The 256,861-nt window shown below is 34.5% G+C and overlaps 20 protein-coding genes, 1 long non-coding RNA gene and 1 pseudogene across 38 annotated transcripts; 10 read left to right on the top strand and 12 right to left on the bottom strand.

Annotated features, from left to right (window-relative positions):
- Window positions 1-27,747: 27,747 nt before the first annotated feature.
- LOC132605587 (uncharacterized) lies at window positions 27,748-33,804 on the top strand. Its single transcript, XM_060318724.1, has 3 exons — window positions 27,748-28,316; window positions 30,644-30,964; window positions 33,485-33,804. The coding sequence occupies exons 1-3, from the start codon at window positions 27,953-27,955 to the stop codon at window positions 33,580-33,582; spliced, it is 783 nt and encodes a 260-aa protein (XP_060174707.1). The 5' UTR covers window positions 27,748-27,952; the 3' UTR covers window positions 33,583-33,804.
- Window positions 33,805-35,399: 1,595 nt separating this feature from the next.
- LOC132605586 (magnesium/proton exchanger) lies at window positions 35,400-43,451 on the top strand. Of its 2 annotated transcripts, XM_060318723.1 has the most exons (9): window positions 35,400-35,621; window positions 37,373-37,512; window positions 37,654-37,836; window positions 38,973-39,148; window positions 39,627-39,745; window positions 40,417-40,624; window positions 41,116-41,332; window positions 41,575-41,704; window positions 42,567-43,451. In XM_060318723.1, the coding sequence occupies exons 2-9, from the start codon at window positions 37,443-37,445 to the stop codon at window positions 42,862-42,864; spliced, it is 1,401 nt and encodes a 466-aa protein (XP_060174706.1). In that variant the 5' UTR covers window positions 35,400-35,621; window positions 37,373-37,442; the 3' UTR covers window positions 42,865-43,451. The 2 variants fall into 2 exon arrangements, with proteins under 2 accessions (XP_060174706.1, XP_060174705.1); XM_060318722.1 differs by having other exon boundaries at window positions 35,401-35,621; window positions 37,373-37,836.
- Window positions 43,452-44,171: 720 nt separating this feature from the next.
- Window positions 44,172-47,618, bottom strand: LOC132605585 (uncharacterized). Its single transcript, XR_009569222.1, has 3 exons — window positions 46,740-47,618; window positions 45,776-45,841; window positions 44,172-44,576 (listed from the first exon to the last, which is right to left on the bottom strand). It is a non-coding gene; the product is annotated as an uncharacterized LOC132605585 (long non-coding RNA).
- A 753-nt stretch (window positions 47,619-48,371) lies between these two features.
- On the bottom strand, window positions 48,372-51,587 carry LOC132604908 (uncharacterized; annotated as a pseudogene).
- Window positions 51,588-58,976: 7,389 nt separating this feature from the next.
- Window positions 58,977-59,480, top strand: LOC132606012 (uncharacterized). Its single transcript, XM_060319311.1, has one exon. It carries the CDS (start codon window positions 58,977-58,979, stop codon window positions 59,478-59,480), a length of 504 nt encoding a protein of 167 aa, XP_060175294.1.
- Window positions 59,481-71,809: 12,329 nt separating this feature from the next.
- LOC132605584 (protein SENESCENCE-ASSOCIATED GENE 21, mitochondrial-like) lies at window positions 71,810-73,252 on the top strand. The gene is made up of 2 exons (XM_060318721.1): window positions 71,810-72,095; window positions 72,672-73,252. Exons 1-2 carry the CDS (start codon window positions 72,022-72,024, stop codon window positions 72,895-72,897), a joined length of 300 nt encoding a protein of 99 aa, XP_060174704.1. The 5' UTR covers window positions 71,810-72,021; the 3' UTR covers window positions 72,898-73,252.
- A 3,736-nt stretch (window positions 73,253-76,988) lies between these two features.
- LOC132605583 (glyoxysomal fatty acid beta-oxidation multifunctional protein MFP-a-like) lies at window positions 76,989-88,906 on the bottom strand. 8 transcript variants are annotated; one of them, XR_009569217.1, is made up of 20 exons: window positions 88,698-88,905; window positions 86,830-86,901; window positions 86,684-86,749; window positions 86,542-86,595; window positions 86,379-86,446; window positions 85,898-85,979; window positions 84,883-84,938; window positions 84,103-84,405; window positions 83,943-84,029; window positions 83,202-83,376; window positions 82,991-83,112; window positions 82,117-82,280; window positions 81,787-82,041; window positions 81,287-81,408; window positions 81,076-81,197; window positions 80,448-80,596; window positions 80,238-80,376; window positions 79,369-79,831; window positions 78,370-78,505; window positions 76,989-77,605 (listed from the first exon to the last, which is right to left on the bottom strand). XR_009569217.1 is itself a non-coding variant. In XM_060318717.1 (18 exons), the coding sequence occupies exons 1-18, from the start codon at window positions 88,834-88,836 to the stop codon at window positions 79,796-79,798; spliced, it is 2,211 nt and encodes a 736-aa protein (XP_060174700.1). In that variant the 5' UTR covers window positions 88,837-88,905; the 3' UTR covers window positions 79,324-79,795. The 8 variants fall into 8 exon arrangements, 3 of the variants coding, with proteins under 3 accessions (XP_060174700.1, XP_060174702.1, XP_060174703.1); XR_009569221.1 differs by lacking the exon at window positions 78,370-78,505 and having other exon boundaries at window positions 79,369-79,414; window positions 79,526-79,831; XR_009569220.1 differs by lacking the exon at window positions 76,989-77,605 and having other exon boundaries at window positions 78,372-78,505; window positions 79,369-79,414; window positions 79,526-79,831.
- On the bottom strand, window positions 77,217-77,660 carry LOC132606011 (uncharacterized). Its single transcript, XM_060319310.1, has one exon. It carries the CDS (start codon window positions 77,658-77,660, stop codon window positions 77,217-77,219), a length of 444 nt encoding a protein of 147 aa, XP_060175293.1.
- A 6,419-nt stretch (window positions 88,907-95,325) lies between the features above and the next one.
- Window positions 95,326-101,723, top strand: LOC132605582 (uncharacterized). Its single transcript, XM_060318716.1, has 4 exons — window positions 95,326-95,690; window positions 98,227-98,409; window positions 100,138-100,379; window positions 101,219-101,723. The coding sequence occupies exons 1-4, from the start codon at window positions 95,406-95,408 to the stop codon at window positions 101,463-101,465; spliced, it is 957 nt and encodes a 318-aa protein (XP_060174699.1). The 5' UTR covers window positions 95,326-95,405; the 3' UTR covers window positions 101,466-101,723.
- A 1,585-nt stretch (window positions 101,724-103,308) lies between these two features.
- On the bottom strand, window positions 103,309-107,150 carry LOC132605581 (probable pectinesterase/pectinesterase inhibitor 41). The gene is made up of 3 exons (XM_060318715.1): window positions 106,381-107,150; window positions 105,401-105,689; window positions 103,309-104,109 (listed from the first exon to the last, which is right to left on the bottom strand). The coding sequence occupies exons 1-3, from the start codon at window positions 107,131-107,133 to the stop codon at window positions 103,418-103,420; spliced, it is 1,734 nt and encodes a 577-aa protein (XP_060174698.1). The 5' UTR covers window positions 107,134-107,150; the 3' UTR covers window positions 103,309-103,417.
- Window positions 107,151-132,124: 24,974 nt separating this feature from the next.
- On the bottom strand, window positions 132,125-136,949 carry LOC132604907 (probable pectinesterase/pectinesterase inhibitor 41). Its single transcript, XM_060318264.1, has 3 exons — window positions 136,140-136,949; window positions 135,002-135,290; window positions 132,125-133,197 (listed from the first exon to the last, which is right to left on the bottom strand). Exons 1-3 carry the CDS (start codon window positions 136,917-136,919, stop codon window positions 132,506-132,508), a joined length of 1,761 nt encoding a protein of 586 aa, XP_060174247.1. The 5' UTR covers window positions 136,920-136,949; the 3' UTR covers window positions 132,125-132,505.
- Window positions 136,950-151,806: 14,857 nt separating this feature from the next.
- Window positions 151,807-158,895, top strand: LOC132605580 (pectinesterase-like). The gene is made up of 4 exons (XM_060318714.1): window positions 151,807-152,487; window positions 153,283-153,650; window positions 156,978-157,190; window positions 158,001-158,895. Exons 1-4 carry the CDS (start codon window positions 151,868-151,870, stop codon window positions 158,486-158,488), a joined length of 1,689 nt encoding a protein of 562 aa, XP_060174697.1. The 5' UTR covers window positions 151,807-151,867; the 3' UTR covers window positions 158,489-158,895.
- Window positions 158,896-159,827: 932 nt separating this feature from the next.
- On the top strand, window positions 159,828-165,889 carry LOC132604906 (exopolygalacturonase clone GBGE184). The gene is made up of 5 exons (XM_060318263.1): window positions 159,828-160,068; window positions 160,889-161,197; window positions 162,900-163,189; window positions 164,404-164,623; window positions 165,566-165,889. Exons 1-5 carry the CDS (start codon window positions 159,901-159,903, stop codon window positions 165,788-165,790), a joined length of 1,212 nt encoding a protein of 403 aa, XP_060174246.1. The 5' UTR covers window positions 159,828-159,900; the 3' UTR covers window positions 165,791-165,889.
- A 1,776-nt stretch (window positions 165,890-167,665) lies between these two features.
- LOC132605579 (large ribosomal subunit protein eL19y) lies at window positions 167,666-171,669 on the top strand. 2 transcript variants are annotated; one of them, XM_060318713.1, is made up of 5 exons: window positions 167,666-167,823; window positions 170,134-170,256; window positions 170,830-171,143; window positions 171,326-171,381; window positions 171,474-171,669. In XM_060318713.1, exons 1-5 carry the CDS (start codon window positions 167,712-167,714, stop codon window positions 171,496-171,498), a joined length of 630 nt encoding a protein of 209 aa, XP_060174696.1. In that variant the 5' UTR covers window positions 167,666-167,711; the 3' UTR covers window positions 171,499-171,669. The 2 variants fall into 2 exon arrangements, with proteins under 2 accessions (XP_060174696.1, XP_060174695.1); XM_060318712.1 differs by having other exon boundaries at window positions 171,326-171,390.
- Window positions 171,670-173,011: 1,342 nt separating this feature from the next.
- LOC132605578 (fumarate hydratase 1, mitochondrial) lies at window positions 173,012-181,280 on the bottom strand. Of its 2 annotated transcripts, XM_060318709.1 has the most exons (17): window positions 181,027-181,278; window positions 178,628-178,745; window positions 178,346-178,495; window positions 177,294-177,404; window positions 177,108-177,191; window positions 175,727-175,825; window positions 175,570-175,620; window positions 175,425-175,474; window positions 175,167-175,248; window positions 174,961-175,055; window positions 174,762-174,828; window positions 174,603-174,653; window positions 174,158-174,253; window positions 173,901-173,999; window positions 173,763-173,792; window positions 173,545-173,610; window positions 173,012-173,453 (listed from the first exon to the last, which is right to left on the bottom strand). In XM_060318709.1, exons 1-17 carry the CDS (start codon window positions 181,149-181,151, stop codon window positions 173,367-173,369), a joined length of 1,461 nt encoding a protein of 486 aa, XP_060174692.1. In that variant the 5' UTR covers window positions 181,152-181,278; the 3' UTR covers window positions 173,012-173,366. The 2 variants fall into 2 exon arrangements, with proteins under 2 accessions (XP_060174692.1, XP_060174693.1); XM_060318710.1 differs by lacking the exons at window positions 175,570-175,620; window positions 175,727-175,825 and having other exon boundaries at window positions 181,027-181,280.
- Window positions 181,281-191,204: 9,924 nt separating this feature from the next.
- LOC132605576 (probable polygalacturonase) lies at window positions 191,205-201,417 on the top strand. 3 transcript variants are annotated; one of them, XM_060318708.1, is made up of 6 exons: window positions 191,205-191,223; window positions 197,597-197,914; window positions 198,805-198,925; window positions 199,017-199,191; window positions 199,292-199,362; window positions 200,158-201,417. In XM_060318708.1, exons 2-6 carry the CDS (start codon window positions 197,600-197,602, stop codon window positions 200,832-200,834), a joined length of 1,359 nt encoding a protein of 452 aa, XP_060174691.1. In that variant the 5' UTR covers window positions 191,205-191,223; window positions 197,597-197,599; the 3' UTR covers window positions 200,835-201,417. The 3 variants fall into 3 exon arrangements, with proteins under 3 accessions (XP_060174691.1, XP_060174689.1, XP_060174690.1); XM_060318706.1 differs by lacking the exon at window positions 191,205-191,223 and adding an exon at window positions 195,560-195,719; XM_060318707.1 differs by lacking the exon at window positions 191,205-191,223 and adding an exon at window positions 195,569-195,723.
- Window positions 201,418-202,696: 1,279 nt separating this feature from the next.
- LOC132605575 (kinesin-like protein KIN-14I) lies at window positions 202,697-213,827 on the bottom strand. 2 transcript variants are annotated; one of them, XM_060318705.1, is made up of 20 exons: window positions 212,552-213,827; window positions 211,462-211,628; window positions 210,808-210,951; window positions 210,357-210,569; window positions 210,206-210,274; window positions 209,568-209,636; window positions 208,760-208,837; window positions 208,539-208,655; window positions 208,091-208,172; window positions 207,860-207,955; window positions 207,597-207,770; window positions 207,149-207,255; window positions 206,886-207,064; window positions 206,341-206,499; window positions 205,764-206,017; window positions 204,862-205,025; window positions 204,261-204,452; window positions 203,675-203,813; window positions 203,317-203,548; window positions 202,697-203,185 (listed from the first exon to the last, which is right to left on the bottom strand). In XM_060318705.1, the coding sequence occupies exons 1-20, from the start codon at window positions 212,667-212,669 to the stop codon at window positions 203,062-203,064; spliced, it is 2,877 nt and encodes a 958-aa protein (XP_060174688.1). In that variant the 5' UTR covers window positions 212,670-213,827; the 3' UTR covers window positions 202,697-203,061. The 2 variants fall into 2 exon arrangements, with proteins under 2 accessions (XP_060174688.1, XP_060174687.1); XM_060318704.1 differs by having other exon boundaries at window positions 203,317-203,813; window positions 212,552-213,825.
- Window positions 213,828-228,175: 14,348 nt separating this feature from the next.
- LOC132605574 (putative E3 ubiquitin-protein ligase RING1a) lies at window positions 228,176-231,235 on the bottom strand. 3 transcript variants are annotated; one of them, XM_060318702.1, is made up of 5 exons: window positions 230,523-231,221; window positions 229,241-229,347; window positions 229,092-229,141; window positions 228,912-228,986; window positions 228,176-228,742 (listed from the first exon to the last, which is right to left on the bottom strand). In XM_060318702.1, exons 1-5 carry the CDS (start codon window positions 231,040-231,042, stop codon window positions 228,517-228,519), a joined length of 978 nt encoding a protein of 325 aa, XP_060174685.1. In that variant the 5' UTR covers window positions 231,043-231,221; the 3' UTR covers window positions 228,176-228,516. The 3 variants fall into 3 exon arrangements, 2 of the variants coding, with proteins under 2 accessions (XP_060174685.1, XP_060174686.1); XM_060318703.1 differs by having other exon boundaries at window positions 229,241-229,344; window positions 230,523-231,216; XR_009569216.1 differs by having other exon boundaries at window positions 228,608-228,742; window positions 228,828-228,986; window positions 230,523-231,235.
- Window positions 231,236-232,463: 1,228 nt separating this feature from the next.
- On the bottom strand, window positions 232,464-236,504 carry LOC132605573 (probable galacturonosyltransferase-like 7). The gene is made up of 3 exons (XM_060318701.1): window positions 235,514-236,504; window positions 233,910-234,264; window positions 232,464-232,665 (listed from the first exon to the last, which is right to left on the bottom strand). Exons 1-2 carry the CDS (start codon window positions 236,184-236,186, stop codon window positions 233,921-233,923), a joined length of 1,017 nt encoding a protein of 338 aa, XP_060174684.1. The 5' UTR covers window positions 236,187-236,504; the 3' UTR covers window positions 232,464-232,665; window positions 233,910-233,920.
- Window positions 236,505-239,096: 2,592 nt separating this feature from the next.
- On the bottom strand, window positions 239,097-241,801 carry LOC132605572 (uncharacterized). 2 transcript variants are annotated; one of them, XR_009569215.1, is made up of 3 exons: window positions 241,585-241,801; window positions 240,651-241,065; window positions 239,097-239,338 (listed from the first exon to the last, which is right to left on the bottom strand). XR_009569215.1 is itself a non-coding variant. In XM_060318700.1 (2 exons), the coding sequence occupies exons 1-2, from the start codon at window positions 241,692-241,694 to the stop codon at window positions 240,738-240,740; spliced, it is 438 nt and encodes a 145-aa protein (XP_060174683.1). In that variant the 5' UTR covers window positions 241,695-241,801; the 3' UTR covers window positions 240,390-240,737. The 2 variants fall into 2 exon arrangements, 1 of the variants encoding a protein (XP_060174683.1); XM_060318700.1 differs by lacking the exon at window positions 239,097-239,338 and having other exon boundaries at window positions 240,390-241,065.
- Window positions 241,802-243,318: 1,517 nt separating this feature from the next.
- LOC132605571 (histone H1-like) lies at window positions 243,319-249,416 on the bottom strand. 2 transcript variants are annotated; one of them, XM_060318697.1, is made up of 3 exons: window positions 249,272-249,416; window positions 246,746-247,052; window positions 243,319-245,915 (listed from the first exon to the last, which is right to left on the bottom strand). In XM_060318697.1, exons 1-3 carry the CDS (start codon window positions 249,344-249,346, stop codon window positions 245,797-245,799), a joined length of 501 nt encoding a protein of 166 aa, XP_060174680.1. In that variant the 5' UTR covers window positions 249,347-249,416; the 3' UTR covers window positions 243,319-245,796. The 2 variants fall into 2 exon arrangements, with proteins under 2 accessions (XP_060174680.1, XP_060174681.1); XM_060318698.1 differs by having other exon boundaries at window positions 243,319-245,912.
- Window positions 249,417-253,872: 4,456 nt separating this feature from the next.
- LOC132605570 (leucine-rich repeat extensin-like protein 6) lies at window positions 253,873-254,934 on the top strand. The gene has a single exon (XM_060318696.1). It carries the CDS (start codon window positions 254,035-254,037, stop codon window positions 254,548-254,550), a length of 516 nt encoding a protein of 171 aa, XP_060174679.1. The 5' UTR covers window positions 253,873-254,034; the 3' UTR covers window positions 254,551-254,934.
- The last annotated feature ends 1,927 nt before the right edge of the window (window positions 254,935-256,861 follow it).

Raw genomic sequence — 256,861 nt, 5'->3', positions numbered from 1 at the left:
TTCTTGGATGATTCTCAAAGATGGTATTTCTACCTCAGCAGGTAACACCGCCTCTGTCCCATAGACTAAAATATAAGGTGCTGCCCCCGTTGAAGTTCTCACAGTAGTGCGATAACCGAGGAGAGCTAACGACAGTTTTTCGTGCCAATGCCTGTAATTATCGATCATCTTCCTCAGTATTCTTTTGATGTTTTTGTTCGCTGCTTCGACTGCCCCATTCATCTGAGGGTGATAAGGAGTGGAATTGCGATGAGTAATCTTAAATGTCTCGCAAATCTCCCGCATTAGATCACTGTTAAGATTAGCTCCATTATCTGTTATAATTGACTCTGGGATTCCGAATCGGCAAATAATGTTGCTCCGAACGAAATCTGCTACCACTTTCTTTTTTACCGACTTGTGCGAAGATGCTTCCACCCACTTTGTGAAATAATCAATGGCTACCAAAATGAACCTGTGTCCATTCGACGCGGCTGGCTCGATAGGACCAATGACATCCATACCCCAAGCTGCGAAAGGCCACGGAGAACTTGTCACATTTAATTCATTTGGCGGAACCCGAATCAAATCACCATGAATCTGACATCGATGACATTTCTGCACAAAACGGATACAATCTGATTCCATAGTCATCCAGAAATAGCCTGCGCGAAGGATTTTCTTGGCCAGATTAAAGCCATTCATATGAGGCCCACATGTACCGCCATGCACTTCTTCAATCAACCGAGCCGCTTCTTTAGCATCAACACATCTTAATAATCCTAAATCCGGAGTCCTCCTATACAGGATTTCTCCACTTAGGAAGAAATGGTTTGCTAATCTCCGAAGCGTTTTCTTCTGAACACTGGTTATGCCTTCCGGATAGTCTCCTGTCTTAAGATATTTGTTAATGTCATAGTACCAAGGTTCTCCATCAGGCTCTTCGTCCACATAGAAGCAATACGCCTGTTGATCGTGCACATTTATCTTGATAGGATCTATGCGATTCTTGTCCGGGTGCTGAATCATAGAGGACAGAGTGGCCAAAGCATCAGCGAACTCGTTCTGTGTCCTTGGAATGTGTTTGAATTCCACCCTGATGAATCTCTTACATAAATCTTTCACGCAATGCAAGTATGGCAGTATTTTCCCGTTCTTAGTGGTCCATTCGCCTCGCACTTGATGAACCAGTAAGTCTGAATCGCCTATAACCAAAAGTTCCTGTATATGCATATCAGCGGCCATTCTGAGGCCAAGAATACAAGCCTCATATTCTGCCATATTATTGGTACACGGGAACTTGATTTTGGCTGAAATGGGATAGTGCTGTCCTGACTCTGAAATCAAAACTGCTCCAATGCCGACCCCTTTAGCATTTGCCGCCCCATCGAAAAACAGTCTCCACCCTGGGTACTTTTCTGCGATATCTTCCCCGATGAACAACACTTCTTCATCCGGGAAATAGGTTTTAAGGGGTATGTATTCCTCGCCCACAGGATTTTCTGCAAGATGATCAGCTATCGCCTGCCCTTTGACAGCCTTTTGAGTAACATACACAATATCAAACTCGCTCAACAACATTTGCCACTTAGCTAGCTTCCCCGTAGGCATAGGCTTCTGGAAGATGTACTTGAGTGGGTCCATCCTTGAGATGAGGTAAGTAGTATATGCAGACAAATAATGTCTCAACTTCTGTGCAACCCAAGTCAAAGCACAACAGGTGCGTTCCAATAACGTATACCGTGCCTCGTAAGGTGTGAACTTTTTGCTCAAGTAATATATTGCTCGCTCTTTCCTTCCTGTTTCGTCATGTTGACCTAATACACATCCAAACGCGTTCTCCGATACGGACAAATACAATAGCAAAGGTCTTCCAGCTTCTGGAGGCACCAAAACAGGCGGGCTAGATAAATATTCTTTGATTTTGTCAAAGGCTCTTTGGCAATCTTCAGTCCATTTGGTAGGAGCGTCCTTCCTCAATAACTTAATTATTGGTTCGCATATCACCGTTGATTGCGCTATAAATCGATTGATGTAGTTGAGACGCCCGAGGAAACTCATCACATCTTTCCGACTCTTTGGGGCAGGCAACTTCTGAATGGCCTTTATCTTCGAGGGGTCTAACTCTATGCCCCTTCTGCTCACAATAAAACCCAACAACTTCCCTGCAGGAACACCGAATGCACATTTTGCGGGGTTCAACTTCAGATTGTATCGCCTCAACCTGTCGAAGAACTTTCTCAAATCCGTCAGATGGTCTGAGCTCTTTCGCGACTTGATGATGATATCATCCACATAGACTTCAATCTCTTTATGGATCATATCATGGAAGATGGTGGTCATGGCTCTCATGTACGTGGCCCCTGCGTTTTTGAGCCCGAAAGGCATCACCCGATAATAATACACCCCCCAAGGTGTGATGAATGCTGTTTTCTCTGCATCTTCCTTGTCCATCAGGATTTGGTGATATCCCGCGTAGCAGTCAACAAAAGACTGCAACTCATGCTTTGCACAATTATCAATGAGCATATGGATATTTGGAAGGGGAAAGTCATCTTTCGGACTGGCTCTGTTGAGATCCCGATAATCTACGCATACCCTAACCTTGCCATCCTTCTTTGGCACGGGAACGATATTGGCTAGCCAAGTGGGGTACATCGTAGTTCGAATGACCTTGGCATCAAACTGCTTGGAGATCTCTTCCTTGATTTTTAAGCTCAAGTCTGATTTAATGTTTCTTTTCTTTTGCTTTATCGGAGGACAGGATGAATCAAGAGACAACTTATGCGAAACAATGTCAGTGCTCAATCCGGGCATATCATCGTAAGACCAAGCGAACACATCTATATATTCCTTCAGGAGTTTGATCAATTCTTCTCTCTGCGACGGGGTCAAATGGACACTGATTCTCACTTCCATAATGATTTTTGAATTACTCAAATTTATAATTTCCGTTTCATCCAAATTTGGTTTTGGCTTATTTTCAAAATACTCGAAATCCTTAGTTAATCCCTCGGGTTGCATATCCCCTTCATTTTCTTCAGAATCTTGCTCGGCATTTCCTATGGGCTTGCTTGTTTCATTATGTGTCACATTCACAGTATTGGCAGATTTGTTAATTTGATTGCTGAAAAATAAAAGAAAATTAATTAAGAAAAGATGGAAGAAATATAAATAAAAGCATGGCTTGAAAATTGCATTTGAACTTCAAAGTTTAGAGGCAAAAATAACAAAAGCATAGACACGATTCAGGCCTCAATTTCAAATCGTGTCTGTTTCATCAAATGCTGAATACAATTAGTCTACCAAGACTCCCGGAGAAACGGGGGCGGGTTACAAATCCAATTGTTCAAACGACATCCTGGCTCTGCATCCCGGATAGTCGGGTCTTCAGAATACCCATCCGAAACCATACTGCATTCAGTTTCTTCTTCGGTGATGAATAAGTGTTTAAAACTTTCCAGGAGTTTGTCTTCAAGCGTTTCCTCTGGTGCTTGGGCAGCGGAAGCCTTAAGAAATGACTGATTCAGGCAAGGAACAGGCTTTGGCAAGGGAATGTCACTTCTTCTTTTGAGACTAGCCGAAGCAATCTCTTCGGGGGTGGGCTCATATCCGAGACCGAAAGTATGCTTATGACCGGGCAGTTGAATTGGTTCCACAATTCCATTCAAGTTCGGACCAAGGCCTTGACCGGGTCGGAAGCCATTCTTCAGCATCTCCCACGCCACCATCATAAGTACTTGTGGCAATTCCATTCTTTTCGCTTGAGCAGTGCACACATTCTCCTTAATATGAAAAACCGATCCGTCTAGCCTTTCCACACTTTGAATAGGAGGAATTGAACATCCCGGGTATAAAGAATTGTTGCCTTCTCCGTGGATCACTATTTCTTGGTGATTCCACACAAACTTCAGGCTCTGATGCAAAGTGGAAGGAACCGCGCCAGCCATGTGGATCCATGGTCTCCCGATCAGCAGGTTGTAACAAGTAGATATGTCCATCACTTGGAACTTCACAATGAACTCCACAGGCCCAATCTCCAGAAACAAATCGATCTCTCCAACAACATCTCTTTGGGCTCCGTCAAATCCTTTGACACTGACTTGACTGTCACGGAGTTTCCCGACGTCTATCCCTAATGCTCGTAGAGTGGCAACAGGACATATATTCACAGCAGAGCCTCCGTCGACCAATACTTTGGAGATGAACTTATCCCTGCATTTGATGGTGATGTTCAATGCTTTGTTATGCCCCAAACCTTCAGGTGGCAACTCGTCGTTATGAAAAGAGACCCGGTGGGCCTCAAGGATCTCCCCTACCATAGCCGATAATTTCTCACTGGAAGTCTCGGCCGGAACGTAGGCTTCGTTCAGTATTTTCACTAGAGCGCTCCTATGAGCTTCAGAACTCATCAATAATGCGAATAAGGAAATCTGAGCTGGCGTTTTCTTCAATTGTTCTACAACAGAATACTCCTTCGTTGGCATTTTTCTCCAGAATTCTTCGACTTCAGCTTCTGTAACGGCCTTCTTCGGACCATTTTCCTTGCTTGACGCCCCTCGTGCTATCTCTTCGGGGGCATAGCACCGTCCAGACCTAGTCATTCCGGTGGCAACGGCTTCCACGACTACTCTTCCTTTCCCTTTGTCTCTTTCACCAGATTGATAATCCCAGGGGACTGCTTTGGTGTTGCGAGAAGGTGTTGGGGCAACGAAAGTTGTGATCCTGGGCCTTGGGGTGAGCACTTCGAATGGGGCCCTCTTTTGAACCGTGATTATTGGAGCAACACAAGCCGACGATTCAACCTCCTCCCTTTCTTTAATTGGCACGATAGTCCCCTCCAGATTGCAATCTTCATCAAGGGTGATCATGTGCACATTTGCATCGCCATGATTCGGCAGCGGATTGTTTTTTATGTTCGGGGGAGCTTCCTTAAGCTGTATGACCCCTTCCTTGATCAACGTCTCAACTCTATCCTTGAGAGCAAAGCAGCTTCCGGTATCATGCTCTGCAATTCCTGAATGATATGCACAATGTTTAGTCCCGTCATACCATCCCGGGATGGGATCAGGAGTTCTTCCTTGAATCGTTTGGAGTATCCCTGCCATTTTCAGCCTCTCGTACAGTTGGGCTAATGGTGTATAAGTTTTGGTTGGTCTTCTTTCGACATTTGGGCGTGGTCTAGGGGTGTTTTGTGGGTGGTTTGGTGAATGGTACTGGGGTTGCGTTGCGTAGGTTGGACGGTGTTGTGGTGGGTTTTGGTAGGAAGGTGACCGGGGTGAGTAATATGTTGGTTGAGTATGATAGACCGGAAGGGGGGTAGGTGGGGGTTGGTAATAAGGCTGAGGTATTTGGGTGTACTGGCTGTAGTGCGAGGGCTGGGGTGAAGAATATTGGCGGGTTGATTTTGGGGTGGGTCTTTGATCTTGGATGGCCATGACCGGGGATACTCCGTCTCTCTTCTTCTTAGCAGGGTCTGCCTGAATGGCCTTACTTGTGGCCTGCAAGGCCGCAAGATTTGTAACTCTTCCTGTTTTTATCCCTTCTTCTATGAAGTCCCCCATCCTGATGACTTCAGCAAACTTCTGCCCAATGACACTTAACATTCTCTCATAATATGTGGGGTCCTTTAGAGATTGTACGAAAAGCATCGTCATTTCACTCTCTGCCATTAGAGGCTGGACTTTTGCTGCTTCTGCTCTCCAGCGCATAGCGTATTCCCGGAAAGTTTCTGTTGATTTTCTCTCCAGCTTCATCAAATAAAACCGGTCCGGGATAGTCTCAGTGTTGAACCTGAATCTGTCCATGAATTCCTGGGCCATATCTCCCCAACTGTGCCACCTCTGCGGGTCTTGGTATGTGTACCAATCGAGTGCCTCTCCAGTTAAGCTCCTTATAAACAGTTTCATTCTGATAGCTTGATTTTTACCCACTCCGACAAGCTTATCGCAATATGATCTCAAATGAGCCCGAGGGTTTCCCTTCCCGTCGAATATGTCAAACTTCGGCACCTTATATCCAGCAGGTAACTCAATGTCCGGGTGAATGCACAGATCTTCATATTCAAGTCCTTCACATCCCCTGTTGGTTTGGATGTTCCTGACTGCTTCCCTCAGACTGCGAAGCTCTTTTGCCACATCTTCGTCCGCTCTTGCCCTAGCCTCCCTTTCCAACTCTTCATAGGGGTCAACTTCTGGATGTTGCAAGGCCTGTGCCTGGGTAGTGAAAGGATGAGCTTCTGCCGCATACTGTGTGTTATGGCTGGCAATACGCGCCAATGGTGTATGGTGAACTGCTTGGTAGTTTTGGGTATGTGGGTTAATTTGGGTAACTGCAGGTTGAGGAATGTAAGGAGTAGCGAAAGGTTGTGAATTGGTTTGTTGGAAGTTAATTTGCTGGAGGTTGGCTTGTTGCTGGTCATTTGGTTGTGAAGTAGTTTGTTGTATGTTGGCTTGTTGCGGGATGGTTTGTCGTTGGATTGTTTGTTGCGGGATGGTTGGTTGCGGGTGGATCTGGTGTGGAATGGTTTGTTGTGGATTTGACTGTTGTGAGGCGGATTGTTAGTTAGTTTGTTGGGGGTTGGAGGTATTTGGATGGACTGTGTAAAGCGGAGGGTTTGAGGGAGAAGGTTGTGGAGCGGGTGAATCGACAGGCGAAAAGGATGGTGGAATTGTTGTGTTTGTTCTTTGCTCAGGGTGAGGGGCGTTCAAAGTGATGGACAGATTGGTGAGATTCCGCAGTCGCTCAATTTCGGTCTGCATATTGGCCATTTGCTGCAACAATTGGGCAATGAGTTCATCATTTCCCCCTCCTAAAGCCTCAGGTTCCTCTCTTGGAAGAGTGACGAGTCCCAAGCCAGTCTGTTCGGATGCCCCTGAATCATTCATATTGCCGGACGTTCGTGCTTTTGATCTCGTGAAGTATGGGTGGTCTGCCAGTTCACAGTCAACGCGAATCAACCTCTGGGGGATAGTAAAAAATAAACCTTTTAAGAATGAAGAAAGCTGTGTTAGTATGGTCCGAATGATTGCTGTTTAAAATAATATGGAGATTTAGCAGATAACGTTGAAATAAGCACGTGTTGCATAGCAAATAAGCACATATTGCGTAGCAAACATACATTGAATAGCAAACAAAACATATTGCAAACAAACATATATTGAATAGCAAACAAAACATATCGGAAGGAAATCAATGCGTCCTATTATGCAAGGGACCTTTGTGCCAAAGGTAGGCCTAGCGTGAATTTGAAGGATAACATATGTAGTCATGTGTCATTCCAGTGTGCTATTAATTGAAAACCCAAAACGAATACAATCCCAATGCAAAAGAAATTATTACAATCGCTATTGAACAAGTTAACTAAAATGAAGATGGCCCTTCGTCGCTCTTGAACCTCTTGGTTGCCCGAATTGACTGATCGATCTTTCGGCGATTTTGGGCAAGGTATGACATAGCTAGAACACCCCCTGTTTTGATGCCTTCTTTGATACAAGTATCGCCCTGTTCAGCCAGAAGTGTATCCAACTCTTGCATACTTTGCTCGTAACTAAGTGCTTGCTGCTTCCAATTCTCTGCTTCCCTTTCCTTTTCCTTAAGTTGCGCATGATGCTCGGCTTCAGAAACAAGACTTTTCTTACGCAATTGTCGGAGTAATATGCATGCTTCGGCTTCCACATCCTTAATCCGATCTTTCAAACTAACACCGGGTTTGATTGATTCCTCCAAATCAGCGGCCAGCCATTCCACATAGTTGTCCTCGCACCCAGCTTGGTATCTATTTGGCTCAACTGAATCTGTTTTTGTGGTCTCTTTCAATTTCCACATGCGAATAACCTCTTTTGCAAAAGGAATTTTCCCTTCTTTGTAGTCAACACAGTAATGACTCATATCTGCCACTAAAGGTATGTTTTGCTTCCTCCCTGATTGTCTCAAAACTCTCAGCGGGGCGTAAGGCTGCAAACCTCGAAGTCCTATCAAGACCAAAAATGGTACGATCTTCGTTCGAAACACCAAAACCTCAGACGGAAACCAACTGAACATCCATTGCATCGAGTCATCGTTAAAATGGCTAAGAAATTCTACCCACTCTTTCACACACTTTGGTTTCTCAAATGATTTTGCTGTCAAGATAGCGCCTGGAACATGACCCAGAATGTGATTCTCACCCGTCGGCTTCTGGAATGCTAGACCCCCGTTGACTTTCTGAAGATGTTCCATCAGCCAAATTTGCAGAAGAAAGTTGCATCCTTCAAAATGCTTATACCGCGCTTACAACGCCCTAATGCTCGGTAGATATCTGCCACGACCATAGGGACCAGAGTGTAGTGTTTCCCGTCGATGCCACCAAAAAGAGCCTTAGTTACAATAACAAGATGGGTGTGAATGTCTTTTGTGGTTCCTTTAGGAAATACTATAGTCCCTAAAAAACATACTGCGAAAGCGAAGCACCGTTTCTGCTTCCAAGAGTCATATGAGAAGAATTCATCCTGATGATCGACGAAACTCCTTTGATAACCGAATCTGTGATACAAATACTCGAGTGGTATCATAGACTTCTGCAAACATTCCACACCTTTACCCTCTCTGAACCCGAAGCTGTCAGCAAATTCTTTTGGTAAAGGTTGCCTCGGAATAATCATGCCACAATTTTGCCATTTTCTTGGTTTACGTAATAATGCCACATTTTCTATATAGCCTCCTATTTCCTCTAACAACGGAGTCATCTCAATGTTGCCAAATCTAAACACGACCCTCTTTTCATCCCAAAACACAGTTGCAGCCTCGATGATGTCTCTGCAGGGCTGGATATCCATCAAAGACGGTAAGTGTCCCAATGCTCCACGTACAACCCGCTGTCCGTAATCCCCCAAATCAACCCACCGTGCTGTTAGTTGGGAAGGGACGCTCAAAACCATGCTGAATCTCGGGTAGGCATTGTGTTGACTCATGGTTACCTGTGTTCACAAATGGTTAGTTCTACCTAAATAGCACATGGTCCACATAACGCACATTCATCCTTCAAATTAATGCACATAACGTGATAACCGTCGCTCGGGGTCGTAGACCCACCTGGACATTTTGGAAGAGGTTGACTAATGGACTTAATACACCCTGGGTATTAAGCCTCCTAGGTTCGTGCATGCCCTTAAAGGGTTTTGGCTTAGCTCTATCTTAGGCTGACTAGGAGTTGTTTTCCTATGACGCAAGGCTCCCCCAAGCGGACAACTTGGGAGTGGAAAGTCCGTGGCCGTCGACTGCACCGCTGATCGACTAAATTCACTAGACCAATCCAACTAAAGGGGTAATTTAGTAGTGCACGGGCGCAAACTGCGAAGCCGCTTTAAGTGTGTGAATATGTGTGAGTTTTCCAGGAGTGGAAGAAATATGAGCGGAATGCCAATTTAAGGAAAGCAATAACATACATATTACATAGAAAATTTACATAATAAAACAATCACTTAAGAATATAAAAGAAAAAAAAAATAAAGCAACAATAAAGGCAAACATAAAGAAAACAACCAGACATCCAATAAATTTAATTATTAACCTAAGTTGTTATGGTTAAGAACCTAAAAATCCCCAGCGGAGTCGCCAACCTGTCATACCCCTTTTTAACCGGAGTTAGAGTTGAAGCGGAGTACAACATATTGGAGATTCCTAAATATGCTTTGTTTATTTTAAGGAGTCGCCACCTAATTAATTTTAACGGTGAATTAGGACACCTAGATATTAACTAAGGTAAAGTTAAAACTAAACCTCTGTTAATGGTCTGCTTAACCAATGTGATTCTAGGTAAGGGTTCTATATTATCCTAAGGGGAAGGGGTTAGGCATCCTTTAGAATCCGTTAACTTACGGTTATCCGACCAAACTTAGATTAATCAATTAATGTTGGATATAGTATTTAAATTTTAAGAAAATATCTTGTGCAAATAAGACTTATAGAAAGATATAACGATTTGTGCAAAAGAAGATTTTAAATGCCATTTATAGAAGGACTTCAAATAATGAGGCTATTTTTTTTTTTAAAAAAAGAATGGGACTAGTAATTCGTATAAGAGGAGATTTTAGAATGCTATTTGAAACAAAGGTTTTATAAATGTTGCTAACGCTTTAAATAAGAAGGCTATTGAAATAAGACCAATACTTTTATAAAAGGAAATCTTAGAATGATATTTGAAATAAAATTTATAATAATAATCAATAATTTTAAAAGGAAGTAGCATAATAAAATGAGTCTATACGAAAATAGGATAATCTAACATATAAGTAAAGAAGACGTAAATTTATGCAATCCTTTAATAAATATTTGAACGAACTAAACAATGAGATATTAATTGACTTTGGGTTTTAGGAGTATGAAAAAATACGAAATAGCTGATAGCTTTCTTTTGTCCATTTTTTCTATTATCTTTATCCATCAGCTTAATCAAGAATATACATGATTGGCTCAAAATCTGTAGAGTTATTTTAAAATACGTTTGCGTGTTGATGACGTTCTGAAATTAAGACACTAAAATATGATTCCTCTAACTCAAAAGAACTTATGCTATCAATTATTCTAGGGGTAAATATTATGTATATTATAAATATAAAAGGAGAAAGTGAAACTTATGGGAGATTGCTTGTGAGTTTTTCTCCTAAATTTACTACCCAATATGTTAAAGTTAACTCACTAAATTCGCTAAGTTCATCTAAATCAAGAAGAATAAAAGAAAATAAAATGTTAGTCACATAATACAGATCGAATGAAAATGAAATATATAAAAGTAAATCAAATGGGCCCAGCCCATTTTGGGATTGTTGGGCCTAAGAGCTGTTTGGGCTTCGGCCCAGCAGCTTTTCTTGTATTGCTGTGGATCTGGACTGCTATTGGGGTGGACACGAGGCCGGGCAGAGAGGGATTTCGTTGGGCTTTCGGCCCAACACCGAATGCGGGAGAAGAACGAGTCCCTCGGACTCGTATGCGATGATCATGCATAAAATAAAAGAAAAAAAAGATTAGTATATAATCGACGAATGCGATTAAACATACGAAACGTGAACTCAGAACAGATGTAAAAAAGAAAACTTACTGAACAAATTACTAAAGGGATTTAAGTAATAAAATGCAAACATGCATAAGTCATGTATTTCTGTATCTGTGCTAAGTGTACGTACTGCATTAAGGGGAGTGTAAACTAATTGAACACAGGCCAAAAAAAAAGACAGAAAATGAGAGAAGCAGTCCCAAAATACCAGCTCGTAAAGTGATAGGCCCAAATCTAGGATTTTACAGTATAGAGGTTTGCAATTCTGAGCCCCTTACAAGTGGCATTCCATGTTTATACTGAATATACAAGTTTCATATATAACAGGTATATGGAAAGATACAGCAGGATCGCAAAGGTATGACAATGAGCAATTTGACAATGCCAATCTGACTATGGATAGACAGCAGTTCAGAATAAGGTTTCAAAAAGTCATTTGACAGATGGATATATACACTAGATAGTTTATTACTTATTTGCAGTCTTATGATGACTACAAGGAATCAAAGCAAGCATGAGTTTCCCCATAAAAGGGGGCTAACAGGCAAATAGGATACTTAACATTTTATGGGTTTACATCAAATTTCAAAAGGGAAAACAATGCATTTCCAATCCACAGGGGAAAATCAAGATAAAACACTAATATTCATAGGAAAGGAAAAGACATGCTCAGATGTAAAGAATACCACCTAAACAGACATTTGGCTTTAGGCAAACTACACGAAATTCTTAAGATTAACATGGATTAAGTATGTTAGTTATCATGCAGAGAGTCTTCATTATGCATCATAGAAGTTGAGTATTCCACTCAAAACGAAGGCAGTGGGCAGGATGCAGGACAAGCAAGCAACAATTCGATTCAAGAGGAAAACAAAAGGGGGGCTGAAATGTGCTCTCATATGACCTGTTTGTGCAGCAGAGTGAATAGGACCTTATCTACTCAAAGTTATGATTTCATTTCCATGACTATAATTGAATTTAGATTCTTATTTTTTACTTCATTCAGACTTAATCAGGGACCATCTGTCCCATTATCCTATCATGTTGAGAATTGAATGAAACAAGTAACTCATGCTACACCCAAATCATGATGCAAATGAGGTTATGCCATATGCAGATGAATAAATGCTCATTGAGAGTGAATTCAGATGAAACAAGGGGCAGGCAAAGATGTAAACATGCAAGCATTGGAAGCTCAGAACTTTAAAAACTAGAGGCACTACATGTTTATGAACTAATTGAAGTTAAAATCAGATCCTTGTTGATTCTATTTAGACCTGCTGTCATCATTGAAATTCAATTTTTTTATCATGCTGAAGAACATATGAATCCAAATAAACTCAGACCAATACTAAACCTATCAGAATTCAATTTATAACCTAGCATGGAAACATCAATAATATCATATGCAGGTTAATCAATCAAGAAAAGACTCAAGTAAAGGCATATTATCCTGACATAGAACCATTAATACAAGCTTTTGTTAATAATTTAAATCGATGCTTAAACAGCCACATTAAACAGTTTCATACCATTTGGGTATATTCTAGATATGTAGAGACCCCTTTAGAACCTAATGAATATTTTTACAACTTGGTTTTTTGAAAGAAGAGGGAGAAACAGGCAGGCCATCTAGTACTTTTAGATTATTTACAAAACCACTCATCATATTTAACCTGCCAGAGGCCATATCTAACACAGTGCAGGATTAGATTATATGCTCAAATGATCAGAATAAAGACTAAGTTGACACATATTAGCAACAACATCTAGAAGCTAACTATGCTCGAATCATATCATACTACAACTAGCCTAATCAACTATAACAACTCAGTACACAGATCATAACTAATCAAAACAAAGATTAACATACAATGAATAGTTAACATCAGCAAATTTAGCCAAATAACACCCAAGACCCTTTTGGCTAAACGAGTACATTAACACCTAGACCATGCTTAACTGAGATTGACAGCATAAATAAAGAATGCTTCGTTAAGGGACTAAGGCATATTATCTCGATGTAAAGCAATTCACAGTACTTCTGCATCAAGTTGAAGGAACATAAGCTTGAATAATCATATTAGAATCTTTAAATAATACTTCAGGTTTATTTTATATATAAGGATTTCATACAACTAATTCGAAACTCTGTTGAGCCCCTTTTGCTAGATCTAAACATCAACTTAATCTGAGTGGATAGCCATATTGGACTGCTGCTAATCAATAAAGGATCATGCTGAACGAGTTAAATAGATGTGTAGCCTATAAATCAATCTAAAATATTAATTACTTTAACATCATATTACTCCATAATGAGGAAATGACATGTTTATACATCAAAGGAACTGGACTAACATTGACTAGTATTCAAACATATGTGAATTAAGATTCGACACACACAAAGACTAATTAGTCAGTACATCCTTAAACTTAACCTTAACACTAATCAAACTGAATCAATCTAATTATACAGCACAATCATTAACCAACACATAAGCATTTAAATGACACTATATGAGACCAAACCGACTATCCAAAAGCGGCATTCTAGGAACATGGCTTAACTGTACAAACTGAATCAACTAACATAAGAATATATCGAACTTAGTGTATAAACACGTGCCGAAACTGAAAACAACTAAACAGGGAAGAGCTGCTCACATGCTTAACCAGCTAAACTAAATTATCATAGAAACCAGGATTAATCACACAAAACGAACCAACACAGAAACAGGCTATCTGTCAAACTAAATCAACTTAACTGAACTAACATGCTTGAATCGCGGAATAATAAACCGAAATAACACAAGGTGACCAACGAATGCAAAAAAAAAAAGAAGAATAAAAAGAAGGATTGGAGAATTACCTTCTTCGGGTGCAGCGAAGTGGGTGCGAATCTTCGATCTACACTCGAAATAACACAAACTCCGAAATCTCGGTACTTATACTCGAACGAACAAAATAGAATGGATTTAGTATTTTTTTTTTGAGGTAATATCAAGGAAATTGAAATTGATATCAAAAGAGAATTTGAACGATTAAAGACTGTATTTTCGGGTATTCCAAAGAGATTGAAATAACTCTTATTTTTCACAGATTTCAAAACGGCTATGAGTAATATTTCTTGGGGGGTTTCTGCGGTAAAAAAAAACAAATGGTGTTTTGGGGAAATTTTATGAATCAAAGATCTCGTTCTTGGGGGTCTTTTTGGTACCTTTCTCTTCGTTTTTTTTTTCAACTCCGATTCCTCCTCCTTTTATAGGTTTTTGCTTGCTTTTTCTTTGTGCTTGTGCTTGAAGACAGAGTGAAGGAGAAGCGGAGGGAGACAAGGTTAAGTGGGGAACAGGGATGAGTGGAGGAAGCGGAGAAGAAGGAGGAAAAGGGGGGGAAGTGGGAGCGGCGGCGAGGGAGCGGGAAAGGAGAAGAGGCGGCTAGGGTTTTTTGGGGGGTGAAGGGAGGCGGAGATGAAGGAGAAAGGAAAAAGGGGGCGGAAATGAAGATAAGGGAACGTTTCCCTTATTTTGCTGAGAAATGAATTGGACCCGGTCCATTTGTGGACCGGGTCAAATTTTAGACTGGGTATTTAAAAGAACGGACTATTAAATTAAACATGGACTGATCTAAAAATTGAGATAAAAAGTATGGTCTAGTCCAAAAATATTAGGAATTAATCGGACTTTGATTTGGGGTCCGGTAAGTCAATATACGGACTAAGTGCAAGAAATAGTTTGGCCTCTAAATTTGAATAAAAGACCCATTTTGATTAACGATGTACTAAGGGTGCCAGAATATCACCTAATACGGAAATAAAAGATCCGGATAATAAAATTATATGATGTTGCAATGACCGTGCAATAATATTAAATAACAAACGCTATCATAAAAATGTGCGAAATAAATGCGATGTGTATGCGCCAGTTGGTAGAACGTTGAGAAATGCAAGTTTTAATAATACTAAATAATAGCAGCAAATAAATAGTGGTAGTAATACTGCTAATAATGATAACAATAATGATAATGGTAATAATGATAATGCTGATGATAATGGTGATAAAAAAAAATAATAATAGTAAATAACAAATATTTGATAATTAATAACAAATAACAGTAAGGATAATGATAATAATTAATAATAATAATAATAATAAATATGGTAGTGATTAATAATTAAAAAAAATGACAATTATTGATAATAACAAAAATGATAATAAATTAATAATAATAACAGTAACAGTGGTAATAATAAAATAATAATGATAATAATAATAAGAAATAATAATGATGATAATAATAATAATAAATAACAGTTATTGATAAAACAATGATAATAATTAATAATGATAAATAACAATTATTGATAAAACAATGATAATAATTAATAATAAAAATAACGATGATAATGATGATCAATAACAACAAAAATAACGCTGATAATAATGATTAGTAACTAATAATAATAATAACAATAATAATAATAATAATGGAAATAACAAGAATAATAATAATTAATGATAATTAGTAATAAATGATAATTTAAGAATAATAATAATAATAATAATAATAATAACTGCAGTGGAATAATAAAACGGGGCGTTAATAAAAGACTAATAATTATAGTAAAATTAAAATGCATATTTTTTAATTTCTCAAAATACCAGAGGTATAAATAGGTATTTCGGGGGAGAGGCGGGACAAAATTGGGTGTCAACATCTTGCTTGTCCCTTACTTGGCCTGTATCTTCGGTTTACTGGTTATGCGTCTGAGAAAGAGGATTGCTGGACTTTCCTGATTGCTAGCTGTTGCTTTGTTAAGCCTTTCGTGTGGCTCCTAGCTGCTTATGTTATCTTTGAAACAATGTGACTCGACAAGTTCTTTGAGCAAGAAATAAATTCCTAGGTTTCAAATTAAAGAGTTAGGGACTGTTTTGAAGCTTGGCTTTACTAGTCATTTTAAACTGTTGTGAAACATAAACCAAAGTACGACGTTTAAGCAATCAAGCATCTTGTTAGAACTCTTGTGTTTTTTTTTATACTCATTCTTTATCTCCTCTTTCTTTTTGCATGTACACTTTGGGAGCAAATGGAGTCTTAAGTCGGGACTCTCGCAATGTGGAGTCTCAAGATGAGACTAGATATACCCACACTTGGAATCATCATCATCTTCCTTAGACTTACTTGTTGATTTACTTGTGTGTGTGTGTTTTTTTTTTTTTTTTTTTGTATTTTATCTCATCTTTGTTTGGGTTGTTCACGATAACGTAGGATTAGAAAGGGGTAGATTTTTTCGTTTAGGATTACTGCTCTGAACATTAAGTACTTATTTTCACCATATAGACTGCAACTTTCATATAATCATGTTTTAAACTTTGTTAGTTATAAGTTATCTTTTTTCTCAAAGCTATTTTCTTAAATTTTAGACCTTAGAATTAATTAACCTAAGTTTGGCCGGTTAACCGTAGTTAACGGATTCTAAAGGATGCCTAATCCCTTCCCTTTAGGATAATCTAAAACCCTTACCTAGAATCACGCTAATTAAGCAGACCATTAACGGAGGTTTAGCTAGCTTTACCTTAGTTAATAAATTAGGTGTCCTAATTCACCATTAAATTAATTAGGTGGCGACTCCTTAAAACAAGCAAGATAGGAATCTCCAATATGTTGTACTCTAATTTAACCCGGTTAAAATGGGGTATGACATTATGTTAAGTAATATTTTAACACAAGTTATTTAAATAGGTCTTTTATTTAAATGTAGTAGCCCAATCAACCCATACTATTTTCGGACCAATTCATAAATCAACCCACATTTTTAATTTACCTGGCCACATTTTAATTCAATCAGTCCATTCTTTTAATTCAGTAGCCCAAATCGATTAGCCCACATTTTAAATACCCCAGCCCATATATTTTAGCCCACCACATCCAATACCCGACCCGACCCGGATGACCCATTCTCTTCCTAAACCTAAACCCCCCATTTTCTTTTCTTTTCCTTTTCCTCTTCCACCCGCCGCCTTCACCCTTCCCTCTCTTCTCCTTCTCCTTCCTCTCTCCTTCGTCTCCCCCCACGTTGCCACTGCTACCCCCCATTCTTTCCTGCCCCCCACGCCGTTGTCGTCTCCACCATGTCCTGTTCCCCACGTTGTCACTGCCACCCCCACTCACCGTTGTCCCCCGCTCCTCTCTCACTCTCCTTCACCAGAAAACCCTAAAATTTCCCTATAAGTACTGACTTTTTGATCCTCACCAGGGGTCTTTTTGGATTCATGTAATTCCCCAGAATAGAGGATTTTTGATTGGTGAAACCCCCCCAAGAACCGAGGATTTTTGGATTCATGAAATTCCCCAAGAACTGGGTTTTCTTTTCAGTAGCAGAAATCCCCTAAAAATTTTAAGTTCTTTTGATTGCTTCAAATTCCGGTGGAAAATTGCTAAGTCTTCATCAGTTTTGATCTTGTTTCGATATTCATTCGAAAGAGAAAAATTATTCTGGTTCCCTTTTGGTTCCTGCAATCGATTCGAATCCGAGCATCGCGAGCTCGGAGTTGGTAGTGTTCGAGTAGATATCGAAACCTTCGCCTCACTTCGCTGCACTCGGAAAAGGTGAATAACTTCCCTTTTAGTTGGTTTAGTTTCAGTCTGGTATTTGACAAGTGTGTGTGTGTCCGTACATGTTAGTTGTCGCAGTTGGTTTATTTTCAGTTTAGTAGCATGGTAGTCTTAGGTGTGTTTGTATTTAGTTAGTTTAGTTTCGGTTTAATAGTTAGGATATCTAGAGATTCATGTTTTATTCAGGGTTTAATTTCCAGTTCAGTAATTCTCCTTTTTTTTTTTTTTTTGGTTCTTATGATTGATATTTGATCAGAATTCGATCCTTATTGTGAAATGGATGTCTAGTTGTCTTCAGTTACGTATGAAAGCATGAGTAGTATTTTCGTGTTAACTGCTGAACATTTGCATTTTTCTCTTTTCTACTAAGTTCAAAATGTATCAGCAGATAAAAGAAAACTGTGTGAGAGGTTAAAATAATCTTGTCTCCTTCTTTCTTTATGCTTTAAGTATTTGCAAGCATGTTCATTTCAGTATATTGTTATCATTATCAGTATATTATGATGTGAATTAACATACTATAAGATGGTTCGTAAATATTTGAAATAGGCTCTGTTTGGTTTAGAGAAAAAATAGGTTCAAAACTTATATGTTAATCACTTTAGTTTAAGACTGGATGAGGTCCATTATTCATCTTTTTTGTGGTTTTAAATGTTCATTTTTGGTTTAAGGAAAAGCTGAATGGTTCCCTAACTTGTGGCAATCTTTTCATAACTAAGTGTGAAGCCTCAGTTCATTTCTGCCAACGAGTCTAAATCTTGTTTATTTGGTACCATGTTAATTGGAAAAGGTGTTCAATGAAGCAAAAGGTGTCCATAGGAACTCTTAGTAAGGGTCTGCTATTGTTCTATTTTGTGCTAGTTAAAGGAAGAAGTAGCATTAACTTGTTATGTCCTTTTGTTGGTTTTTCAGCATCCTTCCAAACTCTGTGTAGAACCATAATACTCCTCACCCTTTAATTTAGTTCATAATGATACTTTAAGAGAGCTTTTTGGTTGCTGGTTGTGGTCATAAATCTTGTAACTAAGTGTGGAAATGATCATTGTGAGTTATGTCCAAAGAGCTCAGTCCACTCCCTGTTAGTCTTTTGTTTTGACAAGTTAACTCATGAACTATGTGGTTATAGGACAGAAGGTTTGATTAGTTATGCTTAAATCCAGGAACAAGGTTTGGGGCTTGTACCATAAGAAATCAAAACTTCTTTGTGCAATTGAGTCTTTTGTGTGTTAAGTTTTACACCAAAATTAGTCTAATTCCTGCTTTTTATTAAATATCTAAAGCGCTGGTCCTATAACTGTCTAATAAGCCAAATGATTGCTCTTATTCTAAAATATTGAGGGGATAATCAAGTAAAAACTAGGTTTCAACTTGATTGAGTTTTAAAGGGATTGCCTGTGAATGTTTTTGCTACTGGCTAACTCAGTTTTCTTTGAGTTCAACAGTGTGTCTTTTCAGGCTCCTTTTCTTGACTTGTCTTAAAAAAAATGATGGTTGATTTGGTTGTTGAAGGTTTTCATTCTTTGTTTGAGGTTTGGTTTCTCCTAAAGTTCTGGGTTGGTCTGTTTAGGGCAGAGTTGGTCCTCTCTTATTTATTTATAGATGACATATGATAGGTTGAGAAACTCGAGCATGATTTGGTTTAGTTGACTTCTTTTCTTTCAGATTCCTCTGTGGTTATTTTGTTCCTTGCTAAAGGTTCGACTAGTGACTAAATAAGCCATGTGAAAATCTGCAGCCTATTTCCCATATACATATTTCCCTAAGTGTATTACGCATGTTAGATGTCCAGGACTTGTTTTGCCTGTAGCTAGGGTATCTTCTGAACTGTAGCATTTTGGTTTTAAGACTCCTCTGTGGCTGTCACATTTTGGGATAAACTTGTTGCTTCCTTGTCTGCCATTTTGTTGATGTTGTTTGCAGTCAAGCATGCTAATCACTCTTAAAGTATTCTTAACGGATTAGCTGTTGGTTTAAACCAACAGGCTCTATACTTAATGAATCTGTCTCTGAGATAACTGCTGGTGTCTGAGGTTCAAAGCACTACTTATGGTTGCCTGCACTCTTGAAGCATATTGATACTATGAGTTGACTCTCACATTCTTGTGATCAAGCTGCAGCCCTGTTTGCTACTTAAATTGGTGTTTAAAAATGAGTATATATGCTACACTTGATGTAATAGTTGCTATTATAACTTTGCTGCCATCTTAGAAGAAACAGATTACTATACTTTGGTGAAATGCATAGTCTATATTGTCATTTGGTGCTGTTTAAATTTTGTGCGTCGTTGCAAGGATATTTCAGTTTGTTATATATATTTGCGCATATTATTGGTATACCTCTATTTAAAACAGCTATGAACGTGTACACATGAAGTATACTTAAATATATATAGTATATACACAATCTGCCGATTTATTTTGAGTTTATATTTCATATGTTTAACATTATTCATTGATCGTATACTAATCTTTTTCTCTCATATCTTTTTATGCATGAACCTCACATACGAGTCCGAGGGACTCGTTCTTCTTCCGCATTTAGTGTTGGGCTAAAAGCCCAACACAATCTTCCTGGGTCATTTCCCATCAATTCTGCCGCAGCAAAGAAAAAATAGAAAACAAGTTTCTGGGCCAAAGCCCAATAGACAATAGCAGCAGATCAGCAGTCCTAAAATGGGCTGAGCCCATTTAATATCACTCGCTCCTTTATTTCATTTTATGTATTTGATTTGTATTTGCGCAACTAATACTTTACTTTGTTATTTCCTTAACTTAGATGAACCTTAGCAACTAGTAGGGTTAGTTTTAGTAATGGGTAGTTAATCCAAGGAAACTAACAATTAATTCCATAAGTTTTATTCTCTTCTTTCCATGTTAAAATTATTTATAATGTCTAATATTTATTTTATTTGGAACAATTGATTTGCAAAATAACATGACTATATATTTTAAGTAAAGGGAATCATGTTTTATTCTTACTATCATAGACATTTCTAAAGCGTCATTAATACACAAATATAAACTCAAGTATATTTTATAAACATTGTTTTCAAGATTCATCCAATTATATATATTTTTAGCCGAGCATAATTAAATAAAGTTAAAAAGAAAAAGAAAACTCATCATCTTTGCATTATATTTGTAAAACAAGTCTAGATTTCCTACACTACTATACTGGTATAATGTCATTTTATCCAAGTTAAATTGACTAGGTTTTCTCTTAAAAAGCTTCTATTTATATACAAATCATTATATTTTGCAAGTCTCATTTTCAAAATAAAATTATTATTTAAAGCTTAACAACATTTATAAGTTTTATTCTTTAAGTGGACTACTATGTATTTCTTCAAATTAGTTCAAATAGCATTATCATGTTTTCCTTCAAAATCTTCATAACATTTACAACCTATTTTCTTAAGATTTAGCATTATATTTAATCTAAATTAATTAATCTAAGTTTGGCCGGACAACCGTAGTTAACGGATTCTAAAGGATGCCTAACCCCTTCCCTTTAGGATAATATAGAGCCCTTACTTGGAATCACATTGGTTAAGCAGACTATTAATGGAGGTTTAGTTTTAACTTTACCTTAGTTAACATCTAGGTGTCCTAATTCACCGTTAAATTAATTAGGTGACGACTCATTAAAATAAAATAAATAGGAATCACCAAAATGTTGTACTCCTAATTTAACCCGATTAAAATGGGGTATAACAATAATAGATAGTGTCAAGCCCGTTTGCACGTATCACAATTCGTCCTAAATTATTTCTTGATTAGACCAACCATTACCAGAGTTCAATTGTTCATATGAGTAAATTTAATGGATTCAGCCACCTTGATGCAATGCAGCCAGCTATCAGTTAATGAAAAAGGGTACAGTGAAATTACATTAGCACGAAGCTGTTGGAACTCCAGCTAGAATTTCAGGGAAAATTTGCATACCGTACCACCTAAAAGTTTAGGTTTTACTACTTTTCAAGTAAACCATCCACGTGACGCACAAACGACAATCCGTTCGATGCCTACAACTTGCAAATCATGATTTCCATCGTAGTGAGAAAGAAGCATAAGAAACTGATTTTGACCAAAGCCTCCTTCACGCACAACCTATTAACGTTTTTTTTTTTGTACTAGTTTGGTTCAACTTTTTTTTTTTTTGTGCTACAAAAGTCGCGGATTCTTTAGGATAGACATTCCCATCAAGGGGAAAGACTATAGTACCATAATATGGCACTTTCTTCCATGGCAGAGCTAAGGCAAAAAAATAACCCTGAAATGATCCAGATAGAAGCACAATGTACAACACCGATAACACCCAAAATGGTACGTCCCATTTCCCTTTGATCATTGATTTAATTTTGGGGAACAGAAAAAGATCAAATAAGTTCTAAAAAATCAACAAAAAGAAGTTTTATTATAGCAAAATGAGAGATGACTTAGTGAGACTGACTTGGGACAAGTTGTTTATATAATATAGTAACAATGCAAGCATAGTTTGCCCCCCCGGGGGGGGGGGGGTGTTGTTGCAGTTAATTTTTCTTTATTTTGGTTAAAATTATTTACCTTTTAAATCCTTTCATAACAAATGAATTCGAGCCATCAATTTTTACGTATGTTGAGATTAACTTGGAAGTTTTATTTTGTAGTTGTTGGCTTATTGTAGTTAATTTTTCTTTTCCTTTTCTTTATTTTGGTTAAACTTATTTACCTTTTTATTTTTTCATAGCAAATGAATCTTAGACACGAGAGAAATAAATATATTTTGGAATGTTCCTCCTAACTTTATTTTAGAATGTCTAAACAATGATCTTTTAGAGGTAGCTTCGTTTAGATCTATTTCAGCACTGTAAAGACCATTTACTTTCTGTTTTATGCTTTGTAAAATCCCTTCGTTTCAGGAAAAATAATAACCTCAGCCATCTATTTTTACCTAGGTTGAGATTCTTGGAAGTTTTTTTTTGTAGCTGCTGGCTTGCTGCAGTTGATTTTTCTTTTCCTTTTCTTTATTTTGGTTAAAGTTATTTACCTTTTTAATCCTTTCATAGCAAATGAATACGAACCATCAATTTTTACCTTAGGTTGAGATTCTTGAAAGTTTTTTTTGTAGTTGCTGGCTTGCTTCAATTTTTTTTCTTTTCTTTATTTTGGTTTACCTTTTTAATCCTTTCATAGCAAATGAATCCTGGCCATCAATTTCTTTACCTATGGCAAGAAACAAACACTATATTGATCATAAATCTTTAACTAAATAAAGCAAGAAATCCTACCCGACCTAAATTCTTAAATGCATTATTATTTAGACTTTCGTTAGAGGAAGAGCTAAGTTATCACACCATCCTAGAAAATTTAATCAATCTCATGAAGAAATACACATGTGGATGATCACCCTTATTGTTTTTAGCAAAATAGTTAGGAACAATATCAATCAGTTACATACGACTACAATAGGAACAATTTTTTATTTTTATTTTATAACTATACAAGTTTTAAAAAATATTACAATTTTTAGTAACATTATCAGGATAACAAACATTAAATAAACTATCTGCATTTGTAGTTCCATTAAGATATGGATAATAAATAATCATCCACAAATCCTCTCATTCTTTCCAATATTTCTTGCTTATTTTTTGGGGGGTATTCATTAAATGGGCAAAATAAATGAAGACATACCAAGAGGGTAACTTTTATATATATATAAAATAACTCCCTCTTTTTATGGATGTCCTATTTTCTTGAAGGAAATTTTTATATTTTTATACTCTACATATACTAAAACTGATTGTAGAATATAATTCAACATCCATATTACAGAATTTACTATCAGTTTTAATTTCTAATCTATATTGAGAATTAAATTATAGTTTAAGTTGAACATTCATTTTAACTCAAAAGTTGCACGAATGATGTTTCTTATTGAGGTTGAGCTCGAGCTCTAAATTTGAAGTTAAATCTTTGAGCATGTCTTTGTCTAATCTTATTTTTATTGTCACTCATTAGTGGTTAATTTTTTTAAAATTTATATTAACTATTCTCTGGATAAAAAAAATAAAAGAATAAGAGCTCGCACGTCTTATTCATTGTAATTTTCTCTACTCAGAGATATTTACTTTTATCAACTTCTGAATGTGGGAGGATTTTATACATAATTGATGTCAATTTTTTTGAAATGTTTATCATTATCCAATAAAAATTAAGGGCTTGCCTGGTTGGACTATATGAAGAATTAGTTATCATATAAATTGAGCATTATATCATACATTGTTTGTTGGCTAGGGTATAAATTTATCCACACCAAGTGTATACACCCGACGTAGTTAAGTTAAGCATAAAAGACAAATTAAAATTTAGAAAGATTTCCTGCCCAAAAAAAAAAATTAGAAAGACTTCTTCTTTCTTAAATTTCCTGAATGTCTTCTTCTTTCTTTACTTTATTTTTCTGCACTTCTTCTTCATGGTTGTGACTTAATTCTCAAGTTCTGCGTCGTTTAGAACTTACTTCATTTTAAGTGCTTTTCTTATAAGGTTGAAATGGTTATATTTTTCTGCACCCCTGTTTGCAGTGACGGATCCAAATTTTTTACTGAGGGAGTTCCAAAAATTAAAATGCAGTGACTAAAATTTGAACTTGGAACATTAAGATAAATTTTGAAACCTCTAAATCACTAAATCAACCTCTATTCTTGTGTTCAGGGTATTCAAAATCCATATATGTACATAAAAAATAAAAATAAAATATTTTATATATACGGTATAACTTTTTGTAGAACGGCGGGCCCTAGATCCGCACCAGCTTGTTTGAGAGTAGGTGGAATCTCATCTTACATGGTGGGATATCAAAAATGCAATTTGGCCGAAAAAGTTAGTTGAATGACACCCCATTCTAAAGACGAAATAGCAGAAAAGCTTTGAAAGTTGAGCAGTGTGAATATCCAAAGAAGTTAACCAGTATATTTAATGATAGTTATATATGGTAGAAGGATTCTTGGGTGAAAAGGGTCACCTATTACGTTATTGTTTAGAGTTGAGATTTGTAAAATTGTTAAGTTATTTAAACATTATTTTATATATTTAAGATATGTGCAAAATATATTGTAGTTATGCTTAAGTATTAATAATTGTAGTTAAAGAAAGTGACACATGTTATTTATTTATTAATTGGGTATAAACACCCGGTACCGATAAAATTTTACCATTATTTTATACATTGTCCAGTAACTAATTTAATTTTTCTTATAAACTAATACTTGAACAACTTATGTGAAAATGTATTATCATTTCATGCGAGGAAGAGTACAACAACATACCCAATGTAGTTCACAAGTGATGTTCAGAGAGAATAGAGTGTATGCAAACCTTATTCTTACCTTGAGAGGAAGAGAGGTTGTTTTCGATAGACCCCTCAGCTCAAGAAAAGCAAACAAAAGCAGTCAGGAAAAGAAATAAAAGAAGTAAAGAAGTAATAGCAAAATTCTATATAAAGCATGATAAAGAAGTCTAAAAAAGGAGCAATAATGTAATTACCAAAAAATCACACGATAATCGAAGTATAAGCAACAACAGATAATAACAGATTTCAAAGGACAAGAAACTACAGAAGTAATACTATGACTGCAAGTATGAAAGAATAAGCGTGACAATGCTCGACTACTTTCTAGCCTTCTAACCTAATTGGTGTCACCATAACATCCTATCTAAGGCCATGTCCTCGACGAGCCAAAACTGCGTCATGTCCTGTAGAATCACCTCTTCCCAATACATCATTGGGCTATCTCTACTTCTCCTGAAATCATCCACAATCAACCTTCCATACCTCCGCACTAGAACATCTGTGCATCTCCTTTTTACATGCCCGAACCATCTTAACCTCACTTCTCTCATTTTGTCCTCCACCGAGACTACCCCCACCTTGTTCTGAATATTTTCGTGCGAGGTGGAGTGTGGAGTAATAATACGGAAATTAGCAACATATGGATTAAACCATACTAGACAGTATTTAAACTAAGTACTAAAATTATTGCAAAATTCAAGCTGCAGGGGTGGCTAGTAAAAGCCATTACTTTATGCCCCCAAATATTTCAGGCCCCGAGATGAAGGATGGACTTTTTTTTTTAAAAAAAATCTTAGACAACGTTGAAGATTGTGAAAAGAAGCACAAAATTTATGTAATAAAAGAAAGAAAGAAAAAACTGTCTACTTTTTTAGAGAAATATTTTTAGAACTTTGAACTAAATAAATGAAGTTTTTACAACAACATTCAAGACAATGTATTTAAAACACATGGCTAATGTCTTATTAACTCGAATCAACCCTCACTATTATAAATATTAAAGTTACCATGTAAAGTAAATGCAACAAGAATAAAAAAATATAATTTTTTTCGTATATTTGTGTATATACTTAAGGCCTCGCATTAAAATCTGGCTTTAAGTCACTAATTTTATTAAAACGCCCTTGAATTCAATCCATATTCTGAACCAAATACGTACACTCTAAAACACAACTAATATAAATAGTATAGTAAAACAATAAATTGCCATGTGTTTTTTCTCCTCAACTAGAAAATAGTGGCCGAAATCTAAAGGGGTATAATAAAAGAAAGATACAATAATTAACAACCTCAAATAGCCGTAATTAGCTTACTCCACAAATATCCATTTCTCCTCTCCTTCACCAAATTCTACTCACAGCTTAAATCAATTTTGCTTATCCATCGTTACTACCCAATACCCAAATCTTCTTCATTGACCTGAGTAATTCAAGTTTAGTGGGCCCCATCTGTATTTATCAATTGAGGTTCATTTTAAGCTAATTTGAATGGTAGAGTTGTTATAAAAAATTGCAAAAGTACTATAGTCTGTGTAATTTGTGTTCATGAAGGTGCAATATCACCAAAAATCCTAGATTCACGATAACAATTGAATCCTGTACATATCAAAGTTTTTTTTTAATCTTTTTTTTTTTAATTGGACAAGAGAAAGGAAAATGTGAGGAAATTTCAAGGTGGAAAATTAATTTTTTACCAACAAGGTGAAAGTTCATATAACTGATTAAACTAATTCTCCCTACAACAAAGTTCATAACATTATAAACCACAAAAAAAATGTAAATAGTGAAACAATATATTGCCGGGGTGGGCCTTCGCGCCATCGGATTAGATATGAAATTTTCAGTTAGATTTTCGATTTTTGAATTGAAGAAATTAGAATCCATATCCAATCCAAATAAGTTCAGATTGGACTGGATTTTTTAAGTTCGATTTCAGATTAATCGGTTAGGATATTTCGGATTTGACTCTTGAGCCTTAAGACAAACTTATTAGGAACGAAATTCATATGTGACCGTGTGAATTCCACAGAAAAAAATTTGAATCTTAATTGCTCTGAACAAGAGAAAGAAAAACAATTTTCTTGAGTGACTTGGCTAGTTCGATCTCCTGGCACCTGCTGCATAGAACATTCTAGGATATGCAAGATATTATAAGATTGCTATCTAAATTATTGGATTTAATATTTTAATGGATAGGATCTTAGGTACTAATTTATTGGACCTTTAGAATTAGATTTATTAGTATTGGCCATTTATGATATATTCAGGGCTACCTATAAGGTATAAAAATTTCAGATTTTCAGATATCCAAAAATCCATATCCAATCTGAAATTCATAAAATTGTAAAAAGTGAAATTCGAAATCCAATCCATAATCCAAATATTTAAAAAGTTCGGATTTTGATTTGAATTTTGGGTTGACCCAAATTGTGACCACTCCTAATAAGACAAATTTTAAGAAATTAATAAGAGGAAAATAAAAAAATATGGAGACTTACTAAGAAAAATTGTAGTATCCTTTTCAAAATATACAAATCATAAAGACTAACTAAATTGACTAATCAAATTAATCATGTTAGGCCCCGTGTATTGCACGGATATAATTTGCTAGTAACATTATAAACCACAGAAAATATGTAAATAGTAAAACAATATATTGCCATTTGTCTTTTCTCACTCCCAACTAATAAAATTAGTGGCTGAAAACTAAAAAGCACCGTAGCGGGAATCTTTGTGACTTATTAACAACCCCAAATATCCATAGAAGCTTCTAGAATTTCCTACTTAGCCCCAAATATCCATTTTGCTCCTCTTTTTTTTCACCAAATTCTACTTACACCCCTTAACTTAATTTTGAATTTTGCTTACTACCCATTGGTACCCAATACCCACATCTTATTCTTCCCTAATCCATATTCAGCTGATTGAGTTGAATTAAAGCTGATTTGATTAAGTGCTACAAAGTGTAAATAAAGTGCTATAATTTGAAGTTGCAATAATGTCACCGAAAATACTAGATTCACGACACGCAATTGAATCATGTACTTATCATCTTCATTCATGGAAACCCTTTAATTCCAAAACCCTAGATTCAGATAATTCACCGAAACCCTATTCCTTACAACATACTAAGAGACAATGTCGTTCAGATCGAACAACAACTACTTCGATCCCAATGGAAACCTTAGATATGTCGAAACTCAGTTTATTCGATGACGATCGGCCTAAGAATAGTAATAATCTCAGGTTGATTGCTGGGAAGAGGAGGAGACGTGGGTCCCGCTCCGTATCGGGGAGGAGTAGTGATCGGAGCGGGACTCATAGACGCCGGTGTTGCTCCGTTGGAGCTTCCGCTGCTTATGGTACTTGTTCATATTTTTCATACAGATGAGTACAAAATTTGTACTCGTCCCAAGTTTAAGAGCCCGTTTGGATCGGCTTATAAGTTGCTTATAAGTTGTTTTCAGTTTTTTTTGAGTGTTTGGTTGGCCAGCTTAAAGTCATTTTGTGCTTAAAATAAGCTCAAAAAAATAATTGGGCCCATTTGACTTAGCTTATCTAAAGCAAAAAAATAAATAAATTAGACTACCCCAACTTATTTTTTTTAGCTTATAAGCTGCACACAACTTATAAGCTAAAAAAATAAGTTGTTAGTCTAACTTATTTTTTTTGGCTTTATGCTTTAGATAAATTAAGTCAAATGAGTCCAATTATTTTTTGAGCTTATTTTAAACACAAAATGATTTTAAGCTGGCCAGTCAAACACTCAAAAAAGCTGAAAACAGCTTATAAGTCGATCCAAACGGGCTCTAAGTGTGTGGCTTACCTTTTTGGGCTGTAAGTAGAATTTGGTACGTGTTCATATTTTCGTACGGCTGTTTGGGACTTGATTCCCCAATTAATGAGTGTACAAACTGTATAGGGAAAATTTGAGAAATATATAAGTTGGTCACTTACATTGTAAAAAAATAGCCCAAAATTTACGTTAGGAAAAATAGCCCAAAATATGCGAATATATACAAACATATACAGACATTTATACAAAGGCAGAGAGAGAGAGAAAAGTTTGGGTCATTTTTTGTAAGAATTAAAAAAATGAGTCAATTTTGATGGCATTGTTGCCCCAATGAAGATACAGTGTAATTTTCTCAACTTTATACTCCATAGGTCTCAGTTTAAGTGTGGGTTTCCTTTTTGGGCTGTATCAAAAAAATAGTATGTCGTTCTATACTTCTATATGTGGTAAGTGGCTAATTCAAACACCATACATTACAAGTTTAAAACCACACTTTTCTTTTTAGTTTGTATCTCAAGAAAATGTCATATTTTTATATTTAGAAATAATTTAACTTTATGAGATGATTTACTTTGCATCGAATTAAACCACATGCTCCACCGCTTGTGCGGGCCCCGTCAATTCCTTTGCATATTTTTATATTTAGAAATAATTTAACTTTATGAGATGATTTACAGCCACACGATTATATAAGACATATTTTGGACCATAAATTTCTAGTCAAATGGTGCCCACATAAATTGAGAGGGAGTGAATAGATTACTCTAGCTGTTTCAATTTATGTGAAAGTGTTGGATTGAACATGAGGTTTAAGAGAAAAACAAAGATATTTGAAACTCATAGAAGCTTTTGTGGCTATAAATCATTCTATTAAGGGTAAAATGGAAATCTAAGGTTAAATTATTCCTTCCTCCGTTTCAAAATGTCTTGTCTTACTTTCCTTTTTAGTCTGTTTAAAAAAGAATGCCTCTTTCATTTTTCATGTTGATGTTGGGTTTGATTCCCAATTAATGAGTATAGTTTGATTCGGCATGGAGTTTAAGGAAGAAAAAAAAAGGCTTTTGAAACTTGTGGTCTAAAACAAACCATAAATATTTCTGTGGCTATAAATCATTTCATTAAGGGTAAAGAGCGAAGTTTTAAGTTAAGTCATTTCCAAATATAGAAATGTATTACGGTCTAAAAAGGAAAGTGTATCACATAAGGTAGGACAGAGGGAGTAAAAAGATTACTCTAGCTGTTTCAATTTATGTGGCAGTGCTGGACCGGATACGAGGTTTAAGAAACAAAGTGTTTGAAACTTGTGATCTAAAATAAGTCATAGAAATTTTTGTGGCTATAAATCATTTTATTAAGGGTAAAATAGAAATTTAAAGTTAAATTATTACTCCCTCATTTTCAAACTATTTGTCTTACTTTCCTTTTTAGTCCGTTTGAAAAAGAATATCAAGTATCTCTTGTCTTTTTTCGCAACTCTTTAATTCCAACTTTCTACTTGACATGTTTAAGACCACAACATTAAAAGACATTTTGGTACATTCTACATATTTTTAGTTAACAACCAGAAGACTTATAAGTCTTCTTTACTTTCTTAAACTTCGTGCCAAGTCAAAGCCACACAAACATTTTGAGATGGAGGGAGTACTAAATATGGAAAAATATAATTCTTTTTGGGACTGACTAAAAAAGAAAAGAGTATCATGTAAATTGGGCGACAGAGGGAGTCTTATTAAAAGGATGTGTCAAAATTATTACTCCTTCCATCCCAATTTATATGACACTCAAATGAAATTTCTTTGACCGCGATTTTTTTATATGTGTTTTAAATATGTAAGTTTTATTTCAAAATGTTTATGGATTCGATGTTTAAATTCACGATCAAAATATTTATAGGTACGTGCTCGGATTTCCCTGTTGCTGTTGGGACTGATTCGAGTGGGGAGTTGTTTGTGAATGGGGATATGAATTGGACTTTGGATAACGTTAGTGAGGTTACGAGGAATTTATTAAGGAAGGAGAAAGAAGGTGGTGAGAGAGAGGGTAGTAATTTAAATGGTTTGCAAGGGCAAATTGGGAATTTTGAAGGTTTGGGTAATGAATCTGGGTATGGAAGTGAACCAGGGTATCGAGGGGATGCGGAGTTTGGATATGGCGACGAGTTTGATGAAGAAGAAGACGATCAACGGCTCTCCTTTTGGGGCGACGAATTCGGAGGTATATATCCTGCAATCTGCAATTCTAGTTACATTGTCTTGAATCATGCAATTGCTACTTAATGTTGGGGTCAAGTCCCATTCGGTGTCCGTTTCATTTCAATGCTAAGTAATTGTCTTTTGAAATAAGCATTTAAATGGTCAAAAAAGAGCTGAAGTGCTCAATGTTAAATCAATGCAAGTTGTTTATTTGAAATGGCACTGTTCATCTCTCTTGCAACCCGACTTCAAAAGCTACTGTTTTGAGCGGAGGGTCTATCGGAAACAACCTCTCTACCCCACAAAGGTAGGGGTAACCTCTGCGTTCATCCTACCCTCCCCAGACCCCACTTGTGGGATTGCACTGGGTATGTTGTTGGCAATGTTTGGCTCAAATGAATGTTTAACTTGGTCGGATCTCTGTATACAGTGTTGTAGCTCAAGAATTTGTGGTTAACATCTTCTATCAAAAAAGTTAGTTTCATTTCCCAAGTGTTAGGTTGCCGCCCCCCCCCCCGAAAAAATGTAAATAGCTCCTTTTTAGGTCATTCAGCAGTGTGATGAACTTTTATGGCATATTCCAGGACCTGGTGTATTTTGAATCCATAACCATTCTTTTACATCATGGTACATGTTTTTTTGTGGAAAATTCGTATGTTATGATTCATGAGCGATTCCCTGTCTGTAGAACACTATTACAGTACTGCAAGTTGGAGTGGGAAGAAGTACTCCAGCAAAATTGTGCTAGAATTATTGATGCTAATCCATATATGCTTTCGGTGATATTTGGGCTAACACATGCTTTATCGTTGATTCAGTATTTGAAAGAACACAGAGGGAGAGGGTGTGGAAGTCATTAAACATAAACTGAGGCTATGTTGGATATGAAAATGATGGATTTCTAATGGTTGATAGTGACTTGAATCATGACAAATGGAAATTCTGCAAGACTTAATAAATGTACATGGCACTAATCCAAAGATCAGAATTAAACTTTGTTTTAGGAGTTGAGATTGAATTATGCCAGGGAATTGGTTCAAGTCTCAATAAAATATACCAGTTGGAGCTTTAAAGTGGACAGTTTGGATATATGCTTAAGAGTTAAGATAAGGATGTGCGGACTGTAGAGATTTTGCTTGTACATACCTTTAAGCCCAACGTCGCTTTACTTGCAACTTCTCTTTCTCTATATTTGGAGTTCCAATTTATATGCTGCTTAATGTACAGTCTGTTGATCCATTCTTGCTTTTTAAACAAGTGGTAAGAGTGGCCTCTTTTCTGCATCCTGACATGCAAGAATGACACTATTATCTGATTGATAGGGAATTATGTAATTTTTCACTGTTTTACAGTTAGCGTTTTGGTTCCAAATCACGTGTCTAAGTTTAAACTGACCTATGTATTAATTAGCCGCTTGCGCTATTCTACTGTTCGTTGTGACTTGTATAGCAATACCAATGGATCATTAACCCATCTTGATTCTTGAGTGGGGAGGAAATGATAGATTACTCTGTCATTCCTTTCAGTTCCTTGACTTCTCAGAGATTAGATGTTGAGTATAATGTGTAAAATCTAATTGGTTAGCGGTGGTCCAGGTGGTCCTTCCCTGAGCCTCGGGGCTTCATTCCACCCTTGTGATTACTAAATTTTATATAATCAGCATCCTACTCCCTTTGCTTTAGTTTCTCCAGGAAAATAGGAACTAGAGATAATGTGTTGCGATCCGCTTTTCCCTTCAGGTGTTATGACATCTAATAAACTCTTTGGTTCTACTTATGATTTGTCTGTACTTCCTTGGCATAGATCTGGTATTCATGGTGAAAGAAATTCAAAAGAATGAGCACCCAAGGTTGTGGCCTAGTGGTCAATGAAGTTGGAGGAGAACCATGAGGTCTGAGGTTCAAATCCCAGCGGAGACAAAAACACTAGGCGATTTCTTCTACCTAAGCGTTGGTGGACGGAGTTACTTGGTGCTTGTTGTTGGTGAGAGGTAGCTGGTATCCGGTGGAATTAGTCGAGGTGGGAGCAAGCTGATCCGGACACCACAATTTTTCAAAATAAAAAAAAAAAAGAAAAAAAAAACAAAAACAAAAGAAAAGAAAAAAAGAAAATCAAAAGGATGGTACAAGCTTATTGCGGGTTGTTTGTAGCTTGTGAGTAAGGCAGAGTGTCACCACTTTGTTGTAGCTTAAGGCTGCTATTACTAAATGTAGTATAACCATGTAAACTTATATGGTGCATCTTTATTAGTGCTACGTGGTTCAGTTTTTCTGTAAGCAGCCGTTTTTGTTGGAATCTCAGTGGAGGGGAAGACTACCTGGACTATAATTAGTTTAACCACCATTTTTCCCCATCTTAATTTGTCAGTCCGGCTTCCTGAAAGGATTCTTAGGCAGTTAGTTAGGTCGAGCTTGCTATTGTAGTAGATCAGTAGTACTTATTCTTTGGTGCTTGTGTATGCAATCATGGCTAATCGAGCATAAGCATGCTTAATTTGTATACTTTACTCCTAACTTGTTTCTTTTGTCTCTTGTACAAACAGCTCTCTCTAGGATGGAGAAGGTTGGGGAGAACTCATTGCAGAAGGTGCACCACAGATGTCGGCGGAGGAAACAAGATTGTAGAATGGCGATCCCTTGAGGTCGCTGAGATTGACGTGTAATATTTATAATTTTGTCATAGTATTATCGATAGCTGTCTTAAGATTTTGCCAGTGACACGATGGTGTAATGCATATGACACAGCATTCTGGTTTAAATAGAGATGCTGCTGTAAATATGAACAAATGATATTATTATTCATATCTTATTGTTATGCTCCCATGATGTTCACCATGGTATAAAAGAAAGTTTGCTTTGAGAAGACTTGCACTTGGAATGTTGGTTGGGGATTAAACGAGTGATTGTGTTTTCTATTATATCTTAGATTATTGAAACAAAGGTTGTTTATTTGCTTTCTCATCCTTGCTCGTGTTAATGTTGGAAGTAGTTTTCCCGAATCAATGAGAGAGATCAATGTACGAATTTCCTTCCCAATCTACCTCATTCACTTTACTGTAGGCAATACCTCCATATTTTTATCAATAACAGTTTCTTGTTTTTTCACCCAGTAGAGAGACTGTTTCTTTGAGCGAATGAGTGCTGATGAACAAAGAATTCATCACAGCAGACCTCATACTTTCCCCAAGAGGGAAACATAAATGTCAGACACAATCGAGACAAATATGAAAACTACACATGAATTGCAGTAACTAAACATCCACATTTGATATCTAAAAAGGTATGATTTCATTCAACGTTGAAATCTACTACTAAGTGTGGAGCACTACAGCCAAAGCCAAAAGATCCTGAGCGACACATAATCATTGACGACAAGAAATGCTTAGAAAGGGATCAAACATAAAAAATACCAAGGATGCATGAGACATCATGTCTTGGGACAGTAAGGTTAGTACCTTGTACGATGGCAAAGAACAAAACAAGTGAATAGCAAAAGGAAACTACGGTAGTTAGATGTTAAAAATATTGTCTTTTATGATTTAGTTAGATTTGAATTTTACTTGAGAGAGAATAAAGGGAAACTTCCCTTTGCTATGTTGTCGTGCAATAATGTTTTGCAAATGCTTATACACCTTCCGCAATTTGTCTAATATTATTGAGTGTCCTGGTTTGCAAAGATTATTTTAATCTTTCATCTATATGAGAAAACTAAAAAACTTTTTAAAAAATCAATAGTTATTTGGAATATGAAAGGTTTTGGAAACAAGTCTTTTTATCATCCTCCTAAGGAAGCTGATAGCATGCAAGTGAATTCTTGACATGAAATATGCCAAAAGTGAGAAATTGTTTTGGGAAGGAACCTAAATAGCAATGGAAAATGACTTCATCTAATCATACTAATATATTATGATTAAGTTATAAACTAAGATATAAACATATTAATTAACTATAATTAAATGATAAAAGTGGTATATGAAGACATCGATCTGTGAAAACAAGGAATATATGCAACACGAGGATCTTTCAGGGGAAAAGATCAGAGATGCAACACGAGGATTTTCCTGTGATCATATATTTATTAAGTTGACAATAAAGTAATAAACATTGAATGCGAATTTTTTATACATGTTACTGACATAATAAAACTATCATGAAAGTCTAAAGAAGATACTCCCTTTGTCCCCTTTTAACTGCCGTTTTAGCTCAAGAAAATTGTCCTAAAATAATTATTAGTATAATTTTAACTTTTAAAAATTCAAAATCAAAGTTGACAGTACGTTATTTTCAACTATATCCTTAACATTAAAGAAGTACGCACAATATTTAAGAAGAATAATTAGTTTACCTTTATTTAATAGGAGTAATAGTAAATTGTACCTTATAATTATTGTTTTCCTCAATGAACTTGAAGAAAGCTACAACATCAATTAAAATGAGACGGAGGGAGTAATAATCAAGATTAGATTTGATTAAACTTATGTTTATACATCTTGTCTATCTCGTGTTTCACATTTACCTATTTATATGGGTCTCCTAAATTATTGTTTTACATATAGCAGCCTACTATTAGATCCCATGCACGTCTTCTTCTTTGTGTAATTTTGCTTACACACCCTTTTCATATTTCAAGACCCCATATTTATCCTCTATGGAGCAAAATGGATACTGATCATTGATATGGTAAGTTTCCCAACGAACCATTTGCAAATCTTGAATCTATTTTAGATTTATCATTTATTTTTCTTTGTTGATGTGCTGTTTTTCTCTTAGCCTTTTTGTTTTCCTTGCGTCCCAACAAATTTGGAATCACTGGTAGAGTGTTTATGTGTATTTTTTTTCCTTCCTTTTTTAAGCAATTAAAATTAGAATGCTGAGTTCAAAATTTGCTTCCCTTTTTAGCTATGTATTGGTGGTCAACTTTCAAATGTGTATTATGGCTGCTGTAGAGATGTCTTTGTTTTCTTCACTTTATTTTCCCCAGAATTTATCTTCTACTGATGGCTGTTAATCATTGACGTAAGCGATGTGCCCATTGCTGATAGCCTTGGGGTCGTTTGGTTGTTGGTTAGAATTATGTAGGTATTAGTACCTCAGAGATTAGTTATGTAGTGTTTACCGTTTTAGTTATTCATGTAATAGTTATTCTATCTTCTACCCTGCATAAATAATAATACATGAGGTGACTCATAACTTATAGTACATTTTTAGTTATGTTGGATTGTAAGATGATAACCAAACACCGTACTTGGTGTGCAGAACAACTAAAAAGCTACCAAACATGGGATTAAGTATGCTAGTTTTAATACATGAATAATTCACTTCTTAACCAGTAACCAAACGAAGTGTTCCTAAATTCTTGAGAATTGCATTTTTTGATATAAAGCGACCTTGAGGAAAGTACTTTCCTTTTCCATGTAAGTGGATTATTTAGATGTCTATTAATCATTGAAGTAAGCCACGGACCCATAGGCTAATAGCTCAAGTTTTCCTACTTCTTGAGAATTGCCTTTATTGATATATAGGAACCTTGAAGAAAGTACTTTCTTTTTCTGCATTTGGTGACCATGCTCTTGTAGTCCATATAAATGAATTCCTATTCTGGATTATCATAACTTTCTTTTCATTCTTGTATTCTCTGTAAACACTCGATTTTTATTCGTTGCGTGGAAGAAATTTATAGAAGTTTGGCATTGATGTCAATAGGAGAGACAATAATTGCAATGGTTAATGAATAAAATTAACCATAGTTCTTGTAGCACTTTAAGTTTTATATGCCTCAGATTTATAAAGATACTCTAAAATCTTGAACAATTATTACACTTACTAGATAAGCCTGCTTGCCTCTTCCCAGAAAGCTACTGGTGTAATTTGTCATAAAACGCCTTCTAAATCTATCTCGCGCTTCTTTCCTTCACAATGTCTCATATCATCATACACCTGAATTGGTTAATGAAATGCCAAGGAAGGCAAATACATGCTTGACACTATTGGTGCCAACATACTTGCTCTTATACAATTAACTCGGAAATTAATCTGAGAGGTCTAATGACTTCCTTCTGCTGTACACGCTTTATTTCATATTATTAACACTTAATAATGCAAATGTTTGAGCTACATCTCTCCCCTTGTGTACTGACTTTGCGTACTCAGGTTATTGTGACCTGAAGTGCAAAAGAAACTCCTGGGAATCTTCTTGTATATACAGTCAGACCCACCTATAATAAAGCCATGTTTTATGTGGAACTGATATTTCATGTTATGCTATATTATATGTTCTCTATAACCGCATTTCACTATAGTAGCTAAGAAATATTGGAACAAAAGATGCCGTTATAGAGATCTTTGACTGTATATGGTGCTATATATTCTTCAGATTGCTACTACTATTATGATTTGACTTTAATTAGCAAGAACTGCTGCATAAATGACAGGTCTCTTGTATCCGTTGGAAAGAATAATTCTTCCGGGGCTTGAACTGTGAGGGGAAAAATATTTATCAAGATGACCTCGGTGGGTAACTATACCACTGATGGAACAAATGGACATTCCAATATCTTTCAGCATAAAAAATGTGATGCCTATTTACTTATCCATCTGGAAACTTTTCTTGGCGAAGGCTTTCGAACTTTCTTATACTTTTTAGGTCTTGCCTATTGTTTTATTGGATTGTCAGCTATAACTGCTCGGTTTTTCCGGTCCATGGAAAATGTAGTTATGCATAGTCGAACTGTGGAGACCATAGATCCTCTCACAAACACGAAAATTGTCAAAAATGAAAAGGTGTGGAATTACACAATTGCAGACATCACTCTACTGGCATTTGGGACTAGCTTTCCACAGATCTCATTAGCTACAATTGATGCAATACGAAATATTGGAGATAAATATGCTGGAGGTTTGTTCTGGATTTCTATTCGCCATTTAGAATCTTTACTTAGTTTTTCTTATACTTAGCCTTCCTAATCATCATATAAACGTAACTCTGAGATATTACTTTTCCATGTAACTTAAATTCAATGACGTAACAGATAGATAATAGTTATCAATTCATTAAAAGGTTGCATGCTTGTGGTATTTATGTGAATAGACTTCCAAGTGTCTGTCAGATGTCACTACATGTAAGCTTTTTCTTCACAGATAACGGCTGTTTGCATAACAACATATGATGTATCTCTACAGATTGTTATGACGAAGTATTCTGTTCATCCTTAAATTAACTTATGTAAATGCTTACTTCCCCTAATGTGGTTATGTTGTGCTTTCGATACATACTTGAATGTTTTATACGTCAATTACCTTTTCTTTCTTTTGAGAATTTGAATTTCCTTATTCCTTCTGTCTTATCTTGTGTGTCTCTCAATATTATTGTTGAGTTTACAATCGATATTTTTACAGAATAAATTAGACATTTCTATTTATTTTTTGCATTGTGCTTATGTTAGTGGTTAATCTATTCTTCACCCTAATATGTTGGTCTCTGAAATCATTGAGTACTAATAGATGCCATTTTCACCATCATAATAGAAAACATAAAATATCAATCGCCGCTGCCTATGAATAACGAGTGGCTAGAACCTTAAGACATGCCGAGATATTGACTACAAAGTCAATAGTTAACAGGTTATATAAGTTGTATTATGGCCAAACTAATATAATTTCGTGATTGATCATATCCTTTTTCTTCTCCTTTTCGAGAAGGTAGAATGTAGAGAATCTGGTTCATACTTTGAATAGTCCAAAACTGTTAAATTACTAGATTTCGTGTTCTTGTTGTTGAAGTAGTTACATACAATCAAAACTCTCTATAATGGTGTCGTTTTTCTGGATAGAGAACATATAATGTAACATAACATGAAAAATCGGTTCCAAAGAAAACTTGGCCGTTATAGTGAAATGTTGTTACAAAGGATGACTATTATAGAGAGGTCTGACTGTATAATGTATCATTTCTTCTAGGTACCAGAAAATCAGCTGAATCCTGAGTATTTGTTATCCTGCTAATACACCCTTGCAACAATTTGACTTGGCCAGGTTTAGGTCCGGGAACCCTTGTTGGTTCTGCTGCTTTTGATCTTTTTCCAATACATGCTGTTTGCGTGATGGTTCCTAAAGCTGGAGAATTGAAGAAGATATCAGATATTGGAGTCTGGCTTGTTGAGCTCTTTTGGTCTTTTTGGGCCTACATCTGGCTTTACATAATTTTAGAGGTTATCTGCTCAAATCTTTTCCATGAACACATGCTTCATTAAATTCATAGTTGATTGACTCTTTCCCATTACCCTTAATGATATGTTTTATAGCCACACATTTTTCTATGGCTTGTTTTATACCACAAGTATCAAAAGTCTTCCTTTTTTCTTTAACTCCATGGCTAGTCAAATACCATCACATAAATTGGGACAGAGGGAGTAATACATGTCTTAGGCCTCTTTCACTTAAGACGAGCACTCAGTTATTAACATCTTGTTTATGCACATACTTGACTTTGTAGGTGTGGAGTCGAGAGGTTTTGTAACCTTATGGGAGTCTATTTACTAGTGTTTTAATTTTGAGCTATACCTTATTAATAAAATGTGCATTGGTGCGATAATGAAAATGTAAATGTCTTAGTCCTCTTTCACTTCTTCACAGCAAAACAAATATTGAGCTTATAATGACATCTCATGAATATTATTGACTTTGTAGGTGTGGAGTCCAAAGGTTATAACTCTGTGGGAGTCTATCTTAACAGTGTTGCAATTTGGGCTATTGCTGATACATGCCTATGCACAGGACAGGCGTTGGCCCTATTTGTCCCTTCCTTTGTATGTCTTATGTTTATTATCATAAATTCGTAGTGTCTCCATTTCTCTAGTTGATGTTTATATCAGCTCATTTTTATTTTCTGTGGAGTTCCCCGCATCGATTATTAAGGGGTGGGAAGATCTCTTTATATGATATTGGACAATCCTCACCTCTTGAGCTAGCTTTTGGGATTGAGTTATATCCTAACGTCAGAGCCAGGCCCATCCCAATTCTTGTTTACCGATGTTGGGCCCCATTATGTTGTCCAAACTCCAGTTGGCAGGCCTTGGGATGTCGAGTTTCCCACATCGGCTATTAAGGGATGGGAAGGTCACTTTATATGCTTTAGACAATCCTCACCTCTTAACCTAGTTTTTGGAGTTGAGTTAGACCAAAGTCCAATTCTTTTATCTTGGTATTAGAGCAAATCCCAATTCACTTCGTGTTTACTGATGTTGGGCCCCATATTATATTCTCCACACTCCAGTTGACAGGCCTTAGCGTGCGAGGGGGTGTTGAGTTTCCCACATTGGCTATTAAGGGATGGGAAGGTCTCTTTATATAGTTTTGGACAATACTCATATGTTGAGTTAACTGTTGGATTGAGTTAGGTCAAATGTCCATTTTCTTTATTATTTTTTCATATGGGAAAATGATCTAATTTGTGCATTTTATACTTTCCACCTTTTAGAGAAAGAGCTGAGAGGCCAGAGGAGTGGGTGCCTGCTGAGGCGGCTAAATATAGGCCTCTTGACAAGGTTCATGTGACAGGTCATTTTAATCAAAATTTAGCACATGAAGATGTCACTGAATCGTCCACACTGCATAGTGACAATATCATTCCTGAAGAATCTGATATTCTCTCAATTTGGAAGCATCAATTTGTTGATGCTCTCATGGTACTGTTTTCTTATACTGTGTTAATATGTTTTTTTCCCATCTAACTAAGCCTTGGTGGGTAGAGTTACCCGGTACCTGTGTTGTTGGGAGATAACAGGTACTCAGTGGAACAGTTAAGGTTTAAACAAGCTAGTTTGAACACCACTGTTATCAGGAAAAAGAACAAAAATGTTAAACCTCTTTGATAGTCTGTAAATGTAATTATGTTGCTTACTGCATTATGATCAAAAGCTTAATTAAATCTCAAAGCATTGGAGTATGTGGCCTCCAAAACTGAGGCCAAACAGATAGCTCCATATATATTACATAAAGAAGATGCAAAACTTAAGAATTTATTAAGCCAAAATATGTGTTGATCCCTACCCTAGATAAGGTTTCTTTTTCTGACTTAAATTGAGACTGTTTACTTTTAAGATTTACAGTAACATTCGTTTCCTGTTCCACATCCTCTACTTGGAGGATTAATGGTGTTGTTTATAAATCTTTTCAGTTGGAAAGTGCGGAATCCAGAAAATTGAATAATATATACCTATGTCTTGCAAGAACTTCTTGGCGGTCACTTCTTCTTCCGTGGAAGCTTCTTTTCGCGTTTGTGCCACCATATCAGATTGCCCATGGGTGGATTGCTTTCATTTGCTCTTTGATATTCATTAGCGGAATAGCTTATGTCGTGACGAAACTCACAGATTTGATAAGCTGTGTTACAGGTTTTTCACCCTTCCTTTAGATTAAGTGTTTTTTCAATGGTCATAAATCACTACTAAAAAAACAGAAATTAGCAATGGACAAATTCTATAGCTAAACAGAAAAATCCGTCACTAAACTTGTTACCTAGAAGCAATTTAGCGACGAAGTTTATAGCTAATTCAAGTTTTTTTCTAGTTAATGTTCTTCTGCCTATATACTTCGCTCGACCTAACAATATACATTATACACAATGTACCTGCAGGAATAAATCCATATGTGATTGCATTCACGGCTTTGGCAAGCGGAACCTCATGGCCTGATCTCGTGGCCAGCAAAATTGCTGCAGAACGACAGCTTACAGCCGACTCTGCCATTGCTAACATTACCTGCAGGTTTCTTCATCAGCTATTTATCCTCTTAACCTGTTACATGCTTAAATTAATAGAAGGCATGCCAAGTCCACATAGCCTTGGCAATTTGCTTTCATTGTTTTTCTAATTTTCACTTTCCCTTTTTCAAATCTCACTAACTAACTATTTAGGTGGTGTATAAGTTCATCAAGGTTAGTTTATTCCCCTGTTAGGGAGGTGAAAGACTAAGAGGTCAGTTGGTTGGAGGGATTAGGAAAATAACTCCAATGTAAAATTCCGCATAATAATGCAATGTTTGGTCAGAGGGATTAGGAAAAGAAATAATCTCACCATAGCTGAGTGCAACGTTTTGTTGGCCATATAAGAATATATAATCCGTGCATAATAACTTTATGGGCGGTATTAAACGATGCCTCCATTAAGTTATGTGACATTATATGTATTATTTTATGTGGGATAAAGTGTGAAATAAGAATACGTGTATTAGCAGTACGGAGACAAATGTACTTGAGGATAGAAATGTCTTTGGAGTAAGTAATTCCTACATAAATTTCATGTATTGCTCCATTATTCACTGCATAACAATATTTACATTTATTCACCGTATAACAATCCATTCATTATTTTTTCCACCGCATAAAACCCCTGCATTATAGCTCCCCATAACGAACATGTGAACCGGTTGACCCCTTAATGTAGTAGTTAGCCAAAATCTAGTTATTCATATAAGATGCACTTGCAATTAACTTAATTTAATCTCTCATAATCTATGTGAACAAAACCAGAATGGTAGGGATTAGGGAATGTGAATTTGACATTGTCATTCCTTAGAACAAGATATCCTGGTGTTTGACTTACATTTTTACGTTCTTCGTCCTTGTAGCAATTCTGTGAACATCTATATAGGCATCGGTGTACCCTGGTTCATCGATACACTGTACAACTACATTGCATACAAGGAGCCGCTGCGAATAAACAATGCAGATGGACTAAGTTTCTCTTTGCTTGTTTTCTTCTCCACTTCTGTAGCCTGCATCGGCGTTTTGGTGTTAAGGCGACTTACTATCGGTGCTGAGCTTGGTGGGCCTAGACTTTGGGCCTGGGTGACTTGCATATACTTCATGTTGTTGTGGCTTATATTTGTTGTGCTATCTTCTCTCAGAGTTTCTGGGATCATATAACTATCTCAGTCCAAATCAGTTTTGGTTTTAGTTCGTGGTCCCTCATACATATGGTTATGTACCCATACACACTTGAGCACTTTGGAAAAGGGTAACTTTTTATACTCATTGTACAGATCGATGGATATTGGACTGAGAGGGCTTAAATGGAGCGATATGGACAGTGAGTATTTGTATGGTCGATTCTGACTTGTTTGAAATCAATAGTAGTTGTTATTGCTGTGTTGTATTGATTGATGGATATTGGACTGAGACGGGCGTAAATGGAGCAATATGGAGTGAGTATTTATATGGTCGATTCTGGCTCGCTTGAGATCGATAGTAGTTGTTATTGTTGTATTGTCTTGATTGATGGATATTACTGAGATGGGCTTAGATGGAGCGAGATGGATAACGAGAATTTGTACGGTCGATTCCAACATGCTTGGGATCGATAGCAGTTATTGTTGTATTGTAATGATTGATGTAATATAAAAGCTGTCGAGTATTATTTATTTACATTATCTAGACGTAAACTGCTACAAATCTCTTGGTAGGGGTTCACAAGAGTGTAATTCATTAGTCATATATAAGGGGCTGCTTCCACATTTATTGGAGTTTGTCTAATGTTCCCTCTAACATTGTTATATTAACCGCATTTAAGTTGATTACCGAGTAAACTGGTAAAAAACTTATCATATCACAACTTAAACTAGATTTATATTATTAAAAGAACTTTTATATTGTCAATGATTAGATAGGACACGGCACAAATGCAGCTTACCGAGGACGTGACATTAGATAGGAGGTTGTGGAGGACGTGAATTAGGGTAGAAGGTTAGTAGGTAATAGAACGGGTTGTCTCGTGTATCCTTCCATACTAGTAGGCGTAGTATTATCTTCGCAAAAGGCTCAAATATGCCATCAAACTATCGAAAATGGCTCATTTATGCCACTCGTCAATAGCTTGGCTCATTTATGCCATCAAACTATCGGAAATGGCTCATTTATGCCACTCATAAATAGTTTGACTCATTTATGCCACTCATCAATAGTTTGACTCATTTATGCCATTGCCCGTTACCAAAATGACTCATCCATGCTATTTTTCATTAACACTGATTTTACAATACCAGATATGACTTATGGCCTCCAACTAGATTATGGTTGTGGGTAGGTCGTGTCACGACCCAGCCCCGTGGGCCGCGACTGGTGCCCTACTTGGGCACCCAAACAGACATACAAACTAAATCATCATTTTTAAACAGAGTTGAGAACGAATATTATCAAACGCATTCAAGTATATAGCAGAAGCCGACAAGGCTATATTTCAATATTTAGATAATTTCCAGAAAAATTTCGGCAGAGTTTCCTTTGTTTTACAGGCTATCCAAATTAACCCTGCGCACAGATAATACCAACAATGACCACCCAGGGCCAACAAAGCAACATTTAAACATATGCGGACCGGCCGCCGCGGCGAATGGGATCGCCCAAACACAACATATACACGCATCCGTACAGAAAAACCCCAACCCACAAACATGTCTACAGACCTCTAAACAGACCGACAGAATCATATAACGGGACAGGGCCCCGCCGTACCCATGAACGAGAATATATATATACAGTAGTGACAGACTGTACCAAAAGATGGGCTCTGAATAAAAGAGCGCTCCAAATGGCAGAAAAGATATCCTAGACGGACGGATCAGCAAACCTGTCGTCGGTACCTGCGCGGCATGAAAACGCAGCCCCCGAAGAAAGGGGGTCAGTACGAAATATGTACTGAATATGTAAAGCCTGAATTACAGAAACAAAATCATAACTGGTACAGAACGTACAGAAAAAGTGAGTAGAAAATCCAAAGTATCAAATACATATCTTCAAAACATGCGGAGTGTGTACAGAAACATATGTCATATCAAATCCGGCCCCTGCCAAGGGACTCGGCAAACAGAACGTGGCCACCCTCCCGACGCTGGTGCCACAACACAGAAGAATCAGAATAGGGGCATAACCCCGTAACATAGTATATCATATCAGATGGCCATGGCAAATCATATCAGAACATGTGTACATGGCACAGCATACTCCACAAACCCATGTACACGTATACCTGCCCCCTCACATCGAGGCACGGCGAACAATGCAGAGGATTACGCTTGACAACATATCCTGGCCCGGGCTCAGTGTGGGAAACATTGGGGCATCCACGAATAGAGTAGTGAGAAACTAAATGCAGTTAAAATATCATAAATATTTTCAGAGACTCGATGAGGCATATCAATGACAAACCAATTCAATGAAGTCAGACGGGATCATAATAAGTGAGTTTCGGATGTCATAATGAATTACAGAAGCATACCTTTCTGAAGTCGTTCCGAGTGCCAAAATAATTTATAAGACTTAATGAATTATTTAAAACAATTTTTGTTTAGTAGTTAAAAGAGTAGTCATATGCATAAAATCATTATCATAAATTCAAACATAAGTAAAATGATCATATTTGAAATTCGAAATGATAATCATACCAAATTCTTTCAAAAGTCGTCTGAATTACATAAAGGAAAGTCGCGGGACCCACGAACGGGTATCGACCCGAATCGGGCCCGCTCATGGAAAGCATACTCATTATACATCATGCAAACTCTTATGAAAATATTGGAGCAATCCGAGCCTTTATGCAAAAGATATGGCATTTCGTAGTTACGGAATTCTTTAAAACAACTTTTTGTACAAAGTTTGGAAATCAATGCTTTCGAAGACACAATTGTTCATACTTCATCACAACATACATAAGAATGCCAAGAAATATATATAAGGATCATAACGTGCTCGGATTTCGAATTTGGAATTTCCTCGAGGCTCGTGATATAACCTATTGAAAACTAAGGCATGCCAAAAGAAAGAAGGGTTGCGCTTTACATACCTCGTACGCACTCCAAGATAGCCAATCTAAAGTAAATTCCAATCTACGCCTCGGGTTCCCCAAGGTCTACAAATATGCCAACGAATATCCAATATTAAACATAGGCACTTAAGCCATTCATTCTAAACTAACATTAAATTCTACAGAAAATTCGGCAGCACTTCCCCTGTAAATAGGCCATCCCGAGAATTTAACTCGCTCAAAATCAACAGCAACAACCACAATAACCAACCTAGCAACTCCAATAACCAATCCGAAAGACAATATTACATTAATACTCTCTTTTTCATCATTCGACAACTTTCCAAATATTCAATTCAACGGCTTACCTTCAAGCCAACATCAACGCCTATACATTCAAATATTAACCCAAACCCATACTAACAACATTCAAGAACATTCTAAACAATTCACATAATATTTCCAACGATCCAACAATTTCTCCAAATTGGGCCGAAAACAGCCCCTAAACTATAACATAACGATGCCCGAAATTCTAACGAACACTTACAACACACCAAGCAGCCCATATACACTTCTTACGACTTATTTCATGCCATCTTTTCAGCAAATTTCAGGGAAAATACAACAGCAGCCACACGACACCACATCATCTATCCATATGCAAGTAAATCACATTATTATCTCTATAATCCTTACAACAACCCACAACAATTTTAACTCCAACTCTAACCATTAAATTCCTTCATTCTCATCACATAATCTATGATTACAACAACCAAAATATTAATTCAAATCAACCCATCAAATTTCAATTAAAAACAGCCCCTACGACATTCAACAACATTTCAACAACATTCCAACATTCGTGCAATTCATGTTACCAAGTTACAACTATGCTTCAACATCAAGATAAATAATTTCACACATACAATTTACATTTGCATATTCCCCACACGTCCAACTTCATCATCAAACACATAGAAAAATGATCAACTCTTACCTTAACAAGTTGGCTTTTTCCACTTAGCTAGAATTTGTGAAATGAACTAATACTTGTTCTTGTTGCTCCAAATGAATTCTCCACGTTATTATCACCTTCCTAAGGGCTGAAATACCTAGAAAATCTGATTTTTGGATCAAGAAATTTGAGCTCCAATTTTGCTAGCCATGGCCGAATGCCATGGCTTATGCTCTCTCTCTCTCTCTAGCTTGTATATCAACGTTTCCTTCACGTATACACCATATTAAACCTTTAATCCAAATTGATAACATGAGTGGGAGGTTGAAATTACCTTTAGCAATCAGAATCTTCAAGAATCTTGTTCCTCTTTCCAGCTGCTTGCTTAACAACACAAAAAAAAAAAAAACTTAAGCTACAACTTCTCTTTAACTAATATCATGTCAAGGGTCTAGGATTTAGCTTATATGATGGATCAATTAGAAAGGGGGTTTGAGAGAGAAAATAAGGGTTTTGGATCTGTTTTAGGTCGTGTGAAATGATATAGGGCAAAGTGGTGACTTATCTATTGAGTTTAATGGGCCTCATGGGCCGAAATGTGAGTGTTTGGGTCGGGTCCAAACTTGCTGCCCTAGCATCCCAACTTACATCGTCCATATCTCCTTATCCCGATATCATTTTAACGAGCGGTTTGTTGCATTACAAACTAGACTCGATGAACTTCATATTAGGCTTTTGAAACACCTTAAAACTCCTCATATTCAAGGAGATATGCCTCCTACAATATAGACTAAAATCGGGTCCGAAATTTTACTGAAGTTGTTCCGATTCATTTCGTTTAACTTCTAATCCTCTTCCAACCTTATGTAACCTCTTATGCATACATATACACACTTATATACATCAATAAAAAATCCATATACACATCTCGAAGGGTCCAGAGACTCACAATAACCTTAAACATAACTAGAGAACTCACAAAACTTTGACGAAACTCCAATCGCAAAAGTATATTCATATCTTTTGTCCACCCTCTATATCATTACTAATAATCTCAAATACTTTAAAAGGTCACTCGCATTACTTCATATACATACTCATAGCGCGATTCCACACCCTTTAGGTAACCGTGTCGCCTTGGGATACTTAAGGAAACCATGTATATATAACGATATTCTTACTAACTCGATTAACTTTCCTTGAACCTTCTTAACTCATTCTTTCTTGTTTTAATACAAGTAGCACAGATTATTATGGAGTGTAACAGGTCGGGTGTATGGGTCGGATTTTTTATTAATTTGAAATTTAAAATTGGGCTGGTTTAATTAAACAACGTAGACCTCTAATTAGAAGCTACGTGTCGTATTTGGTATTATAAAACCGGCGTTAATGAAAAATGGCATGGATGAGTCATTTTGGTAACAGATGATGATATAAATGAGCCAAGCTATTAATGAGTGGTATAAATGAGCCATTTTCGATAGTTCGATGGCATAAATGAGCCAAACTATTGATGAGTGACATAAATGAGCCATTTTTGATAGTTCGATGGCATATTTAGCTTTTTCCGTATTATCTTTGTAGTTTCTTGTCCTTTGATTTTCTGTTACTATATGTTGTCTCGTGTATCCTTCCATACTAGTAGGCGTAGTATTATCTTTGTAGTTTCTTGGCCTTCGATTTTCTGTTACTAGCTGTTATCTGTTATACTTCAATTATCGTATTAGTTTGCTGCAGTTACCGTTACTGTGATTCATAATGCTTATTTCTAGTATTTTGCCATTGCTACTTTACTTTCGTCAATTCTTGTCAGAACTTTTTTTTTTTTTTTGTCATACTTTATCTTGACCCGAGGGTCTTTCGAAAACAACCTCTCTACCTCCCAAGGTAGGGGTAAGGTCTGCGTAAACTCTACCCTAAACAGTTTTGCCCTTTCACGATTTTCTGAAACTGATCAACTTATGGTGTAAATTTATTACTGATCAAAAACTAGTGGCAAACTTACAAGAGTGCTGCCCAACAACATAATCTACATTCAACTCAATCAATAACAACTCAAATAAATCATGAAACGAGGAGCTAGGAAGAGTGTTCAACTCAACAAAGAACCCAATGAATAGTTTAGGAAGAGCGATAAGGTCGGGTGGAGGGCAGTGGGAACATGATGGGTTCATATTATATAATAGAGGTTACATCCAATAGTACATTGTATTTGAGGATTCTGCAACTCTCAAACCATATAGGTCATGGAAATATTTATCCTTTACATAGAGCTTAATACAAACACTAAACATGTAATAATGCATATTACTGTTAAATCTCTTGGTCTCTGTGTCAAGGGTCACACACCACTTATTTGCAGCATTATAGATCTACTGCTTAATTACCAGTTCTTAAAAAGGTTAAGAAACAAAGACTGGCAGATGGAGAGATAGTAATGCCAGGTTCTTTCGAGGGTTGGTCTTTAAGCATCCCCTGGTTGCCACAATGAACACCAGGCATACCATTGACCTGGATTGATTTGAGACCTGCAATAACGCCATCTGAATCAGTCTGTGCTACCAATTTAACATTCTCGGCTTTTGCTTTTACTCGAAGTTACTCTGCTCTTGAACCAATGACCTGTCCCAAGATAGAAGCAGCAATGGTTAATACCATAGCTGTTTTGGGCATCACAACTGACTTCGTCAGCATAGCTATGAAGGGAACAGCAGTATGGACTGCAGTAAACCATGATAGTGAGAACTTCTCAGTGTGCTCTCTCCATATGCCTAGTGGAATATTTGCTGCCATGCCCAAGGCTCCAATGACAAAAATCTTTGAAGACAGTGGTTGTGGTCGCACGGTCTTCACAAAGGCGGTCCTGGAAAGGGCAGCCCTGGCAGCAACAATTGCAGGTGGGCATTTGAGCTTCATTCCAGGAGGCAATTGAAAAGCTGATGCCACAAGTGGGAGAACACCGCTAACCGCTCTAGAAGATTTGGTGATGGGACAGTTCCCTAACTCCAAACAATCATTTCCCATTGCCTTGTTTAGAGGATTTGTCTTGAAGATACAAAAAAAGGGTTAATAAAGAAGGCAAACTTTATATGATGACATTTCTGCAGAAAAATACCGCACTTCATCAAGAAGACTTATAGTCAATTTCTTTACAAATATTACATATCATATAATTACACTTTGTAAAGGCATATTCTCAAAAATCTTGCAGAAACAAGAAAAACCTATCAAAATAAGTTGTGAAGTGATATTCAAGAAAAGTTTACCAAATTAGACCAATTACGATGAACATTTATGATATTGTCATTGTCCAACTTTATAGTTGACAATGGACATTAATTCAATGAAGCCCACCTGTTGCTCACAAAGACAATTTTAATCTTCCAACACTGTGAGACTTTACCTACAGTGTCTTAGGGGTCGTTTGGTTGGAAATAAGCTATCCCAGGATAACTTATCCTAGGATTAGTCATCCCCGAATTAGTTATACCGCGATTTCATTCCAATCAAATGTGGGATAAAATCATCTTTAAGTATAATCCTGGGACTATTTATCCTTATCCCTCGTATGAAAGTCATCATCATATCCTACATAAATTCAGTTCACAACTAGCAATAGACTAGAACATTTACGCACAGAGATAAGCAAAGAGATATACCACCAAAAGTAACCAACCGTGTGAGTAATTCTACAAAAATCCAAATAATTGAAGAAAAAATAAAGTTAACTTATCAATTTCCTTGGAGAATATTTAGGTTTCGTGCATTTCCTTCTGATATCTGATAGACAGAATCTCAGGAAAAATATGACAATACCATTTGACATGACAATTATGTTACAAAAGAGTGTAACTTTTGAGAATATTCAGCTCTATCTCAAGTAGTAACAGTTTTATCACCTATCTATTCATTTCACTTCCTTCCAATTTTTTAACATCACATTTTGGACTCCACAAGATAGAGAATAAGTTCCACAAATCCCACTTTCTGGCCAACTAATCCAATTTACTTTTCAACCATCTTAGTCTTTCAAGTAGATAGTCAAATAACAAGAATTTAGAACCATGATCACATTATAACATTATTAGCTTCTTCAATACGCATATTCTTGTTAATCGCAGCAAATATACCTGAGATGAAGGCTTTTTCTTTTCGGATGACTCCGGCTTCTTCTTGTATGAATTCCATTTCCGAGAGAAAGAATCAAAACTAAAAGGACCTCCTGGTCTGAATGATGACAAAATTATGGTAGCAGTTTTTGCAGCTAAAGGCTGAAATTGAGGGGCAGACTCTACTTCCATGTTGTCATTAGAAAGTTAAGATCTTCCAGAAAGTGGCACAACCCCATCTTTTCCATGGAAAACTTTAAATGCCATATCAGAGTTGGGGCCATATTCAAATGTTGGACCTTTACCTCCCTTTACCTGAAAGTAATAAAGTGTGAAACAATGAAGCATTAGAAGCAATAATAGCATAAGCATAAAAGAAAATAATAACTAGCATGTTTATAAAAAACTTCCATGTTTATGTTTAAACAGTAGAACAGCACATGGATAACTGCATCACTTGAACCACCGACTATAACAAGATTAAGAAACTATAACTTACAGGGTTGGGAAAGTTCAGAGCAGAAAAGAAAGACAAACTTGTTGTCTTATTGATGTTGCTCAAGAACGGGCATCGTTGAATGTCCTGGCCATTGAAGTAGCAATCAGATGTTTCCTCATTATGTGTTCTGAAGAAGAAGAACATTTCTTTCGATCCTAAACGAATATATCAGCAAAGAAGACTGTTAAAACAGGTACGAAATGTTGATTACACATTTTAGAAACTAGGTGTAGCATTTGGGTCCATATGGATGCCAGGCACGCAAAACTAAAGATAAACAAAGACTACACCTCAGTTTCAAACAAGTTGGGGTTATATGAATCCTCATTGAGCATGCATGTTTCTCCATTTAAATTCATCTCAAGCTAACATTATACAAAGTGAAAATAAAAATGTGAAGTACTAGAAGTTTCTGTATGTTCTACTAGCATAAAAATCTCAGATAGAGCTAAAAGACTCCTGGAACACATATGACCTAAATTAAACATGCTAACATGACTATGACATATTCCCAACTAACTTGAAAATCTACATGTTTAAGTCACACCCAAAACTAGAAAATACATGTGTTGTCCATATTTTACCAAGTTACTTGGAAAAGCAACTCAACAAACGTATGCAGGTAAAAATTCCAGCAGTACTCTTTGATACCTAGATTGGCATTCCGGTATGTCCTGAGGTGTTCAACGATAGGCTCTTTCAAGATATCCTCTTTTATCAAATTGTTAAGATCCATTTATCTTATGAACTCTTTTACTAGGTCTGAAGGCATCTATTTCTCTCACTATTCTAGTAGTTTCTTGTGCTTCGATTTCTGTTACCACATGTGCTTCTTATGCTTTGGTATCACATTATTTTGTTGTTGTTACTGTTCTTTTTACTGATTGCTATGTATTGCTTTCCATTTCTTAGTAGTCGTTACTGCTTTCATTTCTGTACTCCCTTTTGCAAAACTTATGTGAAATTTTTACTAGAGCCAAGGGTCTATAGGAAACAACTTCTCTATCTCTACAAGGTAGGGGTAAGGTCTAGGTACACTCTACCCTCCCAGACCCCACTTGTGGGATTACTCTGGGTGTGTTTCGGATGGACCCTCGGCTCAAGAGAAGGTGTCGAGACAACAATAATTAATTATATGCAAGCTGGCCCGAACACCATCGTTATTATGAATAAAAAAGAACGAGAATTACAAGTTTGCTACATGACTATATCCAACACTCATTTCCTTGGCAAAAGAAATTCAATAAAAAATATTCTTAAGCAATACTTTCAATCCTATATGCTTCCATTATAAGTTCCTTGGTTCTTTGCATAACCAATTAATGAATGGATCCCAATTAGAGAAAGGATTTGTGTTAATCCAACAATAGCGTTAATAATTTTTAACGTATATGATATATTCATATAAAAAAACATATATGCCTGTAAAGGAAACAAAGAACTTTGTCAAATTTGACATTCTTTATATCCGGGGAATGTACCGAGGGCAATTTCACCCCACCGGTCTGGACCGGTCAATTGGTCCAGGGAGCATTCTGCACCCTTTTTTGGGGGGCCCACATCGGATCTAGCCTAGGCGTGACTCTGATGATACCATATCAAATTAGGCATGAGTCTAACTCACACCTCAGAAGCTAGCTCAAAAGGGAGGAGGATTGTCCAAGCGAGCCCAGCGTTCTAATCTATCACCGATGTGGTATATTTTCTCTTCATACAGACGAGAACCTTTAAGCTAGCTTTTGGAGTGAGAGTTATAACCAATGCCTAATTTGACAAACTTCTAGTTCTTTTTATTTTATATGATACTGGACTGATATATGTTTTATTGAAGCGACGTAGACAGTAAGAATTAATATAGTCGATCCCAATTTGCTTGGGATTGAGACGCAATCATAATAATAGTAGTAGTGATTGAAATAACAGAGATAGCTTAGCCGTGTAAGGTGAAATGTGTTAAAAAAATTCCTCTATCCTTCATTAAATTTTTGGGTTCGAACCTTAGAAATAAAGTTTTCTTTAAATTAATTGGTTTAAATTAATTGGACCAGTAAATATCAAACAACAACCTAAGATTCTGAAAGGAAAGACCCAATTCAACGAATAAACAGAAGGGAAAACAACAAAAGTTAGAAGAAGAAAAAAAAACACTACAAGACAACTAAACCAGAAAAAGTACAATAAGGAAATTGGAGTTGGCTTCCAAGAAACTTGAAAAAGTAAGAAAAACGTGGCTGCCTCAGTGTATCTATCAGCTTTCGACACGTACACATCACTGCATTATTATAGCGACGGATGTGAGTTTTAGTTAAATGATCTCACAATTTTAAAATTCTGTGTGTACTGTGGAGTTTCATTTGGTCGATTGTGTTACCATAATCTAAGCATAAAACAATCATAAAATAATATAGTGTTGGTTGGTCTTATCAGAAAAATAATCTACTCAAAACTAATGTATTCGTGTAAGAAAAAAAATGCAAGTATTTAATTAGAGGTATTAAAAACTACTCACGTTAAATTATGTCCGTAAAGATATAATATTTGAGCCTAATTTAACCTCAAAAATAGCTCATGAGGGAATGATTGTCCAATTTCATGTAAGCAAACCATCAGATCATTCCCAACCTAACGTGGGATTCTAACCCACTCTAACACCCGCCCCCCTCCCCAACCCCCCTTCACTCCTAGGCCCAACTGAAGCATGGACCGAGAGCCCAAACGAGAATGGACGTTACTCTAATACCATGTAAAAATATAACATTTAAGCCTAACTTAACTCCAAAAACTAGCTCATGAGGAGAGATTTGCTCAAGTCTGTTGGACTCTAAGCCACTCTAATAATGTCAAATAAAGATACGTGCATTAGTAATATAAGAATTAATAAAGATAATGGTGCCGTTTAAGTTGATATAACTTGTAGAACATTTTTTTTAATCATTAATTACTTTATAACAAAACTTTCACTATTAATCACCATATGAACATAAAGGAAAATTTTCAGAAATATACAAGTTGGTCACTTACATTGCAAAAAAAAATGCCCAAAACTTACATTACGAAAAATAGCCCAAAATATACAAAAATATACAGACATATACAAACATATACATATACTTATACCAACATATACAAACATATATACAAAGGCAGAGAGAGAGAGAGCGAGAGAGAGTGAGAGAGAGAAAGATTTGGGTCATTTTTTGTAAGAATTAAAAAAATGGGTCAATTTTGGTAGTATTGTTGCCCCAATTAACATACATTGTAATTTTCTCAATATAATATTGACTGCAAATTTTTATATGGCTTTTAAATAATTTAAAATTTTCAATTATTACGACTTATAGTGTTTTTATATAGTTTCAAATGTGTAAATTTTATATTAAAAAATTTAAAGATTTTATAATCGAATCTACAATCAAAATTAAAAATTTAACTCTCAAAATGCGAAAAATATTACTCCATCTGTGTCAAATTATAAATATTTATGACTTATTTTAGATCACAAGTTTCAAAAGTCTTTTTCTTCCTTAAAACTTCACGCCTAAGTAGGCGTTTGGCCATGAAAACCAAATATTTTTCACTTTATTTGGTATTTTGGAGTTGTGTTGAAGTTGGAGTTGTGTTTGGTTATAGTTTTTGCAAAAAATATTTGGTTGTTTGAATGTATTAAAAATGAAAAAAAATGAAAACAAGTTTTTTGGTATTTTTCAAATTCCAAATACAACTTCAAGTTATATTTGGAATTTTCATGACTAGATGCTGATCCGAAAAAAATGAAAAAAAAATCCGAAAAAAAGTGGACAATTCTTATGGCGAAATAGGTCCCAATAACACTATATCATATTACTATTATATATAAGAGAGAACAAAAGGACTTTTGTAGTCCTCACAAAATTTTCCCAAAAAATATTAAACTTTTCAATTAATTACTTTTAGGTCCTAACCTTATTTTTTAAAGTCAAATTTATTTTTTGTTCTTATGGTCTACTTTTTAAAAGTTGTCGAACATTCTGCCTTATTTACCTGTTTTCTATCAGGTATCCGGTACCCATTGGAGCTCGCCTAATCCAGATTCGTGTAGCATAGGGCCCAATCGGGGGAACGCTCCCTACCAAGAATTTTTTCATACCCAGGCTCGACCCCGAAACCCCTGATTAAGAGAGGAACAACCTCATTCGCTGCACTTTATTTTCCCTGTTGCTTTCTTCTATTGATCTTATCTATTAACCTAAAAAATAGTCATTTCTTCGCTAGATATTCTTGCTTCTTGTTGCTCTTTATTTTTTTCATTTTCATTTGTTGCTTATTATAGATTTTTACATGTAAGCATTTCTTTTACTTAATATTTATACTTTAATGAGCTCATATGTGTTTACCAAGATTAGTACAAAAATGATTTTCAGATAGTTTTAAAAATTATTAAATGATGCCATATAATGTTAAAATAAAGACAATATTATCAGTTAAGATCGGGTTATCTTTAAAATCTCTTGTTTCGCTAACTAAAATAATCTTTTAAACACAAAATGAGTTTGAAGTAGGGCAGAATTAGAGTGTCAACTACCGATTTGATCGGATTCGGCAGCACTTTGGTCCAAATTCTGTATTTGTCTTAAAAGTTCATTAAATATGTACAAATTATTAATTTAGAACTTAATAACTTAAAAAATTAGGATTCGAAACTCATATATTTCAAATTATGACTCCGCATTAATTTGAAGTAAATAATTGCATCAAAATAAAAGTTAAGATATTAAAAGAGTGAAATGAAAGTTTTGCTATTACATATTAAAAATATACTTATTTAAAATTTAATTATTACCAATATAAATTATATTTTTTTAATTAAAATATTACTTTTTATATCTGAAGTTAAACCTAGAGTTAGCACGGCCTAATGAAACTACTAAACTGATACGGATGTATGAATTACACAAGTTGCAGTGACTAACTTCGAGAATGTTGACCAAAGTAAGGAAGCGCAGCCGCCACAAAGTGCTTTGGACACGTACACCCCAAGTTTGTACTGTACTCTGATGTTAATTGGTCTACCTACTAAGCACTTAAGCCAAAAATGAATCTTCCACTCATTTACGTGATGTAGTTTGATTCATGTACTCCCTCGGTTTCAAAAAATTATTTTAATTTGATTTGACATAGAGTTTAAAAAATAAAAGAAGATTTTTAAAATATATGATTCAAAATAAATGTTGAATATTTGTGATTGTAAATCATTTTATAAAGCTAAAACGGAGAGAGTACTAATTATGCAAAAGTTATTACCTAGAGATTAATACAAAGTAAATAGTTATACAACAACATAGGATATATGCAAATTTTTGTGGGGTAGAAATGTTGTCTCAAATGGACCTTTGGCTCAAAAGATTTTCTTTTAAAAGTAGAATTATAAGAAAAATATGACAGTCAAATAATAAAATACAAAACAAATGAAATAACATATAGTAATACACATTAAAGTATAAGAAATGGTAACTAATGAAACAGAATTATTCGATAACTGAACTAGTGAAAGATACATACCTCACAAAATTAATAAAGACGCACTCAAGTGGCCCCAGACACTAAATTATCAAAAGAAAATTTTTGATTGCCAAGTCGTCCGATATCCATACTAATGAGATGAAAAATAATAAGTAAAAATCCAAACTAATCCAAACACTACGGGCCCATTAGCCATAAAAATTATTCACTCTTTTCACTTTATGATATTTGATCATAAAATACAATTTAAAGTTATATTTAGAATTTAAAAACTAATCAAAACTTATTTTTCACTTTTTTTACTTTTAATAAAGTGAAAAAAGTGAAATAAAGTTCGATTTAAATTACTCGGACCTTAGAAATAAAGTTCGCTTTAAATTACCCGGACCAGTAAATATCAAACAAGAAGCCAAGATTCTAGAAGGATTGACCCAATTCCCAGCTGTCCGAGCATGTCAAACAAACGAGTAAACAAAAGGGCAAACAACAAGAAAAAAAAAAGGCACTACAAGACAACTAAGGAAGAATTATACAAGTTGGAGTTGGCTTCCAGAAACTTGAAAAAGTAAGAAAAACGTGGCTGCCTCAGTGTATCTATCAGCTTTCGACACGTACACATCACTGCATTATTATAGTGACGGTCGACGAGTGTGAGTTTTAGTCAAATGATCTCACAATTTAAATTCGTCTCTGCACGTGTGTACCGTGAAGGGTGGAGTTTCATTTGGTCGATTGTGTTACCATAATCAAAGCATAAAAAAAAATCATAAAATAATATAGTGTTGTTTGGTCGTTATCAGAAAAATAATCTACTCAAAACTAATGTATTCGGGTAAGAAGAAAAAATATATGCAAGTATTTGATTAGAGGTATTAAAAACAACTCACGTTAAATATAATTATGTCCGTAAAGATATGACATTTGAGCCTAAATTAACTCCAAAAGCTAGCTTATGAAGGAATGATTGTTCAAGTCCATATAAGCAAACCACCAGATCATTCCCAACCTAACATGGACTCTAACCCCCCCCCCCCCCCCCCCCCCCGCAACTCACTCCCATGTCCAATTGGAGCATGGACCGGTAGCCTAAACGAGAATGGACCTGGCTCTGATACCATGTAAAGATATAGCATCTCAGTCAAATTCAACCCAAAAGCTAGCTCATCAGGGGAGATTTGTTCAAGTCTGTTGGACTCTAACTCACTCTAACAATGTCAAATAAAGATATGTGCATTAGTAATATAAAAATTAATAAAGATAATGATGCCCTTTAAGTTGATATAACTTGTAGTGTTATGAAATGATAGTGGAGATAGTGGATGTCCATGTAGTGGAGATAGTGGATGTCCATGTAGTGGAGATAGTGGATGCCCATGTAGAGGCCACACAACTGTAGCATGTATGTTTCCCCATGTTTTGTAGGCTTATAAATATAGCCTTAGATGGAATATAAGATATAGACAACAATACAGAAAGAAAACTTAGTACTTTCTGTTTCTCTCTCCCTTCATTTTTGCTACTTTAATTTATTGTACTGCTTTTATTTTATAACATGTTATCAGCACGAGACTCTACCGTCTCAAGGAATTTTTGAAGGTTAAGGTAATATTTTATTCTCTCTATTTTATGGCTAACCTTACAAAACTCGAGTTCGTTGCCCTTGATATTTCGGGCAAGAACTACCTATCATGGGTGCTAGATGTTGAAATCCATCTTGATGCTATGGGTCTTGGAGACACCATTAAAGAAAATAATAAAGCATCCAACCAAGAAAATGCCAAGGTTATGATATTCTTGCGTCATCATCTTGATGAGGACCTGAAAATTGAATATCTTACTATTAAGAATTCACTCGTTTTATGGAAAAACTTGAAAGAAAGGTATGACCACCTGAAGATGGTCTTCCTCCCAAAAGCACGATATGAATGGATCAATCTAAGGCTACAAGATTTCAAATCAGTTATGAAGTATAACTCTGAGATGTTCAGAATTACTTCTATATTGACACTATGTGGAGAAAAGATTAGTGATTCTGATAAGCTGGAAAAGACGTTCTCCACTTTTCATGCCTCGAATGTGCTCCTGCAGCAGCAATATCGAGAGAAAGGTTTCACAAAGTATTGTGATTTGATTGCTCATCTTCTTGTGGCTGAACAAAATAATGATTTGCTGATGAAAAATCACGAGAATCGACCTACTGGCGCTGCACCACTCCCCGAAGTGAATGAGGTGTATGCCCACTACTCCAGGCGTGGAAAAGGTCGTGGTCGTAATAATAGTCGTGGTCATGGTCGTTATAATGGTCAAAGAAGAAATTATTTTCCTGGTGTTAATCACTCTTCAAAGAAAAATCACCACCAAAAAGGAAAAAAGAAGGATGATAGGCATGAAGTGCCAGAAGCACTTGGCTTAGAAAACAAATGCTATCGATGTGGTGGAAGTGGACACTGGTCACGTACCTGTCGTATGGCAAAGCACTTGGTTGAGCTTTATCAGGCATCAATTAAAAGAAAAGAGAAAAATCCTGAAGCTAATTTTATCTCTGAAAATCAAATTGACATCATACACTTGGATGTAGCAGATTTCTTTGAGCACCCTGAACGAAAGATAGATCACTTGATTGGTGATGGTTTTGTGGTTAGAGATGATTGCGTTGTTTATTTTAATTTTTACTAGTCGTAATAGTTGATGAATAAAAGACCATGTGACAGTAGTTGTTTACATGAGTACTATTTTTAATTAGTCTAGATTTAGTAAGTTTGTTATAGTCAATTATTAATAAAAAATTTAAATCTGGTTTGTCTTGATTAAATAATATTTTAATATTGGTATTAGTATCCTCTGCTTACTAATTATAAAGGCTCAATGAGTATTTTGGGAGATTTATAAACTTATGACACCAATTCAATGGAGTTTGAATTATCTATATCTTGTTACTTTTTCTATTCCTCTGGCCGACAAGATTTTTCATTTTATCTACACTTTGCATTCTTTTAATCACTACACTTTATACTTGAAGTATAATAGAATTAATATACTACTAAAGAGCAAACTGGAAAGATGGGAATTGGTTTATCAAATCTAGTGGTATAAATTGCAGTGTTATGCTATTTCATTTTTACAGTTACATATTTAATTCATGTCTCTTGGTACTTTTATTCTATAGTTTGTTAGCATAGATTGAGATGTGTATAACGTGGCTATACCTTATTAAGTTTCTAATTGGAGGGATGTGGTAACAAGTCACATGGATGATAGCTTGTCAACTTGTTTTTTGCACGAGTCATGGTAATGAATATGTCAGTACTTCATTTTACCGGATAAAATACGTGAAACTATTTTTATCTAACCTCCTTGACTTTATATGTGTATAAGTGTTAATATTTAATGGGTATTCATTTAATTTTGTGTATGTAATCTCACTTGAAGATATGGATTATTCTCAAAGCAAGTTTGGATTAAAATCCAATTATGAAGACATTTGTTTGATTGATTCTGCTACTACACACACGATATTCAAAGACAAGAAATATTTTACTCATTTACTTATGGGTAAGGCAAATGTTAATACCATATCTGGTAGTACTAGTTTGATTGAAGGCTCCGGAAGAGCCACCATAATTTTACCTAAGGGAACAAAACTCATTATAAGCAATGTCATGTTCTCTCCTAAGTCCAGAAGGAACTTATTAAGTTTTAAAGATATCCGTCAAAATGGATACCATATTAAAACAATGGATGAGATGAATCTTGAATATATTGGAATCACCAAGGATGTCTCTGACCAAAAAGTTGTTATAGAAAAGTTTCCTGCTTTGTCTTCTTGCTTATATTGGACAAAAATTGGTGTAATTGAGGCACACTCTATCGTAAACCAGGAGTTTACTGACCCCAATACGTTTGTACTTTGGCATGATCGATTGGGACACCCTGGATCTATAATGATGAGACGAATTATAGAAAATTCAAATGGGCACCCATTAAAGAACCTAAAGATTCTTTTAAACAGTGAATTTTCTTGCCCTTCTTGTTATCAAGGCAAGTTAATTATTAGGCCATCACCTACAAAGGTTGAGTTTGAATCCCCTGAATTTTTGGAACGTATACATGGGGATATTTGTGGACCAATCCCCCCCCCCCCCCTAGTGGGTCATTTAGATATTTTATGGTCCTAATAGATGCTTCTTCTAGATGGTCTCATATGTGCATACTGTCATCTCGCAACCTGGCGTTTGCGAAATTATTGACACAAATAATTCGATTACGGGCAAAATTTCCTGATAATCCGATAAAGTCTATTCGCCTTGATAATGCTGCAGAGTTTTCATCCCAAACATTTAATGATTATTGTTTATCAATTGGGATAAGAGTTGAACATCCTGTAGCTCATGTTCACACTCAAAATGGCCTTGCAGAGTCATTAATTAAACGTCTGCAGTTGATTGCAAGACCATTACTCATGAAAACGAGGTTGCCCACGGCTGTTTGGGGTCACGCTATTTTGCATGCAGCAACACTTGTTCGTCTCAGACCGACAAACTATCATAAATTTTCTCTGTTGCAATTGGTTTTGGGTCAAGAACCTAATATATCCCATCTAAGAATTTTTGGATGTGCCGTATATGTGCCTGTAGCGCCACCACATCGCACCAACATGGGTCCCCAAAGAAGATTAGGAATATATGTTGGGTTTGAATCGCCCTCCATTATTCGCTACCTTGAACCATTAACCGGAGATTTATTCACTGCTCGATTTGCAGATTGTCAATTTGATGAGACAATTTTCCCAAACTTAGGGGGAGAGAATAATGAAATAAAAAGGGAAATTTTGTGGAATAATTCATCATTGTCTCATCTTGATCCACGTACTTCTATTTGTGAGCAAGAGGTTCAAAAGATTATTCACTTGCAGAAAATAGAAAATCAAATGCCAGACGCATTTACAGATTTGAAAAGGATTACCAAATCACATATCCCTGCAGAGAATGTCCCGATTCGGATTGATGTCCCTGTAGGACCATCTACTAGTGTCATAGCAAACGAGTCCAAAGCACGCCAGAAGCGTGGTAGACCATTGGGTTCTAAGGATCGAAATCCTAGAAAAAGAAAAACAAATGGTCAAGATGACACTACGAAAGAACCTCATAAAGAAATTCGAGATTTGAGCAATAGTGATATTCTTGAAGAAATCAATGAGCCTGGGACTCAAGAAAATGAGGAAATATCAATTAATCCAATTAATGTTGGGACTAATTTGAATCGATTGGAAATAAATGTGGATTATGTCTTTGCCTATAATGTTGCAACAAGAATTATGCAAGAGCAAGATAGTGAGGATCTTGAACCCAAATCTGTTAAAGAATGCCAAGAAAGACGTGATTGGCCAAAGTGGCAAGAGGCAATTCAATCAGAGTTAAACTCACTTACCAAACGGGAAGTTTTTGGACCTGTAGTCCAAACACCTAATGGCATTAAACCTGTTGGTTATAAGTGGGTTTTTGTGCGAAAAAGAAATGAGAAAAATGAGATACAAAGATATAAGACACGCATTGTTGCACAAGGATTTTCACAAAGGCCTGGTGTTGATTATGAAGAGACATACTCCCCTGTTATGGATGCAATAACATTACGTTATCTCATTAGTTTCGTTGTCCATGAGAGACTTGAGATGCATTTGATGGATGTGGTTACAGCCTATCTATATGGATCACTTGAAAATGAAATATACATGAAAATCCCTGAAGGATTTAAGATGCCTGAAGCATGTAGTTCAAAGTCTCGGGAAATGTATTCAATCAGATTACAAAGATCAATGTATGGTTTGAAGCAATCCGGGCGCATGTGGTATAACCACCTTAGTGAATATGTGTTAAAGGAAGGCTATACAAATGATGCAATTTGCCCATGTGTTTTTATAAAGAAAGTAATATCGGAGTTTGTTGTACTTGTTGTATATGTTGACGACATAAACCTTATTGGAACTCCTGCAGAGCTCAAAAAGGCAATTGATTATTTAAGGGTCAAGTCATAGATGGACCCCTGAACTTGTCCTGATTTTCTATTTAGACCCCCCAACTGAAACGTTGACCATCTGAACCCCCAAACATAAGATAAACTGTGTCATTTGAACCTCTCGTGCTAGCTGGGCACACGCGTGAAGCTCACTGCTTTAAATAGAGCGTGAGAGACCAAATTTTTCTTTTTTTAAAAAAAATTAATCATTAAAAATTAATTTTAACAAAAACTCTATTTAAAAATCTATTTAAATAATTAAAAAAAAATGAAAAACCCAACCCATCCTCTCCGATAGCCACTTCACTGCCGCCACTGCCTCCTCCGCCACCACCGCTACTTTCTTTTTTTAAATTTTTAATCATTAAAAATTAATTTTAACAAAAACTCTATTTAAAAATCTATTTAAATAATTAAAAAAATTGAAAAACCCAACCCATCCTCTCCGATAGCCCACTTTACCGCCGCCGCTGCCTCCTCTACAGCCGCCGCCGCTTTAGTTTTTTTAATTTTTAATCATTAAAAATTAATTTTAACAAAAACTCTATTTTAAAATCTATTTAAATAATTTAAAAAATTGAAAAACCCAACCCATCCTCTCCGATAGCCCACTTCACCGCCGCCACTGCAGCCGCTGCCGCTGCTCCACTTCAAAATCTATTTAAATAATTCTCCGAGGAAAAACAACACCATTTTTTAATTATTTAAATAGATTTTGAAGCGCTGGCGGCGGCGGCAGTGGCGGCGGTGAAGTGGGCTATCGGAGAGGATGGGTTGGGTTTTTCAATTTTTTTAATTATTTAAATAGATTTTAAAATAGAGTTTTTTGTTAAATTTTTTTTTTTTGTTGACATGACTTATTTTTTTTTTAATAACAGGTAACATGACATGGCTTATTTTCATTGGTCTATTTTTCATGTCATAGCAAGTGAGCTTCACGCGTGTGCCCAGCTGGCACGAGGGGTTCAAATGACACAGTTTATCTTATGTTCGGGGGTTTAGATGGTCAACATTTCAGTTGAGGGATCTAAATGAAAAATCAGAATAAGTTTAGGGATCCATCTATGACTTTGGCCATTATTTAAAGAAAGAATTTGAGATGAAAGATCTGGGAAAAGCAAAACTTTGTCTTGGTTTGCAGATTGAACATTTGACAGATGGGATCTTTATCCATCAATCTGTTTATACCGAAAAGGTTTTAAAACGATTTTACATGGACAATGCGCATCCTTTAAGTACTCCAATGGTTGTTCGCTCACTTGAAGTTCGCTCACTTGAAGTGAGAAAAGATCTGTTCCGACCTCAAGAAGAAAATGAAGAGCTTCTTGGTCCTGAAGTATCATATCTTTGTGCAATTGGTGCACTTATGTATCTTGCTAACGCTACAAGACCAGACATAGCATTCTCTGTTAATTTGCTAGCAAGATATAGCTCTTCTCCTACACGAAGACATTGGAACGGAGTTAAGCATATATTGTGATATCTGAAGGGAACTAGCGATATGGGTCTGTTTTATACTAACAAAGGTAGTACAGATCTTGTTGGTTATGCAGATGCAGGTTATTTATCTGATCCACATAAAGCTCGATCTCAAACAGGCTATCTGTTTACATGCGGAGGTACTGCTATATCATGGCAATCCAAAAAGCAGTCCATTGTTGCTACTTCTTCGAATCATGCTGAGATAATAGCTATTCATGAAGCAAGTAGAGAATGTGTGTGGTTGAGATCAGTGATACATTTCATCAGAGAAAGATGTGGCTTGAAGTGTGATATAAAAATACCCACAGTATTATATGAAGATAATGCTGCATGCATAGCTCAATTAAAAGGAGGTTTTATAAAAGGAGATAGAACGAAACACATTTCACCAAAGTTATTTTTCACACATGATCTCCAGAAGAATGGTAATATTGATGTGCAACAAATCCGTTCTAGTGACAATCCTACAGATTTGTTCACTAAATCTTTGCCAACTTCAACTCTTGAGAAGATGATATTCAAGATTGGAATGCGAAGATTCCGACATCTGAATCTTGGTCTTCGTCAGGGGGAGTGAAATACGCGATGTACTCTTTTTTCCTTAACCAAGTTTTGTCCCATTGGGTTTTTGTTATATCCCGTATTTTATACGTTCGGATATTCCAAGGTAGTCGTGACGAAGTTAAGGGAATGACCATTTTCAAAATTTATTCTAATGTATAAGTTGCTGAGAATATTATTTACGCACATTGGTAATATGGGAGTAGTGAGAAGGGCTAAGGGTAAAAAGGAAAATTCGCAAAATGGCTTATGGAAATATTGTGGAGAGAATAGGGGCAAAATGGGAATTGTACAAAGTTCTAGAAAAATTCATGGAGAGGCCATGTTGGCCGTGCAACATATGTGTGTGCATATGACCACATTTTATTAAATGGAATTAATTAGGCAAAGCTTGCAAGAGAAGCCAACTAAGTCATCTTTCATGACTTAAGGAAATTTCTAGAAAATTGAAGAAAGGTTGAAAGGAAAAAGAAGGGGAAAAACGTCCAAGAAGGGGCATGTGCATGACCATGTCCCACTACTTATATATATATATATATATGTATAAGTCTTGAAAAACAAGACAATTCACCCTTTAAAATTCTAGAGAATTCAAGAGAAATGGAGAAAGAAAAAGAAGAAGAAGAAGAAGAAGAAGGGGCGGCCAAGAGAGGGGCTGGCCGAACCAGCCCCATGAAATCTACCATGGAAAATTTGTTTCTTTATGCTTTCATACTAATTAGAAGGCCCTCTTCGACGTGGAGTAGTTGTTGGAGTGAGAAAACCATTCGTTTTGTAAGAAAATACTCCTAGCCGTGTGGAAGAAGAGAATGGAGAAGGTAAGATTCAATCCTTTCTTGTATGCTTTATGAATGTTGGAATATGTTGTTATGTGTTGGAATAGATGAAACTCATGAAAATAAGGATGTTGTGTATGTAGTATGTTGGCCGAATATGTGTGGTGTGTATGGTTAAGAGGAAATGATTTTATCTAATGGTTTGACTGTTGTGTTGTGAATGCCATAATGGGAAATGAATGAAAAGTATGAAATCATGCATGTTGAAGTTGTAATTGTATAAGTATGGTGTGGCCGTGTGTTGTGTGTAACATGTGGGAATAATGAACCAAGTGTGTTTAGCATGATTATGTGGTGTTGTAATGTACAGGAAATAAATGAAAACCATGGAATGTGTGTGTTGTGGTATTGGCCGAGAGTGGGATGATTTGGAGGCTAAAATAATTTTAATGTGGTCTTTTGTGTTGATGAAAGTAATGTTGCTAATGTGTAGATTGTTAGTAAGGTTTATGAGCTTGGAGGAAAAGAAACATGTTATTGACATTTCCTTGGACTTGGAAGGTTTTAGGTCGCCTTATGTTTTGGGTCGATGTTGTTAGAATGGTTGTTGTCATTGTTGTTGATATTATGGCCGGGTCAAATTCCCGGATTGTTGTTGTTGATTTGGGGTCGAGCCGTATTCTCGGGGATGGTGTATTTACAGGGGAAATGCTGCCGAAATTTCGGCAGACAAAGTGTTACCTTAAAGAATCAATTTCTAAAGGCTCTAATCGAGTTTTGGTAAACATGACCAATTTGTAGATTTTGGCGGATTTGGAACGCGAATTTGGAGTAGCATAAGGAGCGGAAAAAGGTATGTAAGGCTTCACCCTTCTTTCTATGGCATGTCTTAGACGGAATATGTTGGATGTGAGCCGCGGGAATAACCCTACCCTCCGGAATCTGCGCCTAAAGTTTTCTCTTTTTCCTTCAGTAGAATTGAACTAGAAAGTGCGCGAAACGTTGGAAAGACCTCCTAAACCCTAGAACTTGTATAAATGGGACTCGACTACCCTAAAACCCTCACAAGTAACGCCATGACATGTAACATATGCAAATCGTATACGCTACCTCATTCGGGCCGAGGTGGGCCCGTTGCTCTCGGATTTTCCTTATAGTTCTGTTTGACTTACTTGAGGTTGAATCTAAAGGGGACCTTTGATCCCGATTTCATACTAAATGATAAGTACTATAACTACTCTAACGAGAACACTTCTATGATGACAATGATAACGACGATGTTAGACAAGAGAATATGCCTATGATAAGTACGACCGGAACGATGCTACGGCTAAGATTTCTAGGCTAAGGATTCAATGTGAGCATGAAAGTAATAAGCTAGTTCTTGAACCTTATTTCTACTTCCTAGCTATGACACTATTTCCTAAGGATTCCCAAGCCTATGAGTTGACGTCTATGGTGCCATGATTCCATTCTATGTTTACTTTTGATACTATTCTCCGTTGGTAGTCTCGCCTTAAAATACTTGTTCCTTCAAGGAGAGACAAGGCGACCACGATTGTTCCATAATATAATCGGAGGTCACCGACCTTACGTCACTCCGATGGCTACCTGATTCTTCTTTGGGCTCTCCTGCGTGCCTATGTGACATATGTATATAAGATATGTAAATGCATATGAGACATGTAAATGTATGTAAGATATGTATATATATTTATAAAATATGTACATGACACACATAGATGTATATGATAAAAGATCCAGAGCGCTATAGACGCTGATATATGCACATGATACACATATATGTATATGATAAAAGATCCAGAGCGCTATAGACGCTGATATATGCACATGATACACGTATATGTATATGATGAAAGAGCCAGAGCGCTATAGACGCTGATATACGTACATGATATATGCATATGTATACGGGTAAGATGGAGATAAGGGCAGAGCGTTATATACACATATCCACCTGATCAGTTGGCATTACATGACATGACATCGTCCCGGACGCGGGATGTGTATATTTATGGTTAAATGGATCGGCTGCCGACGCCTCGGCAATATGACAAGTTCTATTTATATATATATATATATATATATATATATATATATATATACGAACAAGAAAAGATTTCCAAAGGGAAGCTAAGAATACATGGTATCCGCCAAAGGGCATTTATATGTACAGGTTAACTCTCCACCTCATGACATGCGCTATGTCTCTTTTATGTTATTATCCTTGTTCTACATCTTCCGTATGTTATTATTAGTGCCTTGCATACTCAGTACATTACTCGTACTGACCCCTCTTCTTCGGGGGGCTGTGTTTCATGCCGCGCAGGTACTCTCAGATGATTAGAAGACCTTACTGAAGATGTTCCAGCGGAGATGGCGAACTCCATTTGTCCCGGAGAATTGCCAAGTCCAAGTATATGCTATGATGTTTTGTTCTATGTTAGAGACTTTGCGGACAAAGCAATGGGTATTGGGTTGTCAGTCTGTAAGCGGCTCCAGCAGCCGATATGTTATTATGTTTTATGTCACGAGCCTTATATGACGTCAGAGTTTACTTATGAAAAGAAAAAAAAATATTGGAGAGCTTACTATGTATTCCTTTCCTTACTGATTCAAGAGTTTCTATACGTAATAAGAGTCAGCGGGTTCGCTCGGCTCCAGATATGGGGTCGGGTGCCCATCACACCCTAGTAAAGCCAGGGTGTGACAGTTTTCTTGGTAAGGTTTTTAATGAGGCAGCTCTCAAAGCGTATTACTAGATATGTGTACTCTTTTTCCTTCACTAGGACTTTTTCCCGCAGGGTTTTTTCCTAATAAGGTTTTAACGAGGCACGTCATCTAATTAATGGACATCCAAGGGGGAGTGTTATGAAATGATAGTGGAGATAGTGGATGCCCATGTAGAGGCCACACAACTGTAGCATGTATGTTTCCCCATGTTTTGTAGGCTTATAAATATAGCCTTAGATGGAATATAAGATATAGATAACAATACAGAAAGAAAACTTAGTACTTTCTGTTTCTCTCTCCCTTCATTTTTGCTACTTTAATTTATTGCACTGCTTTTATTTTATAACATGTAGAACAATTTTTTTTTAATCATTAATTACTTTATAACAACTCTTTCACTATTAATCACCATATGAACATAACTAATATAATATTGACTACAAAATTTTATATGGCTTTTAAATAATTTAAATTATCAATTATTACGAATTATAGTGTTTTTATGTAATTTCATATATGTCAATTTTATATTAAAAAATTTAAAGATTTTATAATCGAATTTACAATCAAAATTGAAAAATTTAACTCTCAAAATATAAAAAATATTACTCTATCTGTCTCAATTTATAAATATCTATGACTTGTTTTAAATCATAAGTTTCAAAAATCTTTTTTTCTTCCTTAAACTTCATGCCTAATTACATTATAATCCCTCCGGATAAAAAAAAAGAATCCACTTAGCCATTTGCACATTTCTTAAAAAATTACTCACTCCAAGAAAAAATATGTAAATTGATTAAATTACCCCTAATTAAATAGGCATTAGAATTTGATCACATAACACTTAATAGGAGCAAATCTGAAAAGATAAGTTAATTATTTTTTGATTTAATAAGTGAATACTTTTTTTTGATAAAAAAAGGCTAAGTAAATATTTTTTTTGATCCGAAGGAAGTATCATATGACTGATAGGGATGCAGAGTACATAATTGGAACAGACCAAGTAGTACTATGAAATACTCCCTCCGTTTCAATTTATATGAACTCATTTGACTGCGCATGATATTTAAGAAAGAAAGAAAATTTTTGAAACTTGTGATTCAAAATAAGTCTTGAAAATTTGTGTGATTGTAAATCATTCATAAAGTGAATTTGTTTTCAAATTAGAAAAGAGATCATTCATTTTAACACAAATTAAAAAGAAAATAGGTTCAAATAAATTTAAATAGAGAAAACATGAATTACACAAGTTGCAGTGACAAACTTCGAGAATGTTGACAAAAGTAAGGAAGCTCAGCCGCCACAATGTGCTTCTATCACTTTTTGGACACGTACACCCCAAGTTGTGTGAACGTAAATGTAAAGAACTCCTAATATCCCCCACATCACGCCAAAAAATGAATTTTCCACTCATTTACGTGATGTAGTTTGATTCATGTACTAACTATGCAAAAGTTATTACCTAGAGATTAATACGGAGTAAATAGTTATACAACAACATAGGATATAAGCAAATTTTTGTGGGGTAGAGAGGTTGTCTCAAATGGACCTTTGGCTCAAAAGAATTTTTTTAAAAGTAGAATTGTAAGCAAAATATGACAATCAAATAACAAATACAAAGTAAATGAAACAACGTATAGTAATACACATTAAAGCATAAGAAATGTTAACTAACGAAACAGGATTATTCGATAACTGAACTAGTGAAAAATACATACCTCAACAAAATTAATAAAGATGCACTCAAGCGGGCCCCAGACACTAAATTATCAAAAGAAAATTCTTGATTGACAAAGTCGTCCGATATCCATACTAATGATATGAAAAATAATAAGTAAAAATCCAAACTAATCCAAACACTACGGGCCCGTTGGCCATGAAAATTATTCACTCTTTTCACTGTACGATATTTGGCCATAAAATTTTCAAATGCAACTTAAAGTTATATTTAGAATTTGAAAAATAAACAAAACTTATTTTTCACTTTTTTCACTTTCAATACATTCAAACAATCAAATATACTTTACAAAAACTATAACCAAACACAACTCCATCTTCAACTCCAACTCCAAAATACCAAATAAAGTGAAAAATATTTAATTTTCATGACCAAATGCCTACTACAATTATCAAAAGTAAAATCTCAATATAAACTTGTTCGTGAACCAAACCTAGTCCTTATGACTTTGAGACGACTCTTAAAAGCATCCACAGACCACAAGGTGTTGGCTCATTAGAAAGAAGAGACGTTTTCACCTTCTTAGAAGCCGACATTAACGCGTCCCCATTTATAAATCTTATTATAATTAACTCCTAATATAATTGACTTTTTCCTCCTCCAAAAAGAGTTGATTGATACAGTTGCCCGTAGTGAAAAATAACAATACTCCCTCCATTCATTTTTACTTACTTACTCCATTCACTTTTACTTATCCACTACGAATTTTATACACCTCTTAAAAAATAATAACTGAAGTGCATGTTTTATCATAATACTCATATTAATTGGTGTATAATTATATTGAATTTAAAAAATGATTTGAACTGAGTAATTAATGCTAAGGGTAAAACAGGCAAAACAAATTATTTTTCTCTTGATTTGCGAAAGTGGACAAGTAAAAGTAAAATTTTATTTTTGGAATAGTCGATAAGTAAAAGTGAACGGATGGAGTATTTTGTATTGAATTGACACAACTTTTAAGAAGCCATATATAGAATGATAATTATATTACTATCAGGCCTAATTATTACTAAGTCATCTAACGAATGAAATCAATTAAACATACTTTAAAAGTAGTGCAGCCAATAACAATTTCTTAAAGTTTACAACCCAGTAATCAATAATGAGGGTAAAATGGGAACACAATGTTAAATTATCTCTCTTGATTTTTCAATTTAGACAAGTAAAAATAGACAACTATTTTTAATAAACAGAACAAATAAAAATGAATAGAGGGCCTGGTAAATTATTCAAAATGCACTTAAACAGATTCAAACACTACGATTATCAAAAATAAAATCTTAGTATAACTTGTTTACGAACCAAACGAGTCCTTATAACCAGTTGCAGAGCTAAGTAGGATTGAGGGATTCATCAAAACTTCTCTGCGGAAAAGAAAATTATATTATAGATATAAAATTAAAATTATTTTTATGTAAATATTGAACGCCCTAAACTTGTTCTTGTACTTACTTTCATGTTTTTGAAACCTTTTAATGAAAATTCTGACTGTCGTGTATAACTGTGAGACGCCTCTTAGAAGCATCCACCAAGTGTTGGCTCATTAGCAAGAAAAAGACCTTTTCGACTTCTTAGAAGCCGATATTAACGCGTCCACATTTATAACTCCTAATAATAATAATAATAATTGACTCTTTCTTCCTCCAAATTTTGTCTATATATACCTCTTGTTTCTCACACTATTATTTCATCCCAAAATATCACATTTTCCTCATATATACATAGCTAAGAGCCACTGCAAGAAAACAAATATAGTTTCAATTTAGTTGCTGCGGAAGTTAATTACCTTAAATTGCACCATACATAGCTTCCGTTGCAGCTTTAATTTAATATCATTTTTGATCATATTATAAATTCTTTCGATCGCTTTGACTCTTAGCATTAAATTATAATGGCTCGTTATTTCTCCAACTCCAAGATTGTTTCTGCTTTCATTGTAGACTCTGTTTCTGCAGCTATTTCTAGGTAAAAATTCAAGCTTTTTTCCCGCTTTATTTTTTCTTGATAATTACACACCACCACCATCATTCCCTGAGAAAAAAAAAAAAGAGTTGTATGGTTCTTGTTTTTCTTCTTTTCCTCTTTCCGGGGAAGGGATTTCCGAGTCAGTATATTATGCATAAGGAAATTTACAGCCTATTATGCGCTGGGATCCAAAATTTATAGTTTATGAGTTATTACAAAGATTTCACGTTAATATAATAATAAGTAAATTATTTAATACATTTCATTATATATATATAGGTCCCGGCAAAACGTGCTGAATTTATGTGAACTCATAGGTTATATTGATTCGCTTTTAATTATAAGAAATATCTTTATTCTACTAGTGTTATGATTTGCTAGAACAGTGGTACTTTACACTATACTTAAAAAGTGTTTAACTATAGTGTAAAGTACGACTTTTTTTTTTTTTTTTCTAATTATTTTGGCACGTGAGATCTCAAGTTTGCACCGAGTCTCTTAACTCAAGAATAAATACAAAACGAATTGCTTATGTATTTACTGTATTTAAATTCTGAATCTTCTCTGGTTATGCAGGCGTGGATATGCAGCTGCATCACAAGGTGCTGTTTCTGGTAGTGTAAGAGGTACTGGGGCAGTGAGAAGCAATGTGATGATGAAGAAAAGTGTAGAGGAATCAAAAAAGACAACTTCATGGGTACCAGACCCTGTTACTGGTTATTACAGGCCAGAGAGCCATGTCAAGGAAGTCGATGCTGCTGAGCTTAGAAACACGTTGTTGAAGCACAAGAGACAACACTGAGAAAAAAACATAGGATCAAGAATTGTGTCTTGACGAGGCGAATTCAGAATTTGAATGTTCATCTTTCGCCGCTGATCTCATTGTACTTTTGGAAGTATGAGTTCAGAATATTAGTGAAAATTTTAGTAATTTTTCACATATATTTATATCTATTATCAGTGTAAAAGTAAAACTAGTTTGTTGAACCTTGTATTGCTTCCACCTTTCTTGATAGGCTGAGGCGGATTCAGAATTTTAAACGCTCAACTTTTAAATGTTCCGTCTTTTGTGCTCTTGTTGTGATTGAACTCCTTGTAATTTTGGAATTACGAGTTCCGAACATAATGTTAGTGGAAATATAGTAATTTCTCGAATATATGTTTGTGTTCCGTGAGAAAATATTGGTTCAATTGAATTCCTTAAACCTATATATTGCATCTGCCTTTTGATAGACAAAGGCAAGTTCAAGATTCAAGCATTCAACGTTATGTTTTTACCATTGAGTTTGTTGTGCTTTTGGAATTATGATTTCAGAACGTAATATCAGTAACTCACATATATTTTTTTTTTCAGTGCGAAAAATATGAGTTCAGTTATATCCTTTTAACCTATATATTGCTTCCACCTTTGTTGATAGGCTAAGGCTGGATCCGTGATTTAAATTTCAACATTTATATTTTCGCCAGTAAATTCATTGCACTTTTACAATTATGAGCTCATAATGTAATATTCGTTAAAACGTTATTGATTTTTCACATATATATTTATGCTTGTGTAAAAGATATTAGATTCAATTAAACTGGTTGGACCTATCAGCATCCGGATTTGGTGATAGGCAGTGACGTAGGCGCGTAGCTGCATAGATCAAAGGTTGGTCAGTTGATCACACCGCTCGGAAAATTATTTGTGCATATAGAAAATAATATTGCCTATATGGGTCGATAAGTACTTTTTAGAGATATATATTAATTTTTTACAATTCCATAGCGAAATTTCTAGCTTTGTCACTGAAGGGATAGGGTGGATTCAAAGATTTTGAACAACAGAAACACAATAATGCCTTGCAACCCCTCAAACACAGAGTAGTGTTAATTGTTAAGGGTATGTCAGTTTTCAGATGACATGAAATTCAACTTCTATTGTTGTTTTTGTTGATCTTATAAAGTCATTCTCTTCATTTTTTATAAGCTTAGTTCCTAGTCTTTTCTGGAACTTTGTTTGAAATTGACACAGCAAGCAAGAGTAACCCAGGAAAGTAGGTCAAGGTGGTACAAGGCAATATGTGCACGGCATTCCCATTGCTCACGCTGCATAGCTAATACACTAGCTTGTGCGTACTGATTATAATATTGAGTATATGTATTTTCTCAATTTATTTTTATTTGTCCACTTTAGCATATTAAGAGAAGATCGATTTTTATTTTTTTATTTTATTCCTAACATTAATTACTCAATTCCAAATTATTTTTCAAGTATATTGAGACCATGCTCCAATTAATATGATTATTATAAAATATATTCTTCATTTATTAATTCTTAAGGGGCGTGCAAAGTCAAAAGTGAATAAGTAAAAGTGAACGGAGAGAGTATTTTTTAATTAAGATTGTAATCGGACAATTTCATTCACCAAAATTTAGACAAATGGAAAAAAAAATTAACTACTCCCTCCATCCCATTTTATCTGACACTATTTCTTTTTTAGTCGTCAAAAAAGAATGACACATTTTTATATTTAGAAATAACTCAACTTCAAAATTTCTCTTTTACTCTTAATGAAATTATTTACAATCATACAAATATCTCAGGCTTATTTTAGACTACAAGTTCTAAAAGTCTTTCCATATTTATTAAACTTCGTGCCCAATCAGACTCCCCTATATAAATTGGGACGGAGGCAGTTGTATTTTTTAATTTTACTTGAATTTGAACCATAGTTTCGAAACAGTGACCTGTATAATTTTTTTTGAAGTGGTGCTGATATTTTAAAAAAAAAAAAGATAAGCAAATTACTTGAATGAACATCATAGTAACTTCTATCATTTACTTGAATGAACATCATATTAACTTCTATCATTTTAGCTAACACATAGGCCTTGTGTCATTGGTTTAGAGTTAATTTTATTCAACAAGTAAAAATTTCTGACTAAGCGGTGTGACATCACATCGCTTAATCCTACGTGCATCTGCCCCTATTTTCAAAATTGATATTCATTTTATTAAACATTAGGTCATATACTAAGGTCTAAACCTAATACTTGATTAGGCAAAAAACAGATGGGAAACGGTACTAACAAGGACATGTCACAACATTGAATCATTCTTGGCCATTAATCTTTGCCTAGTCATTTTGTTATGCATAAATTAGTCGAAATAGTGCATATTCCACTTACTTAAATTATGGATATAAGCATTCCTCATTTTATCATGCACCTATCATTTTCTTGAATTTGGCCAGACATGTTAAAAGCAATAGTTTACAAGGACTTTTAGATTATCACATTAAAAGGATAATTATAGATACCAACATACAAAAGACACCTGAAATTAGTGTTTCTGAAAAATAAGAGTATGTAACCCACTATAAAGATTAAACTACATTGATAGTGCAAAATTTCTTTTACATCGTCTGTGCATATATTTCTAATCCGTATTAACTAATGTCGTGTCAGAATGAATTGCCAGAAATAGCATTGAGTCATTCTTGGCTTAATCTTTGCCTAATCATATTTATGCATAAATTAGTCGAAACAGTGCATATTCAATTACTTAACCACCTATTAATTCCTTGAATTTGGCCGGACCCGTTAATAGTATTCTCACCCCATGTTGAATATTTGTTTTGGAGTCCGACTAATTCGGATTCACATTGGAAACTCTTAATGTGGAGTAAAGCGCTTTCTACCAAATGTCACACCATTTCCTGGGCTCGAAATCAAAATCATTAATTAAGAATAGAGAGGTACTTATTGCTCCACCACAACCTTTGACAACACGTCAAATACTTTTTCTTCAGAAATGGGAAACGCCATTTTTGTCCTCTAGGAGATTGATAAAAGATTCGAAGTATTTTTGCTTAGTTATAATATAATAGTGGAAACAAGTGTTATTAAATCACAAGAGACACTTCACAAAACTCGTTATGTGTCATTGTCATAGTGTCGTGGATTTTTCTTTTTGGTGTATAATTAGTGAAATTGATGTCAACACCAAATTCGATCAATGCTAGTATACAACGAACATAGCATGGAAAAAACATTAAACATGTTACATCGAAAATAGTTAGTGAACTGTGACGTGCACTACTTCACCACAATAGTCTAAATTATAATATCTGACACTATAAGTTGAGATGTTGTGTTCATGCATTTAGATGAATTTAAATAGAAAGATATAGATGATAAGGAAGCATATTATAATAGACATGAACTTGTTTAGAATGTTAGAGACTTAATTATTGTAATTGTTGTACACTTTAATTAAGTCGTGTCAAGCGCCTACGTGAGCTTCGAATCAAGACATGTCTCAATTTAAATGAAGGACAACCATTTGACAGAACGATAATTTATATAAAAATAGTTTGATTACAAGAGGCGTCCTAATGCATGAATTATAATATAACACAATAATGAGACACCTAATTGAGCATTAATCAAGGCTCATCTCAAGTCTGGATAAAGGAAGAAAGTTGCAATAGGTCAAACTAGCATGAAAATAATTCCCACTACGACAAATTCTTTGAATGCTTGAAATGGCCCTAAATATAGCTGAATAGATAGGAAAGATCACACGTAACTAATTAGGACTGAAGCGTAATTGATTGATTTATTAGTATGAGCCAAGATGACGCACGTATTTTAAAACTTAATAAGACAGATAGTGACAACTAGCTTTTACCTTGTCCACTATATATACTCTTATCTATTAAACTATTGATTCTAAAAGAAAAGACAAAATACATTGCTTATATTTTTATGTTGTGAAGAAAATTGATGATGCACGTTACCTTTTGTCCTAGTTCAGCAACTTAACTTCAGAAGATATCAAACTATAATATAAGCACATATACAACAACATTTTTTTTTGTGTGTGTGTATGTGTACGTGCGAATAATGTTTGTTTCAGAAAACAATAGGCACATATACAATATGGTGGCAAAAATTACAACATCCACATTTTTGATATGGTGGCATCGGTTAAAAGAAAATAAGTAAACATCAAATTTGAATAGAAAGTATAGTTCTAGAACCCGATAACCCCAGAACTAATCCCCTTAACAAGACGAGTTGTAATAATAGACCGATACTATTTACATAAAATTTTGCACACGCCACTGATAGACTCTACGAGGAAGACACGAGGAGCTTTTGCCCACATTCACAACGAGGGCATTCCACAAAGCTCCTAATAGGAAAATTTGCAGAAGTAATCCCAACTGAGAATTGGAGATTGTCACCTCTCCTCCTAACCTCCACAATGTTAAGCCATAGCAATACAACCTTAACACTAACACCACTCAATTTCCTGAGCCTGCCTTTGGATATAACTCCTCTTATCACAGGCTTGTAATATAGCTCATATGAACTCAACATGAAATTACATGAGCCATTGAGATACGCCGAGAATTCGCCGGTTTTTGGGTTCAACTCATAGCCTATCACCCCTTTAGGAAGAATGCCAATTGGGAAGTCATAGTGCTGGAGCTCTTCATAGGCTGAGGGCTTCTCATTTGCTGAAACAGCAGCAGTAAAGAAGAGGAGAAACAAGGAAATGCTTGCTAAAGACATGGGTATTCTTGAGTTTGAACAAAAAAGTTATGGTTTATAGATGATTAGTTCATGGGTATGATGGCATGTTCGTTTGATTGATTTTGCCAGTTAGGCCACATGCAGGTTGATGCTCTTTTCCTACTTAACAATTCTTTAAGAGGATAATGTCAATCATTGTACCAAACTCATGACTAAAGGACAAGACTAGTAAACACATTTAACATACTTTACAGGATTTATAAGCTTCCTCAATTAGTATAATTGTTTTCAATAATGGGCATCTCCCACCTAATTTACCGAGTACATACTACTGCACTACCTGGAATATTGCATCTGTTGGAAAATTATTGTGGCAATTGGCTACCAAACAGGACTTACTCTGGGTTAGGTGGGTGCATGGAATTTATATAAAAACAGATGTGGAAATCTGGGATCATGTGCCAGCTGCTGACAGTAGCTGGTATTGGAGAAAGTTGAACTCACTAAAAGAGCAGATGATGCAGTGGTACAATAGGGGTATATACCAGCTAACTCCCTCTGGAAATTATTCAGTGTCCAGGAGTTACATTGCCTTGATTGGTCAGTTTCCTAAAGTGAAAGAAGCAGGACTTATTTGGAATTCAGTGATGGTGCCTAAGCATAGAATGATTTTATGGCTTGCTTCACAAAGTAGGCTGCTTACAAAAGCAAGAATGCAGAGATTGAACATCCATGTTGATGAGCTTACATGTTGCTTGTGTGATGAGGATGAAACAGAGAGTCAGCTGCATTTGTTTGCTAGATGTGGTTGGTTCTCAGAATTAAAAGGAAAGATCCATACTTGGGCAGGAGTTCACTTCCAGCAGAGTAGAGTCCTGCAGTGCCTTCATTGGATCCAAAGGAGAAGATGGAAGAAATTTCATAAGGAAATAGTTGCAGCTTTGTATAGTGCCATGATTTACCATACATGGCAGGCTAGAAATTGGCAGATATTCAGAAACATGACTGTAAATACAAGTTTTGCCACTACGCATATTCAAAAGGAGATTAGAGAGAGGATAGATATGTTATACTGCTCAAAAAGAGCTCATAGTTGCCCAAATTTGATGCTTAGACTTTGTAACTAGTTGCTGGTTTTCTGTTTTGATTGAGGTCTAGATGCTCGCTGCACTCTTCCTGGAAGGTGGTGGTGACACTAGATGCTCTTTAGTTTGTAAAGGTTTCTTGTTGCAATGGTAATTTCACAGTTATTACCAAAAATTCTGCTTGACCAAACTAACACCCTTTTTCTGTCTTATTCTAGTAATCATTTTTTTAAAAAAAATTATGAAGCAGGTGATGTGCCAACAACTATTCTAAAGAAGTGCAATTTGTTATTGTTACCAAGGTAATCACTTGCTATTCCAGTAGTGAATCCTATCTATAGTTTCAATTCAACTAGCTTAATAATAGTTTCAAGTATCCAAACTTTGAGTCATCTTGCAAACTCAATGAACAGGGAAAAGGCAGAATTGATGTAGATGAAAGTACAGATGACCTCACAATTTTGGAGATCACTACATAAAATCCTTCAAATAGTAAAAAAATAAAATCTAGAAGTATTATTGCCTTTACCAAAAACCACACACACACATAGGGGCGGAGCAGGATATTCACTGAGTGGTGTCAAATATAAAGAAGCAAGCATACCGAGAAGCCAAGGGGATTCAACATATAGTATATTATACATTTAATAAACAAATTTTACCTATCACATTGTAATTGACACCCCTTGGACAAGAGTGGCTCCGCCACTGCACACAAAGACGGTTGTAAACATCTAAAGTAGATACTGCTTGACTTAGACATGAAGAAAACCTAAAAAATAACATTGTAGATTGACAGTTTTAGAACACAAACTTCACCTGAATTACATGAATACTTAATGCAGTGATCAGCACCATCTTACTTTTCATCTACATCCATCCAGTGCAAGCTCTATCCATGAGACATTATACAAACATAACTGCACTCTCGGTCACTATGACCCCGTTAAGTGAATGATACATACAGATCGAGCAACTGGAATTGTGAGGATACATCCCAGCTAGCACGAAACTTTACACTGACATTGCACAAATATCTGACATATGAACCGCGTATCAGAATGATGTTTTGTTGTCATCATCACAATCTTACAAAGGTGACTTGGCCTGCTTAATTGGCATACCCTGTAGACACAATGAAACTCCCCGATTAGGAAAAGAACAATCTCCATTTATGTGTTACAACGCTGATAGCTGAATTCTTAACATAACAGCAACAGAGCCGATACTAAGTATTCTGCGAAATGAACTGCGTTTTTGTATTATCAGCAAAATAATTAACTGGAACCCATTATGTTATCAGAACTTACCTCCACAAGAAAGCAATCAACTGATGTTGGTCTACTAATGTGCATGCATAAGAAAATAAAGTTTTAGAATTCTGTTATTAGGATCCAGATTGTTTATCATGGTTTTCTCGCTTTCGATATTTTCATTTCCATACTGCTTTGAATTGCTTGTCCTTATCTGGCATTTTCTTTGCCATACTTTCTCTTGAGCCGAGGGGTGCAAGAAAATTAACATTTCTCACCAAAGAAGATTTCTTGGAAGCTCGTTCGACTAAGTATGCACAAGGCTTGAAAAACTCTCCATACTCCTTCGACCAATCTTCCAGTTTCGAGCAAATATATTTGGAGCCAACAGAGTGAGACCAGAAAATTATGCCTCCCCTGATTTCATCAACATTACAATTAGTGTATGAATCGTCACGGTGTAAGAGATGACTTCTAAGCAAAAATACCTGTATGCGGGGAACCCCATACCCATAACAGAAGCAACATCAAGATCAGAGGATTTCACTATAATTGCCTCAGATATCATCCGACATGCTTCATTCAGGACAGGGAAAAGAATCATCTCAACAATTTCTCCGTCAGACAAAGTTGCCAACTGTTCCAAGATGATTGTTCAGATGTGCAGACAGTCATAAATTGATATATAGAAAGGAAGCATTCAAAGACCTTTTTAAAATTATATTTAGTTCATATGATATATGGAAAATGCATTATATGCACTCTAACTACAATGTTGGCATTCAAACAATTTGGATCATTTATCAAATCTACAATCATGAAAGAACAAATAGACAACAGTCAACAAATAAACACAGGTTGAACTGCTCGCAAGCTACCAATGCAGGAAGAAAATTCTATAAGCATCTCCACCTACGGAAGACTATAAAAATGCAGCCAAGAATGACATAACACACAAACTGGATTAAATTGCAGTGAACCAACAAAAGTACACAGCAATAAGGCACCTGCTTTCTACAAAATAAGTTCAGTAGGAAGGTAACTAGAGAACTCTCGATCGACGGACCAAAAAGACATAGTTAAATGAGTAGCAGAGAGAGAGAGAGAGATGAAGACCTTTGATTTAATGGTGATACCAGACATACTTCTCGCCATTTCTATATATTTTGATATTTTGGGATCTGGGCTTGCCTCACCCTTGTCATTGTATGTGTAGAAGCCTTGGCAATTGGATTCACCTGGTACAAATTCCATTGGTGAGAAATTCAAGAAAATCTGATGACAAATCCAATCTAAGTCCTGATGACAAGAAGGAAGTGTACATTACCTTCACGGTTATTTTTCCTCATGATTGGAATCAAATTTGATTTGCAAGATCTGTCTGGAAAAGTCTCAAGGAATTTCGCATCCTGCACAGTTGCAGACTGAAACCCATCTTGATCAACCATTCTGCAGTTGACATTTCCAACATCACCCAAAAGAAATGGAAGTAACAACAGAAGATGTCTTGCACTCCAAGTGGAACATTATAAGAGAAAATATCCTGAAGATCACATTCATCAACAGTGGATTATCCACATGAGAAATTTGTGTCATATGACCATTATTTAGTATTTACATAAATAAGCTTCTCCTTCTGTGTGATCAGCTTTTGAATCTATACGCCCTTTACTTCTGAAACATTTTGGTAGCTGTCTGTTAAACCTGTATGAACTCATATTTTCTTTTATTATCAGTTCAGCTGTATGGAGAAACTGAGGGTTCTACTGACAAGCACAGTTCGATAAAATCTTTTGACATTCATAGGATGTTGAGTGGAATATGCACCTAAATGGACCCAGTTTCATCCCAAAGCTAGCAAGAGCCTTATCAATCTGATACACATCAGCACCATGTTCCACGAGAAGCATCGCTGCCTGCAAGTAGGGGAAGCACATACGTCTGACTGCAAAACCTGTAAAATTCCGAACTACAATAGGAGTCCTTTGAATCCTCCTTCCAAAGTTTAACAGATCGACAATGACTTGAGGGGATGTCCTCTCTGTGCGGACAATTTCCAGGAGATCAGTGACAGAGGGTCGGCTGCAGTCAAGTTACAAACAAGACTTAACTCATCTGTCACAGCAGATATACGAGGATTGATTGATTCACCTATACCTAAAAAGGTGGATCCCAACAATCTCCCTACATGGTTTCATCCTTTCTCCAATCAAATCTAAGTTGACTGTACAAGTATTTGAAGCAAAAATGCAGTGAGGGGGGCAGCACTCGTCCAGATCAGCAAAAGTTTGCTGCTTCAAGGAGACGACGTCAGGCACATCCTATTAATCAAGAAGAAGAACAAATATGAGAAGTCTGCATCTTAGTCGATCTGATGATTATCATTGTCGTTTTACAAGTAATCTGCAACAAATATGCATGGTGTCATTTTCCGTTCAGTCCTATTTATCTAGACATCTCATTCATTTCAGCCTTTCGTGACTCATGAAGTACTTAGAAATCGGGCATTTTTCATGATAGAACATTAACATGACTACCAGACAAGATCAAGCTCAAAGTTAACAGCCGACAGACTGGATAAAAGGCTGCTTCTGAATGCGACATCAGGGTGAACTAAGAACAACTTGCTAGCTGACTTTTACTTCCAAAGATAAGATGAGACAATGAATTTTTGTCAAGTAGTTCCTTTTGGAATGAACTAAGATTTTCCTCATCGCCAAGTCCTAGTGAAAATTTCACTAGGCCCCAATAGATTGGCCCAAATTTCCCAGCATCACTCCAATGCAATAGATCAAAGATTTCACTAGGGCCAAAATTTCGATAGATATGGATAAATATTTGATCGGTTGGTGATTATCACTATCTCCAAAAACACAAAATCTGGACAAAAATAATGTATTTGCTTGTTAATCAGTAGCACACTGACAAAAAACTGTAGCTTTAACGAAGGAAGGAAAGGTTAGTGTAGAATTTATTTGAATTGACCGAGCGATTCAGTGTAATGCTTCTCAAAAATCCTACAACAACCAACCTCTATGACTAGGTCCACGTCTTTGAAGCCATCATAGCTCAAAACACCCTTTAAAAGAGTGCACGTTTTTCTATAATGCTCTTGAGTCATCCTTCCTTGCTTAAAATGCCCTTCCAAATTGGCTGGAAAGATAACAAACATTTTTCAAATGGTGAAACCTTCACTGAACTAATCTAAGAGTTATTAAGGGGACCTCTCAATTACTTCTCACCTTTAACTCTGTCAATGCCATTCTGCAGAGAATTCTGATCTATATATTTCATGATTACATAATGGTTTGCAAGTAACAGCACTATTGCTATTCCAGAACTCATCAAGCTCCCACCAAGTATGGCGACCTTGTTAATCTTCCTCGGTCGCAATCCCATATCAGTAATCCCAGGAATCTGAAACAGTAAATATGTAGAACGATCAACAAAGAAAAAATAGAATGAGAGAAGTGCAGCCACAGAAGCCATGTTAAATCATATGGTACAAAGGTCAGGAATAGAATCACAAGAATAGAGAAGCATTAATTGTTATTGACCTCAAGAGTCTCCAAACCTAGAAAATTGAAAGAACACATAAATTCTGATTTGAAGGCGCTATAAGAATCTGAATGTTGTAAAATCCTCTACAACTTTTCTACCTTTGCATGATGCAGACTATGTCCGTTTGAACCAAAAATAAGATTTCTGTTGAGGTAGCAGTGTTCTCATAAGCAATTTTACTTAATCATCATAGCATCAATGTAAGGGAATTTAATTTTCTTTTTCTAAATAAGAGAGAAAAGAAGTTTCACTTTCCAATTTTAAATAATCCCAGATACATTTACTCTACAAACAGTCAAGAACACATTAGATCTTTCTGAACCTTTGAAATGCCTAGAGAAGAAGTCTCACTTTCCAACTTTAAACAATCCCATATACTTTTACTATATAAACACTCAAGAACATAATAGTTCTTTTTGAACCTTTGAAGTGCTTTGTTTCGCAAAGAATACATGCACTAAGCCCCTGCAACTATCAGATTGTCGAAGTTCATGTAAAGCTTCTGCTTCCTGCCATAAGACAAGTCATTGCTGATTCCATTTAGCCGGTCATTGCAAAGAAAGAACACGAAGAGTACGTCACCTTCCATAGTCCATTACGAGGACCACAAAGAATGCCATGTTCAATGACATCAATACAAACCAAGGGGTGGATAACATTTGGATTTTGTTTCTGGATCTGAGCTCTGGCAGAATTTAGCAATGTCCTAGCTTCGGCCAGAGGTGCTAATCTGTCAGTTCTGAAAAGATTGATAGACCATGGTCTTCTACATTCTAATATATCCAAAGCCCATTGACATGCTGATCCAAGCAACTGATCTGGTGGAGATATGGCATCCACAAGGCGCATATTGCAAGCTACTTCTCCACTTACCCGCTTGGACATCTGGCAACCATTTATAAAGGAAACCTGCTTAGAACATCGGGAGACAAAAGCTCCAAAGAGATAAATAATAGCATTCATCTGAGGAAGTGATGGCGAATGTTGGTTAGACGAGATCTGCTTGCTTTGAAAAGTGTTGATTGTCTGGTACCTCACTTTGCTATAGTCACGCTGCTATTTTAAGAATGGACATGTTAAAGCCTATCTATCCTCTGGCTTTTCTTGGCCACTTTCCAAATTGACAAGGAAATGATAGGAATGAAAGAAGTCAAGAAAACTTGTTATTCTGCAATTTACCCCAATTTCGGGCACTATGTCAGCCCTAGACAGAGACTCTGTAACAAGGAAAGGAATGTGAAGATGCGGAGGCAAGTCAACCATATGTTGTGTTACTAGATCTGTTAAGCGTGAATAAGTCGCCCCTAAGACCAAACATAAAGAGGAATCAAAATAAGGTGATCAGAAAATTTGGTATTGTACCAGAATCATTTTAAGAGCCTTTGGAAGGCCAACCAGCCGAGGAAGTCGTTGTGTTCCTGAGAAAAAATCAAAACTTTAGAATAGTCATCAAATATAACTGTCGACAAAAGCATCACCATTCTACCTTAGCAGCACAAGCTCCAATGTAATCTATACTCTACACAGCATATTTCACGTGAAGGATCCTTTTTTTAGAAAATAACAGGAAAAACAGTTGTATTCCCATAAAAACTTTCTCTGACAGGAGAATGCAAAATAAGGCGGTTTCCAGAAAATAGAGCCCACAATTTGTTTCACATGATTAGAGCGTACCAATATTTTAACCTGGTCCATGATGTCTCTAAGCAACTAGACATTGTTTCAGGGTACCCAATTATCTTTTGTCAGTGACCAAAAAAGCTGAGGTTTAAGCTAACTTTTTAAGGATTATGCAGCTTACGTCATGCTTACTGTTTAAATTCCAAGTGTATTTAATAACAAATTGACATCTTACTTCTTTTTTGCAGTAAAATGTACAAAACTTTTGTGAAATTTGCGAAAAATGTAGAGCAACAATCATTATTTTGATAAGGATATGATCTCTCATACAGGCGGCATCATGTGTAGCCAACAAATACCCGGGTATCTCCACTCAGAGAAGTCTCATCCTTCTCAACTTCATTCGACATGAGAAGACTTTAAACATTAATGACTGTCATACACATGTCAAACCAAAAATTTTACAGTCGCTTATTCGTCTAAATGCTCAAAAAGATGACATAACCTAAATAATGTAAACTAATTTCCAAATTATGGGGTATGACATCACAGTAATATGCAATCTCAAACATCAGAACAACTGAACAGGATATCTCAATTAATAAGATACAAAATTGGAGATTTTGGTGGCATCTTAATGGCTCTCATTCTCATCCATAAGATTTGCACAATACTTTGAATGACACCTAGTCATAATCAAACAAGTAAATAATATAAAATAGAATCAAGGAATCCAGAAATCTTCTCCTTATGGTACCTCCTAACCCAGGAAGAATCCCATACTGAAGTTCGGGAAGACCTAATTTTGAGGTAGAGGTTGATATGCGAGCATGACAGGCCTAGCAAATGCATAAAACATTTAATCAAGATTTAATCGTAGTTAGAAGAATTGGGAAGAAACTCCTTACACATCAAAAGTTGTTTACTTCTATCAAAATTTCTTCATCTTGTTCCCGCTAAATAAGCCGTTTAGTCAGTCACATGCTAATTTTTAACAAAATTAACAGTCTAAAATATTTAGAATTACCTCAATTCTTAACTATTTGTATTCCTTTAAATAGAAAAATGACAACTGCATGCTCTCCCAACTTTAAGGCAAAACTATCTGAGCCCTTCTAGATACATCAGTGACAAACGAATTATGTTGTTTCTGCAGAAAAACCAGAGCAGAACAGAACAGAATACAAGAACACCCACGGAAGCATATATTATCCTAAAATAAACTGTTACACACTCACTAGTGCAATTTCGAATCCGCCTCCCAAAGCAAGACCTTCAACAGCAGCAACAATGGGCTTCCTTGCAGCTGAGATGCAAAAGAAATAAGATTACTATGGTTACCATAATTCCACGGATTAAATAGAATAAAGCTTATCATAAGACATTATACTCCAGGGATACCTTCTAATGTGTCAGTGATAAATTCGATTGACATAAACCCCAGTTCTCTCTGTGCTGAAGAAAAATATGGCTTTAAATGACACAGAACTCATAACTGATCAATATGGAGAGAAACAACTAATCAGATGATGATTTTTCTTACTCCTTTTTTGTTGATTTCCACCAAAAGCTGTTACATCAAATCCTGCTGAAAAGTTTCCTCGTGAACCTGATACATTACAAGTATGTTACTTTGAACCAATTAAAACAAGTTAGTCTCAGAAAAATGAGAAAAGTCTTAAAGCATACCAGTTATGACAATTGCCTTCACATTTTCTTTACGCATAGCTTCCTCAATATTCTCTTTCAAGCTCAACACCACTAAGAATAACAAATTACAGCAAATGAATAATCTAGGGAACCACAGAAGCATCATTTCTTCGTAAATAAGTTTGTTGATGCCAAAGAAAGGAGTAGCACTTGATCTCTAACTACTATGTTTGATGAGAGTTTCCACTAAAGCTTGGATGATAGTAATTTGAGCAACCATGACATAAAAGGGTGATAGCATTCATGATTGAACCGGGCCAGCTTGCACATACCTCGACTATTCCACCATGTATATGCTACCTCCCACCATCACCGCACCGTTTAACACAACTAGTTAATAATTATTCCAATCAGACTTTGAGAAAGTGGAACTAGTGTAAAAAGAGTCCAGGTGGTACACAGAGAAATCTGCATAATTTCTACAAATATGAAAGAAATAAGCTAAGTGTGCAAGGTATTGGCAGTGTATCCTTTACTTTCTGCTCGAACTATACAGATGTAATGTGATGGTCCGTCAATTCGAACAACTTGATATAAAATGAGATAATCAACTAATCAATCAATCAACCACGCCTCAATCCCAAACTAGTTCGCGCTGACCAAATAAATCATTGTGTTCGTTCGGCTCTATTCACAAACTTAATTTATTTACATCTTACAACTCAACTAATGACCAATCGTTCCAATTCAGTCCCTGAGAAAGTGTAATTAATACAAAAGGAGTCCATCGCTACTCCGAAGCAGCTTCAAAATTTTCTACAAATATGAAAGGAAATGAGCTGAATTTGCCGTGTGTCTACTACTTTCTGATTGAACCACATATATGATGAAATAATTCCCAAAGAAAATGTAAGTTTAGCTATGTTCGCATCAATTGTCACATAGAGTTATAGGTAGAGTCACAAAATAGTATTTCGCACTCACTACCACTGGTTCAAAATTTTCGCACTCACTACCACTGGTTCAAAATGCTCAACTAACAGTTTTTATCTCATAATGATAATTATCTCAGAAAGTCACTCAACTAACAGTTTTTATCTCAGAAAGTCACTCAACTAACAGTTTTTATCTCAGGAAGTCACTCGAGTAATGATAATTATCTCAGAAAGTCACTCAACTAACAGTTTTTATCTCAGGAAGTCACTCGAGTAATGATAATTATCTCAGAAAGTCAACTCAACTTTGTTTTGTAACGGAAAAGTCACTCGACAAATGATAATTATCTCAGAAAGTCAACTCAACTTTGTTTTGTAACAGAAAAGCCACTCGACAAATGATAATTATCTCAGAAAGTCACTCAAGTAATGATAATTATCTCACAAAGTCACTCAACTTTATTTTGTAACGGAAAAATCACTGGACAAATGATAATTATCTCAGAAAGTCAACTCAACTTTGTTTTGTAACAGAAAAGCCACTCGACAAATGATAGTTATCTCAGAAAGTCACTGAAGTAATGATAATTATCTCACAAAGTCACTCAACTTTATTTTGTAACGAAAAAGCCACTCGACGAATGATAATTATCTCAGAAAGTCACTCAACTATTCCATTTCACCTACTATAAGTTGAGTGAATTTTCTGTTTACAAAATAAAGTTGAGTGACTTTTTGAAATAAAAAAATATTAGTTACTAAATATAAAAATCTTTCTGGCACAAACAAAAAAGGGAAGTAGCTACTTAAGTTATTTTAATAAATAGATGGTGATAGTTAGGTAGCGAAACGAACAGTTGATACGTAAGATATAAAATTCGCGAAAAAAGTGATAGTTAATGTGAGTTTTTAACCATTAACTCAAAAAATAAAGAGATTAGATGTAATATAAGACCAATAAAAAAAAAGTACCATCAACGGAAAGAAGATTGAGAGGTGGACGATTGATAGTGATAATAGCTACCCCATTTTCTCCCACATCCAACTGAATTTTCCAGTCCGGCGATTTGCCGTTGTTTGTTCTTTGTTGCTTCTCCATGGAATTTGACATTTTAGTTGTTACAGTTCCAGAGTGACAGTGTCTTAGATTTATTTTTTCTGGTTATTGTTTAGTTGTGCTATAAGGGGTCGTTTCGTTTGTTGCATGGTATAAGCTGGGATATGTGACATTAATTTTTTCTATCATATTTGATAGAAGATTCGATAAATTTATATTCGGAAAAGGGCCTAAAATACCCTCAAACTATTGAAAATGGAGCAAAAATAACCTTCATCCACCTTTCAGCCCCCAAATACCCTTACCATCCACCTATTGGGTCTAAAATACCCCTATTGCTAACAGAATATTCTGGTCAAACACGTGGCATTTTTTTATTGGTTGACTTATAAAATTAATTAAACTAATTGACCAGATAACCCAAGTGCCCCCAACCCCCTACCCCCGACCCCCCTCGGTGAATTTTTTTTTTTTTTTTTTGAAAAAAAAGTTGACATTTTTTTTTGCACCCCTACCCCCCGACGCAAAAAAATTAATATTTTTAAAAAAAAAAAGTTTTGACATTTTTTTTGGGTTTTTTTAGCTGGGAGGGGAGGGGGCGTAGGGGGAGGGTGCGGGGTGGAAAAAAAGTCAACTTGTGCCTTTTAGCTTTTTGGGGGGTGGGGGGGGGGGGGGGTGCGGGGTGGGGTGCAAAAAAAATATTGTAGTCTACACAATTGTGCCTTTTAGATTTTTGGTTGAAAATATACCATGTTTTTTAGGGTGAGATATTTTTTTTTTTGGTAACTCAATTACATTAGACATTTTAATTTATCAAGACATTTCACAGTACTTGTGCTTTTTACTAGGAAGTTGAGAAGCGTAACAATATTTTTTTTGCACCCCACCCCGCACTCTACACCTCCCCCCCCCCTCCCAGCTGAAAAAAAAAAGTTGACTTTTTTTTCCACCCCGCACCCTCCCCCTCCCCCAAACCCCGCACCCTACGCCCCCCTCCCCTCCCAGCTAAAAAAACCCAAAAAAAAACGTCAAAACTTTTTTTTTCAAAAATATTAATTTTTTTTTCGTCTGGGGGGTAGGGGTGCGGGGTGGGGTGCAAAAAAAAATGTCAAACTTTTTTTTCAAAAAAAAAAAAAAAAAATCACGGGGGGGGGGGGTCGGGTCGGGGGGTGGGGGCACTATCTGGTCAATATTGCAAAAGTTAATTAGTTTAATTAATTTTATAATCCAACCAATAGAAAAATGACACGTGTTTAATGAAAAGATTTTGTTAGTGATAAGGGTATTTTAGACCCAATAGGTGGTGATAAGGGTATTTTAGACCCAATAGGTGGATGATAAGGGTATTTAGGGGCTGAAAGGTGGATGGAGGGTATTTTTGCTCCATTTTCAATAGTTCAAGGGTATTTTAGGCCCTTTTCCGATTTATATTTTATACTAAACAAGATATAATATGCATCTCAACTTAAAAGATGTATATCCTTCTTATCTCACTTATATTGGATGGTATAAAATAATCCCAAGAGATGAGATAAATTAATCTTGGGATTATAATCCCGGAATAATTTTAGCTACCTACGTTTGTTATGCCGGATAAGGTTGGATATTTCAGTATTAAGTTTGTTATTAATTTATATTCTGTTTGATATAAGATATAAATTTATTCAGGATAACTAAATAGAATATAAAATGAAGCTCAAAACTAATTATGGATATCCCATCATAGTTGGGATTATTTTATCTCACCTTTCAGATGAGATAAATTAGTCCCAACACTATAATCACAGAATTATAATATTGGAATAATTTAATCCGCGTACTAGATGGCTAAGCTTTTTCGCATTTTGGTTATTTTAACCGCTTCGTTTTTTCTGGTGGCCGGCAAATATAGAGAAAATGTAAAAAAAAATGATTCCCTATTTTGGGTATTAGTTTCAAAATAGTCCCTTAAGTATCAATTGAGCAGCTTTAGTCCTTTAAGTTTTGATAAAAGTGAACACTTCTTGTTTCAGTCAAATATTTAACAAACTTTTATTGTTAAATTTAACAATATTTTTTAACCAAAAGCATGAGAAATTTCCTTCAAAATTTCAGAAACCGCAACATAAAAAACTAAAATAGACAAAAAGAATAACATAAATCGCACCTCAAAAAGTTACACCAAACTCTAGAAATAGACTAAGGACCCGTTTGGCCATAAGAATTATTCACTTTTTTTTTGAATTTTTTTTTTCACTTTTTCAAAAATTAGTGTTTCGCCATGAAAATTCCAAATAAAACTTGAAGTTGTATTTGGAATTTGAAAAACAAGAAAAACTTGTTTTTCACTTTTTTCACAACCAAAACAAGTATATTTCAACAAAAAAATGCAATTTCAAAAATTATGCATAAACACAACTCCAACTCCAAAATTTCAAAAAAAAGTGAAAAAGTTTTTGATTTTTATGGCCAAACGCCTACTAAAAATACATAAACTACAAAATAGGTACTTCCATTTGTGAATACCCATTAAATATTTTTTATTTTCATAATCCCATTAAATATTTTTTATTTTTATAATTCTGATTAATTTTTTTTTTAATATAATATAAATTTAATTAACGATTATAATTAGTTTGGACGAGCCGCTAAAGAGGAGTATGTTAAAACCCCTTTTTTAACCCCTCAATCGATGGGTCGTTTAGTTCGCAGATTAAGTTACTCCGGAATTATAGTGGTAAAATTATAATTTCGCGACTAATTTATTTTCATGTGGAATATCCAAGATTAAGCTGGAGATCAAATTTATACTTTATTTAATTAAATATATAATTTTATCATGAAATTAGTTATACCTTCAATCAAATAAAGTATAAATTTATTCTGAAAAATATAACTGATGGTTCACTATTATCCTACCGTAATGAAGGTCGTAGAGCAGCAGTAGCTCAGATGGACACTTCAAATGTTATTGTCATCCAGAATAGATAATATTGTAAGGAAAAAAAATTCAAGTTGGGTATCTCGAGGCAAAGGATAATGTTTTCTTGTTTTTATGATTATTATATTATATATTATGGGCAACGCCTACAGCTTTTATTTCCTCAATTTTTTTTCAAAGAAATGTTGTATTTAATTTTAAATCATTATTTTACTTAGTGTGAGTGACCTGATAATGAATAAGTTTTAGGTCAAACCCATCGACAGACACATGTGGTCGTCCACTTCTTTCACTTGAGCACCTAAAGTGACCCTTGTTCCATTTAAACATTTCTGGTGGGTCATTCCTATTCCACTTACACACTATTTGCACCATTATCGGAGCAAAACCAACACCAAAGAGGGCGCCACCTCATTGCACATCCAACCAGCCCAAAAGCCCCAATTCTTAATGGTCAAAACTCCACGAATTTACAAATTAGTAAATTTACAATTAAAATGAGTTGGCACAATTTAACTGAGTTGGCACAATTTAAATGAGTTGACACAATTTAATTGGCCACTTAATTCACGTAGGAGACGACTGGTGTTGGTTTTGCTCCGATAACGATGCAAAAAGTGTCTAAGTGGAATAGGAATAACCCACCTGAAGTGTCTAAATGGAACCAGGGCCACTTTAGGTGCTCAAGTGAAAGAAGTGGACGACCACAGTTGTTTGTCGATGGGTTTGGCCTAAGTTTTACTCAATCAAAGTCTTTCTATCTGAATTTAAAGTCTATGCACGAAAATCATAAAGGGTATTCTTTCATGTCCTTTTTACCAGTTATTATTAGATGGCATATGCCCGTGCTGCGCACGGGCCCAACACTTTGAATTATAGTGTATCTATGTGTATGTTGTTGTACACAATTGTAAAGATTTATGTATTGACTAGTGATAATATATATATTTTATATTGCTAATAAATATATATAAGTTTGCACTGTTTTTTTATATATATATATATATATATATATATATATATATATGCATATCATTTTAAGTTAGTACAACAATCAAAGAGAGATTCCAAAGAGATTTGCATTCACGATGAGACATTGTGCTACCTCAAAAAAGAACCAAAAGACGCTAACAACAGTCAATGTAATATAAATTGTAGTAATTAAATGAGTTAATTAAAATTATACCACCATTTAAAGTGACATTAATTGGTTATAATAATAAATATTTGAGTATTATTCTACATAAATTATATGTATAATAAAGCTTTTTTCAATAAAAAATGTATAATCTTATTTGCCAAATATAGTGTATAGGTAAAAGTAAATAAAATAATGCATTTTAAGGAGATAAGATAGTTATTTTTATTTATATAGATGTATCATATGTTAATTTTCATAATAAAATAATAAAAATGACAAAGAATTTTTTTTAAGACATCTTATTAATAGGTGAAAATTATTCATGGAAGAATGGAACAAACAATATATACATTGTTAGCGTAAAGAAGTTTTTCACTATCAAATTTCATTTATTTATTGTGCGTAATTTGCCTTATTTTAATATTATAAATCTCATTTATATTTTTTAAATGATGTGGATAGGCGAATACCTTTTAAATATTTATTAGTATCTTTTTTATTATGGGCCTAATTCATTATATTTTTCATAAGTGAAAGAAAAAATTCCATCTTTCAAAATAAATATGTTGTACCGTTTATAAGGTATTAGGTTTGTAGGATATTTTGTTTTTAATGAAACATTTATTAAGTAATATAAAAGTAAATTGATTCCTCATTTGCTCTAGAAGTTGATCAAATTGACATTAAAAAAATTGACCTTAAAATAAAATTTGATAAGTAAATATTTGAAATTGGTAAATTAGTGAGGTGATTCTTGTCATTAACATGATTGAGATGTTGGATAGGGTGTAATACAATTTTCTTCATTATAGCTCACTATTGAATTTAGTTTTAAAAAAGGAAATTTGTCTATTACAAATTAAAAACTTAAAAAATGGAAGAAATTGCACGAATTGTCCTTCAAATGGGCTGGTATTTAATTTTTGCCTTTAGCAATTAATTTTAGGAATAATTTCAATAATATACAATCCAGCATAAAATATTACATCCACGTAGTTATATTTTTAATTTACATCTGTATAGCCAATTTTTTTTTACAGTAGTGTTTATACACACGATATATAACATTATACACTTACCGTAAATAATGTATTGATCTTATATAAAAGTGTATGATAATGTATAAAAGGGTCATTTTGGGTAATACTAAAAATATGAGTCATTTCGGGTAAATATTTTTTCACCCACAACATACATGTGGGTCCTATCTTTTATTTTTTTTACATGAATACGAGGTGGACCAACCTTAATTTTTTTTTTTTTACATGAGTAGAAGGTGAACCCGCCTTATTTTATTTTTTTACATGAATAGGAGGTGGACGACCACCTCTAAACTCATGCTTCTAATATAGTTAAAAAAATATTTAAGATCATGACACATTCAATTAAAAATTTATTTAGTAATCATCAGTTATAAGGGAATGTTTGACCAGATTACTTTATTTCTTTTCAAATAAGCTTAGAGTTGAAAAATAGAGTAAGGATATTGTTGAAAAACAACTATATGCTGACGTTATTGCTCAGAGTCCTCAACTTAAATGATCTCAAAAGTAAAATTTTGATTTAAAATAACCTAATTTTTTTTTTATAAAAGTACATTTTGCGCATAAAATTATTGAGCACTAATTTTGTGCAGTAGGGGTTACAAGCTTGTCAACCGTGACTCTTACAGAGCTTGGCCCACTGACTTTTCCATCTATGTAAATACTTGTAGCCTGCAGGATGCCTACAACGTTACTAGGAGTAACAATTAAATGGAAATAGAAAACTGCCAAAAAAAATGAGAAAAAAATAAATAGAAATATATCGGTAAAGAGATATCATATCACCTTATCTATGCTTACACTATAAAAAAGTATAGAAATTGCAATTAATTTTTTTTATATTTAGCAATAACTTAGTTTTATTGTTGGCAAATGATTTTTTTGTTACCAAAGAATTTAATTTTGTTGCCATAATATTGATTATGCAAAAAGTACTTTTGACAACAAAAAAAAGTTGTTGCAATAACAGCCGTTGAGAAAAGTTCATGCAACAAAATATTTTTTTTATTGCCAAAAGTACTTTTTGCAATAATAATCAATCTATGACAATAAAAAAAAATTTGTTGTCAAATATAATTTTTCTTGTAGTGCTAGCTTTATATTATATATATATAAAAGCCACGGGAAAGAGAAAAATAAAAAAGAAGTGGTTCAAAAGGCTGCTGTGTGAAAGTGATGCATGCTGACATAACCAAAGGGTAATTCGGTAAAGACACTCAAAAACTTATAAGATAGCTACAGTAAAATTTCTTTTAAGCCAATCAAGTTATTCCCTTGTAATGACCGAATTGCCCTTCAAATCTCAAGCAGGCATGTTGACCTGCTGGCTGCTAACTCCCTCTTATTAGATGGTAGAATTGTATACACTCCAACAATAATTATTACTATTATTAATAAATAGAAAATAAAATATCATTTTCTTTTATTTTTTTCAAAAAAGTTGTCTATAAAGTCCATTTCTTGAATATTCATCCTTGTGGACTCAATATTCAGAGTCATTCTCCTTTGTTCATCAACCATGGAGAATATACAGCACAAGAATCTGTCTGTAAACGGCATAAATATGCACATAGCTGAAACTGGTGAAGGTCCATCAACAATACTATTCCTCCATGGATTCCCTGAACTTTGGTATACATGGCGCCACCAAATGATTTCTCTTTCATCCAAGGGTTACCGTGCTATTGCTCCTGATCTTCGTGGCTATGGTGACACGGATGCCCCTCCTTCCCCTTCTAGTTATACTGTTTTTCATATAGTTGGTGACCTTATTGCCCTTCTTGATGCTCTCGGTCTTGATCAGGTTAGAGGCGAATTCAGAATTTAAAATGTTTATTATAGACATAAAGTTTCTCTTTATAGAGTTCTAGAACTATACTCGTTCCGTCTCAAATTATCTGTCTATCTCAATTGTAGTTCAAGAGGAAATTAATAATTTTTCCTATTTTACCCTTACTATTTATTGTTCTTGAAAATTACAACAAACAGGAGATGATACATAAATAGAGTAATAATTCATCCGTTTCAATTTAAGTATCTTACTTTCTTTTTTGACGTGTCCCAAAAAGATCTTCTCTTTCTATATTTAGTAATTTGACTATTCAAACATACATAGAAGTTTATAACCAGGATATTTATTACATTCGTCTTAATTTAGAGCCCGTTTGGATTGACTTATAAATTGCTTATAAGCTGTTTTCAGCTTTTTTTAGTGTTTGGTTGGCCAGCTTAAAGCCATTTTGTGCTTAAAATAAGCCCCAAAAAATAATTGGGTCTATTTGGCTTAGCTTATCTAAAGCAGCTGCTTTTTTTAAGCCTATCCAAACAGGCTCTTAAGTGTCTTACTTTCCTTTTTGGTCTGTCTGCCTCTTTTTATAAACGTCCTACACGACAAGTTTAAAACCACAATATTCAAAGGATATTTTAATAAATTACACTCATCTTTAATTTAGAGCCACAAGATTGAAAAGTCTTTTTTTATTACTTAAATTTTGTATTTAATCAAACTAAGACACTTAAATTGGGACGAAGGAGTAGTTAGGAGATATTTTTGACTATTTTATCCTTATTTATTTCTTAGAATATATTCTACTTTCACTGAATATTTAATCTATTTATGTGCCATCTCCTCATAATTTGTGGCAGAATTGGTCTAAGCCTGCTGATTAATTTGTGGGATTACACTGGATATGTTATATGTGTCATTTACTAGTAATTGAGGTTTTTGTAGTCTTCAATAACAATCACTACTAAGGGGTTAAATAGGAAAAAATAACTAATTTTATCTTGAAATTTTAAATGATAAATAATTGAGACATAGACATTTTTAGAAATAATGACGGATAATTTGAGATGGAGGGAGTAGTGTATAAATAAAGTTTTTTTTTTTTTTATTTTTTTTTTAGATTTCTAGAAATGTATATGTACATGGTTTGAGTAATTACAGGGCAATCTAGGATTAATTAAGTTATGTAGTTAACCTGTTATAGTAGGTTAGCATTTTGCCTAAGTTATCAATTTTTGATGCTAATTAATGCTTACAATTTAATTAGTAAAAAAGAAAATAAGGCAACCATGGAGAACATACAGCACAAAAATTTCTATGTAAACGGCATAAAGTGCAAATATTAACAAAAGTTGTTTTGGAATTAATTAGCCAAACACAAGCTACTTTTTCTAAATACACTTTGGACAAAAAGTACTTTTTAAAAAATAAGCAGATTTTGGGAACGCGGCCAAATAGGCTATTAACAGTATTGTACAAATAGAGTTCTTTTTTAAGAGTTCTATAAGCATATCTGTATAGTTCGAGTAATTACAGGGCAATGTAGAATGTAGAGACACTGGTGCAAAACTTATTATATATAGGCAGTAGATGTATCAGTTAATATACACACACACACACAGAGTTTTGTGCTTTTTGTTTAAATTGTTATGTATTTAAGTTATGTAGTTAACCTGGTATAGTAGGTAGGTTAGCTTTTTTGTTAGGTTGTCTATTAATGCTTATCACTTTGGGAAAAAAATGCTTATCAAGGTAAGAATGAGAGCCTTTCAATTTCTTTGATGCATACGGCTTTTTCACGGAGTTGCTTCCACATTCGCTTGAGCGACAAATACCTTGGCGATAATTCATCTTCAACTATGATTCTCTCTATTTGCCACCTCAAGCGAGTGTGTACAAATGTTTGTACAGGAAAGAACTAGATGGATTAGAGAGAAAAAAAAAAAAAAAGATGACAGAAAATGATAACGATAAATTGATAAAGTAGTTCAAACTATAAGAAAATAAGAGTAATTAAGATTGACTAGAGCAAATAGATATAGCATATACATGGAATTGGGTGCTATCACATACATCAAAATGATATTCTTCCTTTAAGGGGAAAACAGTATTTGTTAAAGATATTGGGAGAAGAATTGCAAGAAAATGTCTTAGGAGCCGTCACAAGAAAGCAGGGGTATTAGTAGGGGCTTCTTGAACTGGATGGCTTTTCTAGATGTCCCAAAAATAAGGCCTCAAACTCTATGTTACTGTTCATGAGTCACATAGGCACTCCTACCAGGTAGAATAGTTATGATATCCCCATCAAGATTGAACTCCAAGAGGATATGATAGATGGAATGGTAGTTTGTGTTATTTTCAATTAGGACCTTGTCTCCTTTTCGTTATCTTCCACTCTCTTTGAAATTTACCCGTGACTAAGTTATAAGTGACCTGATTGTATAAATATTTTCTGACGATCAGTGCATAGAACTTAACAATTTTTGTAAATACATATTTATATAGATTGACATGCATTTGCTACTTAAGTTTTTTATTTGCCTCTATGAATTAGGTGTTTCTTGTTGGACATGATTGGGGTGCTATTATAGCTTGGCATGTATGCCTTTTGCGACCTGACAGGATCAAGGCACTGGTTAATTTGAGTGTTGTCTTCCAACCCAGGAACCCCAAGAGAAAGCCTATTGAATCTATGCGTGCTCTCCTCGGGGATGATTACTATATTTGCAGATTTCAGGTTTCTTCCAGCATCCTTCTTTCCTTTCCTTAACTCACTAATTTCAGCTCTGCAAATTAATTTCAACTTGGATAAAGGAGGGGAGGTTAAGTTGAACAGAGATTAAAGATAGTCTAATAGAGGAATATACAGTCAAACCTCTCTATAATGGCGTCGTTTGTCAGGACACCTTTTGGCTGCTATAACGAGATGTTGTTATAGAGAATATATAATATAACATAGCATAACATGAAAGATCGGTTCCACCGAAAACATGGCTATATGTTTTTATAGAAGATGAATGTTATAGAGAGGTCTGACTATGTATTTACTATCTAGATGATTCACATAGCGGAGCTCCATTAAAATTGTCTGGAAAAGTTTAAAGGATTCATATAGCTGCCTGCAACTAATTCAGGATTGAGGAGATTTTTTTATATGATCTTCCTTAATGCATGCACTTAAGGATAAGTTCAAGATTTTGGTGATATGATTGCTTCCAATTATTCTGTGTCGAATGCCTTTTCTGGAAAAGTAAGTGTTCGAATTGTATTGGAGGTAATCGTACAGGTTCTGCTATTTTGGGGGTTCAAGTATGTGATATCTGGCATAAGGTGTCTGAATTGCTGTATGATTTCTTTGTTTCAATAGCCTTTCATTGTTTTGCCTTTCTGTAAGCTATGATGTTAGTTGGTTATGAGTCCTATAAAGCAGGAATTTTTGGTGAAAGACCATAAGGAAGAGTCCAGAACTAGCTGTTGATACCAACAATAATTTTCCCCTACAAAATTTAAGCTTGTGGTTGTCCTGACGTAAAAGATGCTCGCCTTTCTCTGTTTCTTGATGGTAAATTAGCAAAAAAAGCACGAAATTTAGTTTATTGCATATGCTTCAATTGAATATTTGTGTCAAATGAAGACTTTGAAACTTGTGGTCTAAAATAAGTCATAGATATTTGTGTGGCTATAAATCATCTCATCAAAGGTAAAATGGGTATTTTAAAGTTAAATTGCTACTAAATATAGATTTGGGACTGACTAAAAAGGAAAAAGTGTCGCAAAAATTGAGACACAGGGAGTATATCATAAACAGGATACAGAGCTTTTGGGACCACTAAATGTTGAATGCTTTAGGGGACCAAATTAATTAAGATATTTGGTGAAATGATTAGACAAACATATCTTCTCATAATTTCTGAATTCTTATTTGGCACTTTCTCATGTTGATAATCTTCATGCTTATGATTATGGCGTTGCAACTTTCTTGTGATCAGCTGAATATCTTTGACAGTCTTGTTCATTTTTGTTGGAAATACCTAAACATTCAGCTTTCTTCTAAACATTTGTTAAATAGTTTCTCAATTACTATCCTATTGTGATTTTGATTGCTTAATCCAAGTAAATTATATTCTTAATTTGTACGCTTATATTGGAAATTGAAAAGAACATAAAACTTTTTTCACTTATATTTTTGTTCTAAAGCGAACATACTATTTGCATAGCTAGTTCGCAATATTTTTTGGAAGCTCAGTGCCAGAAACTTGTAATCCCTTCGCACCATCTTGGTGTACAGAAATTTTATGACTTTTTGATTTATCATTTAAAGAGCAGGTTCTTACATTAGAGTTAAATCATAAAACCAGAAAACCTATCTGTTGGACAAATTTGATGAAATCCAGTGGTTTCCAGGTGTTATTGAGATTTCTTCATTATTGCTGAAAACACTCTTTTGAATGTGTTGTTTTATTAGGAATATGGAGAGGTAGAAGAGGAATTTGCTCGTGTTGATACCGCAAGACTAATCGCGAAATTTTTAACATCACGCCGCCCAGCTCCTCTTCGTGTACCTAAAGAGAAAGGATTTGGGGGTTCACCTCATACTCCCATTACATTGCCGTCTTGGTTGTCGGAAGAGGATCTCAACTACTATTCCAACAAGTTCAGACAGACAGGTTTTACTGGTGGATTAAACTACTATCGAGCTATGGACCTGTGAGTTGCCTAATCATTTTCTTCACCAAACCTATTTGTTCAAGAACTCTTAGGTTTATTTATTGTTCAAATTTTTTTGTGGTGTTGTTTCTAACATGAGCTTAGAATTGTGCTGCATATATGATTTCATGTATACTAAAAGCTGTCATCCTTGATTGATTTATTGATCTGCTATGAGGGATCATCTTAATAGTTTTATGTTCTGATACTAGTTCATAAGCAATGTTGCTTTAAGAGGCCGATGCAACCTAATATATATTAAGCCTGTTTAAGCTTCTAAAAATCAACTTATTTTGAAAAGTGCTTTTTTTAAAAGTACTTTTCAAAACAATACTTTTGGTGAGAAACAATTTGTGTATGGCTAATCAAGTTGAAAAGTTTTTTGAGCAGCAATTAGTGTTTGATAAAGATTTAAAAAGTGCTTTAAGTGTGTTCTGTCAAAAGTACTTTTGAGAGAAACTACTTTTTCAGCTTCTAAAAACAGCTTCTGTTTTACTCAAAAACACTTTTTCTTAGCCTAAAAGCTTGGCCAAACACCTCAACTTTGAAGAAAAATGGGAAAAACAAAAAAACACTTTTGGCCTTGGAGAAGCTTTTCGACAACATAGAGATACATGTGCTAAGATTCATCAGATATTAAATTCTAAACTCATAATTTCAAAAGTACAATATGTCCAGTACTAAGAACTTTAAAAGTTGAATCCATCAAGCTTAAATCTTGGATCTGCCTCTAGTTGCTTTGACTTGGATACTCTTAAGTCTTCTATGTATACAATTATATATGGTGTTAGCTGTGTATGTGGCCATTTTATTATTGTTTTAATTTCTAACCGTTGCAGAAACTGGGAGCTGACCGCGCCATGGACAGGGGTGCAAATAAAGGTCCCGGTTAAGTTTATCGTCGGGGATCTCGACCTGACTTACAATACACCTGGTGTTAAGGAATATATCCACAAAGGCAGGTTCCAAAAAATGGTGCCATTCTTGCAAGAAGTAGTTATCATGGAAGAAGTTGCACACTTCATCAACCAAGAAAAACCAGAAGAAATTAATGACCATATCTATGACTTTTTCCAGAAGTTCTGATATGTCTCTATTTTTATCATGGGTGTTTTGTTCCCTCAAATATTTTTTCAAGTCTTTTTTGTGTGTTTGGAATAAAAGGCCACTTTTATGCGTGAAGTGCACAAATGTCAGCTATTTAATATAGGGAAGTCTACATGGCGTGGCAAACTACTACTACTAATTATGTTTAATAGCTATAGTTTGAATTAATTACTTTCTATAGCTAATAGTTGTATGTTAATGACATTTATTAGCTACTAAGGTAAAATAAGTTGAACACATGTGTGTATCCCAACTCTCTAAGTTAGATATTCTCTCCTCTCTCTCTCTCCTTCTCTCTCTCTAACGTCTTATGGGAAATCTTCGTCACTGCTTCTACGTCTCTCTCTCTTTCCCAGTGGCGGAGTTGTAAGCGATCATCGACTCCGCCACCGTCGACTCCTGCTATCTTTGTCGATGACGGCGGTGATGATGACTTTAGATTGGGGAAGAGATAGCAGCGAATTGGCAATTCAGAGAATAGAAATACTCAATTCTGTGACTAGTACAGTTCTTGGATTTTATTCTCAACAAAAGGAAGTACCTTTTGACTTTTCTATCATTAAAATTAAAAGATGAAAGTGAGAACAAAAAGGATACAGCGGCGGTTGTTGATGACGGTGACACGGTGTTTTCGTAGGTCTGGTGGCGTCGGTGTCAGATCTGGACGGGAAACAGTCAATTCTTGCAGGATTTAGTGTATTTTGTATTTTTGAATACACTTTATTGTCCAAATCTGACCGTAAAATACATTTTAGTCTCCCGTATTTCGAAGGAGGTCTTTTTATATACAAATGAATACAGTGAATTTTTTAATACAGCTGAATATCCCTATATGTTTCTTTGCATATATGTAGTTTGAATACAATCGAATTTAAATACAATAAGTTGAATAAAATATTTTTTTGTATCTATGTTGTTTGAATACCACTGATTTTTAAATACAATAAAGTGAATACAATTTAAAAGTAGCTATAAATGAATACAACTGAGTTGAATACATATGACTTGAATACGGCTGAGTTAAATACATATGACTTGAATACTGCGAAGAGAATTTTTGAATACATTTTTACTTACTGTATTCATGAATACAGCGAGACCGTTTTATGAATACAACGAGCCATTTTATGAATACAGCAGGAAAACAGTAGCTATTCCATGTAAATTTTGAAACTGTAGCTATGGAAAATTTTAAACCCCCAAAGTGTAGTCATTTATGTAAAATGCCCTTTAATATATACCCTTATTTATTTTTATGTTTTTGGGAAAATACACTCTTATGTGTCTATTTAGAGAAAATAGTTACCCGAAATGGCCCTTTTATACATTATTATATACTCTTATACAAGGTTTATACATTGTCTACAGTAAATGTATAATGTTGCATGCCATGTGTATAAACAGTTGCAAAAAAAAAAAAATTGGCTATGCGGATGTAAATTAAAAATATGGCTATGTGGATATAATATTTTATGCTGGATTGTATATTATTGAAATTATCTCTTTTTGTTTTTGCAAGTTTACCCTCTTGGTGAACCACTTCAGACATATGCGATTGAAGTTGCAAGATTTTGTTTCCTTCCGTTCTTATTTATCATTGTGTTTGATCGTCCATGTTTATTGGCGATTAATTATGTAATCAATACCTAAATGGCTGATCATGTCTTAATTAATTAGCGATTTAGTGGTGTATCTCTGCTTATCTTTTTGTATTGTGCATATATGCCTCTTCAGATGTCATATATGTTCCTTATCTTTACTTACTCTACATCGCATGTTTATGTATCTTAAACTTTACCTTCTTCCTACATTTTAAGGAAGCTTACATGTAAACATCCTTCTTTGAGTGACTTGATACTGTAAAAAGTTCAAACCTGTAGCTCTGAAGCTAACTCCTCCCCTGACACCAAAAATGTATATAACTTAGACTCTTATACTAAACTACTAAAATATGGCACTCCGGTTCGTGGCAACCAATCATCTCCAAGTAAAAACTCAGAAACCGTGAAATTTGCAGCATCAGCAGCACCAATAATATGAAAACCAGGCCAAGTGACTCTGCCAGTAGTATTAGAACCCGGCCCTGTATTATTAAACTCTGCATAATAACTCGTATTAAGTGCAAAATCCCCTGACCATTCTCTCCACCCTAACGGATTCACAAATCCATCGAGGAAATTTTGCGCGTAAATAGTCCTCGAGTACTCCTTCCAAGGCCTACCAAGGTACGTTTGCGTGCTACTATTGCTGAATTTTAAGTCATCTGCTGGTTTTACAGTGCAATTTTGAATTGAAATCCCTGTGTTTTGATTCGGATCTGATCTGCCTTGTGCTGTGATCGCATTAAACTGATCTTTTAACGGGAGTTTCGGGTATATGTTGCAGTTTTGGAAAACTGCAGCAGCATTGCCGAATATGAAATCGACTGTGCCATAAATGTCACATTCTCTGTAAAATTGTCTGAGTGAGTGTACATATAACGTGTCTTGGTACCCATGGAAGCTGCAACTATAGAATGTGGATAAATCTGCACTATTTCGGACTGCAACTGCTTGGTGCTTGGTTGGTCCTGCTGTGTTTTGGAAGGTTATGTTAACTGCAACAAATCCTTGACCAACCACAGCTGCAGAAAAAGGCTGAACATGAGTGAATCAAGTTAAAATTGCTCGTTAGCTAGGCCGATAAGGCACTTTTTTTGGCTGTGTCATATCGTATCATGGTGGTGATGACTATATACATTGATAGTGTAAAGTTTTTTATATTATCACTGAACTTGGATCCAATCTTTACACTATCAGTGAACTTTTTCTATGATAGCAAGTCGTTGGCCAGAAGCGGATCCAGGATTTGAAGTTTACGGGTTTGTAGGGCGACTTTAAATTAAATAATACTACAGTAATAATGGTTCACAGTGAAATATTTTGTAAATATTTAGAAAATTTCCTAATATATTTGTACAGGAATTGAGCAAAAACTACTATGTTCACGTGATCCCATAACTGATAAGCTAGCCCCGCCCCTGTTGTTGGAGTAATATTTTTACCAAATTACCAGATCGTGCTAGCTTATCATATCATAAAAGTTGTGCATATTTATCTATGAGTGACATGATTGTATAAAATATTTGTTACATTTAAAACTAAAAGTAGGATTTAAGTGGCAGTATAAAGAACTTTTATGCCATCAGTTCTAACCTGGTATAACATGTTACTCCTATTACTTTATTTTTATTGATCACTACATCAAACTTGCTTGAAGAGTTACATGTTGTTGTAGGTCAACTTTAAGATGATGGTATAAATAATCTATACATTAGCAATATGCATAACTTACCCTCTTAAAATAGATGAGCTTATGTTCTGTGTACTAATAACGCAAAAATTCCTACACTATTGGGTTAAGGTGACCTATAACCAGGGGCGGACCTATGTACATTTTTTGGGTGCTCCGGCACCCATTAAATTCAGTTACGGAGTGTATAACTGTATAGAAAATATAAAGAAAACAGATATAAATAGTTAATAGAGCACCCCCGAACTCAAAATTCCTGGATCCAGCACCCCCGAACTCAAAATCCTGGGTCCGCCTCTGCCTATAACAAGTAACTCTTCTTATCAAGTGAGAATGTTAGATATATAAACTTAGAAAATCAAGTAATAACATGCTATAATCGATTATGTTTCACTCATACTTTATATTGCTGGGACTCTCCAAAATTTTTGCTGCACCCGTGTCAAATCCTTCTAAAACACACTACTTTTGAAGAATTCGACGCACGCAGTCGACATTCTTGAAAAGTCCAGGCAACATGGTTCATATTATAAAAATTCATTATACTATCGGCGCATATAACTTAAACTCAAAATTGTAATGCTTGGAATTTAACAAGATAGGAGTATTATGGAGGCACTTACCAAAAGTAGAAGAATTAAATGTTGAATATCCAGAAACATTATGGCTGTGGTTGCCAGTAATGATGGTTTGATTGATACCATCACCAATCATCATCAAATACTTCTTGTTTTTGGCAATTGAAACATACTCTTCATACACGCCAGCAGTAATATATATGAGAAAATAGCCTGTGGTACCATCAGTCTTATTTGGAGCAATAGCCACAGCTTCATTTATGGTACTAAAATTCCCACTTCCAGTTTGGTTTACAATCACAACATCACTCACCAAAACATGGTCATCACGTTCCTGTGTCAAAGTTTCAAATAAAAAACATTTTGTTTCATCAAATCTAGTGTGACTTAAAAGTTTTGCTATAATAACTTTATATGTGTGCCAAAAATTTATGACTAGCCATGAAGTTTTTTTCCGTAAGTGCGAAATTATGGTTACTGAGGTATTAAAAAGAGACGATGCAGGCTTAGCTAAAAGAAGGGCACAGTGGAGGACAATGATTCATTTGGTGATATCTACTAGTTGAGAATAGGTTTTGGTCTTGATGACTTCTAATATTATTATAAGTATTATTTCATTTATTTATATATAATTAGCTTATGTTCACTTTTATTTTATTTGACGTGATGATGGCATGAGTTGAGCTTAAATGGAACAACAAGAATTCATATAGCCGACTCAACTTGCATGGGATTGAGGCGTAATTATTGTTATTATACATTTTGTAACTATCTAGGTAATTATAGCCATTATATACTTGACAACTATAGCAAAACAAGGAATTAGCTTAGCCAATTTGATTTTTTTGGTTAAATTTTCTTTATGGAATTGAAATAGCCATGGAAATTTAATATTTATAGCTGTTGTAAGGTACTAGCCACAATCTTCGTATTCATAGATGAGGATTGTAGTTGTATATGCATAATGTTGTGGTGCAACTCTTATCAATTTTAATATGGTAACTTAAAAAATAAAAGTAACTAACCAAAATTTGGTCATCATCTTGTTGCTGGAGCAGCTTTCCCCTACTGATTCTTTCAAATATGGCCCTGTTTCTCGCCGACATTTTCAAAGACAAGTGGCCATTTCTGAAAGCTGACTTGTTTTCAATTGGGTGAGTTTTGGAGCCCTTTTTCTTCTTAGGGACCCACTCTTGTGTGAACAAAGCTAAAGAAACACTATGAAGTTTTGTGTCATTAATGAGAGGGGTTAAAATGTCATTTCTCAAACTCCAAGGAAAAGAGGTCATTTCTAGGAGACCATCCAAACAAGTTTGTGTATTTGTCAAAATAGCACTTAATAGAGTTTGCACATCCTCTGCTTCCAAAATTGGCAAAATCTTGGAAGTTTCATTTATAGTCTTGAAGGTGGTTGAGAGATAATCTATGTTGAGATCAGCTAAATATTGACAATCTTCGAGTGCGCGAATCGCGGAAATTGTTAATGTTTTGGATTTTCTAAGGTATTTTTGAACAACGGAAATGAACGTACGAGTTGTAGATAAAGATTTGAGAATAGAATATCGACCATAGTCATAGACATTATTGGAAGTGACATTTTCAGTTGTTGAGAGCATTGATTTACAGAAATTAGGATGGGGGGTGAATTTGCAAATGTTGGAAGGAGAAACAGATTTGATTGGATGAAAATCAGCAGCACAAGATTGAAAAAAAGATAAAAACAGAACAAATATCATAAAATGAGCCAAGAAAAGCTTAGCATGATAAATGTTAGCCATGATTTATATATCTCTAAATTAAATGGTGAATGTGAAGACTGAAGTGTACTACTGGAGTACTATATATATAAGAAAGAATATGATTTAGAATAATCATTAGTGTTAGATTGTTTATGTGGCAATGGAGAGTCAACCAATTAATTTGCATGGCCATTTTCTGCGAAGACCGTTGTCCAATTTAGACATAGCAGTCCGATTAATTACATTCATATCTACATTAAAAAATCATGACTTATTATCGAGAGTTACATGTTACTGCTAAGTTATTGTAACTAGCTTAATGGTATGAATAAAATATATATTATCAGTGCACATAAGTTAAACTCGTATGACTATTGCACATTGATTGTGATCAAGGCCAACTCTATAGGGTTAAGAAGAAAAAGGTGGGGTGCCTTAGGCCCCCAAATTTGAGGGGCCCATTTTATTTTATTTTTAAGAAATTACAGGTTATAGGTTTTTTGTGTAAAAAATAATATTTAAGTCCTATTAGTAGAAAAAGAAAAAAATTCATATAAAAGGAAAGAATTATTAGAAGTTTGACACATCTAAGGTACTATGTCTCAAGAAAGATTAACTTAATTGGTTATATTATAAATTGAAAAAAAAAATATATTAAAATTGGCATCCCAAAGAGCAAGAAGAATAGACATTATAAAAAAAGTATATTTTTTTGTTTTGTTTAAGACATTCATTCAATTTTGACAACTTTAGGCCACTAATGTGCTTGAACCGCCCCTGATTGTGATCTAAGGCATTCTTGTAGGCCCAAAACAAGTGATCGGAGGCAAATTTCATGTTCTTGTCTTGTGATGAATTATTAGTGTTTCAAGAATCCAACATGGATTAGGGTTGTTCAATTATCTGCTGCCATACTATATTTGTTTTTCTTTTTAATTAATACTATATAATATTATCTTGCTAGGGAGTTCGTTTGCGCATAGATTGTCAACGCAGTAAGCACATGCAAACTGCGATTCTCATAAGCAACTATTTTTGTTAAATCATAAAATAGAAAATAATTAAACAAATAGAAATCACGTCCTCGACTGATACATTTTAAGAAAAGAATTAAATTGAACAAACCGAAATTCTGCCGAGTGTCACGGAGGGGCATATATATGTTTGAAGTACATGCAGTAAATAAAACGTTTTTAAGAAACTGTTGCAACCCTTCCCCTGAATCTTGATTTAGAAGAAAAAGAAGCTTCAAATCAGTCAAACTGTTTTTTTCTCCTATTATGTTAAGATCAAAGAGCAAATTAAATCAGTAACGGATCCAGAAACTAGGTGTGCACTTTATGAATTCTAAAGTTAGTCGACTCGAAATGATCTGGGGTTCAAGCTTTGGGTATAGAGATATGTTTGAAATGTTTCCCTCTTTAATCGACTAGAAGTGGGGGCAAATTCAAATGAATCGGGCGAGTGAGTTCCAAAAGCCAAAAAAAGGAAAGAAAAAGTTAAAAGTTTCTACCGCACTCTTCGATTCAACAATGAGTTCAGGAAACAAAGAAAGATTTTTAAAATTTGTGATTTTAAACAAGCCTTAGACATTTGTATCACTTTAAATCATATAAATGTGTTAGAATATCCCACGTCAGTGGTTTAAGGGATGAGTGGACTCCTTATATGGACTTGAACAACCCTCCCCTCATAAGCTAGCTTTTGGGATTGAGTTAGGCTCGTGATCCATTTCTTTACATGGTATCAGAGCAAGACCCATCTCAATTATTGTTTCCTAATAGTGGGGCTCATATTTTTCACCATAAGCTAGCTTTTGGGATTGAGTTAGGTCCAGGATTTATTTCTTTACAAAACGTAACATTCTTTTTTTAATGAATGAAAAAGAAAAGTATATCACGTAAATTGAGATCGTGGAATTATTATAGTGACGGCTTGGTTTTGATGTTTTCTTTTGCAACAAGTGTAGTTTGGGTAAGAAGTCTAATATTATATATGACCACCGACGGTGTTTGTGGAAGTCTTTTGTCTCATTCATCTCTTACTTTATTGATTACCTTAATTAGTAACACCCCGTGAATCATGGCGTAAGCTGTGCTATGTAAGTCTTTTCATGCTTTAGGGGAAAAGTTAATTGCAACTTATCTAATATTATGTTATATGCATGCAACGTTAATTGCAACTTATCTAATCTTATGTTATAATGTTATATGCATGCAACGTTCAGTTAATTGCAACTTATCTAATCTTATGTTATATGCATGCAACGTTCCATCAATGATGTACGTATGATTTTAATTTGTTTTTCGATCAGTAGAGACAGAGTCAGGATTTGAAGCATATAAGTTTAAAATCTAAACTTCATAGATATATTTTTTAAATCTTTTATGTGTTTAGAATAAAAGACCACTTTTATGGCCAAAGTGCACAAATACTCACTTTTGGGGCGGACATTTAATTTATACCCTTAGTTGATTATTTCATTTTTGTAAGTTTACCCGCTTGGGGAATAATTTAAAACATATGCAACTGAAGTTGAAAAATTCGCGAGTCTGACTTCGACATTTTTGTCTGAAGTGTGGCCTTGTGAAGGCCAACTTCGGACATTCTTGATTGAAGTTGTGTACTTGACAATATCAAATTTTAGATATCTATGACTGAATTGTGGCAAGACTTCTGTGTGTATATATATATATATATATATATATATATATATATATATATATATATATATATATATATGCCAAGGTTAACTTCAAATATTTTTTTATTGAAGTTGTACCTTTTACCCTTAATGAATAGATTTATAGTCACACAAATATATATGGCTTATTTTAGACGACAAGTTTCAAAAGTCTTCATTTCTTTCTTTCCACGATATACAACTCCTTCTAACCAGAATCGAAGCTCCCAAGTTGCTTTATGTTGCTCCCAAACACACACGCAAGTATACGTGGTCGTACAAGTAATATAGGATTTAAAGTCCAGATATCGTACCCACAGGGACTTATGATTAACTAATTATCTAAACAAGTAGTAAAATCCAAAGATATAATTATAAACTAACTAAAAATAAAAGAAAGCAAATAATGAACTTCAACCAAGAAAGAGCAGATATTTATCAGAGAAGAGATAGATCTAGGGCTATGACCACTAATAATCCAATTGAGTCTTCTGACCGTTCTACCTATTTTATTTCCTGGGTTACTAGTTGACGGGTTAATGTTAACTTTATGATATTCTTTCGAACTATTCACAAGCCTGTAGATGCTACTCTTAACGTCTATATTTCTATGATCGCAAGAACACATTTATATCTCCGTATCCAACTAAGAAGGGCTAAAGGATATATTTCTATCCTCAGTAGCGAAGCGATTAAATCGAACAAACGCTATTTATTCTTATTACGTACGTGAATTCCCTCTTTCAAGTTCAACTCACGCACCCAAGATAATGTCTAAGTATTGGCCAGATAATCAAATAATTAAGCACAAGAATAAATAAGCAGCCCAAAGATGGAAATTCAATAGTTATACACAATAATCAAACGTCAACTTTCATGTTTGTGTCAAAACCCTAGAACTAAAGAGTTCAGCTCCACATAAACATAGAGGAAAAATAACAAATCGTCCGAATAAAAACGTAAAAACGAGTACTACAGAGAAGAAAAGGTAAAACCTGTATAGCTCTCTCTAGGTCCAAAGTTCTGAACTCCGGGTTTCAAGTTTATCCAAAGTTATGTAAAAACCCTATCTTATGCACTATTTATAGGTGTAAAAAAAAGCCCAAATAAAATAACCGAGTCCAAAACAAAATGGGAGAAGTTTTAATCTGAAAATCTGTTCAGTGCGTCCAGCTCCTACACGGACTAGGACCAAGTCAAGTGCGGCTCCGAACAAACTCTCATTATTATGTCAAAATATATTGCCTTCAATTCTGACTTTTACTCCCATCATTAAACAATAATTCATCAATCATTAAGGCGACTTTCCACATTAAATAGCCACGTAAACAGACATGTATTGGTCTTCCATTCTTGTCATCAACGCACAACCCCTTGTTTATTTAAATATTTACTTTTCCTTCTTTTTCTTCCGTGTTAATTTGCTTCAAGTCTCTTCATCTTCACACCGCTTTATTTCTACATAATAAAAATATAATATTAAGCACAAAATAATATAATTTATACTCAAAAGACGATTAAAAATACTAAAATATTAGGCAACAATGACTAAATATATACATTTTAGGCCAAACATCACTTTACAAAAGGCAAATTGATAGATTGCTTGAGTGAGATTAAGCTTTTAAATTACAGAAAGAATATGATGAAAGTGTTGAAATGTGAACCTTGCCTTGGAAGAAAAAAAAAGACTTTTTGATTTTCGTGATACATGAATTATCTTAGTTCATGAATTAGGAAGGTTAATGCATTAGTCTTAGATACACGTATTATTTTGTTTTATTCATGAACTAGGAAAGATGAAAATTGTTCATGAACTAGGAAGATCAAAAGAATTTATAGAATTAAATTAGGTGCATGTATTAGTCTAGGTGCATGCTAGAACATTCCTATAAATACTTAGGTACTATAGTCATATGATATGAGAAGAGAAAATGTAGCCTTTTATGCAAGTGAAGTTTGGTGGAAATATAGTTTCCTAACTTCTCTTCAAAGAGAATGATCGATTATCTAAGTCAAGTTGAGTGGCAAAAGAAGAATAGTTGTCTCACTTGTCTTCAAGAGAGAATTTGAGTGATTGAGAGTGCGTTTCCTCCCCCGATTTTCTAACAGAAAGCCTTTGCATTTAAACACAATTCTGGAAGCACAGTGCCAGAAACTTGTAATCCTTTGGTACCATCTTGGTGTATAGAAATTTTTTGACTTTTTGATTTATCATTTAACGAAAAGGTTCTTCTGTTAAAGTTATATCATAAAAACAAAACCTAGCTGTTGGACAAAGTTGATGAATTTCCAGGTGCTACTTTATCATTGTCGCTGACAACATCCTTTTGAAAGTGTTGTTTTCCTATGAATGTGGAGAGGTAGAAGAGGAGTTTGCTTGTGTTGATACCGCAAGACTAGTCGCGAAATTTTTAACATCAGGCACTCATACTCCAATTACATTGCTATCTTGTGAAACAATCTGAATAACAGTTTCAAATAAAGCTGGTGTGTATTATAAATTCTCAACCAACTTACAAGACTAGAAAAGAAAGTAGTAAGAAACAATAATAATGAAAGGGAGAAGGGGATGAGAATCGAGAACAGATAAATAGAGGATGAAAATAATAAGATTCAAGATAACAATTGCCTAAATAATTTCAGATCTCTTCTAGCTATTTATAAATCTGGTACTGCACTTCCTTGCCCCTCCTGCACGTTCTCGTCACCCATATCCCACTATGAAATCAGTTAACCTTGTTGAAGGAATTCTCACACGCTTTACTTCTTCTTGTGACCCCACTCTCCTGCTGAGTGTGTGTGTCCACGGTGGCTGCTGATGTGTGGTCCAAGTCAGCTTGTTGGGTCACCAAAATACTCCCTTCCTAGAAAGGAACCTTGTCCTCAAGGTTGAAAGAAGGATCATGGATACTGTCAGTTGTATCTGTAAGGTGCAACGGAGTGATTTGTTGAGCAGGTTCCCCTATACAAAGTTTGAGCATGGATATGTGAAAGTCGGGGCGGATTTACATGGTGCCAAGGGTGTTCACCCGAACACCCTCGGCAAAAACTTATAGTGTATATATAGGATCGATTTTCTATGTTTATGTACATATATTAACTTTTGAACACCCTAAATAAATGTGAAAGGTTAGCTTAAGTGGTCCAGGGTGTTCAAAATTGTCTCTAGTGACCTAGGTTCGATTCTTGTCAACAACATTATATTATATATTTAGCTTTTGTTGTTTTTTCGAACCCCCTTAGTGAAAATCCTGAATCCGCCATTGGAAAGACTGGATGCATGCGAGCAGCGTCAGGTAGTTCTAGTTTGTATGCAACATCTCCAATGCATTTGAGGATTTTAAATGGCCCAAAGTAACGTCTTCCCAGTTTAGGATGTTGGTGAAAGCGAAAAGTGTTCTTGACTTCAATATGATATTACCAAATACCATACTGAGTCGAAGTTTGATTTACCTATTACCAAATTACCGAACCGAAGTTTCAAAGTTCGGTATTTAGTATCTACTTTCAAGTACCGATTACCGAATTACCGAATCGAACTTTGAAAACATCAAACCGAATACGGAATGCCCACCCCTAAATGAAATATCTTCAATTTTATATTGAATTGCTAGAAGTATGTTCTGGTGGGATCAATTCATAACAAAGAAAAGGGATTCTCTGCCCCTACGATTATGGAGCGACATAAGTTTTTTGAGTATAGTGGTAAGTATTCCCGCCTGTCACGATGGTGACCCGGGTTCGATCCCCGGCAACAGCGCCATTTTTGATAACGTCCAAATCCACCCTATTAATTAGAATGGGCATGGTCGTATGCAAATATATTTTACCCAACTATGAGTCGGGGTCGAATCCCACAGAGAACAATATGTAGGCGATTAGGAAAAGTAGGAATTTTCACCAACTACGCTAAAGCCAAACGATGGATAATATTTTGGTTTTGTTTGAGAGAAAATTATAACTAATGCAAAAATGTAAACTAACCTAGAAAGCAAGTAAAATGATCAATGGCCACAAGCATGGATACAAGGGAAACTACGCTCAAGTAACGATCCAATGTAGTTCATGATTTACAAATAATGGTGAGTTTATATTACTTAGCCTCGGATAATGACTCTAAATTAGCTCCTTCCGAAGACTAACTAGACTACCTAATTGAATATCCCTAAAGCAATTAGGAGCATTAAGAACACCCAAATATGACTACAAGTGGTGTCGCCTATTCCTAGGTCGATTTCCATTAGATGAGGGTTAACGCCCCAAATTCTTGTTAATCAATCTTTCCCAATCCCGAGTTTGCTTCTTCCAAGTTTAAACCGAAATAAATGGGCAAGTCTTAGGGTTAGCTACTCCCTTAAGAATCATTCAAAATGAGATTAATTAAAGAAACAATAACTCACTTTATTAGGAATAAAATCATTCAACACATAAGCAAAACAAGAGATTCAATCCAAACTTAAACAAGGTATACTTCCATAAACAAGGTTCAAGTATTGAAATGAAATACTACACACATAAATATTCAATACATAGCAAGAGTAGAAGAAATGGGTAAAGAATTTCTCATTGATGCATCCAAATCTTCTCTTCCAAGGTGTTGGTGATGAAATCCTAGCCTCCAAACTTGTGAAAACTGCCAAAGATATGTTAATAAAACCCTAGTTTTCTTTTTATAGGAACTGGAATGGAAGAAATCGTCAAAACCCAAGTTCTGGTCAAACTGGGCAGAAATTCCTTCTACGCGAACGCGCCACGTTTTCTGCGCGAACGCGTAGAATCACGCTCTTCCTTCAGCGCGGTCGCGTGTCCTTCCTACGCGAACGCGTGGACTTAATAACGCGCGTGGGCGCGGTCGCGTGACATTCATGCGCGAACGCGCAGAACAATTTTTCCCAAAAATTTCCAGAATCTCGATTTTCTTCCAGTGATCAACTTTTTCTACTTTTTTTCGCTTGTTTTCCACACTTAGGCTCTAGGGACCTCATATTACCTGAAACATGACAAAAACTACGTAAAATAACATAGACTTGCTTAAAAACAAGTAAAACTTATAGCCGAAAAGCGTCGATTGTGGCGTAAAATCACTCCACATCAACACCCCCAACTTAAAGTATTTGCTTGTCCTCAAGCAAGCCATACAAAACAACGACTCAATCTAATACCTAGATATCATAGAGTAACAATGTCTACATTGGTTTTGACTCTGAACTACCGGCATGCATGTTTTCCTTTAAACGACCACCCCAACTTTCTACTTTAAAGCAATATGCACAATTCAAGAACATTACGACTAACAATGAAGCTTCAATGAATGACATTACATTATCAAACATATTGTGGTGCACACAAACGCTACTTTCGGTGGTCACTTTATTTTGTTCAATTCTCATCCTTATGCCCTCACATAGACCAAAGAATGTCCCAACACACATATATACGACAAGAATGGGACGAAGATGAAAGAGAAGAAAAACACTCAACACTCACAAAGAATTCATATCTACACATGCAAATACCATAGGCTTGCCCTTATTTTCTATGTTCTCATCCTAGGCTTGTTCGGTTGTGATCACATTAGGACTTGTTTCGGCTTGTAATGTAGGTTTAGGGACGGGTTGGATACTTTTTGGATATTAGTGACTCACCCTCCTTGAACACTACAACATCTTATCACCTTAATTTGCCGCTTTTCTTTCCACCCCTTTATTTTCTTTCAGTTTTCGACCTCGATGTGGTTTTACTCCTAACCAACTTACAAATCTTTTTGCGTTACAATTTTCTGTTTTTTTTTTTAATATATATATATATACGCAACTACCACATTGAATCTCCACTAGCAAACTCCACCACCCCCAACTTATGTTTTTAACATGTACTCCACATTTAATTCACCCCCAACTTAGGCATTTTGCCTCATCTAACTAGTAGCATCAAGGAGGGAACGGGTGCGAAGATGGATTAATTGCACAAAGGGTAAGGTTTCATAATTGGCTAGCCAAGAAAAAGGTCAAAAAGGCTCAAAAGGGAAACTAAGGGTATTTAACACTTTTGGTAAGGCTTATTTAGGCAAAGTGACTATTTCAACAAAGAAAGCCTAAGATCATCTCACAACCAAACTAACTTTCGGATTTCATACAAGACCAACCGGGCAAGTTCTAGATTATACATGCATAAACAGAATCAAACTAACAGCTCAAACACACATTGGCGTAAGGACAATTATTTTTACACTTGTGACCTCATAAGTAGTCATTTATCACACACAATACCCCAATAATAATAATGTCATATAAAGAATCAATCATGTTAATCAATCCTGTTCTAAGTATGCGTTTTTCCATTATTTCGAGGGGTCCAAAATTTCCAACAAACCACAATACATGCCATTAGTTACCAAGTAGTACCAAATAAGACAAAATTACTCTACTCAACCTAAGTAACATCCTAACATGCTAGTTTCAACAAAATAAAACCCCCCTCAGGAAAAGAACTCTGGCAAAGAAAAGCCGAGGAGGTTCCTAAACACCTATTTACCATACAACGATACCAGGTAGCCACCCCCAACTAAAAAACTTGCAGTGTCCTCACTGCATTACATCAACATACAAAACATTTTTTTTTCACGGAATGCTACAGTCATCTCTGCTCCTCCTCAGAACTGGAGCTGCTGGGCTCTGGCAGGACAAAATCTTCCTCATTTTCCTCCTCCTCATGCTGTGCTCCGCACACACTCCTCAGAATACTCATCATCTTGTTCAGAAATTTGCTTTGCTTCTTGGCGTGCTCTCTTGCCTTTTTCTGCCTCCTCTCTATCTTACCCTGCTTTTCCTTTATATGCTTCATGTCCTCCACCACACCTGCTAATGTCGGACCACCAGGACCAGAGGGAGCTGTAGATGTGCCTTCTCCATGTGGGCCCGAAGGGAGACTAGCCACTAGCTGTTGAATCCGAGTGTCCACTCCATGGACCTGGGTGGAGATATACTGAAAAGGCCTGGCTGCTTCTTGTAGTGGTGGTAGAATTGGTATAGACATAGGAGGAGCAGATGCCCCACCAGTAGAATCAGATGCAGTAGATGTGAACTGCCCAAATGACGAGGCTGCTATATCAATCTTCCTTTTCTTCTGTATATTACCAGGCCCTCTCTTTTTCAAAGGATGAATCGGTCCACTAGGCCCCTTTTCTTTGTCACCTGGCCTTGTGGGCACTCCATCAGTGGAGCACAAGTAAGTGATCAATGACGGGAAGAATAGACTCTTAGTCCGTTCAAGCACCACCTCCCGTATTTCTTGCATAATGAGCCTCCCCACGTCGACAGGCAACCCTTCCATCACAGCACAAATTAATTTAGCCCTCTCAATGGGCACCTCTGAATCATGTTTGGAAGGCAGCACCCTGGATGTGACAATATCAAGCCAAGTTTTGGCCTCAGCAGTGAACTCTGCGGAGTCAACCTTTCTCTGCATTGTGGTCAGCCACTTTGGTTGCTCCCCACCGTAGAGGTGGGTCACAAACCATTGTTGCCGCATTTGTTCGTACCTCTGGGCCATCTCACTGTTATCACCATCCTGCAGATTGTAGTAGGCATTGATTCTAGAAGCATTGCACAGGACATTTACGCCTCTGACTTTGACCATCGCCCGATCTGTAATGTCTACCTCTGCAGCATTTGCATAGAATTCCCGCACAAGGGTATAATTTGCCCTGATTGGTTCATCCACAAAGCGTATCCAGCCGCTTGTTACCAGCCTTCCATAGAAATCGGGCATCTTTTCTTCCAAATTTTCTGTTACAATGCCCCTCTCTTCGATGAAGCTCTTTCCCAGCAGTCTATCATATAGCTTCGAACATTTTGCTGACTGGAAGGTGGTGGTGTCATAGTATTCAATCAAGGACACTTGGGCAGCATTGGATGATGAAGCCATTTTTCAAGTTTAAGTACCTACAAAACAAGGGAAATACATATGAACACCTACAATGATGTATAATGAGGATATTAGGTCAAGGAAATTGGCCACCCAAGTTTTGAGCAGCTCTGTGCGAGCATTCTGTTTATGCACTGCCACTTTTTCTTATGCGCGTTCGCGCAACAAGACGGCGCGATCACGTCATTTTAACCATTTTCTTCACCGCGATCGCGGTAAAACATGACGCGTTCGCGCAATTTTTGAGCCATTTTTTCAGCGCGTTCGCGTCAATTATCAGTGCGATCGCGCTGAGTCGTTTCAGATTCTCAGAAACATTTTCACAAACAGGTTATGGGCATGATTTTAGGGGCTTTGATTCAATAATTTTAAGCACGTAATTTGCCCCAATTTTTTCACATATCAGCACCCAACTCTTAACTCACATCACTCAACAACAAACAACAATTTACATGACATGAAATTCAACAATTTCATCAAATTTTTATGCTTATACTAGTGAAAGACAAAATTTTCTTTCACAATATCTAACATGAAAAGATGATAAAAACAACCCTATGAACAAGAAAATGAGAGAATCACATACCTTGTGGTTGCAAGTTGAAGAATTTTTCTTAAAATTTGAAGTTGAATTTGAGAGAAAAGTGAGAAAATTTAGAGAAAAAGTGAAGGAAATGGGAGTTTTGCCCTCTTTTGTTTTGTTTTGTTCCGTATGGGCGCGTTCGCGCTGAACAAAAGAAAATTTTATTTTCTTTTGTGCAGCGCGTTCGCGTCAAGTTTAACGCGTTCGCGCAGAGGTTTTTCAGAAGGTATTTTTCCAGAGAGATTTTTTTTTTTTTTTTAAATAATGAAATAAACCATTCTAAAAAATTTATAAATGATGGGTTACCTCCCACCAAGCGCTTGAGTTAACGTCGCGGCACGACGGATACCTTTACCACTTTTCCCTCCACTTGGAGGATATGAATTTGCGCCCCAACTTTGAATCAAGATTATGATGACGCTCATGGGGCGGTGGTAGAGAATCAAGGAGGCCAACTTTTGAGTATCGCAGTTTGCACTTCTTGGCCCGTGAGTGAGGCATGTCATTTTCTCTTCTTGGCATAGCAAACTTCAAAATGAAAACGCTTTGCTTTTCATCTCCAAAATTCTCCATAGGCTTGGTTGGTTCAACTTCCATATCATCCACCAAGCACAACGTTGAAAAATGGCTAGAATGAGGTCCAACGCGCTCAAATTCTAAATTTGCATGAAATTTTGCATCCTCACCCAAAAATGAACTAGAGTCTTCAAACATTATTTTATGAACTTTTTTATTCAACTCTAGTATCATTTCTTCAATCTCGACATCTTGCATTATTTTCGGATTGGTCGGTTGGCAATTCACCATTAGCTCATGAAAATCAATCTTGACCTCTTCTTCATTGGAAACCAACTCAAAATTATGATCCATGGCCCTTTGATATTGAGCATTACATGCTTCAATCTTTGCATTCAATTCGGCCTCCAATTTCTGGATATTAATTTCAAGTAGCTCCACTTCTTGACTTTGCTCAACATGCTTTTTTAGATATTCTTCCGTCATCCGTGAAAAGCCTTCACGGTGATCCCCATAGATTTCAAGTTTTTGAGCTTGATTCATTAGCCAATGTTGGCTCACAATATCCACTTTGTCTAGTTTGTCTTCATGGTGAGAATCGTCCAAAGCTTGTAAAAATCCTAACGTGGTGAAATCCATGTTTTGGATAGTTTCATCATCTCCATATTGAACTACTTCCCACCATTTGGCCACAATTTTTCCATATTTTTCATTTCTCCCCATAATGCCACTCAACATTTCCTCAATTTCCTCTTTTCGAGTATGGGAGATTTCTTCTTTATGACTTGGCTCATTTTCTTCAAGTTGAACCACTTCTTCAATTTCACAACTCTTGTTGGGGTCACAAGAATTTTCGGGCTCATCTTGTAAATTTGAAATCTCTTCTTCAACTACTTCATTTTGAGGAATAGGCACATTCATGGAAATTGAAATTTTTTCATCCTCAAGTGATTTGTTCATTTCTAAAATGGATTGCCCGACGAGTTCTCGCTCCTCCTCCCTTTCCCGGTCAAAGTATGCTTGGAGCAATTCCATGATACCTTCATATCCGGTACTTTGCCCTTCGTTTGCCATATCATTGTTCCTATCAAACTCAAAAGCACAACTAGTATTTTCATTAGAACAACTTGGGGGAGGGGAAGGAAAATAATTAGGACAATCACTCCAATGTCCATTTTGACCACCACAGATATTACAAATATTCGCATCATAGGATTGAGACGGTGCACACATCTCTCTCTCGGGAGCATTTTCACAATCTTGCCAAAAGTGAGGTCCTCCACAATATGGACATGGGTCATCAAAGTATGAACAACTACCATCCAACCAATTTTCATTATATGATGCCATTTTTTTTTATTTTTTTTAGCAAAAGCAAAAACTGGAAAGTTTTTCAGAAACTGGACAGTTTTGCAGAAGCAAAATCTGGACAGTTTTTCAGAAACTGGACAGTTTTTTTTTATTTTTTATTTTTATAAAGCAAAGAAAGTTTGGACCAAAGCAAGTTAGCTTAAATCCCAAACTAACCTAAATACGCCAAATTGTTCCCCGGCAACGGCGCCATTTTTGATAATGTCCAAATCCACCCTATTAATTAGAATGGGCACGGTCGTATGCAAATATATTTTACCCAACTATGAGTCGGGGTCGAATCCCACAGAGAACAATATGTAGGCGATTAGGAAAAGTAGGAATTTTCACCAACTACGCTAAAGCCAAACGATGGATAATATTTTGGTTTTGTTTGAGAGAAAATTATAACTAATGCAAAAATGTAAACTAACCTAGAAAGCAAGTAAAATGATCAATGGCCACAAGCATAGATACAAGGGAAACTACGCTCAAGTAACGATCCAATGTAGTTCATGATTTACAAATAATGGTGAGTTTATATTACTTAGCCTCGGATAATGACTCTAAATTAGCTCCTTCCGAAGACTAACTAGACTACCTAATTGAATATCCCTAAAGCAATTAGGAGCATTAAGAACACCCGAATATGACTACAAGTGGTGTCGCCTATTCCTAGGTCGATTTCCATTAGATGAGGGTTAACGCCCCAAATTCTTGTTAATCAATCTTTCCCAATCCCGAGTTTGCCTCTTCCAAGTTTAAACCGAAATAAATGGGCAAGTCTTAGGGTTAGCTACTCCCTTAAGAATCATTCAAAATGAGATTAATTAAAGAAACAATAACTCACTTCATTAGGAATAAAATCATTCAACACATAAGCAAAACAAGAGATTCAATCCAAACTTAAACAAGGTATACTTCCATAAACAAGGTTCAAGTATTGAAATGAAATACTACACACATAAATATTCAATACATAGCAAGAGTAGAAGAAATGGGTAAAGAACTTCTCATTGATGCATCCAAATCTTCTCTTCCAAGGTGTTGGTGATGAAATCCTAGCCTCCAAACTTGTGAAAACTGCCAAAGATATGTTAATAAAACCCTAGTTTTCTTTTTATAGGAACTGGAATGGAAGAAATTGTCAAAATCCAAGTTCTGGTCGAACTGGGCAGAAATTCTTTCTACGCGAACGCGTCACGTTTTCTGCGCGAACGCGTAGAATCACGCTCTTCCTTCAGCGAGGTCATGTGTCCTTCCTACGCGAACGCGTGGACTTAATAACGCGCGTGGGCGCGGTCGCGTGACATTCATGCGCGAACGCGCAAAACAATTTTTCCCAAAAAATTCCAGAATCTCGATTTTCTTCCAGTGATCAACTTTTTCTACTCTTTTTCGCTTGTTTTCCACACTTAAGCTCTAGGGACCTCATATTACCTGAAACATGACAAAAACTACGTAAAATAACATAGACCTGCTTAAAAACAAGTAAAAACTATAGCCGAAAAGCGTCGATTGTGGCGTAAAATCACGCCACATCAGCGATACGGCTTGAGTTTGACATAAACCCAATCTCCCACCTGGTAAGCTAGTTCCCTGTGTATCTTGTCAGCGAGACCTTTCATTCAATTCTGTGCACGAGCCAAGTTAGCCTTAAGGAGAGCCAAGACCTCATCCTTATCCACCGGATAAGACTCAATCATCTCACTAGGGCTAGTACCTAGGATGTATCGAGCCACGGTAGGTGGATATCTACCATACAACACCCGAAATGGAGTCATCCCAGCTGAGGACTGATACACTGTGTTGTACTAGTATTCCGCCCATGGTAACATCACAACCCATTTAGCGGGAGCATCAGCGACAAAACAACGTAGTTATTTGTCACGCCCCAAAATGGGTTGCCACGTGACCGGCACCCGGTGCCTACAAACTTACACCGAGCGAACCATTTTGACATAATAAATAACCCCAACTCATATTCACCTAACTCAATTAATTAGCTTAATAACAATATGAGACAAAATAAAATAACTCCCTTCACGATCAAAGTACATCAAAATGTAAAGTAAACATAAGTAGAAATGTCATTCGCTATGCCATATGAGTTCCCACTTGCCAAAATGATACAAAGTCTCTATGGAGCCTCTATGACGCTACGAATGAAATACAAAAGTTACGGGGTCATCCCGCACTATACAAAATATACAACCGAAATAGAAGATCCACAAGTGCAAAAGTGGGCCCACCAAAAATAGAAAGCTGCAGGAACTCTAACTCGCACGTTCACCGTCCTGCACCTGACCGCTTGCTAAACCTGACATCATTTAAAACAAATGATGCCTGAGTATTGGAATACTCAGATATGCGTCATAGCAGCCACTCGTGGTGTGGTAAGAGTTAGAGAATATAAATGAAGGAAATAACAAGTGCATGAAAGACAAATCAAATAAACAATATAATTCACTAGAGTATGTAATGAAACACCAGTTACTTTATAACATATTTAGGATTTTTAAAACATCTCAAGTGTCATAGTTCTGATCCATATTTCGAGTCTCAAAATCATATGTGATGTACACACTCGGGACGCCATCCGCGAGGCCTGACGTACTCTCCCCGCCAGATAGGCTATGATACACCGGCGTACAGAACCCACGGGCCCAATCATCCCCTCGACCGGGTGAGCAATGGTACACCGGGGTGTAAAACCCACGGGTACGGTCATCCCCTCGACCGGATGAGCAAATAAATATCAAATTCCTTAGCGTTGGTCATATCTATTTCATTGATCAAACTAGAGTAAATCAAATCGATTCAAGTATTAGAGTAGTTTTTAAAACATAAAAATAACTAGAAGCTCGACATACCTTGAAGTCTCCTTAATTAAGCTAAGAGTCGTTCCAAGCATTTCAAATGGTTCTAACAACTTCAATCTACATAAACGAACTCGTATTCATCAACAATATATCACAACTATGCCAATTAACCAACTAAGTATCCAACACTAAATTTTCAACAATTCAATATTCATGTGATGTCTTGGTTAATCACCCTAATTAATTCCATCAATCGCGTTGATACATTCATTCGAGCCGTATAAGTCTACCATTTAAACCCATCGACACTATTTATCATCTCTTTCACTAATTTCATACCCTTTATTACTATCCAGCTAGGGTTTTGTATTTAAGGTCACTCCAACCACCACCAACTCAAATAATACCTCTCACCACCATAGATACTCATAAAAAAACTCTTCTTTATAATTTACAAGTGTAGACATTACCTTCTTGAAGAAAATCCCAAAAATCGACTTTAGGGATTTTTGAAAACTCTAGATGTTCTTTCTAAAATCTAGCCAATCTATAAATGTAGTGATGTAAATATAAGTGTTAACTAACTCTAGTTTACCCATAATTAGTAAGAATTTACCTTGGAGTGTCCTAAGAAGAGCTTGGCCTAAACCCTCACTGTTAGCTTCCCCAACAACTTTGTAAAATAAGTTTAGCTCTTGGAATGAGCTTTAATTGGCTCTAGGATATATATGTATATAAAAGACCAGCTGTTTGGTCTTTTTTTGCTGCAGCTATCAACCGCATACCCCCTTCCCTATTGCCTTGGAGCCATTCACTCTTTGTTTTTTTAAAGCTTAGCATGGCTCCACAAAATAAGTAGTAGTAGTAGTAGTAGTAGTATTAAACTAAATTCGAAATTTTTCCAAGGCGCTACAATAAAACCTGACGAAATTTTTAGAGTCACTACAATATTGTTCCACACATTTATTCAGAGCCTCAGAATGACCATTTGTCTGAGGGTGGTACGTTGTGCTCATAGCTGAAGTAGTTGCCTGCAGTCGATTAAGTTCCTGCCAAAAACTATGCAGGAAGCGAGAGTCACAGTCAGTCACAATTAACCTCGGGGGCCATGAAGTTGAATTATCCCAACCACAAAAGCTTCTGCTACCGTCTGAGCACTAAACGAAGAATGTAGTGCAATTAAGTACCCATACTTAGACAACCGATCCACAACTGTCATGATAACGGACTTACCTTTAGAACTAGGGAAGCAAGTGATGAAATCCATTGCGATATCCTCAAACACCATCGAAGGAATGGGAATGGGCAAACTTGGCAGGCGACTACATAGTTGTGGACATCTTTCTTCATGCCCTTCCAATAAAAATTTGAAGCGACTCTATGATAGGTTGGGGACACCCTGACATGTCCTCCAACTGTGGTGCCATGAAATTCATGGAGTAGGGTCTGTCGCAGAGGAGAATCCGCTGGAACGACCAAATGTCCCCGAAAAAACAACAACCTATCCCGGAAAGTGAACCCTAATTCAGTTGTGGCATGGTCATGCAATGTTTTCTGTAGAGCAATCAACTCTGGATGTGTTTGGTTGAGTGTTTTGAGCTCATTTTCAAGGTCATAACCTCGTAATGAGATAGTGAGAAAAACCGCCTCAGGATTGCGGGAAAGAGCATCAGCCACTAGGTTCAATTTGCTAGGACGGTATATAATCTGAAAGTCGAAGCCAACCAACTTACTTAACCACTTTTGTTGTTCAGGGGGTCAGAATTGTTTGGTTCATCAAGCTCTTAGGGACTGCTGGTCAATGTAAATGGTGAACCTCCTACCTAACAGGTATTAGAGCCATTTGTTGACTGCTTGGGTGATAGCAAACATCTCCCGATGGTAGGTGGAAACCCCCTGCATTCTATTGCTTAGCCTTTGGCTGAAATAAGCTATCGGGTGACCTTTTTGTGAAAGCACCGCTCCAATGCCCTGGCCCAAAGCGTCTGTCTCAAGCTGGAACTCTTGAGAAAAGTTAGGCAAAGCTAGGACTGGCATTGTGCTTAGCTTTCCCTTTAGTGTCAAAGGCTGCCTGAGTGGCGTCTGTCCAAGAAAAAGGAACCTTGTGAAGAAGGTCTATGAGAGGTCCAGCTATTGCAGCATAGTGGTGGATGAACCTCCAATAATATCCGGCTAGCCCAAGGAAACTACGCACCTCTTTCACATTTTTAGGCGTAGGCCATTGCCGTATTACGACAATCTTTGTTGGATCGACACTACAAACTTGATTGGAAATTTCATGGCCGAGGCGGTCGATTGTGGTCTGAACAAATTGACACTTGCACCTTTGGAAAGTGCATCAAATGCTCTTCCCAAGTAGGGCTATAGATCAGTATATCGTCAAAGAAAACCAGGACGAAACGACGAAGGTACAACCTAAACACCTCGTTCATAGTTGTCTGAAAAGTAGACTAGGCATTAGATAACCCAAATGGAATGACCAAGAACTTTTAATGTCCTTCAGGAGTCCGAAAAGCCATTTTCGCTATGTCTTCTGGTCTAACTCAAATTTGATGATATCCATCCAACAAGTCGAGTTTAAAGAAATACATAGCACCATGAAGTTCATCGAATAACTCATCAATTGTTGGTATGGGAAATCTATCCCTTATAGTGACTGCATTTAGTGCCCTAGTCCACGCAAAATCTCCACGTTCCATCCTTTTAACGGACTAGCAACACTGGGGAGGAAAAGGGGCTTGTGCTGGCTCAAATTACCCCATCTTTGAGCATTTGAGTGACTAGTTGTTCCATTACTTACTTTTAGAAGTAAGGGTATCAGTATGGCTTAATGTTCATTGGTCCTTCGCCGGGTGCCAAATGTATAGTGTGATTCTGAGTTCGCGATGGGGGCAGCCCTTGAGGCTTCTGAAAGACATCTGCAAAAGAATTCAAAATGGCTTGAACGGTCGGATTAACCTGCTCGTCGGGAGTAGGCGCAGATGATACTATCTGCAAACAATAGTACGACGAGATGGCATCAGTGGTTGTAAATCGCCGGAGACTACGCAATTGGATAGGCTGAGCAGATAGCTTCAGTGGCTGTAAATCGCCAGAGACTATGCAATTAGATAGGCTGAGCACGGGGTGGTTCCAATCCCTTCTAAATGTTAGTAGTCCCTTGATAGTTAGATTCAAATATACGTTCACCATAATTTGTGACCACCCACCCTAACGTAGAGAGCCAAGATGCCCCGAGGATTACATCTTCTCCGTGCAATGACAGTACATAAAAGTCAAGTGTAAGCTCGCACCCTTAGATATTAAGGGGAACTTGTCGCACTACCCCTTCACACCTAAGTCATTGGCCGCTTCCCACTACTACAGCAAAACTAGGGATGGAAACAATTGAGAGCTACAAGAAATTCGCAGTCCTTTCCTGGACAAAATTATGGTCACTGCCCTCATCCACCTGGACCTGGACCTGGACCGGGGATCCATTGACATGGCAGAGGAATCGGAGTATGGAAGAAGAATGCCAACCGGCTAAAGCATGATAAGGAATAGCAGAATGTACTTGTACCTTCAGACATCGCAATTCTTCCACCAAAAAGTCATCGGAGATAAACAACTCTGGTAATATTGGTTCACTGTCGAGCTCATTAGTGAGTAGAAGCAGCTGGGTTTGTGATTTGCATTTATGTCCGGGTGTATATTTATCCTCACAATAATAGCAGAGCCCATGCTCACGATGACTTTGAATCTCGGTATGTGAGAGGCGTTTCAATGCGGGGCGTACGGTAGCTTGGTTCAATCTATTAGTAGATGCTATCGTTGAAGAAGAGTTTTGATACGATGAGGAAATATTAGGGTTAGGCAGTAACGGTGCACCCCTATTAGCCAAAGCTAGTCGGACGGTTCCTTTCTCAGACTGAAATCATCGCTCTTGTATATGCGCCTGTTTAAGGCCTCGTCAAACGTTTTGGCCTCAATACCGAGTTTTTGATGTCCTCCCTCAGTACAGAGATGAAGAGGCGAAGCATAAGCTTATCTGAAATATCATCAGTCCCATTAGCGATGGCTTCAAACAGCCCTTGCAGCTCTGAGATAGTGATAACCTACCGGAGTTTTGCCAACCTTCCATCTGCCGACTTGAGACCATTCTGTTTGAATCGGATTTGCACATTCTCTGCAAAATGTGGCCAGTCGACTAGTTGTTTGTTTCTAAACAACCACCTGTACCATTCCAATGCTTAGTCGTTTAGACAAAACGACGCCATTGTCAGCCTCTGATCTTTCTCAATTCTATAAAAATTAAAGTATCGTTCCACTTGGAATATCCAAGCCTCGGGGTTGTCTCTGTGAAATCGACCCAATTCCACTGTCGTAGGTTTGTGTCTGGGTATGGTGGTTGCGGGCTAATGTTCCACTCGAACTACCTCTATGGTTGGTTCACGACGGTGAGTCCCCATCGAAGCTTTGGTCGCAACCACCTCCATTAGTATTTCTCGAATGTCAGCGGGTTGTTTTGAGAAGGACTCATTCACTTCCTTTATCGAATCATCCATATGAGTCTTGAGTATTTGGTGGTCCTCCATGAGTAACCTCTGGATGAAAGCACCAATGAAACAATTTGAATAACAGTTGCAAATAAAGCTAGTGTGTATTATAAATTCTCAACCAACTTACAAGACTAGAAAATAAAGTAGTAAGAAACAATAACAATGAAAGGGAGAAGGGGATGAGAATCGAGAACAGAGAAATAAGGGGATGAGAATAATAAGATTCAAGATAACAATTGCCCAAATAATTTCAGATCTCTTCTAGCTATTTATAAATCTGGTAGTCAGCTTGCTGGGTCACCACATCTTGGTTGTCGGAGGAGGATATCAACTACTGTGCCAACAAGTTCAGACAATCAGGTTTTACTGGCAGAGTAAACTACTATCGAGCTATTGACCTATGAGTTGCCTAGTCATTTTCTTCCCCAAATTTTGTTCCTATATTTTAGTATGGGTGTTTACGTGAACTAAGATTGTGCTGCATATGGAGGCTGATGCAATCTCTTTATAGGATGAAACGTCTCTTTATGGGTTCAACAAAAATTAGTATTTTGATACGGACATATGTATATTAGCCAGGATTTGAGGTCTGGGGGTTCGGAATTTTAAAACAGGACAACGACCTCAAGCTAATTTATAACAACCAAGGGCGTCTCAATAAAATTAATGGCCTAAAGCTAAATTTTAATCCGAGACCTTAAATATATACACATACAATAAAAAAAAAATCTAGTCTTGCCTTTTTGTTTTTTTATAATTGTTGCATTTACTTCACATGGTAACATTATTATTAATATTTAAAATAGTGAGGATTAATTCAAGTTAATAAGATGTTAGTCATGTGTTTTAAATACATTACCTTAGATGTTGTTGTAAAAACTTTATTTAATAATATGAAGATCTTGAGTAATTTGGTTCAAAGTTCTAAATATTTCTCTTAAAAAGTAGATAGTTTTTTCCCTTCTTTTATTGTACAAAATTTTGTACTTCTTTTTACAATCCTCAATATTGTCTAAGAAAAAATAAAATCATAAAATTTATCCGTAAAAATTTTGGAGCCTCAAAAGTTTGGGGGCTAAAGCAAAGGTTTTACCCTTGACCCACCCCTGATAATAACCATCAAACTTATGAACAAGTATCAGTATTTAATATATTTTGAAAATCTAATTTTGGGTTTCGCTTTGTGAAAGAAAACGATGAAAAAGAATGGTAGTAGCAAGTATCAGGAGAATTTGGTTTGCTTTTTGATTATTGATTTGTCAATCTTATATTTTGTTTTTAAAATATAAAGTGTTAAAACAAATTTTGTATAATATTATGTATGATAGCAAAAGGGGAAAAAGTTACCCCCAAAGGAAAAGAACTGCACGAGTTCAATTTATAAGTTCTTCTAATTTTAAAAAGTGAATTAAAAGAGAATCTTGCTTATTATAGCAAAAAAGGAAAAAACATAGGCACTGGTGGGGTTTCGAACCCACATCTCTGGAAAGAGAGAGCTTATCTAGCCTTTGCATTACCACTGAACCGTCCGCTTATTTCTGTATTTCATAAGGATTTGGAAACTTGATAGTGCATTGGTGAGTCCAAAGGGCATTACCAGGTATTCATAATGCCCTGAGTGTGTTCTAAATGCAGTTTTATGTATGTCTTTAGGTGCCATTTTGATTTGGTGATATCCTGCCCTTAAATCTATTTTAGAGTAGATTTGTGAGCCTCCAAGTTTATCTAAAAGTTCTTCAATGATAGGGATGGGGTATTTGTCTTTGACAGTGATTTTGTTTAATGCCCTGTAGTCTACACAGAGCCTCCAACTACCATCTTTTTTCCCCACTAACACCACTGGAGAAGCAAAGGGACTACAACTATGTTGAATCAGTCCATGTTCCATCAGTTCCTTTTCCATGCTCTCAATAACATCTTTTTGAACTGGGGAGTATCTATAGGGTCTGTTATTTACTGGGTTTGCACCTTCTTTCAAGGGAATGTGATGATCAGCCTGGTTTCTAGATAGGGGTAATTCCTTTGGTTCCTGAAAAACAGCAGAGAAGTCTTGTAATACTGCTTGTATAGTAGGTGATGGAGTTTCAAGTGGTGGTTCTGCTTGTTTTCCTATATGTAATTCATCTTTGGGGTTCACTTTGATCATCAAAAGTTGAATGGGTTCATCAGGGGATATTGTATAATGGAAGAGTCTACCAAAGCCATTTTAAGGGTTATACCTTTAAGAGAAAATAATTTACCATCATAGTTGAACTTCATAGTAAGTTGTCTGAAGTTAAACATAATGTCACCTAGATCACTGAGCCATTGCACACCCAGCACTATATCACAATTCCCTAGTGGTAACAACAGAAAATTAACTTTGAAAACAGAACTATGCAATAACCACTCCACTACCTTACACATTCCAGAAATGGGAACAGATTTCCCATCTGCCAAATTAGTATCCTGATGAGCACATGCTTTAGTTTTCCATCCTAGTTTAGCAACTAGATTACTGTCTAAAAAGTTATGTGTTGAGCGAGTGTCCACTAACATATTCAAGGCTCTCTTTTGACAGTATCCTAGAAGTCTTAGTGTCCTATAACCCCTGGTTCCCTGGAGAGCATGGATTGAGATCTGACATGTCTCAGCAGTCTCATTGTTTTCAAACAGTTTTTCTTCCTCCTCTTCTACTACCTCCTCCTCTTCAAGTTCCAGTAAATAAAGTTGTGTTTTAGCCTTACATACATGACCAGGTTGAAAAAGTTCATCACAGAGGAAGCATAAACCTTTAGCCCTTTTATCAGCCAATTCAGCAGATGATAGCCTCTCCTCTTAAATCTATCATTAGAAGGTTGAACAGAGTTTTTAGGTAGGTGGTTTATAGGTTTAGAGAGTGGTTTGGGATAGGTGAATTGACTGGTGGAAAGTTTATTATGGCTCAGAATTGAGTGTGATAAGTTGTTTTTCATGGTTTTGGATTGTTTTATTAAATTTGATTCTTGAATCCTAGCTAGATGGTAGGCTTGAGGGAGAGAGAGGGGTTTTAGGATCCTCACAGCATCACCCAACTCAAGTTTTAGATTTTCCAGAAAAATACTCACAGCATAACTAGGATCTAAATTCAATCTAGTCATAGCTCTATCAAATGATTCTTGAAATTCCACTACTCCTCCAGTTTGTTTCAGCTTTATTAACTTACTCATGGGGTCATCAAACTCAGTTCCAAACCTATCAATTAATGCCCACACATATTCCTCCCAGCTAGGAATTGGTAAATTAGCATGTGTTCTACTTCTCATATCTGCCCTATGCCATTGCAAAGCTAGATCATCTAGATGCATAGACGCAATTTTTACCTTCTGATAGTGAGGCACCTCATCCATAGAAAAGAACTGTTCCACTTAGTACCACCAGTCCTGAAAGCCATTTCCATTGAACCTCCGAAAGGTCACTCTATACTGCCTCAACAAAGATGTAGGTGGAGGTTGTGTATTGTGATAAAAGGATTAGTTATAGTTGCCTGTATAGGGTGAGTAGATTGGGTTAACATTGGGGTTTTGTATTCGATTAGTTATGGCTGGGTAGGGTAAAAATTGAGAAAATTGTTGGGAATTGGGAATTTGAATATAGTTTTGTGCAGTTACATGACTAGTGAAAGAATTAGGGATAGGGTTATGAAATTGTGGCATTGAGCTCAATGAACAGGGTATTTGTCCAATAGAAACTGATGGTAGTGCATGTGAGTAGATGGGTTGAGCTAGTAGAGTAGAAATTGAGCTAAAATTGGGTGGAGGTGGCAGAGAAATGGACAGTGATGAGGACATCGGAAATAGTGGACTCAAGTGATGCAGTCCAGAGCTTCTAGTGACATTAGGGGTACGATGCGATTGCATATGAGTATCCGTACCTGAAATTCCCATCGGACCCTCGGTCGGAGAATACATTTCTTCCCTTGCAAGCTCGCTTTGCTTCTCCTTGCCCCGATTTAAACTCTGGCCAGCTGCTAGTGTGTCCTTGAGCTCACAGATCGCCTTTTCATTCTCCGCCTTCTTTCGCGTAAAGTTTGACACCTTTATTGCCATTATCGAGTCGACTGAGAATTTAACCAATGTCACCGGTCATGGTTGTACCTACCGAGCAGGAAAGTACTCTGATACCACTGTTGAGAACCGTTAATTAACAAGACAAGAATTAAATTTGGCTAAGAAAATAGTAATAGACAGTCTTCATAGATGATAGCCATTGCTGCTCAAATGAGCTTACATATACTCCTTCAACTAACAAAGGGACTACTTGTGCAAATAGTAAAAGACAATATTAATTACTACTGGGGCCAAAACATAAAGAACAAACATAATAAACACGTAAAGAACTAACATAATAAACTAACTCATAACCACTAAGGAATGTACTCCTCTTAAAGCTCTTTGTACAACTTTGCTTCACTTTATTCTTCAGGATATTCCAGGTCATATCGGGTTTAACCCGTCAAAAACTAGAAGACATTAATGACTACATATATGACTTTTTCCAAATGTGCTGATATGTCTCTAGCTATTTTTATCATGGATGCTTTGTAATTCCCTTAATCTTTTTCAAGTCTTTTTTTTTTTTATACATTTGGAATAAAAGGCAACTTTTTTGTATTCTAATAGATGTGAAATATCACTGTATTTACTATTTTTGTAATTATAAGTTTGAATCTATTCCCAAATTGTAAAGCATTAATTCGTCTTATTTTTAAGATTATAAATCTTTGTAGCAAGTAATCGGTCTTACATCAAGATTACAAACCTGTTGTAGCATGTAATCGGATTTTGAAGAACCTGTTGTAGCTGGTACTTCATATTATTTTCAAGATTACGAACTTGCTGAAGCAGGTAATACTTCTTATTTTCAAGATTACAAATCCCACATTCACATGTAAATATATATATCCTTCTTTGAGTGACTTGATATTGTAAAACAATGGTTACACTGACGATGTCTATAACTTAACCTCCTATACTAAACCACTAAAATATGGCACTCCAGTTCGTGGCAACCAATCATCTCCAAGTAAGAACTCAGAAACTGTGAAATTAGCAGCATCAGCAACATCAATAACATGAAAACCAGGCCAAATGACTCTGCCAATAATACTAGAACCTGGTCCTGTATTATTAAACTCTGCATAATAAATCGTATTAAGAGCAAAATCCCCTGACCATTCTCTCCACCCTAATGGATTCACAATTCCATCGATGAAATTTTGCGCGTACATAGTCCTCGAGTACTCCTTCCAAGGCCTGCCAAGGTACGTTTGCGTGCTACTGTTGCTGAATTTTAAGTCATCTGCTGGTTTTACAGTGCAATTTTGAATTGAAATTCCCGTGTTTTGATTCGGATCTGTTCTGCCTTGTGCTGTAATTGCATTGAATTGTTTTTGTAAAGGGAGTTTCGGGTATATGTTGCAGTTTTGAAAAATTGCAGCAGCGTTACCGAATATGAAATCGACTGTGCCATAAATGTCACATTCTCTGTAAAATTGTCTGAGTGAGTGTACATATAACGTGTCTTGGTACCCATGGAAACTACAGCTGTAGAATGTGGATAAATCTGCACCATTTCGGACTGCAACTGCTTGATGTTTTATTGGTCCAGCTGTGTTTTGGAATGTGATGTTAACTGCAACAAATCCTTGACCAACCACAGCTGCAGAAAAAGGCTAAACATGAGTGAATCAAGTTAAAATTGCTCGTTAGCTAGGCCGTTTTCAATAAGGCACCAATTTTTGATGAGTTGTATTGTATGAGAAAAGGCCATAAATAGTCCCTTATCTATGGGAGTAGGTCTAAAATAGTCCCTTAACTATACACTTACCGGTTTTAGTTCTTTAACTATCCAAACACTTATCAAATTTGGTCTCCGTCTATTTTTTTATACAAACAGCGTACAAACTCATAAACCTTCATGAGATTAATCATTAAACCATTCCTCAGACCTATATTTCTCTCTCCCTGCTTCTTTTTCTCAAGTTCGTCTTGTTAAAAAAAAAAAAAAAAAAAAGAGCATTCTGGCACTGGTGTCGCTCTCGAGTCTCTAAAATTCAAAAAGACAAACTCAGGCACAAAATTGCTATAACCATTCTTCTCAAACACTACTAAAAAACTGGTAAAAACCACGGAAAAAAAACCGATGGAAAAAACCGACGGAAAGACCGACAGATTCTGTCGGTTTTTTCAATAATTTTTTTAAATCTTTTTTTTTTAAAAGAAAACCGACGGACTGCGTCGATTATTTTTTGCACAATAATGCGCGAAAAAATATAATTATTTGTTATATTATTTTCTAAAATAAACTGATGGAGTCCGTTGGTTTTTTATTTTTATTTTTTTATAAAAAAACCGACGGAGACCGAGTCCGTCGGTTTTTAGAGCGAAAAAACAGTATAAATTAAATCAATATAAGTATATGAACAAAAAATATCAGTGGTCTAGTGGTAAAGCCCTTTAATGCCAAGGAACATATCCGGGTTTGACTCCAAGTTCCTACATTTCATTCTTTAATTTTAAAAAAAAAAAAACGACGTGAGACCGTCAGTTTTTTTTTTTTTAACAAAACCGACGGACTGGATCGGTTTTAACAGACGCAGTCCATCGGTTACGAAACGCGAGAGAGAACTTGAGGACAAAAGTTGAGGTTAAAGAATGAACTTAAGGAAAAAAAAAGCAGGAAGAGAGAAATATAGGTCTGAGGAATGGTTTAACGATTAATCTCACGAAGGTTTATGAGTTTGTACGATGTTTGTATAAAAAAATAGATGAAGACCAAATTTGATATGTTTTTGGATAGTTAAAGGACTAAAACCGGTAAGTATATAGTTAAGGGACCATTTTAGACCTACTCCCATAGATAAGGGACTATTTATGGCCTTTTCTCTGTATTATATCATGCTGGTAATGAATTTATGTATGCTGATAGTGTAAAGATTTTTGTACTATCAGCGATCTTTTATCTATGATAGCAAGTCGTTGGATAGATGTGGGATTCAAAATTTGAAGTTTATGGGTTCTTAGGCGTCCTCAAGTTAATATATAGTAATAATGGGTTCATAGTCCAATATTTTGTAGATATTTAGTGAATTTCTATACATATATGTAGGGTTTGAACAAAGCTACTAGGTTCATGTGATCTCGTAACTGATAAGCTAGCCCCGCCCCTGTCGTTGGAGTAGTATTTTTACCAAATTACTGAGTCGTACTAGCTTATCATATCATAAAAATGTATGCGTAATTACTGTATGAGTTTATGCTATGTGTACGAACAAAGAAAAATTCCTTACACCATCAGGTTAAGTTGACATATAAAAGAGTAATTCTCCTTATCAAGTTAGATATAGTAACTTAGAAAATCAAGTAATAATCTGCTATCATTGGTTGTTTATACTATCAAGGCATATAACTTAAAGTCAAAATTCATTACTGCTTGGAATTTAACAAGTTATGGAGGTACTTACCAAAAGTAGAAGAATTAAATGTTGTATATCCATCAACATTGTAGCTATGGTTGCCTGTGACAATGGTTTGGTTGATACCATCACCAATCATCATCAAATACTTCTTCTTTTTGGCAATTGAGACATATTCCTCATACACACCAGCAGTAATGTATATGAGAAAATAGCCTGTGGTACCATTAGTGTTATTTGGAGCAATAGCCACAGCTTCATTTATAGTACTAAAATTCCCACTTCCATCTTGGTTTACAATCACAATATCACTCACCAAAACTTGGCCATCATGTTCCTGTGTCAAAGTTTCAAATAGAAAACATTTTGTTTCATCAAATAATCTATTGTGGCTAAAAAGTATTGCTATAATAACTTTAAATGTATGGCAAAAATTTATAATGTATTAGCTATGAATTTTTTTCCGTAAATGCGAATTTATGGTTATTGAAGGTATTAAAAAGGGACAATGAAGACCTCGCGTAGAAGGGAATTGTCTTGAAAGACGTAAAAAAAAATTAAATTAATGCAGACTTAGCTAAAAATAGGGCACAATAGAGGAAAAGATGCATATGAGTGATATCTACTAGTTGAGAATAGGTTTTAGTCTTGTTAGAGGACTTCTAATATTATTAGTAGCATTATTACATTTATTTAACTTATTTTTATTTGGCGTGATAATGGCATGAGTTGAATCTAAATGTAACAGTGAAAATTCATACAGCCGACTCCAACTTATTTGGGACACTCAATAGAGTTGGATGATCGATTAAAAAAGAAACTTATTTAGATTGAGGTGTATTTGTTGTTATTGTAAATTTGTAAATATCTAGGTAATTATCGTCAAAATACTTGGCAACAATAGCAAAAATGAGTAATTAGCTTCGCCAATTTAATTTTTGTGGTTAAAAATCATTACGGAATTGTAAATAGCCATGGAGTTTTGACTTTTGCAGCTATCGTAAGGTACTAGCCACAATGTTCATATTCGTAGATGAATATTTGTAGTATATGCATAATGTTGTTGCGTAACTCTTATCAAGTTTAATATGGTATCTTAAAGAAATAAAGTAATAACCTGCTATAACCGATTATATGCTGATAATATAAAAAAAAAAAATTGTCAATGTATATATATGTAACTCACCAAAACCTGGTCATCATCTTGTTGCTGTTGCAACTTTCTCCTGCTGATTCTTTCAAATATGGCCCTATTTCTTGCAGACATTTTCAACGGCAAGTGGCCATTTCTGAAAGCTGACTTCTTTTGAGTAATTGGGTGAGTTTTGGATCCTTTTTTGTTCTTTGGAACCCACCCTTTTTTGACCAAAGCTAAAGAAACACTATGAAGTTGTGTGTCATTTTTTAGAGGGTTTAAAATGTCATTTCTCCCAGGAAAAGAGGTAATTTCTTGGAGACCGTCTAAACAAGTTTGTGTATTTGTCAAAATGGCACTTAACAGAGTTTGCAAATCCTCTGCTTCCAAAATTGGCAAAATATTGGAAGTTTCATTTACAGTCTTGAAAGTGGTTGAGAGATAATCTATGTTGAGATCAGCTAAAAATTGACAATCTTCGAGAGCGCGAATCGCGGGAATTGTTAATTTTTTGGATTTTCTAAGGTATTTTTGAATATCGGAAATGAACTTATGAGTTGTAGATAAAGATTTGTGAACAGAAAATCGACCATAGTCATAGACATTATTGGAAGTGACATTTTCAGTTGTTGGGAGCATTGATTTACAGAACTTAGGATGGGGGGTAGATTTGCAAATGGTGGAAGGAGAATCAGGGTTGATATGAGGATTACCTTTTTTTTTGGTAAGGAAATGAGGATTATCAGCATCACAAGATTGAAAAAATAATAAAAACAGAACAAATATCATAAGATGAGCCATGAAAAGCTTAGTATGATAATTGTTAGCCATGATTTGTAGATCTCTAAATTAAATGGTGGATGTGCATGAAGTGTGTTACTTGGTACTATATTATATAACAAAGAATTAGAGGCAGCTTAAGTACATAGAGAAGAATAGATTATTAGCGGTAAATTGTTTATGGGGCAATAGAGAGTCAAGCAACTAATTTGCATGGCCATTTTCTGCAAAGTGTGTTGATTTTGACGAGGATTTAACTTATGTACATTGATAATATTATTAATTTTTATATTATCAAGCCATTTTAGCTTATTGTAGCTGGTCAGACTTATTATAGAGATTACATGTTGTAGTTCATTTGAAGTACGATTTGAATAAATTTAATGAGTTCTTGGGTTTCTGAAATGGTGCGAAAAGAACTGCTTCGAATTATTGTTTTTTTATTTTGACCTGTTCTAAAATAGTCGAAGTATTTCGAATAGTTTGTTGACACGATAGAATCAAGAAGTCAACGACAGAATCAAGAAAAACCTCTGAAATTATTCCAATATTGAACATATAAGACCTTCAAATCAAATCTCTTCATAAAGAAGATCCTTTGTGTCATAGTTTCCAGAGGCGAATCTAGGATTATAACATGGGTGCATCACTAAAAGAGGGAGAAAAAAAGAAAGTATTAAGTGGGAATTAATCCATGTTTCTTTGGGTAAGTAACTCAGTATCCAACCAAGTGCACTATTTAGCTTTTTGGAGCATGGGTATTTGCATATAATATTAGATCAATTTTAGAAAATATGTATATAAAATATCTAGTTTGGCGGAAAGAAAATGGGTTCACGGCCCCATAAATAAGGGTATAAATCAGCCCCCGAGGTAGCCTGCTCTAGTCCCCTTATGAAACTTTCGCTATTGGGTTAACCATACACTTCACGTGTTTCTAGCTATTCACATGGCATCATCAAATGATACAAGTCTTGAATAAGAATCTAACACACTAGAACGCCTTCGTTGACGATGGGGGCTAGCTAGCTAGAGCATCAGTTACGGGTTCGGAAGAACCTAGTAGCTTTTGCTCAGACCATCTATTTGTATTATAAAATTCATTAAAACTGTATAAATGTTTAATTATGAACCCCAAAACTAAGACGAGTTATGGGTTTGATCCAAATTCAGAAACCATAAACTTTAAATTCTGTCTCCGTCTCTGATTGTCGATCCTTCTTTCATTGTTATTGCACAGAAATTAAACTTGTAGGACTACACCGTACCACATTGAAAGTGAAGGGCTGAAGGCATTCATTTAGGCTCAAAACAAGGGAGGCAAATTTCATGTTCAGTTTAATTATACTGCTTCCTTAATTTATGAATTACCTAGTATTATAGTATTAAATTGTACTATGAAAGGTATATATACATATGCAGCTTGCTAGGGAGCTGGTTTGCGCATAGATTGTGAATGCAGTAAGCACATGTAAACTGCGATTCTCATAAGCAAGTGCTTTTTTTATAAGCTAGAGGAAAAAAAGTTAAAGTGGCCACAAGCCAAACTAAGCCTGTATTAATTAAGCTTTGATAAGGATACGAAGAAGCTGCCAAGTGTCAGGAGGGGCATATATACTTCTGAAAATAAGTTATATCTGCAGTTAATAACACGTTAAAGAAATTAATGTTGCAACCTTTTTCCGATGAATATCTTGTTTTGGAAGAAAACTAACTTTTTTCTGTTACTATAAGGCCAATAAAGCAATCTCTTAGGGTCCCAATTTTTTTGGTCTCCATTTTTTTTTAAAGATGTATTTATTTATTTTTTGTGTGTGGATTGCCCTTCATTTGGGGTGGTCTTTAATTTTTGCCCTTCAAATTGGTGGTCTTTAAGTATTGCCCTTCGCCTAACACCCTGAGGTTGTGGGTTCGAACCCCAGCTCAGTTAAAAAAAAATCGCAAGCCAAAATTTCGCTCTCAGACAGAAATTTTGCAAATCTGCCCATGCAAATTCTTCCTTGGGCCTTCAGGCAGAATTTTTGCCTGAAGGGCAAATTTTAAAGACCACCTCCAGCGAAGGGCAATCCTGCAAATTGTCCGATGTATTTTATATATAAATTGTTGCCTCAACCAAAAGAAGTTTTTCAAAATTAAGATTGATAAAATTAAATCTTATCCAAGATCAACAATGTCTCAAGTCAGATTGAATGGATATATTATCAATTGAAAAGGAATTGTTAAAACAAATCGATTATAAAACAATAATTAATGACCTCACATCTAAAATAGCTAGAAAAGTAGACTTTGAATAAAAAAATGTATGACTATTTTTCGAGCAATTCGCAGGAATGCCCTTATTTTGCGGTGGTCTTTAATTTTTGCCCCTCAAATTGGTGGCCTTTAATTTTTGTTCTTCGCCTAATACCATGAGGTTTGGGGTTCGAACCCCGGGTCAGTCCAAAAAAAAAAAATTGCAAGGCAGAATTTTATAGCAAACTTAGGCCTATTCGGGCCAAAGTTATTAGGCCTGCAGGCAGAATTTTACCTTCAGGCAAAATTCTGCCTTGCGAATCCAAGTTCTACCTGACGAAATTTTTTAAAATTTTTTATTGAGCGGGAGTTCGAACTCGGAACCTAGGAAGTTTTAGGCGAAGGGCAAAATGAAAGACCAATCATTTAAGGGGCAAAAATTAAAGACCGGTGCATTTGAAGAGCACTCCACACAAAACAATGCTATTTTTCCTTTAAAAAAATTAGAACCTTTGTTTGAAGTTTGGCTTTAGACCCCAATATTGTTTAGACGGCCCAGTGTTTATAAGAGGTTTGAGCTGGAACCAAAAACCAGATGTATGTGGTATAATATAAAAAGCAAAATGGGTCAAATTTGTCACTTTACTATTCAAAAAGATTTAAGTTTATCTTCCCATATACGCATCCGAACAAAAATTAGCTCCCAGCTTTACCTGAAGGTTCAAAATACCTCTCCCTGCTAATGCCATCCGATTTGAAAATTAAAGTTCTGTCAATTTTTCCACTAGAATTCTACGCGGAAAATTATCAGAAAGTCAATTAAAAAGAAAAATATGTCACATAGATTAAGATGGAAGAATAATATTATGATCACATGTTTGTGGAAGTCTTTATTGTTTTATTCATCTCTTTACTTCATTGATTACCTTAACTGATACTCCTAGTATTTCCTAGGTCTATTCATGTACGTACTTAATTAACACCATCTGGATCTTAGCGTAAGTTGTGCTGCGTACGTAAATCTCTGCATGCTTTGGGGGAAAAGTTAATGGCAAGTTTGTCTATGTTATATGCATGCAACATCCCATCAATCAGTGATGTACGAACTTTAATTTATTGTTTGTCTATCAGTTAAGTTATGCCGGGGGAGGGGGTGTATATTGATTGTATAACGGATTTGTTCGTTATATTATAGGTAAAATTACTCAAATGATTACCTTATTATAACTTTCTATCATTTGTAACTATTCTTTTAAATATTATCATTTGTAGTTATATTTTGGCAAAATAGTGTATGTTTTCGCGTGTATTTGTTGCAAACAAATATATGAGAACACGGTAAAAAAAAACAGGATCCTTGATTTTAGCCTTTAACGGTAGAGCTATTAAATTAGATATTAATATTATTATTTTTTGATGCATTTTAGTGATTTTTTTATGTATTTCAGTAAAAAAAAATTGTTTTGATGTATTTCAATGACTTTTTTTGATGTATTTCAATGGCTTTTTTTGATGTATTTCAAATATATTGTGTACATTCCAATTACATATGAAACCAAACACATTCAAATTTTTGTGTATTTGAATGAATTTCAACAAATACATTCAGATACAAGACAAAAATATTCAAATATATGACAAATACATTCAAAAACAGTGTGTTTGGCTATTAACAAAATACACTAACAAATACACTCAAAAAATACAAAGACAAATACATTCGAAAACAGTGTATTTGTCAGATATAGATTTTTGAATGTATTTGGATTTGGATTTTAACAAATACACACAAAAATACAAAAAATACACACGGTCAGATCTGAGACACCACCACCACTAAAAACCCTAATCTCTCCACCACCATCAAAATTCTAATCTCTCCACCTCCACGTCATCTTCTCCGCCACTATCTCAAAATCAGTGTCATCGCCACCACCACCAAAAATACACACGGCCAGATTTGTGCCATCGCCGTCTGCATCTTCTTCTTCCTCGCCGAGTCTTTATCGTCGTCGTCTGCATCGTGTGCCATCTCAGGCCATCAAACACCCGCCGATCACCGGATAGAGTGAAAAGAGAGAGAGAGAGAGAGAGAGAGAGAGAGAGAGAGGGAGGGGGTGAGCACAGAGGGAGAAGAGAGAGAGGGGTGGCGCGGCCGTGGTGGTGGTGGTGGTTGAGAGAAGGGGAGAGAGATTTTTTAGGGTTTTGAGAAATGAAAAATCTAAAATGGGTAGTGGTTGGGAAAAAAGAAAGATATATGTATTTGGGTATGTATTTTTTATATAGCTACCAATTGTAATTTAGAAAAGTTAATTAGCTACTAAATGTAATTAAATAAAAGGGTAGTTAATATTAATAATTAGGTCTTAAAAGAAGCTACAATGAGTAAAAATTCCTATATTATATAAGCAGAAGTAGATATAGGATTTGAGTTTTTTGAGTTTAATTCTACAACAACGTCAAGTTATTATATAATACTCCCTCCGTCCATTTTTACGTGTCACGTTTCGCTTCTCGAGAGTCAAACTGCATAAAATTTGACCAATATTTTAAGACGTACTTCGTCATCATATTAATTTGAGAAGAATTACAACTTATAGTATTTTTCTTATAGTTTCCGAACATATAAATTTTAGTTTTAGAATATTGAATTGATCTAATTTAATTTAGCTTCGAAGATTAATCAATTTGACTCTCGAAAAACGAAACGTAACAAGTAAAAGTGGACTGGGGGAGTACCAACAATAATAATTGATTCACTATGAAATACTCCATATATATTTAATTGAGTAATTAATAATAATTGATTCACTATGAAATATTTATATATATTTAATTGATTTCTCAATATATATATACTAATAAAAGTGAAGAAAAAATATGTGATTCCTTTGCTTTGCTCTCATTCTTTTACCAATTCCATTCACGACAAGATGGTTTTTAGTTCTGGTTTTGTAGAAAATGTTCACTCTTTTTCTCTCTTACTCTTATTTCTATTTTCATTTATAAATTGAATTTGTGCAAAGGGCAGCCCGATGCACAAAGCATCCGCGTTAGCAGGGTTTGGGGCATAAATTGAGTTTCTGTGATATTGTTTTTCCTAATTTCGTTTCTCTCTTCCTTTTTTTAACAGAAGCATGAAGTGAAAAACGAGTCAAAACATCAATCTCAAACCCCACGCAGAATCATCAAATATCAGAACATGCTCCCTCAATGGATGAGTTGCAAGAGGTTTGATTATTTTTACAACTCGTATTATTTTGCAAAAAGGAAAAATTACTTTCATAGTCTTTAGAGATGCAAATCCAATTCTTATAGTGCATCTTACACGGATTGGTTTATTGATTATTTTTCAAGATATAATATTGAAAGCTTCTCCGTGGATTGCAGGGATCGACAAATTGAATTCATGAGAAGTACATATCCTTATGAATGCTTATTTTACCAGCACATCTTTCCAAATTGTTTGTATCTTTTTATTTTTAATTTATCAAAATAACGATAGACCTCCTTAAAAGAGAGTACTACGAATACGTAATTAGGCATTTTGGTTTTTCTCTTCAATAGTAAAATGATGGTGTGGACTTGAGTTAGCTAAATAGGAAAAATATTCATCGTTTGCAAGAATTTAATTACACTTTGATATGGGTACACGTGCAACGCGCGTTCTAGATACTAGAACACGCACGTCATATTCTAAATCTGCCACTATATACTTGTTATATAAATACATTATTGTGTAAAGAATTTTTACCATCATTTCCTAGTCGAATGTGGATAATACAACGGATAAGGTAAGTTGAGGGTTGGGAAACCATTAGTGAGTCAATAATATATACTTCATCCGTTTTATTTTATGTGTCTTAGTTTGATTGGTGTAATATCTAAGTAAGAAAAAAATTGAATATTGTGGTCTTAAATTAAATATGTGCATGACATATTAAAATCTCCTTTAAATTTTGCGGTTTTAAACATATATGCCTTATGAGATGTTGATATTAAAGAGTACTCCAATAGTAGATATAAAAGATAGACATTATTTTTTAATTAAATATATTTGAAAAGAAAGTAGAATATAGAAATTGAAAAGGAGGGAGTAAATTTCTTACATCAAATGAAAATTTAATTACATCATGAAGTTGATACATCTGGAGAGAACTATTTAAAAGAGTTGTAAAAGTAATAATAGTGCAACAAATTGGAGCATCATTCACGTAATTAATCGCCGCTAGGCTAATCGGAATTAGATTTTTGATAATAGATAGAGTACTGTACTTCTTGGAGCAGAAATAAATTTCCAACAACTAATTCATACCAATAAATGCCTAAAAGTTAAAATGATCATAAATTACATACTTAATTAGTTGATCTAAATAGACTATACGTTAATTAAGAGTCGCATGTCAAGCTAGACCCATTACAACTTCTATACCTGAAAATGTACATAGCAATGAGGATGGTGGATTGCCTATTTAGTAAAAGATCTCCGGAAGGCAGCGGTAAGGCTACCTACACACTACCCTCTCCAGACTCCATTTGTGAAATTTTAATGGGTATGTCGTTGTTGTATTAATTAGTAAATAAACTTTTTTTATTTTTCTTGCAAATTATGGACCTTTAGACCACGATCTAAAAATTTCTTTTGAGCAAACTAATTCTTATGAGAAAATAATAGATAATGGTCTAAATTTTTGTAACTTATTACAAATGTTAGATACTAGTCTATGTTTTGTCGGTAAGAGTGAGCAATATATGAACATGAATTTAACATCATCCGGAAGAGTAATTTATCAAGGCCGGTAATTGTATAATTTATAAAAATAAAGACACAAACTAAATGGTGACTTAAAACTGGAAATATTTGCGCAAATTGAATCAGCCATTTTTGCTCTTCTGGATAAGTAATTTGGTAAGGAAGGTGTATGTGACGTTGGTGAATAGAAAAGATGGGGCCAGTCTATTCGAAGTTAAAGCCCAACATATACTGGTCCCTTTTTTAATGTTTGGCCTGTTTATGACAGTCTTGAGGCCTCAATAATTAAGCTAGACCAATACCAAAATTTCAAGGGGTACCTTAGTCTTTTTTTCGCGCGGATTTCCCTTCTTTTGGGGTGGTCTTTAATATTTGTCCTTCACTTAATACCTAGAGGTTCTGAATTAGAACCAAGGCTCAGTAAAAAAAAAAACGCAAGGCATAAGTTAGGATTCGAAGGGTAGAAATTGGGATTCGCAAGGCATAAGTTGGCCCAACTTATGCCATAAGGCAGAACCCTTAAGGCAGAGGTTTGCAAAATTCCAGCAATTTTTTTTTTTTTTGCCTTAAGGCAGAGTTTGAAACCCAACTTATTGGATCCAACTTATGTCTTGCGAGTTTTTTTAAAAATTTTGACTGAGCGAGAGTTCGAACCCCGAATCAAGGGGCTTTTAGCGAAGGACAAAAATTAAAGACCACCCCAGCGAAGGACAATCCTGCAAATTGCTGGATATGCTATTTAAATTGTACTTATTTAAAAAAAAATTAGACGTCTATTTATTTTGAATAACTTCGGAAATGTGATGCTTAAAGTTGAGACATTTTTGCCTAAAATTTATGCTAAAATGGCTAAAATTCAGCTATATGTGCATGAATTTCAGGCAAGAATGAGTTAATTTAGTCACATATGACTGAAGGTTTAAACAAAAGTGGCCGAATGTTAGTCATATTTGCTTGAACTTCAGGCAAGAAAGCCATATATGATTGAAGCTTAGGCTAAATGACGGAACTTTAGACGTATATGCTTGAACTTCAGTCATATGAAACTTTAGATATTTTGTTTGAAGTTTGAATTTATCAAGCCTAACATCATATACTGTATATATGAAGTTGATCCGAAGTGGATAAATTTATAAATTTTTATAAATTACAGAGATGATTTAAAAAGTGATCTCAAAATTGGATATTTGTGCACTTCATCCCTTGGCCAAATGCTTTTCGCAAAAAGGACTTTCACGTGTGAATCCTTGTAGGGCGTCACTTTAATTCTTTAAGCTAAAATTTTATATGGACCACATTCTTTGACTATTATTTTGAGTTTAACTTTATAAAATAATCTTTACACGATCAAATTACTTAAATTAGCCATGAATAAATCTTTATACCAGTTACGGATTCTTTAACATGGAACATTTGGTTGCCTGTTCTAACAAGAATACTGAAAGAAAACCTATTGTACCTTTCCAACATATTTTTCTTATTTCAAGAGCAGAGACAGAGCTATAATTGGATTATGGGGGTTCCGCAAAACTTAATAGTTTTGGTTCAGACCCTATTTATATTAAATAATTATTTAATATGTACTCCCTCCGTCCCGAAATAATTATCAACTTAATGAAAATCATATCCATTAAGAAATCAATAAATGCAACTCTACTTATTAGATGGTTTTTGAGAATTGAACGAATTTAAAGAGGACTATTTCTTTAATGCTAAGGGTATAGTTAGAAAAACTTGTCAATTTTTATCTTGAATTTCTAAGGCAACTCTTATTTTGGGACAAATATTTTTTGCTAAGATGATACTTATTTTGAGACTGAAGGAGTATAAACTATTCATTCAAAATCCAGTAATTAAAAAAAAATGGTCCATAACCTATAAACTAAGAGCTTGTTTGGATGGGCTTATGCTTTTAAGCTGTTTGCAGCTTATAAGCTAAAAAAAATAAGTTGGGTAGTCTAACTTATTTTTTTTGGCTTATAAGCTGTTTTCACCTTATAAGCTACTTTAGATAAGCTAAGTCAAATGAGCCCAATTATTTTTTTGAGCTTATTTTAAGCACAAAATGACTTAAAGCTGGCCAACCAAACACTCAGAAAAGCTGAAAACAGCTTATAAGCAACTTATAAGTCAATCCAAACGGGCTCTAAAAATACTAAATCTGCACGTTGTCCAAAAAGCAAAAGAGAACATCTTATAATTGGTTGTACAATCCAATCTATATATAATATAAAGCTAGGCATAGACAATCTTATGTGGCACCTCTCTATAGACTCCATTGGCATTTATGTTTTTTCTCCATTTTTGCCATTTTTCTCATTTTTTATTGCATCATTTGGTTCATTTATATTTTGGGAAAAGGACACAAATGGCTGGTGGGGTGAAACTAATCCCACCTTCTAACCCAAATTATACCTACTAAACTAATCTCATCCATTAGCCAAAACTTAAATAAGACAATTTTCAAATAAAAACCTAAACACAAAAATGTTTGAGGCGATTTTTATATATAATATGTGTCATTTGTGTATAAAATATATATATCAGTACCTATCTGTAATGTATAGAAACTGTATAAAATATGAATCACTAAGTTATGTATCATTTTTGTATATAATATGTATCATTTTTGTATATAATGTGTATCAGCACAGTGCAACTACCCTGTATAGAATAGAAAATTGTATCAATTTTGTATATAATATGTATCATTTTTTGTATATAAAGTGTATATATATAATTCCAGCATGTGTATATAAATTGTATCAGTCTTGTATAAAAAGTATACCATATGTATAAAAAATGTATAATAGAAGCCGTATCATTGTGGTATATAATATGTATCACTATTGTATATGTAAAAAAATATATCATATCATTATTGTATAATATGTGTATAATAAATGTATAATTAACGTATAAATTATGTAAAATAAATGTATGATTAATTCCAGCATATGTATATAAATTGTATAATTCTTGTATATAAAGTGTATATATAATTCAACATATGTATATATACTGTAGCAGCGCTTTAGTGGTGACTTTTTGGGGCGACTTCACGAAAAGTCTTTTTTTTTTTCTAGCGCCTGGGTTGTTGGGCCGGTCAGCCTTGGCTTATTTTGAGCCGACCGGCTATTTTTTGACATTATTTTGGGCCGAACGGACACCTGGTGAAATTAAGCTCAAACAGTGATTAAATGTGGGATTAGTTTGGCTGAGTGGACACACAGTGTCCTTTTCCCTTCTATTTTCTACTGCACTAACTTATGGACTAATAAAAGCCTCTTGCAATAAATGTACCATTCAACCCACATAGCAGTAACTTTTGCAATAAAGCAACATAAACCTTCAATCAGCCCACGATCAAAAGCTAATAAATAAGCCATAAATGGTACTTTAAAGTTTCGGTTTTTGAAATTAAATTACTTGTTATTATTGCTTCTCTTCAAAAAATCATTAATGTAAAGAAATGGATCATGGGCCTAACTCAAACTCATAAGCTAGTTTTTGGGGTTGAGTTAGGCCCATAATCCATTTCTTTACATGGTATCAGAGCAGGACGCTCCAGATGTTCAGCCCTGGGCGTGAGGTGGGGTGTTGAAGAATGAAAAAAAGTCCCTCATCGGTAGTTAATGAGATAGGTGGTCTCTTTATATGGACTTGGGAAATCCTCCCCTCATAAGTTAGCTTTTGGGGTTGAGTTAGGCGCATGATCCATTTCTTTACAATTAACAACTGATGAGTAACACAAATTTAGTCAATCCTAACCCAACCAATTTTATCATTCCTTTTACACTAGGTGAGTGTTTTGGCTTCTCTATTTCTATTTTTCTTTTTTAATTTCTAAAACATTATATTGTTATACTTTATCATGTTGTGTTTTTTTTTTTCAAATTGAAAAAAGGTAAGTAATTAGTTTATATGGTCCCCCAACTTTGTTATACTATTGTTCTTTTGTGGATTATTATGATTTCTATTTGCGTTAATCTCATTTTCTTTCTTTTATGGCTACTATACTATTATTTTTTGCAGATTATCATGATTTCTATTTGCGTTATTCTCTTCTTCTTTCTTTTTTGATCTCTAATAGGTATGAACTTTCTTGAATTGAAAACATGTTTGGTTTTCCGAGTACTAAATTTTTTTATACGAATTGTTTTCTATTTCTTTTTTTTTATACAATTTGTACTTCTCCTCCATCTATCTTGTATTTTTATAGCTTGTGTAAGCATGCTTTTGTTGCTTAGCTATTAATTGCTAAGGTTGAATAATATATCAACAATAGTAAGTAAAGATGCTATTTTACAATTAGCTTTACCAAATAATTTACATCTTTTCAATGAAAAAAAATAGTAAATGATAAAATTTTCAATTGTCAAAATGATTCTCAATGAAATTGAAGCTTGAAAATTCTGTTTTATTTTTCAATTATCTCGCTATTTTGAATTCTCTCTCCTTTTTCAACGGTGTCGTGTATTAAATGAACAATTTTTCTAGATTTTATGAAATTTTAGTATAGTTAGGATAATCTTGAGGATGGAAAAAATTAGCTTTAGAGTGAAGCTGTTAGTTATAAAGAATGTCGCGTTCCAGTGAAGGAGGAAGAAGAAAAGTTAATATTAAATGAGCGACGAAGCAAGGAAGAAAGAAAGAAGAAGAAGAAGAAGAAGAAGAAGAGGAGGAGGAGAAAGGAAAAGGGGGGGGGGGGGGGGGGGGAGATAAGGCACAAATTAGTACAAACAGATTTGTTTATGGGCTTTTCTTCCCTTTCCTTATAACCTTTGTAATAGACATTATTGTTGATGCATTTTTCTTTTTAAAGGTTTTTGGAGAAATAACTAAAATGTAACTCTTAAAAGGTAGAGAAGAGAAGTTAAATAGATGCTTTATATATTAGATGAATAAAGAAAAACTATATTTAAAATTTATAAGCATATCAACTTAAAGAGATTAAATCCGTAAAATAAATGAACAAAGTAAAACTACGTTTAAACTATGTTACGTCTGTAAAGATTATATTATAATATAAAATTCATATATTACTAGAAGATTGAAAAAGCGTAATTGTTACAAAATTAAAGACAAAAAACTTAGTGACAATAATCTAGTTCATTAGAATTTGAAGACTAAAAAGGATTTAAATATTTTGAATATTCGGTTAAGATATTTTATAAATTCAATAAGAGTTTTATAATCGCGCGAAGCGCGAACCAATTCACTAGTAATAATATAAGTAGGCGTTTGGCCATGCGTTTTTAAATAATGGTTTGAAACCATGACCTCAAACCAGCGTTTGGACATGCGTTTTCACTCATAGTTTCTAACCCCAAATCATCCAAAAAGGCATGATTTGGGGTTTGAAACCATGGTTTCAATTTTTTTAAATATAAAATTTAACCTTATGTTTATATTTTGTAAAAAAAAAAGACCCATAAGTTGGTAGATATTTTTAACAATTACCCCCGTCAATCATTTACCAATCTCATTAACTTCCACCAACCTTTATTTATGTCTACCAATCTTTAATTTATGTGGGAGGATTATATTAAAGAGTAGTTACATTACTATTCATGTTAAATTTTCGTTTTTATTGAACTAAAATTTGATTAATTGATGTTGTATTTTTTAGAAAGGCCTTCTAGCAGTGTATTAATTTTGTTATGAACTATGACTTGCTCATTGGGTAAGATTGTATAAGAATTGAGAACGTTTGATATTTTTACGATTTGTGGGGTTTTTATGTACAGCTTAAAATATTCAAATTGCATGTCCAAAGATAGTTTGAAACCATAGTAGAACTTGTTATAGCTAAAGATCTGATTTCTCTCGATAGATGAAAATTAAGAACAGTTTACTAGATAAATCAAGTATATAGTGCTAAATAAGATGAAATAGTTCTGTGTCCTTTTAGAGAAGCCAATTCCGGAATTTCTTACTCAATCCTTTGGGTGTTTGGGGGGGGGGGGGGGGGGGGTTTGAGATTTTTGTATAAGTTTTAGAGAACTTAGTTTCAATGGAAGACTAAGATACTAGAGTATGTTGTTCGCATTTTTTTAAAATATTATCATACTCATTTTGGATCCTTCAAAAATGCACTATTTAAACGACATGCCTAGTAGAATGTAGAGAAAACAAATCTTATTAGTGTTATTTCAAGTTCATCATCTCCTCTTCACCCCTACCTTTTGACAATCCCACCCCACTCCACCTCTACAGTATTTTTAATTTCTAGATTACATATATATATATATATATATATGCTTTTGGGATAATAATTTTTTATTTACTTACAAACACACAAAAAAACACTTAATTTTTTAATAAAATATCCTTCATGCCAAACACAGCCGCAGTCCCCCGAGTTTTAAGTGAAAAATGGACTTGAAAAATGAACATACAACAAAACATATAGACCTAATGGAGATATTTATATCTGAACTTTTTAAGGAATAGATCGGATCAAATACTAGTATACATATATTATTATACTGAAAAGAGCGCCCCATATACTGGGAAAAATATATGTGTCTGCTTGGTTAAAATTTGCAGTGTCGGTAGCATGTAACAGACATGTGATTTCAATTAGATTCCTACACAGAATTATTCTCTTACCTAACCACCAACACTCAACCACCACCATTACTTTTTTTTATTTTTTATCTTCTGTCAGTATTCGATATTCATCCAGGAACTCGATTAATCGATTTACCATTTAGATACTCATGTATTATGTTAAACTTGTAATGTAATTATATATTTGAGAGTAATTTATTTCTATAAATAGTCTAACCCGTTTGGTCATGAATTTTTTTCACCTTTTTCCGGAATTTTTTTCACTTTATTTGAAATCAGCGCTTGACCATGAAAATTTCAAATACAACTTGAAGTTGTATGTATTTGGAATTGGAAAACACCTAAAGCTAATCTTGTTTTCACTTTTTTCACATTCAATACATTCAAATAACCAAATATTCTTTGCAAAAACTATAACCAAACACAAGTCCAATTTCACAATTCCAAATTATAAGTGAAAAATATTTGGCTTTCATTGCCAAACGCCTACTAAATATAACATATTTCCAATATAAAGAAACAAAGCACATTTTAGTTAATTAAAAGTTAAATATGACAAGTCATATTTTATAAGAACCAAAATCAGAATTTACACATAGCTGAGGGACTGGAAGTGTTGTTATCCCTACATTAAAATTAATAGAAAACTGCATATACCTATGCTATATACTTGCATGTTCTTGTATTAAATTAGCAGTTTTTTCTGAAAGTATTTCTGAAAATAAACTGATTTTGACAGGCGGGCCAAAATGATTCTAAGTTTGAGATCGAGTAAGTAATTGATGAAGAGGTCGATATGCTAAATGCCCATTCGTAATATATTCAATGCATATCCGCAATTTTAAAATGTAATATACCGAACTACGTATACTCCTAACTCCTTCATATCTCCTTTATGTTAGATTAAGGTTTGAGTTTATTGGCACTGCAATTTAACTATTTATAGCTTACTTTTTAAGTTAATAATGATTGATTATAAGAAGTTGCCTATATAGGAAGTTACTTGAAGGTATAAATATCTTTTATGAGTTTAGATTTTGTACATAAAAATATTTACATTATCATGTTATTTATACGGTAATTATACATAAATTTCGTATAAACCTTAATTGATAATATGGTAAATGGAAACTACTATTTGTCACGACCTCATAGGTTAAGCTACACTTAATAGTGTACAAATCCTTATTCGCATATACAATTTAAAACTTTTTCTTTTACAAGTTTAACTTATATATACACTGACAAATGGTAACTTTCCATCAAATGTTGCATTAGTAACCCGATAAATAAAGCAGGTATGTGTGCTGCAGTAAATTAAAATATACTGATAGCACAAATCATTTTGGTACCATGCTTGAAACTAAAACTTTATAAATTTAAGCAGCAAAGCACTTGTTTCCCTCACAAAGTGTTGAACTTCCTCTGTTTCTCCAAAATGTATAGCCAAAAAAAGAAACCTTCACTTTTGCTTGCTCTTTCAGCCATTTTCTTGCTCACATTCTTCTCTCTTCCAAAATTATTAGTATCAACTACACAAAATCATGTTGAAAAAAACATCCAAATTGCAAATTCTCATTGCCAAGGCACACTATATCCACAACTATGTGTTTCCACTCTTTCATTAATCCCAGATCTTCACAAAAAAACAATTCCAGAAATCATCTCTTCCAATGTCAATGTTACTGTCAATGAAGTCAAAGCCTCTGCTGAAAATTGCACTAACATACTTCACCACATGTCCAAATTGGACCCTGTAGAGAAAAGGGCTTTGGATGATTGTATTGAACTCTTGGGTGATAGTACTATTTATGAGTTAAAAACCACTCTTGATGATCTTTCCACCAAAAACAGTAGTAATTCACCTGCAAAGCACTACAATGATCTCCAAACACTTCTTAGTGCTGCATTGACCAATCAAGACACTTGTCTTGGTGGATTTTACAATAGTAAACACAACTTGAGTCATTACTTTGAGAAGGATTTGCATACCATAACTCAACATGTGAGCAACTCTCTTGCCATGCTGAAGAAGTTAAAGACTGGGTCGGCTCAAAGGTAAGATAACTGAAGCTTCTGCTTTAGACCCCAAAAGTTAAAATGCTCTGAAAATAGCATATTCCTTTTGTTTCAACCCATATGACAATCTTTTCTCTTTTTAATCTGTTCCAGAAAGAATATTTAAATTTGATCATCTCATTTTAACCTTTATAACATGCTCTTGCTCTTGGATGATAGTACTATTGATGAGATACAACTACTCTAGATGATCTTTCCACCAAAAATAGTAGTAAGTCACCTTCAAAGAACAGTACTATTTACTGCTGCAATGACCAATCAAGACACTTGTCTTGGTGGATTTTACAATAGTAATCACAACTTGAGTCATTATATTGAGAGGGATTTGCATACCATAACTCAACATGTGAGGAAATCTCTTGCCATGCTCAAGAAATTAAATGGGTCGACTCAAAGGTAAGGTTGTTGAAGCTTTTGCTTTAGACCCCAAAAAATCAGGACCATCAAACGTTCCAGAAATAGTATATTATTTCTGTAAAATATGCAAATATTGTGGGCTCACTATCCAAGTGTGAAAAGTAGAATGGAGCCTCACACAACTATTGTTGTCACGCCCAAAGTAAATAATTTTTGTTAAATGAAATGAAGGGAGTACTAGCTTTTTCCCTTTTAGTATCTGGTTGAAGTTGCTCGGATGAGTGAGTAAAATTACTTTAAAATATGCACAGTTATTTCTACTTTACTGTTAAATTTCAACTCAATTTTATCAAATTAGTTATCTGGTTTGTTTAACCATAAATAAGTTTAAAGCCTCTTATTATGATTTGGTTTTAGGTCGTTATCAAGCTCTAATGAAGTCTTCCCAGAATACGGTGCTATGAAAAACGGATACCCAAAATGGTTGAAAAAAAGGGACAGGGCATTATTACAAGCTCCAGTGAACCAAATTAAGTTCAATTTGGTTGTGGCTAAAGATGGTAGTGGTAATTTTACTACTATTAACCAGGCATTAAGTGCAGCACCAAATTCTAGCACTACAAGATTTGTGATTTACATTAAGGCGGGAGCTTATTTCGAATATATTGACGTTGAAAGGAAAAAAAGTATGATAATGTTCGTCGGAGATGGCATCGGAAAAACACAAATAAAGGGTAATCGGAACGTCGTCGATGGGTGGACTACTTTCCGATCAGCCACCGTTGGTAAGTTCAAAATTTTCCCTTACATGTTTATATATATTTGTAGGGCTTGTATCACGACTAGTTTAACTTTTATATACTGAAAGTCAAGTTACTTAAGACGTAACTACATGTTACATGTCATGTTAGGTTATATTAAGTGAGACTAATAATCTAAAAAATAATATATATAATTTATCATAATATGTTAAATTATACTGACCATATACCTAAGACTATTTATGTTGCCAAGATAGATAATTATTTGGACGAGGCACGTTCTATATAGGGCCATGCGTTCTTGAAATTAATTCAATGATTTAGACCTTCCTTTATCTATTAATAATTGGTGAATAATTTACAAATCATGCAGTCATCTACAGTATAATAGTTTGATGAATTATTTTAATATTCTTTTATAGTGATCTAAATTACGCTACATAGTTCTCTAACTGTAAGTAAAGGTGATTGGCACTGTCGAGAACTGCATTGGGATGGATAAAATTCCTCCATCCTTAATTAGAGATTCGGATTTAATAATAAGTTGATGTACAAATCTGAATTAATCTGAGCCTCAAAATGTGGTTGAACATGAGATGGAAAAAAAAGGCATAGGCCCTAGTTAGTCATTGTCCTGGCATTAGATATTATAGTGTAGATATTTTTATTGGCAAACAAAATCAAAGTGTCAACCGTTAATACTACCAATAAAGGTTATGCCGGAATGGATAGGATTTATTTACTCTTAATTAAAGGTCTCGAACTTAGATCCTAAATATATAAAAAATTCTTTTAGGGAGAGCACTTCTCCTTTAATGAATCTTATGTCGCACACATTCAAATTAATCGGGATCAATACGAATAGCGGATAACGAATTAAATGAAAAAAAAAAGGTGTCAACCATTAAGAAAAGGAGAAAGAAAAAAGACACTGAGAAGATGTTAGACATGAAATATAAGCATTGAATGTGTAGGATTATGAATTATTTGATGGATTCTGTCGGTGTGGAAAAACGAGACTGAAGGTTGATTTATTGATTAACTTTTTGTCTTTAAAATGAATACTAATACTAGAAAGATCTTGATGATATACTAATTGATTAGCAATTAACTAAAAAACTGAGTGTTGTCCAGCAATTAAGGAATTGTCATGGCTGTGGACCATTCATTTATTCGTGTCATTATATTAATCTAATCATGTAAAGGAGTATTGTCAATTATAATAATAGGGATTTTGCTTTATTATAAGATAGTAACCTCTAATTGTTTTTTTTTTTTTAATCTAAAAATAGAGCGACTCTTAGATAACGTTTAAAAATAATTATCAAAGATTTATCCAATCGTACTGATATTATGAAGAAAAACCAAGATAATTGAGACGGTTTTGAAAAATCTAAACTTAATCATGCATAGTAAAGTAATAAAAAAATTGCTATGGTATAATTTTTAAAAAGTAATTGATCAAATCGTTCCACCGACACCCTTAACTACGAGTTCGAGGCTTAGTTTTGAAAAGACTAGTACCTTTAGGAAGGGACGAAGCAATACTAAGTATATTATTTTATGGGGTTCAATTTATATGATACAATTTGAATCTACTAGAAAATATATATCTTCTTCTAAATGGAGGACTAATTGACCCTAGCAATACGTTCTTAGTCACAAGTCATCACCAATTGGATATATAGAAAAGATGTTGGATATATGAAAGTGACGCATCAGGAAATTATTTGCATGGTGCTTTTCCTACTTTACATTATTTAGAAAAATGTCCCAAGAACAATCACCTGTCCACCTCGACATTAATTTGGTGCTACATCTTACAAAGGCCTTCAATGGCCACTTCTCCATTCAAGTAATTAATTCACTTCAACTAGAATTATTTTACAAAGTACTAGTCCTATATTTATGACCCCATGTCTGCTTGCCTGGTTAGAATCATTCCTCCATTATTGCCTACTCTCTACGAATCCAAAGAAAAATTAGAGTAATAATGACTAAGAAGGCCTTTTTAATGTGCTCAAACAAGGAACTTACATGACAATATTATTATTTGGGAGTCAAATTTGGACAATCATTTTTTCAAATATTTTTAATTATTAATTACTGTAAATTCCGAAAAATCTATGTTCGAATCCACTTTGATAAATAAATAGCTTGACATTCGTGCCCCGAAATCTCCTCATAAATTGAAAAAGAAAAAATAATGTGTACATTTAGGATCAAGAGTTGTGGTAGAATAGATATGATGCTTCCAAACCTTAATAAAAAAATTCATGTTTGAGTCTTAAGTATGAAAATATCATGATAGGAAGTGTTTCTTCCTTTAATAGGCTTTACACAACACAAACCAAATTAATCGAAACTCCGTAACTGATATCGAATATTAGACACCGGATAGAAAAAAGAAAAAAAAAACATGTAGCTTTAGGGATTCTTGCGGTTAGTGGTAGTGACGAAAATGTTAAGATATCAATTACATAAGACAACAAAGGTCGGTGTCCAGATGACAAAGATTAATTAGCAGGTTTTGTTTTTCTCGTTTTCCCCCTTAAAAAAGATCTAGTCCCTGCTTATAAGCACCATACAATAATATAGATTTCTGAAAACATCGGAAAATTTGCCCACATGTTGTTGACTTGTAGGACCATGACCATTATATTGCTTTGAATTTTTTTCAAAATATTTGGATAAATAGTACGTGTATATTGACAACCTAAATAATGTATAGACATCCAACAAATTTTAATTTAATGAAACATGTATCTATCTTAATTATTAGATGATTAATACTTTTTACGGATGATCACATTTAGTTATCAGCTTTGAAATGACCTGATAATATAAAATTCATAAGCGAATCTAAAAGTCGAAGTTTATTGAATCTGAATTGTAGCCCTTTGAAACTATTGGATTGTAAATTATAATTTGTACGTATTAAATGATTTTGAATCAAAACTATCGAATTATGTCGACCCATACCATATAAATGGTACATCCATCCTTGATAAAATTCTATTTACACTGGTTATCAGTGTGAAGTAAAAACTCTCATTACTAGAATACCATTGTATCCTCAAAAGTTATGGAAGTAGACCATTATTTCCAATTTCTTTCCAATTTCCAATTTCTTTAACTTCGTTTATTATCGAGATGTTTTAAAGAACATATAATATACTAACATTATATGAAAATTGGTTTCAAAATAGAAAACTTAATTGTTATAGTAAAATGTTATTATAAATAATAGTGGATATAGAGCGATCTGACTATATATATATATATATATATATATATATATATATATATATATATATATATATATATATATATATTTTCTTTTTACTGCAGCTGTGGTGGGAAATGGATTCATGGCAAGAGGAATCACATTTGAGAACTATGCTGGACCAAGCAAACACCAAGCAGTGGCACTAAGGAGTGGCTCTGATCTCTCAGCATTCTACCAATGCAGCTTTGTTGCATATCAAGACACCCTTTACGTCCATTCCCTTCGACAATTCTATCGTGAATGCGACGTCTATGGAACTGTCGACTTCATTTTCGGTAATGCTGAACTTTGTGATTGTCTCATCTAAAAGTTTAAGCTATTATTTATTTAAAAAATATTTAGTCAAGTTTATAAGTTGATCAAACTAGCTCATATAGTTATTTACACGTGTGGTAAATATAAAAAATACTTATAAGTCAAAATTCAAAAGTCATAGTATATATTGATCATTCAAAAAGTTACATTGATTTTTCTAACTTGTAAATATTTTTACATTGACTAAACTATTTAACTATTTTTTTCTTAATAGTTATTTTCTAAGCCACGCAATTCATACCCAAACTAATATTCATTTAATAATAATAAAAAAATAGCATTTATTTTATCAAGCACATCAACTGTTTATTACCATTTTTAAACCAAATACAAATTTGTTTATTCGTAAATCAACTTCAAGACTTCTGATGTTTGTTAGCCATTTTAGTCAACTAACCAAACGACCTCTTAATTATGTCTTCAACATTGTGATCAAACTTTTTATTATTATTTTATCTCTATTAGTCCATGAAATATCTACCCAAAAGAAATCGGGTCCCTTGCTAGATCTCTCTGTATTCCATATCTGTCGGTCGTGTCCTTTTTTCATGTATAAATACTTTAGAATTTGTAATTTTTTTTTAAATAGCTTTAAGAGCATTTCAATCATTTTTTAATAGAAAAGGTCTATATCAGTATTTTATATCAAACACATCAATTGTTTATTAATATTAATTTTAGTACTTTAAGCCAAATATGCAACTGTTTATTACGTATCAGTCATTTTTAACCAGCGATCTCTTACTTAATAAGTGAATTTCTTGAAACAGGCAATGCAGCTGTTGTTTTCCAGAACTGCAACTTGTACGCTCGCAAACCTGACCCGAACCAAAAGAACATTTTCACAGCACAGGGAAGAGAGGATCCAAATCAAAACACTGGAATTTCAATCTTGAATTGCAAAGTGGCAGCTGCATCAGATTTAGTCCCTGTATTAGCATCATTCAAGAATTACTTAGGACGACCATGGAAAGAATATTCAAGAACTGTTTTTCTCCTATCCAACATTGGTAACTTAATTGATCCTGCTGGTTGGTTAGAATGGAGTGGTGATTTTGCATTGAATACACTTTATTATGGAGAGTATATGAATAGAGGACCGGGTTCGAATACTAGTGCTAGAGTGAAATGGCCCGGTTATAGGGTCATTACTAGTTCTGCTGAGGCCAGTCAATTCACAGTTGGAAATTTTATACAGGGAAGTGAATGGTTACCAGCTACTGGGGTGCCATTTTATACCGGCTTAACTTCCTCGTGATACAGACAGAGGCAAATTCAAGATTTTAAGTCAGTGGGTGCAAAGGCGCAATATAAGATCATCTTGTCATAAATAAATAAGCTTTTTAAGAATTTTAATTAAATATATATAATTTGCTGGTCTGAAAATCCAAGATCAGAACGAGTTTGCTGGCGGACCACTGTCTATCAACTTGTGAGGTATCATACCCTGTAAACAAACAATCGCAACAATCTCCAGTCTGGTCCATTGTTTGTATTTGTTTGAGTCCTTAAAAAGTAGCATCTTAAGGATGCTATATTAGCTTATTTTACTAAATATTAAGAATACTAAGACATTTGATATCTAGTATTCATTCTTGAGGAAGTTAATATTACTTGTATTCCCTCCGTTTCAATTTATTCAAGAATTGTTTTTCTCCTGTCCAACACTGGCAGCTTAATTAGTCTATGTTGGTTGGCTAAAATAGAATGGTGATTTTGCATTGAAGACACTTTATTATGGAGGATACATGGTCCAAACACTAGTGCTAGAGTGAATTGGCCTAGTTATATATAGGGTCATTAATAGCTCGGCTGAGGCGAGTCAATTCACAGTAATTGGAAATTTGATACAGGGAAGTGAATGGCTACCGGCTAGTGGAGTTCCATTTCATCATGATACTGATTACAGACAGAGATAAATACATGATTTTAAGTCATTAGTTGGTGCAGAACGTAATATAAGGTCGATCTTGACATAAATTTTTAAAATTTAATAAATATATGTAGTTTGGTCCGAAAATTCAAGATCAGAGCAGTCACCAATCTGCTACATTTGCGTGTATTTCTTCGTGTCATCTTTAAGCTAACATCTTAAAGATGTTGTTAGCTTGTTTTTCCTATTCAGAATATTAAGTTCCATATGCATGAAATTTGATTTCTAGTCTGTCATTTCTTGAGGAAGTTAATGTCAGTGACTGTAGAGTGGCAACATAATTAGTTCAATCAATCTTTGTTTGATTATAGTAAGTATTTGCCTAATATTTGTTTGATTATTAAAGCTTTTCATTAAGGATAAAATGGAAAATATAAAGTTAATTATTTCTGAATTTAGAAGAGTATCGTTTTTTAGACAAATGGAAACAAATTAAGGGCATATTGCTTATAACAGAGGGAAATGCTAATATGTGGTACGAAATATGAAAATTATAAACAAAACAAACAAAAAAACGCATACAGATCTCTCAGTTTGAACTTTCCTACAATTGAGGAAATAACATAAACAAAATAAACAAACTAAACACTAGCCAATAATTTTTGTATGGTGTAAGAGAATTGATATAAGAATGGCAAAGGATTGTTTTTCTCCATTCAAAGGGCATTCATTTCCTTCTTTAATTTGCCCACTTTACTGCTTAATTTTTCTTTCATTTTCCTAATTAGGCCACCACAATGGCTATTCCAAAAGTTGTAGGATTTGTTTTACTTTTGGGTATAGCCATTTTTTCATCAAAAGTTGCAGAATGTGCACCTTTTGGTTCACGTCGTGGCCTTTTGGAGACAGTTTTTGATGTTACCAAGTTCGGAGCTAGACCAAATACAGAGGCAGATAGCGCTAGGGTAAGTCTTGTAATTAATGAAATAACAACAATTAGTGGTAATTTCCATGTTGTTCATACATATCTTTTTGAACATGGAACACTTTTGCAACAACAATCTTCAAAATGCGGTTATCAAATATCAAGTGGAAATCTAGATTAGTCGATCTTATGTAGTTATCAGACACCGGTGGAAAATCGGAAAAGAATCTCATTCGTTATCACTCACAATGCATTCCAAGCAACTGAATTAGGAATTCTAATAAGGAGATTCAAAAACGTGCAAGAATGCTATATCGGAATTTGAACCTGCAACATAGTCCAACTTTTGAGTCACTTTTGTCATTACACAAGAAGCTTCCTATATATGTCACGAGAATCCAACGAATTCAGGGGCGGATCAAGTTAGAAGTCCGGATACTGGTCCGGCCGAACCAATTATTTTCTGCTCAAGCAATATATTTGTGTTAAGAAATTTATTAAATATGCATAAATATCAAATATAGAACCTAGTTATTGACACTTGAAGTCATCGTTCTAAAATCCAGAATACATAAAGTTGAAATCCCGATGCCGGCTCTGCCAACGATAGACAAAGAATTTTATATTTATCCTATGTGCATATCATAATTATTTGAGGGAGGGGTTTCAATTGAACCATCTTTTAACCATGTAGCTCCGCTCCCAAATCCCCTGTAACTCTGATCATCTACGACTTTATATGCATAATATTCATAACAAGTTGCATTGTATTACTCTATAACTAGTTATTTAATTTGGTTTGAATTTTGGAGACAAATAAATGATCTAAAAGTGCAAATCTAATTCTCTTGCACTTGCAGGGATTTATGATGGCATGGAGATCAGCTTGTCAATCATCAGGCCCAGCAAAACTTGTTATTCCTCCAGGAACATTCACTACAGGAGAAACTATTTTTCAAGGACCATGCAGTAGTCCTAGGCCTATTACTATTGAAATTCAAGGGACTGTATTGTCAGCTACAGACATTAGTTTGTACACACGAGGCGCATGGATATCTATCGAACACGTAGATGGTATCGTGGTTACGGGTGGAGGGACTCTCAATGGACAAGGAAACTCGAGTTGGCAATACGCTGACAAATCTGGAAGCACCCCTCCTCTCCCTAGTGTAAGTAGACTTTAAAAGTCTGATAATTTCACAGACGGTCGCTTAACTCTTAAGTTTGTTATTTGCAAGTCACACAATTAACTGTCGTAATAAAGTAACTCAACTGTGCATATACATTACAAAAGAGAAGCTGAAAAGATATACATTACAAAATAGTCATCGAGGAGTGTCGTAAGATGGAAGGGGTCTCTTCACCATTAACCAAATGTCGGATTTGATTCTTGAGAATGAAGAACTCCTGATTGGGGAGGGCGCTTCACCTTAAGTGGGTTCTATGTATAATAGATCCAGATTATTCAAGCCAATGGATATCGGATACCAGATGATTAAGCCATTAACCAAAAATGAATTTGTCATTTAAATATAGTCAAGTCAGCAACTCATCTTACATGATATTCACATACATGACACCGTTTTAAAAATATCAAAAACTATTTTTTCAATCCAACTTAATATCCGTTATCTTTCACCATGTGACAAATCATGAGGGATTTTCTTAAATAGTTTATATTATTTTTTTAAGTAGTTCCACAAAAACTTTATATATGTAAGGTGAGTCGCTCAAGTGGCAACTAGCTACTTGTGTTTCCATATTGTATTCAGCTTTTCTTGATGTTTTTTCTTCATATATATATATATATACACTCCATATAGTTGAGTTATATTTCTTGTAGTTTTATTGCTTGGGCATAATAAATTGATCGTTGAATGATCATATGTAGGGGTGTACAAAGTAAACCGACAAATCGCACCAAACCGATAAACCGAGTCAAACCGAGAAAAAAAAAACGAACTAGCGGTTTGGTTTGACTTGGTTTGGTGTTGAAAAAAAAAAACCCGACCATAATTGGTTTGGTTTGGTTTTAACTAAAAAAAGTCAAATCAAACCAAACCAACACGACATTACATGTATTTAATTTTTAAAATATTTTATATGTAAAAATATTTATTTGTAATGTAATTTATAAATATTTCTTAAATTTTTTCGTAGTTTTTTTTTTATCTATTATCATATCATTCAAGCTTGAACTTAAAATTTTGAATATCAATAAGTTGTATATCCTATGGATGTTAGCAACTCAAATAAAGTCCAAACCAAAACCAACTCAACACTAATGCTAACAAAAGAAATTCAATTTACCACTAGGAATGACAATAATATTGGTTATCTATTCTTTAGTTTTGCATCATTGATTTATAGAGTGAAAATATATGACTTAAGTTTTTTTGTCTTTTTCATGTAATTAATACTTATTAACCATACTTATTTTAGCATGACTTATTATTTTTAGATTATGGTCATTTTCTTTATAGCTTTTTAATTAGCAATATTTATTTTAACTGATTTTATTAGCTTTTGTTGAATATTTGAATACAATGTCATCACTCTTCTCACATTTTTTGTTCACCTTAATTATATAGTTGTATCTTACTAGGACTAGAGAAATATTTGAAGAAAAAGTTATATGTTTTGTATCAAGACTATTCCGAAAAAAACCCGAAAAACTAGAGAAAACCGAATAACCCGAGAAAAACCGAGATTGAAAAACCCGAATTTTATTGGTTTTATTTGGTGTATAAATTTAAAAATCAGACACAATTGGTTTGGTTTGGTGTTTAAAAAATTCGAACCAACTCGATCCATATGTGAAATTAATAACGATTTGAGCTGTAACTATTTTTACTTTTTTTTTTTGTGTAGTCTCTTGTATTCCAGACTGTGAAGAGCTCTTCCGTCAACAACATTAATTTTGTGGATTCCAAAGGTGTCCACTTGAAAATCACTGATAGCAGTGACATTACAGTTTCAAAAATCAAAATTACTGCACCAGGAACTAGCCCAAACACTGATGGACTTCATATAAGTCAAACAATAAATATCAATGTCACTGATAGTGACATTGGGACAGGTGATGACTGCATTGGCATTGGAGATGGCACTTCCAATGTTTATATCTCTAATATAAATTGTGGTCCTGGACATGGAATAAGGTTAGTTTTAATAATAATTGTTATTATGCTTTTCTACCTCTTTTTTTTTTTACATAATTAACAAAAGAATAAGAAAGACTCTACTAGACAAGAATGATCAAGCAATCAATCACAGAAGTTCGAACTCATGATATTACAATTGACGAGTTGTGGTCTCTAGCGATCAATCACAGAGGTTCGAACTCATATTACAATTGACGAATTGTGGTATCTTAATAGATAACTTGTGCATTTCTTCTACATACTAGCCCAATATATCATAGGGGGTTATAGTATGTTGGTCCATCAGTTATTAGTAAATTTTAATTTTGGTATGTGTTATAAGTGATTATTAATTATATGCATTTAACTTTCAATTTGCTAAAACATGTATTTTTTTGTCCCTTATGTAAAAAGTATGTTAAATTTGAACTACTTTTGTTTTTCGCATTTTAATAGAAGTGTAAGCAACACTCAACCGGATAGGTTTTTCATAGAGGGTCAGTCAATTTTTACTTTATTGTTAAAATAATTAAACTGTTTTTTTTTGTAACAAAAAAGTTATTCAATTTTATCTAAGTTTCATGTAAGTTAGTACACGAGCTTTTCTAATCAAAAGGTCACTTAACTTTGCCAAAGTATCACAGGAAGTCATTAGGAGAAAACATAAGACCTTTTCACAAAAAATAGTTTAATCACTTTACATGATACTGAGGCAAAATTGAGTGATTTTACAATTCAGAGTTGTGGTCTCTTAATCAACAACTTGTGCAATTCTTCTATGTACTAGTCCAAAATATCATAAAGGGGTAATAGCAATACTGTTGATCTTAATTTGGTCCTTGTAATACACAGATAAACACATTTAATTTTCAGTTAATCAAAATATGTATTTTTTGGTCCCTTTATGTAGGAAGTATGTTATATTTGAACTATTTTAAAATTATATTACCGTCAAATATAAAGTAGTATGAGTTTCACATAACACATGAATAATTATGTGATAGAATTGTTACTTAATAATTATGAAAATTTATTCCACGAGCAAAAGGATCAAAGTGCACATATATTTCAATTGATCAAAGGTTAAATGAGCTTAATCAAATATCATAGAAGTTAAAATAAAACCTTATCAATAGGAGGAACGAAAAATCCTATTTATGGTATCATACATTTAGACATTTAAATGCAGTTGTTGTTTAATTTTTTATATTTTTTTAATTATTTGTGTTCAGCATCGGCAGCCTTGGAAAACGCTTGAATGAGAAAGATGTTAAAGGAATTATAATAAGAAATTGTACATTCCACAGTACATCAAATGGGGCAAGAATCAAGACTTATATGGGCTCACCTTCACTACAAGTTTCTGATGTTGTTTATGAAGATTTAATCCTGGATAATGTTAAAAATCCAATTGTTATTGATCAACACTATCATTCCAAGGACAGAAATGAGGTAAGCTATCTAACTACTTTTTTATTAGATTAGTACAAAAGAAAAAGACACTGGTTCATGCATTACGGGTAGATAATATTCATATTACCTAAGAAATGAAAGAAGACATTACCATATTATAGTACGATAAGTATTTTTGGTGTCCACAACACCCAAGGGTCATGTGATATAATCGTAGATGAAGTGGCTGGCGGATCAAGAATCATGATGTCTTGGTTCAAATTCCAGTAGAGAAAAAAATGTTAGGTGATTTTTTTTCATCTGTCCAAACTTTGGTAGATAGTGTCACTATTTATATTATAAAACTATTTGAGGTGCAGGAAAGTTGGCCCAAACACTACTGTTAAAGAAAAAGTTAGTCCGGATTGTAACCTCTTACTCATTGGACTGTCTCTTGACACGTAGACTACCATATTTCTTCATACAATAAGTACTTGGTGTCCACCACATCCACACCCAAGGGTGTGGTATAATGTTTAATGAAGTGGGTGGAGAATCACGAGGTCTTAGTTCAAATTCTAAGGGAGGCAAAAATATTAGTTGGTTTCTTTACATCTCCCCAAGCTTTGATGGATAGTCACAGAGTTATTTGATATCTGTACTGATAGAAAATTATAGATATCTCCTAAAATTAATTAAGGCGCGCTACAAGTTGATTCGAACACCATAATTAAAGAAAAGCTTGGTGTCCACATTTGAGACAACATATATACACTATTTAAATCAATGTTATAAATACTCTTTTATTGGTTTCTGTTGGGACATCAATGATAAGAAGGTCACCAGAATTTGAAGTAGCAAGCCCAATCGAATTATGAGCTCTCAGTCACTTAACTGTCTTTCGACACGTAAGCTACTATATAGTTGTACATATGGACATGAATTTGAGTAAATTGTAACTTTTAGATCAATGTCACTAATATAATTTTATTTTTTGTATAGCCATCAAAAGTGAAACTAGTGGATATTCACTTCAAGAACATAAGAGGCACAACAAATTCAAAAGCTCCAGTGGCACTCAATTGCAGTGAGGCACTTCCATGTGATGGAATTGAATTGGTTGACATTGATCTAGCTCCAATTGGTAATATTGGACCTCTTTTGGCAGCAACATGTCAAAATGCCAAAACAATATTGGGTGGGAAAAATAATCCACCAGCATGCTAATTACATTATTAGTCAAATTATGTCTATGAAAAATTGTATATAAATTCTAATACAACCATGTAATTTGTTTATATTTTATTACAATATATTTCTCTTTTATGGTCTTCTGAAAAGATAGAAAAAGATAAAATTTAGATTGGCGCATATTAGTGATGGGATGTAGCTAGGGTTATTTTCTTAGCTAAAATGATGTTAATTAGGGCTTGTCGTCCCTAATTAACCTAATTAAATGCATGTTTTCTTGTAGAGTGTATGAAAACATTTCTATGTCTTCACATCCCATGAAATAATCATTCCTTCTGAAGTGTTTGGATTAGAGTTCTTTGTGTTGTGAACAAAACTATCTCCAAATTTCTAACAGATATAGATATTGACTAAGATGGTAATTTCGATCATATTGTATTTCAAATTGAATATTGGGAAAGATCTTTTGTATTCAATGACAAGTTGTGATTAACACAATTGATTAATTAAATTAAAACACTATGAAACCAAACAATCTACTAGTTTGGGCTTAATGTATAATCGAGTAGATCCCAATGAAAAATGAACCGCGTGTCACTTCTGATTCACATGAGTTTAAAGTGTGCATGTTGAAAAAAAAAAACATTAATCAGGCTATGTTTCATTGACCACTTAATCCATGTAGGAGATGACTGGTGTTGGTTTTGCTCCGATAACGGTGCAAAAAATATCTAAGTGGAATAGAAATGACTCACTTGAAGTGTCTAAACGGAACAAGAGCCACTTTGGATGCTCAAGTGAAAGAAATGGATGACCACAGATATTTATCGATGAATTTGGCAAAAAAAAACATTAATCAGGCTATGTTTGATGATACAAAAGCTAAGGTGGAGGTGTGAGGAAAATTAATGATACTCCTACAATTTTTGCATCCATGCAGCTGGTAGGTCACATCCATTTATCAAATGAAATGGTAATGTTTGTTTCAAATTTTACTAAAAGAAAATTTTATTATTTTTCTCGGAACCAATTTCTTATAACAATTTTTTTACTTATAACAACAATAACTATCTTTATAACAGTAAGCTCTTTGTTGAATTACCCCTCTATGACGACTATCTTTTTTTTTTGTAATATAATAATTAATCATTTTTATAGAAATAAAATCTCTAAAATCACCAATAACAAGTCTAGAGATTTTGACCAAATATTTTGATTCTTTAGTACACTATTTAAGACAAAGAATATTATATTATCATTAAAAGATTTTCTTCCGTTATACAAAGTGTGATTAAGCTTAGGATCTGACAATTAAAAATGAAAAACTAGATTTTATCCATCTTTCTTGCCTAAAACAACTAAATATTATTTAAATATCAATGTTGTTACATGTATATAACAATGGAATAATACATAAAAACCCCCACAACGTATAGCCAGATTAATTATGACGCCACAACCTTTGCGGGCGACCTATTACCCACCAGTCTTAATTTTTCAGTATTTTAGTACCATTTTCTGACTGACGTCACTGCCACGTCACTGTCAGTGACTCGCCATATTTTTTTTTTGCCACGTCAGTCAAAAATGGTACTAAAATACTGAAAAATTAAGACTGGGGGTAATAGGTCGTCCGCAAAGGTTGAGTGCGTCATAATTAATCTGGCTATACGCTGGGGAGTTTTTATGTATTTACCCATATAACAATCATTCGCTATAAACAGCCTAAAAATATTTGCGTAAATAAGCCCATCCAATCTTCATAACCACTAAGAGGCCCATTGGCGCAAACAAAGGCAGTTTTCAAAATGGGCCAATAGTTTCGACGCCCATCTGTTCCCAAGAATAAAAAGACAAATAAGACCCTTTGCAAAACCCTAGTATAAAAAGCTCATATCTCCATTGGAGCTCATTTCTCCTCCTTAGTTTCGCCGCAGCTTAACGAAATCAGAAAAAAATGGTGTCGTTGAAGCTTCAAAAGCGGTTAGCCGCAAGTGTACTAAAATGTGGAAGAGGCAAAGTTTGGTTAGATCCTAATGAAGGCAACGAAATCTCCATGGCCAATTCTCGTATGTTTTCGTCTTTTCTCAATTTATATATTTATGTTTATTCAATCTATCGTTCATAAGTAGTAGGTAGATTTTACTGTATTTTTTTTGTTTTACTGTGATTTTACTACTGTAATATCTTGTTCGTATGTAGTTTATTTTATTCAATCTATATTTAATCTATCGTTCATAAGTAGTATGTAGATTTTACTGTATTTTTTATGTTTTACTGTGATTTTACTACTGTATTTTCTCTTGTTCGTATGTAGTTTATTTTATTTAATCTATCGTTCATAAGTAGTAGGTAGATTTTACTGTATTTTTTTTATGTTTTACTGTGATTTTACTGTAATCTATTGTTCGTATGTAGTTTGTTTTATTTAATCTATCGTTCATAAGTAGTAGGTAGATTTTACTGTATTTTTTTATGTTTTACTGTGATTTTACTACTGTATTTTCTCTTGTTCGTATGTAGTTTATTTTATTCAATCTATATTTAATCTATCGCTCATAAGTAGTAGGTAGATTTTACTGTATTTTTTTTTGTTTTACTGTGATTTTACTGTAATCTCTTGTTCGTATGTAGTTTGTTTTATTCAATCTATTTAATCTATAGTTAGTATGTATAATGAAACCTGTATTGTTACTAATATTAAACGTAGACACGTTTTAGTGTTGAAATTTGATCAATTTTAGACTTTACGTTTATGCGATCTATTTAATTTCTAGTTCGTATGTAGTAGCTTCTACTTTTATTTTTATTTTTGTAATAACGTAGAGGCGATTTAGGTTTGAATTTTTGTCAACTTTATACTACTCCCTTAGTTTCAATTTATGTGAACCTATTTGACTGAGCACGACATTTAAAAAAGAGTGAAGACTTTTGAAACTTGTGGTTCAAAATAAGTATTGAATATTTGTGTGGCTGTAAATCATTTCATAAAGTGAATTTGTTTCCAAATGAGGAAAGAGGTCATTCATTTTGGCACGGACTAAAAAGAAAATAGGCTCACATAAATTGAAATAGAGGGTGCACTTTTTATCGACGAAGTATATAACGTTTACGAGACCAGCACAATAATGTTTTGGTATACACATGTAAGCGATGACATTTTAGAGTGATGATTCTTAGATTTGAGCATATGCAACATAGTTGGGTCTCGTAAGCTTGTTTTAAGAAGGATAGTTGGTGTAGGGTTAATCGGTACGAGTAATCCAATTATGTTTATATTTTTTTTTTAGAACAGAAGGGGTAGAAGATTCATAAGCTGATTGCTTCTATGGTCGTAGAGGCGGAGCCAGGATTCGAAGCTTGTGGGTTCAGGGTTCTAATTCTTTAAAGTTACTGGGTTCTTAATTAATAATTTGTACATATTTGACAAAAATTTTAATACAAATATGAAATATATATGGTTCGGATAAAAGCTACTGGGTTCGGCCGAACCCACACCCGAAGGCCTGGCTCCGCCCCTGACTGTAGGTTTGGAATTTGATCAACTTTAGACTTCCGTTAATGAAGTATACTCTTTATGTAACATTCACGAGACTAGCATATTAATGTTTTGTTATTTACATGTTAAACAATGACAGTTTCGAGTGATGATTCTTACATTTGAGCATAGGAACATAGCTGGTTCTCTTAAGCTTGATTAACGAGGATGGTTGCTGTAGGGTTAACCGATAAGAGTAATCTAATTATGCTGAGTTTTCTGAAATCTGAAGAGATGGATAATTTGAATAGCTGATTACAACTAGAGGTGTAGTGGATTGAAATAATTTGCAGGTGTGGATAGGTTATGCGGCAAGTTATATTGCTTGTGTGATGTGGCTTAATCAAGAGTCATTAGGTTGTGAGATGGAAATATGATTGAGCTCTTGAGTGTAATGACTATTTTGAGCCATCAGTGGATTTTAACAGTGATCACAGGTTACTTACCCTTTTTTTTATAGGGTTACCGAATGATGCAATTAAATAGAATTACATGCAATTTTGCTAAGTGATCTTTTTGTGTAAAAAGATTATACACCGTTAATGCATAGAGGGTATGCGGCAAGGTATTTTTGCTGCAGTTGTCGATTATTTGCTTGTTTAATATGCCTCAATCAAGAGTTGTTAGGCTGTAAAATGGAAATGTGATTGAGCTGCTTTCCAGTTATTTGCTTCTTTGTCTAATGTTTGGTTAACATATAATATTAATGATTACCCAATCTTGCAAAACTAGAACATGTAGCTGCAACTAGCCAAATTGGTTCCCATATATTTCAACACCTATTAACTGTCATAGTTTCTAAACAATTGGCTCTAATTCCCTTCAACGGCATTTGGTGCAGGTCAAAACATCAGAAAATTGGTCAAGGATGGTTTCATCATCAGGAAACCAACCAAAATTCACTCTAGATCTCGTGCTCGCAGAATGAAGGAGGCCAAGAGGAAAGGCCGTCACTCTGGATACGGTACCTCCTAGTCTTGACAGTGGATTGTAGATGCACTCTTATTTTACATGACTTAGTTCAGTTCTTTTGGGTTGGCTGAATAAATTTTCCTTCTAACATTGGACATTGTTTTTTTTTTAAAAATTAATAGTTACAAAATTATAAGCTATTTGTAGAACACTATTAATGACCAATATTTCAAGGCTCAAGCAGAATAAAGAAGAATATTATTAGGAGGTGGAATTTGGAGACGAATGTTGTTGGCTATAGAGAGCAGCTAGGCCAATTAAAATAAGATTGAGGGAGTTCTGATATTATTATTATTGTTTTTTATGGTAAGTTCTTTAGTACTAGCATGTTTTGTTTGAGTATAGTGTCACTTGATCTTTTGACCAATTAAATTGTTTTTTTTGGTACTCCACACCTAAAGAAGATAAGGTCAATAGAGCCACCTTTTTGGTTGTTTGGTATTAAAGATATTATTCGTCTCTTACATAACTGTGCTTGAACAATGCCATTTCTCCTGTTTTGTAATGTCTGATGAATTATTGCTGGTGAAATTGCTCAATTACCTGGTATCTTTTCCTTTTTTAGGTAAGCGCAAGGGTACCAGGGAGGCTAGACTGCCTACCAAGATACTTTGGATGAGGAGAATGAGAGTCCTTAGGCGCTTGCTTCGCAAGTACCGTGAATCAAAGAAGATTGACAGGCACATGTACCATGACATGTATATGAAGGTCAAGGGTAATGTTTTCAAGAACAAGCGTGTGCTGATGGAAAATATCCACAAAACAAAGGCTGAGAAGGCCAGAGAAAAGACCTTGTCCGACCAATTTGAGGCCAGGAGGGCAAAGAACAAGGCAAGCAGGGAAAGGAAGTTTGCTAGGAGGGAGGAGCGTTTGGCTCAGGTGATCATTTGAAGCTCAAATTAATTGACATTGACACTTGAGGATACTATACTTATTTTCTGTGCTCTGCTCCTCCAAGTTTTATGGTTTTAGGACATGTTGCATGTGATTATGGAATTTTATCCTCTTTTAAATATGATCTGCTTACAATTTGAGCTCATCTTTTCTGTTCCGATTCTCAGGGACCAGGAGGGCAAGTACAACCTGCAGCACCTGCCGCTGCTGCTCCCCCAGCCCAGCCAGCCCAGTAAGTCCCATCTGCAAATTTATTACTTCTAGTTTCTCTATATCCTTGTTAGAACAGCATTTGATGAGAACATGTCCTTGCAGGGTATCTAAGAAATCAAAGAAGTGAGCATGATGGTTTGCAATGAGGGTTGGCGCTATGCCTACTTTTTGTCCTTGTTAGTATGGCAGTTTAGTATGTTTGATCCGTTCCCTTTTTGGTCTTTTAACTTTGGAAGACAATTTTACTTGTATGAATTTGGAAGATGGTTTAAAGTTTTGATACCTTGTTTCTCAGTAATACTTTTGCCCATACGTTTTAATTATATGTTCACCTTAGTCATTTTGCGTTGGATGGAATTTAGTGGTTTAAGCAGATTTTTGGGATTGAATTCTTCACCTTGCATTTCTGCTTTTTGGCTAGTTCAATGGAAGTTACTGACCTTTTCTGAACGAGAATCATTTGCTGTGATTGTGGTTGGGGCATTTTAAATTCACGTTTCTTGTTTGTCAGTAGGACAAAAGCCTTTAGAATATTAGAGATAAAGCTTGTTTGCCTGATTATGTCTTGCATTTTTGCAATTCTTAATTATGTTCAGTTGTTGAAGTGACTTGTAACTTTTAGTACTTCCAAAATGTAGTCAGTAACTTGTGCGCTACACTGATAGTGAGTGCGGAGGGCCTGCACTCATGCGAGAGAGTAATCCTTTAAATGATTTTTATTTACATGGACTTCTCAACTTTTTCAAAACATTTTAATGCACTAGTGTCTTATGTACTCGCAAAATTTTGATATGCGACAATAATGTTAAATCATTATAGGTCGTGGATAAGGCTTTCAAACGTTTAGATCTTTAACAATAGGAGTGTTGAGGCAAAGGGGCCTGCAACTTTCTAGGATTTGCGTAGTTGTTCTCTCTTCCTTCTTTGGTTTTCGTCAGACATGCAGACTTCGTTATGGAGCACATTCCAATAAACAGATTTATGTAGGCGACCAATTAGTGTGGATTATTTCTACTTATGTCACTATGTTTATTTTAGGTTCTATATTTCTAGTAGTCATTGAGATTCTCATACTAGTAGCACTCATCATTATTTTGATATGAGTTATTGTTATTAAAACAACTTAAAAGGCATACCTAATTCAGCGGAAGAAACAAGAAGGCGTAATGAGTACAAACAAGAAAAGCTCCAATTGATCACATTTCTCAATTTAGCTTCACATATTCAAAGTTCTGTTGCGTAAATGGAAGTAACATCGTCCTTTGTAATGCTTTTTTATCGTTTCTTTCATGCTAATTAATCCTTAATCCAATCAAGGTCATCAGGCAGAAAGAGCATTAGATTGCTAGACAGAATTATCTCTACTTCTCCCTCTCTAAACTTAGCAAAACAACGGAAAATATAGAGGCGGACTACTGAACTTCTATAGTACTTTTTATTGTTTTTAATATATGTAATAATAGTTTATTAAAATGGAGTTTAAATAGAGTATATGATCAGTGAGGATTCATTTAGCTGATCCGGACTTGTTTGAGATTTAAGCCTAGTTAGTGTAGACTAATGCAAGATGAAAATGTAATGATATATCAGTAAATTAAGAAAACAAGAAATGGAGAAAGTAAAGATTATGCGCCTCCAAGTACGAGCAAAGAGAAAAATCAATCAACTGCGCCTCAATCCTGAAGGAAGTAACGATCACATTTTTTCAGTTGCAGCAACCATTATATCAAGTTTAGTACAATGGTAAATAAGTGAATCCATTCATTTTTTTTTTTTTTTTGAGTCCATTCATTATTTAGTCTGCTGCTATTGCTCAATGTTTCATTACAAAATGGAGGCTTGCCCACTTCCAATTCTTTCTTCTTTTTTTGGGTGGGGGGAATGAAAACCTCAAGAATTTCATGAAATCTTTATTTTCCTGTTTTGATTTTGAAGAAAAAAATAATAGTTCAAATCCTCTTGGTCATCTCTATTTTTAGAAACTACTGGCGTTAATCAGTCAGTAGGACCAATCATTTTCTCAGGAACTACGAGTTTATCGAACTCATCACCTGTGAGGACATTAAGATTAAGGGCAGCTTCCTGTAAATTCAAACCATTGTGTCAAATTCTCTCAATGTTTTAACACCAAAGTGAAGATTGTTTTACAATAATTGCGCGTTTAGTAACTTACCTTTAGACTGGTTCCCTCTTTGTGAGCTTTCTTGGCAACTGCTGCAGCATTGTCATAACCGATTTTCTGAAATAAACAGTAGCAGGTATCACAGAATCAGCAAAATAGATTCAATACAAAAACATGTAAAGAAGCAAAGATTTTTTAGCATAGCCTTAAAAGTGTGGGAACAGTATAGTATTGAAAATGAACTTTTGGAAGTGTTGACAGATACTTACTGGGTTCAAACATGTGACGAGCATGAGCGACTGGCAAAATGGAGGAAATGAGATCAACAGGATCAAAAGTTAGAACAAATGAAATAGAAAGGATTGAAGGAAAATCAAAATTTGTTCAACGGTTTTACATCTACTGACCTCGTGCAATAATTTTGCGATCCTCTCTCTATTGGCTTGAATTCCTCTTACGCAATTCTTTTCAAAAGAAGCAGATGCATCCCCTAGCAATCTCACCGACTGGCATGACAATAATATGACAAAAATGAAAAGCTGGCTTCAGTGGGGAAGTAAGAAAAGCAGTGGTAGAACACAATACGTTAAGCATACTTGAATATGCTCACCTAGTCTCCCAAGGGAGAACATTAATGAACAACAAAATGAAAAAGTAGACGTACATGAAGGAGAGCATTGGCAATCATAGGCTTGAACACGTTCAACTCAAAATGACCGTTTGATCCACCAACTGTAACAGCTACATGATTTCCCATAACCTGCAGGTGATGAAAGATTCAACTATTACAACAACATACCCAGTGTGATCCCACAAGTGGTGTCTGGGGAGGGTATAGTGTACGCAGACCTTACCCCTACCTTGTTTAAAAGATTCAACTATTAAACATGCAAATAAACTATTCTAGCATTGATCCAAGTCAATCTCATGTGCCGAGCCTCAGGGTGCTATGACTTTGGACAAGCATATTAGACCAGTCAAAATATCCGACTTCATCAACAACACCAGCACCATCATACCCAGTGAAATCTCACAAAATGGGGTCTTGGGAGGGTAGAATGTATGCAGACCTTAAATTTGATTATATCGATCTAAAGTAGAACTGTTACCTGAGCACAGACCATTGTAAGCGCCTCACACTGAGTAGGGTTCACCTTGCCCTGAAATGAGTAAAAATCATGTGTTGTAAGATTTATTCAGAAGGGTTAATCAAAGACTAGACGATACATAAGAATTAACTCAAACAAATGTAAGGCTAGTAAGATTACAGGCATAATACTGCTTCCAGGTTCATTTTCAGGAAGAATGAGTTCGCCAAGACCGCAGCGTGGACCACTGTATGAGGAAAGATATAAATCCAAGAAAAAACACATCTTCCTAAGATGCTTCGAAATCTCCAACAAAAAAAAGACAAAAGAAAAGCAAAAAGAAAAAGAGCAACATACAGGAGAAGCCCAAAACACATACCTTCCTAAGAAGCGTATATCATTCCCAATCTTCATGAGAGAAGCAGCCACCGTATTTAAGGCTCCACTGGTTTCAACAAATGCATCATGAGCAGCCTGCCAGCGCAAATATCAGCGGACCATTAAACTTTTGTTGGTGATAGCCACCATATGCTATAAAAATTAAAAAGGAATCATAAAAAAAGCACTTCACAAAGCAGTGATTACCAATGCTTCAAACTTGTTTTCAGCTGTTACAAAAGGCAAATTTGTTTCCTCTGCCACTGCTGCTGCAATTTTTATATCAAACCTGTGAAGGAAGAATAAAACATAACCACAACTGAAAACATATAGCACAATCGAAACTTTAACAAAAACCAACTGAAGGGATTGCATTGCTGGATGTTAGCTGCCTTCACAAAACCAATGCTAGAACTTCTGTGTTGAAAATAACAAACATCTGAACCTGAATGTGGGAATACTTACCCCTTTTTTGTGTTCAATCCTGTTCCAACTGCTGTGCCTCCTTGTGCAAGCTGCTCAAGTGAAGATGCAATCAGTAAGAACCAGAAAAGGGGAAGCAAGGAAATCGTAGAAATAAAAGTAGGGAAAGCCAAGTTTGAACGAGAACCTGATACATGCGTGGAAGAGTGCACAAGACTCGATCAATACCATATTTCACCTACAATGGCAATGCTTCATTAACAATGATCCGAAACTAACACCCTTTTATCTACGTAAAACAGCAACTTTTGCATTTAGTAAATTGAAGTTCAGTAGAGATTTACTTGAGTTGTGTAGCCACTAAATTCTTGTCCGAGAGTCAAAGGTGTTGCATCTTGTGTGTGGGTTCGGCCAATCTTAATAATGTCCTTGAATTCAGCTGACTGGTAAAATTAATCAGGAGTAAAATGTTTTAGTTGCAAAGGAAATAGTACCCAGTGTGACAAATAAAAAAACAACTGAAAGTGATGGTATAGACGCGAAAAGTCTGATGAGTTGGTTAATTCCGTGCCCCATTCCAAGATGATAGATCTCCCAAAAGACCAAGCAACTATGGAACGGTAGGACCAGTTTATTTTAATTTCTTTGCTTTAATAAATAACTGCCAATATAGAAAATCAGAACAGCTTCTGCCTTAATCATTTTCTGCTATGGGGAAGAGCCGCTTTTTGTTATGAAAATATCAGACTGAGTCACTCATGGTAGTAGGAAATGCATTCAAGACAAAAATTAGTGTGGCACCATACAAACACCTTTCATTCTAAAGTTGAGTTGGGACATTAGTATAAATGTTGGAGAACAACCACTATATTTCCATATCCTTGTTTGTTACAGCACAGACACATCCTTGTTTGTTAGATTAAGAAGAAAAAAAAAGGCAAGCACATAATACAAACCATAGGAAATTCTCCATATAGCACAAAACTTTTATTTGCCTCAACATTTGCAAAGGGAGATAACTCAATCCTCGTGGTCTCTTGGAAGATTTTCCAAAATATCAAGCAGCATTTTTCAGCTGGTTTATACATGTTACTGTAGCCATGTATGGTAGGAGAAAGTATAAATTTTACAAAGAACAAATGAACAAGGATACATGAGAATGAGAGGAGAGACTTTCATCTAACAAACTCTTTTGGTATTTGAATTGGTTTTGGTTATTCTGAAAAACAGCTTTTGTAAAATGGTTCTGAGTAACAACAGTGTTTGGGTTGCTTTAGTCTTTAGAATTAGTAGTTGGGCAAAATGACCAAAAGCTGTCAATGGACCTAAGTCTATTGTTCAAACTGAGCAGAACAGTTCATTTTGATTTTTCTTAATTCTTCTTCATCATAACTGAACAAAATTCATTTTTCCCTATTGCCCCTATAAATTTGTAAATTAATGAAAGTTTGAGGGAATGTGGTTTGCCCTTTTATGCATTAGGAACCAAGTAGATGGGTACAACTAAGAGCAGGACGTAGCCTGCTCACCACACAGTATACATAGTGGCCCTACAAGAAATCACTAGAATCAGCCATCAAGGTAAACAAGAAAGCACAATTGACAATTGCATGCTACAAAACCACATAGTGCTGGATAAAATGCTAAACACCAATGGACCCAGCTGCTAAAAGAAAAGGTAAACATTCGTCCCAATTCTTTGCGAGTGAAGAAAAAAAAATCAACCTTCGAGTGTAGTGAAGTATGCAACTGTTTTAAGTTTGGTACTAATCTTTTATTTATCTCCATAGCAGCAGCAATATGCATCACCTACAAAATAACCATTGCTAAGAACCCAGCATAAGTTTGAAAGGAGAATTAGAAACATAACAATATATCTTGCAAACAAGTAATCTAAAGGAGGAAACTCACAGTAGGAAATGTGTCATTTGAAGATTGTGATCTGTTCACATGGTCGTTTGGGTGCACATGCTTTTCGCCCCGCTTATGGCCGAGAATTTCAGCTGCTCTGTTTGCAATAACCTGAAAAGATCCTTGCAGCACATAAGTCAACAAAATACTCTCACAATATTGCCGACTTCCTCAACATTCTTATAATACAAACGTCTTACAAGCCGTCACAATCTGAAAAATGCTAGCTACCTTCAAACATACAAAGCACCCAATGCATGTAGAATCCGATGCATTCAGCACTATCAATGAAATTATCTTGAAGATTAGCCAAACTTTGAACAAAGTAATATCTTGCACTTGCAGTGTTACATATTAAAAATATAAATAAAAAGAGATCTTTTCTGTCATAGCTTGAAGCTCTAAACAAAGAGCTCAACAGTCAATAAACTAAAAAAAAAAATGAGAGCCAGAATCCACATGCTTCCAATAACTGGTGCTGCAATCGACCAGAGCAGCGGTTCATTTAGGTAAAATAAATCTCCTCAAAATTGAGAGCCAGAATCCACACAATTTATTTATTCTTCATCTAGGTAAATCTCCTCAAAGTGACATCCAACAAGGTCCAATACATTTCATAAAGCTAAAGAAATGACTGTACAGCTTTGGATATTTTAAATGTCTTGAAATCTATCATCTGGAGATGACTACACCTACAATAAAAGATTAAATATGCTTCTAGCATGCACCAAAAGGCAGACACTCTCATCTATACACACAATCGGCTATAATCCCCTTGTTCAAGATCCAGGCCATATTTTTCTAATTCCAACAACTGATGTGTGCCAACTACAGACAGATGGACCAATTGACACCAAAAACGAATTATACGATTTGCTCACTATTATATCATACTATTTTCCATGAAAGACGAATAACTTACTAATAGAGATGCCAAAAAGGGAATAATGTCACGTAAATTGGGACAGAGGAAGTAACTGACAGAAACCTCTTCAAGCAATTAGCAGACCCCGAATGGACCTTCAACTTCAAGTTCATGAACTTGTGATTACCTCATTTGCATTCATGTTGCTTTGAGTTCCACTACCAGTCTGCCAAACCACCAAAGGAAAATGGTCATTCAATTTTCCTTCTGCTACTTCCTGGGCAGCTTGCATTACCGCTTTCCCTATAGATGGGTCAAGGCCATACTCCATGTTCACCTGCAATGGAGGCAATAACCATAAGATGACAAGACCAAAAAACTGCATGTAAAGCATTACCACAGCGACACCAAAAAATGCATATAACATTAGAGATAAAGTTGACCTTGTCTAGCGTATAGTAGTACGAACCTTGGCAGCACACTTTTTAAGAATACCAAATGCACGTACGATTGGTTCAGGCATCCTTTCACGCTCACCTCCAATTTCAAAGTTTTGCAGGGATCTTTGGGTTTGTGCCCCCCATAACCTGAACGTGAGCCAAATCGAGCCCAAGTCAATATGGATAAAAGGAGCAAAAATATCACACTACACTTACCGAAAGAAAGAATTTCAAAATCGACTGAACTATCAGAAACTATCAGTTTTTGGCTTATCAACACCAAATATAAGGAAAGACCACGGAAAATCACAAAGACATTAAACTGTAAAGACTGCAGTGCTCCTGATTTACCTGAATCACCCACCCCCTTTTTCTTTTACCTTATCTAAAAAAAAAAAATTAGTATTTTATTTTAATAAATTAGGATATCATCTTTTAGAATATATTTTCACTCTATGGTTATCTAGATTATTCACATCATTATTATTAGTTTTTGTTGATTTTATCTTTTATCATTTATTTGGTTTTACCTTTCACTCTTAGTTAGAGATAAAGTTTACATTGTTTAAGGACTCTACCTTCTCCAAGGCTATAAATAGGACCCTCTTTATACATTGTTAGATACATTAGTTGATGAATAACATTTTATGAGTTTGATACCCTCTCTTACTTTTTCTCTCTTTCTCTGTTCTTCTCCCAATTCTCCGTCCCTCCTGGTGGTGCTACATCAAGTAATTGGTATCGGAGCTCAAATTTTCTATACAAATTGTTGCACTCTTTTTTAGCATCATCAAGAATACTCATCATCCCTAAATAACTAACCTTCCTTTCACACCATATAAACTAAAGTTGTAACAAGGAGGGTTGATCTCTCATTTGTCACACTAAATTGCTTTGAGGTTTTGAAAGCTGGAGATAATGCTGAGGTTCTGCAAGACACCACTACAAGTGGCATCTAGCCTTCCTATTTAATAGTACTTGGTTAATTTTCATATGTACGGTCGAAGCATAACATGTCCAAACCATCTCCAACAGCTTCTCGCATTTTATCCTCAATGCATGCTACTTGAACCTTCTGGCGAATGTGGTCATTTTTAATCCTACCTAATCTGATATGATCGCACATCCATCTTGGCATCCGCATCTCTGCAACACTCATCTTGTGGATATGTTGGATTTTAGCAGCCCAATATTCACCATCATATAACATTTCCGGTCTTATAGTTGTTATGTAGGACTTACCTTCCAATTTGGTAGACATCTTCTATCACATAACGCCCCGAAAGCACTTCTCCATTTCAACCATCCGGTTTTAATCCTATAAGTAACATCTTCATCTATGATTCCATTCTCTCGAAACAACAAGCCTATATCTAAATTATTTCCATTTTGACACTGTAATCATGTCTAGTCTCACCTCAAATTAACTCTCAATAACCAAAAACAAAAGCTTAATCAAATTGGGATAAAGGGAGTACATTTAAATAGTTTAATTATGAGATAATGATCAAAAACACATCTTAACTATCAAAGTTATGCAGGTATTAAATCTTGCATAAATTATACTATGTTTGGTAGCTGGTTAGAGTATGTATAAATAACTTTTGGTTTGTAATTTAGAAATCCCGCATAACTAATACTATATAAGTTATGAGAAAATATATATATTATTTTATGTAGGGTACTAATAGTCTGTTTGGACAAGCTTTTAAAATTAGCTTATTTTGAAAAGTACTTTTTTCCAAAAGCACTTTCCACAAAAAAACAGTTTGTGTTTGGCCAAATAATTTAAAAAACAATTTCAAGCAGCTATTAGTGTTTGACCAAGCTTTTAAAAAGTGTTTCTAAGTATATTTTTTTAAAAAAAAATTGATCAAAAGCTATATTTTTTTACCTTCTGAAAAACTGCTTCTACTTACTCCACAAAAATACTTATTTTCTCACAAAAACTTGGTCAAACACCTTACCTTTTTTAAATTAGCACTTAATAAGCTTGGCCAAACAGGCTATAATACATAAATAACTAAATCCTGCATAATTAATCCCTACGTAAAATAATGTACATAGATTCCCTAATTGTTAAGCTATATATGTAAATATATATTCTGTTATTGTTTTTAGTATTGTATATATTTAATTACCTATTTAGTAGCCCTAGATTAAGCCTAATTATAGAAATGCATACTGTATATATTCTAGGTCTTGAATGGAAAACATTGAGAAAAATATTCTATTAATCATTAATCTAGGGCTACTAAATAGGTAACTAAATATATACAATACTAAAATATATACAATACTAAAACAATAGCAGAATATATATTTACATATATACCTTAACACTAATAACTAATTGCTGCATTATTAATACCTTAATAACTCTAATCAACAAAGAAAAGAGAGTAAAAAGGAGAGTGAAATGACGAACTTGTCCTCAGGAACTAAAATGGGACCGAAAGTATCTCTTTCTTCTCTGAAAGAAGTTGAGAAAAATTTCGCATAACGTAATGAATTCGTTGATGATAATCGACGAGATGCTATGAGCATCGACATAGCTCTTTTTGGGTGTGTTTGATTAGATCAAAGGAAATGAGCATTAATTGGTCAAATTTATCTTCCTGAGGTTGCAAATCCTAATATTTTTTTTTTGTACTTAAATCTTTTTTATGCGCGGAGTGCCTTTCTTTTGAGCTGCCCTTTATATTTTGCCTCTCATTTATGTCTTCTTTAATTTTTGCCTCTGTCACCTATTTAATGAAAAATTTTTGACGAAATTATCCTTACCTTATTAAAATTCTTTCTATTTCATCATTTGCCCTTTTTTTTTCTTTTTTTGCTTCTTCGTTCCTCTTCTGTTTTGTGTCTGTCTTATCTGTTCTAAAATTTAGGTACGAATTTGGATCTTTTGTTCATTTCAATATTTGTTTTTATGTTAAATTGTTATTTGTTGAATTGATATCTTTGTCTTCATCATTTTTTATATTTAATTGATCCTTTTTTATTTAAAATTATAGTGTTTTGTTAAAGTGTCTGTATGATTTTTTGAACTTTAGTTTCATTCCCCATATATATATTTTGATTTTTTGAATGTCGTATTATGAATGACGTAATATGTTTTAGTTGATTTTGATATGCGTTTTGGTTTTCTCTTTGTCGAATCTTTGAAGTTTACTTACTGATTTTTCTAGTTCTTAAGACTTACGTAAATTTTTATTTTGCTCATGAAAATGAAAGTTTGCCTCTAATAGCATACTTTGTTCTTTTGTAAAGTGAACTTCTGCCTCCTCCGGCAGACTTGTCTAATTCTTAACACTTGTGTACTTTTTTATTTTGCTTATGAAAATGAAAGTTGCCTCTAACAGCATACTTTGTTCTTTTGTAAAGTAAACTTCTGCCTCCTCCGGCATACTTTTCTAGTTCTTAACACTTGTATACTTGATGTTTTGCTTATGAAAATGAAAGTTTGACTCTAACGGCATACTTTGTTCTTTTGCAAGGCGAACTTCTGCCTCCTCCGGCATACTTGTTCAGAATTTTGCCTGATTATTTTTTGTCAACTGAAGTTACTGTAATTTCAAGTCTAAGTCATTGAGCATTGTATACTAATCAAATGGAACGTATAAACTAATCAAAATCAGAACAAAGCAATAATTTTGATCAATTCTATGTTGTTGAGTAAAATTATGATTCGCAATGTTGAATCTCAACTGAATATCAGTTGTTTAGTTCATGGAAGATGATTTGTTGTTATTTTCAAATATTAACAAATCTAAACTTAATAAAGCATCAAATTGAGTTGAATTACGTTCAATTGAAACGCTATATATTATGTATTTACCTTTTCCGACGTTGTAGCAGCAAAATCAATGGAGATTTCTCCGGTGAAATGTTGGAACGATGGAATGATTGAAAGGTTTGTTGTTGGAATGATTGATAGGTTTAATTGGATGTTTGGAGTTCGTTACAGACTTTCAGGTTTTTATATGTTATGGGTAGGGATAGTAACATCTTTTTCTTATTATCTTTTAGCTCAGAAGGGCAAATATTAAAGACCACGCATTACAGGGGCAAAAATTAAAGACCAGCGCATTTGAAGGGCATTCGCACCAATTGCCCTACTTAAATCATCATTTTGGTTTATCTTAATCAATTAAATCTCCGTCATTAAGTCTATTTATTATTTATTTTTTAAATATGAATCTTAATCATTCAAATCTTTAACTATTAAATATGGGATTCGGGTCATGACTTTTGACTTGTTTTAATCACTTTTTAACTACAGGGGTATATATGCATTATTTTTTAATGAGGGATAAATCTACTCTAAGAGCCCGTTTGGATTATCTGAAAAAGATGGCTTTTTTTAAGTGCTGAAAGTTATGTTATAAATAAGCAGTTACGTGTTTGGATAAAAGTGCTTAAAGAATTTTTAGAGGTAAGGGTAATATTGGAATTAACAAAAAATATAAGGGATAAAAGGATAAAGTTGCTAGTCAAACCAAAATGACTTTAAGTTAAAAAAAAATATTGGGTTGAGCAACTTTTTGATTTTGGCTTATTTTAACCACTTTTTAACTTAATTTAAGCTGTTTTCTATTTTATCAAAATTGAGGAATATATTTGTACCTTTGCCCTTATAAATATGGATACTATTGTATTTTTATGAGCTTATGAGTGATTTCTTAAAGCCTCCTAACTAGGGGTGTTTATGGTTCGGTTTGGGTCGGTTATTGATTAAAACCATAACCAAATCATACATGAGTAGTGGCTAAACTATTACATATAGAGCTAAAAACTAACTTAGTAGTGGCTACACCATTTTTGTCATCTTAATACGCATACCTGAAAATAAAGTAGAGCATAAGAGCTTTTAGTTGTTGTTACAAACATACATATTAATTAAACATATAGACTACCTAAAATTAAAATGAAAATATATGAAATAAAAAACTTTGTATAATGATCCCAAACTTTGTGGCAGTACTTGCATTTTGCCCTCAATTCTCCCATTTTCTTAAAAAAAACTTTGTGTAATGATTCTAAACTTCAGATGTTTTTCTATCATTATCCTCGAGGCTAGGATCTCGACTACACAAAGTTGTTCTTTTCTGCTTTTTAGGAAGATTACCCACGAAGAAGTATTAGGACATTACTATGTGCTTGAGTTGCAGCAAATGCTGATGTTACTGAAGTATCTTCTATATAAGAACCTCTAAATCTACAACCTCTGTCCTTTTTATATGAAAAATATTAGAAGTTTAGGACCCATTCAAACAAGAAAAAAAGAAAGGTATAATTCAAAAAAAAAATCAAAAAAAATCAAATGACTGACAAAGAAAGGCTAAAAATTTAATTTAAAGACATCAGACTCTAACGTGAGCTTCTTTTAATAGGTTTACACTTAAAGAGTTAAAAGACTTAAAAGACATGGGCTTGGACATATTCTTAAAAACATGGGTCTTAAACAATCATGTGAAATAAGTAGATCAAAAATCAAATTAATGATTAAAAGGTATAAAATATTTATAATTATTTATGAAAAACTAATATTATACATATAAATAATTATAAAATTTATGTATATAATTTATCGGTTTGGTTCGGTTATTTTTTAATAGAACCATAATCAAACCAAATATTATCGGTTTTTAAAATTTAAAACCAAATCAAATCAAACCAAACCGAATGTCGATCTTTTTATTCTGTTTGGTTAAATCTTCGGTTTGATTTTGGTTTTAACCAAAACTGTGAACAGCCCTACTCCTAACTCTTCCTTCTCTAATTTGATAATTTCTTTTTATATAGCCATTATTAGATTTCGCTGTCTAAATTATTATTTTAGATCTATTTCTTTCATTTTTTTCATTCGAAATGTGAAAGAAAGAACAAGGAAAGTCTGAACAAAGCAATCAATCTTTTTGAAGTCTTGAGGAAAACAAAGTACTTTTTCGAGAAAAAACATCAATTCAGATATGAAAAAGGCTCAAATATGCCATCAAAAAAATATCAATTCAGATATAAAAAAGGCTCAAATGTGTCATCGAACTATCGCAAATGATTTATTTATGTCACTCATCAATAACTTGGCTCATTTATGTCATCAAACTATCAGAAGTGGCTCATTTATGCCATCGCCCGTTACAAAATGACTCATTCATGCCATTTTTCATTAACGTCGATTTTATAATACCAGATATAACCCTCGACTAATGAATTTTTTTGGTATATATCATGAAAATCTATATAATTCCACGGTCTAAACCACAAAATCCGTTCAAACAAGAACACAAAGTAGAGATCATGAAGTTGTAATACTTTTCTATAGGTTGGAGAGAAAAGTGAAACAAATTTTAATGAGCCCAATCCGAATTGTCAAAAAGCACCATTATATATAAGTCTAGGCACACCTTTCAAATACTAACGTGTCAGAGACTTTTTTTATAAATAAAAAAAAAAAAAATACTACATGTTCCAAATGATTGATGGATTCAAAATTTATTAAATACGTAATTCTGACTTGTAGTTTTTCAACCATTGAATTCTTGTTTTTGTTTCTTCCTAAAAGAACAAGTTAAATAAGGCAAAAAATGGCGCACATTTTCTAGCTATATGAATCGAAATAAGGGGTAAAAAGACAAAAGACATAGAGCCCGTTTGGATTGGCTTATAAGTTGCTTATAAGCTGTTTTCAGCTTTTTTGAATGTTTGGTTGAACAGCTTAAAGTCATTTTGTGCTTAAAATAAGTTCAAAAAAATAATTGGGCCCGTTTGACTTAGCTTATCTAAAGCAGTTTATAAGCTGAAAACAGCTTATAAACAAAAAAAAAAAAGTTAAAGTACCCAACTTATTTTTTTTAGCTTATAAGTTGTTTGCAGCTTATAGGCATAAGCCCATCCAAATAGGCTCATAGTGGTTGTTATCATCGGGGTGCAGGAATATGATGAGATGAATGAAGCTCTTCACACTTAATTGGAGCTTTCAGATTTAAATTTCGTAAATGAAAAAATTTCAGGTAAAAAACATATCTCCTTAATGGGTTGTACGCAACATGAATCGGAATTAAGAAAACCAATGAATATCAAATACCAGATTATTTTACAAATAAGCTAAGTGGTTGTTTGGTACGCGGACAAAGTTATGCTGCGATTGTAGTCCTGGGATTATAATCCTGAGACTAAATAGCCTTTGGATTATTTAATACTTATTCTTTGTTTGGTTCGTTGGATTAAAGGTGGGATATACCATGTATAATCCAAAGTATGTGCTTGGAATTAGTTATACCACTTAGGAAATGGGATGATATTATCCAAGATTGTGGTATAATTTTATACCGGGACTAATTAATAACTCAAACCAAACATGGTACAAATTTAACCAAAAAATTTAATACCGGTATATCCTGTCGTATGCCGTTTAACAAATGACCCCTTGATTGTCTAATCATAGAGTTTGAATATTTGGTAAGCTTGAATAAATAAATAAATAAATAAATAAATAAATAAGCCGATGCCTCAGTGGAGAAGTGTGAGATGTTGGCTATGGATGGCTTCAGGAGACGTAGAGGTAGGTCGAAGAAGTACTGGGGAGAGCTGATTAGACAGGACATGGCGATTGGCACAGTTGCAGCTTGCCGATGACATGACCTTAGATATAAGGTTGTGAAGGACACAGATTAGAGTAGACAGTTAGTAGATAGTAGAGTGTTGTCTCGCTTATCATTCCTTACTAGTAGTCATAGTATATCTCCGGTAGTTTCTTGTTCTTCAATTTCTGTTATTATTTATTGTTTCTTGTTCTTCGCTTAGCATACTGTTTTGTTGTAGTTACTGTTTTCTTTTTCCTATTTGGCCTAGTTTATTATTGCTCTACTAAGCCGAGAGTCTATCGGAAACAACCTCTCTACCTTTCAAAGTAGGGATAAGGTCTGCGTATGCTCTACCCTCCCCAAACCCCACTTGTAAGAATCTACTACGTCTGTTGTTGTTGTTGTTGTAAATACTATCGAATTAGAAATCATGTGGGGATAGGTAAAAGAATAACCACATCCAAGTTACTAATCTTTTCTCTTTTGATTTTTAACTACCTGTATCAAAAAAATTACTAATCTAACTAATTCAAATGCGCTTCCTATTAATAATTCCTCAATTTTCATAACACAAAATTGATATATTTTTATTGAGGATAAAAATGTCTTTCATTCCACATATGTAACAGTAAACTGCCAATTTTATTCGGCCGAGGAGCATGTTACAGACTTACAACTTACAACAAGATGCCTTGGATAGAGTTCTGAATATTTTAAACACATATTGATAAAGTAATTGTATCTAAATTGAGTACAATAATTAAAATATTTGAAAATATTAATTGAGTAAAAATGTGCTATCCAATGTAAAACAACTCAAATTTGCATCACTTCTAATATTTTGAGGGAAAAGCAAATCACTTTTAGTATCAGTAGATGCCAAAATATGAATTGACAGCTAGATTAATAAATCTGAAATTTGTTTCAATAATTTGTGTACATAATTATAAATAAAGTGTGCCGGCTTGTAAAGACAAATAGTGACAATTTCTTATATTTGAAACAGTTCTTTCACTTAAAAAAATCTCTATGCTATTTTATTTATAAAGTATTTACATATTAAACTATCCATTATAATATATAATAGAATGTACAAACAAAGACATTGGGCCCGTGCTACATCCCACTGGTAAGATAGAAGGGAGAAAAAAGGACCAGACAAGATACTTTGATTGGTAGAGAAATTCAATCATGTGGTAGGTAAGCCTCAATGTTGGATCCTTTTTCCATTGGGCGCAATACAAGTGTGCAGTCCATAATTGGATACCCTACAACCTATAGGCCACAAGTCCATACGATGTTCATTTTAAATCAATCTGGATTAGATTCTATTTTAATATCATTTTACAACAACCAAAAAAAAATAACATATTAGGTGTAATTCTATAAGTGAAGTTTGTGATGGGTGGAATATACGCAGACTTTACCCTTAGCTTTGGAGGTAGAAAGGTTGTTTCCGATATACCCTCAGCTAAAGTAAAAGCAAATGAAAGCAGTCTGAAAATGAAGTAACGACAATGAAAAAACCATGGCAAACTACTATATGAAGCATGTCAAAGCATTTCCAGAAAAAACTAGTAGTAGCTACAACAAAATACTACGAAAATCGAAGTATGAGAAGCAGCAGATAATAACAGAAACTGAAGTGTAGTACTACAACTACTGGGGAATCGCGGGGCAACACTCAACTACTAACTAGTCTTTTACCCTAATGCGTGTTCTCCACAACCTCCTATCTACGATCATGTCCTAAATAAGCTGAACTTGCGTCATATCTTGCCTAATCAACTCTCTTCAATATGTTTTCAACCTACCTCTACCTCTCTTGAAACCATCCAAAGCCAACCTTTCAGACCTCCGAACTGGGGCATCCGTAGCTCTCCTATTTACATGCCCAAATCATTTCAACTTTTTAATTTCATTTTATAAAAAATAAAAAAAATTTTATAACCAAATAATCATTCAAATTTTATTTTTATTTTTATAAAAGTCAATAATTATCTTTTATAACAAAAAGATCACTCAATTTAAAAAAAATATCACATAAAGCGATTAGGAGGAAATAAAAGACATTTTATTTAATACTTAGGTAAACTTAAATAATTTTTTTTACAAAAAAGTTATTTAATTGCTTGTTGTCATAGATACTCAAGAGTCTATTATTATTTCTTAGATTATGTATGAGTCACACACAAAATAAAATGGAGGAAATATGTACTACCGGTATCACTGAACTAGGAATCATTTAGTGACTCTGAAATAAAAGAAAAAAAATTAAATGGACCCACATTTCCCCACCTTGTGGATCCGCATATGGTGTAAGCATATGATCTGGCAGTTCAATTATGCCAGCCTAGCATCTCCAAAATATCATCAGTGAGATTAATATAGAAATTAAACGATATGGTATCATAAATTCTTTTAATTTAAATCAATTCTCTTCAATTTTTAAATTTAAAAAAAAAAAAAAAAAAAAAAAAAGTTTGACAAACCAAATCACGCTACTGTTGACTGTTGCGCAGCAACTAGCAAGGAGAGGATGACCGATAATCACGATTAATTAGTGAGTATTATGACTTTAAGTCATGCCTATTAGTGAGTACTAGTAATTTAACTTGTAAACTGTCTGTGTAATCACGATTAATTAGTGAGTATCATCACAACAATTGAACGTGTTAAAGGAAAATTACATGCCACAACTCGTATTCTTTTTATGGAGTCAAATTCATGCCAAATCACGATTAATTACTATTATTAGTAATAACTCGAAGTAAATATTCATATTTCCTTTATTTTACTTTGTTTGATATAGCTTGAGTTGATATAGACTTTTGAAACTTGTGATTTTACCAAAAATTCTTGGTTTTCTCTATCCGTGACTCCATCATGGTAGAGTAGAAAGTATAAGAAACTGGAGAGAAGAGTCATTTGATTAGGTCAATTGATCATGTGGCCATTACATCTTTAAAAGTTTATGTCAAACCTTTTAAAAGATCTTTATTTTTACACGTAAGATATCTGGAAAAAAAAATACAAGAGATCTTTATAGAGACATTTTCTTCTATTTAAATTGTAAAAGAGTCATGTTGAACTACTTCCTCTATTCCAAGTTACAATAAGGTACATATAGAGGGACTACGGCCTTTTTGGAAACCACACTAACAACAACAGTAATAAAGGCAAAAATAAATATCAGAGTATCTAGTAAACATAAAACAAAGATTGATCATAGATTTAGTACGTGAATAAAACAACGTCCTTTGAGAAAAAAACAAACGATAGACGGACACTTCAATAGGTACAAGTCTGGGTTATGTGGACAACTTTAAGGGGTCATTGATTACTTAAGCCTTGATTGAAAGTATCAATGAGAGGAAAGTCTCATACAAGAAAAGACAGAAAGAGTTCTTAAAAAAAGCTCAAGCACTAGGCACCCTTTGTGATGTAAACATTGCTACCGTCGTTTATATCGCTTAGCACAACGAATTAGAGGTGTTTCCAAATCATGGTGTTGTTACCAATACTTTTACAAAGTTTAGCGTGCTTCGGAGTTGGAGCAATAAAATAATATGCTGACACTAGAAGAGTTTACCAAGCAGAGGATAAGAAGTTGAGGAACAACTGCTGAAGGTAAGGAAGGAGAACAGGGTGAAGGAGTTATTGTACTTCATGCATCTTGTTTGTTAACTCCTTCACCCTATGCTCCTTCCTTACCTTCCGCAGTTGTTCCTTCAATTGCTTAATCCTCTGCTTCGTAAATGCTTCTAGTGTCGCCATTTTTTATTGCTCTAACTCCGACAGCCCCCTGAACTTTGTAAAGGTATTGATAACAGTACCAAGATTTGGAAACACCTCAGGTTCATTGTCGTAAGCACTATAAACGACGGTTGCAATATCAACATCACAAAGGGTGTTGAGTTCTTGAGCATTTTTCAAGAACTCTTTTTGTCTTTTTTGTATGAGGCTTTCCTTTTAGTGATACTTTCTATCAAAGCAAGCTTCATTTTCTTTCCAATCATGCCTAAAGAGGAGGAAAAGAAGGAGAAATGTGTTTGTTCGGCTATGGGATCAAATGGCTTTGTTGTTGTGGTGTGTTCCTTTGCCTAAGTTTGGCTCCTATTTATAGGGGGGGATTTAGATTCTGTCAATTTTTGAATAGTTTGAATTAGAGGATTCTTATTTGTCACCATTAGCAATTTTGACATGAAATTAAATGAGGACAAACTAGATACCAAGTTAGATTGAAATATGTGAAGTTTATGGCTCTGATTTTATGCTGACCAATTTTTTTTGAGTCAAACTTTGGGTCTAGGAGAATAATTTAGTTGAAATTTTTAAGTAATCTCCATAAAAAATTATCATAGAGTAACAACAAATGTGATTGCTTACTAATTTTATAAAAAAGTGATGATAGGGTAACAACATATTGCTTTCTAATTTTAGTCATCAAAAAATTAAATAATAATAATAATACAATCTCTTTAAAAATAATTATAGATGTACAAAATTAAATATTCAAACAAGCGAGCATTTTAAATAAAAGATGTAAAAAATTTAATTAACTATAGTGGCTAAGAATTTTGAAATATTAATTCGACAATATTTGAATATGCGTAAAAAACAATCCATTTAACGGTTAACTTTTAAGAATACAAATATATATTGAATATTAAATGGTGATAAATGTACGATTATAGCTGTTGCAGTGCTTCATGGAAACACATTTTATTTTTTCCAATTATGCAGAAACCATATTTAGTATAACTTTTATGTTGTTGTAAAATTTATTACAAATTAAATTCTGCTTAAATTTATTTTTTTTACTGTCCAATACTCACCAACCTGTCACTCGACACACATTTAAAAATTTCAATGCGAAGTTTACTTTACGATCGTGATGGGTGTCCGCGATAGCGAAAAGAAAATTGCTCGAATGGTGTTTCGAATGGACATATCCTTTCTTTTTTTTTAGCATATTTGGAGTTCTAGAGCTCGGAATTGGGTGATTTTCGTGGCATTCTTCTCATTTTGGAAAGGGGGTAAGTATTTAACCTTTATTTTTGTGTTTCTTCATGATTATTTTCTTTAGTTATCATTTTTTATCCGTGTTCTGAGCCCCAAAGTTGAGAAATGGTAAATCCTTGATTTGAGTATCGATTCGTGGAAGAAATTGGATGATTTTTTTTTTTTAAGATTTAGGACCTATGAGTAACCTGATTTTGTGACAAACTTTAATTTTGACCTTCGGAGCTCGAGATTGACTTTTGGGGGACTTTTTTGGACCCTAGTTAACACCACAGCAATATGGGTGTCATACACTCATGTAGATTATGTATTTGATAGTTTTGGAGCGTTCAGAGGTACTCCTGATAGGAAAGGCGATTGTCTTGATTCATTTGTTCAGCTTTGAGGTATGTTAAGACTTCTAGACTTCGTTTAAAGGACGTTTTCAACAAAGATAATAAAAATAAGCTTATCAATAAGGGATAAGGGCGTAATAGGGGGTCTCATATCCATGATATGACGAGCATTGGTACGAGTACCGGTGCCATGATATGAGTGACAGTGCACTGTGTAGTTGTGGGTCCTGACCCAGAATGCCAAAGCATATGGGCATTAGCTTTTCTGTGCTACTTTCTTATACTTGACTATTTAATTGTATTGGGCACTCTAAGAAATCTTGTACACTTGTGATAAGCATGTTGATGAACTTACTTGAACTTGTTGGCTATTATGTGTGGATTACTGATGAACTTACTTGAACCTATTGGCCATTAAGTCCGAATACTGAGATATTCACTCTTTTATATGTCGTATCATGCATGTGCATTGATGTGGCTCTATATGATCCGAGAGAACGAGATTTCAAGGTAAGTGATGGTTACTATGCCTAAATGGTCGGTTGATGGATATTTTGGCCTCATAAGGTCAATTGCATGATATTTTGGCCTCTTAAGATCAGTTTCCCGATATGATCTGGGAGATCTGGTATTCTGAGTGGTATATGGATTTAGCGGTCCCTCATGGGTGTCACGACCCGACTAGGGGCCATGACGGGTACCCGGGGCTAACCACCGAGCACCGCTCATACCATTACCCATCGTACTCATCAAGCGTTCATTCATTAATCTTATATTCAAGTCATAGGAAAAACCATTTTTCACTTCGAAACATAATTACCTTTATATACATAAGCCCTTCGGCTATCAAAATAATGTATATACAATAAGGACATCGTGAGACCATACTACCCACACATACGCATCTACGAGCCTCTACTAGAGTACTAGACATATGGACGGAACAGGACCCCGTCATGCCCAAAACATATATATACACAAAAGAATAAATCAATGGCACCTCTGGAATAATGGGGTGCTCTCAAAGTCAGCTAGTAGCTCCTACGAGTCTGGATCGCCTCCCTGCCTACCTATGGGCATGAACACAGCGTCCAAATAAAACGGACGTCAGTACGAACATTGTACTGAGTATGTAAGGCATCAACAATAATAATACATCAATGAAATAAGGAAGCATCAAATGAGGAGCAACTGTAACTGACTATCAATTATAAAAGAAATAATGCATGCTGACTTACTTCATAATCATCATCATATCATGTATGCATATATGTATAAGCTTCCCGACCATATCGGTACGGTGTGATAATCATTAGCCCGCGTCCAGGCCTCCCGCGTCCGGGGTACCATCTCATGCCGCCCACTAGTGGTGTCTGCCTATGCTATCTAGACATGGTGTATACGCTGCCCGCCTTAGGAGTGTCTGCCCGGCCATATAGGCGCGGTGTAATATCATCATCATGTACTCGTCATAATGCATGCATGGAACTCAAAGACAACTATACTTTATCGGGGTGACATAAGGTCGTGAACCCCCGATTCTATTATGGAGCATTCTGCCACACCTTGAAGGAATTAGCATATAAGGTGAGTGTATACAATAAACAACATCAATGGATTGTAGTTAACATCATTAGCTTTGTGGAAATATCATATCATGAACTCTAGAATCTTTGGAATTAAGCTCATCATCATTATGTTCATAATATCTCTTATCTTTAACTCATATAGCTATTCATGAACATAGACTCTTAGTTTTCCGGAATGTAGGAAATTCATGGAGAGGGAGGGAAGATCATGCCATAAGATTCACGCATTAGAAAGAAGGGACTAACCTCGCATACCTTTTCCTTTAGCTATTCTACCGCTTGATCGTTCTCTTTCAATGCTCACGTTTTTACCTTCAAGGGAGTTCGTATTAACATTAGCTAAACAATTATAAGAATGTCCTTAGTAATGCTAGAAAATATTGGGCAGCATTTCCTTTGTTTATACAACTTTCCTCATATCACATATCAACTCCCAAACATCCATAACAACATTCACAATATTATAAGCAACAATCATCATTCATCTACGTTATCCACATTTCACAATTGCACTTCAATTCCTCCATAATCATAGTCATAGTACACTATTACGTTTTCTCACATATAATGCTTATCCCATGTCCTAAATATCATTTATAACATAATTATAATCACAACATATCAATATTCATGACTTATTCCAAACTACCACTCAAAATGTCACTATCCTCACATTCATGACCCATTTTCTATATCCTTCCACAATCCAAGTCTTTCAACCTCTCATTACTTTAAACAACATGGAATGATCATAAAACTTACCTTAGATAGTTTAAGAATAAACCTTGAGCGGAGATACTCCTCTTGCACCAAAACCCTAGCTTCACTTCTACTTAGATTCCTTGTCTTGGATGAACTCTAGTGAGCTTCTTACACTTAACTCTCTTAGTTTGATGAAGTTGATCTTGAATCTCTCTTGAGTTCTTATGGAGTGTGTGGAACCCTCTAGAATCCTTGAGAGAGATGAAGAAGTGTGGGAAATGAAATTAGTGAAGTGGGATCACATTTATATAACTGAACTTAACTTAGCCCGTCGGGACTTCCACAGACACTTATACGATCCGTATAACATTGCACGGCCCGTATAAGTGGTCATGGTTCACCACCAGGCAAACATCATCTCTGCTGGGTGTTATACGGACCCTTATACGGACCGTATAATATTATACGGACCGTATAAGTCGGTCGTATAACCCCATTTCCTGAAATGATCTCCGTCGTTCGTTTGATCTCCAATCCTTATGGAACCTTCTTGACACTTGTTTAACACCTCATTAACAATCTAAGGGACATTATAACTCTTCTCCAAAACATCATTAAGCCATCATTAATTCGATACTCGTAAATCTTGTCCGACACACAACCTATACCTTGCTTTCCTTAACAATTTCCGTCTCCTACCTCACATGTCTTTGAAAGCTCATTTAGAATCATCAAATAATATTTATTACTTATCAGAACATCGTATACGTCGTGCCCTTAGTTAGTCTATTCACTGTACGTTAACGGGAAATTTTTGGGGTGTAACAATGGGTCGCATCTCCCGTACAGTCTGGCGGAGCTCTGTGCGTCTACGAGAGCATATTGCATTGCATTTCTTTATTCACTTCTTATCTGATTACCTGGTTGACTGTTTATTTGATTCTCTGATTTTCTGAGTAGGCGACTTACTTGGTACTATTACATTCTTTACTTGGTAAATGGTTTGGTTTGAAGTTAACATAACCGGTAAGGTTAAATAGACTTTTCCTTATACTTCGTCACAACTTCTTTAGTTGTCGGTCTATGAAATATACTTAGTACACGTGCTTCATGTACTCGTACTACACTTGCTGCACTCTTGTGGTGCATATTCTGTTCTGAATACGAGTGGGTTCCGCGAAGTGGTATGAGTCTTGGTTCTGTTCTTTGCTGCATTTAAATATGATAGTATGATATTTGTGTGACTATAAGAACTTCTTATTAAAAAAAGTATTTTTTGAAGCAGACTAATTAAAAAATAATGTCAAATAAAATGGAACAGAAAGAAATATTAACCATAATTAAATAATATAAGTCTCTTACATCGATAATGTATATTATTCACTTATTGATTTAGTATGTGAAGAGGAGATGCACATATGCTTCAGTGTGGAAATGTGAGATGTTGGCTATGGATGACTTTAGGAGAGTTAGAGGTAGGCCGAAGAAGTATTGAAGAAAGATGATTAGATATGACATGACAGTTGCAGTTTGCCGAGGACATGACCTTAGAAGGGAGGTTGTGGAAGATATATGTACACCCACCACGGTTGCGTTAGCATTTCAATTTGAAAGAAAAAAAATAGTGATCTTGTAGCTCAGTTGGTTGACTATATGAACTTTTACATTGTTTGTCGAGGGGTTGGAAAATTGTTAAATGCATTTTATTTTTAAAGGGAGCATAGAGTATTTTTTATTCACTCTTTCTTTTACACTAATCATTAGCATTATTCAATTACACCTTCTTCTCCTCTTCTCTCTCTCTTCACTCTACAGTGTAAAAGCTTAGAAGAAGAGACTAATCTACATTTCTAAATGAAAGAAAACAAGTTCATGAAGGGTCTAGTAAGTACGTTTTTTATTTTTAATTTTTATAGGATTATTACAAGTTATTACAATTATCAATTTTAATTACAATAGCAGCATCTATTATTTCCAAGAAAATGAATATTCATCTATTTATCTTTATTTGGTGTTGCTAATCTACTTTTGTGATGTGATTTGAGTACTTGGTATTCAATTTTATTGCTAAATTTGTACTAAAAATTGAATCTTGGAGCTGTTTTTGGTAGTGTTCTTACTGAAATAAGCTTATAGGGGTGTCCTAAATTGGTTGTTTTTACAATTTTTTTTAGAGATCTTGAAAATGGGTTACTATGATTTGGTCCACATTGTCTTTTTCAAGAGAATAAACTTGTTTTGTAAGTGGAAAGTCTATATTTTTAATTTTTTTAAAGGATTCTTACAAGTTACAATTCTCAATTTTAAGTACATTAGCAGCATCTGCTATTTCCAAGAAAATGAATATTCATCTATTCATCTTTATTTGGTGTTGCTAATCAGCTTTTTTGATGTGATCTTAGTACTTGGTATTCAATTTTATTGCTAAATTTGTACTAAAAATTGAGTCTTGGAGCTGTTTTTGGTACTGTTCTTACTGAAATAAGCTTATAGGGGTGTCCTAAATTGGTTGTTTTTACAATTTTTTTAGAGATCTTGAAAATGGGTTACTATGATTTGGTCCACATTGTCTTTTTACAAGAAAATAAACTTTTTTTTTTAAGTGGAAAGTCTATATTTTTAGATTTTAGGATTTTGTTTGCAATTCATGAGTTTGCATTTTTGTCCATTTTTCCCCCTAGAATGAACTTGTTTTGTAAGTGGGAAAGTCTATATTTTTAGATTTTAGGATTTCCAAGCTTTTGCATTTTTGCCCATTTTCCCTTCTAGAATGTTCTTGTTTTGTAAGTTACTATTCTCAATTTTAATTTACATGAGCAGCATCTGATATTTACAGGAAAATGAGTATTTATCTTTATTTGTGTACCTAATCGACTTTTTGATGTGATTTTAGTATTAAGTATTTAATTTTATTGCTAAATTTGTGCTCAAAATTGAATCTTGGAGCTGCTTTTTGTACTGTCCTTCATTAGAGTTCTCTCTTTCTTCTGAAAGATGCTTATTTTGGCGTCCTAAATTGGTTCTTATGACAATTTTTTTAGAGATTTATTCTATCTGGATACAGGGTTTCTATGATTTGGTCCACATTGTCTTTTTCAAGAGAATAAACTTGTTTTATAAGTGGAAAGTCTATATTTTTGCTTTTTACTCATAAATGTTGATAGAGGGATCTAATATGAAATGCAACTGGTACACTATTGGTTACTTCAGTGTTTTGAATTACTTAAAGCTTGTGAATTTATGTACATACACCTGATTTGTACTTTTTTTTTTTCTCAGTTCTCATAATTATCTCTTTCATTTCTATTCCCTTTTTTGGAGTTACATTCTTGAGGAGTTGACATAGCTTAGTTACTTGCTATCAGTCAAGTTTCTTTTTTTCTGAAAATGAAAAAAGAAAAGGTTATCTAGTTGAGGTCTTTCTACTGGTTTTCTCTAAATCCTTAATGTCATCTTCATTTATAGGAGCTCTTTTGTATTTTACTGGGGGCTTTCCAAACCTACTCGTTATAGAATGTCGACAAAGTACTGTTTTAACTATAATTTTAGATTAAGTGTGCAATGCTGTGGTTTAACTTATTTTAGATCTTTGTTTTCCTTAAGCCTCTGCATCCAACAAAAACAATGTCATAGTGATGGGCCGAGCTAATAAATGGCGGGTCAATGACCAGCGCAACTTGGGCGGATCATGTTTTCATGGGCTAATTTTGCCACCTTTACTGAGAGATTTATCATTTCCTTTTTGCTTTTATATTTTCCAGGCAATGCTAGTTTTGTTATTTGGATTAAGTCACAATGTAGAACATACTGAAGCTCAATTTGACGGACAATGCAATTTCAACAAGCCTCTGAAACCCAGACCTCACAGTGCGTCAGTGTTGGACTTTGGTGCTGTGGGTGATGGAGTGACTCTAAATACTGTGGCCTTCCAGAATGCCATTTTCTATCTTAAGTCCTTCGCTGACAAAGGTGGGGCCCAGCTCTATGTTCCAGCTGGCAAGTGGCTGACCGGAAGCATAAAGCTTACCAGTCACCTTACTCTCTTCCTCGAAAAAGAAGCCGTTATTTTGGGATCACAGGTTAGCGCCTTGACTTGTTCTGAAGTTCCTGCTTATTTAGATTTTTTTGTGTTATTAGAGATAGAAAGGCTGCTATTATAGCACCCAAGGGTATGGCCTAGTAGTCAATGAAATGGGAGGAGAATCATGAGGCTCAAGTTCAAATCCCAGCGGAGGCAAAAACATTAGATGATTTCTACCCATTTATCTAAGCGGAGACAGAGTTACTTGGTACCTGTTGCTGGTGGGAGGTAGCAGATATCCCGTTGAATTAGTAGAGGTGCGCGCAAACTGGCCCGGACTCCACAATTTTTTAAAAAAAGGCTGCTACTGTATTTACAATAGCCTAAGCATTAATTATTGGAAAAGAAATGATTAGCTTGAGAACTTGTAGCACTTGGTGACGAGGTGCTGTGTTTTAACTGTTTATAAATACATTCAACTCTTGCTACATTCATGGCAATTCCAAAAGGGAAGATGATACATGTACAGCCGTGGAAGGGTAGATCACAAGTGGTCTGTCTGCATAATATTAATGTCACAGTTTATGTGGCACTCTTTCCTTTTTAGTCAGTCTAAAAAAGAATGACACCTTTCTATATTTTGTAACATTTTAACTTGGAAATTTCCATTTTACGGTGAGATGATTTCTAGCCACACAAATACCTTTGACTTATTTTAGGCCAAAAGTTTCAAAAGTCTTTCTTTCATTCTTAAACTCCGTGCTCGGTCAAACACCTTCACATAAATTGGGACGGAAGGAGTAATATTTTATCCTAACCTCGTAATAATCAAATTATAATGTTTGTAAATGCATTGTGATGGTGGGGACTAACTTCAGATTCTCAATCTATTTACATATGCATTGGATATATACACATATATTTTATAAGTACGTTCTTCCAATGCAGGATTATGCTCATTGGGATATAGTTGAAGCCTTACCCTCCTATGGACGAGGTATTGAGGCACCAGATGGAAGATATCGCAGCTTGATTTCTGGAATTAATTTAACTGATGTTGTGATAACAGGCAGGAATTCCTTCGTTGCATTAATCTACTATACTTGATGTTTCCGTTTTTGGCCATGCATGCAGCCAACTTACGCCTATTGCTTGTGCAGGTAATAATGGAACGGTTGACGGCCAGGGTTCTGTATGGTGGGAGCAATTCAGTGCCCATTCTTTAAATTATACTCGACCACACCTAGTAGAATTTGTTAGCTCCAAAGATGTTGTCGTTTCAAACTTGACTTTCCTGAATGCTCCGGCCTGGAATATTCGCCCGGTATATTGCAGGTAAGTTGATTATCTCTGTGAGAAAAGCTTTCCAATATAAGGTTCTCTTGTGATAAGATCTGGACTTTTCTAATTTATTAGAAATTTTCATATTTTGCAGTAATGTTGTGGTTCAGAATATAACAGTTCATTCTCCGGCTAACTCCCCATATACCTATGGGGTAGTCCCAGGTTGGTTTAATTAAAATCATTTCTCTTACCTTTGTATACAATGTTTGAGCATCTGAGACCTGCTTTAAGTGGTACAGCCAGACTTCTCTATAACAACCATTCTCTATAACGACATTTCACTGTAACGTCAAGTTTTCTTTGGAAGTGATTTTCATGTTATGTTATTATATTATATGTCCCTTTCGATATAAACTTCAAATATATTGGGACAAAAGATATCGTTATAAATAGGTTTGTATATCCAGCAGTCAGCACTTTTGACTGTCCGAAAACCTCAAGTTGATTTTCTAACACAATTTTCCGCCAAAACTCAGTAGTTTTCTTGGCACTAATAAAGAAAAAAAACTGGATAGTTTCCTGATACTGCTTGGTTCATCTAACAATAACACCTTTCTGTAGCACAATTAAAACAGGTTTTTAATAAATTAATGTGATTATTTATATATCGCAATTAATCTAAATATGGAGGTACGGACATGGGCCTTAACTCTGATTTTTACTTTGAGCTGATGGATGAGAATAATTAAACCAGATATTACAGAAACATTTGTTGTTGTGTTTTAGAAATTTAGAGGTACTTGCAAGTTTTGTTCCAAGTAATGTGAGACCTGATACTGTAGGACCTCTCTATAATAGTCATTCTGTATAACAACATTTCACCATGTTTTCTGTGGAACCGATCTTTCGTGTTACGTTATATTATATGTTCTTTATAACAACATTCACTATAGCAGCCAAAATTTTTTTGGAACAAACGATGCTGTTATAAAGAAGTTTGACTGTATGCATTTTCAGATTCTTCGGAGCATGTGTGCATTGAGAACAGCAACATTAGCATGGGTCACGATGCTGTTGTTCTCAAAAGTGGTTGGGATGAGTACGGGATTTCCTATGGGAAACCTACCTCGAATGTCCATGTCCGAGGGGTTAGGCTTCAGTCTTTTGCAGGTGCTGGTGTGGCTTTGGGTAGTGAGATGTCTGGCGGTATCTCTAATGTGCTAGTAGAGCATGTTAACTTGCATGATTCCCTTTTTGGGATTGAGCTGAAGACGGCGAGAGGAAGGGGTGGTTATATCAAAGATATTATCGTTATGGATGTGGTTATGAAAAATGTGCAAGTGGGAGTTGAGGCCACCGGTCAATGTGATTCTCATCCGGACGAGAAATTCAATTCTTCTGCTCTTCCAGTTGTTAGTGGTATCACTTTTAAGGACATTGTTGGCACAAATGTTTCCACAGCAGGCAAATTCATTGGATTATCTGAATCTCCATTTACTTCAATATGTCTATCAAATGTCACCTTTTCCATTTCTTCCAACCCTTCTACACCATGGCTATGCTCTGATGTATCCGGTTCGTCTCGAAATGTGTCTCCTGAACCATGTCCCGAGCTCGAGAGCTCATTTTCTAGTACTACCTCAACTTGCTTCGCCCTCTTACTCCATCCTTCCAATCAAGTTGCGGTTTCGTGAGTGAAACAATTCATTTTATTGAACCTATACAATGGTGTACAATTCTCCAATAATATGCAATTCAGGATCTTCAGTCTCGTGCTTTTGCAAGTTGACATCAAAACTCTGGTGAGATAAAAAATTTCAAAGTGGCCTGAGATTGCTGATTGTCGCCTGTGTACAGCGTCAGTTTCTTCATTCACATATAAGAAAAGTTTTGATGCACGCAAATTCAGATGAGTTGTTTTATTTCTGTTATTTGTTCATTTGTGTTTTTAGTCATTTGTCTTACAGTTGTAAAATAGGCAGCAAAGAAGGGGTGTTACAGTTGATTTGTCATTGTTGAAATAATAACTTTTTTTTTTGGGTCATTTGATTGAATTGAAAGGAGTTGTTAGTCCACAAAGTCTTGAGCTGAAGGTATCAGCAATTTTTGAAAATTGTATCATGTTACCTCGACTTGCAGACCCTGCTTGTTGAGGTGACTCAATGTTGTCATGTATGCATTAGGAAGGCATTTTGGCAAGATTTGTAATGGAGACAAGCTTTATTTAAGTGTTTTTTATTCATTTGATTGAATTGAAAAGAAATCCTAGTTCACAAAGTCTTGTATTCAAGATATCAAACTGCAATTTCTCAAAATTTTGAGGTAACTTAATGTTGTCATGTCAACATTAGAAAACATTATGGCAAGATTTGTAATGGAGACAAGTCATAACTGTCAGCACCTTAGTTTGTTTCATATTTCCTTGGATCCTTTGTCATTTCATTTTTCTTCTGGCCCAGTAGATGGGGTGGAGGGGGGTCTACCAGGATTTTCAAACTAATTGGTAAAGTTTGTTGGCTGCTAGTGAAAATAATATTAGCCATCAGCAAAGGTCCATTTTTGCAGTAGGGTTCTTTTCTCTTTGGATATTTTTTTAAGTTAAAAATACTTACAATGTAAAATGTATACTATGAGTAACATACTATTGTAGAAATTTATCTTTAATTACCTTATAAATGACTTGATTGTTTAATTATCTCTTACAATGATATTAGACTTTTTTAGATTACCCTCTCCAGATCTACTTGTGTGATTATACTGGATATGTTGTTGGTAGTACACCTTTTTAGACTAGTTATTAAAATGAGAATTTTTCTTCTCCCAAATACCAATTAGAGCCCGTTTGCGTTGGCTAATTGAAAGTATCCGGTAAACACCAAATTTTGAAAACACTTTTAATTGTTAAATGCTGATTTTTTATGAATAAGTGTGTTATGTGTCCAGAGAGAAGTTCTAAAGTTAGCAATAAAGAATTGTTCTGTTTGGTAAAATAAGTGTTGGTAAGTATTTTGTCCTATTAAAATAATTGAAATGTCCTTAAACCTATTTACATAAATATAAATCAAAAAGCATCTTTACATGGAAGAGGAAGGGAATCACGATGTTCAGGCAAACACCATTATATAAAACATGAAATGGGACATAAGGAGTACTACATTGTAAAATAGTACTCACATGAATTCAGTGCAAGGACATTAACTGACAGAAAGTTTGCATGCTCCAGTTACAAATTATTACAATGAAGACAAAAGTACTTCACTAGTCTCTCTGTATTCTCTTTTTCCTTTTTTATGCCATGCCAAAAAGGTTCTCATGGTCCCTGCCTATATTCCACAAAGTTCCATCATCCCTTGATATAGTAAGCTGTATGAGAAAAAGACTGTTACTCGGATTCTTCAAAAATTTCGATAGGTAGGTGCTGGATCCACCAAAAGTCGTTCATTTTTGAGGATCCGACATAGGTGAGCATGCATTTTTGGAGAGTCCGAGCAACAGAGGGACTAAAAGGAACAAAGATAACCTCATTTGGATCTAATAGATGTTGACTGAAGAAACATTTTCAAAGCTCACTCTTTAATTGTATATATGTGCAAAATTAACAAAGTCAAATCCTCAAAGTTCTACATACTATCAAACGGAACAACAACGTTCGAGGATCGTCACACTCTGCCACCTATACAAGCTATCCAACAATAAAATTTTTACAAACTCTTACAATTCCAATGATACAAAAATTACAAGCAACTGGAATTATTGCCTCATTTGCACAAGTGAAGATACAAACTTTGATGAGAAAAATCAAATAGGATGAAGAAGAAACTCTATGTAAAAAAATAATGCAAGACCACTCTCATTCACTCTGCCACACTATGGACTCAAAATATTAAAAAAATGATAACAAAAGAATTGGAAACTCTTCCCCTATTTCCTGCTCCCAGCTTTACGCTTCATTTCAGCTGGCATGGCCTGCCTGCCATTCCGCTGATTGTGGCCAATTCCACTTGTCTGTCGCGATAGCGGAGGCCCAACTTTATGAACCGTATTCCTAAAACAAGCAGTGAACAAAATTGTCATTAAAAAGATTGCTATTTTGTTTACTGTTCTATTATAAAGCATGTTGCTTTTCTCTTACTTTTGAGATTCTTATAAACCACAAAGACCGGTATTAGGACTAACCTTGATTCTGGGCTCTTTCTCAGCTTTGTATTTGGTCTCTGTATCTTTGAGCCATTCCCAACACTAGGGAAAGTGTTAACTTTTGAATTATTGAATTGCCAAAGCAAATCCGGCTCAGATGAATCACTGGTAGTGGCATCAAACTCATCTAAATCTTCAGTAGTAGTGATGTCAAAGTGGTTGCTCATTTGGAAAAGGTTACTTGATTTTTCTTGGTATACTTTAGATGAATCTGAAAGATATTTTTCATAAAGTACATCAGAACCATTGCCTTTTTCGGATTCCCAACATCCAAACAAGTTTCCAACTCGACGTGCATGGTCCTGTTTATTCACCATGACCTTATCTACCCACTCACCCGAGCTCATGTTATTATCATCTTCTACATAGTTTTCGGAAGGACTGCTGACAGGTGGCCAGGGAGAGGAATTTCCTAATAACTCATCAAGATCAAAACTTTGCCTCTTTTGTCTGCTGAATGAAGAATTACTAGAGACCTGGAAATTTTAAAACACATTTGAATATGTTAAATCATGATGGTAACTGCATGTATCAAGATGGAAGCTTAAAAGAATCTTTAGTCACGGTATCTTGTTTCTTAATTTTGATATACACCGATTCTCATGTGGTGCTAAGGTGTGCTATTTCCTTACATTTCCATATTACTATTTACAACTATTTAGCGGGTCTGTCCTAGTGGTCAACGAAATGGGTTGAGAACCATGAAGTCTCAGAACCAAATCCCAGCGGAGGCAAAAACACAAGGTGATTTCTTCCCATCTGTCCAAGCCTTGTTGGATAGAGTTACCTAGTACCTGTTGCTGGTGGGAGGTAGCAAGTACCTTGTGGAATCAGTTGAGGTGCGCGCAAGCTAACTCGGACGCCACGGTTATAAACAAAAAATGCTATAAAAACATTTATAGATTCAGTTGTAAAGATTTTACCTCTCTGTTGCCTACATCCTCCATTGCTCTCCTCTGGATGTTTGAATCCGCCAACATTTCTCTCCCTTGTGGATTAGATTGAAGAGATTGAAGAGTTGATGACTGCAAACCACATGGACTGCTAGTTACCTTATGACTCACGGAGACCGATTCCGTTTCTTTTCTTGCCAAGGCAGCTTTAAGACTAGCAATCTGATAAAAACGTAAATATCCTTTAGCATACACACATAGACTAATAGCCTGCTTGGCTAAGCTTCTGGGAAGTCAAAAGTGTGTATTTTCTTTAGAAGTGCTTATATTAGAGAATTGAGGCGTTTGGCCAAGCGTTACGAAAAAATAAGTACATTTGAGTAGTAGCAGTAGCTGAAAAAAGTAGACTTTCATCAGAAGCACTTTTGGAACCTTGACCAAGCATTACTGCTCTAATATTGGCAAAAGTGCTATTAAAATTGATTAGCCTACTTTTTCCGAGAAGCACTTCTGACAAAAAGCAATTTTTAAAATAAATGGATTTTAAAAGCTTGGCCAAAAAAGTTATAAGAACTTGTCCTTTAATAAGAAAGAAGGAAAAATAGGGGAGGGGGGAAGAGAAATGTTATACCTGTTCTTTGAGCTCTTTGACATCTGTAGTGTCTTTATTTACTCGGGCAGCACCAAGTTCAACAGTAGAAACACGTTCTGCGAATTTAAGCGTGCTAATTGTTTCTCCTACGGCATCAGGTTCGGGACTTATGTGAACAAACATCAATGTTTTGGCTTGCCCACCTAAAAGGAATCACATCCCAAAAACCGTATTTTTACTTAACAGAAAGAAGAGAATCTCAGAAGATACAAGCTTGATAAGTTAATATAGGGATTATAGCACTTTTGGTCCTTCAGTTATGGGTAAATTCTGTCGGTCCTTATGATATTCGACTGAGCACATTTAACATTCAATTAATTAAGATTTGTGATTTTAGTCCTTTTATGTAGGATATATGTTATACCCGCAAGGGTGGCTCAATTGGTTGAGCATGAGGCTTTCATAATGAAGGTCTCAGGTTTGAAACCCCCTGCCTACGAAAGTAGGAGATTTGCCTTATGGGTCGAGCTCGCCACACATGGCTTGCCTAGTGCAGGGTATCTCTCCTGTGTGGTTTGCGGGCAATTGCACAGGAGCGGGGTTTACCCTGTGCGCACCCAAAGGGTAGTGGCTACGAGTTTCCTTGTAATAAAAATAAAAAAAAAAGTAGGATATGTTATATTTACACTAGTTTTAGAAGTATATTACCCTTAAATATGGAGCAAAAACACAACTTTAATATGACACATCGGTAGTTAAATGGTTGAACAATTAATGCTTCTGAAAATCTGTCATTATTCACAAGCAAAGGGATCAAATGTGCACATTTCAAGTAACTAAAAGTTAAATTTGCTTAGTCGGATATCACAAGGACTAAAATCAGAATTTATCAATAATCAAGGGACCAAAAGTGCTATTAACCCGTTAATTTATGCCCTTACCTAGTGAGTCTTGGAGTAGTTGTGTAAGTTTGCTGTTACGATATGGAACGTGTGCGTTCTTTTGTGCCAAGGCAGAGATTACATCACCTAAAGCCGAGAGAGATTTGTTAATGTGTTGTGCCTCTTTAAGTCTATCTCCCGTTACTTCAGATTTGTCTACTCTCTCACTTCCAGCAAGATCAACCAAATGCATACAACCGTGGAGAATAGCTCCAGAAGTCAAGTCTCTTCCTTGGACATGAACGGTTAGGCAACTACAGGCCAAAAACAAGATAGAGTTATCATTGTCACTACGGGGTAGTTTTGTTGTTGGTTAGAGATAGGCAGATATTAATAATGCAGCTGGATTTAGTTATTCATGTAGTATTCGTTATTCCATCTTCTACTCTGCATAAAATAATACATAAATTGATTCATAACTTATACATGTTTATGCATGATTGTAAACCGGTAATCAAACATCGATCGTACTTGCCTTGGTATCCTAAGTTTTACACATAGCAACTAAAATGCTACCAAACATGATTTTTTTGAGTGGCTAGAAAGTAACAAAGCAAGATGGGATATCTGCTCGTACCTGTGAGAGCGGCTACTGCGGTCATTGAGTGCTGTTGCACTCACTGCACGATTTTTTTGCCCAAGATTCATCAAATCAATGACGTCGGAAGTTGAAGTCACACGAACCAGGCTTGCATCTGGTACTGATAGTCCTTGAGAAGCACTACGAATTTCTAATGTAATAATTGGTTAAGGAAGACAGAAAATTTTAGACTGAACAGTGGACTAATAATATTTCTATTGCTTACCACATTGAAAAGTTACTCTCTCCGTCCCAACTTACGTGAAGGTGTTTGACTGGGCACAAAGTTTAAGAAAAAAAGGAAGACTTTTGAAACTTGTGATTTGAAATAAGCCATAGAAACTTCTGTGGCGATAAATCATTTCATTGAGAGTAAAATGGGAAGTTTGAAGTTAAATTGTTACTAGATATGGAAAAATGTCATTCTTTTTGGGGCTGACTTAAAAGGAAAGAGTGTCATGGAGTAATGAAAATATTACATAGTCAGTTGGGAAAGCTTCAAAGATCATAAAAATGTAAGTCAAAGCAACTGTGAAGGATATCTTTTGTGTACACCATCAGAAACAAGGAGATCCCTAACTTGCTCGTTATATATCTCAATCATTTGCACAGACACATCATAGAGGAAGGTATCCTTTCTTTGCTCTGCAAGAAGGAATAAATCGCCTAACGCCCTGTAGTTTACCCCTCGGCTTTGTTCTGTGAGATCCTTAGGCCCCGACTGAATATAAATATGCGACTTCTTAGCACGTAAAAGAGGGGAAATATGATTATAATTGTACATATGAATTTCTCTTTATCTAACCATTGTGAAGGTTTTTCCTGATCCAGTTTGACCATAAGCAAAAATGCACACATTGTACCCATCCAGAACTGATCTAATCAGTTGTTGCGTGTCCGAAAACACCTCTCCTGCAACACAAAAAAAGTAGAGAAATGCAAAAGGTGAACAACCAGAAATAGAGAATAAAAGGGCTTTTCTTAATTTTTGGCCTGTCAGCCAAAATTAATTACGAGCGCTGGTCAAAATATACAAAACCTATGCACTAATTATGTATATTATATCTATTTTTATGTATATTATATGTATATTTATACTTAATATACATAATCTATACGTTTGCTGGCTGTTTTTTAAATTAGATCACTGAAAGGCATTGGACTGTAATTATCTCAAGAAAAGAAGACATGAAGAGAGCTAAAAGATGCTAAAATCAAAGTATAAATGCCATTTTGAGAATGGTCTAACCAACCTTGAGTTGCAGAGGGTCCAAATACTTTATTGAAATTGAAAGATTTGCGTCCTTTCCCGTTCTTTGATGGAACACCTATTGTTATGCTACCGTCGTCTATATGATCCACATTACTGATATAACTTGATTGCCCGGGCAAAAAAGGTCTTACTCGACAATATACTCTTATGCTTCCTGAACGGGGGCACAAACAAACAACCATTTCATTTCAAAACATGTACGAGAATGAAGACGGACAAAGTGGAACTTTACAAGAAAGATACCTTTAAGGTCTTGCACTTGATTGTAAAGCTTGCGATTTTCTTCAAGAACTCTATGATAACCAGAAGCTGCATGTGCTAGGCCATGTATGTGCATGCCTATAATGCAGGGATATTACAACATGGAAACAAACTCAGCTCAAGAAATTTTCCATACAGAAATGCACCGGCAAGGCAGCAACCAAGCTAAAGAAAGGCAAAAAGGGGAACAATTGTCAAGTGCATTTATCCTACCAATATTGTGCATTTCCTCATGAAACTTCATTTGCATGAACTGCATGCCCGCCTTTGTAGTCAAAAGAGTTTGCTTCAGGTCCTGCAATGGAACATTATTGCTCACAAAATATACGTGAAAATCTAGGCGCTGGGCCGTAGATTCCAAATATTTTGCACTTTATTTGAAATTTATGAATTTGAAGTTGAAGATGGAGTTTTGTTTAGTTATACTTTCTGCAAAGGAGGGAAGAGAGCACTTCACTTGGAATTTATGAAGATGGAGTTGGAAAACAGTTTTGGAGCACTTTTCAAATTTAAAATCCAACTGCAAGTTGTATTTGGAGATTTTATAACCAAACACTGATTTTGAAATAAAGTGAAAAATTACTCCGGAAACAAGTGAATAATTCCCATGGCCAACGGCTCCATGTTTGAGAGTCTGATCATGCCTGGTTTCAGTTCTTACCTTAATGTCTATTTGTTGTTGGTCAAAAATTGTGTTTTGTATCATTTGTCTTCTTTTAAGTTCCTCATTGGCGATGCGATTCTCTTCTTTCACTATTGTTACATTTCTTTGGTCAACCTAATTGAGAAAGAGAAGAACAAAAACACACAAGTATGAGTGACCCTAAGAACTTATACCTTTATGATTGATGAACTAGTGATTTGCAAAAATGAGAGGCATACCTTTGTACCGGCCGAAGAGTGTTTCTGAAGGAATTTGTTACCACAAGAAACTTTTGATTCCTTTGGAGTTGCTTTGTTCTGATGGAAGGTTGTGCAAATGCAGTGTCAGAGAAGAATACAAAGGGTTAAAACAAATTCAAAAAAGGTGGAGAAGCCGTTATATGTTCTATTTTGGTAGAACATGAGATATAGTCAAAAGGCACCAAATGACAAAATCCAACAAAAATGTGTTTATACAAGTTTGGCGCCCAAAAGAAAAGAGAGAAAGAGAGAGAGAGAGAGACAAAGAAACAATCAATTATGACTACAAAGTATAGATTTAGGGTGTGTTCAGTATAAAGGAAAATGTTTTCCTGGAAAAGAAGTGAGTTTTTTACTTATTCTGGTGTTTGGTAAATAAGCAGAAAATTTGTGCATAATCTAGGCAAACACTATTGGGGTTGGCATGGGGGCTAGGGGTGGTGGGGATGGGGGCTAGGGGTGGTGGGGATGGGAGCTATGGGGTTGGGCATGAGGGTGGGGTGTGTTGGAGAGTGGGTATTACCTATTAGGTAATTAGTGTGAAATGCCACTTAGGGAACTTGTTTTCTCTACTTCCCCTAGGGAAGTCATTTTCATCATTTTTAAGGAATTTATTTTCCTAGAGAAAATGTTTTCCAAATTTTTGACCAACCAAACATGAGAAATTCGAAAACTCCATACCTAACACACCATTAAGCTATCAATAAATGAGCAATTGAGCTCTGCAAGCTTTAGCAAGTACATCATTGCTGTATCTTAATTAAAAGTTAAACTTAATTAAACTCACCAGTTGAATTTGGCTTGCAATGCGCTGCTCGAACTCCTCAACAACCTTATTCAGCACTGACTCCACAAGCTGCAGAAAGTATAACATTGTTGTATCTTAGAACAATGGCACTAGATACCGAAATGCAATGAAATATAGTGGCAAATTACATGATAAAAGTTTGCCCCAGCCAAGCTTCAAATCTGCTTATTTTGAAAAGTGCTTTTCAAAAAAGTACTTTTCGTGTTTGACTAATTAATTTGAAAAGTACTTTTACCAAAAGTAAAGCAGTACTTTGTGCTTGACCAATGTTCCAAAAGTGCTTTGGGAGAAAAACTACTTTTTTAGCTTCTGAAAAACAACTTCTGCTACTGATCAGAAACACTTATTTTTTCCTAAAAGTTTGGCCAAACACCTCAATTTTCTAAAATAAGCACTTTTGGCTTCCTAAAAGCTTGGCCAAACAGAGTATAAGTTCACCTTATAATTTGGTTCCTCTCTCTACTTTGGCTAAATGTCAAAAATACGAAGTAACTCTCTTGAAAATGACGCACGAGCAAGATAATTGATGCTTGGACAAGAGTTTCTTTTGCAACTACAAAAATGTAGAAGGAAAATTTATCTGAATAAGGTAAGAAATTTGTTGCATTCCAACTTACATTGGGAACTTCTTCAGGCTTCTTATCAATCAGAATTGCACGAACAAGGTTGCTTAAGGAAGAGCTAGACTGTAAAATGGAAGATTTTATTAATGATACAGGCCATTGATCCGTTATTGCTGCGTACTTTAGTCAAGCATAGTCTACCTACCATTTCACCATTCATAGATTTCTCATTTATTGACATACTTCTTGATAGAGAACTTGAGAATGGCTCAGAATTTTTGCGCAAAAATTGTTTTGCTGATGTTGTGGATTTTACATTCCCTCCAAATTTCCAGACTCCAGTTCCACCTGTCTTCTTCCATTCGCTGAAGTCCTTAAGTCCCAAAACACAGTTGACAACCCTCGATGATTTTCCACCCTGATAATTATAAAAAGCCGCAGCTTTATCAGTGCAGGTCACTCCCATATTAAGCAGCAAATCCAATTCACGGTCGTGAGAATGACAATGCACCACCACTAAGACTCGAATCTTTTGTATTCAAATTTCTATAAGACTTACCAATATTTCATTAAACAGGTAACAGACCTTGCACTACTACGAATAATACAGTAGGTTATTTTGGCTTTTTGGCTCACATATAAGGCACCGTACTTACCTGTTCCAAATCAGATGCCTCGAAAGAAGGAATCCCCAACTCTTGCGCAGCAACCAAAAAATTACGGACATTCTCAAAGTACTGGTATGCTGACAAGGCTGCTCCATCAGGAATAAGTGCAGAGTCAACCGGACTTTCAACAACCTGCAGTTGTTGATCAAGGTCAGTATTTACTGGTATATGCCACTGAGGATTTTCTTGGTAATCAATCGAGCTGAATGACACAAAGGATTCATGGAGATGACCTGGGCTGGCAAAATGGTTAAGAAAAACAAATAACCATCCAATCCGACCGATTAGACATGGGTTGAATAACTGACTTTTAAAAATGGATCATATGGTTTTAGTGTGGATATCCATATTATCCATACCCATTTGTTTGCTTGTTATTTTTCATGAGTTCTTGCTTTTTGGGAGTCTAAGCTTATGTCGGGTTTTAGCCTATGTTCTCACCTGACTATTCCTGAAACAATGGATACTATGGATACTCATATTATCCGTCGGTTAACCCATTTTTTTTATCCATGTTAAGTATGGGGGGCTCGGATATTTTCAACCCGCCCATTTGCCACTCCTAGAGACGACCCCAACTAATCTGGGACTTAAACATTTGATAAATTGGTGGAAATGGAGAGGTTTTGGATTATATTTTACCTTGGGCACAGCTCCAGGCTGCATTTTGTTAAGTACATTGCAAAGAATTATTCCACTCCTTAAGCCAAGTCTGAAGTCTTCCTCAGAAGGCTCAGCTGGTAAATCTTTTGCTCCCACAAATCCCACCACCTTTCTCAGCCACGCTGCTGCTTCATACCTCCTCGTTGCTACAAATCAAAGATAAGTCCGTTCGATGTCATTCCTCATACAGTAGGATAAATAGTCAAAATAATGCCTTTTAAGCAATTGCTGAATCCTGTCATTGTGTGAACCATTTCAATCTAAAAGCTTAAGCTGTTAAATATAAGACACTTTGTTGTTTATTTATTTCAGGACTGCAACAATAACAACATTAAATCAATTTCAAATTCATGCTTTTCTTAATCTATTCGAGAATGAGCTGACTGAGTACATAAACAGGCCAGTAGGTGTCAAAATATAAAGAAGTGGCCACATGAAGAAGCTAAGTGGATTCAACATACAGTGTATGTACATAAAAAATTCACCTAGCTATACTATGTAATTTTCAGGCGACCCCTTAGCCTAAGGTAGCTCCACCATTGCCAGTAACAATGGATCTCCAACTGAAACAGGGTGGAGCTATATAGTCTGTTCTGCCGGAAACTTACACTGTACATGTAGGCAGATTTTTTTTTTTTTTTGACTATCTATAAATTGCTGAATCTCCTTAGCTCAAGAAAAACGTCTAGTATAGTAGTAAAGGTAGCTCTATAGGTCATAGATTTGAATCTCAAGTCGTGACACTCTTATTAATTTCTTAATCCTCTAATTAGAACTTCTGATTCCGCCACGGTTTGAAACAATTCAATGAGCAACAAATGCAGGACCCAAGAATGAATTACAAAATTGGCAATTAGCACAAAATTAGCATTAGAAAGTAGCTCAATACATGCTCTATGTTGTAGGTTAAAATCCGAGTGGTGAGACTCTATCATTCACTTTAACCCCTAGTTAGGATTTCTGGTTGCGCCACTGCCAAACACCTCAATCAGCAACAAAATGCAGGACTCTCAATATAAAATTCTGCTAAATGGCAATTAACACAAAGGATCATTAGAAAATCAATTACCTGCTTCCTCTGCTCGACGGGCATCCAAATCAAGAGTTCTTGACCGGTTTCCATGCTGCTGAAGAACATCTTCCACCACAGACGCCACGGAGAAAGACAATGCACCATCAGCAGCCATTCTTGTTTAAATATGTAACACAAAACCGCTAAAAGAACGGATTTTTATGGCAACTAATTTCAAACCAAGCCCTCCAACATCAAAATTCTCAATTCTCCAATAAAACAAGACAAACCCCAAATGTGATGATTCAAAATCAGCTTTTTATGGCAACAAATTTGAAACCAGGTCCTCTGATATTGAAATTTTCAAGAACGGGTTTTTATGGTTATAAACTTGAAACCAAGCCTTTCAACATCAAAATTCTCAAACCCCTGATAATTATTTTGAGAAAAATCCCACTTGTGATGATTCAAACTCAGCTTTTTATGGCAACAAATTTGAAATCAGGCCCTCCAACATCAAACTCAAGCCTCCAACAAACCCCAAATAATTCTTTTGAAAAAAACCCCAAATGTGATGATTCAAACAGAACTTTTTATGGAAACACAAACTGGAAACCAGGCCCCTCTAACATCAAAATTCTCAAAGATCGGATTTTTATTGAATTTTTTTTTTTTTGCTACAAAGCCCTCCAACATCAAAATTCTCAACTCTCCAAAGAAACAAAGTACAAAACAAACCCCCTGGTAACTCTTTTGATAACAAAAAAACTAAATGTGATGATTCAGACTAAGCTTTTTATGGAAACAAAATTAAAACCAGGCCTCTCTAACATCAAAATTCTCAAAAAGATTGTTTTTTGAAACAAAATTGCTACAATGCCCTCTAACATCAAAATTCTCAACTCTCCAAACAAAAAAAACCAAACCCCTGATAATTCTTTTGATAAAAAAAACAAATGTGATGATTCAAAATTCTCAAAGATTGGATTTTTATTGGAACAAAATTTCTACCAGGCCCTTTAACATCAAAATTGGGACAGATAGATATAGATATAAATAAAGAGAAACAGAAAAGTGTACTTGTTCACCAAATAGTTGGGTATACACTACTAGTAAATAAGCTATAAAATTTTCTTGAACTTTTTAGCTATCTATAGAGTTGTAGACTACAAGCTGGTAGTATATAACTTTGGTGCTGGCCAAATTCCTTTCTTTCTTTTTTTTTTTCCTTTTCCCCACATGAAACTACAAAAGCAATTGCTTATTTTCTTTGCCTTCTTTATACAACAAGGATTATGATTTTTGTATGCAAGAGCCACAAATATCCGAGCCTAGTTCCTACCCTCTTTCCCCCTCTCTGTGGCTTTCTAAAATTAGAGGTGGCCTTTTGTAATGTACTCTCTCCGTTCATTTTTACTTGTCCATTATTCTAAAAATAAATTTTCATTTTTATTTATCACTTTTAGTATGTCAAGACAAGATAATTTATTTTTTTCTATTTTACCCATAGTATTAATTACTTACTTCAAATCATTTTTTAAATCCAATAAAATATGCACCAATTAATATGGGTACATTAGTAAATGACGCACTTCACTTATTATTTCTTAAGTGGTGTGCATAGTTAAAAGTGGACAAAAAAAAGTGAACGGAGGAAGTATGTATTTTCACACAGTTATACACATTAGCCTAATAAAAAAAATGAAAATGATATATTTCATGTCATTAACTTATTTACGTAATAGACATTTGAGAAAAATTTACAAAAAAGTTAAGGAAGAGGAATCTTTTTGAGTATAAGAAAAATTCATTTTCCCAAGATTGTTCCACAATATTGAGGAATGCAATGAAATGGCTTTTGGTCTTGTTTTTTCTTCATTTTTTAAAAAAGTTTATCTTTACCTTTTTATTTGTCAACCCGGTTTGATTGCTTCAATTGAGTAGGACTAATTTTTTCGAACCAAGGGATGTGGTTGGTATGAAGAAAAATATTTCTAAAATACACTTTATAACACTTCTTAAAGTTAGTGTTTCTAATTTTTTTTTGCTACACTAGTATTTCATTTGTAATCACTACAAAGAAATTATAGAAATTGCAACAGCTCTTTTGGCAACAAAAATAATATAGTTGACAAAAGTCAATATTTGGCAATAACTTGGTTTTATTATTGGCATATATGATGAATCTTTTAAAAATGAACTTTTATTTGTTGCCAAAATTTTACTTTTGTCGTCATATAGTATTGACTATTATTGCAAAAAGTACTTTTGGCAACTAAAAAAAAAGTTGTTGCACATCGTTGCAATAACAGCCGTTGGAAAAAGTTTATGCAACAACAAAAAAAATGTTGTTGCTAAAAGTACTTTTTGCAACAATAATTTATCTATGACAACAAAAAAAAAATTGTTGCCAAATGTCTTCTTTCTTGTAGAATACTTAAACAAGAATTTAATAGGAACTCTAAAGTAGCTATTTAGGACTCTTAAGCTAGAATATAAGAACCTGGAGAAACCTAGTTGCATGCTTGATAAAAAATTCCAAACATCTATGTTCATTTTGATATATGCATTTGTTCTACATTTTTCAAATTTTTCCTAATTCTTTTGAGTTTTGGCCTACTAGTTTTTCTTTTTCTAAAAAAAATTGGGGGTGGGGCTAATTTATTCTCTATAATTATTCTTGCTTTAATAGATTCTTTGATAAAACATTTTAGATCTGTTTCCTTGAATTTTAGATTGACAGTTTGTTGGCTTATTCCGAGAGATTCGGTTAATTAAGACAGTAGGCTTCAAATATAGGAAGATTAAAAGCGTGACTATTTGTCGTGTAGTAATTTTAAGGTTGGAAATGATATCTTGGAAGGCAAGTTTAGTGAATATAATAAAATTTGACCAATTATTTGCCTCTCCCTTGTTAACTATGTGAAGAAAAAAGATAATGATATTCAGCATTAGTAATAAAAAGAAAACAGGAAAAAGAAAAAGAACTTAAATAGAGAAACATTTTCCCTCCACTGATATTTAAAAAAAAGGATTTCAAAGTTGGACACTTCATTGACTATATATTGCATTCGCTACATATTTATATCACTATCTCCATGCAAACAGATGAAGGAATTGCTAATTTTCAAGTTGCTTTGTTGCTAAGATGAAAGAAGAATGTTAGTTTCATTTTACACTACTATAGATTATCTTTGGAATTTGCTCTTTTTCTTTCAAGGTACTTCTTCTTTGGATCAATTCTCTTAAATTTCCTGTTTTGTGGCCGTTTAATTTCCCTTTTTGTCAAGTCTTTTATCTATGTAAGTTCACTAGCTTGTGGAGATAAAAGTATGATTAACTATTAAATGTGTCGCTAATTTATCGCTAACTAGCTCATAGCTGACAAGATTTCTTTGATAATATCCGTATGAAATAGAATTAACACACACTTTTATCGTAACGACAAAAATATCCATTTCGTCACTGACATATGATTCCAAGTTCCTCCATAAACTCACCAGTGGATCATATTCCTGGTGGGCAAAATGTCCCAATCAAGTTTGTTGAAGACGGTTACCTATATATGTGGACTTCTACTTAAGTAGTTATTAAAAATTATATTATCCAAGAAACTAACACAACTAACTTTGGCTTAGTGCTTTACTACTTACTGGCCATTTTCAGACTTTGAAACAAAGCATTGGTAAATATCAATATCCCAAGGTTTTTCAAACTTTTAATGAAACCATTGGTAAACCTCAATCGAAGATATGTGTCTACGGTTAATACATATGTTTTACTTCTAACTTTAGTCTGTAATTTTTTTTTTTTTTTAATGATGGTTGTGTTTGGACCAATTTGCGCGCGTCTCGTCTAATTCTATCAAATATCTACTAGCTTTCACCAATACAAATATCAAGTAATTATGTCCATTAAAATTTCGACAAATAAAAAGAATTACCTCGATTTTTTTTTTAAATCGCTATTGAAATTTGAACCTTACAAAACATTAATTTGTACTTTTAGGGGTCGTTTGGTTTAAGGTATAAGCTGGGTTATCCCAGCACTAATTTTTATACCATGTTTGATATAAGGTATAAATTAGTGCTGGGATAAATTTATACCTTGTACCAAACATGGTATAAAAATTAGTGCTGGGATAACCCAGCTTATACCTTCTTAACGCACTTATACTGGGATTATTTTATACCATCTTTTAGATGGTATAAAATAATCCCAATAGATGGGATAAATTAGTCCCGGGATTATATAATCCCGGGACTAATGAGTCCTTAAACCAAACGACCCCTTATGGTTAAGTTATTTAATTTGGAGTAAACATTGGATTATGAGTAAGTATTTCAGTGGGAAGATTGGATTAAATAATGAAAAAGTAGTAAGTTAAACAAAAGAAAAAACAAATCAAAGTTAGGCCAAGCTCTGTTTCTTTGAAAATGGCTCCAACGAGAGAGAGAAGTTAGAATTATTACAAAAAGAAAAAACAAATCTTACATATGCCAAAGCTGTTCTTCTTTAAAAATGTCATCAAAGAGAGAGATAGCAAGACATTATAGACTTTTTCTCAGTGTTGAAAAAAAATTCCTTTTTTTTTCAAAAAAAAAATTCGTTAATAGTTAAACAATGCCAAATATAAATTAATAGTATGTTTGGTTAAGCTTCTGTGTAGTTAAAAAGTATTTATTTTAGTGAATGAATGTGTTATTGGTCAAGCTTTTATGAAAAAACAATAAGCATTTTTTAGTAATAGTAACTGAAACTATGAAGCTTAAAAAGTAGTTTTTCCGTATAATCACTTTTGGTACATTGGCCAAACGTAAATTGTTGCTTTAACATCGACGTAGTATTTTTCAAATGATTAGCTAAATAAAAATTAAAATAGTCCTCAAAAGTAACTTGTTGAAAGATATTTCTGACCAAAAATAATCTTTCAAATTAGCAGATTTTGAAAATTTAGCCGAACTTAAGATAGATGAAATATCATTTTATATAATTTAAAACATATGTGTTAAAGATAAATAATAAAAAAAAAAGTATTGGCACAAATTAACGTTCGAAAAATTCAAATTGGTGGCTTGGAACCGAAGCAAACAGGTCTGGACTCCGGTCCTACAGGAGCGTTTAATGGGTCCCATTTGGCCGGTTTTTCATTCAGCCGGCTTTTTAAAAAAACAAAAATTGCTAAAATAATACCTTGTGGAACCCACGTGTTTGTAAAGTCCTATAAAATGCCCCTTAGGAAAAATTATAAACATTTCACCTCCTTAAATTCTACAAAAATAGGATGGTTAAATTGACCTAAGCTCATTTGTTTTTGTTTTTTGAACAATATCAATTCTTATCGATCTGACTAATTTGAATTTGCTTTATTAAAGATCTATAAAAAGTGGAAAGCATTTGGTATCAAGATTTTTTTTTAATTTTAGATCTCGAACCTAAAACCTCAATAAAGATAACAAAATCTCGTATATTTCATCGCACGTTTCAATAGTTAGGTCGTTTATTGATTGTTGATAAATTAGTCTCTCCGTAGAGTTTATAGCTAGAGATTATAATTCAAACCTCGGTGTTCAGTATCTGCACCGAGTAAAATGCTCCCTAACAAAGATAATTTCGTATTTAAGAAGGCTTGAACCCGAAACTTCTGGAAAGATGAAGAATTACTTAACATTCATCCTCTCACTTTTTTCACTCAAGGTTATCTCAGTTCAATTTGAGCACAAATTAATTTTGTTTGATATTTGCAAACACTAAAATTCTTTTGCAGTTATAAGTTTGGTCATGACTCTCAAGTATTTATAAAATACTAGCCCTCCAGTCTAAAATAATTGAGGTTTTGGCTTTTAAAAGTTAGTCCAAAATAATTGATGTTTTATAAAATCAAGAAATTATTTAGTTTTTTTTTTTTTCATTTTTGCCCTTGACATATTCCCATATCTCCGTAATAATTATGTCAAACTAAAGAGAAAAAATCATAATTAAGGATATCTTAGTCAAAAGTCCTCTTAACTTTTAGGAATTAGTGAATTACTTGATCCATGTGCCAAGCTTAAAACCTCAATTATTTTTGTTACACCTCGAAAAAAATTTCGTTGATGCACAAGTGAATAGACTAGTGAAGACTACGAGTATACGGTATTTCAATAAGTAAGAAATGACATTTGATGACCCTAATTAAGATTTCAAAGATATTCGAGAAAAGGGGAGAAAGTTGCCAAGAGAAGGCAAGGTATACGATAGGTATCGGAAAGGAATTACGAGTAACGAGTTAACGAGGATTTAACGATGTCTTGGAGAAGAGTGATAACGTTCCTTAGGTTGTTAATGGGGGTGATAAACAAGTGCTAAGAAGGTTCCATAAGGATTGGAGATCAAACGAGTCGACGAGAACGGACTTCGGAACACTGGGGATTATACGGCCAAACATACTGGCCGTATAAAATATACGGTCCGTATGTTAGGACCGTATAATCAGCCCAGGATGGCACATTTCTCTGGACCAAACATACGGCTCGTATAAAATGTACGGACCGTATGTTGGTCCGTATATCTGGTCGGGATCAGATTGGTTCATTAAATAAGGGATCCAAGTTTTATTTCATTTTATTTCCATATCACACCCCTTCTCTCTAAAACATCTCTCTACATTTATTCCACAACAATTCAAGAGGTATTAGTGATCAACAACATAAACTAAGTGAATCAAGTGTAAGAAAACCCATTGAGGATCATCCAAGTCAAGAAATCTCATTAGAGATGAACTAGGGTTTTGGATCAAGCGAAGTATTTCCACCCAAGCTTGTTCCTACAACATCTAAGGTAAGATTTATCGTATTTCCATGTTATTTAAGGTATTTGAAAGTTGAAATACTTGGATTGTAGAAGGATATGGAAAAATAGGTCATGAATGTGGAATAGTGCCATTTTGGGTAATAGCTTGAATTGAGTCATCATTCTTGATGTGTTGTGATATTGATATGTTATAAATGAGGTTAAGAACATGAGATAGACATTGTGTATGAATGAATGTAAATGTGTGTTATGACCATGGATATGGGTGATTGGGAGTGAATTGAGAAATATAGATAATGTGGATGAATAAAGACTATTGTTATGATATTGTGAATGTATTATTGACGTTTGGGAGTTGATATCCGATATAGAGGAATGTCGTATAAATAAAGGAGATGTTGTCCGATTTTCTCTAAGTCTTAATCGTGTATGCTAGCTATCGATTTCTAATGATAGTATGACTTTAATGAAGGTAGAAACGAGAGCGTTGGAGGAGGACGCACAAGTGGTAAATAGTTGAACGGAAAGGTATGTAAGGCTAACCCTTCTTTCATAAGGCATGGTTCTTTGGCCAATCTTCTAAATCTTTTATAAGTCTATGATGTCCTCCAAATGACTCTATCTCCAAAGGCTGCAAAGCTTATAATCCTTGATATGTATTATGATTGTACTGGATTCCTTATATGATGAATAATCCTATAAGGATAGACGTAATGAATGACGATAATGGTAATAATGATAATGGTGACGACGATAATAGCGATAACGATAATGATGGTGATGATAGTGGTGATAATGCTAAAGATGCCTATGAGCTTATATGTATGTGTGCCTATGTATGACTATTATGAAACCCCGAGCTTATATGGCCGGGTAGAATATATAGATGTATATGTATGTATATATGTATATGACGATGCGCACGCACCACTGCAGTTGGGTATGGATAACACTGAGCCTTGGTAGGGCCAGGTATGTGTAACACTGAGCCTTGGTTGGCCAGGTATGTATGATCACTGAGCCTAACCATGGTCGGGTACGTGAAACACCGAACCTTCGTGGTCGGGTATGCTATGTAAATGATATGTATATGTAAATGATATGGATATGTAAATGATATAGATATGAGTATGAATACGGACATGATACAAATACGAATGAGAATATGTATACGAATACGATTATGGATACGAATGTAAATGAGTACGGATATGAATATGAATATGGATACGGATGTATGTACACAATCATGCACTAGAAATGGAAAGTTCCTATGAAAGGTAAGTAAGTGCTTATGACGACGGTATTACTATCTCCCACCTCATGCTATTCCTTATGTTGCTTCCTTATTGATATTGATCATGCTTTACATACTCAGTACATTCTTCGTACTGACGTCCTTTGTTTGTAGACGCTGCGTCATGCCCGCAGGTGGTCAGGGAGACAGGCTTGATCCATAGCTATATTTTCTCAGGGACTACATAGCAGAGCTCCACTTCATTCGGAGCTATAGCTTTTTGGTACTTATTCTTTTGTGTACACATTTATGGGCATAGCGGGGTCCTGTCCCGCCTATATGATGTGACATACTCTCCGTATAGGCTCGTAGACATGTGTATATGGTTAGACGTGTTTGGCCTTTTCGGCCTATATTTTGTACATCATTTTGTTAGCCTCGTCGGCTTATATACATTGACATGGGCATAGATGCCAACGATGACATAAAGATATTATTGTCCGCATGATTTAATATGTGGCTCACCTAGATATAAATGTAAAGGTAGGTTAAGAGGTGCCCGGGTGGACTAGCACCGGGTGCCCGTCGCGGCCCTCCGGTTGGGTCGTGACAATTTTGGAACGGAGGGAGTAGACTTTAGCGTTGGAGGTTGAATATGCAAAAAAAAAAAAAAAAAGTTCAAATTAGTTACTAAAAGGCAAGGATAAATAGCCTTTTACAACCGACAAAATCATATTAATTGTGTAAAAATATTTTGCTCTGCTAGACTGCTAGTGTAAATACTTTTCACTTTTAGTTAAGCAATCGTTTCTCAATTGGGCAAATATAAAAGAACCATGTTAAATTGTTAGAATTATCCATATTTAATTCCTTTTCCTTTTCCTTTTCCTTTTTAGCTTAATTAGTTAGCATAGTAAGAGGAGTTTACGTTTTTTTGTGCAAGTCATTATGAATTTCACATGGGAAATTGCTTGCTGAGTTAGCCCAATTACTCCTCCTTGTTGTTCATATCATTACAACATTAATTAATCAAATAAATTTCGGATTATTTTTATTTTAAGAACCACACAAACCCCATTACCACAAAGAGAAAAAAAAATGAAAAAACATTTGCCTGAAAAGCGAAAAAGGTAAACTCATTATAAGTCATAATGAGAGCAAAGAACATTGCAGACAAAACCATGTTCTCTGATATGAATATAAAAAAATATAATCATATATTAAAACAGTAAAAATTCATTCACCACTTTTGACTTTATGGAGTCCATTGGCTAAATGCCAAATTATATGGTTCTATCAATTCTGGTTTGCTGAATTAAACACATCATTGATCACTTGCTTCTTTTAGCATATCATCATAATTCTTTAACTATGGTTTAAAAGATAGTACAATCAATAATTCATGTATAAGATATTAATATAATTTTATTATAAGCACTAATTTGTAGCCTAATTAAACTATTACATTTTGTACTAACCTATTATTACATAGAAGAATTTAACTAATATCTACGGACAATATAAAAACAATCAAGTGAGTTAAATTTGTTGTAGCAGATAATCTGTCTTATTGAAATTTTCAATGTTACAAATTCCTTTTTTATGAAAGGTGTAGATATCTTTTAATAATGTAATTTTTTTTTTTTTACATTATCTGCATATATAAGTTAAGCTCCATACACAACATAAGTCGAATTTGATCATAGAAAAATATTATCTTCTCGTTTGGTACAAGGGAGTTTGGTACAAGGGATAAGGATAAATAATCCTGGGATTATATTTCAGATGAATTTATCCCACGTTTGGTTGGGATAAAATGGTAGTTATCCCAGGATTGTAGTGTTATTTGATCCCTATGAGAGGGTGGAATAACTAATACCGGGATAAATAATCCTAGGATAAATTATCCTGAGATAACTTGTTTCCAACCAAGCGACCCTAAGTGAACCAACATATTTTCTGTAGAAGGCTTATACGGCGAAAAAATATTTAAAAATATTTATAGCGTTAGTATATAAAGAACCAAAATACATAATCTTAAGGGAAAGCGACAAGAAATTTATAGAAATAAGCTATCTAACAAGATTACTGCTTAATAAGTTGGTGTAAGAAATTTGAAGCAATTAAAAAAGATCAAATAGGTAAAATAAAAAGGAGTAATGTATAAAAAATAGGACCAAAAAATGTATAAAAAAAGACTGAAAAGGTGTTTTCTTTATATATCCTTCTCACCATAAGTCATAACATTGCCTTGCTTTCGAGTTGGCCATAGATAATGTTTTGAGTAATCCCAAGGCAAAGCCATAGAGAAAAGTTGACTGTGATTTGCAGTGAATGTCCATACCAATTTATTTACAGCTAAGCATTAGTGTGCAATATTTTGGTTCAATACATATGCATATTTGCTTTTCTTTAAATTAAATTAATTATTCGCTAGTCGAAGTTCACTAAATCTTAACCAATTTAAATTTGTCGTAAGGGAAATAATTTAACCCTCTAAGGGGTTATCTTTGGTGTTGAAAGATTTTTTATTCTGAAAGTTTGAATTTAAAACCTCTAGTTAAGACTGTGTAAATTTTTACTATTTTGCTTAATAGTTCAATAAATGTTTTATGCACAATGTAATAGTATTTTGTTCGAGATCTCTAGTTAAAGGACGTAGAAATCTCCACTATTTCGCTCGATAGGTCAATACTTGTTTTGTGTGTAAGCTAACCGCAAAAAGAAAAAGATAAGGTGGAGAGAGGGCAGCATAGGTTGTGTCTTTCACTTTTTATTATTGTAGGTGGTCCTCATTTTATTCCCAGTAACATGATATATTATGAAAACCATGGCACTCCATATATACTTTTCTCCAACTTTTCTTTAATTATTCTTGTTTCTTTTTATTTTTTCGTTTGCCCACCGAGTGGACCTAAGAAATGATCATGAAGAAAGAATCCAACCCAATTACAAGGGACAATTAGCCCTATATACGGGCAACTACTATATGCTTTTTTTTTAGCTTTTATGTTGTACAATGGTTTTAGATATAACATCAATCAGTATTAGATAAATCGAGAATATGAATGAGTCTCGCTTGATGCCATGTTAAAAAGACATTGAAGCTTATTTAACCGCTAAATCTAGCCATGAAGTAATTATTGTTCAAAAATAGATAAAGAAATATTACTAACATTTTATTTCCTTAAACAATGTGAGATACAAACACCTCCATCTTTTTTTAAAACATTGAGCCTAGCTAGCATGAGCTTTCTAGATCTTTTCTTGTTCCTGTCTGTTTGGTTTTGTTGAGCTTCTTGGGTATAATGCTTGCATGAGCATGCATGTAGAGGCGCATTTAAGATTTGAATTTTATGGTTCCAATATGTTATTAAATTCATTTACCATTTGAGTTAATAGGTTCCAAACTTAATATTTATACAACTTTAGTAGATATCATAGCACAAAATGGCAAAGTTTGAGTCAATGCCAGTGAGCTAAGCCGAATCTTTAGACGCTCTTTTTATACAGAAATGATATGCGGAAATGCTTCACAAAATATTCTTTAAATGCTGAAACCATCAAGTAAGGTTCTTTTTTAATACTAATCAAACTCTCAAAGAAAGATTAGATCATAGTGATGCTTCTTCAGTTTCCTTAATTTTTGTAAATTGATAAAGCATACCAACCTTTGGATAATTTATTTTAGAGAGGTAGTTTCACTAACAAACTACTAGAGTTCTAGTACTGGGAAGAAAGGGGAAAAAAAAGTTGATTAAAGATTAAGACTTAAAGCAAAAGACAAATTCCGAGGATTTGTCAACAACATTTTGGTGAAGTTTGAAGAACTTTATATCTCTACTCTCGGGTACCCAACTTTAACAAAAAAGCTAGACTAATCCTAGGTCTTTTTTTCTTTTTTCATTCCTGTCCACCCTTCCATTTTTTTTAAGGTATAACCATCTGATAGACATAACCCACTAGTTGATTAATATCTAGATTCGTGCAACGTAAGGCCTATAAGGGGTTTTCCTATTTTCCGGACACGAATCCGAAACCCCTAGTTAAGAGTGAAGGGGTTTCATGATCCACCCTACCACATTCCTCGGTGATTTTCCTCATATGTGGAGCTAGGGGGCGCAAGGGGTTCATCCGAATCTCCTTCATATATATAAAGTCAAAAATATTCTATATGCATATATAGTAGATGGTAAATCCTTCTGACTTCTTCGTGTGTTTATTTCTTTATATTTTGAATTCTTTTGGTGAAGTTTGAAGAACTTTATATGTGTACTACACGGGTACCCAACTTTACAAAAAAAGCTATGCTAATCCTAGTCTTTTTCTTCTTTTTCATTCCTGTCCTCCCATTTTTTTTTGGTACAATCATTCGGAATTCACTAGCATTACTAATCTAGTTACATACCACGTAGGACTTATTAAAGGGGGGCCTGCTTCATATCAAGGGGTTTTCCATTCTCGAGACACCAACCTGAGATGCTTAATTAAGTGTAGATGAATCTCATCCTTAGTATCACACCCCTTGACAGTTGTCCTCCATTCACAAAAATAAGGTTAAAGAGTCTATATGGTTTTGGTACCAATTTTAGATCAAGGATGTAAACCTCAATTCTAAACTAGTTAAAGTTGACCGTAGAAATCAATATCATCGATATATATGTTTTATACATTAGTGCATGCTCATATGGACTAAGTCCGAATGAGCTTACCAGAGTCATGTGTTTTTACTTTGTTGTGCTAGTAGTTTGGCAGTGCCATAGAAATGTGTCTGATATATCAAGAACAAAATTATATGGCATTTCACTTGGAAATAAGGCACGCAATGTAGGCAAATGATGAGAGACATTTGTACTAAGATTTTATAAAATAGTAGGATAACCTTTTTCTTGCTCTACAAACAAGTTTCCTCATCAGGGTCCCTTTCCATTTTCATAAAAGAGTGCATCTTCATAGGTAGGGAGCGGAGCCTAGCCCTTTTGGTTACGAGTTTGGTCGAATTTAATAGGTTTGGTCCAAACTCTATATTTGTTTTCAAAATCCAATGAATATGTAGAAACTACCATTAACTTATGATCCAGTAAAACTCTATTACATTTCCATAGTGGAGTAATGTTCATGGGTGTGCTCTTTTGTCATGAATGGCATTTGCACAAAGGGCCTTCTTTAAGATCACTCTTTGAACTCTGTTCCTTTTAGCCCAACGGACTAGTTTTGTCTACAAAAAGATATTTCATCTAACTACTTTTAAATTCGAAATTTAGTTCACTAAACAAAACAAAATTTAAAGAATCGCATAGAAAAAAGACCCTACGGTGCAAATAACAAGAATTCTTAATGGATGATCGTCTTAAGGATCGGTCTTTAACTTATGATCGTAAATGAATTGAGTTACATTGTTGTTCAGTCAATAACTGTCAAAATATAGAAAGGTCATATATCTTTAAACTATGTTCACTACTTTTAAGGAAAAAAAGAGGCGAAATAATCCGCAGCTAAATCAAAGTCCATGTGCAGCAACAACAACAACATACCCAGTGTAATCCCACAAGTGGGGTTTGGAGAGGGTAGGGTGTACGCAGACCATTTCTCTACCTTTGTGGGGTAGAGAGGCTGTTTCCGAAGAGAGGCTGGTTCCGAACAATTTTCAGCAATGAACAATTTTCAGCAATGATGGGTTCATTAATTTACCAAGGTAAGCCATGTAACAACCATGCCATGTGTTAACATGTCACTACACCAAAAGAGGCTTTTAGTGGCAATAGTTATTGCCACAAAAACATTTATGAGTAATTGGTTAATGCCATTAGATCCAAGGTCGCTAAAGCCTTTAGCGATAGTTAACAAAAGGTCACTAAAGCCTTTAGTGACAGTTATTGTTAGGGATAAAGTTTGGTATTGCCGGTAATAATTGATTCCAGAATATCATTAGCGGCAATTAAGTTATTGCCACTAATTAATTGCCGCTAAAAAAATATTTTGATGTCGTGTGTTAAGTCCTCATAACGGAGTTGACAGATGCCCTTGAAAGCACATCAACATTCAAAACAGTTCATTTTAGTCTTTACAGAGGAAGACGTGTGAGCTAGGGAGCATTAGGATAGATCTGGAAAAGATGGTCAAATTTGAGGATTTCACAGTGAAATATTTCATTATAAGATACCCATAACCCATTGGAAAAGTCAAGATTCCTAAGGGAAACAAGTATCTTTCTTTGGATAAATCTTCAGTATCTTTCTTTGGATAAATCTTCATTCTGCAGTGTTAACAGAGAAGGTAAGAGAAAAACTAATACTCACCTTTTTACACTACTCTTGCAGCTTTCATAACACAGGCTTAAAGTTTACTTCAGCCCCAGCAAAAGAACTTTCCCTGACTCAAACAAAATATAATACTCCTCTGTTTCAATTTATGTGAACTTATTTCCTTTTTAGTCCGTGCCAAACTAAATGACTTCTTTCCTAATTTGGAAACAAATTCACTTTATGGAATGATTGGCAGCCACACAAATATTCAAAACTTATTTTGAATCACAAGTTTCAAAAATCTTCACTCTTTCTTAAATGTCGTGCCCAGTCAAATGAGTTCACATAAATTGAAACGGAGGGAGTACTTTGCAAGGTAGATTAGAGAAATGACAACAACAACATAATACCCAGTGTAATCCCACAATTGGGATTTGGGGAGGGTAGAGTGTACGCAGACCTTACCCCTACCTTGGAAGGTAGAGAGGCCGTTCCGGTAGACCCTCGGCTAAATAAAAGCAAATGGAAGCAGTTCAAAAAAGAAGAAACGACACTGAGAAAAGACAAAGTAATGTGAAGAAAAATGCTACTCCATTATGGATGCATAAAACAATGTCCACAAAATAGCTCACTTCAAGAAAACTAGATATGGAAACCACAAATTAGAAGTCCAAAGAAGTGGTGGAGAAGTATTAAAGCATACAATTAGAGGAGAAAATCTAGTCCTCGTATTCAAGCAAGGCAATGTCTGTAGAAAAAAAGTCCACAGAGAAAATCAGTCCAGACCAGGCAATCAGTAAAGCAAAATCCAAACACAAATCAGTTTTATTGGAACTCTGAAGAAACAAAAGAAGAAGAAAAAAAGGAGAAAAGAAAGAAGAGAGTCGAACCAGGCAACCAGCTTCAGCGATTGAGACAGGGCGGCACTGAGCATTCTTCTTCACTTCCGATTTCTGACTTACTTTGGGGGATTTGTTTATGAGAATTACCAACCTTAACTTATTAAAAACATGTCAAGCAAACTCATTGCTTTGGTCTGTTTTAAAAAATAAATCTGTTGGTCTGTTTTAAAAAGTAAAAAGTAGGCTAATGTAGAATGCCGGGAAAAAACCTAGACTTTCGACTCACATTGAACACCCTTCTCTGGGATACCTTATCTCAGTTGTGTCAACGGTGTTCAAGATTTAATATACATCTGTAACAGGTAATTTTGTACCTATATACATAGTATAATTTTCGGTGAAGGGTGTTCAACTGACTACCCTAAGCCAAGGGTAGCTCTGCCCTATTTTCCCCCACCAACTTCTCTCTTAAGACTTGTTAGTAGTACATGAAAATTCTTGTTGGTATCAGATCATCCTCCAAATAATTGTCATGAGCAGTTTAGTAGGAGAGTGTTGATCAAACTGAGCAAGAAGAGGCTTTAGTTTTGATAATATCTTTTACAAGTAATATTCGTTCATAAATTCCTAAATAAAACACAGAAGGTAGAGATCGCCATGTAAAGCCGCAAAGCAAACAGAACTGAGTCAAAATTAAGGGGAAAAGATTCACAAGAAATCCACTGCTTCCTTGATTCTCCTGAACTGGTCAACGATGCACTCAGAGGTTAGTCTCGTTTGAAGTATAAGAAAATTTAGAAACCTTAAGAGCCATGACCCTCAAATTCTGTCTGTCCTAAAGTTCTACATGAAATCCTCTCTCTGCAGTTGCCATGCCAATGCAGCATCATCCTCCTGATTTGGTAACTATCTCCAACCTTGTATTCTCGAAGAGTGAAAATTCCTTCTTTGACGTCGAGCACTAGATGCTGTTCTGCCTCTTGAAATATTAGTATGACCAGCAATTCTTACTGAACTTTGATGCTCAGCTTCTCCATCATTTACAGCTGCTTTTCTTGCTTCTACTTCTTTGGGAAATAGTAGTTGAATTGTATTCCAAAGGCCTGTGTTTACAGCGCAAGATCTTCCGTCGCTGCAAATCAAGCGCACGATGATCAAGCCTCAAATAAAAACCTTTTTTCTGAAAAACGTAAAATTTTAGATGAGGCCATTCTCACCCAACTCAACTAGAAGTACAAAGTCTAATCCTTTTTCTTATTATTAAGATTACTCCAGCTTTGGTAAGAAAATTCTAAAGATACCCGGTAAGCTGCCTGCACTTGGGGCATCGCGTCCCACATATATCAGCAGCAGATCTCAGACACTCGCCACAGAAACTATAGACATGATTGAACCAAATAAGTCAGAACCCAACTATTGAGAACCTCTAAAGTTAGTGCTGTATGAATTTGAGTTAACGAAAATTTCCGTTTAGATTATACCTGTGTCCACAAGAAGTGGTACTGGGTTCAAAACAAATCTCCAAACAAATCTGCAAATACAATTGAACAACGCTAATAGATGATGAAAAATCACTTTACTGATAGATGAAAAAGGTCACTAAGATCCAAGAATGAGCTAAGACTCTTACAGGACAAGAAAGCTCTTCACGAATTCGATCCATGCACGGAATTCGTTCTTCTGACGCTTCAACTCCTTTCTCATCTCCTTTTCCAGTGGGTTTTGGCTCTGTTTCTGCTAGATGGTGAAACGGAAATTATTTAATACTCGTAACATGTTGACATTAAACTTGTCTTATTGGTACACTAAACATTGGGCAAAAGTCTACTATTTTTATACAAGAAGAAAATCTAGAGAATCTTTGATGTTAGAGAACCCTAAATTTGTCTCAAGTTATTGAGTATCGAAATGCATATAGGTCCAAATCAAACAAAAAGGAGATTAAAAATTCATACAATGGACTCAACTAGTTCGGATTGAAGTGTAGTTGTTGTAGTATTTACTACTTGTAACTGTTATGTATGGTGGTTGTTGCGAACTTTATTATTTGCATAATAGAATTGCTATCTCACCACAATCACCAACAACAACATACCCAGTATAGTCCCACAAGTGGGGTCTGGGGAGGGTGAAGTATATGAAGACCTTACCCCTACAGCCCTACTCTTGTGGGGGTAGAGAGGTTGTTTCCATTAGACCTCAGCTCAAAAAAAAAAAAAAAAAACATTTTCAACACAAGTTTGAAAGAAGTACAAGCGTAAGAAGCTATGGTGTAAATATTGAAGAAATAAAAGTACTGACAGTAAAATAGTGCAGATAGCCAAAGTAAATGAAACAACAATAGTAATAAAATCGAAGAATAAGATAATGCTTCCATAAAACTAATAATACTAGTAAGGAAGTAAATGAAACAACAGTAGTAATAAAATCGAAGAATAAGATAATGCTTCCATAAAAATAATAATACTAGTAAGGAAATAGATAGATGCTTCAGACTAAAATCCCGCTCTACCACAGGAAAGGAAGAAACTCGACTACCCACTAATTGTCCATCCTAATCTAATCCCCTATCTCCATGCTCACCTATCTAGGATCATGTCCTGTTTAATCACCTCTCCCTAATTCTTCCTCGGTCTACCTCTCCTCAAACCTATCCCACCCAAAAAAAAAAAAAAAAATCCTACTGTACTAAGTTCTTGCTATGCGCGGGGTCCAGGGAAGGACTGAACCACAAGTGTATTTAATGCAGCCTTACCTAGCATTTCTGCAAGAAGCTATTTTCACAGCCCAAACCCGTGATCTCCTCCAGCAACTTTACCAGTTACGCCAAGGTTACCTTCCTCATACCTATCCCACCATTCCAAAGAAATGTGAATCAGCAATTACAAAATTAAACTTGTGGTATTTATTACCTTGACAGGTATTAGCAGCCCTTTGAGGACTTTCTTCAAACCCTTGAACCATATTATTATTTTCACCAGCTTTAAGTTCAGGAAAATCCACGTCCCAATTGAAACAAACTCCTCCAAGTTCAGGAAAATCCCTGTCCCAATTAAAACAAACTCCATCATCATCATCATCATCATCACCATCACCACCATCATCATCATCATCATCATCCCAATTGTAACCACCATCAGATGACACTTCCCAAGAATTCAAATTACTATTGAATGCATTTTCTATTTCTTCAACTGACTCAAAGCTACGTTTAAGCAATAAGTATGGTGAGCAAACAGTGTCTGAGATAATAGAGCCATCTTTCAACTCGATAAAATAAGGGCCTAAAGTGTTAAGATCATAATGATAAGCATATGGGGTTTGACAAGAACCATCAGTGAATTCAATGAAACTGAGAAGGCCGTTGACATAGTGATAAGCATATGGATACTGCTGTTCAGTACTAGTGCTAGACTCGGGCAAGTCTGCCATGGCAGCAAAGTTGAAAGAAATAGAAAAAGGGAAATAATGGTGGATTTTTAGTTGCACTGTGAAATGTGAATGGAATATTGAGGGAAAAAAGAAATGGAGATTTGTACCTCACTGGAAAAAAGAGAAAAAAGTTTCCTTCTTTATTATGGAGTTGAAAGAGTTTGTAGAATCTAGTAGTCAATTGTTTGGATACTTAAACTTTCATTTTGTTGGTGAAGATTTAAATTCTTACATTGTAATCTTCTCCATCATTTCTCCTTCTCCTACCGTCGATGTAATAAAAAATATTTAAAAAAAAAAAAAAGAGTTGAAAGAGTTTAGTGGGTTTTTTGTGAATTTTATTTTATTTTATTTCCCACCCGATATTTGATACCTACATTAGAGCTTGATTATATTTAAATACGCGCTGCGTACCTTATTTGGAGGGAAGCGCTCCCTAGCAAGAGCATCTTAAATTATGTACACGTGAGGGAGAAATTCCTTGTTTTTTTTTTATGTACATTATTTTATTTTATTCCTTAAGTTCTTTTTCTTTTTATATCCTTCGTCAACTGTAACCAATTTCATGAAATAGTATCGGACTGATCTTTACATCATTGGGGAGTAATGATTTGTATTTCGATATAAGCAAACATTTAACTTTTCTACATAAAGGGGAATAATAATTGGGTCCACGATAAGTTGATTCGTCATGTCTACCCTTTGGACCTTTGGTTCGAGAAAATGCCATTCAATATTCGAATTTTATTGATTCGATTAAATTTGACTTTGGGTTGCATAATATTAATTAAAGTGGAAGCATCGCCTATCAAAAATTTTAATCGATTGTTTCGTATCTTATTCAACTTCGCTATTAATTTATATAAGTCTAATAATGCTACCTGAATTGACACAACTGATACTTAAGCTTGTATAAGTCTGTTTAAATAAGCTCGGGACATGTTTGTGCTAGCATCTAGAAGGCCCCAACAAAACGGGGCCAGATTACAATCATTAATTAGATATTTCGGGTTTGATCCTCGAGAATGAAAAGTTCTTAACAGAGAGCGGTACCCTCTCTCGAGAATGAAAAGTTCTTAATAGAGAGCGGTACCCTTTTAAATGGGTCCTAGACAATGCAAATCCGAACAATCGAGTCAATAAATACCGAATGTAGATAACTAAACAAAAAACTGAGTTAAGAAACTCAAAATTAAAAGAAAGAGGTTAGGAGAAATCCATTGTTTGTGATCTCAAAATAGAAAGCTTATTCTATTTATAACTATGATAAGTTTTTTTTAATCTCTTTAAGTGACTATATTAATACACAATGCATTATTCCCTACTAATTATTACGACTAAAAAGGGAATAAAAATACAATCACTAACATCACATCAATGAAATTGAACTCAATCCCTTTAGTTCAAGCTGCATGATTAATAGAGTTCAATGCAAATCGCCTCCACTTACGCATAATATGTTCATCATTTTTTTTTTTCACTTCTGAAACTGAAGGAAAACAAGAATAGAATGAAAAAAAAAATTGAGTAGAATTAGTCATATAGAAGAATGTACCTGTGAAAAAAGTTGACTCGATTGTAACGAATTCAAATTGAATGTGGATACAAATCATGGGGTGCCCACTGAAAAACAATAGGAAATCGATTTTTAGTGTTTAATATGATAGAAGTTGTTCTTTTATGAAAAATGGATACCATCAAGTGAAATTATTTTCTTATAACCACCTTAACGTTTAACTTCGTATTATTTGCCTCAACTGACAATTAAACATTATTATTAATCTCTAAACTCAAAAATTTCATTAAAATACTCCCCAATTTACTGATATTACTATTCATCTTTAATCTATATATCTTATTTTTCTTGCAAAATGAGTCCAACATACCAAACAAATAAAATTCAGTAGATACTTCTGAACACATGTAAGATAATTATTAACTCTGGAAATTTAAAAAAAATAAAAAAATAAAATAAAAAAAAACACAAACATCACTACAATAAAATTGAACTCAACATTGCTAGAAATATTTTCCTTTATTCCACTTATGTTCATCAATTTCTTTTTGACTTTTGAAGAAAAGAATGAGTAGAATTAGTCACGTTGAAAGAGTATACCTGCTCAAAAAAATGAATAGATGGTACAAAATTCAGGTTGAATGTGTATACAAATCATACTGGACAAGGATTCTTTAAATCGAGTTCATATATCCGGATCCTCTTCTGGATATCCATCCATTTAATTGATCATTTTCAAGTATAATTCTATATAATCTATATAAGTCTAATATTGCTGGAATTGATACATTTGATACTTAGGTTTGTATAATAGTCTGTTTGGCTAATTTCGTGCCACCTTAAATGCTGGACAGTGCTGTCATTTTGAGGGCATCTCAGTGAAAAGGGTCAGACCGTCATCATTAATTAGACGTTTGGGGTTTGAGTTTTGAGAATGAAAAATTCTTAATAGGAAGGAATTTCTCTTAAATTGGTCCTAACCAATGCATATCCGAATAATCGAGTCAGTAAATACCAACTGTGAATAACTGGACAAAAAAGGAGTTAACTTTCTCAATAGATGCAACAGATTATACTAATTATTTTTTAACATACACAATGCCATATTGACAAATGCAACAGATTATACATATTATTACGACTTAAAAGAGAATAAAAGAACAAACACAAACATCACTACAACAAAATTGAACTCAACATTGCTTACATTTTCCTTTATTGAACTGTATGATCAAATAGTATTCAGTGCAAATCGCCTCCACTTATGCATCATATGTTCATCAATTTCTTTTTCACTTTAGAAAAACAAGAATATAAGGGGTAACAAAATTAGTCACGTTGAAGAATTTACCTGTACGAATTTCACCTTAAATGTGTATACAAATCATATTGAGCCCATTGAAAATCAATAGGACATGGGTTCTTCGAATCGAGCCGGGCCCACGGTTTGCCTGAACCGCTCCAGTGAAGTAGACTAACTGGACCGGCATGTAAGTCACGACAACTTCCCTTCACATTATCACCACCTAAACCATGTTGGTTCCATCTGTGCTCTATTGGCGCCACGTGTCCCGCGAAAACTAGTAAAAAAGGCGGTAAGGAACCGAGTTCATATATCCGGATTCTCTTTTGGATATCCATCCATTTCTCTATCCGTTTCGTGTACCCGACCCGTCTCCATTTCTTCAGATCTATAACCATAACCCCTGTATTGTTTAAGTGTGACTAATATCAACTCATCAAATCATGACAAACTCATAATATATTGGGAAAATTACATTCTATATTTGTTTTTTAAAATATTTACGGCACGTACCTCGTACTTTGCGTATAAATATCCGATTTCAAACATATTTGTATATAAACACCCGATTTTCAACATATTTGTGTGTAAGCACCTTTTATACAATATATTTTCTCATAATATATTGGGAAAAGTACACTCTATGTCTATTTTTAACAATATTTATGCCACGTAGCTCATATTTTGAGTATAAACACCCGATTTCCAACATATTTGTGTATAAACACCCGATTTTCAACATATTTGTGTGTAAACACCTTTTATATAATATATTTTCTCATAATATATTGGAAAAAATACACTCTATGTCTATTTTTAAAAATATTTACATCACGTAGTCTATATTTTATGTATAAACACTTGATTTTCAACATATTCATGTATAAACACCTTTTGTACACTTTATAAAAGGTTGATATATTATGCACAGTGCTTCTATAATATCGTATATTGGGAAAATTACACTTTATGTCTATTTTTGAAAAACATTACACCACGTAGCGTATACTCTGTATATTAAAAAACCAAATTGAACATATTTATGTATTAACACTTTTTACACATTATTATACACTTTATACAAGGTTGATACTTGATACATTATGTATAATGTTTTCTCCCCATGTATAATGTTGTAGTATGATATTATATTGTATCCAAATTGAACATATTTATGTATCAATACTTTTTATACATTATTATACACTTTATATAAGGTTGATACTTGATACATTATGTATAATATTTTCTCCCCATGTATAATGTTGTAGTATAATATTATATTGTATATTCGGCCTCGTGGCATAAATATTTTCAAAAGCTATATATTAATATGTGGCACACGTTGGATTTTAAGAGTCAAATTTCTTAAATTTGACTACGAATTCGGTCATAAAATCTTTTAGTTTTAAAAAAAAAAATTACATATTTAAAAACATAAGAAGTAAGTTACAATAATTAACCATTCAAAATATTTAAAAGGCATATTAAAAAACACAATAAAAATAAACTCATTTAACTCTCGAAATTTGAAACATGTCACATATATTAAGACGGACGAGTATATTGTTATGGAAACAAACAAAGAATTTAAAAAACTTAGTTAAAATTGGACGGGTTAAGTTAAAACCCGGTTTTAGCCGGTTTTGTACCTGTGTTGAAGTAACAAGGATTCCGTCCGGTGAATACGCCGGAAAACCTGGGATCCGACCAGAATCTCGCCGTGAAATACGCCGTAAAATCCGCATGACAATATTTCGGAGCTCCGATTGTGTAATTCCCCAAATCCGTTATCCACAGCTTAAAAATATCATCAATAACAATCAAATCTGAATCTAAGTATATAACTCTATGAATAGAATCTTCTAGAAGATCAGCTAAGTAATTTCTAACGTAATTTAGCGGTTGCTCAAGTGCATCCCTTATAGAACTTGAAATTATGTTTTGAACTTTTTTTGGATTGAAATAATACACATTGAACTTCAATTTAGGAAAAATGCAATGAATTAGGGGTTTGAGATTTGTATTTGAGACTAAAAAGTGGAAAAATATGTTTTCTGGACATCTAGAATTGCGTAGAATCGAATGTACGGCTGTGATTGATCCACGAAGATACTCGATATCGAGTGTGATTGATATATGAATAAATGAATCGGATTTCGCGGTTTTTGTTGAGGTGGTGCAATCAAGTGCATTGCGGAATATAGAGGATTTACGATACGAGAAGTGAGGCTGAGATGGTTTAATCGCTTCGGTTGGTGAAAGGAAGACGATTATTAACATTACAGCGGTAAAAAAGGTTGAGAATCTCATAATCCAAAGCATTTTTACTGGAAATGGGTGAAATTGTAATTGTTTATTATGTGTTTTGATTCTGTTGTGTTTATTTGAAGAAGGTGAAGCAAAGTGCAGAGTCACGTAACTGAATTTGTAGTTATTTTTGGAGGCAAAGGCTTTTATAGAGTTAACTATACTTTTGGTACCTCAACTATGGGTAAATTTAAATTTTGATTCTCGTGATATTTGACTAAGAATTTAGAAGAAAGAGGAATGCTAAAATTACTTGAATTTTAGCCAGATTTGTGAATGGGTGAAATGTAATTGTGTTGTTGAGAAATGTGTTATGTTTCTGTTTATTTTGGAGAAGGTGAAGTAAAGTGCAGAGTTACATAACTGAATTTTGTGTAGTTATTTTTGGAGGCAAATATATAGCCGCCAATTTCACACTTCCCAAAACTTGTAGCACTCCCAAAAGGGAGGATGCCACTTACGAAACAAAAGTAAATTTCATACTTACAACGTTCAGAAGAAATTTATTTAATAAGGTATTCGCAATAATTTAGTAGCGAAAATAGGCCTATGTGAACAAGTTTTCAAAAAAGACATCTCAACATAGTAGGATCTAAAAGAATCCTCCTAAAACAAAATAGAAATGTCCAACCATAAAATGGACAACACCTATTTTGAGCTTAATCAACACTTTAGAATTTATCAAACATTTAGTAGAGAAATATTTTTCACGCTACAACATCCAAGGCTCATACCAAGCATGAAATTCAACTCCCAATCTCAAATTTAGTACTTGTGTTGAACTTGGGAACTTAGCATATATATGCCGGGCTTTATCCAGCAGAAGTTGTAATTGGAGGACGGTTTGAGTTACAAGGGAGTAAAAATATTATGAGCTCGTTTGGATTAGCTGGAAAAAAGTGATTTTTACGCATAAGTACTTAAAGTACTTTGTAAGTGCTGAAAGTTATTTATAAATAAGCAGTTACGTATTTGGATAAAAGTACTTAAAAGATTTTTAGAAGGGTAGTATTGGAATTAACAGAAAATATAAGGGATAAAAGAGTAAAGTTGTTGGTCAAACCAAAAGGACTTTTAAGCCAAAAAAAATAAGTAGGGGTTGAACAACTTCTTGGTTTTGGCTTATTTTAAGGACTTTTTAAATTAATTTAAGTTGTTTTGGCTTATAAGCTCGTTTGACCAATTTATAAGCCGGTTTGACCAATTTATAAGTCAATCCAAACGGGCTCTATAATGCAATTTTAACTTATACTATGTTGCTTATTTATTTTATTTCCAGGTTATCATATAATGTTTATTACAGTACGTGTTAATCTGATGATATCAAAGTATTATACACTAACAACACATAGAACTTAAACTCACACCAAATAATTATGTAGGATACTATAAACAATAATGGATGAATTGTTTTGTGGCTGATATTACGAAGTGACTATTTGTATAAGTTATAATGGTATTAGTTAAGAAGCTCAACGCTTGAAAATCAAATACAGTGAGAGGTGGATTCAGAACTTAAGTTCTATGTGCTCAACCTTAAAAGTTATTAGCATCAAACCTATTGTATTTTTAAAATTATAGGTTCAAACCTACTATTCTTTTGCAATTTACTGAATTTTTACTCATAAATTAATGCTCCGTTCGAAAGTACTGGATTAATGACTAATACCATTATTATTAATGACACTATGAATCTTATTGAGAGTTTGATCTTGACTAAGGATGAACATTGTCGACATACCTTAACACATGTAAATCGGAAAAGGAGCTTGCTTATGATTACCATAGTATTATACCGGAAACCAAAAGTTTATGTTAATAATGCATAAACTTATGCTGAGATTATTTTCCTTTCTGGCTAATTAAGCAATCAAGTTTAATGTCTTCTTTTGGTGGATTGCTTTAATCAGCTAGCTTAATTCAGTCAATACCAGTTAGAGTATAGTTAGGGGGCGGTAATTAAATCTGTTAGGAAATTAGTTACTTGAGCTGAAGTTAGAGCAGTTTCATTTTTTTTTGCAGATTAACTCACAATCAATCTATTGTCTATAAACTGAGCTTGTAAAACTACTTTTATTTAGTCGTTCATTTGAAGTTTTATCACAGAAAGTAACTCTATTTGTCCGATTGTATCGAATCTTTAAACCCCCTTTTTTATTATTTTTTATTTTTTATATTCATTGTTCATATTAAATCAAATATTTTAATATTAGGTGTATTTTTAATAGCCACTTGTGGGATTACAATTTGTTATTGTTAAAAAGTAAAGTGAGAATCTATGTTAACTTTGACAACACCTTAATAAAGTTAAAATATATTACGTGTTAACCTAAGCTACACCTAATCGCTGGAGTTAGGGGCAATGGCGGAGTCAGAATTTATGTCAAGGGGGTTCAAAAATATAAAGAAGTCATAAATGAAAAAGTTAAGGGGGTTCAAAGTCTACTATATATACATAAAAAATAATTTTCACCTTGTATATACAGTGCAATTTTTCGCCGATGGGGGTTCGGATGAACCCCTGGGCTCTTACTAGGTCCGCCACTGGTTAGGGGCCATCGAAGGACAAGGTCTTGACTAATTACTACTCCATCCACCTCAAAAAAGTTGTCACATTTTCTTTCTCGAGAGTCAATTTGACCAATTTTCATAATTAAATTAGATCAGATTAATTCAATATCTTAAAATTAAAATTTAGATATTCAAAAATTATATTTAAAAATATCATAAGTTGCAATTCTTCTCATATCAATACGGTGAGAAAATATATTTTAAAATATTGATTAAAATTCATGTAACTTAACTCTCGAAAATCGAAACATAATTAATATTTTGGGACAGAAGGAGTAGTATTTAAGTTTCTTGTGGTGTTCTATAACTAGTTGAGAATTTGCGTTAAAACACTCTTTCGACATGACACATAACTGAAATGATGTCAATTAAAGGTTTTCTTCAACTATTCAGATTACATACATTAAATTTCGGATACGTCTTACGCAGAACACTTCCCTTTCACAAAACCTAATATTCGTTATAGAGATAGTACAATAAAATTAATCCATGAAAACATGATCCGTGAATAAATGACCCGTCCACTTTTTGGAATTTGATTTCGACTTAATCAATTTGATTATTTCAATAACCAATAGTTAAATTGATACTCCCTCCTGATAAAAAAAAAAAAAGTCCATTTAGCCTTTTGCACACCCCTTAAATAAATACTAACTTCTAGACAAAAATAAGTAATTTACCTAAACTACTCCTAATTAAATAAGCATTGAGATTTGATCATATAACACTTAATAGGAGCAAGTCTGGAAAAACATGATTAATTCCTTCTTGATTTGATAAGAAGACACTTTTTTTGACCAAAAAAAAAAAGGTTAAATGGACACTTTTTTTTGCTCCGGAGGGAGTACTATTGATAGCAATGGACTGCGAAATGCATGCAAATTTAATATTTTGATGGGATTATAATGATAGGATAGGTCAAGGTAGGCATTGGAATAGTAAGTTTTAATGTTTACATTATAAAATTGATATCAACAATAAATTTTACCTTTGAATAAACAGTAGAGCATTCATTGACTTTTGAAATGGTGCTTAAATACAACTACAACTCAGACGTCACAAGTATTAATCAACTGTCGAAATTTCATTTATAGCTTCACCTAAGGAGGGGCGCAATAACTAATCTACCTTTTTTTAGATTCAATTTTAATTTATCCAGCAAAATTAATTTTGAGGTCAAAAATATAATTTTGGACCAACACTTTCCAAATGTTTTTATAAACGACTCACTTAATTCTCTTTTACTTGTCTAGCATGCATTTTGCAATCTCCCCCCCCCCCCCCCCTCTCCTCTTAAGTAAGTGTTTATTTTACTAATCCTTATTAATAATAAAGAATAAAACCTTCTATATGTGAAAATTGTAACATTTCATTTTCTGTTTGTATTTATTAGAAACTAAATTACTTATTTACATGATATAAGTTTCTTACTAGTCTATTTCATAAAGAATAAAACGTTCTATATACGAAAACAATTCATATTTAAACCCCACATTTTACCGTTAACGACATGTTTTTATAATCATAAAATTCTCATGACAAATTTAAAATTAAAAAAAAATAAAAATCCCGAACTGTCTTACTTTAAAATCGTCACATGAGTTAAACATAACTAAAAAACTTCACAAAGTCAATGTAACCAATCATTGCATCAACTTATTCACACTCTAGGATATAATCCTCATATTAAGTAACCTGTAAAAATTTCTTCTACATCTTCGTGGATAAAGGTAAGTAAATTTGTAAGGAGCCTTTACCTTCAAAACGGACTTCCCTTGAATTCCAAAATAAGTATGGACGTCAAAAGTTTATTGAATCTACCATCATGGATAAATATCCTGCTATCCTTACTTAGATATTCATATTCGAGTTCTGAAAATAAAATAGCTTTATAGTAAAGTGTTTTACCTTTAAATAAGTATTTATTGATTCTTGAATATTAAGTACCATTTATTGATTCTTGAATAATAAGTACCCTTTTTTTGTCGGGATTAATTACTGTTGGCACGTAATCTCGGTGCCAAATTTTGCAGCACCAGTACGAGCAGGATCACGAGAAACCAATTGTCCCTGTGCTATAACCATGGACTTGTAAATATCCACAAGCACTTTCTCATCATACTCCTTCAATTGCCTCACCCCAAATCCATTATAATCCCCACCAAATCCACTAAGCCTGCTGCTCATCATACACCTCGAATTAGCAATCTTCAACATCAGGTTCACGTACGCATCGCGCATATTAAGTAGCAATTTCTTCGGCGAAAATCGCTTCAATTTCAGTTTCAGTTTCAGCCTCGGCTTCAGATTTATCTTCCAGAACCTGTTGGGAGACAAAGGTGAAAAAACACAATCAAAAAATTTACTCCCTCCGATGTAAGTGTCTTGGTTTGACTATGCATGTAAAAAAAAAAAAGACAGCCCGATGCACTAAGCTCGCGCTATGCGCGGGGTCCGAGAAAGAGTCGAACCACACGGGTCTATTGTACGCAGCCTTACCTTGCATTTCTGCAAGAGGCTGTTTCCACGGCTCGAACCCGTGATCTCCTGGTCACATGGCAGCAACTTTACCAATTACGCCAAGGCTTCCCTTCCGGTTTGACTATGCATGTAATTAAAGAAATAAGGAGAGACTTTTGATTCTTTTAATCTTATGGTTATAAACTTCCGATATTTGAATTATCAACCTAATAAATATAGAAAGAGACAATCTTTTTTAAACATGACAACAAGAAAGTTAAAGACGCTTAAATTGAGACAGAGGGAATACTATATTTACTAGCAAAATGATAGCACTGGAAAAATAAATATTACTAGGATAATATTTTTGAGTAAACAGTACCTTCGTCTCTCATATTCGACCCGGTTCCTTCTTCTCCGACCCGACCCGTTTAGCTTCTCGTACCCTCTCCTTCTGCTGGACAAGCTCGTTGATACCGATAATCTCTCCATTTTTTTTTTCTCCTCTTTTTTTGTTGTTTTTTTTTTTTTCAGTTTTATTCAAAAGATTATATGAAAGTGAGCAAAAAAGGTGTAATGAATTTAAGTTTATAAGAAGGAAGAGAGAAAAATATTTAATGGTGGGCTTTATATGGTTAATTCGTTAACTGTATTTTTCACGGGACATTAATGATGTTGTACCGTAAAAAGACGGTGACTGTCCCCATTGGATTGCTTGCTTTAACTAACTAAGGCTTATTCTCATTGGTTGGTAATTACTTACTTTTTTTTTTTGTTGGTTTAATTACTTACTCATTTATATCAAAGCAATGAATTTAATTGTCGTAGTTAAAAATATTAAGTGAGGTTATATATTACTTACGATTCCCTCCGCCTCAATTTGTCTGTCGTGATTTCTAAAAATATATATCTCATATTATTTATTATTTCAAAAGTTCAAAATTAAATTAAAGTTTTCTCATTTTACCCTTAGTAGTAATTATTCTTGAAGACTATAAACACCTTAATGATGGGGAATAAATGGAGTAAATATTCAATGAAGAAAGATTATGTATATCTTAAGGCATAAATAAGGGTAAAATAGTTAAAAATTCCTCCTAATTAATACAGTATTTTCTTAAGGGTGTGCAAAAGAAAAACACGACAAATAATTTAAGATGGAAGAAGTATGATTAAGTGATAGATATATGTATGAAGGACATTTATTTATATTTGTGGATTTGATATAAACACTTTTGACGATTAATTTTTACTCTCCATGCTTGATGTTGATCCTAGGTGGATTGCAGTTGGTTCATTGATTTAAATTACAATGGTTAATTACTATTTCCCGTTTGTATTATCAGTCGCCAAATGCTTTTATACGCTCCTTAAAAAAAAACAATTAATAACTTTAATCATCAGAATATTTGTTTATGTATAACTATATGTTATTTCTCTTTAAGCATCTCAATTAATGAATACTCCATCAATTGGACAGGGATAACTAAGAAGTAATAAATGGTCCTCTTATTTTTCTAAAATGTCAGATGTTTACAAAATAATTTGACTTATTTTTAAGATTATAAATTTCGCTTATACATATTTTAGGTAACTCAATACTCTTTAACAAATTATTTACAAAGTCATCATCTTATTCTTTTATCTTTCATTAACACAAATATCAAGTAACTCTACACAAAGTCATCTTATTACGTGGAACAATTTCAAAGTATGGATTCTTACTGAGGGAGACTATAATTTTGTCGGTGCACTAGCAAGTAGATCAAGATAGTACTAGTATTGATTGGCAAGTAAATATTTCAACGAGATATCCGATCCTTGTCTGGAAGCAAGATAATGTATTAAATGTGGGGGTCTTATTTTGATTCCTTTATTTCAAAACCTCTCCCTATTTTATGAGACCACCACCAACTAATAAAACAATTTATTATTCTTCAATTACACTCTTCAAGTTTGTCATCATCGTATTATATTAGTCTATCAGAAGCACAATATCCGTTTCGTCTTGTATGATTCTTCGTTTGTCTTATCCCTGCGTTCTCTTGTTTTCTGAAAGTTTAACTATTCAATAAGTGCTAATGAAGTTTATTAGGACCAGTTTTCCTGCTTAAAATAAAATAACTAAACTCGGAATTATATAAACCCCACAAATAGAATCAAAAGAAAAGCCGTAGTAGCATCTTCTACGTAGGGCATATAAAACATAATTTTAACCTTGTATATACAGTGCAATTTTTTGCCGAACGAAGTTTCGATAAACCCTCTTGCCCTTTACTGGCTCCGTCCCTGCCTGGTGGAACTAGGATATTCTAAGGAGATTCAAAATATAATTAAGTAAATATACGAAGAAGTAAAGCGGATTCAATATATTGTGTATATACAAAAGAAAAAAAAATTGATCTATACGGAGTGTGTTATTTTCAACAAAGAAGTGTATCGACTCCCATTATAGTTGGTTGTGCTATTGTTGAACGCTAAGGAATTACACCACCTTCGTTTTCATTAAGTAAACTAAAAGAACAAAAAGGAAATGAAGTTTAATTATCGAATGAGTTTAATTTATATACACCGATAATATAGAAAAATTACATTGTCAGATTACCTAATTAAAAATATTAAACTAAGGTGTAATCAATGATGTCAAAGTGGGCACATAAGTTTCAACTATTAAAAACCGATCAGCTATCAAGAACCGCATGAATTTGGTCAATTCTCCATGCATTTGTAGTTAGCTTCAATTATGAATTAATTAATCATGGCTCCACCATTCACCACATAAGAGAAAAAGATTAAGAAACGAAAATGAAGTTTTCCATACCTATGATGATTTGTTAGATAATATAGTATTTATCCTCTTAACATATTTCATCATGTTCTCTCTCCTCAATAAATATTTACTCCACTAATGATGAAACTTCTTAAGTGTTGGTAAGTAACTCACAAATCAGCCCATTAATGTAATTAGTACAAGAGTAAAATGGAAAAAATCTACTTAATTTTGTCTTGAGTAAATAAAATGATAAATATTTTGAGACGGAGGGAGTAGTGTACATTGGAGGGAGTATCAAGAACTAATAGCTTCTTACTTTAATTAGTACTCTCTTCGATAAAAAAAAAGGTGTTCACTTAGCTTCTTTTTCTTCGATAAAAAAAAGTGTCCACTTATCAAATCAAGAAAAAATTAACCTTGTTTTTTCATATTTGCCCCTATTAAGTGTTATATGATCAAATCCCAATACCTATTTAATTAGGGATAGTTTAGTCAAATTACTTATTTTTGTCTAGAAGTTAGTATTTTCTTAAGGGGTGTACAAATGGCTAAATGGACTTTTTTTTTATCGGTAGGGAGTATGATCTTGTTCTATATGACATAATTATTCCGTCATTATAGTTGTAAGGTGAGAGCACATGGAATGTATTTTTCCTTTTGCCAAGAGATTCCAGGCATATTTTAGGCCTAACAGCTATTGAATGCACTTAATAAAAATACAAAGAAAAGAAAGACAAAATAGAAAAGAGAAATAGACAAATAAGATATCCTTCCTCTTAGCTGATATTTCGCTGGACACTCACAAGTTTATGTTGTGATATTTTGAACCAAGCTCACAATATTAGTCAAGTTCTACATCAAGCATACTATTATAGTGGCACTTATTTAATTCGGAACTTTTGTGAATTCGAACCTTTTTTTTCATGCTTTTTCTTGACCGAGGGTCTTATGGAAACAAACTCTCTACCTTCCAAGGTAAGAATAAAGTCTGTATACATTGTATCCTCCTCAGACTTCACTTGTTGAATTACACTGAGTATGTTATTGTTGTTGTTGCCATTTAATTCAGAAATTAATTAAGCAGTATACAAGTTAATACTCCACATATCATATCATAATTAAGCTTAAGCATGAGCTAGCTCATTTTCTTCTTCTCACCATCTTTCTTTTTTCATAAGAATTGACACGCATACAAGTTGTATATCCATTAAAAATTACTAGCCCAATTAATTCAGATTTGTGTCACGTAGAACCTATTAAAAAAAGTGCTGCCTATAAGAGTTTCTGCATTCGCAAAGGTTGAACCTAAAACCTTGTTCACCCATTCATCACACTACACATCTCAACGACAGTTTCCATCTGTTTGAATAATTTACAGAAGAAGAAGAAGAAAACTTTGACGCATGAAAAATTCACTGTTCTTAAAGAAATATTGCCCCCATATTCTTAGGGGATACAGAAAGTTTCCTTCAAGATTCCTTAAAGCCAAAATGTTACTGCAGAATTTCTTACGCTACTTCAGGAGTGTTCTTATATTTATGAAACTAGAGAGATAACTTTTCAGAAAAGTCATGCTCTTTCACGAACAAATGTGTCTGTTCAATTGAAGACCTCCTAATATTACAAACTAATTCAACACCATCATCCAAAAGCAAACTTAAGAAATTCTTTGAATCAAAACGACCAAAAATAAGCATTTAATACCTGAAAACATTCTCATGTGTCCATTAACTACTAGAGACTACAGAAGTGAGAACACACAAATATGTACACCAGACTTATTCTTTTTCTATTTCCACCCTCTGAAAAAGAAAGCACACCTCACTTGTTTCCTTTTTTAAGAGACTTCTGCTTCATAGGAGTCACAGCCTTTGTTTTCTTCAGCCTATCTGGGGTCTTTACTTGGCTTAACCTCTTCATCTTGCCATCAGTTTTACCTGCTGCCAGAGTAGCAAAGTTAACATACTCCCTTCATTCACTTTTACTTGTCACTTTTAACATATCAAGAGAAAATAATTTCTTTTTTCTTGTTTTACCTATAGTATTAATTACTTATTTCAAATCATTTTTCAAATCCATTACATATATGCACCAATTAGTATGAGTATCATAGTAAAATATGTACTTCATTTATTATTTCTTAAGGAGTATGCGAAATCCATAATGAACAAGTAAAAAGGAACGGAGGAAGTACTTTTATAGATGAGTTGAGTTCTAACCCATTCCTTGACTTGCACCAATAGATTGAATGCGAAATGACCCATCAAATGATCAAAACGGGTGAAATAGTGTAACTTGACAGGTTAAATGTAACCAAAACCCCAAATATGAAAATCAAATTTAGAGACTGAGAATTACTAAATTGAAAAACTTGAGCTAATACAGTCAGACCTCTCTATAATAACATCGTTTGTTTAGATACTTTTGGATTGCTATAACAAAATATTGTTATAAAGAGCATATAATATAACATAAAAATTAAGTTGCAAAAAGACTTGGCAATTATAGTGAAATGTTATAGAGGTCTGATTGTAAATATATTTTAACTTCTTATTACTTTGAAAGAGGAAAATTTAAAAAAAAAAAAAAAAAAAAGATAAAACGTTAGGTCATGTTGAACGGATTAGGCTATGACTCGTTATTTTACCATCTAGACCAATCCATTTTAACCCAAACAAATTCCGAGCAAGTTGGATCGTGACATGTATACTTATTTGACTCGTTTTTACCAGCTCAAGTTTGACTCAATTCATCGACTAGTTACATATACCTGCAGCAGTTGATACATTTTTCTTCAATGCTTCTGGGGTCTTTACTTGGCTCAATCTCTTCATTTTTGCAGTTTTTTCAACCCCATTCTTGACTGTTTTATCCTTCTGGGAATTAGCTGAAATCTTGTAGGAATTGTTGATTTTGAATAGCTTCTCTGACTTTACGTATTTCTTCAACTGAACAGAGAGGATTTTCTTGAAATTTGGGGGAAGAGATTCCTTGTACTTAGCTTCTATGAACTTTGCTATTGCTGGTTGGCTTGAGCCACTACGATCTTTCAATGATGTTATAGCCTCTGTGATCATCTAAAGATTGAACTCAAAAAGTTAGGTGCATGCAAAGGCAGATTCCAAGATTTAAATTTGATTTTTATACTCTAACCACCAGCCGATTACACTTTTGAAATTATGGATTTAATCTAATGCTTGAGAAAAAGGTTTATTAGATTGAATCCATTAACCATAATCCACATCCACGGGCGGAGCTACAGCTCTGCCGAATCTGTGACCCAAATATTGTACTCTCTGCATCTCAAATTATTTATCGTTTTAGGAGTCAAGGCAAAATTAATTATTTTTCTATTTTATCCTTGCTAGAATTTTTCTTGAAGACTACAAATCGCATGACTATGGGGTGTTATTACTCATGTGCAAGAACCAACAATAGGTCAACCTTGTTGTCTTAAACACTTCATCACGTTTTACAAAACACAATTACAACAGTTAAACCTTCCACCATTGTATTACGAGTATAAGATATATTCTTAACAAAGTTCAACAATATGAAATGGTAGAATATTTAACAGAAAATGGAGAAGAAAGTAAAAATTGATTTGATTGTTGAACATCCAACATTTGATTAAGTTGAAGACAATGCTAAGAAAGTTAACGATACAAAAAGTTCAAGGGATATTGTTGAACACCAAACAAAGATTAAACTGTAAGTGTTCGACACGGGTTTGATTTGAATGCGGTTGATCTTGGATATGATTTGAACAAATTTCCGGATGAAGGAGAAAAAGCATACAAGGACGAACAACTTTAGGGAATGTTAATCATTGCCTAAGAGCCCGTTTGGATTGACTTATAAGTTGTTTTCAGCTTTTTTGAGTGTTTGGCTGGCCAGCTTAAAGCCATTTTGTGCTTAAAATAAGCCCAAAAAATTAATTGGGTTTGTTTGGCTTAACTTATCTAAAGCAGCTTATAAATTAAAAACAGCTTATAAGCCAAAAAAAAATAAGTTGGACTACACCAACCTTTTTTTTTTTTTGGCTTATAAGCTGTTTTCAGCTTATAAGCTACTTTTTTTAAGCCCATCCAAACAGGCTCTAAGTTTTACCATAGCACAGATTTGCATTTACATAGATAATGCCATTAACACATATAAATTGATTTGAACATATATTGAAGAGAAATGATAGCTTAGACATAAATAAGATTATAGCAGTAAAAAAATCCTCCTAATCATTGTTTCTTAAAGAGCATGTAAATCAAAAAAGCGATAAATAATTTGAGACGGAGAGAGTATTTGTATATAAAATTAGACTTAATACATATAAATTATTTATCCAAAACTCAGCGAGCTGCATTTTATAAAATTAAAGTCAATAAACTCAAAATACTAGCTCCGCCTCAGTGACTACATCCGCCACTTGGTGCCCGTGAGTATCCTATTTACTCCCTCCATCTCAAATTATTTGTCAGTCTTTTTTGCTTACACGCCCTTAAGAAACAATGATTAGGAGGGTTTTTTTAACTACTTTAACTATATTTATGTCTAAGCTATCATTTCTCTCCGTTAGATGTTCAAATTAATTAATGTGTTATTGACATTATCTATGTAAATCCAAATTTGTGCCGTATGTAAAACTTGGGCAATTTCCTTAGAATCGCCAACTTTAATATTCCTTGAACCTTTTGTATCGTTAACTTTCTTAGCATTGTCTTCAATTTAATCAAGTGTTGAATGTTCAACAATCAAATTTGTTTTATTTCCTTCTCCATTTTCTATTAAACGTTCTACCAATTCATATTGTAGAACTTTGTGTTAAGAACAAATTCTATACTCGTAATACAATGGTGGAAGTTGTTAACTGTAATAATTACATTTTATAAAACATGACGAAGTGTTTAAGATAACAAGGTTGGCCTGTTGTTGGTACTTGCACAAGAATAATAACACCCATAATCAAGGAGTCTGTAGTCTTGAAGAAAAATTATACCAAGGGTAAAATAGGGAAAACAAATCCTTGAACTCGACAAATAATTTGAGACAACTATTATCAATAACCACGACAAATAATTTGAGACTGAGGGAGTATTAGCTAATGAACCCATAGAATAAAACTTAGGTTTTATATATGTATTAAAAAGTTCGTTAAGTATATTTTGAACTCAATAAAGTTTATGAAAGTGGTATATCACGAATTTGAATCAGTAAAGTTCAAATTCTAGATCTCCTCTTCTTATACGTCGAATCTGTTTCTAAAAAAAATGAATTATGAAGCTCTAAAGATTAAGAGAACCTGTAAATAGGGTGGATGGGCGTTTGGAGATGAATTTGAAGCCTTCATTGGGATTTTCTTCTTTGCTATGGCCATGGATTTTGTTCTCTTTTTTTTTTGTGTCTGGTGCTGTTTTTTTAATTTGTAGTTACTCTTAAAAATGGAAGTTTCAAATTCAAATTTTCGTTTTGGCGGAGTGGACGTGGAGGGAATGGGTATGGGCTTGGGCTCTATTAATCTCAATTGGGCTCTCTGTGAATGTAAGCATTTGTTTTGCACGGATTGCCCTTCTTTTGGGGTGGTCTTTAAATTTTGCCCCTCATATTTGTGTTTTTTAAGTTTTGCCTTAAGGACTTTATGCCGGATCCGGCATACACTCCCTCCGGCCCTGCCTTGCGATTTTTTATTTTTATTTTATGCCTGAGCGGGGGTTCGAACCCAGAATCTCAGGTATCCAAGCTAAGGGCAAAACTTAAAGACCACAAATATGAGGGGGCAAAATTTAAAGACCGCAAATATGAGGGGCAAAATTTAAAGACCACCCCAAAAGAAGGGCAATTCACGAATGTAAGTGGTTCGTTCGTATTATTCATTTTTTTGCACGGATTGGCCTTCAAAGGTGCTGCTCTTTAATTTTTGTCCCTCAAATTGCTGGTCTTTAATTTTTGTCTTTCGTTTAAAAAAGTAGCCGAAAATATCTTGAGGTTCTAAGTTCGAACCCCGCTCAGTCGGAAAAAAAAAAATCGCAAGGCAAAACTTTTTGAAAAGTCTGCCTTATAAGGCAGAATTTGTAAGGCAAAAAAAAATTAAAAAATTCTTGCCTTAAGACAATTTTTTTTTTTACTCTGTCGGAATTTTACAAAGGCCTTTTGCAACGAAACTCTGCGTTGTGATTTTTTTTTTTTAACTGAGCCGAGGTTCGAACCCAGAACCTCGAGGTATTTTAGGTGAAAGGCAAAATTTAAAGACCAGCAATTTGAAGGACAAAAAATTAAAGACCACCCCCGAATGAGGGAAATTGTGCAAATTGCACCGCATTATTTGGAGGCCTATGAACTAGTATTTGGGCCTGGTTGTTTAATTGAAAAAATACTATTCGTTCTCTTTCGAAAATTTTGTTTCAATACACTATGACCTGATGAGATCTTTTGATCCCTAATAAAGGTTTTAGGTTCGAATTTTGAGAATGAAAAATATTCTAATAAAGAGCGTCTTTCCTTAAATGGACGTTACATGGTGCACATTTAAAATTAGTCCACCGACAGGTTTAGGATATCAGACGATTGAAGCAACAAAATTATTGTTTTGCTTTAATCCCTAAATATAGTTGATTATCATTGATTTTGATTACAACTCAGAAGATTCCCGAAACCAATTAGGAGTATCTCTCTTATGTTTCCAAGACTTCACCGCATTTTGCGAACAGCTAAATTTGATTAGATTATCATCTTACGATAGTTTAATAATAATGCTGGTGGAAGGATTAAAATTATGGAGAATTGGCTATTCATTTAAGAATAAATTAATAGTTTGCGGAGATCAATCGCCTCATGGTCGGTACAATGCCTCGAAGAAATGCTTAAACGCATAGGCTATAGCAAAAAGAGAAAAATGAATAGTCTTAGACAGAGCCATGAGTTTTATAAGGTGATTACAAATATAAAGAAGTAAACATCTGAGTAAATCTAACTTTGCACCGCAAGTGTTGATCTTAAGTCTGAATAAAAAAGGAGGATTGTGATAAACTGACTGGCAACGTAAAATTAGATGAATCTTCCCAAAATTCATATACCAACTCTAATTTTAGGAATGAGGGGTTATTATAATTTTTATTTATCAAAATACTAATTAACAGGTGAATATTCTTGTATTGTCTCTCATTGATTTCGAGGGGCGGAGAAAGCTAGGTTAGTCGAAAGATTGTTATCGATTCAAGAACGTAAGACGTGGTAAGCGTTAGAGGTTGTTGATTAGGAAAGGAGTTATTCACTTATTAGAATTAGCATAGCTAATTATGTTTAGTACTCCCTCCGTCTATTTTTATTCTTCCTATATTGACTTAGTACACCCGTTAAAAAGTCATAAATAGAATGACAATCTTATCATATCATCTCTAATTATTACTGAGTCATCAAATAATTAATTGAAATCAATCAAAAGTTGTGTAGCCACTAAAATTTCTTGAAGTTTCCAACTTAATGATTAATAATAAGGGTAAAATAGGTGTGAAATGATAAATTATCTATTGATTTTTCAAACTGAATAAGTAAACTTAGATACCTACTTTTAATATACAAGACAAATAAAAATGGAAGGAAAGAGTAATATTTTAAGTATTTCATATAAAATTCAGCACATCAAATATGGTAAAGATAAAATAATTCATGCGTAAATAGCTAAAGCGTTTGGACATGTGATTTCATCTCATGATTTTAATTATGGAATAAAATCTCAAATCATTTAAAAAGGCATAATTTAAAGTTTCAAATCACATCAGAACGACCCCTAACCGGGGAGTAGGGACCAAACGATATTATCCTTAAGGAATTGTTGTCGGTTTGGCGTCGAGCTTGGTACTAGACAAAGACCACGTCATTTTGGTGCATTATTAGCTGCCCTTATTTGTAAGTGTACGTTTGGTTCTTTCCACTTTTCACTACGATCCACACATCTTTCTTTTCAAGTTACCCTTTTAAAGCATTTTTTTACTGGCAATCCAAAAAATCCAATAAATGTGGATGAATTCAAGAGGGTCAACTTTCAACCAAAACTCTGTCTTACAGCAATCCAATCTAGATCAAAGGGATTGTCCGCTGGTGGTTATTGACTATCTGACACTGTAGCAGAATTAGATAAAAAGAGGTTTAATATTGTTTGGACTCTTCAAAAATGTCAACGGCTGCACGTCGGACATCGAAAGTGAAGATCTGCGCAACTTAAGGTTTAACTAAAAAAAAAAAATTGTCAAAAAATTAGAAAGCATAAATAAGAAGAATTTTTTTTATATATATAAAAATAAGTGAATCCCTTTAATTTGGCATAAAGAAAGATTTTAGTGTAGTGATAAAGGAAATTCAAAATTGCTTTAGAGATTTCATTGGTCTGCATAGATCGAAGAGTGGTTAGTTGAATTATTGAACACCATTTATCAAAATATTATATTGTATTTATAGAAAATTATGTTGTATAATTACGTCAAAAATTATTTCTCATATATGTATATTAAATTTTGAACCCCTGAACAATATTTCTAGTTTCGCCACTGTTGGTATGACCAATGTAAAACAGAAGTAGCAAATCGGAAAAGGTCCAGATAAATGGAGTAATACGCATCTAAGAATGTGGCGCCACAGTGGTCAGTGAGTTGGTTGAGAATTATAATTTTTCACATTTAAATTTCAAGGGGAGATAAAAATGCTAGGTGAATTTTTCTCACTATTCAAATTTCAGTAGACATTGTTATTCAATACACGGGATACTAGGAGGTACCAAATATTCCGTAATATTAATCGCAATACGTATAAGCTGGATCAAATACCATAACAACAACAATAACATATTCAGTGTAATCCTACAAGTAAGGTATGAAAAGAGTACGATGTACGCAGATGTAATTATCACGACCTTTATGGGATAAAAAGCGATTTTTGATAGACCCTCGACTTAAAAGGAGTACGATTAAAACAAGATTGAGAAAAAAAATAACGACAACAAAATAGTAAAATAAACAAAACAAACGAAGCAACAACTAATACAAAGTAAATAATCCAAGTTCCAGTGTCAGCACCCCAAACAAAGTGCCAACCTTGCACTAACATAAAATAAATTGTAGTAATGTGCATATTGTTATTTGTCGGTGTGATAAAGGTGGCGTAGAAGATTGGAAATCTTCAACGAGTGGTGTGGTCATCAATACACATGCATCTCCCAACCCTATTGTCTTCTACCTCTCCCCCTTTTTGGGCATGTCCTCACTAGTCTCTTCCAATCTCCTTATTTCTTTATACGACTTTAAGTTTTATATGTATTATGTAAAAAATGAAATACTCTATGAGATTCACTTTAAAGAAAACTCACAAGATGTTCATAGAAGAGGGAAACTAGAAAATAAGTTATCTGTTATAACAAATTAAACTTGGGGGGCCTATTCGTTTAATGGACCAAATAAGTGAAAATATCTTTGTTAATGAGTGCCGGTAAAACTCAAAATATCATATTGAAATTTATGATTGTCTCATCTAAGAACTTAAACAGTTAAAAATATACATTTTCATTTCTTTAATAATAAAATGCACTTACATAATTCTCAAACAATAAAAATATATAGTATGACCTTTAAGTCAGAATATTATCGCTAGAATATTAAGAATTGGAATGAGATGGATATGATCAATCCATCTTAAGCAAAGATCTCAAGTTTGGGTGTTGGGCATTATTATTATTATTTTGATAAAGAGTATTTCTTCATTTAATGGTCATACATGATCCAAATCTTAATTAGTTAAAATTGAAAGTACCTGACACGAGATGAAAAACAAAAAGAAAAATGTATCCAAGAGTTTTCAAGTTAGAATTCTCTTCTAACCACTCAAGTACACACTTTGCTACATATAAATTGTAGATTTGTTTCTGCTCACTCCTTCACCAACTCCATTTTATAGTGCCATAAGCTACTCTTCTCCTCCTACTTTCTTTGTACATTCCCAAACTCTTTCTTCCTTTCTTTCTTATCTTCTCCAAATTTGAGCAAAAACCCTCCAAAGTTCATAACTTTCTTAAAAAAAATGGGGACTCCCTCACCCTCACTTTCTCAATTCATTCTCTATATTTTCACTCTCCTATTCTTGATTTCATTCAACCCCCATTATTCTCAAGCCATGTCAACAATCACAGCTATGACCAAAGATCAAACTTCTTGTACAATGTGTTCTTCTTGTGACAACCCTTGTCAGCCAACTTCATCCCCACCACCCCCTCCTCAAAATTATCCACCCCCACCCCCACCCCCTACCCCACCCTCTTCATCTGGTTATATTTGTCCACCCCCACCACCAGCTTATGTGCCACCACCATATAATGGCGGTGGCAACAGTGGTGGTGGGGGCGGTGGGGGAAACTATCCACCACCGACCAATAACCCTTATGGTTACCCAACTCCACCACCTCCAAATCCAGTTGTACCATATTTTCCTTTTTATTTTCATAGCCCACCACCACCTAACTCCAAATCCATGCAGCTAAAAAATCACCCTTTTGTCACTTCTCTCATATTTGCTGTTACAATTTTCTTCTACCTTTAACCTAAAGCAAGGATCCAATATTAGAATTAACTGTTGTATAATTAAAGTTTATATTTCAGCTTTATACAATGTGCAGATATCAAGAAGGAAAGAGCTAAGAGATAGAGCAGAGGAGCAAGAAGTAGTGGAGCAATAATATATTAGTATTGGCGTGCCAATTATTTTCATAAAGAATGGATCTTGATTGATGAAAAATCTGTAACTTTGACTACTTTGTTTTCAACTTTTGGTGCAGTAGAATAAAGTGGCTGTGAGAATTATGAGTATTGCTGAGCCACATTCTTTAGATTTACATCACTGGTTGATAAAGGTTAAAATTTTCCTTGTTGTTTACATGTATTCACCCAGTTTTACCATGAAGTTAAAGGATGGAGTAACCTTCAATGAGCCCGTTTGGATGGACTTTTGGCTTTTGGTTCATAAGTTAGGAATTCTAGCTTATGACTTTTTGTTTATTTTTATTGTTTTGACTTATAAATAAGTGCTTAAAAGTATTTTTTTTATTTTATCTAAACACTACAAAAGTGTTAAAAAGCTATTTTGGCTTAAAAATACCTAAAATAAGTCAATCCAAACATGCTCTGTACATGTTGCATTTGTGCACCATTATTTCTCCGCGATATTAATTTCTTAAATTTCATGCACAATCAAATTACATCACAGAAATTGAGCCGGAGGAACTAGGAAGTAAGTAAACTTATTGAGTAGTTAATAGGCACTAGCTCTAGTTGAAGTGTCACAAATGAATAAACGGACAAGTGTAGAGTACCTCTTTTAGCTCTTTTTTTTCCCCTTTTAGATTACTAGTATACGTACTTGCGGGATACGCGGATCATTTTATAAAAGAGCGGAGAGAAATAATTGTAAAAATCTTGACTTCAAGTTCTGATCATATTAAATGTGCTAACATATTAAGAAAATATACTAACGCAACACCATAATAACATGAAAGAAGTTGAGCCCCAAAATTTTTTGAGTTCATCTTATAAATCTTAGTTATGCCCACAACTCAATTTTGTAGTTGCCTAATGCTACCATCGTCATCGTGAGGTTTTCGAATCTACACAATTTGAAAGAAATTGTATTTTCAATATTCAAGATTTTGAATAGTTTAGTTTCAAGCACTCATTTCTATAAAATAGAATTAGAAAATTCTTTTACACAAGAAATATAGACCATACGAAAAACATCTTATTTGTGATAAAAAAAAATAATTGCTACAAATAAAATAAACAAAGTGGCATTTAACTAAATATACTTTTTAAAAGTCACTAACGCCACTTATTATCTCTATTTATTTTCATTATTAAAAAATGTATCATCTCAAATTGAATATTTTGTCTTTTATTCAAATTAAATATTTTCTATTTCAATTCAAATTTAATTAATTTCTAGTTTAAATAATGATATCTTTTTCTCCCAATTAGAATTTTTTCTGTTATTCCTATTTACTTTGTTGCTTGGAATTTCTTTAGTTTCAATCAATTCAAATACTTTTATCTTACCATTCTAATACATGTTTTCATTGTTAATTCAATTTTTTTATTACCCATGCTTTTGTGGTTTGTTAATTGGAAGATTTTATTGTTTAATAATTTTTTATTTTTTCTTTATTTATTAAGATCTGAACTGTGCAGTCTTTTCATTTTATAATTTTTTCCATCATATTTTGAAAATAATTTCTGATTTCAAGTTCAAATAAATTTTATCACACAAAACTACTTTCAGAAACTCATTTTTGATTCAGGCAAAAAATTAGGAATAAGAATGTCCCATAAATTTAAATTTGTAAGAAAAATATTAATTCCGCTAGAATTATTCAATGATGAACTTGCAAAGATAAAATGCTCATTTTAAGTGTGACCAAATTGCACTTTTAATCTTTTGTTATTTGAGTTCCTAAAACCATAAAATCTAAATATAAATGACTAAATAACAAATCTGTTACAAACGAATTTTTTTTAAGAAACTATGATGGAAGATACAACTTTCAAATCAGAAAAATAAAATGTTAAAAATGTTTTTCCTTCTTCAAACAAACAACCATAAGGATAAAAAGAAAAGGGATTAGCCAGTCAAACATGTTAGCTTATATAATCATTTTGGTTGACAAAGCTTTTCAGAATTTTATTTTAACATTCTTTTTAAATCTCAAAATATCTTTTTATAAAATCGCTAACTTCATCTTTACTCCATACCTATCGGCAGGGGAGGAGCCACATTGGCTCCAGGGGTTCATCCGAACTCCCTCGGCAAAAAATTACAGTGTATTTTCAAAGTTAAAATTATTTTGTTATGTATATATAGTAGA

This window comes from Lycium barbarum, chromosome 8, assembly GCF_019175385.1.
Source record: "Lycium barbarum isolate Lr01 chromosome 8, ASM1917538v2, whole genome shotgun sequence".
Classification (NCBI taxonomy): Eukaryota; Viridiplantae; Streptophyta; class Magnoliopsida; order Solanales; family Solanaceae; genus Lycium; species Lycium barbarum.
Note: the sequence above shows the minus strand (reverse complement) of the source record. Positions and strands in the feature narration are given on the sequence as shown.

What these genes read in the sequence shown, in the direction of transcription:
- LOC132605587 (XM_060318724.1), top strand. Translation starts at nt 27,953, where the DNA reads ATGTCACCGAAAATACTAGATTCACGACACGCAATTGAATCATGTACT. An exon ending in TGGAGCTTCCGCTGCTTATG is followed by an intron (nt 28,317 to 30,643) that starts GTACTTGTTCAT and finishes AAATATTTATAG; the next exon opens with GTACGTGCTCGGATTTCCCT. An exon ending in TTGGGGCGACGAATTCGGAG is followed by an intron (nt 30,965 to 33,484) that starts GTATATATCCTG and finishes TTGTACAAACAG; the next exon opens with CTCTCTCTAGGATGGAGAAG.
- LOC132605586 (XM_060318722.1), top strand. Translation starts at nt 37,443, where the DNA reads ATGACCTCGGTGGGTAACTATACCACTGATGGAACAAATGGACATTCC. An exon ending in TGGAGATAAATATGCTGGAG is followed by an intron (nt 37,837 to 38,972) that starts GTTTGTTCTGGA and finishes TGACTTGGCCAG; the next exon opens with GTTTAGGTCCGGGAACCCTT. An exon ending in ATTGCTAACATTACCTGCAG is followed by an intron (nt 41,705 to 42,566) that starts GTTTCTTCATCA and finishes TCGTCCTTGTAG; the next exon opens with CAATTCTGTGAACATCTATA.
- LOC132606012 (XM_060319311.1), top strand. Translation starts at nt 58,977, where the DNA reads ATGAAAAATCACGAGAATCGACCTACTGGCGCTGCACCACTCCCCGAA.
- LOC132605584 (XM_060318721.1), top strand. Translation starts at nt 72,022, where the DNA reads ATGGCTCGTTATTTCTCCAACTCCAAGATTGTTTCTGCTTTCATTGTA. An exon ending in GTTTCTGCAGCTATTTCTAG is followed by an intron (nt 72,096 to 72,671) that starts GTAAAAATTCAA and finishes CTGGTTATGCAG; the next exon opens with GCGTGGATATGCAGCTGCAT.
- LOC132606011 (XM_060319310.1), bottom strand. Translation starts at nt 77,660, where the DNA reads ATGTCTTTAGCAAGCATTTCCTTGTTTCTCCTCTTCTTTACTGCTGCT.
- LOC132605583 (XM_060318717.1), bottom strand. Translation starts at nt 88,836, where the DNA reads ATGTCAAATTCCATGGAGAAGCAACAAAGAACAAACAACGGCAAATCG. An exon ending in GAAGGCAATTGTCATAACTG is followed by an intron (nt 86,750 to 86,829) that starts GTATGCTTTAAG and finishes GTAATGTATCAG; the next exon opens with GTTCACGAGGAAACTTTTCA. An exon ending in CGAAACAAAGCACTTCAAAG is followed by an intron (nt 83,377 to 83,942) that starts GTTCAAAAAGAA and finishes TTACTGTTTCAG; the next exon opens with ATTCCTGGGATTACTGATAT.
- LOC132605582 (XM_060318716.1), top strand. Translation starts at nt 95,406, where the DNA reads ATGGAGAATATACAGCACAAGAATCTGTCTGTAAACGGCATAAATATG. An exon ending in ACTATATTTGCAGATTTCAG is followed by an intron (nt 98,410 to 100,137) that starts GTTTCTTCCAGC and finishes TTGTTTTATTAG; the next exon opens with GAATATGGAGAGGTAGAAGA. An exon ending in TACTATCGAGCTATGGACCT is followed by an intron (nt 100,380 to 101,218) that starts GTGAGTTGCCTA and finishes TAACCGTTGCAG; the next exon opens with AAACTGGGAGCTGACCGCGC.
- LOC132605581 (XM_060318715.1), bottom strand. Translation starts at nt 107,133, where the DNA reads ATGGCTAACATTTATCATGCTAAGCTTTTCTTGGCTCATTTTATGATA. An exon ending in AAGATGATGACCAAATTTTG is followed by an intron (nt 105,690 to 106,380) that starts GTTAGTTACTTT and finishes ACTTTGACACAG; the next exon opens with GAACGTGATGACCATGTTTT. An exon ending in ATTTAATTCTTCTACTTTTG is followed by an intron (nt 104,110 to 105,400) that starts GTAAGTGCCTCC and finishes CTTTTTCTGCAG; the next exon opens with CTGTGGTTGGTCAAGGATTT.
- LOC132604907 (XM_060318264.1), bottom strand. Translation starts at nt 136,919, where the DNA reads ATGGCTAACAATTATCATACTAAGCTTTTCATGGCTCATCTTATGATA. An exon ending in AAGATGATGACCAGGTTTTG is followed by an intron (nt 135,291 to 136,139) that starts GTGAGTTACATA and finishes ACTTTGACACAG; the next exon opens with GAACATGATGGCCAAGTTTT. An exon ending in ATTTAATTCTTCTACTTTTG is followed by an intron (nt 133,198 to 135,001) that starts GTAAGTACCTCC and finishes CTTTTTCTGCAG; the next exon opens with CTGTGGTTGGTCAAGGATTT.
- LOC132605580 (XM_060318714.1), top strand. Translation starts at nt 151,868, where the DNA reads ATGTATAGCCAAAAAAAGAAACCTTCACTTTTGCTTGCTCTTTCAGCC. An exon ending in AAGACTGGGTCGGCTCAAAG is followed by an intron (nt 152,488 to 153,282) that starts GTAAGATAACTG and finishes ATTTGGTTTTAG; the next exon opens with GTCGTTATCAAGCTCTAATG. An exon ending in TTTCCGATCAGCCACCGTTG is followed by an intron (nt 153,651 to 156,977) that starts GTAAGTTCAAAA and finishes TTTTTACTGCAG; the next exon opens with CTGTGGTGGGAAATGGATTC.
- LOC132604906 (XM_060318263.1), top strand. Translation starts at nt 159,901, where the DNA reads ATGGCTATTCCAAAAGTTGTAGGATTTGTTTTACTTTTGGGTATAGCC. An exon ending in CAGAGGCAGATAGCGCTAGG is followed by an intron (nt 160,069 to 160,888) that starts GTAAGTCTTGTA and finishes TTGCACTTGCAG; the next exon opens with GGATTTATGATGGCATGGAG. An exon ending in ATTCCAAGGACAGAAATGAG is followed by an intron (nt 164,624 to 165,565) that starts GTAAGCTATCTA and finishes TTTTTTGTATAG; the next exon opens with CCATCAAAAGTGAAACTAGT.
- LOC132605579 (XM_060318712.1), top strand. Translation starts at nt 167,712, where the DNA reads ATGGTGTCGTTGAAGCTTCAAAAGCGGTTAGCCGCAAGTGTACTAAAA. An exon ending in AATCTCCATGGCCAATTCTC is followed by an intron (nt 167,824 to 170,133) that starts GTATGTTTTCGT and finishes CATTTGGTGCAG; the next exon opens with GTCAAAACATCAGAAAATTG. An exon ending in GGGAGGAGCGTTTGGCTCAG is followed by an intron (nt 171,144 to 171,325) that starts GTGATCATTTGA and finishes TCCGATTCTCAG; the next exon opens with GGACCAGGAGGGCAAGTACA.
- LOC132605578 (XM_060318709.1), bottom strand. Translation starts at nt 181,151, where the DNA reads ATGTCGATGCTCATAGCATCTCGTCGATTATCATCAACGAATTCATTA. An exon ending in AAAACAAGTTTGAAGCATTG is followed by an intron (nt 175,056 to 175,166) that starts GTAATCACTGCT and finishes TTGCGCTGGCAG; the next exon opens with GCTGCTCATGATGCATTTGT. An exon ending in TTACAATGGTCTGTGCTCAG is followed by an intron (nt 174,254 to 174,602) that starts GTAACAGTTCTA and finishes CATCACCTGCAG; the next exon opens with GTTATGGGAAATCATGTAGC.
- LOC132605576 (XM_060318706.1), top strand. Translation starts at nt 195,690, where the DNA reads ATGAAAGAAAACAAGTTCATGAAGGGTCTA. An exon ending in CCGTTATTTTGGGATCACAG is followed by an intron (nt 197,915 to 198,804) that starts GTTAGCGCCTTG and finishes CTTCCAATGCAG; the next exon opens with GATTATGCTCATTGGGATAT. An exon ending in ATTCGCCCGGTATATTGCAG is followed by an intron (nt 199,192 to 199,291) that starts GTAAGTTGATTA and finishes CATATTTTGCAG; the next exon opens with TAATGTTGTGGTTCAGAATA.
- LOC132605575 (XM_060318704.1), bottom strand. Translation starts at nt 212,669, where the DNA reads ATGGCTGCTGATGGTGCATTGTCTTTCTCCGTGGCGTCTGTGGTGGAA. An exon ending in CCGTCGAGCAGAGGAAGCAG is followed by an intron (nt 211,629 to 212,551) that starts GTAATTGATTTT and finishes TTTGATTTGTAG; the next exon opens with CAACGAGGAGGTATGAAGCA. An exon ending in AGCCTGGAGCTGTGCCCAAG is followed by an intron (nt 210,952 to 211,461) that starts GTAAAATATAAT and finishes CAACAACTGCAG; the next exon opens with GTTGTTGAAAGTCCGGTTGA.
- LOC132605574 (XM_060318702.1), bottom strand. Translation starts at nt 231,042, where the DNA reads ATGGCAGACTTGCCCGAGTCTAGCACTAGTACTGAACAGCAGTATCCA. An exon ending in GGCTGCTAATACCTGTCAAG is followed by an intron (nt 229,348 to 230,522) that starts GTAATAAATACC and finishes TTCACCATCTAG; the next exon opens with CAGAAACAGAGCCAAAACCC. An exon ending in ACCACTTCTTGTGGACACAG is followed by an intron (nt 228,987 to 229,091) that starts GTATAATCTAAA and finishes TCATGTCTATAG; the next exon opens with TTTCTGTGGCGAGTGTCTGA.
- LOC132605573 (XM_060318701.1), bottom strand. Translation starts at nt 236,186, where the DNA reads ATGCTTTGGATTATGAGATTCTCAACCTTTTTTACCGCTGTAATGTTA. An exon ending in TCCTTGTTACTTCAACACAG is followed by an intron (nt 234,265 to 235,513) that starts GTACAAAACCGG and finishes TAAACAATACAG; the next exon opens with GGGTTATGGTTATAGATCTG.
- LOC132605572 (XM_060318700.1), bottom strand. Translation starts at nt 241,694, where the DNA reads ATGGAGAGATTATCGGTATCAACGAGCTTGTCCAGCAGAAGGAGAGGG. An exon ending in GTCGAATATGAGAGACGAAG is followed by an intron (nt 241,066 to 241,584) that starts GTACTGTTTACT and finishes GTCTCCCAACAG; the next exon opens with GTTCTGGAAGATAAATCTGA.
- LOC132605571 (XM_060318697.1), bottom strand. Translation starts at nt 249,346, where the DNA reads ATGGCCATAGCAAAGAAGAAAATCCCAATGAAGGCTTCAAATTCATCT. An exon ending in CCCATCCACCCTATTTACAG is followed by an intron (nt 247,053 to 249,271) that starts GTTCTCTTAATC and finishes TTCAATCTTTAG; the next exon opens with ATGATCACAGAGGCTATAAC. An exon ending in AAATGTATCAACTGCTGCAG is followed by an intron (nt 245,916 to 246,745) that starts GTATATGTAACT and finishes CTACTCTGGCAG; the next exon opens with CAGGTAAAACTGATGGCAAG.
- LOC132605570 (XM_060318696.1), top strand. Translation starts at nt 254,035, where the DNA reads ATGGGGACTCCCTCACCCTCACTTTCTCAATTCATTCTCTATATTTTC.